General features: G+C 52.5%; 3 protein-coding genes and 2 long non-coding RNA genes across 8 annotated transcripts in view; 2 read left to right on the top strand and 3 right to left on the bottom strand.

Annotated features, from left to right (window-relative positions):
• Nucleotides 1-1081: 1081 nt before the first annotated feature.
• On the bottom strand, nucleotides 1082-110454 carry NUP210 (nucleoporin 210). Of its 3 annotated transcripts, none has more exons than XM_058725848.1 (40): nucleotides 110182-110454; nucleotides 91381-91517; nucleotides 89545-89676; nucleotides 85935-86031; nucleotides 81746-81896; nucleotides 79537-79669; nucleotides 74288-74446; nucleotides 73640-73708; nucleotides 71293-71399; nucleotides 70157-70297; nucleotides 69130-69267; nucleotides 67974-68129; nucleotides 66270-66468; nucleotides 61287-61432; nucleotides 51700-51921; nucleotides 49411-49581; nucleotides 43691-43883; nucleotides 43055-43161; nucleotides 41183-41287; nucleotides 40998-41099; nucleotides 32292-32420; nucleotides 31083-31210; nucleotides 30858-30993; nucleotides 29180-29242; nucleotides 28833-29012; nucleotides 25677-25757; nucleotides 24467-24598; nucleotides 23199-23357; nucleotides 20036-20127; nucleotides 18250-18424; nucleotides 16677-16852; nucleotides 14488-14708; nucleotides 13121-13257; nucleotides 10212-10329; nucleotides 9049-9195; nucleotides 7242-7492; nucleotides 5806-6022; nucleotides 3967-4062; nucleotides 3806-3889; nucleotides 1082-2599 (listed from the first exon to the last, which is right to left on the bottom strand). In XM_058725848.1, the coding sequence occupies exons 1-40, from the start codon at nucleotides 110352-110354 to the stop codon at nucleotides 2499-2501; spliced, it is 5661 nt and encodes a 1886-aa protein (XP_058581831.1). In that variant the 5' UTR covers nucleotides 110355-110454; the 3' UTR covers nucleotides 1082-2498. The 3 variants fall into 3 exon arrangements, with proteins under 3 accessions (XP_058581831.1, XP_058581830.1, XP_058581833.1); XM_058725847.1 differs by having other exon boundaries at nucleotides 49408-49581; nucleotides 110182-110453; XM_058725850.1 differs by lacking the exon at nucleotides 110182-110454 and adding an exon at nucleotides 94833-95304 and having other exon boundaries at nucleotides 49408-49581.
• A 2144-nt stretch (nucleotides 110455-112598) lies between these two features.
• LOC131509761 (uncharacterized) lies at nucleotides 112599-138380 on the bottom strand. Its single transcript, XR_009260688.1, has 3 exons — nucleotides 136964-138380; nucleotides 113743-113859; nucleotides 112599-112862 (listed from the first exon to the last, which is right to left on the bottom strand). It is a non-coding gene; the product is annotated as an uncharacterized LOC131509761 (long non-coding RNA).
• Nucleotides 138381-159693: 21313 nt separating this feature from the next.
• On the top strand, nucleotides 159694-182406 carry HDAC11 (histone deacetylase 11). The gene is made up of 10 exons (XM_058725851.1): nucleotides 159694-159822; nucleotides 160770-160918; nucleotides 163378-163478; nucleotides 174022-174138; nucleotides 175398-175440; nucleotides 177183-177259; nucleotides 178318-178380; nucleotides 179384-179480; nucleotides 180357-180535; nucleotides 180681-182406. Coding segments are annotated over exons 1-10 (1044 nt in total). The 5' UTR covers nucleotides 159694-159820; the 3' UTR covers nucleotides 180897-182406.
• Nucleotides 182407-200624: 18218 nt separating this feature from the next.
• On the bottom strand, nucleotides 200625-202577 carry LOC131508449 (uncharacterized). The gene is made up of 2 exons (XR_009260025.1): nucleotides 201889-202577; nucleotides 200625-201059 (listed from the first exon to the last, which is right to left on the bottom strand). It is a non-coding gene; the product is annotated as an uncharacterized LOC131508449 (long non-coding RNA).
• Nucleotides 202578-215804: 13227 nt separating this feature from the next.
• Nucleotides 215805-283816, top strand: part of FBLN2 (fibulin 2) — an 89843-nt gene continuing 21831 nt past the window's right edge. For both annotated transcript variants that reach the window (XM_058725852.1, XM_058725853.1), the window contains exons 1-7: nucleotides 215805-215931; nucleotides 244040-245380; nucleotides 275408-275519; nucleotides 276945-277074; nucleotides 279272-279452; nucleotides 282510-282719; nucleotides 283336-283449. In XM_058725852.1, coding sequence (XP_058581835.1) covers nucleotides 244099-245380; nucleotides 275408-275519; nucleotides 276945-277074; nucleotides 279272-279452; nucleotides 282510-282719; nucleotides 283336-283449 — 2029 coding nt within the window. In that variant the 5' untranslated portion in view covers nucleotides 215805-215931; nucleotides 244040-244098. The remainder of the gene's footprint in view (nucleotides 215932-244039; nucleotides 245381-275407; nucleotides 275520-276944; nucleotides 277075-279271; nucleotides 279453-282509; nucleotides 282720-283335; nucleotides 283450-283816) is intronic.

Consider the following 283816-nt stretch of genomic DNA (forward strand, 5'->3'; position numbering starts at 1 on the left):
GGCCAGATGTGGGGGCGTGGCTACAAGAGGGGGCCCAGAGCTGGGCTGCCAGGCTCGTGTTGGGGCGCTGCCATTGAATTGGCTGGGATTCGGTTCGGCTGTGGCAGACTCACTGGAAGCTGCTGGGAGTGTCCTTCCTTCCTGTCAAGGGAGGCCATCCTGGGCAGGGCACAGGCTCCAAGGACAATGGCCGAGCCATTCTGGTGGCCTCCTCCCAGCCAGCTCAGCCAGGGTTGGGACAACATGGTGCGAAGGACACCGCCTCCCGTCAGTCCAGTTCCTGAGCTGCCCGGGACACCACTGCTCACATTCTGTCCCCAAAACATAGTCACATGTTGGCTTCCAGTAGCCAAAACGGCTGGGACACCTCGTATGGATTCTGGCTGCTGTCTGCCCAGCTCTGAGTCAGGAAGAAGGTGGATGATGTGGGCGACAGGGGGTCTCCGCCAGAGGCGCCTTCCAATAGCCTGCTGCCTTGGGTGGCCACCTGGTCTCTCTAGGCATCTGCCTGCAACGTGGGACAGGAGAACCTGCCTCAGGCACTTGGGGTGAGCCCGCGTGAGAGCTCCGCGACGGTGGAAGCCAGGGCACGAGGAGGCTGTGGAGGGTGGGCAGAGGACCACCCCGAGGGGAGCGGGAATGGGGAAGGCGGAGGGTGAGGGGCTGGGGAGGCAGGAGCGGCTGCCAGCGAGCAGTGGGGCGAGGTCCAGGCTGCAGAGTCAGTGAGAGGATCAGTGACACCAGGGAGGTCAGCCGGTGCGGAAAGTGGGTGCAGAGACCAGAGTGACACGAGGAAAGGACAGCTGCAGAGTGAGAGGCGCCCGAGAGAGAGAGAGAGAGAGAGAGAGAGAGAGAGAGAGAGAGATAGGGGTGGGACACGTGGTGATACCTGGTGATGTGTGGGCGGGGCTGCGGCATCCCCAGGCACCTGTGGGGGCCCCGTGGGAGGGGGGTGTGGCACAGAAGGGCAGCGGAACAGACCCGCTCCCCAAATCTCTGTAACCGGAAGGAAGCCAAGTCACCGGAGCCTGGGTCACGTCCAGGCAGGACGCACGCAGATCCGGCAGTGATCACGCCCCTCTTAAGAAATTAGATAGAGCTTTATTAAATAAACCAAGTAGAAACGCGGCTATTTACATCCAAGTCGTCAGTTTGAGCTCAAGTGATAGGCAAGGCACAATTCTTCCTGTCTCCAGCTTTAGAAAAATAAATCGCACGGCCTGGACCAAAAGGCCTGCGGTAGGTTCACGCTTGTGGCTCAGAGTCCAAGGGGACGACTCCCCCCACGCAGCGACCCCGCGGGCCGGGCTCGGGGTGCGCCTCCAGTTCTTCCTGAGAGCGGCACAGCTCTCGGCCCAGGGCGGAGAGGCCGCGTTCTGGAGGCCTCGGGTGTTGAATGAACAAGGGGGCATCTTCTAGACATCTTCTCCTTCCCGGCCCCTTCCTGGAGGGCAGGCCCACCCTCCTCACTGGCCGGGTCTGGCTCCGTGGCCTGCTGGGGGGCTGCCGCGGGGAGACTGGTGCCCACACGGGGCAGGCCAGAGGCTCAGGGCTGCTGAGGTGCATGACCGTGGTACAAAAGGAGGAAGGGAGAACACTGGGTTTTGGTCTGGTGCTCGGGCGGAACACAGTGGCTTCTCAAAACAAACAAACAAACCAGAAGAAAAGGTCCCGGTCTCTGGCTCAGGGATGTTTTCCTAACTATGACTCCGAAGTCCCTGTGTGGGTAGAGAAGCCGGGATAGGGAGGAGGAGCCAGACCCCAAAGAGCACCTCGATGGAGCTGCGGCCGAGTCCAGGAGACGCTTCCACGCGCAGGAAGCAACCACAGAGGACGCCGTCTATATTCACAGTGGCCCCCACGGAGGCAAAGAGCAGCCCGGCTCGTGGCTCCTGTGGCCCGTCGGCGTCTCCCGGTGAGGCTGAGCCAGTGTGGGGTTGGGCCCCGTTGGCGCCTACCTGAGGCCTCCGTGCAGTCACGGGGCCAGCTTCAGACATCGTGTCTGCTTGCTCCCCTCATTTCCTGGCAGGGGCCAGAGTAGGGGAAAAGTAAAGTTTCCAAGGAGGGGAAAAAAAACCCCACAAATGTTAAGAAAAAATCAAAAAGTCCTTTCCCTGAGGCCACTTCAGGAACATCCCTTACAGACCACTAGTGAAGGGAGCTTCGCCTGCTCAAAGTCTCGAGAAGGGAGTGGTTCCAGAGACTGCGGGGAAGGAAAAGCGTTAAGTGCACGTTGTCCAGAAACCCTAGACAACCGGGCACAGAGGAATGAGCGAGAGTCTTAGCCTTTGTAAGATTCTGAAGTAAGAACAGAACAGAAAACAAGAGCCAACAGAAAGCCCTACACGGAAGGGTGAGCTAGCGGGCACAGCCTAAACTATAGGTCTACAAGAACACAGCAGGCAGCGACACAGGCCTGGGCCAGGGCTCGGGGCCCAGGGGTCCTCCAGGCCGGGCCCACCGTGGGGGCGCAGGGGCGTCAGGGCCCGGCCCACGGACTAGTGGGAGGGGTACGCGGGGCTCCACAGCCCCGACGGAGGGCTGGCTCTGCGGATGGGAGGCAGTGCGTTGAAAGGCGTCGGCGATGAGGCAGCAAAATCTAGGGAGGAAAGAGATGAGGTGACCAACAGAGCATATGGGAGAGCTCGGTGCTCCACAGGGAGCCCTCTGTGCCTGCACCGGAACAGCCGCTAAGGACGCATCCGCTGCCCAGCTCGGCCATCCCCCTGACCGTGCCCCCAGGCAGCCCTGGGCCAGCGATGTGAGGTCACCCAGGGAAGGGGTGACAGCTGGACGTGCCGAGAGGCTTGGAGCATGAGCCCTGACCTCCCGCAGCTGCGGAGTGAGAACAAGCAGTGGGTCTTAAAACCACATGGGCGCGTCTGTGGGTCCATGGGGCACGCAGGGAGCGGGGCCTGTCCATCTGGGCAGGAACAGCCTCTCGGGCAGAGAAAGCCGCATGAACAAAGACTCCAGGGCCTGGAGCGTTCAGGAGGTAATGCAACTACTCCACTATGGCTCTGACACACAGAGGGAGGGGTTGGAAGATGGGATTAGAAACGGTGAGCGCCCATCGTAAGGATGGCTGAATGACATTTGTGGAAGACTATGATTCCAGGGGTCCAGGATGCACGTGGGATCTGGTTACCCAGGAAAATGTATCTATATACATAACTGCATCCTTTTCCAAAAAGTTTCAGACTCTTTGAAGCCTGGCCATGCCTCTTTTGGGTCAGCGGACACCATTCAAGGATTCCTCCTATAGGGGAGAGAACCCTCAAACGGAAAAGATATAAAAGCCACCACGTGCAGCTGTGAAGGTTGGGCACTACACAAGATTCAAGGGACACCGCTCACAGAGAGAAGTGTCCCCTGGAGTTGTGTAGGATCACCAGGGCCTCAGGGTCACCAGAGACAACTGGACTCGAAGAGGAATGGCTCCTGTGATTCTCCCCCATCTGGGAGATCCATCAGCGGGACTGTCCAGAATCTTCACCTCTGAGTCAGTCAGTTCAACCCAGCTTAGAGCCCTCTGCAGCAGCCCCAGCAGGTAAGAACCAGTCCCAACATGCACCTCTGCAGAGACGGCCCCTGCTACCAGCCCTCCACCCTCCACGGTTCTGCCGGGGGAAAGCTCTCCTTGCCCAGGACCAGCTCCCAGATCTGCCTTCTGGGCCTCACACCCCAGCTGCCACTTTTGTGTGGGGCCAGAGCTTCTGAGACCTGGGGTTCAGGGCCTTGATCCCCACAACCCTCCCTCATAGCCCCGGCTCTGCCTGGCTGCATCCGCAGGGTGGTGACTCACAGTGGGGGCTGTGGCGAGGGCTGGCTCCGGGGGAGAGGCCTGGGGGTGCAGTGAGCTCCCGGGGTGTGCAGACCGTGTGGTAGGCTGCAAGACAACATGCTGGTTAGAGTTGGGGTCAGGGGTGGGAGGCAGCCCAGGGGACACAATGCAGCCCACCTCACCTATGATCATGACAGCAGTCCCAGCCAGCAGGGCAAAAAGTGTGAAGAACATGACCTGGTAGGAATCCAGGAAGTGCTGGAAAAGGCTGGCTCCATCTGTAGTCAATGGAAAGACAAGTTACCAAACGGCCACATGGAGTCCCCTTGTGTCTGTGCGTGGCCGGAGGGTGAGGCGGCCTGCCTGAGGCCTGGGGCAGCAGCCGGTCCTGTGGGGCTGTCACTCCAGCGGTCCGTCCTATTCCATCTTGGGCCACTTGAACCAACCCGCGTCCACCTGAGGCCCTGCTGGGAGGAGGGTTCAGTTTCCATACCCATTCCGGGGAAGAGCAGAGCTGTCTGGGGGAGTTCGGAGGGTAAGGGTGGCCCGGGAGTCAGCCACGTGCCCGGAAAGGCAAGGCAGTGTGGAAGATGTCAAGCCAGGAGCTGCCGTCATGAAAACGGAGGTCAGGGTTGGGCAAAGGCTCTGGACAGGGATGTTGCCGCCCTCAGAACTGAGCCCCATGCACCACGGGAGCCCGGCATCAGCTGTCCCAAAGCCACTCCTCCTTTGGGGCCCTGCCTCGGGGTGGCCCAGACTGTGGCTTCCTCTTGCATCTCCCTCTGCCTCAACCTGGGCCCCTCCTCCTCCCCTAAATGGGCTGTCCTGAGTCAGGACACATCCCTGCTTGATGGGAGGAAGGAGGTGGCCTCTTCAAGTGCCCCTGACATTGGCCTTAACCCTTCAGGCTGTTCCTCTCCAGACCTGACCAGGACACTTCCCTGCTCTCAAGAAAAAGCCCAAGCCCCTGGCCAGGGGTTCAAGCCTCCTCGTGGCCCGCCCCCTCACCCTGCACCTCACCCCAGGGCCCTTCTGACTGCTCGGCCCTCCCCCTGGCTACTCATCCTTCCAGACCTGAAGGAAGCAGTCCCTTTGAACCACACCCTCAGGCCAGCAAGTGTAAAATCACCCGCTCCGTGTGCCCCCCACTTCTTGAGCCCCATGTTTAGGATCATTCCTTTCTCGCTGCGTCTGTAATAGTCCATGCCCTGTTTGAGGTGGGGGCTTCTCAGGCATCTGCCCAGCACACGCGCTGCTGTGCAACAGGTGCTCGTACACGACTGCGGGATAAATGAGGCATCCGTACTGAGCACCTACTGTATATGCTAGGTAGGCCCTGTTCTAAGTGCTGTCCCCACATGCAGTACTCAGCTCCCAGTTGGGGAAGACCAGCGGAAATTATAATTAGTTGTATTAATTATTCCCTAGGCTGACAGTGGGGAACAGGGCTATGGAAGAAGGAGAAGGATTTACGTGGGAGTAAGGTTCAGAATTTCCTAATATCTGAGCAGGGAATGTGTGAGGAAAGGTGGGTTTGACTGAGGTGGGGACGTGGCCAAGGGGCTATCGGGGGGAGAGGCGTCCCAGGCAGAGGGAACAGTGTATGCCAAGGGCTTAGCTGGGAGTTGCACGTGTTCCCAAAGTAGGAAGAAGGCCAGCGTGGCTGTAGCAAGGTGCCCAAGCGGGGAGACAAGTCATCAATGGTTTGGGGAGGCAGATTATGTGGGGCCCGGCCTTTCAAGACACTGGAGAGGCTTGGGCTTTACCCCCCAGGGGAGGTGGGCGCCAAAGCAGTGTTGAGCAGAGGAGGGGGTACAATCCAGTCACATTTCAACAGGATCCCTCTAGCTACCCGAATGGGCCAAATCCACTTTGTGGGACAATCTGCATTTCTGAGTCCTCCAGGTCTTGACCCGCCCCCCTCCTGCTCTCCTGCCCATATTTCCACCCACAGCCAAGACCACCCGGACCGGCCCTCCTCGCCCAGGTCCATCCCAGCGGTGTCCCATCCCATGACTCACGAGGACCAGGCCCTCGGCGATCCATCACAAAGGCCACGGTGACCGGAATGGTGAGGGCTTGGTTAGTCATGGGGCTGGAGAAGGTCAGGGCGGTGGACAGAGGCCCCTGACTGCCAGCTGTGGGATCCGAGATGCCGACTGTGTATGTGATGAAGCTGGGGAGCCCCAAAGACTTTTCCTTCTCAAAGGCCAGCACAGCCGGGGACCCTGATTTCACCTGGGAGAGACAATGCGGCTGGAGAGCGGCACCCCCACCCCCGCTTCCACCTGACATGCTGTGCTTCCCTCTGGGGCCCAGACGGTAGGGGTGGGGACCCTTCCCTGGTCCACCTTCCTAGGTAGGCGATGACGCCTGGGTACTTCTAAGTGACAGCGTGAAATCTGCAAAGTCAGGGAAGGAGCATACTGTCTACACTTGGGAGTGTTTTTAAGGAAAGGACAAATCAATATCATTGAATTCTAATCAAGTGCTCTTTAAAAAAATGCTAAACCAACATGAACTACCACCAAACGCCAACTTTCCAAGGCAGCAGCCTGGAGCTCTGTTAATGGCCGATCACCAGCAGCTCAACCCCTGGACTGGCAGACCCTCCACCAGCAGCAATGAATTCATCGCCGTCTCGCTCCAAGAACGTTCATCCACGTCCACGTTTGCTGCAGTGAGACCAGGGATACGGCAAACGGAGGAGCCAAAAACCCCTTTGTCACATCACCCCAGATCTCTTACCGGCCTGCTGGGCTGCGGGACCTAGGACATCGTTCACCCGGCATTCAGCAGATGGGGACACTGAGGCCCAGGGCTAGGGACTCGTCCCCAGTTGCGCGGGCGTCGGTGATAAGTTAGGGATTATAGCGTTTCTTCCTCCCCCATGTCAGTGTACGTTCCTGCACTGACTTCATTCACTGAACATACTAAGTGTTCACTGAGCACATACTATGTGCTAGGTACGCTCTGTGCTAAGTACTGCCCTCGCATACCGAGCTCCTGGTTGGGGAAGTCCGGCAGCATTCCCAGTAACTAATTCAATGATACAAGCTCACAGATAATGGTATGGGGGAAAAGAAAAGGTTAAGGGTATTTACGTTTAAAAAATCTTTTTTTCACTTTTTAAAAAAAATTTTTTTTTTTTTATTTTTATTTTTGGGACAGAGAGAGACAGAGCATGAACGGGGGAGGGGCAGAGAGAGAGGGAGACACAGAATCGGAAACAGGCTCCAGGCTCCGAGCCATCAGCCCAGAGCCTGACACGGGGCTCGAACTCACGGACCGCGAGATCGTGACCTGGCTGAAGTCGGACGCTTAACCGACTGCGCCACCCAGGCGCCCCTTTTTTCACTTTTAAAGAGAGGTGGTCCACGACTTCCACATTTCACCTCGTCTTCCCTGCCTTCCGGTCCTTTCCAAGGCCCCCGGCTCATGCATGGACGCCACTCACCTCCAGGTTCTCGAGAATCTCCACGGTACCAAAGACCTTGACCTCAGAGCTGGTGAAGTGGTTGCTCAAAAGGATTTCAGCCTGGTCAGTGTAAAGCCCCGGGCTGAAGGGCACCTCGGCACCAACGTGCTCGCCAGAGATGTGGCTGCCGGGGATGGAGGCAGTGACCAGCAGCGCTGTCTTCTTCATGCTGAGGTGTTTCAGCTGCTTGTCCGTCAGCCTGTGCATCGTGACTGAGCAGAGGTACCGGCCTGTGGAGACAAGCAAGCTCTGAGTTGTCCCCTCTCCCACCCACGCCCGGACGCTGCACTCTCTCCTTGCTCCTCTAACTGCAAAACTCCTACGCATCCTTCAGAGCCCAGGTGAGGCGTCACCTCCTCCAGGGACCTCCAGGGACGTCCCTCTTCAGCACCCCTGATCCAGCTTGGACACCCTTTCTGTGACCAGCACTCTCGCTCACTCCTCAGAATCCTCTGCTCGCCAGATCCCCACTGCATTGACGTTGCCTGGGGAAGGAACGTCTGGGCCAGCTCTGCACTTCAGGGCCTAGCCATCCTGGCTCTCAGGATGGGGGTGAGTAAATAATGAACGGATACCGTGACCCGATGCTGAGCTACAGGCTGAGCTGGAGCGGACTCCCAGGATGGCCCGTGGCCCCAGATAACAGCAGGAAGTCCTGTGAAGGTGTGGATTGGGGCTACCTTGGTGTTTGTTGGACCCTCCACGCCTGGCCCTGGGTAGATAAATGCGTTCAATGCACACTGTTGAGCAATGCCCTGGAAAGTACCTGGAACCCAGATGCCTGGGCTGGAGTCCCCTCCGTGCCCTTGCCAGCCAAGTGCCCCTGGGTGAGTCAGCCTCCTTGCTGGCCTGGTTTTCTCGGATCAAGTGGGAATAACTTCACACCCCCTCACGGGGCTGCATTAGCCAATAAACAGGGCACGGGACCATCAAATACCTGTTCTGTCCCTGCACTTGGGCCCCACACAGGTGCCCTGAGGACATACCTCCTGCATCTTAGGCAGCGGCCTGGGTGCTGACCCCGGGCCATGGCAAGCTGCAGGCTGGGCTTATTATGGTCTGGTGTTGTGCCCTCGCTAACGCCTCCTAATTAAGACCGGGCTGCATGTTCTTGGAAGGAACTGAAGAATGGTCCCAATGCTCATCGACACTCATTATCATAATGACACTGGGCAGCTACTGTCGAGGACTCGATAGTATATGCTGGGCACTGTGCTCAGCATATGGCAGGAACTATCCTACTGAACCCTCGAAGCACCCCACATGGGCACCCCCCTTCTCAGACACTCCGCACCACGTGGCCGGCATGCCCGGGGCCAGGCAGTCACTCCAGCCCGTGGCGCGGGCATCAGGGGCAGTGGAAGTTCTGTTTGGACACACTGTGGGGCCCTTGGCTAGTTAACGAGGGCCCTTCTGCCCAGCTCTCGCTTGCACCACTCAGCTCTAAGGCATCATCCTTCCCATTTCACAGAGGGAGGCAGCCTTAACACCCACTGGCCCTGAGGTAGGAAGAGCAGAAAGGGACCTAAACCCGGGCTTTCCAACTCTGAAATGTGTCCTGCCTGCTGCGTGTAGGTGGGTGCCGAGGACAGCCAGCGCCCAGCATTGGACTGCCAACCCCGCCCGGCGGCCAAAATGAATGACAGGCCAGAGTGGTGGCATCGACCGTCAGGCTGGGCTCCTGACAGACATGGCCCTTCCGGACAGATGGCTGCCCTGAGCCCGGCACGCCAACAGGAACCTTCCATGCAAGCCAGTTGTCCCATGCAAACCCCTGCAAACGTACCCAGGGTGGCGTCAAATCCTGGTTCTGCCGTGAAAACGTCACGCGCTGGGAAATCGAAGACATCTTGCTTGAACTGGAGGTGGCAGCTAATGAGGGATTCTGGGTGCAGAGTCTCAATGGTTTCCATCTGGGAGGGAGAGCACTCACCTGGAGAGGGGAAGGGGTGAGAAGGGCATGGGCCAGACCTACTAGGCGCCCCAGCCCGGCCCCCCTGCACAGGCTTCTGCATCCGTCTGTTAGAGCCCCAAAACGAGGGAGCAAGAGCAGGCCAGGTGCAGGCTAGCCGGGCCATGAAACGCCCCACATTCCTTCCACACAGGGCCCCCCGAGGGCTGCCCAAAGCTTCGTGACAGCACCACAGTTTATAAGAGCTAGGGAGAATTCTAGGGGGGAGGAGGGTCATTCCGAATCGTGGGCAATTTCAGATCAGAATTTCAGCATTTGGGCTACAGAGCCTGCGTCCCGCAGCACAGCAGATGGGTCGGGCCCACTAATGCACATCGTCTGTTCCTGTCGGCAGGGGGAAAATGGGCAATTTATTTCTGGACTTCAGGAGGGCAACAGTTTCCCACTAATACACTGAGTATCATCTCGGCAATTGTGCAGTATTGGCCCCGTGCCCTGAAGTAGGAAAAGAGAGGTTATATGATGCAGAAAAGCTACCTCATCAATCAGAACAAGAACAGTGGTATTTAATTCCACTGGGTACGTGGTTTAAAAAAAAAACAAAAACAAAAAAAACCAAACCAGCCCACATTGATGTATTTACTTCTGGAAGTTGCTGTCCAGGGCTGTCACGGGCAGGGCCAGGGTCGGATGTTCTATACATGACTTAGAAAAGGTAATTACAAAAACCAAAATCGGCCGCGAGGCCTGCTAAATCATTACTGTCTTCGGATTACCAGCAGTCAACTGGGGCTTTCTTTACTCGGCTGCCCTGGGGCTGAAGTGGCACTTCCAGCTCAGACACAGGCAGCTTCTGGGTGCTGGGCTCTTTTAGAAAGAACACTCGGATTTCGAAAAAGCTGTAAGGAATGGGCCAGCAGGGGTTAAATGCTCTCTCTGCCTTTGGCGTGGTTTAAGCAGGGCCACGAGGAACCTCCTCCCTGCTCGTGCGACTGGCGGGGCCCCTCCCCAGACCAAGCAAGCCCCTCACTCTTTACCTCTCAGGTTAGAGCCTCTGTCTCCCAAGGTGACGGTCACTTTGGAGGCCTCCTGGAAGCTGGTCTGGCCTGGGCGGACGGAATGGGCCACGATCCTTTGAGGGACACCGATAGCTATCTGGGGAGGGAGCCGAGGCAGCTGCACTGAGCACCGACCACATGTGGGCTCAGTGACGGGCATTTTTGTGACCTCACCCCGTTGCCTGGGATGCAGGCACTGCCCATTGCACAGGGGACAAAACTGAGGCTCCACGTCTTTTTGAGACTTGGCCAGATGTGGCAGAACTGGGCTTAGACCCCAGGCTGGTCAGACTCTGCCTCCCTCTGAACGAGCTGCTTTTCCTAACAGCAGAGTGCGGTGCTGAACAGCAGGTCTGAATGCATTCAGTCTGGGGTGGGCTGTGGGGTTTGGCTCCTGGGACAGCGGCAGATCACTTCTCTATTCATCACTTTGCTTAGTCTTTCAGCAATGAGAGAAGGAGCCATTTTACTTTACTGTCATTTATTCAAAATAAATCAACCTGACCAAAAGGCAACTCACATAGCCTAGGTATTAAACGCCCCTCCAGACTCCAGTCTTCCCAGACTTTCCCCTGCTCACCCCCCTTGGCCCAGCCTGCACTGGCTGCACCCAAACACCCCAGTCGTGTGCCCCTCTTAAGCTGGGATCACCCTCCCTCCTCCCCCTGCAGAGCCTGACCCCATCGGCCCTCGCAGGCCCAGCTCCAGCATGGTCCCCTCCAGCCGGCAGGCTGTCCTCCCACCTCTGGGCAGGCGCTGAGCACTTCCTGCCTCCCACAGGATTTCTAGCGGAACGTGATCTCGTAAAGAGCAGGGATGGGGTCTCACTCCTCCCCAAAGCCCAGTGAGCTCCTGTGGCTGACACAAGAGCGCAGGCAGGCCGTCAGGCTGGCCCCATCACCTCCACGCTCACTGGTGGGCACCCACATCCGGGCCCTGGTTCTTCCCACCTTCTCCTGTACTCCTGGCTGCCTGCCATCTTGTCCCTGCTTCCTCTGCCTCCTCCCCCGACACCTGGCAGAGGGGGCCCAAGGCCTCGCTCTGGTATGTGCTGCATATATGTGCACCTGTCCACTCTCAGGTCTTCCAGAACCACGTCTGTGCTGTGGACTCCCACCCCATCTCCAGCTTGCTGTCTTGGAGTTCCAGAAACACCTGCTGCCTCATCACCGGCCTCACCTAGAGGAGCTGCAAATGCCTCCAACTGGCCACGCCTCCATCCACTCATCATCTTTCCCCAGCGCCAGCCCCTCCTTCTGCAACCCCCTACCGCCATCAGGGCAAAGGACCGACATCTACTTTGTCACTCAGTCCAGACGCCAGGGAGGTCATCCCCCAAAGGGTTCTCCCTCAACCCCTACTTCCAAATGGTCACCAAGCTCTGATGACCCTCCCTTAGTTTCTGCCCACCCAACAGGGCCAGCAGAGTGCCCATCCTGTCTCCTGGCTCACTACCCCTGCAGCTACTCCCCATCTCTTGGGCTCTTAGACTCCACCAGGAACTGGATACTCATTCCAAACATTACCTCTGATTGTGATCACTCTTTACTTAAAAAAAAAAAAAAAAATTCTGATAGGGATGCCTGGGTGGCTCAGTCAGTTAAGCGTCCGACTTTGGCTCAGGTCATGATCTCACAGTTCCTGGGTTCAAGCCCTGCATTGGGCCCCGTGCTAACAGCTCAGAGCCTAGAGCCTGTTTCAGATTCTGTGTCACACCCTCTCTCTGTCCCTCCCTCCAAATAAATAAACATTAAAAATTTTTTTACAAAATTAAAAATAAAATAAAATAAAATAAAAAAAACCCCAAAACCCTGATAAATCCCTACTGGGTCTGGCATAAGCTTCTCCTCTTTGCTCCAAAATAGTAACAGGTGCAGCTAATACCTACTGAACATGTGCTGGGTGCTGAGTACCATTCTAAGTGCTTCACACAGGTTAACTCTTAATCCTCTTAGCCCTCTTACCTCCATTTTACAGACACAGAGAGGTGAAATAACTTATCCAATGCCACAGAGCCTCTCAGTGGCCTGGCTGGGATTTGAACCCAGGCAGACTGGCCCCAGAGCTCACGTGCTTAACCAGGAACTACCCAGAACACAATGTGCATCACACGATCTGACTGCAATGCCAGCCTCCACACTCCCCCCACTGCCTATGTTCCAGCCATCAGGGCTCGACTCTTGAGCCCTGCACACTTTTGCCTACGCTGTGCCCTCTCCTCCAGCCCCCCTCCCATCCGCCCCTGCCCACTCTCCGCGGCTCCTCCTGGGAGAGCACAGCTTTATTAGTCACAAGGTGCCTCTATCTGCAACCCGCTCACCCACTGCAGAGCCCCGGCACTAAATATGCAAGCTATTAGGTTAAACTGCTGGATTCGATCACGTGCACGCTGGCTCTAAAATGAGACACGTTTGGAACGCAGCCAGACGCTGCTCATTGATTCATTCTCGGCTGGAGATAAATAGAAGAGAGAACAGTTTTGTTCACCTCCAGAAAGACTCAAAAAGTGACTTGCCGGGGAGGCTTAACTTTGCCGGTGATGCCAAATGGCCACACCGGCCCGCCCGCCCCGAGACTCCTGGGGAAGCGCCCACAGGGGACACTCGTGCCCTTGCGCCAGCGTGCATGGGAGCTGGGGGGCGGCCCCAGGAGGTCAGCCCTTGTCATGACACCATTTTGAGCGTGGGAGGCAGGGGCCTGGGAAGGAAAGGGAACCTGTTCCAATCCCGGAGGAAGTGGGGAGCAGACCCCAGACTCACGACTCCGGATCCTGACTGCCTAGCAGGGTGCTGGTGCTTCTTTTTTTTTAAAGGGAAGGGTGCCATTCAGGATAGAAAGCCGAGGCTTTTACCCCAAGAGGGTGAGCCACGTATGCCCCGAAGCCCTACCTCCTTGTAGGTTCTCAGGTGCCCAGCAATCTCATAGTAAACCGTCACAGATCCTGCCTCTTGGGCCACAGCCACGCCCGTCCTGGGGTCGATGCGGAGGATGCTGTGAGCTGAAGAGCTCCAGGTTCCGGAGAGGCCTGGGAGAGAAAGCCCTGGCTGTCACTCATCTTTCCCACGTCAGCCATTCCCGCCCAGCCCTGTCACCTGGGTGACACTGCCCCACCACCATGCTCCACCCTGCTCCCGGGGGAGCTCACTCATCACCCTCAGGGTAGAATCCACGCCACTGGCCTCTGCACCCTGGCTCTCGCCCCCGCCCCCCACCTCCCCTGGCTCCTGGCTGCGGCCACCTGGAGCACACCTGCTCTCTGCCCGGCTGTGACCCTGCCCAGAGTGAACCTCTGGCCCTATGTTCACTCCAGTGCTTCCCTGCTTGGAATCTCTTGATCACTTCCTTGTCCTGGGATGACCCGGGTGCTGAACCTCCCCACGCACCACCCCTGCCCACCCCTGCCCACCCCTGACTGTTTATCAACCCCTTTGTGCAAACAAAGCAAGCGTCAGGTTCAAGAGCGTTTCTCAGTTAAAAGCCAATTGCATTATATAACAGATACAACAAAATAACTCAACAGCCACGTTCTATTTCTGGCAATTGTATTTGCTTTCTTTTAAGGGCAGTGTTGAATGTCTTTTTGAAATGAATTTAATTAGGTAAAAAAAAAAAACAAAACCAGGGAGTCAAATTGAAAAAAGAAGTTGAGTAACATAGGTGGTGAATCTACAGGTGGCATGGGAACAGGCCCGATAGCTGTTCTCTCCTTACATTTGCTTCCAGATGTAGGCTGTTGGCGATACATGGTAACCACTAGCCACCAGATGAATTAAAATGAAACACATAGCTCCTCGGTTGCATTAGCCACATTTAGAGTACTGGATCGTGAGTGCCCCGTGGCAGACAGTGTAGATATGGGATGTTTCCACAGTGCTAGAAACTTCTAGCGGACAGGGCTATACGAGCGCACGGGTTGGCCAGCCTCCTCCACAAAGGGCCAGATGACCCATCTGTTGGGCCGTGCGGGCCCAGAGGTCTCTGATGCCAGCGCTCAAACCCGGCAGTTGGAGGGTAAAAACGGCCCCTGACAACATGTAAATGAGGGTGTGCCAGAGTTCCCAGGCACTTGTGTTTGCAAAAAGAGACAGCATGCTGGATTTGGCCTGTGGTTTTCTGACTCCTGCTCTTGAACGTCATGCCAGCCCTGCTTGTCTCACCCCCATGACAGGAGCCCGCTCCCATCTTTGGGGCTGCCCCGGACTCAAAAGGAAGCCCCTCACCCCGACCCCGGCCAGTATCTCTCTCTCTCTCTCACCTTCCAGGCCGACAAGAACTGTGGCCAGACAGAGGACGTCCCCCACCACCACCGCTCCGGACAGCTCCGGGGAGATGGCCTGTAGGACGGGCAATGGGACGAAGTCGGACAGGCCCACGTGCTCCGTGTCCCGCACGCTGAGCAGCGTCAGGCCCACGCTGATGGTCCGGACAATGCAGGTGTTGTTGGCGACGCCCTTCCCAATCTGCACGAACTCGTCTCTAGGCACAGGAGGGGGATGCGGGCTCTCAGTCTCAGGAAAGAGCCCCCAACTCCGGAGGGAGAAACGTAGTTGAGTCCTCTGCTGGGCGAAGCTTCTTGCTAACGGTGGCTCCAGGGCGTCCCTCCAGCTTAAGTTTACCAAGCAGCTACCCAAACCTGGTCTCATCTCATCTCCCCGGGGGAGGAGCCCATGGCCCACAGCACATGCCCCACGTCCCAGGAGGGAAAGCTGAGGTCAGAGGGCAAGGCGAGCTTCGAGATGCTTGCTGGTCCCTTCCCAACAGGGAACAAAGACATTCTCAGGAGGCATGGCCTCTGCCCACTTCCTCATGGGTAAAACGGGGATAATATGTACCCACGTCCAGGGCTGGATGTAAGCGCTAAACCAGGTCAGTAGCTATAAAGCACCGAGACCAGTGCCTGGCACAGTGAGTGCTTGGTCAACACCAGCCAATGTCGCTCTGGTGGAAAGGCCCAGACCGGCAGCTCTGAGGGGTAGGGTCTCTGCCTTCGTCTCCTCCGCCACGCCGTCTCTCTTCGGAGCTCCCGCTGGTCTCTAAGAGAGAGGCTCAAGGGCTGGCGGGACTTCTGTGGGGTAGCTGAGGGGCTGGGAGGAGCTGGCTCCATTTCCTCCAGGGTGGCCAAGATCCCAGACTCATGGATGGCCCATACAATGTGCAAAGAGCTCCACACTTTGCCAGACGCCTTCACGACTATGGCTTCAGCTGCCGGCCCCAAGGACTAGGCATGTTCCCCGCATGACAGGTGTGGAAACAGAGGCCTGGAGAGGTGAGCTGCCTTGTTTGGGAAGGCGCCACAAAGGCCAGAGCTAGGGCTTGAACAGGCTCCAACTCCAAGCCCCAGTTCCCCACCATGCTAAGCCCCCCTACACCTGGCCCTGGGCGCGCTAAGCAGGCCTGTGAGGAGGCCAAGTTGCAATGGTCACCCACACCTGGATACAATCTTCTGCCCCCCATAGGCCCTAGAACCCCTGCCCAAGCCATCCTTCTTCCTATGCCTGATGCTTCTCTCTCCTCCTCTGAGCTAGTCTGCATGCCCCCGGGGCAGTAGTTCTCAACCTTTAGAATCGCCTGGAGGTCTAATTAAAACAGACTGATGGTGGGGCCCCTGGGTGGCTCAGTGGGTTAAGCGTCCCACTTCAGCTCAGGTCATGATCTCCCGGTTTGTGAGTTCGAGCCCCGCGTCGGACTCTGTGCTGACAGCTCGGAGCCTGAAGCCTGCTTCGGATTCTGTGCCTCCCTCTCTCTGCCCCTCCGCACTCACGCTCTGTCTCTCAAAAATAAACATTAAAAGAAACCCCAGGTTGTTGGGGTATTTACAGGGCCAGCCAAAATGAATCGCATGTGGAGCCTGGTGTTCAAACCCCGCGTGACCCTGAGCAAGTGGCTTGACCTCTCTGGGCCTCTACAAACAGGCGGCAGTGAGATGTCACGTGGAAAGGCCTGTACACCCACAAGGGGATGCAGTGAAGGTCAGACCCCTTCCTCCCCGGCACCAGAGCACTGGAATGTGTGTGCCTTGCTCTGACCAACTTTTATAAAGTCTGTGATCACTGATTTGCATCCGCTGATCACAGGGCCAGTGCAATGGCCAGTGTGGCTACGTCTCCCCTGCAGTCGGCTTTCACGGGTACACCAAAGTTTATCACAAACCCCAACACCTGTGTCTCACCTCCGGCCCGCCATGGGACATCGCCAACAGCTTCCCGCCACGCGGTAGTACAGGCTCTGTGCCCTGCCTTCCCCTCACCGCTGCCTCTTGCCCAAGCCCAGTGCTCCCCCTGTGGTCCCGCAAGCATGACACGCTCCCTCCTCAAGACTGCAGGGAACAAAGCTCTCCTTCCAGTGGCACGGAGGGTCTAGTGGACTCAGCCACCCCCATACATCAAATCCAAGTACAACTGACACACATCTTCACGGGGGAGATGAGCATCACCCACACCCTACCTGTTAGTCGCAAAGCTGAGGACCGAATTGTGAGCATGGAAGGTATCTCCGGAGTTGTCATGGAAGTGGACAGTGAAGGTCACGGTCATTCCCAAAGGCAGGGCTGCCAGAGCCTCCTTGTTCTGGGTGTGCAGGGTGGGGCTCATGGAGAGCCTCAGGTAAGACACAGGAGATACCTGGGGACAGTGAGCAGGTGTGGTGATGACTGCCCTGGGGACCAGCCTCCCAGGGAGGAGTCACTTGCCCCCAGTGGGGCCCGCCTCGGGAGGGATCGGGAGGCTGATCGACTCAGGGGTCATGGAAAGAGAAAAGGCCTTGGTCCGCTAAGCGTCCCAACCTAGCGACAAGAATCCCACCTTCCCACACAGTGGGCTGGCCTCACTAGAAGAAAACCCCCCCAATCTACAAGAGTCAAAACCCATGACTTTGAAAAATTAGATCGTTATTCACATTGGCAAAAATTTCCCCTGGGCTTTCGATGTTCAGTTTCCTTCGAAAACCTGGCTCTCTGGGTGTTTAAAGTGGAAGTAATGCCCAGCCACGACGTGCCGACAGGTGCTCCAGGGAAAGAATCCCAGAGCCCAGAAACCCAAGCTCCAGGGAGAGCAGCCCTGGCCCTCCAACTCCGGGTAAAATCTATCCTGGCCAGAAAGTTAGCTCCGCTCAGAAGACCCAATTTCTTGGATAAAGATCGGCGGGTGCAGCGACCTCTACTCAGCTGGTGCTCAGTACATACTTGCTGAGGTAGGATGAGCAGGAAGCTGCTTTCACCGACTCAAAAACCAGGCTGAAGGTTCCCTGCCAGGCATTAATTACGGAAACAAAAAGACATTAATTAAGGAAGCAGATCTGTGACCACGGCAAAATCTCGAACGTGAAGTCATGTATCTTGTCTGTCACCCAGGATTCAGAAAGTGGCTATGACGAGATAGTGGAAGGAAATTCCGGGGACCCGACCCGAGGATGCTCGAGGAGGAGAAAGTCCCCGTCACCACGGAGCACGGAGGGCAGAGGGACATGGGAAGCGCCGTGATGCGGCCGGATGACACGACCTGAGTCCGGCTGACCAGACCCTGACTCTCCACCACTGAAGTGACTCACTGAGCGAGTCATTTCCATGGTGAGTCCCAGTGTTCTTGCCTGTAAAATGGGTCACTGAACTGCACATGCTGCCACATGTATAATGCAACCATTTCTGTGTCGGGTGCCCAGCACATGCAGTCAATGTGCATAGGCACCTATCACGTTCCAGGTGCCGGCTGCCCAGTCAGGACATGGGTGCTGGTCCCAGCAAATCACGGGCCTCGCTGGGCCTCAGTTTCCCCATCTATGAAATGAGGCCACTGCAATCAATCTCCAAGGATCTTCCGCTCTGACATCTAGAAGATGCTAGAACTTTTCAGCTAGGACCTCTGCTCCCAAGTTATTCTTCAATAAATTCTTACCTACAATTTCTCAGCTGGAAGGTGATAGATCTATTTTATACCTGCGAGGGGAGATTTTTTTTTTTTTTTTTTTTTACCTCGACACGATTGCTTTTATTACTCCAAAAAGCAGGAAAGCATGAACCTACCTTTACAGCAAAGAGGATGGTCTGGTTGGCCCCAAAAGGCTCTTGGGCAGTCACTTGGATTGTGGACATCCCAATCACGGACCCTGACGTCAGGCAGCCTTTCTCGTCAACATGCACGACAGGAACCTTCTCCGGCCCGTCCAGGACACGGTAGCTCAGAGATGCTGCTCCATCCCTTTGGAAAAAAAACAGACTCGGTTTTTCAGAGTGTGGGAGCGGGTCACAGCAAGGGGCCCGAAATCCCTGCCCTGAGATCCAGCCATCTGGGCTTCCCGATGGCTCCTGGGAGAAGGAAAAGGCCTGATTTTAGCCCCACTGTGCATTAGGACCTGGGTGCTCAGCTCAACTTCAGCCTCATCAGTCACCCACGGGAAACTTAATTTGCAAAACCGATGGTTCCAAAGAGGGCGCTGCTTCTGGGAGAAGAGGCTGAGGCCTGAGCTCCTCTCATCAGCTGCATGGGACATATGCTGTCAAAGATCGTTTCTGGGGCAAACTTCCCCATTTGCTGCCATAAGGCAGCCTGGCACAGTGAAAGACCATCGTCCGGCAGAAGCTGAGTGCAGTCCCAATGCCCCGCAAACAGCTGCGTGCCTCCTCTCTTGGCCTCGGTCTCCCCAGCTGTGAAAGGGAAGCAATGGTGTTGCCCTGTCCTGTTTCCAAGGGCAGGGAACGGGATGCAAATGGGCTGCTGGCTCAGAAGGTGGTTTGGGCTGGGTGGGAGACACATCTCAGTGTTTCATACTCTCTTTCAGGCTTATTACAGAACAAAGAAACACCAGGGAGCAAAGGTGTTCAGCCCCCAGGGCCTGTCCCCCTCCCCGTGCTCTTTGCATGCAGCCCGACAGACCCTCCTCAGATGACCTTAAAGTAAATGTTACTGCTTCTGCAACTTTCTCCCCCATCAGTAACCCCTTGCCTGGAACCTGCAGAATTCCTCTTCATCCTTTAATAGCTCAAGCCTCACTATCTCAGACAGGCCTCCCCTAAATCCTTGCACAGAAGGCCCTTCTTTGGGCCTTGGCTTAACCGTTATACCTTGTTTCGTTGTCCCCTTCTCGTGCCGTACTTCTCGCTTCCCCACCAGCACGTCATGCACCTGTTCCAAGAGCCTAGCACACAGCCTGGCATCTAGACACATGCACGAATGACCACCACATGTGTGCGCTCCACGGAACACGCGAGCACTCCTGTGGTCCTTACAGCCCCTCCCCCACCGTGCAACTGTAGGTCACGTGCAAGTCATTGCCACCAAAGGCACCCCATTTGAATGCAAGGTAGGAATGACATTTGCAGACGTGTTTTACACCTGTGCCTTGTAGACAACGATGTGCATCCCCATCGAGTGGGGGTCTTGTTACGTGCAGGTCTGGGGTGGGGCCCGGGGTCTGCATTTTAACCGGCTCCCAGGTGATGCCCCTGCTGCTGGGTCAGGAATTATTCACACTGAACAGCAAGCCTTGAAGACAAAGGGGCATTTGAAAATTTAACTCTTCCAAGGTAGCACTTCTTTCCCTTTAAGGTAGCGGGTTTGAGCAGTGGGCATTAAAACCTTTCGAGGCTACGGGGAAGATAAGAAGGACCCTTGGGAACACGTGATGCGGAACAGCAGAAGACGACATCCATGGCGGAGAGAGGGGGAAATGCAGAAGCCGCACCCACTTCAAGCCCAGGAAGATGCCGTTCGCTTGAAGCACCCGCGGCTCCTGACAACTTTGACAAATGAGCCGTCGGGTGCCGAGTGCAGCGTCTCAGCCCAGCTGCAAACAAGCGCTGAGTCACGTACCTGTTTGTCTGAAGCTTTATAAACGAGTTGGGCGACATTAATATTTGCTCTGCTTCTATTTCAGGGCTCAGCAGCAGCAGCTTTTCGAATACCTAGAATGGAGGGAGTTTTGTTTCCTGTCATGCGACTGGAGTCACGGCCAGGCACCAGCTCCCCTCCAGGGAGGGAGACCAACGGGGTGGAGACAGGAGGATCACTGTTGCCAGCACCTGTCAGGTGGCTGGGGATGGAACGGGGAGGGCTGACTTTTAAGAGAGGCCCCGACGGCATCTGCTTCACGGAGCCAGGAAGCACGGGCCCCTCCCCAGATTCCCGGTGGTGGGGACATCTCTCTGGGCACGGAAGGCAGCGTAGAGAGTTACAGGACCCAGGGTCTTGCTCAGCTGCTCCTCAATGTGACCATCTCAGAATAACCCCCATCTCACTCCCTCCTGCCACGGTCCTGCGGGATCCGCACAGTGTGGGTACGGGGCATGTTGGCGAACCAGGGCAGATGATAAACCTGGTAATGTCCGAGTGAATCTGATCATCGCTCCCCAGGAGCCCCGGGGCCCTCGACAGCTCCCCAGCCCATGGTTGCTGCACTTATGGTAACTCGAGACCCCTCCCTACATGCACCCTAACTGCCTACCACCCTTCCAAGTCCCTTTCTCTAGGAACCCTTGGAAGGACCTTCCTTGGCATCCGGGTCTGGATGCTGAGCACAGCTCTGAGCTCCCCACTGGCTTCCGATCTGATCAGACTGGCTGGATCCCAAGGGCTCGGTTTTCCAAGAAAACTCCCTCCCTCCCAGCACTGCTATGTTCTGATCGTATATGTAAGTCTAGATTTCTTCATCTGTAAAATGGGTCTAAAACTAATAATCCTTGCCATGTCTGTCTCAAAGAGCCGCAGGATTCCAGTAGCAATGTGCGTGGCAGCACTTCCGAAATGGTGAATGATAAATGACCTTGGGAGCTAGATGGGGTTCTGGCATCAGGGGAGTCCTTCCACTAGGCAGGTGGCACCCAGAGTGGAGCGGCCTGATTTTGACTCGGATGCATGCACTGCACAGGAAGTACATGCAAAAATGTCTCCTCCTACTTCCTATTTGTCTTAAATGCATATTCTTTATTGTCCCTCTTTATTTTATTTTTTTTAATGTTTCTTTCTCAGGGAAAGACAGAGAGGGACAAAGCATGAGCAGGGAAGGGGCAGAGAGAGAGGGAGACGGAATCCGAAGCAGGCTCCAGGCTCCGAGCTGTCGGCACAGAGCCCGACGCAGGGCTTGAACTCACGAACTGCAAGATCGCGACCTGAGCCGAAGTCAGATGCTTAAGTGACTGAGCCACCCAGGCGCCCCTATTGTCCCTCTTTAGAGGTAAATTAAGGTGCAAGAGAGATATTACTTTCCTGTTAACTCAAGTTTAAGAAAAGGAATAATGCAAGCACCAGGGTCAATGGCAACTGACAGGTGGTCTCACCATCGGGGAGAAGCGGGGGGCAATGGGGCCAGGAGGGGCTGCTTCCCATCTCCTGCTGATTTTGGCATATGTGGAAAAATGCCATGTATCTTCAGGACAAGCTGCCTATTGGATTTTTATACATCTTCCTATTTTTAAATGTTCGCAACAAATAAAAATGGTTTCAGAGCACAGAATGAGCCAAATCAAATACATCTGTGGGCTGGATCCAGCATCGCTAAGTCTCTGACATAACCAAACCTCCAACTGCTATCAGCTAGGGAAACTGAGGCACAAAGATGCTCAGTGACTCATGCAAGGTCACAGAATTCGAAGGCTGCAAAGCCCCGTCTTTATCCAATGAGGAGGTGCCAGACATGCTTTCATTTTTAACTGGGAAGAACATCTATTTGCACGTGTCTGTGTTTGTATTTATCTGTGTATACATACGTGTCTGTGTCTCTGCATGCGTATGTATGTTACGTGTCTGTGTGTGTTTGTGTCTGTGTGTGTGTGCATGCACACATGTGCAGCCCGAGGTGAGGGGGGTTGATAAATGACAGTTTCTTTCTTTGAAAATCTTTACCCCTGACTAGGTAGGCGCCTAGGTTAGAAAATGCTTTATTTCTTCTTGAAGAGGGGACCTGATCTGTTTCTTTTCTCACGTTCAGGAGCTGCTTTCAATTTTTTCTTGCAATTTTTTTTAACGTTTATTTTTGAGAGAGAGAGAGAGACAGAGCATGAGTGGGAGAGGGGCAGACAGAGCGGGAGACACAGAATACGAAGCAGGCTCCAGGCTCTGGGCTGTTAGCTCAGAGCCTGACGCAGGGCTTGAACCCACAAACCGTGAGATCATGACCTGAGCTGAAGTCGGACGCTTAACTGACTGAGCCACCCAAGTACCCCCAATTTTTCTTTGCCATTTAAGGCATCCCAGAAGTTATTGGGTCCCAGATCCTTTGTTTCACTGAGGGGCTCCGATAGTCAGGGGAAGGAAGAGGGCAGACTGGAGAGAGAGATGCAGGCACTGAGGCCTGGGTGGGAGAAAAACTGCTGAGCTCCTGGTCCCGACTCAGTGGGGCTCCTCTGGGGGCTTGGAGCAGGCCCCCTCCCTCTCTGAGGCTCGGTTTCCATCTGTGAATCGATGGGTCACACCTTCTCCCAGGCTGTACACACAGCACAGCCCTCCAGGCCTTTCAGGACCCACCACCCACTCACTGCAACCTGGGGGCACACTCTGACCCCTCCCCCCTAAGGCCTCGGGCTCATCATCAAGCAGCAACTCCCACAGCGCCTGCCCCACAGGCTTCGGGAAGCACTTCACGGGTGAGGCAACACTGGGGACTGGGGAATGGCAAGTCCGCCTCTGGTAAGTGGTCTGTGAGTGTTTGTGAAATAAACACAGACAATTCAATTAATGCCCCACTCAGACAGTTCTCTGGCTTCTTTCTACCATGAAGGTGCCTCAGACTCCCAGCTCAGGATTACCCGCTCTTTAGGGAATACATCAAGCTATTTCGGACCTCCTGGACTGCCAGCCACCCGACCCCACCCTATGCCCTCAGGCAGCCCCATCTGCGGGCTCCCCTGCAGCCCGAGAACTCCTCAGGTGTGGGGTGGCAGAAGGGCTGATGTGCCCCCGAATGGTCCCCGGGAGGAGAGGCTGCTGGGTTGGCACCTCCTCTCCCTCTGACGGCGGCTTCTGCCCACCTGTCCTTTACCTGGATTTGGATCTCGTCAGTGAGCTCTTTGGCGAGGCCGTGCAGCTGTCCAGCAGCGGGGTCCAGAGCCTTGACCACCACCCTCAACCCGGTCCGGCCTTTCACCCGGCCGTGCACGTTCATGGCAAAGTTGTACTGTGACGGGAGCCGGAGCGAAGCCTGGGATGGACACCAAACAGGTTCTCAGGGAGGGCCAGGGGCTCCAGTCCCCCCGACATCCACCTGCCTGTTCTCAAAGGCCATCACCTCACCGCTCCAGCCAGGGCCCGCTAACCCGTCACGGGTGCGGGAGGCGGAGTTTCACGAGGTTCATGGGTGCACGTGGGGGATGTTGGGCCAACCCAGGCAGGAAGAGCTTCTCAGAGCCCTTAGCATGTGGGGTGGGTGATGAACCGAGAGGTATTTGCTAGACCTGGCAGTGTTTCCGCGAAGGGACCCTCTATTCTGGGATGTCCGTGTTATGGGAACAGTCTGAGGAAGCCCCTGGCACTGGAGACAGGACCCTCCCTACCATGCACAGACAAGGCAAGAAGAAACCTCTCAAAACCACCCCACACTCGAGTCCTGTATGACCCAGGGAGGGCAGACTAGAGTCACCAGGGCTGGAACCTGGTCCCATTGTCCCATTTCCCCACTGGCTCCCTGGGCCAGACAGGCATGTCCCTTCCATATGGGCTCGTCAACACAACGAGGGGGTTATAACTACTCGTCCAGCTCTGAGGTCTGAGGTCCAGGGTCCCTCTAAGAAGGGCTAAGGGGAGGGGGGGGTGGTTGCCCTCCCGGGTAAATCTGGAAAAAGCCCCAGGGCTGTGAGGCATGGCCTCAGAAAGAAGGTCAGAAGTACAGAGTAAGGGCCCTGACCAAGACCCTGTGACGACCTGGAACTTTTGTGACTTCCCCACAAGGCTGCCTTCTGAAGCGGGTTACCTGCGACGCCCCTCTCTGGCACTTAGCAAGAATGTGCTTAAAGTGGAAAGGGTTGCAGGCAGTCCGGGACCGGGAAGGAGGGAGAGCTAGGAGCCCATATTCCTGGTCACGAGAGGACTGGGAACGGAGGCAGGTCACTGGGGGTGGGGGTGGACAGTGCAGTGGCAGGATCTGGGAGAAGGTGTCCCAACGAGCCCTGAGAGAGAGCAGGACAGGGCCAGGACCAGCCTGGGAGGGAGGGGGCAGAGCTCACGTGCAGAAACGTGGGGAGAACCCTCCCGGCTCCGGACGCCGGTGCACGCAGGGGGCAGGGGACTCTGGGGGGGGGGGGGGGTGGTTACCTCCTGGTGCCGCCCCCGGATGTCCAGGATGTCCCGCTTGGTGACAGACCAGTGGAAGGTCAGGCCCGGCACGGCATTGCCAAAGGAGAAAGGGTTCTGGCTGTTGGTGATCCCAGTGATGTAAACAGGCATCTGCAGGAGAGAAGCCAGGCCCGTGACCAGCAGGGTCCCACCGCCAAGAGTGCCCCCCCAAGCCCTGGGGAACCTCCAGCAGCCCGGGCGCTTTCCTGTCTCCTTTGTGCAAGGGGGGCCCTTCTTCCCTAACCAGAGAAGGGCCTGGCACAGGGGCGAGAAGCTCTGGTGAAATAGCAAATGAGCAAACAAGAGACAGAGCCAGCCCCTCTGCACGCAGTCCTTCTTGAGCTGTGCACGTCGTCTCACCTTGGCTGACAAGACCCCCTTGGTAACGTGGCCCCCTACAGCTCCAGGGGGCCTGCAGCCCCCCGGGCAGCCCAGCCCAGGCCACCCTGCCATCCGTGCCTCTGCTCCTCTCTCAATCTAGCAGGGGCTCCCTGCTCACGTGGAATGGGCACAGGTGGGGTTCACGGGCTCCCTCAACCCGTGCTTCCTGAGTGCCCACCAGGGGAGGCAATACCGCTAACGGGAAGAATGGACTCCATGCCAGGCCGCCTGGGTCAACTTCCAGTTCTGGCACTTACTAGCCATGCGACCTTGGGCAGAGGCCATAAGCTTCCTAGGCTTTCATTTCCCCACCCGTAACATAGAGACTGACACCGGGAGCCACCTCACAGCTTGTTGATGAGTGTCAAATGAGTCACCGCACAGAAAGCCCTGAGGTCCTGCTATCCAAGCGTTGGCTCCTGTTCCCTGCCAGGTGCTATTCCAGGTGTGGAAGGGTGACAGACTCGGGGGAGGAAGACACAGGCATCACTCAATAACTGTGCTGAGGGAGGGGGACCCAGAACTGGAGAGGGGTAAATGCTATCTATGCCCACGAGGGCTTTGCACTGGGAGCGAGAACACACAGAATGCCTGCGAGGCCTAGAGCAGGAAACAGTAGGGCTCCGTCCTAAAGCTCAGTCTGACCCCAGAGATAAGCGGGGGTTGAGCAGGAGAGGAAACAGCGACCTAGCAGCGACTTCCACTCCCTGCAAGCTCAGCCTGAACCAGAACTCGGAGCCTGAGACCCGCCAGGGGGCTGCTCAGACAGCGACACCGGCAGCAGGTGCTGGAGGGGTCCCCGTCTCACCTGGGTTCCCGTCCTCATCCGAGTGATGGGGGCACGGATCCTCACAGCCTGGAGAAGCAGCACCTCCACCTCCACGAGGTCCTAGGGAAAGGGCTTTGGGCTCAGGCTGGCTGGGGCAGGGGGGTACTATCAGCCAACAACAGGTGTTTCACCAAGGGACCCCTCCAAACAGGGAGGCTCTTGCCAAGGCCAGCTTGGGAGCTGCATGGCTGGAAGGTGCTCACGGATGTCCAGCACCACCCTCCTCTTCCCAAGGCAGCCTGGTTTTGTGGGTGGCTCACCCCACACAGATCTGGCCACTGTTCCTCCCGTTCCCTTGGGGCTCCCAGCCTTGTCCTCTGAGCCTGCAGACCTATTAGATGGAGTTGTTCCGGGTCAGCACCAGAGAGACTAGGGGGCAGTGACCGGACACTGTTCTTCTCTAGGTTGGGTGGCCCTCACAAGACAGGAGTCCAGATGCTCCTGACCCTAAATCTAATGTGTTATTCTCCATCAATGATCAGGGTGTTGGGACAAATGCGGGATACAGATAGAGTCTGGTTAGAGCAGACTGTATATTCTCCTTCATTCTGAAGTCTATACTCTTGTTAATCTGGTCAAAGATTAACCTTATCAGGCTTCTTTATAGTGCTATTGACTCTGTTGAACCCAGGCTACTAAAACCCTTAAGCCTTTTTTATATACTGAGCCCACCCTGTGTCTTGTGATCCGGGCTAATGCCTGGCATATAGTAGGTACTCAATAAACACCCATTCTCTTCCTTCTCTTCCTTGCCTTTGTCCCTTTCACTGCCCAGTCTCCTTCTGCCAGTCCAGGCCCATGCTTTGGCCATGGGTGCTGATTCTATGATCTGGTTTAGAAAGATGAACTGGGAGCTTCTGAGCAGAACCCCCTACACTTTGTGGACACGTGGGCCTCAGGCTGAACCACTGCCTGCCTGGGCTCTAGGAGGTGGATTTCAGATGGAACTGCTGGCAAAGTCGCTCCACCTGCCCAGGGGTACCAGACCCTCCCCCAGTTCCTCTCCCACCCCGCCCGATGACAGACACACGGAGAGAGGTGGCCCAGTGAGGTCAGACCACAAAGAGAAGTGGGATGCCTGGGTGGCTCAGTCAGTTGAGCATCTGACTCTTGGTTTTGGCTCGGGTCATGATCTCACGGTTGATGGGTTCAAGCCCCACATTGGGCTCCATACAGACAGTGGGGAGCCTGCTTGGGTCTCTCTCTCTCTCTCTCTCTCTCTCTCTCTCTCCCTCTCTCTCTCTCTCCCTCTGCTCCTCCCCTCATTGCACACTTTATCTCTCAAAAAAAAAAATTATTTAAAGAAAAGAGAGAGAGAAGTGGCTGGGAGGGAAATGCATGGCCATCAGCTCCTCTGGCCATAGTTCCAGCCAGCTGCCATCTCAGCCACCTGGGCCCCCAGGAGGAGAAAAATAGGCTGGTTCCCGAAGCCCTAATCCTTTCTTCAGAAGAAAAGAAAAAAAAAAAAAAAAAAGGCAAGGCCTCGTTGGTCCTTCATCTTCTCCTCCAAGACGTCTATCTGAATCCTGCTGTATGCCACAGGGCAGATTTCACATTCCCGACACTTTGTCTTTATAAAAATCAATAGGTACAATCAGGGCATCTACCTCCACGATGCAAAAGGACTTTGTGGCTTAACCGGTTACTTGCAGAGACACTGAAACTTGGGCAAACAGGAGTAAATCAATGAACTCAATGTCAGATCAAAGTCAGCCGCAGGGAAGAAGGGCACATCTCCAGGGCTGTGCACAGAGCCAGCTCCCCTGGGTGCCCTGTGTTCAGATGCTATGAGCTCATGGGAGCTCATGGACTCCTTCCAGGGGGCCCTGAATGCTGGACAAGGAGCAGGGTGACAGGGTTCGAAAAGGCTGTCCACAGTCACGTTACACAAAACAATGCTCTTCTTAGAGCCCAGATTTCTGGCACGGTCATGTCCACACTGCAGTCTCCCCTGAGACGCTTCCACAGGGCACCGTCAGGGAGAATCCAAGCACTCTGAGCCCTGCTCAGGAGGTGGAAACCATCTCCCGTCTCCCTTCAGGACCCCGGTGAGGTCTCTACCCCCTGGGAAACAAGGGAAACTATCGGACTTAGAAACCGACTTTCACCCGCCTAGTGTCAGTGCCACTAATGAGGGGCAGGAAGACCCTCCTGGGGGGAGGACTCCCCTAGCTCGGCCTTCCATTGTCTCTGCTGATCCAGAAAAGCGCTTAGCAAAAGTCCCCGAGTCCAGCTGAGAGGTTTGGGGGATAACTCAAGTTCATTGCTGCGTGATTTAGGGTCTCCTTTTCTCCTGGAAATAGAACTCTGGGTCTGAGACACTACTGATGTCCGATCGTCCACATGCTTAGAGCAGCCTGGCTACGCACACCCCTGAAAACACACACTGCGATCCACGAAGCGTGTCGGAACTAATAGTAACCCCTTTTCCATCAGAATGTCCCCAAGCCCTGGCCCGCTAGCTTTGCCTCAGGACCGTCGTCTGGAAACAGGGTAGCCGTAGACACCCTGGGGCAGGGGTGCTGAGAGAACTAGAGGGCTGCAGGCTGCGTGACCATCATGCACTGGAATGTCCCCAGGGCAGGGACGGGGTTGGAGACCAGGCCCTGTCCCTTAAGGAGCAGCTGGGGAGGGGCGCCTGGGTGGCTCAGTCAGTTAAGCGTCCGACTTCAGCTCAGGTTATGGTCTCACGGTTTGTGAGTTCAAATCCCATGTTGGGCTCTATGCTGTCAGCACAGAGCCTGCTTTGGATCCTCTCTCTCTCTCTCTCTCTCCCCCTCCACCACTTATGTGCTCTCTCTCTCAAAAACAAACATTAAAAAAAAAAAAAGAGCACTTGGGGAGACTCAGTCTGGAGAATTCTGAGCGATCTTGGGGGGCCCCAAGTTGGCCAGGCTGGCCCTGGTGGGGGGTCAGGTGGCAGACAGGGGCTGTGGACTCAGAGGGCAGAAGCAGGACCCTCAGAGAGGGGTGGTCCTCATGAGCAGAGCCAGAACCCAGTTAACAGACTTCCTCCCCATCCCAGCTGACCAGCACCCCAGCTCTTAAGGGGCGCAGTGCACCCCAGCACTAAGAGGGCTCATGCCCAGGGAGGCTTCGGAAGCACCCACGTCCAGTGGAGCCCACGCTCGTTACCTGAGACACGATGACAAGCTTGCCGGTCTCAGCGTCCACGGCCTGCACGACCCCAGACACGGTGCCATTGCCGACGGCCAGCCCCCGCACCAGCCCGGCACTGTTTACCACGGCAACGGTCTCATTGCTGATGGAGAAGAGGATGTTGGACTGGGGCTGGGGGCCACCCTCCGAGGTGATCTGGCGTAGGAAGAAATAGCAGTGCCCATCAGCCCCCGCCTCATCCTCAGGGCTCAGGGCCCGGAGCGCCCCATCTTAGCCCTCTGGCGCCCAGGAGGGCAGGCCAGCCTGGAGCTAGGCAGGGGCCACGGGTGGGGGTGGGCGAGCACGTGGCCTTTGGTTCCTACCTGCATCATAGCCCCGATGATCAGCGTCACCTTCCTGGGTATCAACCTAAACGGGGGAAAGACCTGCGTGTGGAGACACAAGAGAGAAGGGGGCCATCGTGTTCCAAGCTCGCGCAGCTGGGCAGAATTCACCCCTGAATATTTTCAGGGAGGCACGGTGCCTGGACATCCCTCCTCTGTTAGAAGGGACTGGCGAGGGCCTGGGGTCCTGACCAGCTCTGGGCGGGGGGGTGGGGGTGGGGGGGCTGAGCGCCCCCCCCCCCCAGGATTTCAGCCCGCCCATGGGCCTGAGGATCTGTGGTTCTCAGGGGCATGTTCTGTTGTTTACAACGATGCTTCATTTCACCAGATATGAAACCCCATGAAAAGAAAGACAATTTTATTCATGTGAGACCCCTGCGTAGAGCAGTGGTTCTCACGGCACGGTCCCCTGACCAGCAGCACCAGGGTCACCGGGCAATCGTTAGAAATACACATTCTCCAGCCCACCCCGGTCTATGAAACCAGAATGAGGCAGGGCGGTGGGGGGGGGGGGGGGGGGAGTCCTGAAATGTATATGTTAACAAGTCCTCCAGGGGATTCCGATGCACGTCAAGGTTTACATTCCAGTGCCTTCAAGATGTTCCATTTCGCTGAACTTCTCCAATTTCTACTGATAAATTGCCTGAGAATAGTGCTCTACTTCGATGCCCTCAAAACTTCTCAGATGAAGAAAGAGGGGTGTGGGGGGTCAAGGACAAGGATGTCCTGGTCTCTGCAGCACAAAGAAGCCCAACACCATCGTCCTGCACCCCCCCACAGTGCCCGCCCGGCAGGAGCACAGGAAGAGCCTGTGCAGTGAAGGGGTGTGGCGGTCGGTCGGCCGAGGGGCTGCTTTGTGCATCAGGATTAGCCTCTGCAGGGCTGAGCTATTTATAGCAGAAATGAATTCTTCTTCACCAGAAGAAAGGAGCCCTTCCTTCTAGAGGCACGAACCAGAACCACCAGCTCCGGCACAGTTTAATATAAAGTCTATTCGCCCCTGGGTGGACGAGACCCGTGGAGGACGCTGGCAGGAGACAAGCAGCTGATGGAAAAACTTGGCCGGGAAGTTTTGGCCAGCGGGGACTGGGAGGCTTGTGTGAACACCTAATGCCACAAGACGAGTCCCAAGTCACACACTGAGATGACTGCGGGGTGCCCCAGAGCTCCCTCACTCAGGACCTGCTTGCTCCAGGAGCTCACGACAAAAGCCCACTGCTTCTAAGGGCGGGTTCAGACCGACTGTCAAGATGGGCTTCCACACAGGAGCCTAAATCTGCCCACGGCTTCTACCCAGCCGCTCCCTTCTGGCACCAAAGGGTTTCAAGAGTGTTCTTCCACTCCCCGGCTGTGTGACGAGCGGCTCCCTTTCTCTGAGCCACGTCCTGCCCACTCTGTCCCAAAGGGAGGTAAAAGTCACTCAGATCCCTCCCTCTGAAGCTGCCTCCCCAGATCCCTGGGACTGGTGATGGCTCCCTTTTAATCAGGGGACATTGCAGGGTATAGATTTTAACCTGGTTTCTCCACGGCAGCTTCCTGGGCTACCCCCATAACTCCCTGGCCCGCCACAGAAATGACACACTTCCCACCCCATGCACGCATGCAGTAAGGGCAGGACTGATCCCACACAGGAAGGTGGGAAGGGAAACAGCTTTACCTCAATCTGCTGCGGGGCTGAGTTGATTCGCTGTCCAGCTTTATCACTCACAGTTGCGGTGAGGCTGGTCTGGCCAATGGCCACACCGTGGACGCGGAACGTGGCGGTATAGTTATCAAGGGCTTCATCGAGGGCCCTGGAACAGAGGGAAGGGCTGGGACTTCTCCCCTGGACCTGCCAGTCCTGTCCCTGTGATGCCTTCCTCTGACCCCTAGGAGGACTCACACCAATGTAATGATCTGGGAGGCTGCTCGGAGCTTCAGGTCCATGAAGGTGAAGTATTTGGCCAGGAAAGGCTTCTTGTGAAAGTCCAGCACCCGGACATATGCCTTGACCGTCTTCCCAATCTCCACCTGCATCATAGGGGACAGAAACTCAGGGTAGCCTTTGAATGACCAGTTTCATCACCTACTGTACCCTAAGGCTTTCTGTGAAAGCGTCATCAACCTTAAACCCACAGACCTAGCTTGAACTCCGGACAATCAGCCAATCAACAGATGAAAATTAATTAAGTGCCTACTGCACACAAAGAGCTTTGGGGATCCTTAAATGCAAAAATTATGCTCTCTGCTCTTAAAGAATTAAGAATCTAGTTAGAGTGAAAAGACACAGCCAGAATGGCATACAGTAGGAGTTCCATAAGTGCTCACTGACTGAACAGCTCACATCTGGCACCATATAATACGTACAGTAAGAACTTTAAGATACCAAGAGTCAGAAATGCTTAGTGAAGAAGTAGAACTCTGATCAGCAAATTACCAGTGGAAGTAAAACCACAGAAGGAACATTTGAGGCGGTGTGAGAGAATATTGGCTTTTCAAGCACTCTAAGCTGTTCGAACATTCCCCTTTTAATTACTAACCATTCTCTCCAGTCAGGAAGATAGGAACCTGACAGCAACCCTCTATAAGCCTGGCTGCAGCTCCTTCAGGTATTTGCAGTAATAAAAATTCCCTGTTTGCATTAAAGAAAAGCCTAGACCTATTACGCATTCCTTTTGCAAAAGCACTTGGCATAGCTCATTTTACTCATTTGCTGATGAGATTCCAAAACCCTCACACTAGGGAGAAAATTCACCATCGGCAATGGGTATGCCTGGCCAGTTAGTAACTACACCAGCTAGAGACCGAGAGTCCCCAAGTCGGGGCTCACGAGGAGACGACGTCGGGTGGGATTCGCAATTGAGCTTTACCGATGTCAACTGGCAGGAAGAAGTATAACCTCAGAGGTTGCTTGACATCACACACGCGGAGTGACAGAGGTGAGACAACATCATAAGCTCAAAGCAACTTGGCGGGGTGGGGGTAGGGGGCAGGCGGAGCTGGGTACAGGGACTCAGAAACAGGGCACGAGGAAGATAACTCCCACAGAAACACCGCTCTCCCAGCCTCTGTGAATCAGCAGCGAGGGGCCTTTTAGGGAGTGGCTACTGACCTTGTCAACCACACGGACGTACAGCTCCTGAATGTCCGAGACGTAGACATCGGCCTTCGCCGGGGCTGGGAAGGCCAGGCACAGGTCATGGATCATGACGGTCGACACGCCCGGGAGCAAAGGGAACACCTGGAAGGTTGGAGTGGGGCTCAGTCCTGCAGCCGCTCATGGCATCGGCCCATTGCCCATGGGACACCATCTCCAGGAGACGGCTGGGCCAGGGCTCAGAGGAAGATCCTAACCCAAGCATTGCCCTGCCCACCCCTCGCCATGAGCCCCCACTGCCGACCAGGGGAAGTGCTTGAAATGTAAAATGGTAGAACTGGGATGGATCTCCGAGAGCATTTACTCCAATTTATGAGAAGGAGAAAACGGAAGCTGCTTAAAGCAGGGCAGTCGATGGCCACGGGGCACAGAGCAATTCGGAGGCAGAATGAGGATTCCAACCCGGGATTTCCCAGCTTCTGTGCAGGCCACTGCCTCTGCAGCTCCGGTGACGGAAGAGTGTCATGCATGACATAGCTCCTTTCCAAACAAACCTCTCACTCGGAAGTCCTAACCTGACCTTGCAGAATCTCAGAACCTGCAAAGAGACCATAGAGGCCACCACAGTCTCAAGGTTTAGCTCTGTGAGTCTCATTCATCTCTGCCTCAGCCGTGCTTGACGTAGAGACCTGGTGAACATTCCGAGGAGATGGACACACCCGGGTTACTGTGTTCCGGTCTTCACTGCAAAGACCCCCCCCCCCCCCAATTTTAAACCTCCTTCTTTCCCTATCTGCTTCCTGGGACCACACGTTCAGAAGCATCTCTCCCCAAATAAACTGCACCGTAAGCACTCTCCCACGCTGTAGATGCACTTGTAGTGACGTGTTGTATTGTTAAGGCGTGTATCTCAACTACGTGGTCTGGGGGCTGGGCAAGTGGGGTACGCCACAGAGCTGGTGGGTGAATCCAGAGCGGCGCTTCCTGTCTCTAACCCTGGCTTTGCTGCCTGCAGCTTGTGGTGTTACAGTCATGGGGGGCAGGGGATGTTTACAGTGAATGGTTCAGTGCTTGCAAAGCTAGGATTTCAATATCAAGAACCAGTGGGGGAAATAAAAAGCAGATTTCTGACCCTAATGAGAGAGCCAGAAATGATCACATCATATCCAGGTTAAAATCCTTCAAAAAATGGGGCACCTGGGCGGCTCAGCTGGTTATGTGTCCGACTTCAGCTCAGGTCATGATCTCACGGTTTGTGGGTTCAAGTCCCACGTCAGGCTCTGTGCTGACAGATCGGAGCCTGGAGCCTGTTTCGGATTCTGTGTCTTCCTCTCTCTCTGCCCCTCCCCTGCTCACACTCTGTCTCTCTCTGTCTCTCTCAAAAATAAATAAGCAGTCAAAATTTTTTTTTCTAAATCCTTCAAAGACTGCCCAGAGAGTGAGTCCAAATCCTTAGCCCATCCTGGAAGAATCTGGCATGAGCTGGCCCTTGCCCATGGCTCTAATGTCACTGTAAACCATGATCCCTCACCACTGTCAGGCTCCAGCCACAGTTCTGCTCTGTTCTCCAAAGCCAGCTAGCACCTGCCTGCCTGCAGACCACACAGTCCATCTTAATGATCTGGGGTTCTTCCCCTGCACCCTGTCTTCACCTGCTGGCTCCTGCTCATCCTTCAGGCCCCTGTTCAAGCATCCTTCCTCAGAAAAGTCTTCCCTGACCAGACAGCTAAGAGCTACCTCTGTTCACTTCTCCTAGTGCAGCTTTACTGCATATAATTTGGCCATGATGGAGACCGTGGTCTAGTGTCCATCCTCCCTCAGGCTGTCTTCCTGCCAGCTGTAGCCTCAGGGCTGAGCCTGGCACCCAGCACAGTACCAATAAACATGTACCAATCAGGTCAAGATCCAGGATCACAGCTCTAGGTCGCTGCAGTTACAGCAAAGAAACCTGACTTTCCAGCTTGCTTCCTTAGCTTTACTTTTAGCTTTGCTAAAACCTAGAAATTCTAGGGAAAAAAAAAAAAAAAAAAGTCTGCAAACCCCATGTACCCTCATCTCTTTGGGAAGTGCTGTGATCCAACTCCTTCAATGCACATATGGGGAAACTGAGGCCCACTCAGGACGGGCACCCAGCCTTGGAGGGGCAGCACTGGGGAGAGAACCCAGGTGCCCAAGCTCCCAGTTCAGGGCTCCTTCTGCCACACTCTGCCAGAGCAACCAAAATGGAACTGTGGACAGGGGAGGAGGGCGGGGCCGGCCGGAAAAGGCCAGAGCTGAGGCAGGCCCCAGCCCCATTAGCAAGCTCGGCCAAGCTGGAAACCCTGCCGGTGTCATTGAGCTCAAGGGCACATCAACCCGGATGAGGCGTGCCTGAGTTATTCCACACGATGACTTAGAGTCGATTAACAAAGATCCCGTGGCGGAAATCACACTCGCCTTCCAAAGCGATGCCTGTGCAATTTGAGCCATTGCCACACGAGTCCGGAATGAAATACAGGCCGAGGAGTGGGGTCTGGAAACCAGGGGCCTCCAGTTTTGCCGAGGACGATTCATCCTGGCTTATTCTCTTTCCCTCAACGGAAACTCATTTAAAAACTTGAGAGAGAAATGAGAGCTTTCTTTGAAAGCCTAACGCGAGGCTCCGATCTAATCCTCCTGCAGAAGTTATTGCTGTCAGGACCTGGCGTGTCCTTCACAGCGCGAAGAAATTACACGTTGCACTGGCTGCTGAAAGACCCGCACAGGGGAATGCATGGAAAGCTTTCTCGTTTTCTTTTTTTCTCTCCTTCAAAAGGACCATTTTGCACATTTTAAACAAAGACGGAAAGTGGCGAGGGGAAATCAATTCGTCTTCCGCTTGATTTCCCAGAGGCTGGAGGTCCGGCCACCTTCCGGGTGACAGACGCGGAGACGCTGCGTGGCCTGGCCGGCCGGCCTGCCTGCTGGCACCCATCAGCTCGCCTCACCCCCCCTGAACAAAGCTCTAAGGGAGAGAGTTCACCAGGCCCCTTGGGAGACGAAGAAGCTGCTCTGGGGGAAGCGGGGGGACCTGCCAGGCAGCTGGAGGCAGAGTGGGGGCCTGCCTCACTGCAAACTCTAGACTGTGCACGTCTGTTTCTGCAGGCATTCCAGGTCCACTTGCTTCTTGACCGACATTGAGGCACAAGTATGAAGGAGAGGAGGAGGAGAAAAATCCAAGCCCAGAGCGAATTCTAATTTCCAAGTGTTGAAGGTGCCACCTGAGAACTTCAGCGAACACTGAGCCCAGAGGAAAGTCCTGTCATCTCTTCAGAGGCGATGAATGCATTACTGCTCATTAAGACACTGTCAGTGGCACCGGAGGCAGCTCGTGAGTGGGCTGGAGCTGTGACGTCTACTGGCCCCCGTCAGGCCCCGAGGGTCTGCCCGCATCATCCCGGTTCCTCGCTTCCCTGGGCCCCCACACACTTCAGACTTGTCCCTTGATAGGTAGCATTCATAGAAGAGTAAGGACCGTATAAATATTTCCACACGTCACAGGAGCCATCAGCTCCCGCTTCCTATTATATAGCGTGCTTGTCAATGTTGTGCGGTGGGTCAGGCCGTGCCACGCAAGCACTGGGGTCTGTGCCCCCGACTGGATGCCATCGAGACCCCGAGGGGGTGACCACGAGCCCATGAAGATCACAGACACCGAGAAGAACCCTGGCTTGGATGCTGGGTGGAAATCCAGCCAGGGACCCCAGCCAGCCCTATGCCTTCCTGCAGGGCCAGGACTGGGACGGGTACCTCTGTCCACGGGTCACACTCAGGGGGAAAGCAGGACACACCCAAGTTCAAACCCTGAGGCTCGCACCTGCTACCCGCCTCATCTTCCTTCCTGACGCGCTTCCACAGACGTACAATGTCACCATGATCGGCTATGCATCACGGGACCAAGGAAATGGGCAGAAACACTGTGGCTCATGAGGTGTTCCCCACGGACTCCCAGTGCCTGGACCGGGACCAGGCACATGACAGGCACCAATCTTTGCGAGATGAATGCGTTAGTTACAAGTACAAAGTGCTTGGCGCACAGTAGGGCCTTCCCCGCTGCTCTTATAATCGCATGATTATAAGATCCTTCTGTTGGAACGACTTGGTTTGAAATATAAAGAATCGGTGAGAAGAAAGAAACCCTAAGTTTAACTTGGGTAAACACTCCTAGGGGCAACCCAGCTAAACCTGAAACGAAGGCCCCTTGCAGAGTTTTAGGGGGTGTGAGCAGAATTCCGCACAGCCCTCCATGCATTGTGTGGACATAATAGCCTCCACAATGGGCCTGGTGCGTGAGCTCCGCGGCTGCCTTCCAGAGACAGACGCTCAGAAGCCGAAATACCCAGAAGCCATTCTTGCATCCCGAATGTGTATCAATAGGAAAGAAAGAAACATTTTCTGTGAGCTAATTGAAAAACTCCTGTGGGCTTTCTTGTCTCTGTGATTAAGGGAAATGAGAATGTTGCTAATTAGCAGCTGGAAAATGCCAAAGAAATGTGTAAACGTCCTTCAGAAACAACCGTCTGAGAGAAGCTGCTAGGATCTGTCACAGATTGTCAACGCTCCATGAAAAACTTCCCTGGCAGGTTACAGAAGAGGCAAGGGGGAACCGGATCCCAATCTCCACCTCGAGGTGCAGAGGTCTCTGCACAGGTGATGGGAAGCAGAGACACCAGGGCTCAAGGTGCCTTCAGGACACCTTCTGGGGCAAAAGCGACTCTTGTAGGGCCTGTCACACGGGCTGCTGCTGGTACATCCATAGTGTGCTAGGCTTGTCCTGTGGGATGTCTGCACTGGGCACCGTGTCCCATTCCATAAGGGCCACGAAGCAATGAGACATGCGAGCAAAGGGCCAGTCCACAGGCAAGAGAGAAGGGCTATAGCTCTACTAGAACCATCTGTAAAATGGGGACATTAATATTTGTCTTGATTGGAGAATCCTAGCATCTGTTGCTGAGGGGGACTGCACAGGGAACTGCAGAATTGTAGGACTGAACAGGGGCTCACAGGTCGCCTGGGGAAACTTGCCTCTGATGCTGAAATCCCATCTCTAGTCTTCCAGACAAGGGTCCCAGCTCCCATTTGGTTGCCTCCAGAGACGGGGCACTCACTACCTACAGAGGCAGCCCAGTCCAACACAGGCTCTTCAAAGCATTTGTTCTTGGAGGAAAGTTCTCTCTCTGGCTGTAGGTTTATCCTCAGGGCTTACTCAAAACGTATGGTGTGAGGTAAATATGAGTAAAGGGGCCCCCAAGTATTGTTGGCACTGTGCACATTTTTCTGAACTGCAACTTCCCTCTTCTTTATTTTTTTTAATGTTTATTTTTGAGAAAGAGAGAGAGCGAGCGAGCACGAGTCGGGGAGGGGCACAGATAGAGAGGAAGACACAGAATCTGAAGCAGGCTCCAGGCTCTGAACTGCCAGCACAGAGCCCGACGTGGGGCTCGAACTAGTGAACTACGAGACTTGAGCCAAAGTTGGACACTCAACTGAGCCACCCAGGGGCCCTGAAACTTCCCTCTTCCTGATAACAGGGGAGTTATTTTTAATTTCCAGAAGTAAAGCAAAGCAAGGCATATCTCAAGCAGTCAGAATTATTTACGATTTGAGCTTTTCCTTTTAATATGAAGGATGTGACAGCAAACACTCATTTACATGGCAGGAGGGATGGCCAGGGAATTATTCTTTCTTTCATAAAGGGAACAAAAATGCTCAGGGGACAGCTTCCTATGATCTCGGGCTTCTAGCAGCACACATTTATTCCCAGGTGCTGAGAGATCGTGTTTTCTTGTTCTGATTTACGGCCACACACCTCAGAGGTCCTGCCATGTGAGACTGTGCCTCTGAGAGGAACAGGAACATTATGACGTGTTTCCTCACCCTTCACTGAAGGGCCATACCAGGGAAAAGCGTCCTTTCCACAGACAGGTAAAGACCAAGGCCGACCACTGGAAGAATGTAAAAAAATGTAAAAACAAATAACAAAAACAAAGAAAAACCTCAACTGTCCTCAAAAGACCCAAGCCACCAAAACTGACTCAGGGGGCACCTGGGTGGCTCAGTCGGTTGAGCATCCGACTTCGGCTCAGGTCACAATCTCGCGGTCTGTGAGTTCGAGCCCCGCGTGGGGCTCTGGGCTGATGGCTCAGAGCCTGGAGCCTGCTTCCGATTCTGTGTCTCCCTCTCTCTCTGACCCTCCCCCGTTCATGCTCTGTCTCTCTCTGTCTCAAAAATAAATAAACTTAAAAAAAAAAAATTAAGAAAACAAAAAAACAAAAAAACTGACTCAGAAAGAAACAATGTGAATAGGCCGATAACAAACGAAGAGACTGAATTTATAATCAAAAAACTACCCACGAAGGAAAGATGATGGCCCAGTGGCTTCACTGGTTAATCCTACCAGACATTTAAGAGTAATTACTAGCTGGGCACCTGGGTGGTTCAGTCAGCTGAGTGTCTGACTTTGGCTCAGGTCATGACTTCACAGTTCACGAGTTTGAGTCCCACATCGGGCTCACTTGCTGTCAGCTCAGAGCCCACTTCAGATCCCCTGTCCCTCTCTTGCTCTGCGCCTCCCCTGCTCTCTCTTTCTAAAATGAATGAACATTTATTTTTTTTTAAAAGAGTAATTATTACCAAGTCTACATAAACTGTTCCAAAAATAAGAAGGAACACTTCTAAGCCATTCTGTGAAGCCAATGTTACCCTGATACCCAAACCGGACAAAGAAATCACAGAAGAGAAAAGCATGGACCAGCATCTCTTACAACTCTTAACGACACAAACCTGCCAAAATATTAGCACACGGAACCCAGTTCCATATAAAAAGAACTATATGTCACGATCAAGTAGCGCTTGTCCCAAGAATGCAAGGTTGGTTTAACATCTGAAAGGCAATGAACACCATTCATCATATCAACAGAATAAAAAACAAAAAACCACATCAATATTTCAAGAGACACAGAGCATTTGACAAAGTCCAACACTCGTGTGTGTGTGTGTGTGTGTGTGTGTGTGTGTGTAAAAGCAGGGAGGAGATGGCTCAACCGTCCGGGGTTTCTGTTTGAGGTGATGAAAACGCCCCAGAACTGACTATGGTCATGGCTGCACCTGCCTAGGAATGTATTAGACACCACTGAATTGCACACTTTAAATAGGTGGACGGTATGGCATAGGAATTATACCACAATATTAAGCTGTTGTTAAAAACCAACAGAAAGGGATGCCTGGGTGGCTCAGGCGGTTGAGCGTTGCACTCTTGATTTCAGCTCAGCTCATAATCCCGGGGTTGTGGGATGGAGCCCTGCCCTGGGCTCTGCACTGATCATGGAGCCTGCTTGGGATTCATTCATTCATTCATTCATTCTCTCTCTCTCCTCCTCCTCTGCCCCTCACCCCCCCTTGTGTGCTTTCTCTCTCTCTCAAAAACAAAAATAAAAACCTTTTTAAAAATAACAAAAGGCCACTAGAGGCACACCGCAGCTGTCCCTTAGACACAGTCTCTGCTTTCCACTCTGCCACAGTCCCCACCACCCCCTACTACTCCCTGACACTGAAACTAAGCCTCTCCCACACTTCCAGGTACGTTCCTCATGGGAAACCCTGCTCATGTCCCTCATTTACTTTCCACCTATCCCACTCCAGAGGCAAATAATTTCGTGACACCCGTGTCAAGATGGTCAGTGAATGCAAACCGAGAAAAGGACCTCTGGAGCTGCCCAAAGGCAACAGCACAGTGGCAATTTAATGACACAACTTAGGTGTCATGTCTTTGTTCTTGGCCACCTACATTTATGACTTCTGGTAGTGGTCTGATACGTTCTCTGACACATTCCGTAGTGAGTTTATTTTAAAGGAAGTTCGGTTTTCATAACTGCAAAAATAACTCATTGTGCAGATATGCAGACATTTAGGATACTGGTGTTTGTTTTTACCCTTTGCTACAACTAAACGGCTATTCAAAAAGAGAGAGAGAGAGAGAGATTTAAACAACCAAAATGCTCTACAAAGAGAGAATGGCTAAGTACAAATGACAGCATAGAAATAATCAGCCAGCCTACAGAGCAACACAGGGTGGGTGGGAAACTAAGGGTGTAACCAGTGACCAAAGCAGAATACTAAGTTCTTCCATATCACAGGCACAGCTAGGTCAATATTTGCAAGAATAGGAAGAAGGTCAAGAAAGGAATATGGAAAAACACAAAATGCAGGTACATCTTTCAAAAGCAATCTTCCTGGGGGGCCTGGGGCGGCTCAGTCAGTTCAGCGTCCAACTCTTAATTTCGGCTCAGGTCACGATCTCACAGTTCGTGGGATCGAGCCCCGTGTTGGCCTCTGTGCTAACAGTACAGAGCCTGTTTCCCACTCTCTCTTCTCTCTCCCTCTCTCAAAATAAATCAGTAAACTTTGTTTTAAAAAAAAAGCAATCTTCCTTACGGTTGTCAGACTTGTGTTTATATGATAATGTTTTAATTCACAGACTGATTGACAGGAAACCATTAGCTAACTAAGAGTGTGGGTAGTTTGCAGAGAAGGAACAAAAGTCACAAATGATGGAAGTTTCGTGAACAATGAATCAGAGACTCTAAAGACGTTACAAGTCGCATCTGCTGCGATGGAGCATCTGCTTCTGACACAACCAATCTGATAACCACAAGGCCACCGGACGAGGGATGACAAGGACGGTGGAGATGGGCCCGTACTCACCGTGGCCACGCCCCTGGTCTCCTGGTAGGTCACCTTGATGATGTCTGTGGTGCTGGTGTTGAGGAAGAAGTAGCCAGAGCCTTCTCTGATGTGCAGCTCAGCCTGCAAGGAAGGGTGGGCCTGGGTGTCGAAGGCGAGGCCCCCCCCGTGGGCCACACCCAGGTGGCAGATGGAAGGGACCGTACCTGCACATCGGGGTGGTTGTAGATGGTCACCTCTTCCGGGCTCACCCTCACGTCCTCCACCAGGATGAGTTCTATGGAGGCCGACACAGGCGTGAGAGGGTCGTGCTGAAGGGGTGAGGCAGTGCTATTAGATCCAAAGGCAACGGCCCAACCCTGGCCAGTCTGCGGGTCGCCCCCCCCCACTGACCCCTGCCCTGAAGGAGCATAGAAACCCCAGGTCCTGGCGTCACCCCAGGGTACTCATTATGTTGGGGACATAAGCCCCAGTAAAACCATCATGTTTCAAGCCCAGCTTAGAGGACACATTCCTTTGAGGCAACCAGAATTCTGCCAAGGCCGGTGCCCCACCCCAGGTGGCCCGGCCCCATGAGAGTGGTGATTCCCACGCACTCCAGGAAAGTGGGGGTGCACAGCAGATGACCTGCTGCAGTGCCCTGTGTGAGGGACGGGGACACGGGCAAACAGCATATAGGTGCTGAGAGGAGGGGGCGTGGAGGCGTCCTCACGGGGGGCTCATGGGGGATGCAGCACAGCCCTCACTCCCCTGGGTGCTGCCCGTATCCGTATGCGAAGCTGCTGCCTGTCCTTCCAGGGAGACTGCTGGACCCAACCCGGCCCTGTACTCACCTGCTTCAGCACCCGTCCCCGCCCAGCCCTGTGCTAGCCCTGGGGGTTCGACAGCGATCCTCAGGCAATGATGCAAATTTAATCCAATGTCAGGATTACATTATAAGGGACAGTAAACGAATGGCCTGTGTCAGCGCGTAGGACAGGTTGTGAAGGCGACGAAGGGCCAGGTAGGCGCAAGGGGGGTGGGGGGGGACTCTCAAATGAGCAGACACCCAGAAGTGAAGGCGTGAGCAGTACTGCTAGAGAAAAGCCCACAGGCCAACGAGGCTAAGTGCAGATGCCCTGGAGGGGGAGGCCCATAAGGCCACCCACAGCCAAGGGACTCCCTGTGCAGGTGGGGACAGACGACCTCGGGCTGAAGCCACCAGGGGCGTACAGGTGTGCTCCTTCAGGGCCAGCCTCAGTGCTGCTCCCACTGGGGTCTCCACCCCCTTGCTCCCCCCCGACCCGGGAGACAATTTCAAGCCCCGTCTGCTGGAACTTAGGGTCCCTTGGAACCCCATCCCACCCTCTCCTTCCAGCCATTATCTGCTGCCTTCACCCTACTCAAAACCCACGTTGGTGTGGGTATCATTCAGCAGGACCGCTCTTGGGGAGCCCTTCCATGCACCCATTTGCCACCCAGGAGCAGTGCCTCTGTGGGGGGCCCATGAGATGCCAGGGTGGGGAGGCTCGGATCAGTGGGCCTTGACCCAAGCGTATGCAGACGATGGCAACAGTCTGTATGTGCAGGGATGTCTGTACCATACCAGGGGGCGCACAGGGGGATCTGAGGCCTTGGGCAGCTACTGTGTGCCCAGGGTTCAGGGACTGCTTCCCAGAGGCTGACACTGTGGCTGAGCCTAACAAACAGGAAGTAAGGGAGTGAGGGGACAGCATTCCAGGCAGCGGGGACTGGAGCTGCAAAGGCACAGAAGCCCGAGCCACCTGGGCACAACCTTGGGCGGAGTCTGAGGTCAGGGCCACGGGTGGGGGGCAGGGGGAAACAGGCTGGACAGACGAGGCTGAGGGCTCCCAAAGCTGTGCGCCGGGGCCTCGAGGTGACAGGACCAGACTGCCTGAATGCCAGGCGTGTGGGGCAGGGGTACTGGCGTCCAGAAGCCAGAGGGAAGGCGCTCGATTCAGGGATGGGTTAGTGAACAGAGGGTGCGACCCAGCAAAGGGACTCAGGACACTGGGAGGCCAGACAGGATGCAGGCAGACGCGGGGGCCTCCCCGCCACCGGCGGGCCTGGGGACGTACCGGCTGCACCACTCTGGCCGTGCTGAGGTGGGACTGCTGGTAGCCAGTCGCGGTGGCGGAGATGGCTGTGGTTCCCGACGCCTCGTGCACCGAGATGGCCTGCAAACCTGAGTCCAGGGAGAGGAAAACAGGTGTCGGGTTTTGCCCCCTGCCTCCCTGTGATTTGCAGTCTTAAATCTCCATAGTCCTAAACATACATCACTGAGTCTGTTTAAACTGCATGCACCATAAGAGTTAGCGGGCCCTGAGAAAAAGGCCCACAGTGCAGCTTCGGGGAGCTGCACGGGACTCCATGTGTGGCTGCCGAGGGGTCTGTGAAGGCAGCATGACTCAGAGCAGCACAGGTCCCAGAGGCTGGCTGATCCGTACAACCGGGGATGGGAGACACACCTGCTGTGCACCCTGAGCCCGTGTCCCCATCCCTGAAATAGAGATTCCAGTTCCTGCCTCACAGAACGTCTGTGCAGGATCAAAGCAGAGGAGTGAACTTGCTTCCTTTCCGTTCTGGATAAAGGGGAGTCCCCGACGAAAGCCCCCAGCAGCCGCCAGCCCTCCTCAGCACCCCTCTCGTCTGTCTGGGGTTTCACGACACCCTGTCCTTCTGACCTGGGTCGTCGGGCTCACCACCCAGCTCACCGTGCAACTTCTTCTGGCCGCTCCCATCGTCCCGGGCCACCAGCTGCATGGGCAGGTCAAGGTTGATGCTGGCCAGCGACGGCCTGGTCGACTCCCACTGGATGTTCAGAGAGCTGAAGTTGTCGAATCTGCGGCCCTGCTGGTCGTAGGCGGCCAGGTCCAGCAGGGGGTTGCGGTGGCTGGAGACTGGAACCTGCGAGAAGCAAAAGTCAGATGTCGTGGCCAAGCCCAGGCCTGGACACAGCCACTCTTGACCATGCGGTGCACCCTGAACCTGGCTGACTGCCTTCGGAAGGGCTCCTGGCATCCTGGCGATGGAGGGGGGCAAGTCACTAACTACTGCTGTGCAGCGGTCAAGATGCTTCATAGGCTCGTCCAACCTGGTGTCTTAGTCCACCCCGTGGTCCTTTAGGGGGGACCGGTTTGCCCTTTCAAGGAGGCCTTGGCGATATCTGAAAGCATTTTTGATTTTTATAGCTGGGTGGGGGTGCAACAGGCATCTAGTGGGTAGAGGTCAGGGATGCTGCCTAACACCCTCTAACGCACAGGACAGCCCTCAAGAAGTAAGGATCTGGCCCCAAAGGTCAGGAGTGCCAAGGTCAAGACACCCCGCCTTAGAGCCCTCCCCCAGCCAGGCTGCTCTCTCCTTCCTCTCTTGGCCTCACCTTTCCAAATCCTTGCTACCTCCTCCCTGCCCCACCGAGCCCCTCCAAGAGGAAGGCTGCCCCCACCTGGGTTTCATAGGAACGCCAGTTACAACCTCCAAAATGTTCCAGAGCCATTCGGCTTGCAAGGCTCCTTGCAGAGCCAAGTTCTCACCTGATCCTTAAATATCCCAATGAGATGGGAGCTGTCATCCCTATATAAAGGGAGAGGAAGCAGAGTCCCAGGGAAGAAAAGGAACAAATAAAAGGCAACTCCGAGAATGAGTGGCACACCCTTCGGGGTTCGGCTCCAAACCCTGAATTACTAACCACTCTAACATTACCTCTTGTTCCCCAGGCAAACCCGCCCTGGGCAACCCAAGCCAAGTCGCCCTCCTTCCTCCCAGACGCTGCTTCATCCCCCACCCTCCCCGCCTCCTGGCAAGGGGGCAGGTGGGGCAGGTAGTGAAGCAGGGACCCTAGGTACATAGGCATCCGCGTCCCCCTGCCTGGCCTGGAAGCTCAGCCTGTCACCACCCCAGGCAAGCCAGTGAAAGTCACAACAGGGCCCACCTCCCAGGACTCTGTTTTAACCAAGGGTCGTATGAGACCATTTGCAAGAGGTCGGCTCACTGTAACAAACGTGCAGGCAGGGACACGGGCGGTCGTGTGCAGTGTCCCCCGGCGTACCCACTGATGCACGCACGGGGCCAGGAGCGAGGACCACACTGTTTTGGCCTTTGCAAGTTAGGAGTGACCTTATCACTTGCTTTGACCCGTGAAAGGTGAAACGGGACTTGACAACAATTCCGCGGGGAAGCCTTAACGGCCAGAACACAACCCGCCAGGGAGTGCCGCCTCCTTCTCTCTGCAGTGGCACCCAACCACATTCAACACACCCTGGAAGGATGGGAACAGCGACATGAAGCAGGGTCCCCCCGCCACCACGGTGCACACGCAGGACGAGCAAGAAGTGAACCGTGCTGTGTGAATCCACCGCGATCTGTGCTTGTCTGTTCCCGCAGCCTCGCCTCGCCTGTCCAGACCGATGCTGTCACCGAACTACCGACCGCAAGTCCTTCTAGCTCTCTTGCCCCCAGAGAACACTGAGCCCAAGCACGCTGCAGATTTTCACTGCAGGTCACAGCCCAATCAATTGGGGATGCTGGCTTCGGTCAGGAGCTACAACCACGGACAGGGACAGGAGTGGCCCCACTCTTTCCCCGAGATGCGTCCTGGGTGGGAAGCCGATGCCCTTCCCTCCCCCTGTGCTCCCAGGGAAGGATGTTAACAGTCTGCTCCAAGCATGCTTGGATCCTTCCAGTGGGCATCTGAGGGAACAGCATCATCCCCATTCTACAAATGGGAAGGTGGAGGCTCAGAGACATTAAGCAAGTTGCCCGAGGTCACACAGGTTTAGGGGTGGAACACCGTTGGTCTGGTTTTAAAGCACACAGGCCTCCCCTGTGACTGTGCAGCCTCCCCTGACCGTGAGGCCTCTCCCCGGTACACCAGTCAGGCTCCATCTGAGCTCCCGCTAATCAGTCTCCTGGCACACGACGGGTGCTCAGCCATAGTGAGCTGAACACAGGATGACCCGTGCAGAGGGCTGGGGTCAGGCCAGAGTCTGGTTCCACTTTGTCACTCTGACTGGTCAGCTCCATTCTGGTATGTGGCCTCGCCAATAATTTACTCAGCAAACACGTCTCGGGTGGCCTCTGGCTTTGGAGAGGTATAAAATTAAATTGATACTGTACCCAGGATGCATGGCAGGGATACAGCTTTCTCAAGGTCCCCTAGTGAGATCATAAATCGCAGGGGCCGTGCCCGATCGGCTCACAGCTCTGGAACTCTAGGGCTGATGGATCACACAGCAATTCTGTGTTTGAAGTCCATTATTTCCTGGCAAGCGGGATCTACGACACACGCAAGCCAATTCAGATCCGTGCTCTGCTGCCTTGACTGTCGTCTTTCCGTCAAGAGAGACAACCCCGCGCTGACCCAGAGGTCACAGCCAACAGATGGCCAGACACGGCTCACTTGGCAAATGCCCGACGTGCAAAGACAGGGAAGATACATATAGATCTGCCTGGTTTTTTCTTTGAAAATAAGAAGGTTTGACCAGCCTGGGGTTGAATGGGCTAGAGTCGAGCTGGGCAGACCGTCACTATGGAGGGGCACCTGCTCTCCAGGTCTGCACCACCCACCCCCCTACCCCCAGCCCCCTTTCTTCAGCAGTGCCCCGCTTGGCTTCTCCAGACGTTTGAGCCTGCAAGAGTCAGGGCCAGAAGGCACAGGGACACTGGCATGGTGTGCATGTTTCTGTGTTCATTCATCCATCACATTTACTGAGCTCCTACCATGAGCTGAGGTCTTTTCTAGAGACTCGCAGAGAATAAGATAAATATGTAAATTCTACAGCATTAGATGATGTGCAGAGCTTGGGGGCAGGGGAACAGGGAACTGGAATATGAAATGTTGAGGGAAGGGAGAAACTTTAGGTAAGGTCTAAAGGCTGAGGACTCCCTACCTGCAAGGGGTAACATTTGAATAAAAAACTGAAGGAGGCAGGGAGGGAGGCTTGGGGACACAGGAGTAGAGAGAAGCCAGAGGGACAGTAAGTTCGGGATGCATGCAGGGCACGTTCTGGTATGCTCAGGGTATGACAGGGTGTCCAGGGACAGGAAGAGCAGGGTGGTGGATTAATGGGGACCGGAGCTCAGAGACTGCGGGTTACAGAAGGGGCTTGGCTTTTGCTCTGGGGGAGCGGGAAGCTGTTGGCTGGGTCTAAGCAGAGGATAAGGTTAAAGTGTAACATTTACCACTCACGCTTTTCCCCTACAACCCTAGGGGACCGCTGTCACCCATTGTCATTCAAGGAGGAATTCAGGCCCAGCTGTCAGTGCCTACTGATGTCAGCTGCTGTCTGGCTTGTGACCTCACACTCGGTGGACCAGCAGAGCGGCTTTTCCAGAAGAGTCCAGACTTAGCAGGACTATACTCTTTATAAAGAGGTAATTTGTTAATACACAAAAGTGTTGGGGCGCCTGGGTGGCTCAGTCGGTTAAGTGTCCGACTTCAGCTCAGGTCATGATCTCGCAGCTTGTGGGTTCAAGCCCGGCATCGGGCTCTGTGCTGACAGCTCAGAGCCTGGAGTCTGCTTTGGATTCTGTGTCTCCCTCTCTCTCTGCCCCTCCCCTGCTCATGCTCTGTCTCTCTCTCTCTCTCTCAAAAATAAATAAACATTTAAAAAAATTTTTTTCTTAAATACATAAAAGTGTTTTAAAACGTGACCCTTTCAGGACATTCGCCTCAACAGCCCCCAAAGTCAGGAGGCAGAAAAGTCCTGAACACACAGATTTTCAGCTTGGGAATGACAGCCACCTGCTCCCTTCCAGTAACACCCAGGCCTGAGCTAGGGGTAAATGAGGCGTCATGGTGACAAGCCTCCAGAGGGGCTCTAGGCTTGGGGCCAGTTCTCCTCACCTGTCAAGAGGGAACATGGGTGCCCGGCCCCCACGGGGTAGGTGGGAGAATGCCCCGATGCTGGGCGCAAAGCGTCCTCATTTGTAACTGATGCTGTTGAGGCACTGACCCGTAAGGGACCAGCATTGGGGGCAGCAGAGGGGCTCACACGCCCATGTGTCTCCGAGCTGAGCAATCAGGAAAGCCTGAGAGAAGACAGAAGCCCACCAGAACAGCAGGAAGAAAAGCCAACTAAACTCACAGGGGACATGGAGGCCAAGAGTCACACGCCAGACAGGCAGGAGTGTTCCCAAGTCTTAGACACTGGAGTCTGGGACCTCCCGCAGAGCGTCAAAGAAATGCACTTCAACAAAACAAAAAGCCATCCTCCTGCTTCACCCACGGGGAGCCAAATCCCAAATCTCTCTGCAGGTGGTGGGAGAGGCTGCCCACAGAAACAGCCTCAGAAAGCTTCCGTCAGGTGCACAGAGGAGATGCGCTGAGCACTCTCAGGGCAAGCAGCAAAGAGGTGAGGGGCTCCCATCCCCAGAACGGGTCCCTCAGGAGCCACCAAGGCAGGGGGCAGCTGGACATGCCTTGGAGCAGGGGGAGCTGATCACAGGGCTGGGGCCGGGAGAAGAGAAGCAGCTGCGAGGACCAAAGAGGGGGCACTGAACTTGGGAGCCGGGCGGATGTAGGGCCTCTGGGACCCTGCCCACCTCCGGGCCTCATGGACAAACTCGTGAAGGGGATGCAATGAGCCTGGCCTCACAGATGGTCCGACGATGGGGAATAAGGCACACAGGTGAGAGCTGTGTGAGAGAACACACAACGGTTCTGATTGCTGCGTGGGCAGCAGGGATGCAGAGACCCCAGGCTAACCTCAGGGCCTTTGCACTTGCTGTTCTACCTGCCCGGAACACCCTTCCTTCCGCTCTTCTCGGCTGGCATCTCCTGACACGGTATGTGCCCTCCTCACGGAGGCCTTTCCTGGCTCCATCTGAAGCGGCCTCCCGTGGCAGCCGTCCCGCACCCTGCCTCACTTGCTCCACGGCGCTTCCCACCTTCTGTCCATCTTGCCTACTGTTTGCGGGCCTCCTGCTCTTGCTGTCACTTCCGTGGGGCAGGTGTCTCACCAACCGGAGTACTCCTGTATTCTAGAACCCCGAGTTCTGTGCCTCACACTGAGAAGGTGCTCAACAAATACACGGTGAAGGAATGAAGGGAAAGAAACCTGCCTAGTCTCCGCCTCTGTGAAGGGGCTGGGGGCTGGGGCTGGCCAGGAGGGTGTCCGTACCCCTGACCCTGAACAGCAGGGCTTCTAAGTCCTCCACATCTGTCACCCGATCTCTGGGTGTCCTGGCGTGGAGGGCTAGACTGGCCAGAAGCCCAGGTGCTCCAGGCCCGTGGGTTCACCTTCCAGCCCCACTCGTCAGAAGAACCCCCGAGTGACTTTCCTCCCCCTCCCACATTTACGTTTGAAACACAGCCCCCCGATACGTAAAAGCCAGACAAAAGCAGGCCCCGTGCACGGAGGGGAGGTGGCACAGTGCTGACCCGTCCTCGTCACCACACCCCCGCCGCCCCCCGCGAGAACTGCCCACTCACCACCTGCTTGTTCTGCTGCAGCAGCGGGCACGACAGGTCCAGCTGGGGGCTGGCGTAGACGGGCGTCAGGGTGAGCCTGGAGGGCGGGGCGCAGACGAACTTCACCACGGCGGGCTCCAGTGCGGGGAAGGGGTTGGTGACACTGGGCTTGTTCCCCACCGAGAGGGCGATGACCTGGCGGGGCACAGGAGCACTCAGGGTCCGAGTGCCTGCTCCACCGTGAGCCTGGCCTCCCCACCCAGCAACCTTGGACTCGGTTTGCTGCTCCGTAGAATGGGAAGGTGAGAGCTACCCCACCAGGGGGTTACAAAGGTCCAGTGACATACGTGTGGCAGCGTGCTCTTTCAACATGCGAGAGGCCTTCCCGCAGGGGCTCTGATACCCTCTACGAATGCCGGCCGAACGCCTCCTGCTCCGTGAGCCAGGGAGGAGGCGGATTGGTGATGCCTCGCGGCTGCGCAGGACCCTGTGAACACCTCATAGTTGACTGAGCAAATTCACAAGCCTGTGGATTTTCTAAAGGAGGAGCCCACACTGACTTTGGAGGATTCATCACAGTAAGGCGCAGGTGTGGGAGGGCGTGTGCCGACGGACAGAGAGGCCCGCATGGCAGCCGGATGGGAGAAGGGCCGTGGGGGGCCTCGGCCTGCACACCTTCCTTCTTGAGAGAAGCTCGGCTGGCCGCTGCAGAGGCCAAAATTAAAGGTGCCAGAAAAGAGGGAAGCTTGAGTCTGCTTTGAGAGCTGGGGCATCAGAAATCAAGCCCAGGCCCGAATTTTATGACCGCAGCTAACGGTCCATCCCCAGAGAGTGCCCCAGGCCCCTGAAATGACACGCACTTTCTTTAGGACACGTGGTCCGGCCCAGAGTCCCTCAGCCTTCCTGATCCCAAGACAGGACGGAGGGCGGTTTCCATGCTGCCCTGCAGGCTCTCGGCCTCCACCCCGACGTCCCAAGGAACTGAGACACACGGCACAGGAGTGGAAGGGTCCCGGAGGCGCCTCTGTTCAGAGGCCCAACCCCTATAGCCCAAGGGGGACGCGGATGAGCAAGCCGAGTCAGGAAGAAGAAAGTTCTCTAGCTTAGTTCTGGACTGGGTTTATCCTCATGGTATTACTTACATTTCTTTTACTTATTAGTTAAAAAAGACAAAGCCAGCGGGAATCAGGGTCTTTCACTGTGCATCTTTTCTGCTCACACCAAGGGAGTCTCAGTGTGGCAAGCTTCATAAGGGTACCTTGGGTGGGGGGGCGGTGTGCATGTGTGTTTTAACACCAGCTGGCACTATTAGACATGCAAAGGGATTCTCCACTTCCCTGAAGACGTGTGTTCTCTTTCTTTTTTTTTTAATGTTTTTTAAATTTTATTTTAGAGAGAGAGGACACAGAGTGGGGGAGAGGGGCAGAGGGAGAAAGAGAATCTAAGCAGGCTCCATGATCTGTGCAGAGCCTGACACGGGGCTCGACCCACGAACCTGGGATCATGACCTGAGCCGAAATCAAGAGTTGGATGCTCAACCGACTGAGCCACCCAGGCGCCCCTCTCCTTCTTTCTTGGGTCACGCTGGCCTCCCACCCTCTTTCTGTTTCCCGGCTCTGGGGCACCCTGTGAATGGAGGGCTACGTCCCTGCTAGAAGCAAATTAGTGGGCGGCCCTGAGCCTCTGGAGGGCCAGGCACAGGGACCGGATGGGCAAGCTGTCACCCCGTCCAGCCCAGTCCTTCACACAGGGGCTCTGGTGTGGCTGTAGCCCCACGAGAGTTTGGCCACAGATGTGTTGTGTTTGGTCCACCCAGTCTCCTAATTTTTTTGGTTTTCATTCAGCATTGTGAAAAACAAAAATCAAGAGATTTCACAGAAAAAAAAAAAAAAAAGAAGAAAAACTACGGGGATTCCTGGCTTATCCTGAAACACCAAAAACAATCTCCCAAATCTGGGCTGAAGCCTCACTCGTTTATGATATCCGCCTGAACCCCGGAGGCCTCTGACTGTGACCCCCGATCTCGTCCCATCCTCTGATCTGGTGGCAGGAAACACAGTCCAGACAGACAACAGGTCCCCCACTAGTGGAGAGGGAGCTGAGACTGACTGGCTCTAGCAAAGCCGCCATGTGTCAGGAGGGTCCCAGCTGCTGCCCCCAGACCAACCTGCCTGTGTCTACTCAGTCATTCCACCTCACTGATCCTCAGTTTGCCTGTGAAATGGTGCTGTGAGCACAGCAGGGTACTCAGGCAACACGACTTTGCACCCCTCCCTCTGGGCAAGGTGGGTCTAGGGACAGCCATGTTCTTACCTGCTCGCCCAAGGCCTGGCAGGTCACGAGGATCCAGTGTTGCTGGTAATTCCGGGAGGTAGAGGGCCCAAAGAGAGCCAGACTGATGCTGTCTGTGTCTTCAGAAGTGATGTTCCGGAAGAATTTGGAAGGCTCGAGGACCCAGGGTCTGGGACCTCCTTCGAACAGCATCTCCTTTGAGGAGCCAAGGGTCACCAAGGCGACGGAGGAGGGGTCAACAGCCTGTGGGGGGGGGGGGGGTGAGGGGGAAAGGAGAGGCAGCATTCCTCTGGGAGGCCTGTGCAGGGCTCGCCCTGCTGCCGACTCGCCCCTGCAGAGGTCAGGCAAGCCCCAAGTCCTCTCTGGAACTCAGTCTGCTCATCAGCAACACTACCAGGACTGTTGTCAAGATCCAAAGGCATAGGAAGGCTCTGGAAGAACTGTGTCCTCACTCTCTGATATGCCGCTGAGGGGATGGCTAAACAGACTTGCCTCTTCTGTGAAATAATCAGTAAAAGCCTTAAAAATACCCACAGCACTTGCCCTGGAACCTAGGAACTCCTCACCTGGAACCTAACCTAAACAGAACAGGAAGGACAGAAACAGATTCACCCACAAAGAGACGTTCGTCACACTATTACCTATAATAGCAAATCATAGGCAACAATCTGAAATCCACAGTGCAGGGCTGGGTAAATAAACATGGTACATCCACACAACGGGAGGTTCCACGGGTCCCCGAGGCAGCATGTACAAAGAGCTGGATACAAAACTGACTCCAGTTTGATCACAGCCGCGTGGCTTTAAAAAGCATAAAGCCATCCTACAAAGAAACACACCAGAAGACTGAGGGAAACGCAGGCAGCCTGTCCTTGCTGGCGGTTTGTTTCCTTTTTCCTCCACAGACTCTCCCACACTTTCTACAACGTACGGATAAGCTTTGGGGGGAAGGGGAGGGGGCAAGACTTTTTTGCCTGCTTTGTCCCCAGCACTTAGAACAGTGTCTGGCCCATAGTCGGTGCTCAATCATTATTTGCTGAAGGAAAGAGTGAACGTTAAGTCCTAAAAGTACTCAACAAATAAGGACAAAGTAAAATAATTTTTTAGGAGCGCCTGGGTGGCTTAGTCGGTTAAGCGTCCGAATTCAGCTCAGGTCATGAACTCGCGGTTCGTGGGTTTGAGCCCCACATCAGGCTGTGTGCTGACAGCTCAGATCCTGGGGCCTGCTTGGGATTCTGTGTCTCCCTCTCTATCTGCCCCTTCCTCACTCACTTGAGCACGTGCTTTCTCTCTCTCTCAAAAATAAATAAGCTTTAAAATAAAACAATTTTTTTTTTTAATAAAAGCCCTCATCTGCTTTCACAATCTTTGTGCTGAGGGTCCCAGGGCCTCCCTGCACAGACAAGGGCAGAGCTTAGAGTCTATAAGAAAGGGTGCCATTCCCATCCAACATCAGGGAGAGGGCCAGCTCCGCCAGGAAGACGTGGTTTGCTCTGCCCAAGGACACCTCCCTCCACAGACACAGCTGGGGTCTCTTTGAGGGGTCCTGCAGCCTTGCTCCCTGGCTCCCTGCTGGGGCTTACCTGCTCTGCTCTAGAGGGTCTCGCTGAGGTTGCCCCAACTACTTACTTACCAGCGGGCTTCCCTGTTGGACCCCACTCTACCCTCCAAGAACTTCCAGATGTCCCTTCTGAAAGCACAGATCTGACCCTATCACTCCTGCACTAAACCATTCTGTAGCACCTGCTGTCCTCAGAAGAAAGCCTTAGCCCAGGATTCGGGCTCTTCCAGGGTAGCCCTCGCCCCATCTCTCCTAGTCCCACCTTTAGACTAGCCCTCACAGAAGCCACCCCACTGACCCTGTCCCCTTACCTACTCCTTTCTCCAAGAAGCCCCCACTTCCTCCCTCACCCGATGACGTCCAGCCTGCCGGGGCAGACAGCTCATTCTCTGGTCCCTGCTTTGCCTCGTGTCAGCATACTGCAAGGAAATGATTGGTCTGGGGACCTACCTCCCTGATCAGCCTAAGGGCTCATTAAAGGTAGGGCCTGCTTTCTTCTATAACCACAGCAATCAAACTATGAGAAATGAAAAATGTAGAGAAAACAAGAATATTTTTTTTAAAAAAGACAAGGGAAATTACAACGACTCTGTGGTACTATTTCTTTTTTTTTTTTTAATGTTTATTTATTTTTGAGAGAGACAGACAGAATGTGAGCAGGGAGGGGCAGAGAGAGAGGGAGACACAGAATCCGAAGCAGGCTCCAGGCTCTGAGCTGTTAGCACAGAGCCCGATGTGGGACTCAAACTCACAAACTGTGAGATCGTGACCTGAGCTGAAGTCTGATGCTTAACCAACTGAGCCACCCAGGCACCCTGCCCCTAGATTCTTTTTTTTTTTAATTTTTTTTTAATGCGTATATATTTTTTGAGAGAGAGAGAGAGAGAGAGAGAGAGACAGAACATGAACAGAGGATGGGTCAGAGAGAGGGAGATACAGAATCCGAAGCAGGCTCCAGGCTCTGAGCTGTCAGCATACAGCCCGATGTGGGGCTTGAACCCATGAACCATGAGATCATGACCTGAACCACCTAGGTGACCCCGTGGTACTATTTCGTAGCCATATGATTAGCAAGAATCTAAAAGTTTGAGCACACACTCTGCTGGTGAGTATGCAGGGAAATGTGCACTCTTTTTAAAGAATTTAGTTACTTTTTTACTTAACTTTTTATTGAGATATAATTGACATATAACATAGCATTGGCTTCAGATGTACAGCATAACAATTTGATATTTGTATAGAGAGTTGACCTTTGAACTACGCAGGGGTTAGGGGTGCTGACCCACCCAGCATGTCAAAAGTCTACATGTGACTCTTGACTCCCCCAAAAAGGAATGGAGGTGAGATTTCTAAGTATCTCTCTTTTTTTTAAGTTTTATTTATTTATTTTGAGAGAGAAGGGCAGAGAGAGAGGGGGAGAGAGAATCTGAAGCAACCTCTGCACTGTCAGCTCAGAGCTCGACGCGGGGCTCAAATTCAGGAACCATGAGACCACGACCCAAGCTGAAACCAAGAATTGGATGCTTAACTGGGCCACCAGGCACCCCTAAGTATCTTTCTGATATAGCTTTAACTCTGGAACTATATAACTTACATATACATAATAGTAAAAACAAAAACCAAACCCTAAAACTGACACCTGGAAACAGACCAATGTGTCTGACAGATGGGTCATTACAAAGCTGCAGTGACTAAGTGTGTGCCTGTCCCCTACTCTTGGCCTAAACGATACCTTAACCTCTCATGATTCCCAACGTCTTTTAGAACAAGAGTTACAAACACCTGTTCCTCTGACTGCCTTTCAACAGCTGGCGAGGGTGGGGGTCCACGGAGCCGGTTCCTAAGGTGGAATCAGCACCAGGCAGTAAAGGGCGCCAGGATCCATCAGCTATGTCTGCTGTGGGCACAGCACAGATGCACACAGCTGCCGTGCCTGCATTAGCCCGGAGTCCACCAGGGCAGGGGCCGCTTCTGGTTCAGAATGGCCAGCATGCTGGGAGTATGGAGGCTACCGCTAACACAGATCGAGGGAGTCCTAAGTTTAATGCCTATAACGTAGTGTACTTGACAGCTATGTCCAGGTCCGGTTCTCCCAAGCTCTCCTCTCCAAGAATCCTTGGAGCCCTGAGTGTTGGTGCTGCTTGAGGCAGAACATCCAGTTTCCCACCCCTCTGCGGGTAGAGACCAGAATGTATTGCTGGGATGTCATAAAGCCTGGGCTGAACCAAAGCATCCCAGCGCTCAGACAGTGCCAGCCCCTTCCATTTTGGACCCGCATGTGTGAACTCCACTCACTGTAGGGTGTTAGTCTATTTCTGTAGTCACCTGCCAGGACTGGGGTGACGGACCCACCCCTCAGGGCCCCCTGACCCTTCACCTAGCTCCCTCCATGCCCTCACCCCCACGGCGGCTGTGTAATTCCTCGACTGCCAAGAACCTGACGTCCTCACAGATTCAGACAACCACCTGGCTGTCACCCGTAGTCCTGGACCCAGAGCAGTGCCCCAGCCAGTTGCCACCTCGCTACGGAGGGGAGTCACCGGAGTGACAGCTTTAAGATGCACACGTCCTCGAGGGGCACAGGGTGACGATCTGCTGAGGCCTACGGGGCACAGCTTCTCTTGGCTGTGGACTTACATTAAACCCTTAGCAAAGAAAGGGAATCACTTGTCAATGAGAATTCTGTCCTTTTAACTTTTTTTTTCCAGTATTTTTCTGAATTTGCTATTGGTTATCAACTCTCCAGGAATCCCTCCCTGCACACATATGCACGTGTGCAGACGCAGGCAATTTCAAAAACCCCGGGGCGCCCCCACCCGCAGACTCTGCCTTGTTGCATGCCCAGGTTTTGAAACCATCAAGATAGCCCTTTTTCTGCATGTGAATGGCCAAGCATGACCAGGGCCTTTGACTTTTCCTCCCTGGCCCTCCTACTCCACTCAGGCCTCTTTGCTCAAACATCACCTCCTCCAAGAGGCCGTCTCTGATCCCGTAAGGCAGAACCTCTTGTCACCTGCTACCTCCTTTCCCGCTCAACTGCCCTTATTACTACCTGCCATCACTTTGTATGCAGTCATTTGTTTCTGTCGTCAGAACTAGAATGAAGCTGTTACCGGCTAGCTGTGTGACCGCAAGCAGGTTAACCTCTAGGAGGCTCAGTCTCTGCATTCTGTAAAATGGGTATAACAAGAACTTGCACCTCGTGGGATTACCATAGAGATTCAAGGAGTTGGGGGCAGGAGGTGCCTGGGTGGCTCAGTCAGTTAAGCCTCTGATCTTGACTTTGGCTCAGGTCATGATCTCATGGTGTGTGAGTTGGAGACCCACATCGTGCTCTGTGCTGACAGTGCAGAGCCTGCTTGGGATTCTCTCTTTCCCTCTCTGTCTCAAAATAAGTAAAGGGAATGTGAATGAAAGCCCCAAATACATGTCCAGCAACACGGGCTCAATAAAGGACCTGAGCTAGGGCACCTGGGTGGCTCAGTCATTTGAGTGTCAGACTTCACCTCAGGTTGTGCTCTCTCGGTTCATGAGTTTGAGCCCTGCATCCGGCTCTGCACTGACAGCTCAGAGCCTGCTTCGGATCCTCTGTCCGGTCTCTGCCCCTCTCCCACTCGCATTCTGTCAAACATAAGTGAACATTAAAAAAAAAAAAAATGGCCCGTGTTATTATCAACTATCCTTATCATCCCCATTTTACAGATGGAAAACATGAATCCCAGCAAAGTGAACCAACGTGTCCAAGTGTATCCAGTCTGTTCCGACTGCAGATCCCCTGTTCTTCCCCATGTGTCAATGCTACAACCAGCAAAACTTCACTGCGGGCAAAACAGGTCACTGTAAACCCTGCCAAAGGATTTTTTTTTCCACCACCAGCCCAAAGGGAAAGACTGTGTCAAGGCACCACACGTCCTATAATTAACAGCTGCCAAACTATGAATTACCACCTTTGCGTGTAATTCTCCTCCCATTCAGGCATAAACGGGCCAGAGAACTCTGTGCCAGGGAGAAAGGTTAATAATCACCACTGCTAACGAAGGACGCTCATAAATCATAAGGGCTCCTCAGTGGATGTCAGAGCACAGATACTTGAAGGGGCAAAGCCAGAGAGGAGAGGGCCTGTGCACGTCAGACCAGACGTCTACTCTGGGCCTCGGTCTCCTGATTTGCAGAACCAAGAGGGTGAGTCTAAACATCCAGAGGCCCTTAGCGCAGACGGTTTACATTTCTAGCAGATGGAATGCACGCACCCCTTCACAGGATACTCACGTTTGGTCTAGGACCAAAAGACAGCAGGAGAGGGGCGGGGTGGTTGGAAGTGAAGGCCCCACTTCCCCCGGCTATCCCAGCGGCTCCGGGGTCATCGTGTTCAGCCGTACTGAACGGCTCCATCGTGGGAACGGGGAGCCAGGGGGGGTCCTCACACCCGGGCACTGGGGGCTCCCAGAGGGTAACCTGCATGGGGGTCATGGGTCTCCAGATCCCTGCAGCAGACAAAAGCTGAAGAGTACCTGGGGTGCGGACCGCGGAAGGAATTAGGTACCCAGCAAGCACAAGGCCTCCATAGTCCAAACAGACGGAGGAAGGTACACATAAGTCAGGGGTGGGGGCCAGAGCTGAGCGGTGCCCATCTTATGTGTGGACCTGATTTTGTCCTCCCCTGACCTTCACCAGCTGCCCACTGCTGGGTGAGAACAGAATAAATATCTAGCCCCTAGCCCAGCATTCAAAACCTTCCTTGATCTGACCCACGGAGACTTCCCAGCCTCTTATCTCACCCGAGATATACTATTTCCAGTGCTCTCAGCAGCCAAGCTTGCTGCCTCCATGCCCTCCTTCTCCTTCTGTGTTCGCTGGTGACCTGTCCCCCTCGGGACTCTTCCTTATCTCTGTCATGCTCATTGCAGTTGTCTCAGCAGCTGCCTCCCCCACAGACCAGTGGCCACCCAGGGCACAGTATGGGACTTCACCTGGGATCTCTGTCTCCCCAGCCTGGACTGTACCAACAAAGTGCCCAGGGACAATCTGCAGGGTAAATTGACAGATGGACAAGCAAACAGTCACTGATAGTTGCTTTCCTAGTTTCTATGCTCCCCTCTTCCTTAAAGAAAAGAACCCTCATTTTGTCAGGGTAGAAAAGTATCTAGCTAAAATATTTCCTGGTCTCTGCTGAAGCTAGGTATGGCCAATGGATTTAGTTCTGGCCAGTGAGATGCAGGTAGAAACTGTTCTTTTAAACTCCTGACAAGTCTACTACAAGAAGCTAACTTAGCTGAAAGGAGAGCTCTTTCCTCTTTTAGCTATGTGGGATACAGATATGATAGCTGGAGTTCCAGCAGCTATTTCAGACTGTGAGGCAAACTTGGGGATGAAAGCCACATACTAGAATGAGGAAAGACAGAAACCTAGGTCCCTGATACTATGGAACTGTCACACTAGCCCCAGGCAAGACCTGAAATAAACGTGAAAGAGAAATAAACTCTTTTGGCTAAGACACTGTTTTAGATTTTATTACATGTAAATAAACCTGATCTTAACTGTTATCAAGACAGAAGAAAGATAAAAAAAGAAAGTCATATCTTTCTCCTACAGCTTGTCTAGTCAGGAAGCCTTGACTGGGGACACGTCTACATTATCTTCACCCTTAATCCCACCTCAGGACAGTGAGCTCATTCGGTGCCCTCTGATGCTTCAGCCACACACCCCAGATAATTGGGATGTCTGGTCATGAAGCAAGCACCCAGGAAGAGCCCTGAAGAATCTCTCCTCAGGGTCCTAGGGAAACCGCACCTCATCCTCAAGAGTGACTGACGCCATCCATCTTAGAGAGGTCGATCCTCTTGAAACCTGTTCTCTGAGCCCTCTCAGTGCTTCCTGATCAGTGAGGGGATCCTGACTTCCTAATTTTACATTGCCACCCTCCCTTCTACTACCCTCCCTATCACCCTCTCCTTCCTTACTTTTTCCATGGTATGCATTGGCTTATTACTGTCTCCACCTCCGTCTCTGCTAGAATGTCAGTTTCGTGAGGGCAGGGATTTCTGTGTGTTTTTTGCTCTGTTGTATTCCTAAGGTGTAGAGCCGGGACTGGTGTAGTAGGTATTCATACAAATTTTGGTGTGGGGGGGGTCAGGAGACCTGGCTCCAGTCCTGGCTGGTAAGCCTGGACACATTTGCCCACTCATTCATTCTAAACAAAACAACCCTTCTCAGATAATACCCACTTCTGGGTATTTAACCGCAGGAAAGGAAAACACTAACTCAAAAAGATATTTGCACTCCCGTGTTCATTATAGCATTATTTACAATAGCCAGGATATGGAAATAACTTAAGTGTTCATTGATGGATGAATAAAGATGACACACATACACAGAGAGGAATATTATTTAACCATAAAAAAGAAGGAAATCTACTATTTGCAACACCGTGGATGGACCTTGAGGGCATTATGCTAAGTGAATTAAGTCAGACAGAGTAAGACAAGCACTGTATGATCTCACTGATGTGTGTAATCTAAAAAAAAAAAAAAAGAAAAGTCATAGATACAGAGAACAGATTGGTGGTTGCTGCGGAGGGGTGTGGGGCAGGAAATGGGTGAAGGGAGTCAAAAGGTAGAAACTTCCAGTTATAAAATAAATAACTCACGGCGATGTAATGCACAGCATGAAGCCTGCAGTTAACAATACCGTATTGTATATTTGAGAGTTGCTAAGAGTAGATCTCAAAAGTTGTCACCACAAGAAAAAGATGTGTACCTTTGGTGCTGGATATTAACCAGACTTACTGTGGTGATCATTTCACAATATACACAGATATTGAATCATTATGTCATACACCTGAAACTAATATAATGTTATATGTCAATTATACGTCAATTGAAAAAAAAAAAAGGGAAAAAAAACCTGTTGGTGGTTACCTGCTCTGTATCAAACACCATGCTCCAGGCTAGGGTTTCAGAGGTGAAAGGCTCTAATCTCACGGACCCTGCCTCTAATGGGTGAGAGAAACATGGGGGAAGAAAACATGTTGCCGAAAACCAAGGGGACCAGAACTGCCCTGCAGGCTGGAGCTGGGGGTCAGGGAAATGTAAGCCCTGACTGTCCCAGCCCGGGAGGCCCCTGGGAGGCGCCCCGGGACAACCCTTTTGCCCCCTGAAGGGGGAGCTGACACACCCTCTCTGGACCTCCTGTGTGAGAGGCAGGCTTTGCATTAGGTCCACTTCCTGCGGCGGGGCCTGCGTGAAGCCTTCCCATCCACCCTTGGAGGAAGGTCTGGTTCTCTTTCATCTGTATTTTAAACTAACCCTTACTGAGCACTCACTACCTCCCAGGCACTGTTCTAAGCCTCTCTCATTCACTAGCCCCGCTAATCCACACCATAACCCTATGATTTAGGTGCTGTATTAGCCCCATTTTACAGGCAGGGAAACAGAGGCCCAGAAAATTAAACTAGTCAATGCCACCGAGTTGGTGTCAGACCTGGATTCAAACTCGGCAGTCAGTGTCAAAGCCGAGGCAGTGAGTTCTGAGCTCTGAAGGCCTCTCGCCACAGAGAGATGAAGGGGGACTCACACACCAGCTGGGTACCTGATGTCAGGCAGGCACCAGAATCCTCTGCAGACAGCATTTCATCCCCACAGATGTCAACGATCACCTTCCGCCATCAGGGAGGCCCTGCTCTTTCTACACACTTCCTGATTTCAGCTTGATGACGAGAGGGAGCGGGAGCTATTCCAAAAGCTATTCTGACCAATCAGGGTTTAAAAAAAAATTTTTTTTATGTTCCATTGTATACTTCAGAGAGAGAGAAACAGAGTGTGAGCAGGCGAGGGGCAGAGAGAGACAGAATCGGAAGCAGGCTCCAGGCTCCGAGCTGTCAGCACAGAGCCCGACGCGGGACTCAAACTCACGAACAGTGAGATCATGACCTGAGCCGGAGTCAGACGCTCAACCGACTGAGCCACCCAGGCGCCCCACCAATCGGGTTTTAATACAAATTTGCCAGAGCAACTGAATTATTCGCATCAAGGGGAAGAGGTGGGCTCACCTTGAGGGGCAGGTAGGCAGCGATGGTGATCCGGGCACTCAGGTGGATGTGGCCATGTTTGTAGCTCACGAGGAGTGTGGTGTAGCCCTGGGCCTCCGCTCTCACCTTGACCCCGCTGCAGTGCTCAGAGCCTGGCTGCAGCCTCCCTGTAAGAAGAGAACCAAACGATCCCTGTGAACTTGCCTTTGCCAAGAAAAACATGACAGGCTGACAGCCCCTCCTTCATCCTGGGCTTGATACACAATCTAACTTTTTTAACTAAAAAATCTGAACTGGGGCGCCTGGGTGGCTCAATCGGTTAAGCGTCCGACTTCGGCTCAGGTCATGATCTCACGGTTCGTGGGTTCGAGCCCCGCATCGGGCTCCGTGCTGACAGCTCAGAGCCTGGAGCCTGCTTTGGATCCTGTGTCTCCCTCTCTCTCTGTCCCTCCCCCACTCGCGCTCTGTCTCTCTGTCTCAAAAATAATAAACATTAAAAAAAATGTTTTTTTAAATCTGAAGTATAATTCCCATTCCAAAATACACTTATCATAAGCATACCATTCATAATGATTTTTTCCCCCACCAACTGAACACACCCTGTATCTAGAGAAACACTATGACCTGTATCCCTGAATCTCCCATAGATCTTTCTGGTCACTAGCCCTCCCCAGAGGAAAACCACTGCCACCTGACTTCTAACAGCTTAATTTTGCTGACTTCTATATTTTACATGAAGGGAGTCACTGAGCATAAAGTCCTGTGCGTCTATCCTCTTAAGCTCAACACTGGTGGTGAGAGCTCTCCTTACACTTTGCACAATGTACATCTTTTATCCGCATTTGTAAATATGACTTCACTGTATGAATATGTAGCGACTGATTTCCCCATGCTACTGCAAACATCTGGGTTGTTTGCAGAGTGGGGCTTTGAAGCAGGGTGCTGCTGTGAACACGTATGCGTGTTTTCTGGGGTGGACGCATTTCGGCATTTCTGCTGGGCGTATCCCTAAGAGTCCGGTATCTTCACCCCTAGTCCTTATTCCCCAGGAGCACGGGTATGTTTGTATATCACCATCACTGCCAAATATGTTCCCTAAAATGGTTACATCAAGCTATACTGTTCTTAGTTGCTGCACAGCATCCCTGCCAATACTTGGTATTTTCCACAATTTTTAAAAAAGGCATTCTAGTGGGAGTGTAACGGTATTTTATTGTTTTGTTTCCAAACATTTAGAAAAAAAAATCTGTGAAACCCCACATACCCATCCCCTAGATTCTACAATGAATATTTCGCTATATTTCTCCTACCGCATATCCATCCATCCCCCTACCCATCTACCCACTGATCTTATTTTTTTTATGCATTTAAAAGTAAGTTGCAGGCATCAGTACACTTCATTCCAAATGCTTTAGCATACATAGAATTATCCACAGTCCGATATTTCTTCATGGTTCTCTTTCCCGAAGGTCAAATTTACACATAGTGAAATAGTACAGATCTTAAGTGGACCATGCCATGAGTTCTGACAGACGCGTCTACCTGTGAAGCCCTAACCTCTACCAAGATGCGGGACACGACCTATCCCCACGGTTCCCTCCTGCTCCTTCTCAGGCAATCCCCGCTCACCCCTTTCCCTGGAAGCAAGCACTATGGCATTCGTTTTACATCATGGTTTAAGGGTTTTGGGGTTTTATGAAATAATAATTTTATTGAACTATAACTCACATGTCACAGAATCACCCATTTACTTTTTTTTAGCTTTTTTTTTTAATGTTTGTTTATTTTTGAGAGAGAGAGAGAGAGAGAGAGCATGAGCAGGAGTGGGGCAGAGAGAGAGAGGGAGACACAGAATCCGCAGCAGGCTCCAGGCTGTCAGCACAGAGCCCGGTGCGGGGCTCGAACTGATGAACCATGAGATCATGACCCAGGCCGAAGTCTGACGCTTAACCGACTGAGCCACCCAGGCCCCCCAGAATCACCCATTTCGAGTGCACACACAATTCAGTGGTTTTTTAACACATTCACAGAGTTGGGCAACTACCACCACTAATTCTAGAACATCTCATCTCCCAAAACAAAACCTGCACCCATGGCCAGTGGCGCCCTCCCCTCTCCAGTCCCCGGCAGCCACTGCTGGACTTTCCGTCTCTCTCTCCATGGAGATCGGTGTGCCCCCCACTGCACGCCAATGAAGCGCATTCTTTGGGTCTGGCGGCTGTCACGCAGCATGTTTTTGAAATTCATCTATGCTGTCCCATGATCAGTAAGCCGGTTCCTTTTTATTGCGGAATACTGTGCTGCGAGGGTGCCCCACAGTCAGTCTGCTCATCCATTCACCAGCTGAGGAGCACTGGCGATGTTTCCAGGGTTGGGACAGAGCACGCTGTTGTGTCAGTGGCCACCACTGTGGCCAGGGCAGAAGTCCCCGCACTGCCAGGAAGGGTGGGCTATAGAGTCCACGGGCAGAGCCCACGAGCCCCGGAAAACTGCAGCTCTGCCCAGTGGGCCTGTGTCCACAATCACACACAGCGAATAGGGCAATGCTAGGTCTGAGTGTGGAGCCTGCTGGCTTCCGGTCGGATTCAGAGAGGCTGGGCGAATGCTCTCCTGGACTCGGCCCTGAATGTGAGACAGGACGCCGGGTCCTCTGCAGAGCTGGGAAGTGGGTGCTGGGGAGTGGGGGCAGGGCGGCCTGAGCGTGATGCCCTCTGCCCCCTGCCCCAGCCTGCCTGGTGTAGAGACTCAGCACTCCCCGAGTGCCAGGCTCTCCCGTCCCACGACCTCCACCCTGACCTGGGGCTGAACTTGGAACGTGTCACTCCCTGTGCGGTCTCTGACTCCTGACCTACTCTTCCTGCTTCTCAGAACACTCTTCTCCTAATTTTCCCCCTCCCATCCTTCAGGTTCAGCTCTCACTTCATTTAAGCAGCCTTCCCAGACATCCCCAAACTGGCTCAGGCACCCAACTTCTGCCGAGGAATATGTTCAGGTTTTCCTGCCGAGTGCACGCCCAGGGGTGGGACAGAACTCACGGTCCCTGTGCTCGCCCGCCGGCCCACTCCGTCCCAGGCACCGTAAATGCCTGTGGAGCCACCTGTCTTGGTTCTTAGTGGGCCATGAAGGAGACACCACGCGTCTCGTGTTCACCAGGAACCCCCAGAGCACAGCACTTACTAGGTGCTCAGCGAACAGGCTGCTGAAAACCAGCCGAGGCTGGGAGCAGAGCAAGGGCCAGGGCAGAGCAGGAGCCCAGGTGTCGCAGCACCCCGCCAAGCCCAGAGCCCTGGGGCTCCATCAAAGGCTTGCAATGGTGCCCACGGCCAAACAGCTTCCAAGGGGGCTTCAGCGATGAGGACAAGGAGGAAATGGGACCCCAGCTGCCAACTCCAGCAGGAAGAAAGTGGAGCCCCAAACTCACCGAGAGGGGGTCTTGGGGCCTGGGGCTGCAGCCACTGAGGGACCCATCACGTGTCCTCTCAACCAGGCAATCTCACCTGAGACAGACAGACAGAGAAGGAAGCCTAGCGTGGGGATACATCTGCCCCCAAGCACCTGTCCCATGAGCCTCCTGGGCCCCAGACAGATGTCACTCAACCCGCTGGCCCCACCTGGTCACTGGCCCCACAGATCCTCTGGACGCCTGCATCTCTGTGGCCAGGCTAGGCTTCAGGTTAGAAGGTATGTATTTCTCATATAGCCTGGACCCTATAAGCGAGGCTTCACCAAGCCACACATGTACTCTACACCAAGGGACATTCCAGGAGCTTTCTGAGGGAAATTTTGACACCACGGGTGTTGGTCTCGGCTGCTACCTTCAGAACCAATCTCCTTGAAACATGCTTCTTGCGCTGGGCTGAGGCACATTCGTTCATAACCCTCACAGCTAGTGAGGAGCGGGTATCCCTATTTTACCCATAAGGATTGTAGGTTCAGAGAGGCTGGGCAACTTGTCCACCATCACACAGCCAATGTGAGAAAGAAGTGACGCTCAGACCCATAGTTGTGAATCCCAAACCTTGTCCCCCATTCCCAGGACCTCCTGGGTGCCAAGCCGGTGCCTGGGCCGCGGCCTGCAGGCTCCCCTCCCGGACACACGTCAGGGGCAGCGCAGGGGGGCAGCTCCTCTCCTGCCTCAGCGGGCCTCTCTCTCCCTCACGCGGAGGTCTTTATCCCAGGCGGCTGACCACCAAGGCCCTGCCCACCTGTTACTTCCAACCCCTCCCCAAACCTTCCTCCCTCACTAGATTGTCAGTCCTTGGCTTTCTTCATCCACAGGAATCCCCTCACTGCCCCGTCTCCACCTCTCAGGGGATGATGGCTCCACGGTCAGTGTCAGACACACCCAGGTCTGTATCCCACCCTCACCTGTGCCCTTGTGTGACCCTGAGCAGCTAGCTAGTGAAGAGCAGCTCCCTGTCTCTTCATCTGACACGTGGGCCAACCATAGCCCGCCCTCCCACGAAGTCTGATGAGTCACACACACATACTGAGTGCTTACTCTGCACCTGGTGGGGTTGACGTTCTTTAAACTGACTGCCACCGCCACCATTACCACCGACATCACCACCGAAGCCCCGCGGGGCAAGCCAAAGAGGAAAGGTCAATGTGCATTGAGGGGTGGACACGCTTCATGCCACCAAGGTGTCAGGATTCTGTCACCAGCCAAAATCCCTACCGACAGGTATCCCGAGTACCTACTGCAAATCCAGGCACTGCAATGGGCACGAGGACATGCGATTCTATTTAAGATGACACCCATTTTAGAGATGTGGCAACTGAGGGCTCCCAAAGCCCAATGACAGGGTGGGTCACACAATGGGCAGGAGCCAGACCAGACCACTGCTGATGGTGGACAAAGGGACACATGTCATTCCTCGTGCTATGACCCGCCCGCCCCCCCCCCCACCCCGCTGTCTCAAGCCCTCCAGTGGGCAATCGGGGGCAGCCCCTGTTGACAACTTAGGCATTCTGTCTGGTGCCCACTCATCAGTGCTGGCTCACCTGGGAGTGGCTGGAACACGCCCTGGTTCTCCACCTCGATCGCCAAGTCGAAATGGGAGCAGTCGCTCAGGGTGACCACCTCGTCGGCCCCACCAGGAATGAGACCGTTGATCCTCAGCGGCAGCTCCAAGGTCTGGCCCACGCGTGCCTCCACCTGGCATGGTGCGAACTCCATGCTGCTGGGCTCGATCACATACACCTGCGGGACAGGGATGTGGACTGAGGTCATCGGGCTCCGCAGGAGAGGAAGGGCCTGTGCTAGTGTTTCCTAAGAGCTGCCGTGCACTGGGCACTGAGGACATGTCAGTGAGGAGACTGAGCTGGGAGGACAGGTGTGTGCAGTGAATTGGGGGACAGAGCTGTCAGGGAAGGCCGCTCTGATAAGGTGACCCAGGAGCTCAGACCTGAGAGCCATGTCAGATGCAGCCAGACAGAAGTGTAGGGGGAAAACATTCTGGGAAGCAGAGACAGTCAGTGCAAAGGTCCTGAGCCACGTACCAGCTCAGCTTGCTGGAGGAATATAAAGAAGGCCACAATACAGGGTGAGAGAGGAATCATCACCCACAGATGACACTTCTATAAAACAAAACTTGTCACACTCCAGGTTCTGTTCTAAAAACACTGCTAATTCATTCAGTGCTCTCAGGCTCTTTGTTAAGATTTTATTAGCCACCTCTACTTGAGAAAACCTGGACAGTGGGTCTGGGCCGGGCAGCCTGGCCTCTGGGGCCATTACACAGTCTCTTGAGGAACCGTCCCCAGGTTGCTGAGCAACTGGATGAAAGGTAGCACGTGTACTGAGACTAAAGAAACTCAGGGGGAGGAGGACAGTGGTCACAGTTCATCCATAATTTGACAATCATGCTGTAGCTAAAGGGTCTCGGTTACGACCCTTTTTACGTGAGAATGAGATCGATCCTTAGGAGTGTGTGTGTGTGTGTGTGTGTGTGTGTGTGTGTGTGTGTGTGTATCTATGTGGATCCAGATATAAAGACCAGGACAACCTGTCCTTCCACGTCCCAAATAATATACGAGCAGGTTGAGACTGGACACGCTGTGTAAGGAGCTTTGACTTCTGCCTAAGTGAAGTCATAGAGGTAGGTGGAGGTTGGGGTTAGGGTCAGGAAGTCAGGAGGCCAAGGTGAGTGGCAGTGACTCACACCCACCACCCACGGCCTTTGCCACGTGAGCTGGTCCTGCACCACCTGGGGTCAACAGCCAGGTGCAGGGCTCCAGTACAGAGAAGGAAATGAGTCAGAGCCAGGTCTCACGGAGTCTGGGGCCTCCCTTTGACCATGAATTTGCCAACGCTCAGCAGCACTTCTGACTTGGAGGTTTCATTCCTTTCAGGTCTGAGGACTTTTCTAGAATGGCCCCTTGGTTACCTCATGTCTTCTGTGTTCCCTGGTCCCCCTTCCAGAAACTCTCACTATGCTGACCCTGCCCCTTCTGGTCTCATCCCCAGCCTGGTGGGGGATGTCACACCCATCCCCCTGCTGTGACCTGAGCTCCTCAAGGGCGGGGCTGGGGCCTGACCCCCATCCCCCTGCCGGCCACCAAAACCCAGTCCAAGACTGAGGGCCAAAGTGCTTCTGAATAAGCCTGAAGGCTGGATGTGAGGAGGCGGCCTGGAGACCTCCGTCCTGCGCCTCTCCCCACCCCCAACCCCGCCCCCAAGCTGTCCGGGGGCCCCCGAGGTCTCACCTTCATCTCCCCAAAGTGGAGCGGGTTCTGCACGTCATGCGCCTGGATCACACTGAGTCCAGTGTTACTGCCTGTGGTCATGACGCCCTTGACGGTGACCATGGCCACCATGTGGCTTGACGAAGACCAGCTGAAGTTCCCACTCCCGCCGTGGGCCTGGGGAGGAAAACCAGTGCATCACCCCGCCTGCCTGCCCGCACTCTCTCTCTCTCCCTCTGTCCGTCTCTTCCTGCCGCACACTCACGCTTGCTCTCTGACTCTCACGGTCAGTGGCCTCTCACCACCTGCAGCATCAGCTGACCCCCGGCTGGAGGCCGCCTCTCCACCTCGCTCTCTCTACCGGGTCTCATTTCCAGTCCTCATACTGTGGGGGCCTTGTGGCCGACACACACACACGCACACGCCCGTGACACTGGCCCCAGACCTGGCGGCACCCCCAGACCCGAGTGGGAGGACCCTGGGCCACACGGCAAGGTCCAGGAAGCTGCTTCCCTGACCAGGCACAGGCTCCCTCCCGGCACACACCCCTCCTGCTGCTAGCCGTCTCCCCTGGAGTACAGGCAGTCCAGTGGCTCCCCACATCGGAGGCCAGCACCCCAAGCCCTGGACGGGGACACACCTGAGTGAACAGGCAGCAGGTGCCGGTGACAGTCGTCACGGCCAGGGAGACAGCAGGGACAGTGCTGGCCACCGGAGCTCGAGCCCCCATGGGAGTCGGTCAGTGCCCGCTGACTGACGCCAGGTGGGCACATGCATATCAAAGACCGAGAACACTTGATACAGTTAGAGATGTTCTCGCCTTGAATTTCAAATTCTTCTCCAAGGATATTTACACTGCTTTTGGAAAACAACCTTTTTTTTTATCATTATTATTTTATTTTTTAACAAAAACTAATGCTGAAGTTGAATGTGCCCTCGAGGCTTTCTTTATTATGCTTCCTTGTCTGTTGATCTGCGTTTGTTTTTTTTTTTCTGATTGCCAAAATATGACGCTGTGACGGACACCCCAGAAAGTAGAAAAAGCATAAAAACTCCCCGATTTTAAATTCTCTCCGACCACTAGAAGGTAACAGTAAAAGACACAGAATAGACAAAAAGCCCTAATCCCATGGAAACCCCCAAAGGAGCGAACCCAGATGTGGGGTGTCACAGTTACCTTTATTGTGTACTGATAGGCGCCCGTCTTTGGTTGCCACGGAAACGTCAAGATGCTCGGATAGAGGGTGATGGGGACGTGAATTTCTACCTCCTGCTGGTTCCACACAGGTACCCGCAACGTGTGGACCCCTCCATCCTACAAGGGGGTGAGGGAGCTGCACGTCACCATGACAACCAGGTCATCAGAAGTTTTTGCACCCAAGCAGACCCCCACCCCTCCCCGGAGATCAGGTCACAAGGAGATTTTGTGATTGTCGGGGAGCAGGAAGGATGATGCCGGATACCCTCCACCCTCCTCTGTCTCCATGGAGACAGCTTTCCACGGCTCTGTAACAGCCACTCAAGTAAATGCTGCCTGACTTCATCTTCACGGCACCCCAGGTGGGACGATGTGGTTATCCCACTTTACAGGCAGGAAAACTGAGACATGGGGCACGAAAGCAACTTGCCCAAAACCCCCAGAGCTGAAGTGAGACTGGTAGGAATCGCTGTCTAACCCCCAGGCCGTTCTCTCTGCTGCCTCTAGCTGCCTCCTCCAGGTCCGGGGCAGGTTTGTGCAGGGTAGGAAGAGATCACCCGTCACCCATGCCAATTTCCCAATCAGTAAAAACCTGCTCACACCTAAAACTGACCGGCCTTTTAAATGAAAGGACTTGGAAGGACCCAAGCAGCCAAACGGCCAAAGGGATGCTCCTGGCTCCTGGCTGTACCACAGCTAGACACACGGGCCCAGTGTGGTTTCCCCAACAGGGTTTCTGCCCCAATCCCAGAAGGGCAGACTCACCTTCACAGGGGCTGGCAAAGGGCAGGGGAAGAGGGGCACCCAGTATGGGGACGGGGGACAGGGAAAGCCCCAAGCCCCAAGCCCCACCACCAGACAGCCCTCGAAAGCCCAGACGGAGGCGACCCTCACGGTACCCATGAGAGCAGCACACCAGGCTGATCCGGGGGTCCCCGGCCTCCCAGGGCTCATGTCCGGCCTGGGAGGGCGCGGGGGGTGAACACAGAGGGAGGTGCCAACTCACCTGGTCCACCACGGAGGTGAGGGCTGCCTCGATAGCTGTCTGGCCCTTCTTTGTCGCCCTGACGTGATGGTACGAGCCATTCTGGGAAGAAGCGAGCACCTCAAAGAACTCAGGAGGTAACACGGTGTCGATGCGGAGATTCTGGAAGTGGGGCAGGATGGGTGAGAGAGGCGCTTCTGGGACGAGTCCGGAAGTCAGAATGCAGGAAAGGAGCGAGGTCAGGCCACGGGGCCGCCTGAGGCCCAGGGGCCTCAAAACCAGCAGAGGAGCTGGGCGAGGCCCCAGAACTGAGCTCTGACCACTCTGGCCTTGGAGCCCTCCCAGGCCACCCTCCCCGCAGGGCCCGGGACCCAGCGCTCCTGCTGTGATCACCCGGTGGTGCTCAAGCCCATGTCAGTTTTCTCAGATCCTGAGGTCCCAGCAAAGAAACCACTAAACACCAAACCACAAAAAAGGTCGTGAATATCCACGAGAGCCTGACCCCCCTCACCCCCAAAAAAGGGTGATCGTCAGGGTCCTTGTTCAATAACACAAAGAAAGCAATAACCTGCAAAGCTGCCTAAGGGGGAACCTTGCCTCCTTCTTCTCAAACCTCAGAAGCTGCCAGGAAGGTCCCAGATGGTCCAACTGAGGATCCTGGAAACCTCTCCTGAAGGAACAAAACGTGCCGAGACTCCTCTCCCCCCACCTACGTCTGCCGTTCCTTTCTAGAGCCAGAAAGCTAAGGGATGTTGGCCTTGGTCACCTGGGACTTCCAGACAGAGTTATAGGTATTCCTGGCCCTGCAGGAAAAGATGCATCCTCAGCAGAGTGAGGTAAAGTCTCAGGCTAATGACAAGGGAGCAGGAAGGCAGCTGGCAGACAACGCTTGCTTCCCGTCACCGCCTCCTTGGACTGTGCTGCCTGTGGCTTCCTCTCCCCGCTCCAGCCCTACAGGGAGAGGGCCAGGGGTGCAGACTCCCAGGCTCACAATGTCCTGAGAGGCCCCCGGGATCCCACGGTGCTGTCTCCCATGGACCCGGCAGCACCACCAGGAATCACCGGACTCAGCTTGCCCGCGTGGGGGCCCTGCTGCTTCGGGCGCTGCTCTGGGAGACGCGTCCCACACCCCGCCGGGCCCCGAGGTAGGCACTCACGTCGGACAGGTAGACCTTGTTGCCGGACTTGTCAAGCACTTCAATGGTAATTTCATACAGGCGGCCCGTCTCCAGCACCCACCTGTCACCAGGCTGGACGGTGAACCCTACAAAGCAGGCAAGCAACAAAGCCTGACCACCCGGACCACAGGGGCGTGCAGCTGAGGAAGGGGATGGTACCAGGCACCATCAGCCCCAGGGCCCCGCAGCCGCTCACAACCTGCTCCCCTCCGAGGAGAAAGAACAGCTGCTGATCATGGTGAGATCTGACGCCCACCACCAACCTGAGCCCTCAGAACCTGAGGTGATCTCTCAGATGTCCAGGACCAACCTGAGCACATCCCTCACTGGCTGCTCAAGGGCTCACTCACACTTGATCAGACGGTCCACGGATGCTCTACACTGAATCCACAGTAGGTCTACACTGTGAATCTGAGTAGGTCTGAATCTGAATCTGAATCCACATCTGAATCCACAGTAGGTCTACACTCTGAACCCGCAGCGAGTCTACACTGAATCCACAGTAGGTCTATACTCTGAACCCGCAGGGAGTCTACATCTGAATCCACAGGAGGTCTACACTGTGACTCCATGAGTCTACACAGGAATCCACAGGAGGTCTACACTGTGAATCTGAGGTCTAAATCTGAATCTGAATCCACATCTGAATCCACAGTAGGTCTACACTCTGAACCCACAGTGAGTCTACACTGAATCCACAGTAGGTCTACACTGTGACTCCACGAGTCTACACTGAATCCACAGTAGGTCTACACTCTGAACCCGCAGTGAGTCTATACTGAACCCACAGGAGGTCTACACTGTGAATCTGCAGGGAGTCTACACTGAATCCACAGGAGGTCTACACTCTGAACCCGCAGTGAGTCTATACTGAACCCACAGGAGATCTACACTCTGAACCTGCAGCGAGTCTACACTGAATCCACAGGAGGTCTACACTGTGAATCCGCAGGGAGTCTACATCTGAATCCACAGTAGGCCTACACTGTGACTCCACGAGTCTACATCTGAATCCACAGGAGGTCTACACTCTGAACCTGCAGGGAGTCTACACTGAATCCACAGGAGGTCTACACTCTGAACCCGCAGTGAGTCTATGATCCAAATCCAAAGTGAGTCTACCTCTGAATCCACTGTGAGTCTATGCTGTTAATCCGCAGGACTTCTACCCACTGAATCCCCAGTAAGTAATGCTCTGAATCCACAGGGTTTCCCTCTGAGGCCTGGCACTGAGCATTCTACCCGGGTGAGCGGCCCTCCCTCCCAGGCCTCCGGCTGTGTTCCCACTCGGGGCCACAGCAGCTGCTGGCTGACCCCCAAGAGGCCACGTGCTTTCTCACCACACCTGCGCCCGAGCTGTTACTTCGGCCGGGCTGACCTGCCTCGGAAGGAGCCCCTCTGAAACGCCTGCCTCGAACATCATCTCCCAGAGGCCTTTCCTCTGCACTCACATCCACTGGCTCTGGACCCCTGTCCTGTCACCATCCGTTCACACTGGTCTCTCCTGTGCGAGGACCTAAGCTTCCTCCCTCCAGAGCCCCGATGCCCAGCAGAGGCCAGACTGAGGGAAGGTACCAAGAAAACCTTTCTGAATAAATGAAGTCCCTGAGACACACAGGGCTCCCCTGCCAGGTGTCACTGCACGGTCAGCTGGGGTCCGCACCAAGCAGCAAGCTCATGTGGTGGCTAACAAGAGGACCTAAGGGGTTGCCGCGTGTCAGTCAAGTGCTGCCTGGCCTGAACCAGTTCGGTACGCTCAACAAGGAGTCAACTCCGAGGAAACACAAAGGAAGCACCGTCACTGTGACCAGGGGTGACACGTGTCGCGGACATCTGCCAAGCCGCGGTCAGTTATGGCAGCCCCTGGGCCCCGGCTCTGCCCCTATAGGTCCTCCATAAGTGCAGATTCCTCCCTTCCTCCCTCAGTCAAACACCTCCCCTTCCTCCCCACTGAGACTTTTACCGAGTGTCACACTGCTTTAGGGGCTCCTTTGTAACTGCGCTGCCCACTGGGGCCCCCAACCTCCAAATGGCCACAGCCACGGTCGGGTCTGGACGGAGGCTTGGAATAAAACCCAGGAAGGGACAAAGCCCTACTGACTCGACCGAAATATTTCTGTCTCTGTTGAGCCGGTCGCCTACCCTGACCTTGGCCTACCCTCTGCTTGTCTGTGCATCAGTGGGGGAAGGACTAGGGAGCAGCCGGACAAGGACTGGCAGAGCTGGCCAGACTGAAGCACTTTCTAGGGAGCCGTTCCCTTTACTTGTATTTTTTAACTCCTATAAATAAACAACATCCAGGGGGACCCACGATGACCCAACTCACCCAGGTATCCAGGTTCAACCACGTAGATGGTGCTGTTGGGTAACCTAGAAGCACCCTGCATGCGGATACCTGAATTCTTAATTAAGGAACAAAACATAGGAAGGAAAACAGACTGGCTGGCAGGATTTAGCTGGCTTGGATGACTTGATTACCATCTAGACATCACAGGCAAAGGAGAGGGGATGAAAGCTTGCTCGCCTGAGGCCAAATAGAACAAGGCCGTTTTCCAGAACCCAAGGGCCCAGCACACTTCCTATATGAGCAAAGGTGGATCTCTGCAAGAGACACTGGAGACCATGGGAGCAGGTCTAGGACAGGGACAATCCATGTGCCAGTGTGGAAACAGCCGCAGCCAGGCCCCTCGGATGAGGCTACCCACGCCCAAGACGGTTCCGGAGGCGAGGAGCACGGCTCAGCTCCTGCCACCACCTCCCATCCGGGGAGCCTCTCCGGTGAGTCACCCACCGAGGTGAACAATTCTACACGGCCGTGTTGCTATTTCGGTTCCTTCTGATTGTCAGACCTTGAGGGAAAACAGGGTTATTTTTAGCCTAGCCAAGCTTTCAGGGAGAAAAAGGGCTTCCCAACAGCAGATATCCCGCGTGGGGCACACATATGCACTTGCAGACTGGCCAGGGAAAAGGGTACTCCTGTGGCTGAGAACCAGGTTGCTCTGTCCCAGCTGCACTGCAGTGACCATCGACGTGTCCTGGTCCAAGACAGCCACGGGCCGGCTCGGGTCTCCCTCGGGGCTCGGGATGCTGTTCTGAAGCTGCAGCTCATACTGCTCGGAAGGCATTGAGAGCTCTGACCACCCGGAGTCAAAAAGGGGAGACAAGAGCAAAGACAGGAAACGTTAGTAGCCAATGTGGCAGTCCCGCCCCAAATCCCTGGAAGCGTCTCCCAGGGCTGCTGCTTAACGGACAGACTTTCCTTGTTTCTTCCTTCCTTTCTTCTTTCCTTCCTTCTTGCCCTCCCTCCTTCCCTCTCTGCCCCCCCCTTCCTTCCCTCCCTCCATTCCCTCCCTTCCCTCTCCCTCCCTTTCTTCCTTCCCTCCCTCCTTCTTTCCTTCCTTCCTATTTCTTTCTTTTGCTTAGCTTTCTCAATACTTTTTTTTTAATTCCAGTATAGTTAACATACAGTGTTATATCTTATCAACCCTTTTAATTTTAACATTATGCTCAATGCCTGTGGAGAAAGCTGACACTCTCCATGAATTTTCAGAGACAATCAGTTTTTCAGTGACTGCTGTAAACTGCCTTTTTTTTTTTTTTTTAATTAAGCACGGCTTCCGACTCCAATTGCAGACTGCTTACAGCATACAGGAGTTAAATGAACTCTATTACTGCACTAAGGGTCCAGCATGGGGCTCACTGGATCTGTGCGTCCTCTGGGAGTTTCCAAAAAGGCACCAATCCGTGGTTTCCCACCGGGTTTGGGGAGCTCAGTCTAGAATTCTCTCTGTTGCCATCCTGCCCATCCATCAATGCTTCCCCCCTCTGTGTCATGTTGTAGAAGAGAACTCGCTCATTCTGGACCAGGATGAAAAACAATTTCCCCAAGGACATAAGGGGTTCCACAAAATCTACCACCCCTGCATCCATTTTCCACACTACGGTAGTGACCACGAGCACTTTTGATACAAATGGCTGCCACTGACCACGAAATTGAGATGTGGCAGGACTGCGCCTGGTGTTTGATGTGCACATTACCCCATTTTATCCCACAACAACCCTTGAAACAGGCACTACTGATGCCCACACCCTCAAGGTGGTGGTGCCGCAGAAGTCAGGACAAGAAGCCCGCCGGAGGTCCCACAGCAGGCAGTGGCAGAGCTGGGATTCAAACCAAAGAGACCACAAGCACTTTCCCATGACTTCTTCCTGGCCCATCAAATTTCCTACCCAGCAACCCACTCGTGGAGCCTGTAGGTGCTGCCACGTCCCCGCCCTCCGGCAAGAGAGAAAAGAAAGCGGAGAACCGCTGACAGCATCCCTGCTTGTTGTTCATCTCTGGGCCCCGGCTCAGGGCCTTGCCCCGGGAGGCGTCCAGGACAAGGACCAGGAGGAATTGCAGCTCGAGCATCCTTCAGAATTCCCAAGGATTCCAATGGGAACTCTAAAAGGGAGGCAACCGGTCTATTTCCGGTCTTAGGGTATCTTCTGTGTGTTCCAGTAAGCCCCCAAGAACTTGCTCTCAAGCAGAGACTCTCAAAGCGTGGTCCCTGGACCATCTGCATCACCTGCCAACTACAAATGACTGGCCCCAGCCCAGAGCTTCTGGATCAAACTCTGGGGGCCCAGTGCTCAGAGTTTGAACAGGCTCTCCAGGGGATTCCAGTGCACACTAGAACTGAGAATCCCTTAGCGAACACACAGCCCATTTCTTGTCTCTAACTGGGGGAAGCCCAGCCAAGCTGGGCTGTGATGCTTGCAGACCGTATGTTCAGAAAATAGCAGCAGCACGTCAAGGATCCATGCCATGATAAAATAATGCCGCTGCTCAATAGAGCAGTATTACTTTATGTTGTTTTATGAAGCACTAGCTCCCTCCCTTATTTAAAGTTCTCCAAACGAATAGGCCATTTTGGGAAGGGAATATACTGATTCTCACAAGATCTTGCACGACGACGTATTTACAAAAGCCTAAGACAATGAAAATAAGGGGCTTGTCTGACTCCTTAAACACCTCTTACAAACGCAGAACCAGCTGCTTCTAAGAGGCACTGAATACTAAGGGTCACTATCTGTCTGGAAACATAGGAAGGTTGTTCTTGGGACACGAGACCAGCCCGTCTACCATCTGCAGAGGGGAAAGGGCCATCCCCAAAGGCTGCCCCTCTGTAAGCCAAGAGGCCCACATGCTTCTAGAAGACAGGCTCTGTGACCCCTCCGGACCCCGTCTAATGCTCCAGACATGCTCCTAATCCACCCACCCCGTGTAGGCTCACGGAGCTCCTGGGGAAGTGGGCCTGAGCCCATGACCATGGGGGGCTCACTCCCCTGCCTCCAACTCCAGCACCTGCTCACATAGCCCGTGTGACTCAGTGCTGGGAAGCACAGCTCAAGGGTGTGCTGGGTTCCAAGTCCTTCGCCACCTGGGACACAGACACCCGTCTATGCGGTTGGTTTTCCCAGCTTCAGTGCATTTTAGCTCAGTCATTTCCACTATTCCACTGCCCTCAGTCAGCATTGTCCTTTCTAGGGTTTCTTCTGTCTGATGGTGTGGTTACTGTGCCAGCCAGGTCTGCAAGCAACACAAACACCAACAGGGTGGAGAACCGAGGGGAGAGGCCTGCGGCCCCCACTGGTCTGCAGGCAACACCGAGGCTCCTGTCATGAGCTCCAAGAGCCCCTCTCCTCCCTCACCGGCCCCCGCTTGTAACATGTTTGCAGGGTAATCATTGGATTGACTGCTGGGCTGTGCGCTCCAGGAGGGCAGGGACCTGGGCCGCATACACAGCACCCAGCAGGCTGCAGCACACAGTAGGTGCTCAATAAATGGGCTTGCAAGACAGCAAGTCCCCAAATAAAGAGAGGCGGGACATAGGGAAACATGGAAGAAAAAATAATTATATTTTTAAGGAAGGAAAACCGCAAAAAAAAAAAACCCCAGAAAGAATAAACTTGGGGTTACAATTATCTACATGCTAATAAATCCACATGACTGTACTCTAACCTATAATTCTCCGAGCCAAAGCAGGATGTCATGCAAGACAGACAGTGGCCGAAATTCATGTCCCCTGTAACACCATCAGTCCTGGCTTTCCTGTCTAGTCAACTTGTTTCGGATGACAGTGATGTGAATTATATCTCAATTAAAAAAAAAAACAACAAATTCATCTAAAATGAATGGACAGAGTTTCCGTTTATATGACTCGTTCACGGTAGGCCTTTGTTGGCTCAGTTCTCAAGGCATCTGTCTGGAATCCTCTCCAGAGCTGTGCCAACCACAACCCTCAATCACACAGGTGTGTTTATCTTTGGAGGAATTTTCCATCTCATTACCTCACTGATGAAAGGGAGGCAACATGACTATTTCCGGTCCTGGGGTATCTCTTGTGTGTTCCAATTCTTTGATGTCTATAGTAGTCACTAAACCCACAAGCTTCCTGGGTACTTGGGATGTGCCATTCCCCTGAACTATGGCCCCTGAGCTCATTCAGGGTGAGCTCTTCAGACGTCTTAATTAAATCACCCACCCTTGGGGAGCCTGGGTGGCTCAGTCAGTTAAGTGTCTGACTTCGGCTCAGGTCATGATCTCGCCGTCCGTGGGTTTGAGCCCCACATCGGGCCCTGTGCTGACAGCTCGGAGCCTGAAGCCTGCTTCGGATTCTGTGTCTCCCTCTGTCTCTTCCCTCCCCTGCTCACACTCTGTCTCTCTCTCAAAAAATGAGTAAATATTGGAGTGCCTGGGTGGCTCAGTCGGTTAAATGTCCGACTTCGGCTCAGGTCATGATCTCGTGGTCTGTGGGTTAGAGCCCCACGTCGGGCCCTGTGCTGACAGCTTGGAGCCTGGAGCCTGCTTCAGATTCTGTGCCTCCTTCTCTCTCTGCCCTCTCCTGCTCATGCTCTGTCTCTGTCCCTCTCTCTCTCTCAAAGTTAGATAAACATAAAAAAATTTTTTTTAAAAATAATTCACCCTTAACCATGCTCACTGCCCTCCCTGGTTGGGGCTCAGCCCTCAGGCCCCGCCCTGCGTCCTATGCAGAAGGGGTTGGTTTCTCAGCTTCTGTGGTCTGAGGGCAGAGAGCCACACAGTGGCTTCTGACCGGATCCACTGCTCTGAGGTGAGGCAGTCTCTTTGAGGACCCCATCTATGCCACAAAAACCCAAATTTCTTGGATACTGAAGCATCTATGCACCCCGCATCACAGAGTGACCCTCCAATCTAGGGGAGGCACCTGCCCAGACACACATCAAAGCCCTCGGATGGACAGGTGACACTCCTGTGCCCAAGATCTTAACATCCTGTGCTCTGACCATGAAACATGGGTAAATGTTTTTAAAAAAGGATAATAACAGTAATAATTCTTAGGAGGACTGGTGCTGCATGAAGAATGCTCATCACATAAAATGCATCCCAGGTCCACAGCCGTCTAGAACTTCCAGAACAAATGCACATCCGTTAAGTAGTTTTGCCCTCACAGCACAGACAGAAAGGCCTCAAGGGCTCTGATGGGGAAACTGAGCCCCAAGGGGGGACAGTGGCCTGCCAAGGCTGCCCGGCACTCAGTGGCAGGCCGAGGGCAAGACTCACTCCCATGTGAAGTTCACAGCTTCTGACGTTCTGAAAACAAAGGGACGGACACACACCCAAGAGGACTGAAAGCAGCATCTCGCAAAGATATTTGCACTCCTGTGCTCATAGCAGCTTTACTAACAGTAGCCAAGGCAAGGAAGCAGTAAGTGCCCATCAGTAGGTGAATAGAGATAAACATTCAACAGACGTGAACACCCATGCAGTGGACTACTCTTCAGCCTTAAAAAAGGAAGGAAATTCGGACACTGGCTACAACAAGGATGAGCCTTGAGGACGTCATGGCTAAGTGAAATAAGCCGGTCACAAAGGGACAAATATGGTAGGATTCCACTTCCTGGAAGTCTCTAGAGAAGTCAGATCCACAGAGACAGAAAGGAGGACGGTGGGTGCCAGGGACTGAGGGAGGCGGGAGGGATGGGGAGTTGGTGTTGAATGAAAACAGAGTCTCAACTTGGGAAGATGAAAAAAGTTCCAGAGCCGGATAGTCGTGATGGTTGCACGACAACACGTGTGTACTCCATGCCACTGAACGCTTAAAAAGCATCAAAATGGGAAATTTTATGCCATGTGTATTTTACCACAATAATAAAAAGGGGAGCCTCTGCCGTGATTCCCCCGCAGAGTCAGCGACCCACCTGTAATCTTTCCTTGTCTGATTTTCTGCACCTTATAGCGAATGGAGGTCCCCACCATCAGGTAGACGTCGTACGCTGGGTTCAGGAGGATGTTCTCCAAAATCAGCAGCCTGACCTCCGCAGGGTGCACGTGCTTGGAAGACGGAGGAGGGCAGGGAAGGTGAGGTGAGGTTGGGGAACGGAGAGCAGTGTGGGCAAGAGAAAGAGAATCTAGAACTTTTCAGGATGCTCGTGTGCGGACCGAGAAGTTAGGGAGACAGAAACAAGGCAATGCTCCCAGCCCCACACCTTCAGTCCCCCGAAACCCCAGGGGAACCGGTGTGAACAGCAGGCACGTATTCAGTGGCCATTGCCACACGGACCGAGCAAGTCGCCTCACATTACGCACGCTGCAGCTCCGGGTACAATCTTAATTAAATGGAAAGAAAAGTGAGGAGTGAGATCCACGGACACTGTGGCCAACAGGAGCTCGGGGGCTCCCCCCACAAAAACCCAAAGGCCAGGGAGTTTGGGAGGCCACTGGCAAACCTGAAAAGGGGCAGAGATGCATGTCCCTGATGAGTGCTCGGCCCATCCTGCCCACCTCTCACCCCACGCTGCGACCTCCTCACCAGGAAAAGGCACGAGAGACTTGAAACGGGAGAAAGACCCCATCTCGAGTCCAGCGCACCCCTCCGGTTACCAGTCTGCGGGGACCCACACCTTCCACTGCCTTTGATCTGCTGGCAACTCTTCCAGTCGGAGAAAACTTGGCAAAGGAAACAACTCTCATCCACAGAAATGCAAATACATTGTCTCAGGTGGAGATGTGGCTGATTTTCATCCCGTGGATATTTTTTTATGTTTATTTATTGATTTTGAGAGAGAGACAGAGACAGAGCATGAGCCAGGGAGGGGCAGAGAGAGAGGGAGACACAGAATCCCAAGCAGGCTCCAGGCTCCGAGCTGTCAGCACAGAGCCTGACGCGAGGCTCGAACCCACAAACCGCGAGATCATGACCTGAGCCCAAGTCGGACACTTAACCGACTGAGCCACCCAGGTGCCCCATCGTCCCGTGGATATTGACAAGTTCTGCTTCCATTTCTAAATTCTTGGGATTCTCCTTTGACCCATTTGTAACATCTTAAAGGTTTCATCACTTAATGCTAGCTTAAATAGTATCTTTGACTCATCAAAAAAGAAAAAAAAAACAGGCCTTGGGCTGGGCTTGGTGGCGGTACTTTCTAGCACGACAGGCAGAGAAGTCACTTACAGACAGCAGGCAGGACAAGGGTGCCTTTCCAGCTCAGCAGTGGGCGGGCTGGGGCCGGGGCTCCGATAAACGGAGGCAAACTGTCTCCAAATACTAACTGCAGGGTGCTACAGGATAACGCCTGGGATATGGCATGTCCCGTGCTTCTAAACCCCCCCAGGACCCCCAGCCTACTGGCTAAACCACGAAAAAGAGTGAATCAGGAGGAGTTCTCTCACCTGCCACTTTAGAAAGTAAAGAGAGACATGGGGTGGGGTGGGGTGGGGTGGGGAGCCCTCCACAGATGGGACCACCAGTCCCGGGGCTCAAAGTGGGACCCAAGAAGAAACAGCATGGGGGACACCAGGAAGCCACCAGTCTTTTCAGAGCCCCAAATGCTTGGACACATCCCTCTACTGGGACAGGTGGGTATTTGTTGAAAATCTGCTAGTTAATGAAAATCCTGCCGCTCCTGGTCTCCCTCAAAACTGACAATGGACCAGGGCACCTGGTGGCTCAGTCGGTTAAGCGTCCAACTCTTGGTTTTGGCTCAGGTCACGATCTCACAGTTCATGGGTTCAAGTCCCGCGTCAGGCTCTGTGCTGACAGCGCAGAGCCTGCTTGGGATTCTCTGCCTTCTTTCAGTTCCCCTCCCCCACTCGTGCTGTCTCTGTCTCTCTCAAAATAAATAAATAAACTTAAAAAAAAAATGACAACGGCCCAACTACTTTGTGACTCTGGGGACGGTGTACTCCAGTTCCCCCAACTACCTCTCTCAAAAGCTGTGGCCCCCAAAAAACCAGAGCAAAGAAACAGAAATATAGAACTACAGCCTGAAGTTCCCACGGCACCAACGATGAAGCTTTCACAGTAGAGCAACTCATTCCCACTCCTAAATGTGTGCATGGGTGTGAGTGGCATGGCCGGCCTGGTGTCCCCCCAGGAAGCCCGGCACCTCCCCAGCCCCAGGGCCCCACCTTGTAGACGGCCTCCTGGATGCACGCCTTGAGCTTGGAGCTTCCAGTCTTCATCCCGGACACCAGGATGGTGTCCCCCTGCTTGGCCACTTTCTCCATCTCGGAGATGTAGGAAGGAGGGATGTATGTGGACTCCAGGAATGTGAGGATTCTGGAAAGGGAATGTGTCATCAGACCTGGTACGTGGAACCAAAGACCCTAACATATTCACCATCTATCGGCGCCTCTAGGAGGGCCAGGAGCTAACAGGGAGTGGCGTTGCTTAGAAATGTGTCCCTGAACCTCCTACATCGGAACTGCCAACCTCCTTGGAAAAAATGCAGACTCTTGGCCCCTGGCCCAGGTCTTTGTCTACATGAAGCCTGGCGATCTGCCTTGTTTCAAAATGTGCATGTGGTCATGGGAAACACCAAATTAGGAGGATCGCCTGCTTAGTCGAAATGCTTCTCTCACAGATGTGGCAGGTGAGGTCCATGGAAACTGACAAGCGGGCCCACGACCACAAAGCCAGCTGGGGTGGTGCCAGCCAAGCCACCAGCCTCCCAGGGCTCCCTGCTCCATTCTATCCACCCCTCTGGGCCAGCTCCTATCGCTGGGAAATGATTCTCAATGACCCCCCCCTCAGGTGTCAGGACGAGGGGATCACACCCATCTTATTGTTCTGGGGGTTGGGCTGTGGGGAGAAGCCCCAGGTCGGGAGAGAAGTCAGGATGTGGTGACCCTCCCTGCAGTGTAGGCTGGAAGCAGGGCTTGAGGGACCCTTTCCATACAGTCTCTCTCTTGCAGCCTGCGATCTACAAGTCAGCCTGCCTTTCCACTTGAAAAGAGCATCCCCTGGAAATGCTTTCATTCTCCCAAGACCCACCGGGCGCTGCACTACACTGTGATGTATTTCCTTGCCTGGTTTCACTAGGTGTCACATCCTGAATTTAAAAAAAAATTTTTTTTTAAGTTTATTTATTTTTGAGAGAGAGAGACAGACAGAGAGAGACAGAGCATGAGCGAGGGAGGGGCAGAAAGAGAGGGAGACACAGACCTCGACGCGGGCTCCAGGCTCTGAGCGGTCAGCACAAAGCCTGACGCGGGGCTCGAACTCACGGACTATGAGATCATGACCTGAGCTGAAGTCGGACGCTCAACCGGCTGAGTCACCCAGGCACCCCACATCCTGAATGTAATGAAAACCCAGGACACTCTGGTCACAACATGCCTTCGCGCCTTAGATTTTGGTTAACATTCTGCTCAAGTCTAGAGCGCCTGGAAGTTCGGGGGGCTTGACGGGAAGTGCACCTGGCGGCACAGAACAGGGCAGGGAACCAGTGTTCTCTGAGCATCTGGGGCGTCAGGCCCAGAGAGGGGCTCTGAATACCAGTCAGCATGCTAACCCACAGAGCTGCCACGGCCCAGATGGGTTGCGTTCCTTGACTAAGGCCACAGGCAGGAAGTGACCATGCCAGGATTCGGGCCAGGACTGGAATCCAGGTCTCTTTGATGCACAGCCCATGTGCCCGGCTTTATGAGACACCAGAAATTCCAGAGCTCATTCAGAAGACAGAGCCTGAGGGCCCCATTTCCCAAAAGACCTCGGACCCAAGAGGGAAGCCCAGCTTGCACAGCATCAGGGCAGGAGGATGTGTGCCACGGGGACAAGCGTGAGCAAAGCCAAGATGTTCCCTAAAGCCCAGAGCTGCACTTTTAAATTTTTTTTTTCAACGTTTTTTATTTATTTTTGGGACAGAGAGAGCCAGAGCATGAACGGGGGAGGGGCAGAGAGAGAGGGAGACACAGAATCGGAAACAGGCTCCAGGCTCCGAGCCATCAGCCCAGAGCCTGACGCGGGGCTCGAACTCACGGACCGCGAGATCGTGACCTGGCTGAAGTCGGACGCTTAACCGACTGCGCCACCCAGGCGCCCCTCAGAGCTGCAGTTTTAAAAGTATAAAGCAAAGACCAGACCCTTAACTCCCCACAAAATACTAACTGCAAAGTGGTAAGAAAGTGACTTCACAGTGGGGCAGCCAGGCAGACACCATCTCGCCCAAGTGACGACAGGGAACATCGTTGGTGACAGACCCACAAAGTCATGACAAGATGCACTCTGGAGAATACAGAATCTCGCCTCGGTGACATTCCCGCCCAAGACGCAAAGCTCTGAGTCTAACCAGGAGGGAATATCAGATAATCCCGAAATGAGGGACATTCCCCAAAATAACTGGACTATAATCTTCACAAGCACCAAGGTCCCAAAAGCCAAACAAAGACCAAGAAACTGTCCTGGGCTGATAGAAACTAAGAAACCGGACAGTATACAGCAGGTGGCTCTGGCTGGGGTCTTTGCTTCACACGAAGGATAGAATCGGGATAGACCGCCAAGGTTTGACCGGCATCCGATGGCTGCAGACGGTGTCAATCTCCTCACTTTGATGACCATCCTGTAGATGCGCAGGAAAATGTCCTTAGCGGTTGTCAGTGCACGGTCCATAAGTAGGGACATGAGGTCGACAACTTGCTCTCAAATGCCTCAGGGACACCACTCTGTGTACCGTACTTGCAACTTATCCGTAGGCTGAAAATAACGGCAAGTTTTTGTTTTCTTTTTTTTTTTTTTTTTTAAATTTTTTTTCAACGTTTTTTATTTATTTTTGGGACAGAGAGAGACAGAGCATGAACGGGGGAGGGGCAGAGAGAGAGGGAGACACAGAATCAGAAACAGGCTCCAGGCTCCGAGCCATCAGCCCAGAGCCTGACGCGGGGCTCGAACTCACGGACCGCGAGATCGTGACCTGGCTGAAGTCGGACGCCTAACCGACTGCGCCACCCAGGCGCCCCAGTTTTTGTTTTCTTTTTTAGTTAAGTCTTCCTCAGAGCTCGAGAGCATGATGCTAAGCGACACACGTCAGCCAGAGAAATACAAATACCGTATGACTTCACTCATATGTGGAATTTAAGAAACAACCAAGGAAGGGAAAAAGAAGAGGGAGACAGAGGCCAAGCAGGAAACAGACTCCTGACTACACAGAACAAACCGATGGTTACCAGAGGGGAGGTGGGTGCGGGAGGGACGGGTGAAACAGGTGATGGGGATTCAGGAAGCCACTTGTCATGAGGAGCACCGGGCGACTCACGGAAGCGCTGAATCGCTACATGTGCACCCGACACTAACAGAACGTTGTACGTTAACTGTACCGGAATCAAAATAAAACAAAGTAAAAAAAAAATAAAGATTATAACTGGCTAGTCACAATAAAAAATTAAGTCTTCCCCCCCCAAGAGGGACTTTGAAATTTTACTTAATAAGGCATGAGGCAAAGCAGTATATAGTAGGGGATATGAACCCAGACCCTGGGTCTGCACCACCACCTCTCTGGCCAACAGGACTTCCTGGTCCACACCTGCTCTGTCCAACGGGTAGGAACCACTAGCCGCATAGCTAACAAGCGCTTGAAACACAGCTAGTACAGCTGAGGAGCGAGAGTTTTCATTTTGTGAACCTAAATTTAAAGAGCCAGGGTTGGCTTGGGTTAGCGGCTACCATTTTGGATAGTGCAGATGTGCGCAGATCCGAGTGCAAATTCTAGGTCCAGCCACTTATCAACCAGACAAGTGGCTTACACCTTTGTTTCTACGTCTGAAAAGTTGCAAAAAAACAGTGGGATGTGAGCCCACGTGGCTGGTGGGGGTACCGAGTGAGGCGAGATCCTGAACGAGCCCATCGCATAAGGAGCCCGTCTGCATCCCCCAGCGCTGAGGGACGCAGCCTCTTGCGCCTGTGAAGGGCTGGCTGTCACTGCCGGAATGTCCTCCTGGCCGAAAACTGTCTCCCCTTTAACGTATCCCCATGGGAGGGCTGCCCTCTGAGGCCATGTGCCACCGTTCCCTGCGCCCCATGACAGCCTTCCATTACCTGGGACAGGTTTTCTGTTTCACAGCCGGGCACCCCAGCCCCCTCGACCACTTCCCACGGAGAGCGCCCCAGCGGGCTGCAGAGGCTGTAAGCTTCTGGCACAGCTGTGTGAGCTGAAACGCCCTGCCTCAGTCAGTCATGGGGAATGCTGGCCAGCATCCCGGGAACTTTCCTGGGCTCCTTGCTGAAGGTGGGATGGTGACGGCGACGATAAAAGCCCCCAGCTGCATGCAGCCAACCGACGGCCCCCCTCCTGCTTCCCTGCAAAGGTGGGGCGCCTCTTACCGCAGGGCGTTGTGGGAGTCTGAGAACCCGTTGGCCTCCGTGTCCTTCACGATTGTCCAGTCAAAGACGAGCCCAGCGAGGGTGCTGAACGTGTTCCCTGTAAGAGCAGGTGGTGGGGGAGCAAAAAATGCATCAGACCTAACTCCCTGCTGCCAGGGGAAGGGGCAAAGGCACTCAGCACCACCCTTCTGCAAAGCAGGCGTCACACCTCCATTTCAGGAAAGGGAAACTGAGGCATAAAGGGCCAGGGTCGTGTGACTGTGAGGGACTAAGCTGGGATGTGAACCAAATCTGTCTCAGGTGAGCATCTGTGTTCTTCCCACTGTACCTCCAGCCTCTGACTGCTCACGACAGGCGCGGTGAAGTGCGTGACACCATCACCCCTCACGTCTGGAAGCACTTTACAGTTTAGACGCAGCCTCTGAGACCTGAGCCATTGGTTCCTCCTCACCCTCCCTCTGCGGGGAAAGAAGCTGGGGATGAGGGGCAGCGTCTGGTCTCTCCACCTAGGCGCTGAGACTCCCAGGGTCCCAGCATGGAGGAGGTGGCAAGCCACCCAGCTGGCCCGAGATCTGAAGTGCCAGCTTGCTGCCCGTGAGCCTTCTGATAGGACGTCAGGACGATTGGAGCCCAGCCAGAGCAACCAGGTGATGGTTTTTGGAGACAGGACCCAGTGTGGGTCCTAACACGCCATAAAGACCTTCTTGGGTCGCCTGGGTGGCGCAGTCGGTTAAGGGTCCGACTTCAGCCAGGTCACGATCTCGCAGTCCATGAGTTCGAGCCCCGTGTCAGGCTCTGGGCTGATGGCTCAGAGCCTGGAGCCTGTTTCCGATTCTGTGTCTCCCTCTCTCTCTGCCCCTCCCCCGTTCATGCTCTGTCTCTCTCTGTCCCAAAAATAAATAAAAAACGTTGGAAAAAAAAAATTAAAAAAAAAAAAAAAAAGACCTTCTTAGTCTAAGTATAAGATCTGGTCCCGCCTGGAAACCCTGCAACAGGGCAGAAGGTGGAAACTGGTCACTCTGAGGCCTGATCTCCTAGGAGCTGTGGCTTTGCTGTTACCCAGTCAATGCTTCTTTTGCATTTTTGAGGTATTTCCCACTGTTTCAAGTTAAGAAATGCAACCTATAAAACCAACTTCCGTGTTCTCTTGAAGAGTCTGCAGATCCAGCCTCCTGGGCCCTCGTCCCTCTGGTGACCAACCAGTGGCTGGCCCAGCCTCACTAGAAGGGATCACGGTCTCTGGTTTGCCACACTCCCCACCATGCTCTGTTGTCCCACCCACACTCTGTAGTCCTCATCTACATTCCCTGTGTTGCCAGCTCCCAAATAGAACATCGGAGGTCTAGGAAAGCTCTTTCTACAGAGCAAAGGGTAAGGCATTTAGAGTCAGAGGGGTCCCACCCCTCCCCACCCATGTGATTTTAGAAGCCAGATGAAACAGTGCTCAGCAAAAGCTCCAGAAAACAGGGCCACCTTTGCCATCACTTTTAGGGCAACACAGAGGTACTCTGTGACCCAGCAATTCCACCCCTGGGTATACACACTCAGGGGAAACGAGAAACTACGTCCACATAAAGACTTGCACACGAATTGCCCCAGCAGTATTATTCACAACAGCCAAAAAGTGGAAACAACCTGAATGTCCATCAACAAATGAATGGATAAACAAACGTGGTTTGTATCATTCATACAGCAGGATATTATTCACCCATAAAAAGGAAGGAAATCCATGCAACTACATAGATAAACATTATGCTAAGAAGTCAGACACAAAAGGCCATACATCGTACGATTCTATTTATACGAAACGTTCACAACAGAGAAATCTATACACGGAAAGCAGCGGTTGCCAGGGGCTGGAGAGAGGAAAGAATGGGAAGCAACCGTTCTTGGGTCCTGGGTTTCATTTCTGTAGTGACAAAAATGTTCTAAAATTAGCGAGTGGGGACGGTTGCACAACTCTGTGAATATATTAAAAGCATATAAAATGAACTGGATAAATTTAAATTTAAATGGATGAATTTCATGGTATTGGAATCTCAAAAATAAATAAATCTTTTTTTTGTTTTAAGCAACATAAGACAGGAAATAAAACGGAGTGGGCTAGAGCAGGGCTTGGCAAACTATGGCACACTGTCAGTTTTTGTAAATAAAGCTTTATTAGAACACAGCCCGCGAAGCATCCTCTATGACTGCTTCAGAATGACGGCTCGGTCAAACATCACGTCCCTAAGAAACTGTCCTGACTTCTGTCCCCCACGCACCAGCCTCCAACCTTCGCTGGGGTCGGTTCCCCCAGCTGTGCAGCACTTTCACACCTGTATCCAAGGTGATGAGAAGCAGCGCCTGCTGAGATGCATGTGCCCCTCCCCCCTCCCCCACAGCCTGAGCTGCGGGGGCAGAAGCACCTGGCAGGACGCCCAGCAGATGGAAACGCTCAGCCACCGGCTCACTGAGAACCACTACCTGCCGCCCGGCACTAAGCCCCGCACACACTTCCCACCAAATCCTTGCAACCTCCCCGATAAACACCACTATCTCAGTTTCACAGACCAGACAACAGCTCGGAGAAGTGAGGCGGCTTACCTGAAAAATAAATAGGAACAAGGGAACTGTCAGATGCTCTAGAGCAGTGATTTCACCCCCAGGGGGCATTTGGCAATGGCTGGAGACACTTTTGGTTACGAAGCTTTGGGGAGTTCTCCTTCCCTCTGGTGGGTGGAGGCCAGGGATGCTCCTGAACTTCCTACGATGTACTGGAGCCCTGACCACAAATCATTATCTAGCCCCAAGTGTGGATAGTACCCAGGCTGGGAAATTCCAATCTAGAGAATTCTTTGTTTTGTTTTGTTTTGTTTTAAAGCAGAGGCAGCTGAGATGGTCAGGGAAGATTTCAAAGGCAAGGTGTGCCAAGGTCTGGGCTGAAGTTTTTTGGGAGATCCCTCGGCCTGAAAGACATCTATTGCCTGACTTAGTTTCTCCAATAGGAATCTCAACTGGCAGGTTTCCCTCTGCTCCTCGGCCACGAGGTCGGGCTACAGCCAACACAGCCCACTTGTACCAAGAACAGATCTTCTAAGAATCCCAGGACAATCCAGTATCAGACTCCAGTGACACAAAGTGAAGTATGGTGCAGAGGCCGGCACAGGGACATTTCCTGGCGTGCACACACGCGCGCGCACACACACACGTGCGCCCCACAGTCTGGACCAGAAAGCCAACTCCGGCCCTCAAAGCCAGGCAGGGAGAACACTGCCACTGTTTAGAGCGTACTGACCCCGTGACCCTCTCCCACCGTCCCACAGCTCCACGACGCCGGACGTCAGCTTCCCAAAGACGCGTTCTACCCAGCACGACCCTGTGCACAGGCGCAGAGTCCCCCTCCAGGAAACGCCAAAGCTCTCATCTCACAGGCACTGCTGCAGAGGCCAGGGTGTGCCAGGCACGGTCATGGCCCTGCTGCCGCCGAGTGCCTGGGGGCCACTCAGAGCGATCCCGACCTCTTCGGTGTCTTCCCAGCGCCAGCTTCACCATCCTGGCTGGGGCAGCCCTCCCTGGGGGACAGTAGGGTCAGACGAGAGGGGACAGAGAAGCAGGGGCACCTCCTCACCTTCAGAGTCCAGGGCCTGGATCTTCAGTTCCAGGGGCGAGTCCTCCAGGTACAGCTCGCGGGTGGTGGAGACGATCTGAATGCCGTGGATGAGGTCGACGATGGCATCGCAGCGCAGGACCTGGCCTGTGGCTGGAGGGACGGGAACGGACCGGTCAGCACAGAAGGCGGCGCCCCTACCGCCAGGGTCTCGCCGGTCAGGTGCTCTTGCATTTTGGCAAAGATGAGAGCAATCAACAAAACCAGCACCCCGAAATGGGGCCGGGAGAACCACACTAACCCTCAGAAGCCAAGCCGCTGACCAGCACACGGACCTCCTAAAAGGCAGCACGGACCTGTGCACAGAAAGGGCTCGGAGACATTTCGGGTGCCCATCTCGTACTCCTCCAACGTGAGCACCAGCATTTAAAGCGGTGTGCGAAAAAACTCCTCCGAGAAAATCTAGTTTTATTCAGGGTGTGACCACTAAGTTAAATGACCAGGGTACATTATGAGGAGTTAGCATCCAGAAAGTTGAGGCTGTTCTGAATGCTCGTCCCCACGCTGAAATCAGGAACTGCGCCCTGAGTCTGTCTGTGCGTTTACACGGGTGCTTTTACACAGACTATCAACTGCACTATCGAATACATGGGTTATGTGAGCAAGCACACAGACTTTTTTACATGCCCCATAAAGAAGATACACAAATGGCATTGCCTGGAGAATTCTCCAGTGTAAAAATAACAGCATGTGACACAAAATCATTCTGACCATTCTCCAGGCACCATATAAAACCCTTTGTGTGCTGTTAATGGTACCTTGTTAGAAAGCAGTCATCAAAATCCTTACAGATAATTCATATGTAAAACTGGGACTCTATCCTTGGTAGTAAATAACTTAAAACAACCCAAAAGTGGGGCACCTGGGCAGCTCAGTTGGTTAAGCATCTGACTCTTGATCTCAACTCAGGTCTTGATCTCAGAGTCTTAAGTTCAAGCCCTGCATTGGGCTCCATGCTGGGCATGGGGCCTATTTAAAACAAATTTTTTTCTTAATTGTTCTCTGTATAAATATAACACTGAAACAAGCAGCTGAAAACAATCTAAATGTCCAATATAAGGGGATCCTTACAGGACAACCCCCTGTGGGAAGTGTTATTCAGCTGTTAAAAATGACTATCAAAATGAAAACTTTTCATATCACGTTAAATGGAAGAAAGCATGACAGAAAATAGCGTTAATTGTCTTCTAAGCATTTTACAACTATGATGTGGTCGATTAAGTATGGGGCAGTAAGAGAATCACAAAAAGAATCACAACAATTTTCTTCGTTTTGATTCAACCCCTATTGAAGAGTTATTTGGGTAACAAATAATAATTTAGAAAGGAAAGCCAGGGGCGCCTGGATGGCTCAGTTGGTCAAGCATCTGACTTCGGCTCAGGTCATGATCTCACAGTCCGTGAGTTTGAGCCCCACGTCGGGCTCTGTGTTGACAGCTCAGAGCCTGGAGCCTGCTTTGGATTCTGTCTCCCTCTCTCTCTGCCCATCCCTGGCTCATGCTCTGTCTCTCTCTGTCTCAAAAATAAATAAAAACATTAAAAAAAAATTTTTTTTTAAAAAGAAAGGAAAGCTAGCCTCCGTGAGGGGGAAAACAGGACACAGCGCCAGGGGGAGGGACAGGGGGCGGAGGGGGCGGGTGCCGCCTGCATGGCCTCTCCTCCTGCCTGAGCATCCTCTGACCCAACAAAAGAGAGAGGAAGCGCTGCCACAGGCCCGGGCAGGCTGTGTGGCCGAGGTCTCAGTGGGGTGCTTCCCGCCTCTTGTCCCACCACGGGTCCCAGGGCACTGAGCTCTTACTGATGTCCTCGGCGAAGATGATGCTGGTCAGGCGGGCGGGCTGGGACAGGCGGGCCTGCACCACTGCCTTCTGGGAGCACTGCGCTTCATCCACGCCCAGCGGCTCTATACTGGCCACCTCTGGCCGGGTCGATGACCTACAGCAGGAAGATGAGACTTCACTCTCTGGGGTGGGGCTACCCCGAGAGGCACAGCTGGGACCAGAAGCCAGAGCTGCAGGTCCCCATCCGGGGCCCCATCCCAGACGCCAACACAGAGTAGAGGTGGGCGGTGTCCAGGGGGTTTCACACCCAGGGGAGAAAGGGGGCCCGGCTGAGGCCCCTCTAATGCAAGCATGACCACCGAAGGACATGGGACCTCCCCTCCCGAACACACACACACTGAGCAAATCAAACGGGATCAAACACATGGGAACACCTTACAAGCCTTATAAGACTTCTCTATGGAACAAGAAATAATTCTCAGGGTGCCTGGGTGGCTCAGTTGGTTAAGCATCTGACTTCAGCTCAAGTCATGATCTTGCGGTTCATGAGTTTGAGCCCCATGTCGGGGTCTGTGCTGACAGCTCATAGCTCACTTCAGATCCTCTGTCCCCCTCTCTCTTTGCCCTCTCACTCTCTTTCTCTCTCTCTCCCTCCCTCTCAAAAATAAACACTAAGAAGGCCACCTAGGTGGCTCAGTCGGTTAAGCGTCCGAGTTCAACTCAGGTCATGATCTCACAGTTCGTGAGTTCGAGCCCCGCATCAGGCTCTGTGCTGACAGCTCGGAGCCTGGAACGTGCTTCGGATTCTGTGTCTTTCTCTCTGTGTCCCTCCCCCGCTCACGCTCTTTCTCTCTCTCTCTCAAAAATAAATAAACTTTAAAAAATTAAAATAAATAAGCATTGGGGGGAAAAAGGAAATAATCCTCTATCAGTGGGAAAACTGCCTTTGCTATCAGGTGAGGAGGAAACACCGTGGATCTGTGCTGACCTCTGGGCCGGGCCTGGCACAGAGCAGCCAAGCATTAGCCACCCCCCAACAGGTCCTACGAAACCTGGAGACCACCAGCTGTGAAGACAACCACAATCGTAAAGTCCCAGTGCACACAGAGGTGCCATTAGGGGAAAGATGAGAAGAAAGGCAGATAAGCTCAAATAAACCAGCAAAATCTAGGAGATGGCTTCCCATGGAGAGACGGGGCCCCACGACAGGATGAAGGGACGGCGTGATTGGGGGAGTGACCCAAGGCCGGTGCCACGGCTCCCCACCTATGACAGGCTGACGACAGTTCCTGGGCCAAGGTGGGATGAGAAGTAGTGGGGGTGAGCAGAGAGGAGACTCCACAGAAAGTGCTGGGTGACTCTCTGCAGACAGGGTGCTCATGGAAGCTTCCGGGGAAGGCGTCTCGGTGAAGACCACACAAAGATCGGGGGGTTCGGGCAAGGCCCGGAGGTGGGCAGCAGCCAGGAGGGCTCCAGGAACAGAAAGACTAGTGTGATCTGAGGCCTGGGACGCCATTCCAGGAGACCAGAGGCGTTGGCCAAAGCCTGTGCTCCTAACCACCACCCCAAGCCACTAATGGCCTTTCTTGAGCAGTTTTCAAAATCTGGAGTCGTATCATCAGGAGAACGTAAATCAGAGCCACAATGAGATTATCACCTCACGCCCGCTAGAATGGCTATTATCAAAAAGACAAGGCGAGGATGTGGGGAAAAGGGAGCCTTCATGCACCATCGGTGGGAATACAAATTGGGGCAGCCACCGTGGAAAACCGTATGGAGGTTCCTCGAGAAAACTAAAAACACAAGTCCCGTAGGATTCATCAATTCCACTTCTGGGAATATAACCAGAGGAAATGAAATCACTGACTTGAGAAGCTATCTGCACCCCCGTGAGTACTGCAGCACTATTCACAGCAGCCAACACTGGAACAACCTCAGTGACCATCAGTGGTCAAGTGGATAAAGAACATGTGGAACACACACACACACACACACCCTCCCCCCCCCCCCCCCGCCCCACACACACGAATATTACTGAGCCGTAAAAGAGAAGGAAACCCTGCCATTGGGTGACAACATGGATGGACCTTCAGGGTGTTATGCTAAGTGGAGTAAGTCAGAAAGAGAAAGACAAATACTGTATGATTTCACTTACACGTGGATTCTAAAAGCAACCAAACTCACAGAAACAGAGAATACACTGGTGGTTGCCAGAGGCAGGGGGATGGAGGAAATGGGTGAAGGGAATCAAGAGGTACAAACTTCTGGCTATAAAATAAATAAATCCTGGTGATGTAAGGTACAGCATGGTTACTACAGTTAACAATCCTGTATTGCACGTTTGAAAGTTGCTAAGGGAATAGATTTCAAAAGTTGTCAACACAAGAAGGAAATTGTAACTATGTATGGTGATGGATGTTCGCTAGATGTACTGCGGTGATCATTTGGCAACATACACCTGTATCAACTCATTCTGTTGTCCACCTTAAACTAATACAATGTTCTGTGTCAAATATGGCTCAATAAAACCGGAAAAAAAATCTTTGAAGGAGATGGTGGGGGTTGAGGTCAAAGAGATGGCAGGAACTGAGGTCAGGGAGGCTCGGGGGACCACAAGTAAAGAGCTCAGATTTATTCTGGGAGCCATGACAAGCCAGCAGGGGATCGTCAGCAGGTGCACGATCTCCTCCGATTCACTCTGCAGAGCAGAGAACAAGGTGTTGCACTCAGGGAGCGTGCAGGACCCAGGGGAGGGGTGCCCACCCAGCACTGTCCTAGGAGCTGCACTCTGCACAGAGCAGGTTCTACCAGTCTTAGCTCCCCTCCCAGCCCTTGGCTTAAACTCACTGGAACTCCATTGATCTGGGGTATTCAGAAAGAAACTTGTAAGAAACCAAAAATGCCTGGGGCTAAAAAGCAATGGTGTGAAACCACAGCCCAAAAGACATCTATCTCCACTTGTCACCGAGTGCCTCTCCCGGGGCCAGGCAGGCACAGTGGCACCTCCACACACACCTAGGGATGCTTGTGTGGCACAGACATCACGAGCCCACGCTGAGCTGCTGGCAGGATGCCTGGAGATGGACCAACACCGCCACCGGAAGTACTCAGAACATAAACCTCACCTACCGTCAAGGGAGGGAATCCAAGCCCCCGAGGACACAGAATCCGAAGCAGGCTCCAGGCTCTGAGCTGTCAGCAAAGAGCCTGATGCGGGGCTCGAACCCACGAACTGTGAGATCATGACCTGAGCCGAAACCAAGAGTCAGATGCTTAACCGACTGAGCCACCTGGGCGCCCTAATAGACTGTTTAGAGCAGTTTTAAGTTTGCACACAACTGAGTGCTAAGTGTGGAAAGTTCCATACTCTCTACCCCTGCACACGCACTGCCTCCCCCGCTGTCAACACCCCTGGACAGAAGGCACACTTGTGACAACTGGGGCGCCTACACGGACACAGCATCATTACCCAGAGCCCATCGTTTGCGGGGGGTTCACTCCTGGGGTTGTACAGTCTGTGTATGAGGACACGTATCCACCATCTGTAACATCACACGGAACAGTCGACTGCCCTAAAAATGCTGTGCTCGGCCGATTCATGCCTATGTTTTGAAGTTCCTATTAAAAAGCCCTATTCAAGCAATGGCTGAATTAACCTTAATTATACCTATGATGTAACCCAACATACCCCAGGCCTCATCATTCCAACATGCAGACCAGCTGCATCCCAAGCTGTCACTGTCACACGAGGTGAGTGGTGAAGGCATGTGACAGCCAGCTCAGAGGACTGAGAGCCAGGCAGGCAAACACTATTCCCAGCTCACCACTTGTCCTGGGGATATCCTCTAATCCCCCCCCGAGGACCAGCTCTGGAGTTGGTGGGTGCTGAGAGCTCTTGCCCCTCTTGAGAAAGTTCCCCGTCTTCACACCTAGGGCTGATACAAGGGCACGAAGTCAGCCTCCAGATAAGAAAAGCAGCGTGCCTGGCCTCCAGCTGCCTGGAAGGAGGTGCCCACCCCACCCACCCTCGGGCCTGCAGTGAGCGGGCTGTCCAGGGTCCCAGCCAGAAGACAGTGTGATCTGCGCAGGCAGGGGAGGGCAGCCTCCAGCGCGGGCGTGTGGTGGGATGTGAGCCCTGCACCTGCTCGCCTCGGCTAAGCTGGGACAATGGGAGCCAGGCTCCCTCCTCACGGAGCAGCTGGGAGGGCCAGAAGGCACCTCATAAAGTGACAAAGAACATCAACAGATGTGGCGGACAGCCAGGATTGGGACAGACCGCACCACGTTCCCCTGCCCGCCCGTTTCACCCACGAATCTTCTCTCAGCACCAGGGGGCTGCATGTGAAGCTGGTAAGGCTCACGCCACCCCCCTACAGGAGGGCTTAAGACAGTCATTCCAGTGGTGTTTCTGTTACCAGCAAAAGGGTTCTTTTCAGTTATCTGAGTCTTTCTGGGGCGTCCTGAGGCCTGCCTGCTTCAGCCATACTTTTCCTTTTTTTTTAAAGTTTATTTATTTTGAGAGAGACGGAGAGAGAGCACAAGTGGGGTAGGGGCAGAGAGAATCGCAAGTAGGCTCTGCACTGTCAGTGTAGAGCCTGATGCAGGGCTCGAACTCACGAACTGTGAGATCGTGACCTGAGCCGAAGTCAGATGCTTAACCCACTGAGCCACCACCCAGGTGCCCCTCAGCTATACTTTTAGGAGGCACAAAGGAATTATGTGCCCCTGTCATGGTGAAGTCCAAGTGGATTCTGGATGAAACAGCACACTCAAAGTGTTGGGAATTACAAAGGGAAAGGTACCCTTAGGACTCGAGCTCCGAACAGAGACTGCCAGAGGTAAGGGGTGAAACATGGGGTGGCGGCAAAGGGAACTTGAGCTTTACTGGCAGTGTTGGATTTCTCACCCAAAAGAAACAGACTGGAAACAAATACATAAATTGTAACCCATGGCTAATTCCAATGGTAACATTGTGGGTATGCATTATGTTATTCTTCGTTATTTTCTATACTATTTCAACTTTGTTCTTTCTTCCTTTATTTTGAGGGAGAGAGACAGAGAGTGAGCGCACATGCAAGAGGGAGGGGCAGAGAGGGAGACAGAGAGAATCCCAAGCAAGATCCGCACTGTCAGCACAGAGCCTGACGCGGGGCTCAAACCCACAAACATGAAATCACGACCTGAGCCAAAATCAAGAGTCAGACACTCAGCCAACCGAGCCACCAATGTGCCCCAGAACTATTTCAGCTTTGAAATGCACATACTTCCCCCTAACATTGGACGCAACTTAGAAAACTACTGCTGTGCCCTCTTTGTACAGGGAAGCAAACTGAGGCTCAGAAAGACAAGGGGACCTAGTTAAAGGTCATGCCGGGGCCAGGATATACATGATCAAGGCCGGGTCTGGGTGTGTTTTGCTACTCGAGTCCCCTCCCAACTACACAGAAGGGCTGTGTCTGCATCTCATAGCTCTCTAGCGTGGGCTCATAAAACCCCACAGATGCCCCGGAGACTCAGGCTGGCTCCTCCCAGGGCTGGGAATGGAAGAGTTGGCCACACATATGCAATTCTGGAATGTTTCTGCGTCTAGGATCCAGCAAGAGAAGACTCACTTTTCCAAAGGGGGAGGACGGGCAATTCTGGAGACACAGTGGCTAATCACGCCGAGGCAGGCAGACAGAGACAGGGACTGCCAGAGGAGATAACAGAGGTGATGATGGGCAGGCGTACCTCACATCTGGCTAGTGCTGAGACATCCAGGGACCATGTTTCAATTAAAGTATAAAAGCGGTGGGCACCTGGTTGGCTTAGTTGGAAGAGCATATGACTCTTGATCTCAGGGTCGTGAGTTCGAGTCCCATGTTGGGTATAGAGATTACTTACATAAAACTTAAAAAAAAAGGGGGGGGGGACGCCTGGGTGGCTCAGGCACTTAAGCGTCCAACTTCGGCCCAGGTCATGATTTCACAGTTCATGAGTTCGAGCCCCACGTTGGGCTCTGTGCTGTCAGCTCGGAGCCTGGAGCCTGCTTCGGATTCTGTGTCTCCCTCTGTCTCTCTCTCTGCCCCTCCCCAGCTCATGCTCACACTCTGTCTCTATCAAAAAATAAACTTAAAAAAAATTTTTTTTAAATGTGTGTGTGTGTGTGTGTGCGCGCGCGCGCGTGCTGGGGAAATATGGTAATTAATCTTAGGGATCAGCTTGACTGGGCCACGAGGTTAACTGGGCAAACATTATTCTGGGTGTTTCTGCAAGGGTATTTTTGGATGAGATTAACATTTACACCAGTAGACCGAGTAAAGCAGATTGCCCTAATGTCGGTGGGCCTTACCCAATCAGTTGAAGGCTTGGAGAGCCCAAAAGGGCTGATCCTCCTCCAAGAAAAAAAGAATTTCTCTTGCTGACTGCCTCTGAATTGGGACATTGGCTTATTCTTGCCTTCAGACTCAAACTGAAACATCAGCTTTTCTTGGGTCTCCAGTCTGCCAGCCTTTGGATGGGAATTACATCATTGGCTTCCCTGGGTCTCCAGCTCGCCAACTCACCCTGCAGATCTTGGGACTTGTGAACCTCCATAATCATATGGGCCAATTCCTTGTAATAAATCCCTTCGTATATAATAAAATTATATGCTATTGGTCCTGTTTCTCTAGAGAATCCTTACTAACACAGGGAGGGGCTAGAAGATAAGAAAGAGGATTGCGCACCACATGTTAAACCAGGGTTGAATACTTACATCCATCAGATTACTTATCCTCCGGCTGGCCTTCTGGGAAAACAAAACTGAGGCTCAGAGAGGTCAAGTAATTTTCCCCAAGCCCCACAGCTGTCAGTGGCAGGGCCAGGGATCACAGCAAGGTCTGTGCAACTCCAGGTCAGATACTTCTCCCTCTTCATAAGTATTTCCACCAGGGTATGATACACACAACAGCAAAGAGGAGTCATTTACAGACGAACTATTTTTTAAATGAACTCTTTATGTATTTCAATTCTTATTCTTTCACTTTATTTTTTAAAAATTTTTAAAAGGTTTATTTGTTTTGAGAGAGAGAGAGAGAGAGAGAGAGAGAATGAATCCCAGGCAGGCCCCACAATGCCAGCACGGAGCCTGATGCAGGGCTTGAACTCGCGAAGCACGAGATCATGACCTGAGTGGAGGTTGGATGCTTAACCGACTGAGCCACCTAGGTGTCCCTCAATTGTTATTCTTTCACGGTAAAGTGTGTTACGAAAAACAAATGTATCAAACTCATGAGTTCATAAATGTTTATACTAAAGACAGTATCAATTTCCCAAAAAAGTGAGTCATTTTATAGGAAACAGTAAGCAAATTCCAATGCAGGTCATGAGTAAGACAAAGCCAAACTCTGACAGTGGCCCGAAGCGTCTGCAGCTTCACGGCATGGGAGACAAGGGGCAGAGGGAGAGCGACCTGGTCCCACCACGCCAGCTACACCTTCTCTCTGGCACTACTCTATCAGCTGCCATTTCCCCATGCTTCCAGAAAAACAAGGACAGAGCAGCCTCACGCACTGACGTCAGGGGCTCTGGAGACCAGCAAGTCCCCTCTCTGGTTGGGCAGGTCCCACGGCGAGGAGCGGAGGAGGCGATGAAAGATGTGTCCCGTGCCACAAGACCGAACGTGGCGGCCGCACACATCCCAGGCAACAGCGCACAGGATCCTCGGGACAGACCCCGGGGGATGGGGCTCAGAGACAGACAAGCACTAACAGCCTAGGAGGCAGGTCCGTGTGCAGCCCAGACAGCTGAGACGCCCTCTAGGCAACCTGCCACCCACGGAAGCCAGCTCTCTGCAGCCACAGCCCAATTCATTTGCACATATGAATGAATGAATGAATTTGCACAGCCCAATTCATTTGCACATAACACTGTGTTCCACCAAAGAGACAAGTCCTGGCTCCTACGGCTTTTCTGCTGAAGACCCTTCCTCTGACCCCAGTTTAAATTAACTGTCAGTCCACTGACAGGATTCATGATGCCCCAGCTCGCACGTGCACGGTCCTTCCATACATCTCAGCCGGTGGTCGGTGGGCCCTGTCTTCCCACTGACCGGCACGCCCCAGGGCCCACAGGACAGGCTCCCAGGGCTCCCCCGGGCCCCTGGCGCAGCGTGGTAAGCGGCACTTGGTGATGGTGACAGGCCTCCCTCTGTTCTCTGTTGGTCTCTGCTACAAGGTGACGTCCTAAGACAGCAGGGTGCTGCCACTCACCTGCTGTGTGGCCTTAAGCAAACAATCTAATCTCTCCAGGCCTCTGTCTCTTCATTTGCACGGTGGAATAAAAATAGTTCCTGCCGCAAAGGATTGGGGTGGATTAGATGGGATAGAAGATATAAAGCTCTCATTATGGGCCTTGAACATAGCAAGCTCTCAAGTTCAGGAAACACAAGGTTCTCAAATGAGAGGCCTTTCGTGCAGTGCTGACCACGAGAACTTAGCTTTTTAAGAGAAGGAAGACAATGCAGGTCCTTCTAGATCATGATCATTTATGCCTCACCGTGTCCATCCCTTTCCCTGAGCGAAGCCGGACCCTGGTCCCTGTTGTCAGGCCCCCATAGCAGCTTCATCAGGGACCCCCACCGTCAACGGTGGAGCCAAGGCAGGGTAACTGGCCCAAAACCACACCGCCAGCAAGATCCCGACCCATCAGACTTCAAGTCTAGCCTCTGCCCGGAATTCCCTCCCACCCTCCCCCCCAGCTTTCATACCTCCATTCCTTTGCTTCTGCCGTTCCTGCCACCTCACATGCCCTTCCTTCTCCCAGCTCTCAGGCTACCGGCCTTCATGGCTTTGTGGCTCGCAGTAAATGGCAGCTCTTGCACGGCCCCATCCCCAAGCCTCCTCACCCCCTCCTCTCAGCCCCCACAGCCCCACTGGTCCTCATGCATTCATGCACCGAATCCACATTTGCTGGGTTATATGCTGTACTCCAGGTTATCTGCTGCTCTAAGTGCTGGGGATACACCAAGGGACAAGATATGCATTAATCCCCATCTTCATGGAGCTTACATTTCAGTGCGAAGAATAAACAAAACAAGTAAGTGAATGCAGGATCTTACACAATAGGGCTGTGGACAAACATAACGCAGGGACGGGAAAGGTTGCGATTTTTAGGAGGATGGTCAGAGGAAGCCTTAACAGAGAGGGTGACACGAGCACAGACTGAAATGTCTCTCAAGGAGAGGCAGACGTTGGCCCTTTGAATATCTGAGGGAAGAGCATTCAAGGCAAACAGCTCAGCAAGCACAGATGTCTCCAGGCAGCAGCTTGGCAATGACCTTTTCCTGTCCAACTTCCCTCAGAGACAATGTGAAGACCGAGTCCGCGGCTTGTGGACTCCTTGGGGACTTCTTGCCCCCAATACCTTTAGCACAAGACTCTGGTATAAGGTTTGGCAGGTGCCCTGTATCAGGTTATACATTCTCTTCTATGCCTAGTTTACTACAAATGTTTAACCGTGAATGGGTGTTGAATGCACTGCACCTATGGAGACAATTATATGGCTTTTCTTCTTCATTCCATTGATACGGTGACTTACCGTGATTGTGAATGTTAAACCAACCTTGCATTTCTGGGATTTATCTTAGTGGGTCATGATGACTCATCATCCTTTTTATAGTTTTCTGGATCTGACTTGCTACTATTCCGTTAAAGAATTTGTGCTTTTCTCCTGTGGATTTCTTATTCTTGTAATGTTTTTGTCTGGTTGGCAATAAGTGGAATGTTGACCTCATAAAAATGACCTAGGGTATCATCACTCCTTTTTCTTTCTTGACTTTATACAAAACATGTACTATCCATCCCTTAAGTGTTTTGTAGGATTTACACACAGGCCATCTGGGCTTGGAATTTTCTTTCTTTCTTTCTTTTTTTAATGTTTATTTATATTTGAGAGAGAAAGACAGAGCATGAGTGGGGAGGGACAGAGAGAGAGAGAGAGAGAGAAAGAATCCCAAGCAGGCTCCAGGCTTATCAGCACAGAGCCCGACGTGGGGCTCAAACACACAACCTGCGAGATTGTGACCTAAGCCGAAGTCGGACACTCAACCGACTGAGTCACCCAGGTACCCCTGGGCTTGGACTTTTCTTTGTGAGAAGGTTTTTTTTTTTTTAATTTTTTTTTTAACCTTTATTTATTTTTGAGACAGAGAGAGACAGAGCATGAACAGGGAAGGGTCAGAGAGAGGGAGACACAGAATCTGAAACAGGCTCCAGGCTCTGAGCTGTCAGCACAGAGCCCGACGCGGGGTTTGAACTCACGGACTGTGAGATCACGACCTGAGCCGAAGTCGGACGCTTAACCGACTGAGCCACCCAGGCGCCCCTGTGAGAAGGTTTTTAATTAGAAACCTAATTTCACCAAATGTCCTAACTGAATGGAAGGCAAGGAGGATGTCATTCCCATTGGTGGCCCATGTTGGATTTTGGCTGGCCAGCCCCCATCCACCTCTCTCAGTAACAGTACCCAGCTTTTCTGTGGGTGCTGCCTCTCCTCACACTCTCAGACCATAAGGCTGCAGAGAGCTCACCCTGCTCCAGACTCTAGGAGACAAGTAGCTGGGGCCTGGCCAATCGGCTCTCTGTGTTCACCTGACTGGAGAGGGGTTCAGACCCAGGCACGTGCCCAGGTGAGTCAGCCCGAATGGGTGCTGTGGCCTGTACCCCCCTAGACTGGACTCTGGGGGCTGTACGGCTGGAACTGTGACCTTGACACCCCAGGAGGGTACCCAGCCAAAGCCAAGACCCAAGGACCGAGAAGCCAGGTCCTGCTGACGTCACACGAACCCCTGCAGCACAGAAGCGAGGGCGTTCAGTTCAGTTCCGGAAGCCAAAACAACATTCCTTGGTTTTATTTAAACTATTTTGGCTTGAGCTTCCTGTTGCCTATAGGCAGAAGAATCTGAACGAAAGAAACACCCCTGACTGAATCCTTCAAGGCTTATTGCTTTATTTCATTCAAAGTACTGGTATTTTTTTCTCTTTTTAAGCAAAACCCAAAAAAACCCCTTGTATTCATTATGTGTTTACTCTGCCAGCCACAGGGTGAAACACAACGCAACTGTTTCATTTGCTCCTAGCATCCTGGTAAGACCCCCATTTGACACCTGAGATCTCCACAGAGATGTTAAGTCACCAGCCCAAGGTCACATTCCTAGGGAAAAAAAAGGCTCAGCCCAGCCTGGCTCTGGACCCGGTCCGGTCCGGTCCCAGTCCAGACAGGGCCCTACTCCCTCCTGCCGGAGGCGCTGTTATTCAACACAGGGCCAAAGGCCTCCCACCCGCCCTGGGGCTGCCCGAGGGGAGGGCCCGGGCTCCCAGACTCTAGCAGAAGAGGCCTCAGCCCCCTCCTGAATCACAACCCCACGTGTATCCTTTATCCTGCTTCTGAAAAGTGTCCTTGATCTTATTAAGGCCTATTGAAGGGACCCGGGTGAACCACCCACTGGCTGAGAAGCACTGGCACCATCCCGTGTGGTCCCGGGAGCGAGCTGGCTCTGGGGACAAAAAAACTGGTTCTGCTATCTTGGCTCCCTCTGCCACACACACCCTTCGATATCTGAAGCCTCTGGATGTGCATGTCCGGCTTCCCGGGCAGCTGCCTGCACAGCTGCGGTCTGCCAGCCCCTTCCCCACCTCCAGGCCCCCTCTCTGTATGCTGCCCTCCAGGGGTTCGGTCACGTCCAGGTAACCCTTGCATCGTTTTCTTATTTTTTTCTTCCAGATGGATTCTTCTTTAAAGAAAAAGCACTTTAAAAGGAAACCCTGTGGGGTGGCTCCGTTGGTTAAGCGTCCGACTCTTGATTTGGGCTCAGGTTGTGATCTCACCGTTCGTGGGTTTAAGCCCCACATCAGGCTCTCTGCTGACAGCGTGGAGCCTGCTTGGGATTCTCTCTCTCCCTCTCTCTGCCCCTCCTCTCTCTCAAAATATGTAAATAAAACATGTTAAAAAATAATAATTAAAAAAATTTTTTTAATGTTTTATTTATTTGGAGAGAGAGAGACAGAGAGCAAGCAGAGGAGGGGCAGAGAGAGAGGGAGACAAAGAATCCGAAGCAGGCTCCAGGCTCTGAGCTGTCAGCCCAGAGCCCAATGCGGGGCTCCACAAACCGCAAGATCATGACTTGAGCCAAAGTTGGGACACTTAACCAACTAAGTCACCCAGGCACCCCCAAAAATAATTTTCTTAAAGGAAACCTTATATATCACTAGTGAAAACGAAAAGCCCATACCCTTTGCCCTACATCTCTGGTAACCATAAAAACAAATGTATCAAAACAATGTTACCAGACTCTGGGGGGGGGGGGGGGCATGTCTGCTCTCAGGAGACAAGCAACTATTCAAAGGTGTTAAGGAAAGCAGAATGGTGGTTTCCAGGGGCTGTGGGGGGAGGAGGGGGGGAGTTTCTGTCTGATGGGGCAGAGTTTCAGTTGAGGATTATCGAAAAGTTCTGCACATGGACGGTGGGGATGGCTGCACAACAGTATGAATGTGCTTCAAGCCACTGAACTGTGCACCTAAACAGGATTAAGATGGTAAATTTTGCAAGATGCATATCTTTCCACAATTTAAGAAACAAACAAACAAAAATGTAAGCTGCATATTGGCACCAGAAATCCACTTTTATTTTGAGGAAACCTAACAGGCTGACAGTGGCTTCTGGAAGGGTCAGTCAGTCTTTCCCATTCCGCGGGACAGAAGGCCAGCTCACACACACTGCGTCAGGTGCTCTGGGGCCCCACGGCCTTGGGGGAACCACTCACGACTCCTCAGAACACAGGAACAGGAGCTGGGCAGGGGAACCCAAGGCCAGGCCAGAAAGAGAGTCCAAAAACGAGAAGTGAGAGATGCACAGGAGCAGGGGGTGGGTGGGAGTGGAGGGAAGCACAGCCCGCCTCCCCTCCACCTGCAGGCTCCGGCCCCTCTGGGGCAGAGGCAGGGCCTGCAGGGAGGAAGCCACCCAACTGTGGGGGCAGAGCAGGGCAGAGCAGACCGCAAAGGAGGCAGGAAGAAAACAACCCAGCACCAGGTCAACTCAAGTCAACACACATTTCCCGGCACCTCCCTCTGTGAGTCGTCGAAGGGAACTGCACGAGGCCCCAGCAGCCCCGAGCTGCAGGCCGACCTCGAGGCGGGTGCAGAGCAGAGAGCAAGGCCCTAAGAATGAACTGGTCCCAGGCTAACACGCCCCAAGTCCTGACCCTGACAACCCGCTTCCTGTCTCCTAACCACAGCCCACAAGGTCCCACATGGCCCGGCCCCTGTCACCCTCTCTAACGTCGCCCTTCCCCTCACCAAACATGCCTTGTCTGTGCTCCTCCGGCAAGCTCGGCCCCTCCCCCAGGGCCTTTGCACTTGCTTCTCCCTCTGGCTGGTACCCGTTCAGGTCCCAGGTCAGCTTCAAGAAGGCTTCTCCTGACCACCCTGCCCAACATCGCATACCGTCTTCCACGGCCCTTGTCACAACGTGTTGTTTTATGTCCTTCGCAGACTTCTTACCATAGGAAATGCAGCCATTCATTTCATCTCGGTTCATCATTTAACTCTCCCAGCCAGCTACAAGCTCCAGGACAACAGGGCACCAACACATCTGCCTGTTCACGATCCCAGGCCCCAGGCCCAGGAGTGGCGCCTGGCTCGGGTATAAGTCACAGACATTCATCCCCTGCTAAGTAGACCCCCAAGCCTCATCTGTGAAATGTGTGTTGCTGACCAGTGCACTTGGGCAGGATGGCCCTTCACAGTGAGCACTGATGGGCCTCCTGCTGAATCAAGCCCACTTTTGTGGTTAAGCTTCCACATTGTCAATTTTTTATTTCGATTTCAGGGCCTGATTCTCCAGTTTCCCCTGGGTTCTACTGCCTCACCTGTCCAGCTTCAAGCACGTGAACAGCCTCCGTCCTTCAGGCCGAGTCCGTGAGCTCGGCAGAAGGCAGCTGGCTGGCTGACTTTCCTCTTTGGCTCAGTGTGCAGAAGGGGCCCCGGAAGAGCCAGAGGAAACCCTGCCCCTCCTCTTTCTCTTCCACTTTCCCCAGGCTGCAGCGGGACTGGCCGAGAGGCCCTGGGAGGTGCGCTGCTGGCCTTGGACTTCACACAGCCGCGGGTCAGCAAGGGCAGAGGGACTGTCGGCTCTTACGTGCCCCGATTCGCCAAGGGTCATCTGAGGTGCGTGAGATGCAACACACGCCAAGGACAAGGGCCACTGTGTGGGGACCGCCACAGCAGGAAGGGCTCCCATCTGCCTCCCAAGAACCCTAACACCCGTGGCCGAGAAGTGCACGCTGGTTCAGGACCCAGCCTGGCCAACACGCCAGGCAGCTTCAGGGTGCCCTGGGAAGGCTTCTTCGGCACAGGGAAGGAGGAGAAGTCTGGGTACAGCAGCTTAGTGGGGGCTCTAGGATGCCCTGCCTAGATGCCCTTTACCAGGCCGATCCCCCCCCTCTCAGCGGGGGGCATGCTGCCTCTCATGGTGTGCACGCATAACCTTACCCACTCAAACACCCCTGGCCAATAGGGCTGCTTCACCCAGAGCCCCAGAAGGTTGCACAACACCCCCTTCCCCAGCGGCAGCCACGGGCTGACTGCGGGTGCGAGCTCAAAAGCTCGGCTTCCCCTGTACCTCAAGGGAGATGGCCGTGAAGTGCGTTTCAACTGCACAAGGTCACAAGAGTCACACAGACTTTCTCTGGGACCACATCCTTGCTCATGTCCTTCCTCTTCCCTATCCTGCCTCCCAGGAGAGCACACTCTCCAATAAACCACAGGCAACCAAGTCCTCGTCTCAGGCTGCACTGGGAAGCTGACCTAAGAAACTCACTTTCTCCAAGAAAGCAGAACCTGGGACTTCAATCACAGGGGAAAGTGATGGAACACCAGAATGGTGCTCAGACACTCAGAATTTTGGAAGATAATGAAACACCCTAAAGAAATACTTGAGACCTGGGGCACCCGGGTGGCCCAGTCAGTTAAGTGTCTGACTCTTAATTTTGGCTCAGGTCATGATCTCACCGTTTGATTCATGAGATCAAGCCCTGTGTCAGGCTCCATGCTGAGATTGCAGAGCCTGCTTGGGACTCTTTCTCTCCCTGCCCCTCTGTCGCTCACATTCTCTCTCTCTCCCTCTCTCTCTCTGTCTCAAAATAAATAAATAAACTTAAAAAAAATAAAAAGAAAAGAAAAATACTTGAGCCTTAATGTGAGCTGGTGGTTAGCAGAGAAAAAGATACCAAATGACCCAAGTACCAAGCATGAGGCAATGTTAGAAAGGAGCTCCAGGGGGGGAATTAGTGACTAAATGGAAGCTCAAATAGTGACTGGCCGTGTTACGCTGAAGGATTAGGGCCTATTTCTCTTTTTCTATATTTTCCCAATTGTCTATGTAATGCCATTTTGTATATAAAAGGATACCTTAAAAAAAAAAAAAAAAAAAAAAAAAAAAAAAGACCTGAGGCTCCTGGCTGGCTCAGTCAGTGGACTGTGCAACTCTTAATCTCAGGGTTGTGAGTCAATCAGTGGCTGGCCAATTAGCCAGAGGCCGCAAGTCCCAGAAGGAGGTGGGAATGGTGGCATCCCGTGAGCTCCCACTCAACTCAGAGACTATTGCCACAGATCTCCCTCGACTTACGATGGGGTCAGGCCCCGATAAACGCATCTCAAATTGAAACTATCGGGGCGCCTGGGTGACTCAGTCGGTGAAGCATCCGACTCTTGATTTTGGCTCAGGTCATGATCTCATGGTGTGTGAGTTCAAGGCCCACATCGGGCTATCAGAGGGGAGCCTGCTTGGGATTCTCCCTCTCCCTCTCTCTCTCTGCCCCTCCCCCACTTGTATTCTCTCTCTCTCTCTCTCTCTCTCTCCCTCTCTCTCTCTCCCTCCCTCCAAAATAAACTTCAAAAACATATGTATTACAAGTTGAAAGTGCATTTAATACACCAAATGTACCAAACATCATAGTTTGGCCTGGCCTACCTTAACCGTGCTGGGAACACTTATATTAGCCTCCGGTTGGGCAAAATCCTCTAACACAGACCTATCTGATAATGAAATGTTGAGTGTGTCCTATAACTGTTGAATACTGTACCTGGAAGTGAATAACAATGCTTGTAAGGGTATTGAGTGTTGACCCGCGTGATCGCCTGACTGACCTGTAGCTGCTGCCTGCTGCCCAGCTTCGCGGAGGGAGCGTCAGACTGCATGCTGCTAGCCCGGGAAGTGATCTAAAGTCCCAAGTACAGTCTCAAAGTCCCAAGTACAGTTTCTGCTGAATGCTTATCGCTTTTGCACCATCATAAAGCTGAACAATCTAAGTAGAACCATTGCTGGTCGGGGACCACCTGTGTTTATGCCACATCACAGAGCCCTTCCTTCTCTGAGGCCCCGAGGACAATTTGCATTAGATCTCTAGGGCTCCCCGGGCCAAACACTGTCCGACTATCTGATGCCATAAAATCAAGAAAGAGGAAAAGTGTCAACTTTAAGACACTGGCTGAGGCATGCAGTGGTTTCAGGGTAAACGTGGAACCTGGCTCCAAATTCAAACGATTGAGCAAAAGTTCCCCCAAGGTCCAGGAGAGTTTTAATTCTTTTGTTCTTCCATAGCAGACTTAACTTCCTGGATGAAGGGGATAGTTTCCTCCCAGGTTTAGATACCTGCGGACGTACAGCTCATCTGCATGCCAACTCTTAAAACCTCCAGAGGAAATTCTTCAAAAACTAAAGCAACAGAGAACTAAACACTACTAAAACAGCACTACTAAAAATAAATATTTTCAATGCTTGATTGATGGAAGATTTTCCTGTGAAATTAAGGGGAAAATCACCACCACCAAATACCTCTGAAGAGACACATAAGCTAAGCAGTCACACATTTGCGATGAAAATGATGGATCAGATGCAAAACAAGTCATAAGGTACTTAGCACTTCTCTGATGCATAGGAGATTAGGAATGTGGTTTTTTTTTCCCCCTTCCTCCTAAGAAGCTTTACAAGTAAATTAAAAATCACCAGCCCCTCTCAGAAAAGAAAATGTACTTAGGGGGGAAAAAAGTGTAGCTATAGAATCTCAAAGGAAGCAGCACACAAATACATCCAAAGGGATTCATTTGAAGCCAGCTGTTTTTAACAATCAGCTTCCTCTTTCTTGCGCATATATCAAGAGAACAGACAACCTCCACCAGAGAAAAAGCATGTATCTCCTGGAAAGCATGGACTAGCAGTTCATCTTCCCACACAAGACAAGGCCCTAGTCAGGTATATAGAAAACTTCTGAGCCAAAGGCCAGCCTCTGGTACCAAGCCAGAAACAAGACCCTCCCGGGGCATAAGGCACTAAGCCCCAAATGCAATTGGCTGACTCAGCATGGCTTTATTTCACAAGGCCGCTTTCAGAAAACACATAGCTGCAAACGGCATCCTTGAGGAGGAAGACCGCTGCTCTGGGCCAGGGTGGGGGGTCAAGCATGTCTGCCTCATAGGCACACACTGATATCCAGACAGACTCAAAATATACATACGCACACCTGTTCTCTGAAACGTGATCACACCTTGTTGAGCCTCAGCACCGGCCCAGGCATCAAACAGGAAAAGGAAGGGACAGGCAAAAGCGCCTCATGGAAGCCAGCGGGCAGAGAACCGCCTTTTTTCATCTCTAGCAAGGTGGGGCCTCAGTCACACCCTGGGCTGTCTCCACCCGCACGAGTAGAAGTTGAATTCTCTGGCGGCTTAGATGGACGGTCTGAGCCACATTACCCTGCCCAGCCAGGCCTCTCGGTCTAGGGGGTAAGAGGGAACAAACGGAGGCCTCTAGTTTCATTCTTTTCTGGGGTTTCCAAGATCCCACCCCTCCACAATGAATGTAGAATTCCTGATGCCCCAGGAAGCGCGGAGGGGACAGAAAAAAAAAAGCCTGAGTTTTGAGCATAAAGGCTTAACCCCACTCTGGACAACCGGAGGTGAATCACCAACCAGTCCTTGCATTTCATTTCTCATCTGTAAAATGGGTCCCTAGGGTTTCCTTCGCAAGACCTTTCATCAAAGGTTTATGTTCCTCCCAACGATGCCGAACGGGTATGATTCTTCCCACGCACGCCTTTCATACTTCCCCACAAACCCAACTCCCACACCAGTCCGGCGCCAGAGATGAGTCCCCCATCACCGGACAAAACCAAGAAACCTGCGTCTCCGGGCTAGGGCTTTGTAGGGCCTTGAGCATCCGCTCCCCAGAGTCCTGGACATGAAGGGGAAGAGTAAGACCACGCGGACCCCCATCCCCGGCCCAGGAGCTCCAGGGCACTCCTCTCCCCACAGGGGAAGTCCTGAAGACCCCTTTCCTGGTAGGGCCTTCCCGGAGCCCTTCCTCAAGTCAGGCCGACTCTCGGGCTCCCTCCTCCCGCACAAACAGCTAGCTGCGGCCCGGGCCCCGCTCCCTTCCAGCCGGAGGCGCGCGGAGGCCCAGGCGGCGCCATGCGCAGTGACGGCGACCCGCGCGCAAGCAGCCGAGCTCCGCGCGGCCGGCCTCTCCGGCGGGCCTGGGCGGCCTGGCAGCGGCCCGGGTGCCCAGAAAGCGCGCGCCGGCGCACCTGCTGCGCGCGGGCCCGCTGGGGGCGCGCCCGGCCGCCCCGCCGGCCCCCGGGCGCCCGCCCCGGCCCCGGAAGCCGCGCGCTCCCGCCGGCCCCGCGCGGCCCGGCCCGGCGAGCCGCGGCCGCGCTCTCCCCGCGCCGGCGCACCTGCAGCGCGCGCCCGCCTGCCGGCCCGCCCGGCCCCGGGGCCCTCCCTCCTCCGGCCGTGGGCCGCGCGCCTCACCAGCGGTAGCAGCCCTCCGAGGCCTCCAGCGTGAAGTTCACGCGCGTGGCCCGCGTGAAGGGCAGCAGCACTTTGGGGATGTTGAGCTTGGCCGCCGCGGCGGTGGGACCCAGCGCCAGCAGCACCGAGAGCGCGAGCAGCAGCGGCGGTAGCCCCGGGCCCCGCGCCGCCATCCTCGCCGCGCTTCACCTCCGGCGACCCGGCTCCTGGCCGCCCGCGCGCTCCCCCTGTCGCCCTCCTTCCCCGCCCGCGTGCGCCGGGCCAGCAGGTGATAAGCGCGGGCGGGAGGAGGCGGGGCGAGGGCCGCGGCCTAGGGCCACTTCCTGGGCCTCGGCGGGGCCCGAGCGCGGGAACTGAAGGGGCCGAGCCCGTGGCGACCCCACCCCCGGCCCCGGCCCGCGCGCCCCCGACCATGCGGGGCGGAGGGAGCCTCTAGAGCGCGCGCGCCCTTGGCCGCGCAGTGCGGGCGGGGTGAGGGTGGGTAATGTGGGACACGCGCCCCGGGACACGGTGGGGGTTGGGGCCCGTGCCCGAGCCACCGTAAGGCGGGGGATGAGAGGCTAGGGCGCGCGCCCACGTGGGGTCAGCCTGAACGCGTGCGCCTGCGGGCCACCCCTCTACCACGCGGGATCCGCTGCCCGGTTTTCTGGTCTCCGCGCTCAAACCCAGAGGTTTCAAACTCTCCAGCTGTACTGGGCACCAGTGTGGAGCCTTGCGGCCTTGCCCGCAGCCACTCATTCAGCTCTGTTCGCCTCTGGCAATTGAGCCGGGCCTGGACGCGGCTCAAACGAGGCCGTAACCGTGAACTCGGTCGGGGAGGCTGACCGTCGACACGCAAAGGGTCAGGCACCCCGGAAATCTGGGGAAGCGGAGTGCCGAGGTGCACTTCACCCCGGTCTGTGCTTTCCAGAAGAGGGACCCGGGTTCCACAAGGGGCAGCGACCTGCTGAAGCACTGAGAGCTGTCTGGGTGCTTCCTCCCACTTCAGCCTCCACACTGCCCGGCCGGAGAGAGATTATGATCCCCATTTCTCCTGGAGGAAACAGGTTGAGTGGCCCGAAGATCACCCAGCAAGCAGTGCTAGGGCTCTCAGATCCCAAAGCCCTTGTCTTCTGGCTTCTGGAAGTCAGGGAGGTTACCCAAAGGGCAGATTTGGAGCACCAGCACTGCCGGAGCTCACTCTACCCCCTCTCCCCTCCAAAAGAGAAGAATGTTCAGCATCACTGAATTCATCTGCATGCAGAGATCTTGGATCTTACATTCAGTCTACGTCTTGTGCTCTGTGGTTTGTAGATGTCTTTGTCATGATTTGCATGAGGGAGTGGGTTCAGCAGACACAACGCAGCACCAGTGCCTCCAAAATGTCAATCTATTGCAAGGTGGGGGGGGGGGGGCGGGGTGAGGGGGGCAGTCTAGTGGGAGGTCAGGAAAGGGGTGGGGTGAGGGTGCACCAGACCAGCTTGTGTAAAAGTTTCAGGAAGTGTGCACTGAATTGTAACCAAAAAGGCACGCATTAATGCCACTGCCTGACAAGGAAGGAGATGCTGAATTTCAGTCAGGCTGGGAAGGCTTCTTGGAGGAGGTGGCCCCAGGACTGGGTATAGATGGATACCCGATTGGACTTCAGAGAGGCCCAGGGGTCATCGGGCTTTTGGATGATGATGAGGGGTGTTTGGGGGTCAAAGCCTTAAGACCCCAGACCAGGGAACATGTGCATTTGGAGAAGCTAGATCCCAGAGCTAGGGGCTTTTTGCCTGTGTGGAACCAGGTGCTCTGGGAAGGGGAATTCCACCGGATTCTCTTCTCTGAAGAAACAGAAGAGTTGAGGGGAAAAGCGGTGCCAGAGGGGCATCTGTGAGGAAATGTTAGTGTTCTTGTTTGCATATTTTATTCATTTTTGTGGTCATACAGTCAGGTGGCTTAAACTAAAAAAGCCCCAAAGGGCTCGCAGTAACAGTGATTCCCCCTCACGGCCACTTCCCCATAGGCAACCAGTGTTTTCTGCTTGAGCAGAGAAATTGCAGACATGTGTATATACAAAACCCATTGTGTTCCAATTCTGCCCACTTACTTAGGTAAACCAGAAGCCTTGGCAGGCAGGTAAATAAATAAAAGGGACTAGGCAGGGCATAAGGGGACTGGAATGCTCTGACCCATTAGGATCATGAGTTGCTGTGCCTTGTCTTTCCAGATGTTGTGATTAGGGAGGAGAAATCAGGAACATGGATTTTTTTAGGTGAAATCTCTCGACTGGAAAATATGACAACTAATTCATTAAAAACAAACATGTATACTCTTGGGCATTTATCCCAGAAGAAAAAGAAAATTTATGTGCACACAAAAACCTGTACATAAGATGTTCACAGCAGCTTTATTCAGAGTAACCCGAAACTGGCAACAGCACAGGGGTCCTTCCGGGGATGACGGTTAGACAGACTGTGACCCACCCATGGCATGCAATACCACTGGGTAGTAAAGGAGCAAGCTATTGATACATGCAACATCTCAGGTGAATCTCCAGGGAATTTCACTAAGTGGAAAAAAGCCAGTCCCCAAAGGTTTCATACTGTATGATTTCATCCATACGACATCTTGAAGTGACAAGATTCTAGAAACGGAGAGCGGACGAGCGACTGCCAAGGCTGAGGGTCTGGCCAAGCGGGCCTGGGGGTGATGTGACTCTAAAAGGACAACAGGGGAGATCCTCGCGGTGATGAAAATGTTCTGTATCGTGACTGCATCCGTGTCAGCTTTCTGGCTGCAGTCCATCGGTGGGTAAGTGTGCATGGGATCCTTCTGTATTATTTCCTACTGCAGGTGGCTCTAAAATGATCTTCGGGGCACCTGGGTGCCCAGTTCATTGAGCTTCTGACTCTTGGTTTCAGCTGGGGTCATGATCTCATGGTGGGTGGGTTTGAGCCCAGTGTCGGGTTCTGTACTGACAGTGGCGTGCCTGCTTGGGATTCTGTGTCTCCCTCCCTCTCTGCCCCCCCCCTGCTTTCCCTCTCTGTCTCAAAAGAAACTTTAAAAGTTAAGCTTAAAAATAATAATAATGAATAAAATTATCTTAAAAAATAAAAACTATAAAAAGTTTGGGGTGCCTAGGTGATTCAGTCGGGTAGGCATCCGACTTCGGCTTAGGTCATGATCTCACCATTCATGAGTTCAGGCCCCGCGTTGGGCCCTGTGCTGACAGCTCAGAGCCTGGAGCCTGCTTCTCATTCTGTGTCTCCCTCTGTCTCTGCCCCTCACCCGCTCATGCTCTGTCTCTCTCTCTCTCTCAAAAATACACTAAAAACATTAAAAATTTTTTTAATTATAAAGATATCAAAAGTTTAATTACACAAAAACAAACATACAAAGAGCCCCAACTAAATAATCTGGGTAAACACAGCTTGCTGACTGCCTGTTTGGTTCACTTAAGGCAGTTAGGAAATGTCCCCAGCAGAAAACAACCAATGGGAAACAAAACGGTGGATAAAAATAGTTTCCCCCTTTAAGATTTTCCCCTTTACGCTGTCCTTGCACTTACCCCCTCCCTCGTTTTAGTTGGTTCCGAACCTGGTAATGGATGGCGTCTGATGCCCAGCTGGGGTCCATTCTGGCAACCAGCCTTCCCTGTGTGATCTGCCTCCGCTGCCTGCTCGTGGCCTCCCTTCTGTGTGTCAGGTGCTTCGTCTGAAATTCAGGGAGACAGTAGGCCTGAGCAGACCATCTTGCCCCAGGCACAGAGAACCTCCCAGATGGAAGGGACCCGGGATTTTGTTAAGACGGTTGTATGTTTCCTGTGACTGCATTGGTGCCTCCCGTGCTTGTCATTTCCTGCCGCCCTAGAAAAAGTCCTACAATATCTGAGTACCACCTGTGCTAATTCTTGTCTTTAAATCAAATTGTTTACATACGTTTAAGAAGAAAACTTTGTCACTTCTGTAAATAGGAAACCAAAATAGTTGCCAAAATAGAGGTAGCCAAAAAATAAATACAATGAAGCAAAGGGAAGCCATTAAGTTACAAACAGACACTGTTTCCCCCGCCAAAGGCTTAGGGCGCAAGGCCTACATCTCCCAGGTGGGGCCACGATCAAGCACGAGACAGGATCACAGACTGGCCCAATGAAAGGGCCTTGCTCTTGAGCAGATGAGGGTTGAGCAATCGTTTAAAAGGCAAGTAATTTTCTTCCTAGTGGGATGTTGTTATTCAAGCCTATCCACTATCACTCCATAACAATTTTTTTTTTTAATTTTGCAATGGAGAATCTCAAACATTCACAATAGTAGATAGGGTAGTATACTGAACTCCACTGATAACAGTCCACGGCCTGTCCGATGTCTTCTGCAGACAACCCCAGGCTGAATGTCCCCATATCATTCTGAAACAAATCCAGGAGATCCTGTCATTTCCTCTGTATTTTAACATGTGTATCTCTAAGAGAGAAGGACCCTTTGATATGTACACTATAACCACAACACTATTATCATCTGAAAAACTAACAATAATCCCTTGGTTATATCCAGTCCGTTCAAATTTCGAACTGTGTCATGAATATCACATTTTCCCCCCAGTGTGTGTTTTAAGAATCAGAATCTGGGGCACCTGGGTGGCTCAGTCGGTTAAGCGGTCGACTTCGTCTCAGGTCATGATCTCGTGGTCTGTGAGCTCTAGCCCCGCGTCGGACTCTGCTGACAGCTCGGAGCCTGGAGCCTGTTTCAGATTCTGTGTCTCCCTCTCTCTGACCCTCCCCTGTTCATGCTCTGTCTCTCTCTGTCTCAAAAATAAATAAAACGTTAAAAAAAAAATTAAAAAAAAAAAAAAAAAAGAATCATGATCTGTGGCGCCTGGGTGGCTCAGTTGGTTGAGCGTCAGACTTCGGCCCAGGTCATGATCCTGCGCTTTGTGGGTTCGAGCCCTTGTGGGTTCAAGCCCTGCATGGGGCTTTATGCTGACAGCTCGGAGCCTGGAGCCTGCTTCAGATTCTGTGTCTCCCTCTCCCTCTGCCCCTCCCCCACTCATGCTCTGTCTCTCTCAAAAATAAAAACATTCGAAGAATTTTTTTTAAGAATCAGGATCCAAGTAAGATTCAGATACGTTGCAGTTGGTTGAAATGAGGTTTTAATTTATAGGCTCCCCCTTTATCTCTATGTTGCCCCTGGTGATTTCTGTGTTTCCCCTCTATCTTTGGAGTAGAAATGTGTACTTTGGAGCACCCTCGTGCTGAGTGTGCCTGCCCTGTGACACACTTGTGGGCACATCTGCAGCAGCAGTGGCTTCGTGCTGCACGAGGCTGCAGCTAGGTTTTGGTTGTGGGTCCCTGGAAATTTAGGAAAGGGGGACTCAACATGAACTTTCGGGCATCTCTGAGCAGGAAAACTCAGCATTTTAGACACTTAAAAATTAAGAAAGATGGGCGCCTGGGTGGCTCAGTCGGTTAAGCATCTGACTCTTGATTTCAGCTCAGGTCATGATCTCACCCGTCGTGAGTTAGAGCCCTGCATCGGGCTCCACGCTGACAGTGCAGAGCCTGCTTGGGATGCTCTCTGCCCCTCCCCCGCACTTCTCTCCCTTTCTCTGTCTCTCAAAATAAATAAATAAAGGAAAAAAAAAAAAGGACTGTCACCCTTTTATATTAAAAAAACAATTTTAGGGGCACCTGGGTAGCTCAGTCGGTTCAGCATCCAACTTTGGCCCAGGTCATGATCTCACAGTTCGTGAGTTCAAGCCCCATGTCAGGCTCTGTGCTGACAGCTCGGAGCCTGGAGCCTGCTTCAGATTCTCTGTCTCCCTCTCTCTGACCCTCCCCCATTCATGCTCTGTCTCTCCCTGTCTCAAAAATAAATGAATATCAAAAAAAAATTTAATAATAATTATTTTAAAAAAGAGGCTGGGAGCAGTGGCATGGCTTCAGCCTTTGCAAAATGATTTCCAAAACATCATCTTGTGTGAAATAATCATGCTATTTAATTACAGAAATTGCTGTTCTCTATGTGTGTGCAGACAAGCTGCCTGTTCGTGGGATCCAACATCTGTTTGTGCATTTACTCTCATTCGGGAAGGTCTTCTCACACGGGCCTCATTCGTCCTCCATCAGGATCACTGGATGTTTCTTTCAGCCCATCAGCTTCTCCTGGGCTGCTGGAGCCCCTGGTTCCCGAGCCCTGGACTGATTGCAGCTCCACACTCGGAGACCCTCAGGAGCCCAGGCGCATGTATGTTAGCCCAGCCAGCCGAGCCTGCCTCGGGCAGCCCTGGCTGGACACAAAAGGGAATCCCCAGACATCTCCAGGGCACCAAACCTGGAGGAGGGCAGAGCCTGCTCCTGGCTTCCCAAATCCACCCCAGCCAGCCGGGCCAGTCCACTCAGGTGCCTGAACAGGCAACACAGATCATAGCCGCTGATGTGTGTTGTTGTTTTTTAAACTTACATTTACATAGTGGCCTGTTGCAATAATGAATAATGTGAGAGTAGTATACTGGCCACTAAAAAGTAAAAAGTAGACAATGAAAAAAATAAATTTCCATTTCAGGCTAATATGGAGATTCAGTAGAATAGTTCAAGTATGAGGTTAGACTTGCACTTATCAAAAATATCACCCCTTGCAGGGTGCCTGGGTGGCTCAGTGGCTTAAGCATCTTGGCTTCAGCTCAGGTCATGACCTCCTGAGATCAAGCCCTGCATCAGGCTCTGTGCTGACAGTGTGGAGCCTGCTTGGGATTCTCTCTCCTGCTCTCTGCCCCTCCCCCGCTTGTGCTTGCTCTCTCTCTCTCTCTCTCTCTCTCTCTCTCTCTCCCTCTCTCTCTCTGTCTCTCTCAAAAACAAATAAGGAAACATTAAAAAAAAATTACCCCTTGTGGTTGGCACTCTATCTCACATTTTAAGATTTAAACCAGGGGTGCCTGGGTGGCTCAGTTGATTAAGCATCTGACTTTGATCTCACGGTTCAGGGGTTCAAGCCCCACATCGGGCTCTCTGCTGTCAGTGTGGAGGGAGCTTCAGATCCTCTGTCCCTCTCTCCCTTTGCCCCTCCCCTGCTTATGCCCTCTCTCTCTCTCTCTCTCTCTCTCTCTCTCTCAAAAATAAACATTTAAAATACTAAAATAAAATTTAAACCAAATAAGAATTCTAAGTGGCTTAGAACAGCTGAATCACAAAAAAGGGTTTTTTCTTTGTCTTCACAGTCACTGTACTATCATTGTCTATTTTGAAATTACCATTTAAACACAGGAACATGTATTGCCTTAGGGGCTGCAGACAAGCACTCTCCCTGAAGCAAATTCAAATGATACCCAAAAAGTTACAAATTTACTCTGGGAACAAACACATGAGCTAAATCCATGTATCTGGGGAGCCAACTGTGTAACTAGGAGTTTTCTGAAAAAAACAAAACAAAACAAAACAAAAACAAAAAAAACCTCCTAGTGTTTTATTAAAACATCAGTTTTGTAAGTGTGTTATTTTAGAGCATATATGTTACCAAAATTCCATAGTGCACAGGCACCAAAAGTAAAAACAAATTGGACTACATCAAACTTTAAAACTTCTATGCATCAAAAGTTATGATCAAAAGAGTGAAAAGGCAACCTTCACAATGGAATGAAATATTTGCAAAGCATATACTCACAAGGGGTTAACATCCAGGATACACAAAGAATTCCTATAACTCAACAACAAAAACCAAACAAGTGACCCAATTTAAAAAACGGGCAAGAGACTTAGACATTTCTCCAAAGAAGATCTGTAAATTGCCAATATGCATGTGAAAAGATTTTCAACATCACTATTCACTGGGGAAATGCAAATGAAAACCTACAATGAGATAGTACTTCATACCCATCAGCTACTATAAAAATAACACGCGCGCACACACACAAAACCACAAGAGTTGATGAAGATGTGGGGAAATTGGAACCCTGTGCACGGCCAGAGGGAATGTAAAATGGTGCAGCCAATACGGAAACAGTCTGGTGTTTCCTCAAAAAGTTAAAAATTGATCTACCAGATAATCCAGCGATTCCACTTTTGGGTATTTACCCCAACAACTGAAAGCAGGGACTCAAGTAGATATTTGTACACTCGTGTTCACAGCAACACTATTCACAATAACCAAAAGGCAAACACAACCTAAATGTTCCACAGATGAATGTCCTCAGTGTGCAACAGGTGAACGGGTAAGCAAAATATAGCAGAAACATACAGTGGAATATTATCCAAGCTTCAAAAAGGAAAGAAGTTCAGGGGCACCTGGGTGGCTCAGTAGGTTAAGCATCCGACTTCAGCTCAGGTCATGATCTTTTGGTTCATGAGTACGAGCCCCACATGGGGTTGTGTGCTGACAGCTCAGAGCCTGGAGCCTGCTTTGGACTCTGGGTCTCCCTCTCTCTCTGCCCCTCCCCCCAGCTCATGCTGTCTTTCTCTGTCTCTCAAAAATAAAAATAAATGTTAAAAAAACTTTTTTTAAAGGGGGGCGACTGGGTGGCTCAGTTACGCTTCAGTCTTCAGCTCAGGTCATGATCTTTCAGTTGGTGGGTTTGAGCCTCATGAGCCCCTGCTTCAGACTCTCTGTCCCTCCCCTGCTCATGCTCTGACTCTCTCTCAAAAATAAATAAATAGGGGCGCCTGCGTGGCTCAGTCGGTTAAGCATCTGCCTTCAGCTCAGGTCATGATCTTGTGGCTCGTGAGTTCGAGCCCCACATCAGGCTCCATGCTGCCAGCTCAGAGCCTGGAGTCTGTTCAGATTCTGTGTCTCTATCTCTCTCTGCCCCTCCCCCGCTTGTGTGCGTGGCATGTGTGTGTGTGTGCGTGCGTGTGTGTGTGTGTTCTCTGTCTCTCCAAAGTAAATAAACATTAAGAAAATTAAAAAATAATAATAATAAATAAAAAGGAGGGAAATTCTAACACATGCTACAACATGGATGAACACTGTAAGTGACATAAGCCAGTCACAAAATCCAAATACTGTGTGACTTCACGTACATGAGGTCCCTACAGTAGTCAAGCTCACAGAGACAGAAAGCAGAGTTGGTGGCTTCCAGGGGCTGGGGGAGGGGGGCGGAGAGTTACGTAATGGGGACAGAGTTTCCATTTTGCAAGAAGAGAAATTCTGGATATTATTTGCGAACAATGTGAATAGACTTAACATGGCAAAGATGATACATTTTATGTTATGTGTATTGGGCACACACACAAAGATTCTTTTAAACCCTCAGTAGTAGCCACTGCAGTTCCTCAGAACTCAGACCCACAGCTGTGTTTCCCAGGATTTGTGGATTTGATCACTGTGATAAATAATAAATATGCACTGAGATTATTTAATAGGGCCTGTGTGTGGTGATAATAAAAAGCAGAGACCTTCATTCAGTCCATTTTTATTACTGACTTTTTTGTTTGTTTTTATTTTTTTTATTTTTTTATTTTTTTAATTAATATATGAAATTTATTGTCAAATTGGTTTCCATATTATAATTGATTTAAAATGCTCTGTAGATGATACATCCTCTTACTACCTGCACCTAGAGCAGACCACTCCTACTGCCCACATTTGGATACTGATTACTTTTTAAAAAAATATTTATCTATTTATTTTGAGAGAGAGAGAGGGAGGGAGAGCACATACCTGCCTGTGCAAAGTGGGGAAGGGACAGAGAGAGAAGGAGAGAGAGAATCCCAAGCAGCCGTTCAGTCAGTGCAGAGCGCAACGTAGGGCTCGAACCCAGGAACTGTGAGATCATGACCTGCGCCAGAATCAACAGTTGGATGCTTAACTGACTGAGCCACCTAGGCATCCAGGATAATGCTCACTCTGATGGCCTTTGCACATGCTGGCCAGATTCCGACTCTGCTACCTACCTTTGGCTGTGTGGCCCTGAGAAAGTTAGTTACATTTTCATCCCATCAGGAATCACCTGATCAGCACTGGCACTAGTTCGAGCCCCGCGTCGGGCTCTGTGCTGACAGCACGGGCTCTCTGACCCTCTTTCCCCTGTAGGAAAGTAACCTTGCAATAACCAACCTGCTTTTTTGCCTAGTAGAATTTCCCTCTTCCCCCTCCCTTCATCCTGTAAAAATCTTTCATTTTGTACAGCTCCTTTCTATCTGCTAGATGGGATGTTGCCTAATCCCCGAATCACTGTATAAAGCCAGTAAGATCTTTTGAAAATTTCCTCCATTGAATTTTTGCCACAATGTCAACAAAATGATTGTAAGCTCTTGTAACTATATGAAAGATTAGCTTTAGACATCTATTCATGCAGACAGCATGCTTTAGAAACAAACAAACAAGCCAACGGAGTGCTGATTCACTTAGTAGATGTTTGTTGAGTGTCCTGGTGGTTACTCCTCCAGTGGGTGAACTGGGCATACAGAGAAGGACTGAATGGTGTCTCGGGTTTTTACAGCGCGTGAGATAGTGTAACTTACAGGAGATGCGTATTTTATCTTTCAGATGACCAAAATGTATTTCTCATGTATGCTTGCTCTGTGTCCATAGTTCTGGGCTCACAGCTGCCCAGATTCTTGAAATTGCCTGACCGATAAGAGCAACTTGGGTCACGGTATTTGGTCTCTGGTCCTCAGTTGCCAACGTTGCTTCAGAGCCCTTGCAGTAAAATGAGAGTCTTGTCGTTCCCAAGCCCCTTTCCGCCACAAGTGGGTTTAGGTGATGAAGTAACTTCTGGGAAGCACCTAAGGGTGGGGGCTGGTTGCCATGGGAACCAACCAGGAATTGAGGGCTGGAACTTTCAGTCCGACACCCTGACCTCCAGGGAAGGAAGAAGGGCTGGAGGGTGAATCAGTCACCAATGGTCAATGATTTAATCAATTAACTATGTAATGAAGCCTCCATTAAGAAAAAAAAAAAAAGGAGGGGATTCGCAGCTTCCAAGTTGGGGACCAGAATGCTTCCATGTGCCCCAAAGTCCATGAGGACAGAAGTTCCTTCGTCTGGCACCTCACCCCAGGTATCTCTTCATTTGACTGATGTTTTTCCTTTGTAATAAATAATATCCTTTGTAATAAATATCCTTTAATATCCTTTGTAATAAATCGACTATCCAGTCAGTAAATGGGCTTCCTGAAATCTGTGAGCTGCTCCTAGCAAATTAACAGAAATTCAAGGAGTGGGTTGTGGGAACCTCTGATTTATAGCCAACTGGTCAGAAGCACAGGTGACAACCTGGACTGTCGACTGGCATCCGAAATGGAAGCCAGTCTGGTGGGACTGAGCCCTTAGCCTGTGGGATGGCACTATCCCCGGGTAGAGAGCGTCAGAATTGCAGTGAATTCCAAGACAGCTGGGCTGGCATCGGAGCATCGCTTGGTGGTGTAGGGGGAACCCCCCCCCCCAACAACTCCTGCCCTATATCAGACCCGGTGACCAGAACTTTGAACAGTCTAGCAGGGAAGACTGACCACCAAGGCTTTCATTTGGGGCATGGAACAGTAGGTGAGCTTTTGTTTCCGCCTGCATATTTTCCTAGAGTTTGGGTTTTTGCAAGGACGTGTCTAATGGTTGTTAACAAAAATACAATAAAGTTTAAAGTAATAGAGTGCACGCTAGCTTAGACAGTGGAAAACAGAGGCTGTTCTGGGGGCCCATCAGACACCTCCCAACCCAGTGTGAAGTAGGGGTGGGGAAGGGGGACGGTGTCCCAGAGGATGCTTCTAAAGCAAGAAGCATGGACCTTTTCTGCTGGGTGGTGAGCTCTTTACAGGGTTAGGACTGTTCTCCTAGTGTAATTCCCTCCTCACAGCTCGGCAGCTGTATAGACAAAGCACTCCTGTGCTTCTGCATTACTCTCACACTGCTACCACACTTCACTTCACTTCTGGTGCCAGATGTGTGCATTTTCCACCCATCGGGCAATTCTACACCAGCTGGGTGTCCTACAATTCAATTCGCTTCTGATGCTGTCGACCTGGACATAGTGTCAGATCCCACAGGTTAAGGGCACAGTCTCACGAGATCGTCCCCTACTTCAGACACCAGTCACGAGTTCGGCTTCTCACTTACCCTTCTGACTGATCAGGTCTAAACTGAGGTTCCCATGATCCCCTCCTTGGGTTTGGTAATTTGTTAGAATGGCTTCCAGAACACAGGGAAACAATTATTTACACTTACTGGTTTAGTATAGAGGCTACAGACGGATGGTCAGATGGAGAGGTGCATGGGGCAAAGTCAGGAAGAGTCCCAAATGTCCCCGTGAATTGTGGTGTGCCATTCTTCTGGTACATGGATGTGTTCAGCAACCCGGAAGTTCTCTGAACACTCCGCTTTGGGGTGTTTATTCAAGCTTCATCATGCAGGTATGATTGATCATTAATTCAATCTCCAGCTCCTCTTCCCTCCCTGGAGGATTGGGAGTGGGGGGAACAGAAAGTTCTAAGTTTCTGATCATGGCTTGGTCTTTCTGGGGACCAGCCTCCAGGCTGAAGCTAGCCAAGAGATCACCAAGAGTCACCTCACTAGAACAAAACACACTCCTATCATTTGGGAAGTGCCAAGGGACTTAGGAGTTCTGTGTCAAGAACCAGAGTCAAAGACCAAATATTAGAACAAAGGATGTTCCTAGTGCAATTATTACATAAGAAATCACAAGGGTTTTAGGAGCTCTGTGCCAGAAACTGGGGGTATGTCACGGCAGGTAAGTAAAACCAATCCCCTCTATGGATTTGGAAACTGAGCAAGGAAAATAGCTTCTGAAGGGTCACATAACCACTCGGTTGGTAGAGCGAGAATTAAAACCCAGTTCTCCTGACATTCAGGCCACTGCCAAGGATATTTCCAAGGACGTGATTTTTAAAAATCAGAACTCTTTTCTTGTTTTTATTCTCTGGGTTGGAGATGTCCATGAAAACAGGAACTGGTCCCATCTGTATTATCTCCTCTACACTAATTAGTCTCCGTTTTATTTTGCTAGGGTCAGCCCAGGGACACACCGACCCAAGGAGATTAGTCATTAAAAAAAAAAAAAGTAAAAAGGCTGTCCGGGAGCTGCCATGAAACATTTTGTGGTTCTCAAATGCCAAATTCTGATCCCTGAGCTGGGATGAGATGTTTGCCTGTCACGGAACTAAATGTGTCTTTTGCCAAGAATGGGCTGCATTCGGATGCTGAAGAGACGTTATCCCGTAAAGCTTCGTCTTTAAAGTTCAGGATTCTTTCCCTCCCAGGCAGGAGAAAATTACACCCTCTGTGTGCACTCAGCTTTCTACTTTTCAGAGGCTGCTTTTCCTCTGTGATCTTTTTATCCTCGCTGAAAATCAAAGTGCAGGACACAGCAATTGAGAAGGTGCTTTAAGAGACCCAGCAAATGCACACTTTTATGATTATACCTATCTTACAGATGAGCGCACTGAGACCTAGAGAGGTAGAGTGACATGCCTGTGAGCCCAGAGCCTGGGCCCAATGTATTTGGGGGCTGAGACTGGGGTGAAATCCGAATGCCTTCTCCATACTCCTGAGGACAAGACCATTTTGTTTGTTTAAATATTTCTTTTCAGACAGGGAAATGGGCCATGTTCCATTTAAAATATCCTCATGGTCTGGGGCACCTGGGTGCCTCAGTCGGTTAAGCGTCTGACTCTTGGTTTCAGCTCAGGTCACGATCTCACGGTTTCATCAGTTCAAGCCCCGCATTGGGCTCTGCACTGACAGCAGAGCCTGTGTGGGATTCTCTCTCCCTTTCTCTCTGCCCCTCCCCCACTCATGCTGTCTCCATCTCTATCAAAGTAAATAGACAAATCAAAAATTTTTTTCAATAATAAAAAAATAAAATATCTTCAGTCTTTAGACCAAGAACCAGAAAATTATAACTTGTAAAAAATAATCCTTAGAAAAAAACAAGACAAATTAGGCAGAACATGATAGCTTCCTGAGGAGTGTCCATTAAATCCTGGTTTGAACATTAATTATAGGGTTTGCCTGTGCACAGTGACAAGTTAGTGTCTGACTTTGCTCTTGAACACGTCCAGGGACAAAGGACTCACTGCCGTCTCACCCGCCTGTCATGCGTTCTGCTGTATGTCAATCCCAAATCTGCCTTGCCAGCTAGAGCTGTTCTCCATCCACCGGTCCAAATTCTGCCCTTGGGAATACCATGCCCCTAGAGTCAGCCTGACCACTGGCCTCCATCTGACTGACGTCCCCTGCAAGCCTGACACAAGCCAACGGTAGGACCATAAGCTGAGATGCAGCCTGGGGGTTAAGCCCTAGATCCTGGAACCTGGCTGTCTGCATCCACCTGGCTCTTCCCACATACAGACTGCCGGACCAAGTAATCTCAACTTTCCACCTGACCTTAGCAAGTTGGTTCTGTACTTTATTAAAAACTTATTCTTGGGGTGTTTGGGTGGCTCCGTCAGTTAAACGTCGGCTCAGGTCATGATCTCATGGTTCATGAGCTCGAGCCCCACGTCAGGCTCTGTGCTGACAGCTCAGAGTCTGGAGTGTGTTTCAGATTCTGTGTCTCCCCCCTCTCTGCCCCTCCCCCATTTGTGCTCTGTCTCTCTCTATCAAAAATAAATAAACATTTTAAAAAAACAGAGAAAACTGTTCCTTTAAAAAAAAAGTTTATTCTTTTCTTTTTTTTTTTTTTTTTTGCTTTATTTATTTACGTAATCTTTACATCCAATGTGGGGCTTGAACTCACGACCCTAAGATCAAGAGTCACATGCTCTTCTGAGTGAGCCAGTCAGGCACCCCAAAGTTTATTCTTTTCTGATATAACTGTTTGGAGCTGTATTAGCGGGGCTCTCCAGAGAAACAGAACCAGTAGGATATGAGTATATGTGTGTATGCATGTCTAAAGAGATTCGTTGTAAGAAGTGACTCACAAGATTAAAATTACGGAGGCTTGCAAATCCCAAGATCTGTGGTCGGCAAGCTAGAGACCCAAGAGAGCCAATAGTGTTCTGGTCAGAGTCTGAAGGCCTGGGACCAGAAGAGCTCTCAGGTGTGAGTTCCAGTCTGAAGACAGGAGACCGGATGTCTCAGCTGAAATAGTTTGGCAACTGAAGTTCCCTCTTATTCAGCTTTTTATTCTCTTCAGGTTTTCAACTGATTGGATCCCCCGCTGGGGAGGACAATCAGCTTTACTCAGGCTACCCAGTCAGATGTTTTTTGTTTGTTTGTTGTTTGTTTTTTAAGTAGGTTCCATGCCCAGTATGGGGCTTGAACTCACCACTGGTGGGATCAAGAGTCAGACACTCTACTGACTGAGCCAGCCAAGGCGCGCCCTCCCCCCCACCTTTTCTTTTCCACATATTAACTTTACCCACAAACACGCTCACAGACACACATAGAATACCCTTTGACAAAATGTCTGTGCGCCCCCGTGGCCCAATCCGGCCGACACATGAAAATTAACCATCCTAAGGGCTTTGAATCTCCTCTAAGCCTCTTGGCTTCTCACAAATTCAAAACGCTGTGTTTTCACTATCATTCAAGTTCAAAATACTTTCAAATTCCCTTGTGGCTTTTTTATTCATCACTTACCTAAAAGTGGATTGTTTAATATTCAAGTGTTCTTGAGATTGTGTAGATGGCCTTTTAATTTTATTTTTAATTGTGGTAAAATAAACATAACACGAAAACTACCTTCTTCACCATTTTTAAGTGCATAGTTCAGTAGCATTAAGTACATTCACAGTTTTGTATGACCATCACCACCATCGGTCTCCAGAACTCTCTTCATCTAGCATTATTGACACTTTGTCCCCATGAAACAACACTTCTCACTTCCCTCTCCCCCAGGTGCTTGGCAAATGGCATTTTACTTTATATCTCTATGAATTTGACTCTAGGAACTTTATATGAATGGAATTGTACAGGATCTGTCTTTTTGCGACAGACTTATTTCACATATGGCACAGTGTCCTCAAGGTTCATTCCTGTGGTAACCTGGGTCAGAATTTCCATCTTTGTTAAAGCTGAATGCTATTCCACTGGGTGTATAGACCACATTTGTTTACCCATTCATTGGCCTATGGTCTCTTGAGTTGTTTCCCCTGCTTTGCTACTGTGAATACGGCTGCAATAAACATGGGTGTGCAGGGGCACCTGGTGGCTCCGTCAGTTAAGCGTCTGACTTCAGCTCAGGTCGTGATCTCACAGTTCATGAGTTAGAGCCCCCTGTAGGGCTCTGTGCTGACAGCTCAGAGCCTGGAGCCTGCTTTGGATTTTGTGTCTCCCTCTCTCTCTGCCCCTCCCCTGCTCATGCTCTGTCTCTCTGTGCCTCAAAAATAAATAAAATGTTAAGAAAATTAAAAAAAAAATGGGTGTGCAAATACCATCTTTGAGGCCCTGCTTTCGATTGCATTCCCATCAATAGCACATAAGGGTTCCAACTTCTCTACATCCTCGGCAACACTTGTTAGCTTCTGTTTTTCTCTTTATTGTGTCCATCATAGTGGGTATGAAGAATAGCTTATTTTGATTAATGTCTAATTTAATACAATTTTTGAGACTTGTTTTAGGGTCTAGCATGTGGTATATATGCGGTGAATACTTCATGACACCTGAAAAGAATGTGTATCCTACAAGTATTCGGTATAATAGTTTACAAATACCAATTCGGACATGTTTGTTGATAGTATTATTTAAATATTCTATATCTTCATGATGTTTCATTTTACTTTCTTGTCCACTGAAAGGAGATGTTAAAGTTTTCAATATCAGGAACAATTTATGCTAATAAATTTGGCAACCTAGATGAAATTAACAAATTCCTTGAAAAACACAACTAACCAAAACAGAAAAAAAAAAAAAAAAAGAAAAGAAATTAAAACTCTGAATGACGCTTTGGCTGGTAAAAAAAAAAAAAAAAAAAAAATTAAAGTCACAATAAAAAACTTTCCTGCAAAGAAAATTCCAGGACAAGATGGCTTCCCAGTGGGAATTCTATCACACATTTAGGGACGAAATAATTCTAATTTACACAATCTCTTCCAGAACATAGAGGAGGTGAGAATGCTTCCCTACTCTTTTTAGTGGGCCAACATAATTCTGACACCAAACATCACAAGAAGAGAAAATTACAGATGAACATCCCTCTTAACTAGAAACATAAAAATCCTTACCAAAATATTGGGAGAATAGAAGCCAGGGCCTTATCCCAGGAATGCGAATTTGGTTTAACATTCAAAACTCAGTCAATACACATCATCACATTAACAAGATAAGAAGGGAAAATATTGGGACCATCTCATTGAGGCAGAAAAAAGCATTTGAGAACATTCAATACCCATTTGTGATAACAACCGTCAGCAAAGTAGGAAGAAAAGGAAACATCTTCAGGCTAATAAGGTGCAGTATGAAATGCATTCAGTTACCAACATGTTTGTTGTTGGTGAAACTTGGAAATACTGAAACACGGAAGGCTCTTCTCCATCTCAGCAAAAAGACAAGGATGTCTAATCTTATCGCTTCTATTCAACATCGTTCCAGAAGGTCTAGCCCTGTGCAGCAATGTAATGTAAGGGAGAAGGATTCATTTTCAGAAGGGAGAAGTAAGGGAGGGATTCATTCTCAGAAATATCAAATAGAAGCTGTGCTGCCTAGTTACCAGATTTACAACTAATGGAAATATGTACAACCAACCCCCCCCCAACACACACACATACACACGCGCACACACACACACACAATAGAGTCCCAAACTCTTAGACACTTCACTTCCTGCTTCTTCTTCCCCTATCCATTTCCTGGGCTTATTTTTGCCAGGTTGTTTTCACGGGCTCTGCAATGAGCATACACCAAAGAACAAAGGGAGGAGGGACTGAGTCTGTGCCTCACCTCAGGGAATGTACATTTGTTCCAATCAGACTACTTTTTGCCTTACATGGGCATAGGTGACATCCAGGTAAGGCTGTAAGCTCTGTAGTACTCAGCCAATGAGGAACCAAGGGAGGGACTTACCTCTGTAGTGCTCAGCCAATGAGGAATCAGGGGAGGGACTTGCACGCTAGGAGATAAATTGTCTGCTATAACTGACCCAAGTGGGTCTGTCATCAGATACCTGCTTTTGCAAGAATGTTGATTAAAGTCTTGCTTCACTGTGCTCCGAGTGTCTGTGTCTCTCCTTTGATTAGGTCGGTGGGCCTATTTCTCACAGGTAACAACAATAACAACAACAACAAAATACATACTGGAAGGAAGAAATAAAGCTGTTTCTACTCACAGGCAACATGATCCTTTATTCAGAAAACTTAAGCATCTTAATAAACAAAAAAAACTAGAAAAATTAAGTGAATTTCGCAAGCCTTCAGAATACAAGATCGATACATAAAGCTCGTGTTTACATATACTAGCAACAAGCAAGTAGAAGAGAATGTAAAAGGACACCATTTGTAATAGCAACGAAAACATAAAATATTTAGAAACGAATTTAATGAAATAGGGGTATGATCTCTACACTGGAAACTACAGAACAATGGTGAGAGAAATTAAAGATTTAAATAAATGGGCAGATACACCACTATGTTCATCCATTAGAGGACCGAAAAGTTTTTTTTCCAAATTCACCTAAAATTTCAACACGAATCCAAGGAAACAATAAAACCAACAAAGCTGGTTAGTAGATATTGACAAGCTGATCCTAAAATGTGTATGAAAATGCAAAGGGTCTAGGATAGCCAAAACAATTCTGAAGAACAAGTTCAGAGGACTTAAACTTCTGAAAGACTCACTATAAAGCTAGCAATCAAGCTTTCTGTAGTCAAGCATTTATGATACTGACATAAGAGCAGACAGATAGATCTGTAGAACAAAGACGGTCCAGAAATAGACCCTTCACAAAGATACTTTGTCCTTATAAAGATATCTTATATAAAGATAATTCAAGTAAGAGATGAAAACTTTTTAATGACTGATGCTATAACAACGGAGTAATCAAATCCATACATAAAAAATAATGTGCAATCTATTGTGGCTGGAACCATAACCCTTCTACAGGAAAACACAGGAACATACTTTTGTGACCCTGGGGCAGGCAGATATTTCTAAATAACAAAACCAAACAAGAAAAAAAATGGATAAACTGGTCTTCATCAAAACTTAAAATCTCTGCTCTTTGAAGACTCTGGTAAGAGAATGAAAAGAATCCACAGACCAGGAGAAGGTATTTGCAAATCATGTATCTGATAAAGGACTGTGTATTCAGAACACATAAAGAACCCTCAAAACTCAATAAGAAAACTCCAGTAAAAAAAAATACATGAGAGATTTGAACAAACACTTCACCCAAGATAAACGGGTGACAAATAAGTACATGAAAAGACACTCAACGTTATTAATCATTAAAGAAATGCAAATGGAAACCTCATTGAGCTACCATTACATACCTATTGGAATGGCTGCGATGAAAAGGACCACCAAATGTTGGGGTGGATGCAGTGGGATTGGAATCCTATGCTGGCAGGAATGTAAAATGTCACAACCACTTTGGAAATCAGTTTGGCAGTTTTTAAAAATTAAAAAAAAATCTTTTTAAGTCATCTCTATGCTCAATGTGGGACTCGAACTGACACCCCCAAGATCAAAAGTTGCACACTCCCCTGACTGAGCCAGCCAGGCACCCCTAGTTTGGCAGTTTTTAAAAAGTCAAACATAAACCTACTACATGTTTTGGCAATCTCACTGCAATCCTACTGTTAGGCATTTACCCAGAAAAAGAAATTATATGTCTCACAAAGACTTGTATATGAATGTTCATAGGGGCTTTGGTTGATACAGCCAAAAAACTAAAAATAATCCAAATGTCCACCAACAGAAAAAGGGATAAACAAGGAGTAGTGTATCCATAAAATGGAGTACATTTCAGCAGTAAAAATGAATGAGGTATTGACACATACTATACCACGGATGAATTTCAAAATAATTTTACTGAGTGAAAAAAGCCAGACATAAAAAGAGTCATACTCTATGGTTCCATTTATACGAAAATCTAGACAACATGGGGGCACCTGGGTGGCTCAGTCGATTAAGCATCTGACTTTGGCTCAGGTCACGATCTTTCGGTTGGTGGGTTTGAGCCCCATGTCGGGCTTTGAGATGACAGCTCAGAGCCTGGAGCCTGCTTCAGATTCTGTGTCTCCCTCTCTCTCTGTCCCTCTCCTGCTTGCACTCTGTCTCGCTCTCTCTCAAAAATGAATAAATGTTAAAAAAATTTTTTTAATCTAGACAGTATAAACTCATTTGCAGTAACAGAAAGTAGATAAATGAGTATCTGGGGCTGGGTGGCAGGAGATGGGGGGCACAGGAGGAAAGAATCACAAAGCAGCACCATCAAGCTTTTGGGGGTGACAGATGTATTTACTGTCTGAATTATGATGACGGTTTTCACAGTGTTTCCATATATTTATATATGTATATATCAAAATGTATCAGTTTATATGCTTTAAATACCTGCCGTTTATTATTTATCAATTACACACCAAAGGGGAAAAAAAGGGAATAGGCAAGACATAAACTGGGAGAAAATATTCTCAACACTTATATCTGACAAAGGAATTGCTTCTGGAATATATTTAAAAAAAAAAAACTCTAGCAAATTAATACTGGAAAGACAAACAACCTAGTTTGAAAAAAAAAAAAAGTGGGTAAAAATGAGCAGACACTTCATAAAAGAAGATACACAAATGGCCAATAAGTACGTGAAAAAGTGCCCGCCATCATTCGTCAGAGAAATGTAAAGTAATGCCACAGTGAGACATCATTTCCCACCCACCAGACCAACTAAAACAAATATGAGTGACAACCCCAAATGTCCCCAAGGTTGTGGAACAGCTGGAACCCTCCTTCCTTGCTGGTGGGGACAAAACTGCTTTGGAGGACTGTTTGGCGGCTGCTTATACAATTAATTATACAATGTTTATACCAGGCAACTCCGCCACTAGGTGTTTACCCAAGTAAAAAGATATGTCCCCCACACCCGTCTTGCACACGACTGTTCACAGGAGCCTTATTCCTCTTTGCTCCAGGCTGGAAGTAACCCAACTGTCTGAGAACAGGAGGACACAGAAATAGTGGTGTATTCAGGAAACGGAATGTCAGTCCGTAATAAACGTGAAGTCACGAACCCCACAGGCATAATGCTGAATGAGAGAAGCCAGACACAAAAACAGTGCAATCTGTATGCCTCCGTTTCCTCAAAGTTCAAGAACAGACGTAAGTCAATCTATCCTTTTAGAAATCAGAGCAGTGGTGGCCCCTAGTGGGGAGGGAAATTCATCGGAAAAGGACAACTTTCTGAAGTGGGACAGGCTCCACACCGTGATTTGGCAAATGAAGACAATATATATTTTAGGTCTGTGCATTATACCTGAATTCAGATTTCAAATTTTATTTTAATGATGAATCAGCAAGACACGTGAGGACCCCAGCGCATGCCCATGTATTGTTTCCTTCAGGAAGCTGTTGAAACCTCACAGCGCATGGTGAAGCAGGTGCCATTCCCATTCCCACTTTACAGATGAGAAAACACATCTGTAAGCCTATAGAACGGCTGGACCCCTGCCCATGATTTTCAAGGTGGGACGGCAGGTACGGGCGTGGAATCCTGGGAGTCTGATGGGGGCGGGCTGTGCTCTTTGTCACCACGACGTGTTCTAGGTCCTGTGCTAGCTACTGGGAGACCTCTGTGAGCCTGTGGGCTGGTGAAGGAGATGGCGAATGTGTGGATGCATGCCACAAGAGTACCTCAGGGGCCCATGGGAGACCATCAGGGCCAAAGCCTGACTCTACCTGGGAGGGTGGTGAAGGGGGCAGGGTGTGGCAGGGGAGGCCTGTTAGCCCAGTGAGCATGCTGGTCACCAGGAGGAATCATTCTAAAACATGGATCTGACCTGGTGTCTCACCTGCTTGAGCCTTTCCACAGGCATCCTGACTTTGGTTCCCAGACCAGGGTGCATCTTGGATCCACCTGGGGGCCTAGTGACAGTAAAGATCTCTCCAGCCCCCGTGGAGGGTCTCAAAACTGGAAGCAGCCACCTATGGGGAAGTATGTTCTCTTTCCTCACTTTCATTCACCTTTAAAAGGGCACACAGAAGTTGGCATGGACCTCAGTCATGCTTGGTTAATGACTGCCTGCCTTCTGGGGAGACAAGGAAGATAAGTACGTGATGGGTCCTGAGGCCCACATGAGGACTGAACCAAAGGCATCCCATTAAGGGCAGTAATTAAGACTGGGATTCCAGGGGTGCCTGGGCAGCTCAGCTGGTTGAGCGTCTGACTCTTGATTTTGGCTCAGGTCATGATCTCACAGTTCATGACAGTGTGTTCTCTCTCTCTCTCTCAAAATAAATAAGTAAACATTAAAAAAAAAATACTGAGATTCCAGAGAGACCAGAAATAAGCCCAAGTATATTCAGTCAACTAATATTTGGAGGGACAAGGGAGCCAAGAATATTCAGTGGAGAAAAGATAGTCTCTTCAATGAATGGTGCTGGGAAAATTGGATATTCACATGTAAAAGCATGAAACTAGGTCCTTATCTTACACCATGCACAAAAATTAACTCACAATGGATTAAAGACTTAAATATGAGACCTGAAGCCATGAAACTTCTAGAAGAAAATATAGAAAAAAGCTCCTTGACATGGCCATTGCTGATGGCTTTTTGGATATGACGAGCAGCAATATTAAAAATACACAGGCAAGGGGCGCCTGGGTGGCTCAGTCGGTTGAGCTTCCGACTTCAGCTCAGGTCATGGTCTCACAGTTCGTGAGTTCAAGCCCCGTGTCGGGTTCTGTGCTGACAGCTCAGAGCCTGGAGCCTGCTTCGGATTCTGTATCTCTCTCTTTCTCCCCCTCCCCTGCTCACACTCTGCCTCTCTCTTTCTCTCAAAAATATAGAAATGTTGAAAAAAAATTTTTAAAATAAATAAAAATACACAGGCAGGATTACATCAGACTGAAAGTTTCTGCAGAGCAAAAGAAACCATCAACGAAGCAAAAAGTGAAAAGACAACCTACAGAATGGAAAAAAACAATATCTGCAAACCACATACCTGATAAGGGGATAATATCCAAAAAATATAAAGAAGTCATATAACTCAAAAGCAAACATAGTAATAATAATTTTTTTTTAAATCCAATTAAGAAAGGAGCAGGGGTGCCTGGGTGGCTCAGTGCATTAAGTGTTTGGATCTTTTTTTTTTTTTTTTAATTTTTTTTTTAATGTTTATTTATTTTTGAGACAGAGAGAGACAGAGCATGAACGGGGGAGGGGCAGATAGAGAGGGAGACACAGAATCGGAAACAGGCTCCAGGCTCTGAGCCATCAGCCCAGAGCCCAACGCGGGGCTCGAACTCACGGACCGCGAGATCGTGACCTGAGCTGAAGTCGGACGCTTAACCGACTGAGCCACCCAGGCGCCCCAAGTGTTTGGATCTTGATCTCGGCTCAGGTCATGATCTCACAGTTTGTGGGACCGAGCCCTGCGTCAGGCACTGTGCTGACAGTGCAGACCCCGTTTGGGAGTCTCTCTCTCCCTCTCTTTCTCTGCCCCTCCCTCCCTCCCTCCCTGTCTCTCTCTCTCTCTCTCAGTAAATAAATTTTTAAAACTTCGCTTTAAAAAAAAAAAAAAAGCAAATGGGGTGACTGGCTGGCCCAATCGGTGAAACATGCAACTCTTGATCTTGGGGTCATGGGTTCATGTTGAGCGTAGAGCTTGCTTAAAAAAACAAAAGGAGCTGGGGCGCTTGGGTGGCTCAGTCGGTTGAGTGTCGACTTCAGCTCAGGTCATGATCTCGTGGTTGACAAGTTCGAGCCCCACATCTGGCTCTGTGCTGACAGCTCAGAGCCTGGAACCTGCTTTGGATTTTGTGTCTCCCTCTCTCTCTGCCCGTCCCCTGCTCATGCTCTGTGTCTCTCAAAAATAAATATAAACAAACAAACAAACCAAAAAAAGGAGCAAAAAACCTGAATAGACATTTCCAAAGAAGATATATGAATGGCCAACAGGAACCTGAAAAGATGCTCAACATTGCTAGCTGTTAGGGAAATGCAAATCAAAACCAAGAGGGATATGGCTTCACACCTGTTAGAATGGCCATCACCAAAAAGACAAGAGATAACAAACACTGGTGGATATGTGAAGAAAAGGGGACCCTTGTGTACTCTTGGTAGAAATGTAAATTAATTCAGCCACTATGGAAAACAGTAAAGGTTCTTCAGAAAATCAAAAATAGAACTACCATATGATCCAGCAATTCCACTTCTGGGAATATATCCAAAGGAAATGAAATCACTAACTTGAAAACGTATCTTCACATTCAGTGTAGCAGTATTCACAATAGCCAAGACACGGAAACAACCTAAGTGTCCATCAACAGATGAATGGATAAAGAGGTTGTGCATATAGGAGGTAAGGGAAACAAAAGCAAAAACGAACTATTGAGACTTCATCAAGATGAGACACTTCCGCACAGCAAAGGAAACAATCAACAAAATGAAAAGGCAGCCTAAGGAATGGAAGAAGATACTTGCAAGTGATATATCTGATAAAGGGTTAGCATCCAAAAATCTGTAAAGAACTTATCAAACTCAACACACACAAAAAAAAAGAAAAAAGAAAAAGAAAGAAAGAAACAAATAATCCAGTTAAGAAATGGGTAGAAGACATGAGTAAACATATATACAATGGAGTATTCCTCAGTCATTAAAAAACAAGACCACATGCCTGGACCCTGGCGGTACTATGCTCAGCAAAATGAGTCAGAGAAAGACAAATACTGTATGATGTGTGTTATATGTGGAATCTCAAAATCACAAAAAAACAAGAAAACTTATAGAAAAAGATTTGTGGTCACCAGAGGCAGAGGGTAGGGAGGGGGGACTGGAAGAAGGTGGAAAAAAGGTACAAACCTCCAGATGTAAGATAAATAAACACGAGGGCTGTGATAAACATTACGATGACTGTAGTTACCACCACCGTGTGATATATCTGAAAGTTGTTAAGAACCAAGAATTCTCATCACAAGGAGAAATTCTTTTTCTTTTTTTCCCCATTTCTTTTTATTGCATCTATGTGAGGTGAGGTGATGGATGTTAACTAAACGTATTGTAGTGATCATTTCAAAATATATGGAAGTCAAGCCTTCATACCACATGCCTGAAACTCATACGGTGATGTGGGCCAATTGGATCTCGATAGAACTGGGCGGGGTGGGGGAGAAGACTGGTATTCCAAAAGAGTCCCTCCACCTCTGTGGGCTAGATGCCAGAGAAGGAGCTGGTCTTCTCTTTCAGGAATTAAAAAAATTTTTTAACGTTTTATTTATTTTTGAGACAGGGAGAGACAGAGCATGAACGGGGGAGGGTCAGAGAGAGGAAGACACAGAATCTGAAACAGGCTCCAGGCTCTGAGCTGTCAGCACAGAACCCGAGGCGGGGCTCGAACTCACTAACCGCGAGATCACGACCTGAGCTGAAGTCGGCCGCTTAACCGACTGACCCACCCAGGCGCCCCATCTCTTCCAGGAATTAGGTAAAAGTTTCACCTGTCCTAGATCAGGAGATCTAGGTAAAAGTTTCACCTGTCCTAGTCTCAGTCCATGGAAAGTGGAGAATCAAACCCCAGGGCAGGAGCTCGGACACCGATATATCAGTGAGCAATAGTTACACAGCAAGCCATTCTCAAACTTAGTGGCTTAAAAAACAACAAAACCCAATCATTTATTGCTCGTGACTCGATGGGGCAGCTGGGCGGCTCTGATGTGAACCAGGCTTGGCTCCTCCTAGGTGCAAGTGACTGCCTGGCTTGGCTGGCACGTCTAGCATGGCCACATGCACACGCCTGACAGTTGGCCAGCTGTCAGCTGGGGCAACAGGAATAACTGGGCCACACGTCTCTCATCCCCCAGCAGGCTAGCCTGGGCCTGTTGACATGGTAGCTGGGCAGGTTCCAGGGAGAGAGCAGACACGTGTGGGGCCTCTTTTGGTCCAGGCTTGCCACGGAAAATAACCACCAGTAACCACCAAAGCAAAGCATAAACCAGCACAGACTCCACCTCTTGATGGGAGGGTTCCCCACATCACACTGCAAAAGGCACAGACTAGGGAAATGCATATCAAAAGCATAATGAGGTACCACCTCACACGCATCAGGCTGGCTACTAGGAGAATGACAGAAAATAATAAGTGTTGGCAAGAACACGAAGACATTGGAACCCTTGTACGCTGTTGGTGGGAACGTAAAATGGCACAGCCACTGTGGAAAACGGTAGGGTGGTTCCTCCAAAAATTGACCCAGCAATCCCCCCTCTGGGTATATACTCCAAACACAAGAAAGCAAGGCCTTGAAGAGGTATCTGTCCATTCATGTTCCTAGTGGCATTATTCACAATAGTCAAAAAGGTGGAAGCAACTCAAGTGGCCATTGACAGATGGATAAACAAAATGTGACATATGCACACAACAGAATATTATTCAGCCCTAAAAAGGGAAACCATGCCACGTGCCAGGGCTGGGGGACGGGGTGGGGGGGGCATGGAGAGGTGTTGTTTACCGGGTAGAGTTTCAGCTTGTAAAACTGAACCTTGTAAAGGTGGAGAGTTCTAGAGAATGGCTGTACAACAATGTGAAGGCACTCGGCACTACCAAACTGTACGATTAAAAATAGTTAAGATGGTCAACTTTACGTTATGTGTACTTTACCAAATTTTTTTTTAAACGGTACAGGTATGGAGATTGGTTGAGGATTGGAACCATTCTTGCAAAAGACCCGCCACACTTGGGTTCTGAGCTGTGGGAATTTCCCAGGTTACCTTCCCCTCTCTGAGCATCGGTTACCTTTGAACTGATGATGAACCTCATTCTGTGTTACTTCCATTTTGTGGAGGAGAACGAGTTGATGTCCTTGCCCTAAGATTAAAACCCTGGTCTTGGCCTTCTTCTGGGTCATGTGGTCCTTCGGCTGCTCCAGAACAACAATATCTGGAGGATAAACATCACCAATGAACCAGTCCCACAAATTCAGATGGCCATGAAGAGTGGGATCCACCTGGAGCCATGCAACAGCAGGGCGAGCTTTGCACAGTACCATGCCCTGTCCGCGAGAGACCAATGCAGTTCCCTCTTGTCCTCCACCTCTGTGCTGAGTTACACCCAGTAAGTCACTTTCCCTCTCTGGGCCTCAGTTCCTCTACCGGTACAATGAGGAGCCAAGGGAAGGAGTGGGCAATGTCTGGAGATGCTCCGTTAGGTCCGTTTGGGGAGCCCCATTTTCCTCTGCTTTACCCAGTGACCTGCTTCCTCCACCAGAAAGTGACCAAAAACCATGAGATCTGCCTAAAGGATGGGGAGACACAAGTCCCCAGAGCTGGTTGGAAAAGGGCAGTTGCGAGAAAGAATAAAACTGCTTCCTGCTTATATCTCATCTACTGGGCTCCACGGTGTGTTTAAAAACACAGTCACACCCTGACATTCTTCTTTCAATGAACCATCTTAGAGGTGCCCTGAGATTAGCGGCTTTGGGGCTGCAAAGACCAAATATTGACTCTGGCTGACTTAGTCCCGAAAGGGGGCTTATTGTAAGGATTCTAGGAGATCCGGGATATTTGGAGGAAAGGTTTCCAAAATGAGCCACAACCCAGGGTACCGGTGGTAGGGAACTGGGCAGTGGAATCTTTAGCAGATGTCCGCTGCTGGAGTGGGCCCTCTGCCTGTCCCTATTCCTCAACAGTCAGTATGGCCTCCAACTACCCATAACCACGGCTTCCTGCTGCTGAAGGATCCAATCCTGGATGACGGCATGGGATTGGCCAAACCTAATTCCACGCCTTTCTCTGCTCCCCTGGCTGGGGTGGGGTAGGAAAAGAAGGATGCAACGGACGTTGTAGCTCCCGAGCTCTCTCCACCACCTGCTCCCCAATCCTGGCATCCCTTGAGGCATCTTTTTGCAACTGTGTGGCAGTTATATTTCTCCCAACATGCGTTGCTGCTTCCTTCGATCCCTGATGCCCTCCTGGGTGTCATCCCCCAAGGCACTCCCGAATGAACCTCCTGCACACAAATAGACCTCTCAGAGACTGCTTCCCTGAGAACCCGGCCTGCAACCGAGAACGTGGCTCTTCATTGTTTTCACGGGTCGGCTCCATGTTCTCCTATCAAAAATCCACTCCACGGGGGTGGTAGGGAGGCCCCTTCATCCCCCAGGACCCTGTTGCTCTTCTGGCCTTGGTTACAGGAGCCCAGGTATTTTGGCCCAGTTCGCGGGTACCCCGTGAAACACATTTCCCAGAATCGTGGCTTGCAGCTGCGGCCACGTCATTCCGTTCTGGCCAATAGTATGTAAGCAGGGTCATGTGAGCTGCTCCTGGCCAATAGTATCCAAGCAGAGTCTGTAAGCAGCCTGTGGGCGTGCCCTTTGAAGGAAGGCGCTTGCCCTTCTCTCCGCTTTTTCTCTTTCTACAGTGGGGACCGAAGGCGCGCTGTGGGAAGCAGGAGCGCCTGTTTTAGACCCAGAGCCCTGCTTGAGGATGGCAGAACAACGGTTAGAGCTTGGATCGTTCCTGAGCTGGGTTACCTGTTCTGGACCCCCTCCCCCCCCCCCCATAAAGAACCCCATGAGACAGGGAAATAAAATTCTAGCTAATCTAAGCTTGTTGTTGCTTCTGGTGTCTCTGTTATAAAGGCCAATTTTTCATCCTAACCAATACAGAGAATTCAGTAAAAGGAAGGCTGGGTATGGAAAGATCAGTATATGGAAGAGAGGGTTCTGATTTCCCGGAACAACCTGGACACAGCCCCTTGAGGACGTGATCTGTCTCTGCCAGCCTCAAAGCTCAAGTTTCCCTCGCCCTGCACAAATTCCAGCACAACCAAGGCTTCCTGGGAAACGGAACCACGATTAGAAGGAATTCAGATGTATTGACAAAGTGATCAATTTAGCAGTCCTGGATGGATGCCGAGGCTGGGGAAAAAATTGAAATTAGTTACCTTACATGCCTACCTGGTCTAGTTTACGATTTCCCTTTCAAGTGAGAGGTAATTAAACCTTATCCCAATAATCAAACCCATGATTTTGCAGTCACAGCTGCAGACCTAGGAGCAAACAAGAAAAGGAAAAGAGAAACCTCAGGTAGGGACTGTGACAAAAGGGGGGGGGGGGGGAGGGGTCATTGAAAAGACAGTTTAACAACAAAATTAAGGATAGCTTGTGCTTAATTTAGCAGTTTGGGAGTACAAAGGAAGTTCACATCTAATTTTTCATATTAAAACAGACTTGAGTCTGCCTATACTAGATAAGTTGTTTTTCTTCCTGAATTGTTGGAAATCTTTGAGGAATTACTCAGTCTAGCAATTCAAGGGAACTCTCCTTTTTCTTTTTTACCCCCAAAGGAACTCTTTTTTAACACAGCTTTTCTTTTTATACTTTTTATTAATCTTTATTTATTTTTGAGAGACAGAGCACGAGTCGGGGAGGGCAGAGAGAGAGAGGGGGGGAGACACAGAATCTGAAGCAAGCTCCAGGCTCTGAGCTGTCAGCACAGAACTCACAAACTGCAAGATCATGACCTGAGCGGAAGTCAATCGCTTAACCGACTCAGCCACCCAGGCACCCCCTCCCCAGAGGAACTCTTGAGAGTTTGACCAAGCCCGTGGCAGTGCCCGGTTTTTAGCTGGGATTATTTCTGTCCCTGCCACAGGGTATTTCTGTTGAACGTTGGTCCCATGCAACCTGATCCTGTGCTGATGTTCTCACTGGCCTGGATCCTTCAGTTGGCCACAGCACTGTCCCACACTGTTTGAGGCTGTGGTGTATACTCTCATGTTCAGCCATCGTCTTCAAATCATGCCTACCATGCCAGGGTTCCTAGTTCTGGTACAAGTCTTCCCTCCATCCACACATTGAACATTGAGTCAATATGTCCCAATGGTGATTTCTTCATGTCCATTCTTGCAAGGGGTCTTTAGTCCAAACACCCCAATCTTCCAGACAGTGGAATCCAGAGATAGTGGAATCTCTAAAGAGAACAGGATGGGATCTTGATTACTATGTGCCCAAGAGGTAATTTGGTGCTAATGCAAATTTCCCCAACTTTTCCCCAGCCACTAGCTTTGATTAGCTAGTGGGTCCCCTTGTAATCTCCTCCCAAGGCAATTGGTACCCTCCACACTTGCTTTTTAGGTAAGCTAACTTTGTAACTTAGGTAAAATAAAAGGAGGCACTTAATAAATCTTCTGAAAATAAACACAATTTGCTCTAAAGTGACTTTTTTTTTTTTTTTACTTCATTTGGACTAGGAAGTGAAATACAACTTCTAAACAGCAACATCTCTTCAAGACAAAACCAAAACCCTAAATCCCTCTAATTGGGCAACTGCAACACAGAGTAAACGACCATCCACCATCATGGCACCCTGTCACAACGTAGAAATGATGGCTGTGTGTTTCCTTCTTGTCCTTGACCACCACAGGCAGACTTATCTTTACAGAGCTATTCAGGCATCAGGGCCAGGAGAGAACCGGCAAGGCAGAAAATGAACTTCCCCCAGACTTTGCAGGGCTGGTGTTCCACAGTTCAGGCAATGGAGCTATGGATGGGACTTGGCAGCTGGCCCTCTCTTTGCCTGGCCCTCTCAGCCACCACAACTGAGGTCTTTGGACTAGCCTCCAACACCCTAGATCCAGCGGTTTGGCAGAGGAGGCGACTGGAGGACATACAGGAACTTCTGTCTTATGCGGCGGTTACGTTCTAAAGCCTGCATGTAAGACTCAAAATGCATTATAGTCAATTTTCCCTTGAAAAGTCCTGAAATTAACAGAATTTAGGGCCCTCAGAAGTTCAAAAGCTAATCATTAACTTCTTGTTTCTTTGCATTTTGGCTGTGGCCTTGTTTTCCTTGGGACAGTGAAGACAAACACCCAATTTGCATGGGTGGGAACTCAGGGAGTGTTAAGGGGTTAATTTACTGAAAGTGAATGTGCATATGATTTAACCCCTGCATGTAAATGCTAATGTATGGCGGGATATAGTAGTCATGGAAAGGTTATGTTACTTAATTTCATCACAACTATATAAGGTACATAGTACATAGTATTATTTCCTTTCTTAAAAAAATGTTTATTTTTTTTTTTTTGAGAGAGGGAGAGACGGAGCACAAGCGGGGGACATGCAGAGAGAGAGTGAGACACAGAATCCAAAGCGGGCTCCAGGCTCTGAGCTATCACTACAGAGCCCAGTGCAGGGCTTGAACTCACAAACCATGAAATCATAACCTGAGCTGAGGTCAGACGCTTAACCGACTGAGCCACCCAGATGCCCCCATGGTATTACTTCCTATCCACCCTTTGTAGATGTGGAAATTGAAGCTCAGAGAGGGCCCATATGTAGGCTCGAGTCTCGAGAATGGCCACTTGGTGACTCTTCTTTAACCCTCTTGGCTTCTCAGATGTGCCTGGACCACTCCGAGCCCAGGGCAAGCTCAGCATAGGCTCAGGCTGGGGCTCTGATACTTGAGATATTCCAGAATGCTCTTTGCTCCAGGTTCAGACCAAGGGCTCTTGGAGGCTGTCAAACTGGGTCGGCTAAGTGTCAATTAGGGGCACAGAAATCAAGGACATGTCTCCGAGGGGATGGCAATGTGCTATGTTTGTGTAGATAGTCAATGAGTGAAAGATGGGGATTAACAGGGCAGAAAGGCTCATCAGGCAGAAGGAATAGGAAGAGGGAAAGTGGAGAGGCTGGGAAGCAGAGCCCATCTCCTGGGCTTTAGAGTGTGGCTGAAATCACATGGGTGGGGAAGGTTCTGCGGTAGAGAGCTAGGGGGGTTGCCAAATTAGGGTGAGCCTTGAGTGCCACCATGAGGGGTGAGTTTGGGGGAGAGGGCATGGGATATGGCTCATATTCCTAAAGCCCTGTTCAGGTTGCCCACAAAGTGTGGCTATTGGATCCCAAACACTGGTGGAAATTGCCTGCCTTGAGGTTTGCCTGTTTAAGGCCTGAGGGGAGCAGGCATTCAATGTATAGGAGTTGTGTATGAATCCATCAGTAACATGGGGCTGAGCCACTGGAGGCTTTTGCCCTCATTTGAAGCCTCTCTCTGCATATCTTAGCGGAATGGAGCCTTGCATCCATCAGTGGCGAGTGACAGAAAATCTAGCTCAGACCAAAACAAAGGGAGTTTGTGGACTGCAGGAACTGATTGCAGGCCTTGAACTGGCTTCAAGCATGGCTCAAACAATCTGGGGTCTTGTCTCTCTGTCTCCCCACTTTGCTTCCTGATGAGTTGGCCTCACTCTCAGCTAGGCTCTTCAGATCCGGAGGCAAAGGGCTCACCAGCAGTTCCCGGTGTACGTTCCTCATCCATTAATTTCGCAGCCTCCCCGGAGAAGCTGTCTTTTCCAAAGGCTCCAACCCCAGTCCCAGAAAGGGTTTTCACTGGTCCAGCTCGTGTCGTACACCTGTCCCGGACCAATCATGGTCTGCGTGTGAATTAAATGCCCACCCCTGGAGAACCTTTTGGACTGAAGTGGGGGTGGGGGCTGCTTTCCCAAAGGGAAAGGGTTCTTTCGTTTTTAACCCATTTGGGCCACTTCCTTACCCCTCATTGTATTTCACTGTGGTAAAACACACATGACATAAAATTTGCCATTTAACCGTTTTTAAGTGCACACTTCAGTGATCCTACTTTCTGTCTCTGTGCCTTTGACTCCTCTAGAGACCTCATATAAGTGGGATCATACGGTGTTTGTCCTTTCGTGTCTGTCTTGTTTCACTTCGTACAATGCCTGCAAGTTTCACCCATGTTGTAATGTATCAGAATTTCCTTCCCTCTTTTTTAGTATATGTGCTGCCGAAGTGAACACAGAATTTCCTTACCTCTTAAGACTGAATAATACTGTGGGGTGCCTGGGTGGCTCAGTCTGTTACACATCCGACTTCAGCTCAGGTCATGATCTCCCGGTTCACGAATTCGAGCCCCACGTCGGGCTCTGCGCTGACTGCTCAGAGCCTGGAGCCTGCTTCAGATTCTGTGTCTCCCTCTCTCTCTGCCCTTCCCCTGCTTGCACTCTGTCTCTCCAAAATGAATAAATGTTAAAAAAAAAAAAAAAGACTGAATAATACTGCATTGCATGGGTATGGCCACATTTTGTTTACCAAATCATCTGTCAACGGACATTTGGTTTGTTTCCACCGTTTGGCTGTCGTGAATAATGCTCTGAACATCGGTGTATAGATACCTTTTGGAGACCCTGCTTTCAATTGTTTGGGGGTACATATCCACAGGTGGAATGGCTGGATCATATAGTAGTTTTATGTTTAATTTTGTGAGGCGCTGCCATACTGTTTTCCACAGAGACTGCACCAGTTTACATTCCCACAAATAGCGCATGAGGTTCCAATGACACCACGTTCTTACCAACGCTTGTCGTTTTCTGTTTTTTGTTTGTTTGCTGGTGTTTTTTTTAATTATAGGCATCCCAATGGGTGTGAAGTGGCATCTCACTGTAGTTTGACTTGCATTTCCCTAATGATGAGTGATACTGACCATCTTTTTGTGCGTTTACCGGCCATCTGTGTATCTCCTACAGAGAAATACTTATTCAAATCCTTTTCCCATTTTTGATTTTTTTTTTTTGAGTTGGAAGAGTTCTTTGTATATTCTGGAAACAATCCCTTATCAATAGATGATTTGCAAATATTTTCTCCCATACTCCGGGTGGCTGAGAGAGTTCTTTTAATAAGAGGCTGTTCTGGGCTGGCAATTCCACTGATGTGCACCCCATCAGTCCAGGCTCCTAGAAGGTGGGAATCAAATGCAGCTCACCCCAACAGCAGAGGCATATCCAAGGCCTGAAGGTGAGATGGGAAAGATTCTACTCGAACCGAAGCATGTGATCACTGGATTAGTCAGGTCCCCTCCCCAGTGGAAATTGGAAAGCCCAACTTGTCCAAAGACACTCCTTCTCTTTCTGGAATCAAGCCCAGGCGTGACTCTTTCCCAGCACATCACAGATTTTCCCCTAAAGTGTCTAATTCCTTATCAGTTCATAGCAGGCCAAATTGAGGTTCCTGACGAAATTTCACTGTATGAAGGAATTCTGAAAGGCAGTCTCAGGCATTTCGTTTCTTACACAAACGTCTTCCCAATTGCACTGCCATCACTATGTCTTATAATAGCTGGTGGAGTGTGTCACATGCAGTGGGTTCTTAAAAAATGTTCTAGCTTGTAGCACATTTTGCAGTCTATAAGAGGCGAATTATACCTTTTCACTTATGCTCACCTAGTCTTGAGAGAAAACCAATCAGAAATTAACATGTCCGTTTTGTAACTTGGGAAACTGAGGTTCAGAGAGGGCAAGGGACTTGCCCAAGATCACAAAGGAGCAAGTGACAGATCTGGGATTCATACTTAGCAGCAGATGCCTTAGCCCAACCTCTCTCTGCTCTGAGTGCTGCACCAGGCAGCTTATAGAGAGCAAAATGGAATGGAATTTTCCATTTGGGGTAGAGTTACACAAAATACAAGATGCCCGGTTGAATTTGAATTTCAGTTAAACAACAACAAAAAACTTTAGTATAAGTATGTCCCATCCTGCATGAATATACTTGCGCTAAATTATTTATTGTTCACTGATATCCAAATGTAAATGAGCATTTTATTTTTATTTGCTAAACCTGGTAATTTTTTTAATGTTTATTTATTTTTGAGAGAGAGACACAGAGACAGAGCATGAGCATGAGCAGGAAAGGGGCAGAAAGAAAGGGAGACACAGAATCTGAAGCAGGCTCCAGGCTCCAAGCTATCAGCACAGAGCCCAATGCAGGGCTCAAACTCACAAACCATGAGATCATGTCCTGAGCCAAAGTCAGATGCCCAACAGACTGAGCCACCCAGGTGCCCCACTAAAACTGGTAACCTTAATGTAGGGGAGACTTTTAGTGGTCACTGAGACTGAGAGAGGGACAGAGATTTACCCAAGATTACATGGGAGGTGAGTGGCAAACCTAGCATTGAGCCCAATCTGCCTGTTGCCCAGTCCTGACCCTCCTGGTGAGGTTGTGGATTGTTCAGAAGTCCCAGGAGCAGAGGGTGGTGGTGAGAACAGCCACACTCTCTCCAAATGCCGTTTGCAAGCCCCCTCCAGTCCCCAGCTGTCCTACTGGGCAAAACCATGAAGCAAATCCCTGTATGGAAGACATGAGAAGAGCGAGGTCACACCAATTTAGAGATGATGATGTTGATTGAGATTTCCAAACAGGGAGCACAGGCTGCTCAGGAAGCAGCTAATTAAGCAGGAGACTCCAATTAAGAAGCAATTTGAGTGTTTGCAGCAAACCCCAGCAGCAGCTCAGCATAGCAGAGAGAACCACAGGCGGGTTCTCACCTCCTGCATTATTAGTTTGCCAGGAGATCTCAGACAAGTTATTTAACCTCCCTGAGCTTCTGTTTCCTGGGCTCTGAAATGAGGGGATTATGCTGGTTGATATTTAAGGACCCTACTGGCCCCAAACTGGCAATTCCAAAGGAATGGGAGGCTTCGTATCCCTCCAACATTGGAAATTTTTTCATAAGATGCTAGTGTTTTCCTGCCCTCTCTCCATTCTACCCGAGGCCAATTCTTTTCTCATTCATTGTGCATTTGAATGCTAGTCGCTAAACTCAGGCATGTAAGAATTGTACTTTTCTTTATTTTTTGTCCCCCAACTTAATTTTTCTTTCCAGATCTCATTCCTCTAGGGTGTTGATTCAAACATTCCACCCTTCCTATTCCCTCAATGCAATGCAATGCAATGCAATGCAATGCAATGCAATGCAATGCAATGCAATGCAATGCAATGCAATGCCTGTGTTGAAGGCAGGTCAGCAGCCTCCACTGAGATATTGTCTTCGTACCTTCTGGGCCTCAGGAGTGGCCCTTGCTGGTTGCTATGGCGATCACATTCCCATCTGCCGAGGATGCAGCTTGTGGTAGATGGACTGTAGCAAGGGCCCCCATGTTTCTTGCTTCCTACTAGTCACATCCATTGGTAGTGCCATCCCACACTGGGCATAGGCTTGACCTATGTCAAGACCTGTGTCTTGCTTTGGCAAGTGGAATAGAGGGAGACTTAATACAAGCAGAAGCTTGAAAAAGCCCTTGATTGTTGTGGCTTTGTCTCTTGAATCCTGTCACTTCCATGACAACATCCCTGGACTAACTGGTTGGAAGGATGTGAGAGATACACTTAGTGAGTTAAGAGTAGACAAACTCAGAAGGTTGAGTCATCCCAGCCAAGGCATCCTAACTGACCCCAGCCAAGATCACCAAAGCTTGACCCAAATTAGCAGAACCACCAAAGTGATCCATAGGCTCACAGGAAGTAATGAGCATTTGGGTTTTTTAAAAACATTTTTTTAATGTTTATTCATTTTTGAGAGAGAGAGAGAGAGAGAGAGAGAGAGAGAGAGCGAGCATGACTGGGGGAGGGGCAGAGAGAGAGGGAGACACAAAATCCTAAGCAGGCTCCAGGCTCTGAGGTGTTAGCCCAGAGCTTGATGCGGGGCTTGAACTCATGGACCACGAGATCATGACCCAGGCCAAAGTTGGAAGCTTAACCGACTGAGCCACCCAGGTGCCCCGAGTATTTGTTGTTTTAAGGCTTTAAGTTTTGGATGCAACAATAGCTAATGGATGCATGGCTTTTTCCTGTACTCTTATGCTTGCCCCCAGGAAATGAGCCCTTCTGCCTAGACCCACTGGGATTGTTGACATTTTATGTCATGTATAAGAGCACTTCTCCTATCAGTTAGGGAGCTTTATAATCCAAAGCATAGAAGGTCCCATCCTTAGTGGTACGACAAGGTCCTCTCATGAGGTTCTGGGAGTGTAAACAGGTTCAGTAGTTATAGGATGTAATTTGACAATGTATACCAAGGACCTTTAAATTATTCACACCTTTGGTTCAATTTAGTTAAAGAAGTAATCTGAAATTCAGGAGGGAAAATCCTATATACAAAAAGATTTTAATTATAGCATTAGTTATACTAGCAAAAAAAGACCTGTTTAAATGTCCAACAATAGATTACATCCAGTTGATGATATATTACGCACAGCCATCCAAAACATTATTTATAAGGAATTCATAAGCAACATGGAGAAATTGTGTGCTATGCTGTTTGCTAAAAAAGCAGATTATAAAATTATAGAGGATACAGTATCACATATTTTAAAAATGTGAGGAATGGTAATAGAGCTAAAATTTGGGTAGTGGGATTATGGCTGATTTTTATTCCATTTGTATATGTTTCTGGATTTTCCATATTTTGCACAATGAACACACACCATCTTTACAATGTGAAAAAAAATTTTTTTTCCGTCAGTGTAGGTATCAGCCTGGGTATAGCCAGGAAAACGCAAACCACTGAGATGGAATTTAATACAGGGAATTGGTTCCTCAGGTAATAGAGCAGTTGGGAGCCATATGGGTGAGGTGTCCCACTGATTAGCCCAGAAGGAAGCCACCATCATTCCTCTGGACAGCGACAGGCATCAGTGTTCCATGTTACCCAGGAGCTGGAGTTGCCTTGCAAGAGCTAGAATCATGGGAGGAGCCTTCCTGGTAGGAGCTAGGGCCACAAAAAGTCCCTGGGGGACAAGAAGGAGAAGCCACAGAGGAGAACCACCTGCCACATTGCCAGAGATGTCACAGGGAGCAGAGAAAAGGAGAAATACTTTGACTTCTCTCGCCTTCCCATCCTTCAGTGTTGTTCCACTGCTGACCATTGGCTGCGTGCGATGCCAGAGGGCAAGAGAAGGGTAAAAATGGCTGTGAGCACATGAGAGAAGTTGGCCAACACGGTATAAATGGCTTTTATGTAGTCAGTGTTTATTTATAAACAGGTTCCACACAGTTCTGCTAGGTTAGGGTATACATTTTTACATCTCCCAGAGCCGTCATGGGATGGATTTCCCTTAACTGCAAAGGATTCCACTCATTGGTCTAACCATTTCCTTATTGTTTGATATTTGGGAACATTCCAACCCAATTCCAAGCCAATGTTTGTGGCTACTCCAAACAAAGCTGAAAGCAGCATTTTTATATATAATGATTTAAAATTTCGTTAAAATTATTTCTTTCAGCTCAGTTCTCCCAGGATGGATTGTTGTATATACCATGATTGTATCAGCAATTTTTAAAAATATTCATAGAGAGGAAAACCTCAGTATAGAAGGAAGAGTTCTGCAGTTAGAATCATACTTGGGACGTGAGGATACCTCTAAGCTTTCCATTTCTTGTCTGCAAAAGGAGCATCCTTCTTGGCCTGCCCACGACCCCCAATGGCCTTTGGGAAGATCAAGGTAATGCGTGCTGCCTGAATGATGTACATCTGACCTTGTGGATAATGGTGGGGGTGAGGAAGGTCTGGCGATTGCTGAACGAAAGTCCCTAAGATGAGGACCAGTGGGCATCCTCACTGGTACTGGGGAAGGGCCCGTCCCACCAAAGATGTACCAGCCCTGTGATCCAATAATCTGATGAGAACGGTGTCCAGGCCCAACCATGGCCAAGTGTCAGAACCTCATTTTCCTGAGGCCCACACACTTCTTGGCCACACAGAGCATGTTTCAAACACAAAAACTCACACGCTAAAATGGATAAAAGACCTAAACATAAAACCCAAAACCATAAAACTCCTAGAAGAAAAGATAGGGGGAAATCCTCATGACACTGGATTCAGCAGTGATTCTTTTTGGATATGACCCCAAAAGCACAGGCGGCAAATGCAAAAATAAATAGGACTGCAGCAAACTTAACAACTTCTGTGTAGCAAAGGACACAATCAATAGAGTGAAAAGGCAACCGACAGAATGGGAAAAAAATATTCTCAAATTGTATGTCTGATAAGGGGCTGATATCCAGAATATATAAAGAACTCCTAAAACTCAACATCAACCAAGTAAAAAATGGGCAAAGGACAAGATTGACATTTCTCCAAAGAAGATATACAGATCTTATATATATGCTTGCCCACAAGCATGTGAAAAGATGTCCACATCACTCATCATCAGGGAAAGCAAATCAAAACCACAATGAGAAACCATTTCACGCCCATTAGGATGGCCACTATCAAGAACAAACCAGCAAATGACACGTGTTGGCAAGGATGTGAAAAATTGGAACCATTGTGCACTCTTCTGGGGAACGTAAAATGCTGCAGGCACTGTGGAAATTGCTCAAAAAATTAAACATATGACCCAGCACATTTCACTTCTGGGTGTATATCCAAAAGAATTGAAAGCAGGCTGTCAAAGATGTATTTTCACATCCATGTTCATAACAGCATTATTCACACTAGCCAAGAGGTGGGCACAACCCAAATATCCATCAGTGGAAGAATGGATAAAGAAAACAGGAATACTATCCAGACTTGAAAAAAGAAGGCAATCGTATCACATGCTACAACATGGATGTGTCTTGAGGACAGTATGCTCACTGGAATAAGCCAGTCACAAAAGGAAAAATACTGTATGATTCCATTTCTGTGACATCCCTAGAGTGATCAAACTAATATAATTTTACTTTAGAGGTGCAGGCATTTCAAGAACACTAATAGTTAGCATTAGACAAATATTATTTGTCTGGACTCACATGCATACCTTTTCCGGATCAAGGAGGCCACAATTACTCTTGTTTTGATGCATAGAAAATAGGACCTATTTGTTACTGAAAATAAACAATGTATATATATTAAAAAAAAAAAATTCACACACACAGAAAGTAGAATGGTGGTTACCAGGGCTAGCCGGGGAGGGGGCCAGGGAGTTGTTTTTTAATGGGTAGAGAGTTTCCAATTTATAAAATAAAAAGTTCTGGAATTCCGTCGGATGACAATGTGAATATGTTTGACACTACTGAGCTGTAAACTTCAAAATAGTTATGATTAATCTTGTTATTTTTTTAAACCATAATTAAAAGAAAAACAGAGATGCTGGTGCCCAGATCTTGTTAAGTTTTAGAATGGTTCCTCTACTGTTCTATGTTGCCAAGTCATTCCTACTTGTTTGTTGAATTTGCAATGTCAGGAACATGGATGGGTTATTTGACAAAGCCCCCGTGGAGGCTGTATCAGGAATGCTTTTCAGGCATAAGTAACAAAGTCCATCTCTCTTTTTTTTGTTTATTTATTTATTTTGAGAGAGAGAGAGAGAGAGAGAGTGAGAGAGCATGTGCAAGCGGGGGAGGGGCAGAGAGAGGAAGAGAGAATCCCAAGCAGACCCCATGCTATCAGCATGGAGCCAGATGTGAGGCTCGAACTCATGAACTGTGAGATCATGGCCTGGGCTGAAATTAAGAGTCAGATGCTTAACTGGTTGAGCCATCCAGGCACCCCCAAACAGTCCATTTCTTGGTGACTTAAACGCAAGGATTTATTTTCTTCACGCTACTAGAGGTAAGCAGTTGTTGGCATTGAGTCAGCTTTTCTTGTCTTTGAATGCCATTTGGTTTAGTAATCCCGCGTAATCTGGCCTCCTTGGCCAGAACTGTGTGCAACAGAGCCCGGGAAAACGAAAGTGTCACCTAGGCAAGCCACATTGCTGCCCTAAATAAAGCTGGGGTGTCGTCAGCAAGGCACAGGGGAGGATGTTGGGGAGACCACTGCCAGGCCTGCCTCCTGGGACCAGAGATAACATGCAGACTAGACTCAGACGTCACCTCCTCAGAGAATTGTTCCTGGACCGCACTCGCATGTCCCTTTCAATAGTGGGTGAGGTCTTGGAAGGCAGAAATTCTTATCATGCTCACTCCTCCATCCCCTAGTGCCTGGCAAGTAGTAGGTGCTCAATAAATATTTGTTGACTGAAAATAAGATCAGTGTGGCCTAATTTTTAATAACAGGCTTTTTTTTTTATGATAATAAAGTTCATCTGGAAAAATACAAACGTGAAAAATGGCCAAGGTCATTCTGAAAAAGAAGAGTCACGGCAGGGCCAACCCTATTAAAACAGAGTTTGGTAGAAAAGAAGAAAGAGGGGCGCCTGGATGGCTCAGTCAGTTGGGCGTCCGACTTCGGCTCAGGTCATGATCTTATGGTACGTGAGTTTGAGCCCCACGTCAGGCTCTGTGCTGACAGCTCAGAGCCTGGAGCCTGCTTCAGATTCTGTGTTTCCCTCTCTCTCTGCCCCTCCCCTGCTCATGCTCTGTCTCTCTCCCTCTCTCAAAAATAAATAAAACATTTAAAAAAAATTTAAGAAAAGAAGAAACAGCTAGAAGAGTCAGTGGGGTGACTAGTTCCTGGGCCTGGCTTTATATTAGGACCCATATAGTGCTTCCAAAAAAAGCAGATGAATAAAACAAAGCGATACTTGGCCCTACCACCCAGAGATTCTGATCCAATGGGTGGGATCCGGATATTGGTGCTTCCTTAAATGCCTCCACATGATTCTGATGTGCAACCAGGATCGAGAAGCACTGCGTTGGAGGGTCTTGAAGCAGGTTTGAAGACACTGGAACATGAAATTTATGGTAAAGTGGTAAAAGGTGAATTTATGGTAAAGAAATTTCAAACTGGTGGTGACGAGAAGGGTTCTTCCATCAATAATGTTGAAACGATTATTTCACCATCTACAAAGAACACTGGATTTTTATCCCTGGCACCAGAATAAACCCCACATAGATCCAAGTTTGAATCGTTACAAAAGAAGAGGGAGGAGGAACGAAAACCAGGATGTCATGGATAGATTTATCATCGTGGTGGGAAACACCTGCCTAAGCTGGTTATAGGCCTAAAAAAAGGAAAGGTGAGTAACTATGAACACATAAAGAATGTTGATGTTTGAATGTCACAAAATACCACAAATGAAGTCAAAAGACAAATGGCAAACTGGAAAAGTGTGTTTATGATACATGTGCCAGACAACGGACTACGTTTTCTTGATTAACAAAGAGCTCAGATCCATAGTGTGATTCCAACACCAGTTATAATCCTGCTCCCCAAGTACAGTGTGCGGGTGTTTTCCCCACTCCCAAGCCATTCGCAGACACCAGCTGTGAATCCTACAGTTCAATCCTGCCACTCTCTACCGGGAGACAGCCTCAGATGCCTCTGTCCCACAAGACTGCCCCACTTCAGATGCCAACGGCAAGTCTAGGTTGTCACCTGTGCTTCTGATAGATTGGCCATAAATCAGAGGTTCCCATGACCCCACCTTGTGTTTGATTAATTTGCTAGAGCAGCTCACAGAACTCAGGAAAAGTTTACTTACTGGGTTATTATGAAAGGACAGAACTCGAGAACAACCAGATAGAAGAGTGAGCTAAAGGGCAAGGTGTGTGGGGAAAGGGTGAGGAGCCTCAGTATCCCCCTCTCCCCAGATCGCCACATGTTCATGTGCCCAGATGCTCTCCAAACCCAGTCCTTTAGGGTTTTTATGGAGGTTTCATTACCTAGACATGGTTGATTAAACCTTTGTCCATTGGTGACCAAACTCAATCTCCAGCCCCTTTCTCCTCCTTGGAGGTCGGAGTTAAAAGTTAAAAGTTCCAGCCCTCTCATCACATGGGTCCCTTGGCAACCAGCTCCCACCCACAGATGCTTTCCCAAAGTACCCCTATTAACATAAAAAAGACACCCTGTATGGTTCTCATTGCTTAGAAAATTCCAAGGGTTTTAGGGGCTTGATGCCCAGAAAGGGATGAAGACCAAATATATATTTCTTGTCATAAATCACAATATCACAGATAGAAAACATGCAGACCACCTCACAGTAAAATAGGCAATGCATTTGAACAGGCAATTCTTGAAGATGTTCAACCTCACTCAAAATTAAAAGAAGCGCCTACTAAAACGACACCAAGTCCTATATACCCAGGAGAAATGAAATCACACATGCACGCAAAAATGTGTGCGTGCATGTTCACAGCAGCCTTATTCACAAGAGCCCCAAAGCCCCGAAACAACCCAAGCGTCCATCGTCTGATGAATGGATACGCAAAATGTGGTCTATCCACATAACGGAATGCTGTGCCATAAAGAGGGAGTTAGTGCTGATGCGTGCGGCAACTTGGAACAACCTTGAAAATGTTATGCGAAGTGAAATAAGTCAGACGCCAAAGACCACATACGATATGATTTCATTTTTAAAGTTTATTTATTTTGAGAGAGGCAGAAAAAGCGTGAGTGGAGGAGGAGCGAAGAGGGAGGGAGGAGTGAGGATCCCAAGCAGCCTCCGTGCTGTGGGGCGCCACACCGGGCTTGATGCGGGGCTCGAGCCCACCAACCGTGAGACCTTGACCTGAGCCAAAGTCAGACGCTTAACCCACTGAGCCACTCAGGCGCCCCATAGGATTTCATTTTTATGAAATGTCCAGAATAGGCAAATCTATAGATGCAGAAAGTGGACTGACCGTTGCTAGAAGCTAAGGGAGGAAGAAAACTGGGCAGTGACTGTTAATGGCTGCAGGGTTTCTTTCTGAAGCGATGAAAATGCCCTACGATTAATCATGCTGATGGAGACCCAACTGTAAACACCTCACTGTAAACACGTAAAGCGGGTGAACTGTATAGCATGTGAATTATGTTTCAGCAAAGCTGTTAAGAAACACTGAGATCGGACTTTTCACTCTGTTTGACAAAATTGTTAACAGTGTAGGGAGACAGACTCTTTTGTATATTGCTGATAAAAGTGCAAATTAATGCCACCCTTCTGGAGGGCATTTTGGCAATTTCTACCGGAATTAAAAACCCATATACTCTTTGATGGAGTGCCTCTGCTTTAACTGGCCCTATGGAAATACTAATAGTACATCGAGGTACAGTGTTTAAGAGCAAAGAAACTGGGAATAAATACACCTTGACAGAGAGCACAGACCATGGAATAAAGCACAGCCATTAAAAAGAAGGCAGCAGATTGGGCCATGTTGACGTGGACAGATCTGCAGAGATGTGTTTTAGGTGGGAAACTGGCAAGGTACGAAATAGTGGGCAGAGTGATTCTCCTCTTTTCTTCAGTAAAAGCCAGTATAGCAACGTATTCGGGAAGGAAATGCAAAGAGTGATCATCTCCGGGGAGAGGGACTGAGACAGCAAGGAAGGTTCGGGTTTTCACTCTGTAATCTTTTGGAACCGTTTGCGTTTTCTAAATGTGTGCCTGCATTATTTTTAAAATGCCACTGGGATTCGCTGCACAGCAGCATTACAAGCCATTTTCGTTTGCTTTATGCTTTCCTGCATTGAATAAGAAAACCTTTTATAATCTTTGGCATTCCAGAAACGTTTGTGATGGGTGTGTGTGTGTCACATACTGCTGTTCCCCAAGAGAACCTGCACAGGGCCCACGACCTCCCTGCCTGGGCCTCGGTGTCCCATCCTTGGGAAAAGGCAGTAGAATGTGTTGGGGAGGCATGCTGGGGGGTGTTGCCAGCTCTAAGGGCCAGCAGCTGATGCTTCACTGAATGTTGGCCAAGCCCCTCTCCGGAGACAGCACCCACCTCGTCCCCCTGGCCCTGTGGTGTGAAGGCAGCTCATAGCGGGCAGGTAGGCATGGGTTGGGGCTCCAGGTGAGGAGGCAGGAATAGAGTCCACTCCTCTGAAACATCAAAGTGCACACCTGGGGGTGGGTCCATCAGCACACACTCATTTGATGTGCAAGCAGCTGGGCCAGGGCCTAATTTCTAAGTGAGGGCTGCAGGGGCCTCTGAAGACTGGTGTCCAGAGGGCCCAGCTGGAGAGCAACCAGAGCCTAGAGCTGTGCACACGTGTGTGTGTGTGTGTGTGTGTGTGTGTGTGTGTGTGCATGTGCATACGTGTCTGGGACTCCAGGCTTCTAGTGTCTGTGTTCCTGCATGTGTTAGAATGTTAGTATTAGAAACATGCCCATGTTTCAAGCATGTTGACAGGTACAGATTTCCTGTTCAGCACCAGGGCCCTCACACAGGCCCCTTCCAAGGCTCTTTCTCTCATCAGTATTCATCATTTTGGTCTTCCTAGTTGAAAAACAGCTCCCCTCCCCCATTGTATAAACACAGGGCCCAACAAATCCTGAATGGGCCCTGGCATATTTACATCATACTGTCGCATTTTATCACGATTAGGTCTCTGCCTCCCTCCATTTGCTCCCCGTTCCTTTCCCTCTTTCCTTTCTTCCGTCAATATTTGTGTTCCAGGAACTTCCCCTTCTGGGGCACAGGGACAGTGACGAAGAAGACGACCCATTCCAGGGAGGTTCAGGGATCCACAGGAGCATATGGTGGGGCATGCCCTCTTCATCCTGGGACCATCCGGAAAACCGAGGCGGGAAGGGTCGAAGAATCAGCAGGGTGGCCGGACATGGGCTGGGCCATGGCCGAACACACGGCTGGTGCATGTCTGCCTGTGAGCATCTGTGCCTGTGTCTGTGCATTTGTGTGTACATGCCTGGGGGGTGTGCCTGTAGCTGTGGGGTGTTTGTGTCTCCCTCCATATGTGCAGTTGAGGGAGAATCTGGGTGCCTGTGTGCTTTCTTGTTGGCCTCACATGCCCTGGAGTGAGTATCCGGACAGCACTGTGAGCTAATGAGTTCTCGTGGCTGTGGAACTCCCTCAGGGCCAGTCCTCCCTGGCAGAGCAAACCCGTAGGAGCCCAGAGATGGGAGTAATGATTTCATCCTTCCCACGCTGTCCAAACCTCTCTGCTGGTCTCCAGGGGCCCCACCAACCTGATCTGGCAGAGCCTGAGGCCAGGGGATCTCACAGGTGCCATGATTTCTCCACCTTTGGGCATCACCTGGTCACCTGGCTGGACCTGCTCCAGGGCTGGTGGTTTGGATGGTAGGTACCGGTGACCAACCCTGAGTATCAGGTTTCCACAGTGACAGTCCCTGTTAAGTGCTCAAGAACAACAAGATGCTTGCAGCCAGTATTAGCAAGAGGGGAAGTTTTCGAGTCCAATCCATTTCTGTTACAGAGTTGGCTCAGAGAGGGCTGGAGAGATCTTCAAGGTCATCTAGAACACCTCTGGTTATTCTTCACTTAGCCCCCACCTCCCAGATCCATTGGCCACAGTTTTCACCTGCTCTGTGTACCCCCAACAAAGCTGATCCCCCTGGATGCCATCACCTGGGCATCCTTGGTCTTTGGCTCCCAGTTGGTTTCGGCCAATGGGAGGCACCGACGGGCATCAGAGGGTGGGAGGAGAGAAAAGTTGGGGTATTTCCCTGACTTACTCCCAGTTTCGGCAGTGACTGTGTCTCTCTAGCCACAGCTTTTCACCGGGGGGCCCCTCACCCCATCACTGAGTCTCCTGTTGCTTCTAGGAAACCGCTCCCCCTCCTCCTTCCTTCAGGTTTCGGGGCTAGTGGCTCCCCACTATTGCCAGCCCGGGGACTGCACCAGCCCATTGATGTCCTTACAACACCATCCTCCCCATGCCCACACACCGGGGTAAATCGCCCCTTTGCTGAACTCTTTTCATTAAACCCTACTGAATGGGTCTGCTCTATCCTATTGGGACTCTGCCTGGTATGCAGTTTCCCACTGTGGTAGGAATAAAACATACACTACCTTCTCCTGCTCCACGTGGCCTCTAGTCTTTGCACTTGCCGTGTCTTCCGCTCATTGAAACATCATCTCTTCCTTTCCCGGCTGTGCTGTCCCTGTCTCTCTCAAATAAATAAATAAACTTTGAAAATAATCTCTTCATCGGGGTACCTGGCTGACTCCGTCGGTTGAGCGGCCCCCTCTTGATTTCAGTGCGGGTCATGGTCTCAGGGTCATGGGATGGATCTCCCGGTTGATCTGCCCATCGTAGCTAATATTGTTGTTACTGTTGCAAGGGACTGGAATGGAAATAGAGTGCTTACTAGAACTTAAAGGGCCTGGTTTCAATATTATGCCGATTTAACTAATATTAACTAATATTGAAATATTGGATCCATGCCATTTATTATTCCTCTTTGGTGCATTTCTGCAGTTAACGTTGTCATTTGCATGCCTGTATTTTCCAAAAGGGGTGTTATGTTTTCAGGGTTTTGTATTCATCTGAAGATGAAATATATTCTAAGATTGCACAAAGCGGGGGGATAATAAGTCTGTAATGTGCAATAAGTCAGTGTCTTGTTACATCACAATGACATTTTAAAATAAGGTAGATGTGGGGCGCCTGGGTGGCTCAGTCGGTTAAGCGGCCGACTTCGGCTCAGGTCACGATCTCGCGGTCCGTGAGTTCGAGCCCCGCGTCAGGCTCTGGGCTGATGGCTCGGAGCCTGGAGCCTGTTTCCGATTCTGTGTCTCCCTCTCTCTCTGCCCCTCCCCCGTTCATGCTCTGTCTCTCTCTGTCTCAAAAATAAATAAACATTAAAAAAAAAATTAAAAAAATATAATAAAATAAAATAAGGTAGACGTGATTAAAAAGCGAAAAACAACCATCTCTTCAAAGGTGCTTCATGACCACTGCCTAAATCAGGGGGCACCTTCTTTCTCTGCCACTCCTCAGCTCATGCCCTGATTAGTTTGAAATTTGATTGTCTCCTTGTTTAACATTTGTATCTGCCACTAAACCGAGCTTGACCAAGGCTTTCAGATCTTGCCTGCCGGGTTCACGTTCACGGCTGTGTCCCAGCGCAGTGCGTTGGCTAGGATACTGTAACAAAGAGCCTCCCAAACACTCAGTATGAATAATAACATAGTTTATTTCTCCCTCGGGTGATAGTGTGGGTCAGTGGTCCAGGCTGGCATGCTGTTTGGAAGGTGTTCCCAAGCCCCCAGGCTCGTCAGACCACCTCCCTCCTCAGCCACACAGGGGACAACTTAAAACCCTCTCACCCAGAGCAATCTCACACTCTTTTTGGTTGTGGCTTTCCTCGTTCCAGCCTGCCCCACGCCCTCGTTCTCCCAACAACGGGCTTATTTGTCTGTGTGGCTTTCCAAACCAGACAAAGTTCCCAGAGATGAACTTCTCACAATGAAACAGGGTCACTGCACACACTTTCTTGCCTCTTGTTATTAAATATTATTTTTTTTTGGGGGGGGGGGTGCCTGGGTGGCTCAGTCAGTTAAGCATCTGACTTTGGCTCAGGTCATGATCTCTGTGGTTTGTGAGTTTGAGCCCTGTGTCGGGCTCTGTGCTGACAGCTCAGAGCCTGGAACCTACTTTGGATTGTGTCTTCCCCTCTCTTTGCCCCTCCCATGCTCATTCTCTGTCTCTCTCTATCTTTCAATAATAAATAAATGTTAAAAAAATAGATATTACTTTTTTCCTTCTGTGGCTATGGTTTACATCTGTCTATATCCTTGACCTTTGGGCAAGTTATTTCACCATTCTGTGCCTCAGTTTCTTCATCTGTAAAATGGGAATAACCATAGTTCACCTCCTAGGGTTGTTACAAGGATTAAGTGAGCATAGCTCTTAGAATTGAACCTAATACACACTAGGTGCTCTTTAAATAATAATCAGTATTATGATCTCTTTTGATGATCTCAACTTCCCCATGAGGTAGGTGGGAAGGCATCACCCCATTTTCACATGCAGAAATGAAGGACTAAAGAGCTAAGCAACTTGCCCAAGGTCATGGTGCTGACAGGTGGCCTAGTCTAGGTTTAATCCGGACCTCAGCTCACCTCCTGAAAAAACTGAGGTGATGACAGCAGCCCCTCATAGGATTTGGTTGTGAGAATCCAGTGCCATTATGCATTCAAGTGACAAGCACTTGGAGGGCACTGTTGAAAAGTCTGGGTCCTTCCCCTTCGCGGTGCCCCACTCTGTCACGCCCACGGGCGCCCTCACGGAGCCACCAGGGATCCCTGTTCCTGGCAGCCCTCGGGTCAGCTGCTTGTTTGGCTGGCGGGGACAGCTGGGCCTACAGAGAGGCCCATTGTCTCTGGCCTCTGGGGCTGTATTGTTGGAGCCTCCTCCCAGGGTCCAACCCCAAGACACTCCCAGCTGTCGCTCGGGCTTGGCTTGGTTTGGGGAGGGGAGACAGGGGAGTGAGCACGGACACCCGACTGTCCCCTTAAGACTGGATCACCAGCCCAGCTGTACTGACGAGGAAACTGAGGCTCAGAGAGCCCAAATGACGTGTAGGGAGTACTTGTCTCACCTGGGAGTCCCCACAGATGGGGCGGGGAGGGGGCGAGTGCGGCCTCAAGTCGGAGAGGTCATGGATTCCAGTAGGTTCCAGATGGCAGGGCCAGAGCACCACACCATCCCATTTTACCCGTGGAAACAGAGACCCCAGAGCGCGCACGCTGGCCCAAGGTCACACAGCGCGCCAGCCGCGGAGTCCGCCGGGAAACCAGGCGGCCTAAGTCCCAGCCTTGGGAGAGCGCAGGAGAGCCCGGCCGGCGGGGGCGGGGCGGGGCATAGGGTGGCCCCTCCCCAGGGGCGGGGCAAACCCGCACTTGGCCAATGTCTGCGGCGAGCCTCGTGAAAACTCGCGCGGCCCTCCCCTTAGGGGGCGTGACTTTCCGAGCAAAGCCGGATTCTACTGGGCATTTTTCTGCGCAAAGCGGCACGTCGCGCTTGATGGGCGTTGGAGGCGTGGCCCCCGATCGGCCGGCGAGTGCGCTGCGGGACTCCATCTCTCTGTGACGCAGGCGCGGGCCCGAGCGGGGCGGAGTCGAGCCTGCCGGAGCTCCGCCCCCAGCGGAGGAGGCCGAGGCCGGGGGCGTGTCCGGGGCGGGGCCGTGCCCTGCCCCGCCCGGTCGCCGAGCAGTGGCCAGCGCAGGGAGGGCCCGGCCCCGGGATGTGAGTGAGGCAGGGGTGGGGGCGCGGGGTGGGGCGCCAACCCAAGACCCCCGGGTTCCCAGGGGTCCCTGTGGGCGGGAGCGCGAGTGCGCGGGCTACCCGGCGGGCCGCCAGGTGCGTGCCCAGGTATGGCGGGCGAGGGGGCGCTCGGGCCGGGTGCGCCCAGGCCGGCCTCGCGCCACTTCTCTGCGGTCCGAGGGACCGGTGAGGGTCGCGGGGCTCCGACCCGGGCGGGGCCTGGCGACACGCGCGGGTCTGACGTCTGCCCTATCCCGGGCTCCACCAGCTGTGCGGAGGCCTCCCGCAGTGGCAACAGCTGGCGCCGGGTTTCTGGTCCCTGTGCGGAGGTGTAATGGGGGGGGGGGGGTCAGCTGCGCGGCTAGGCTGAGGTGATCTCCATTCCTGGCTGCGGGTTGGGCCACAGTCTGCGTGAACCCCGACCTGCTGTTTCTGGGAACTGTCATCCCCACCCCCAGCTCTCATGGATAGGGCGCTCTCTGTGCTCAGCTGTTTCGGTGCATCATCTCGCTACAGCCACATGTTTTACTTAAGGAAACTGAGGCCTAGGACCACACAGCTTTTTAGGCTAATTGTAATAATGTGGAGGGGACGTGCCGAGGCCTGGCAGCCAGATACACCTGGGTGCACAGCCGGTGCTGCACCCACCCGCAGTGTGACCTTGGGCACGCCTGGTTCCCCCTCCAAGCCTCTGTTGGGACCGGTGGCGCCTACCTCCCAGGGCTCCGGTGAGGTTTGGGTTGGACAGTGCAGGGAGAGAGCCAATGCTCAGTGAGGAGCTGCTCTCATGACCATTGTTGCTGTTGCTAAGAGGCCCTTTTCCTGCGGCTGTGGAGCTGTGTGGTCAAAGTCAGCCGGCAGCGAGGAGGAGGCTGCTTTCCACACTGAGACTGCCCCTGTCTCTGTGTCTGTCCCTGTGCACACGGAAGGCCACACACAACTCAGCTGTACCAGCATGTGCCGGAGACACGCTGGCCCATCGTGTATTCACCACGCTACAACATAACCTTCATGGGCCTGGAGAAACTGCACCCCTTTGATGCGGGAAAATGGGGCAAGGTGATCAGCTTCCTGAAAGGTATGGAAGGCCCTGTCAGACCCTACTGCTGCTTCTTCCAACCCACCCCTCTCTCCCGGCCCCTCCCTGTGTCTTCCCTGACACAAGCCGCAGTCTCCCACCTCCACTCTCAGCCCTCAGACTGCCTTCCACTCATGCGGGCAGAGTCTTTTCAGTACAGGCGTCTGAGCATGATATGTCCCTGCCTCAGACCTTCACTGCGCCCCATCACTGCGGGCTTAAGTTCTGTCCCTGTCCGTGGAGGCCCAGTAGAAGGGGGGCTGATTAAGGATGGACACCAGGAAGGTGAAGTTTAGAGCAATCCAGTGTCTGTTCCCCATAAGCTCCGAGAGTCCAGGAACTAGAGAGCCTTTGCTCCAAACCCTACTGATTACAGATGGAGGAAATTGGAGCCCAGAAAGGTTAGGAAACATGCCCAAAGTCACACAGCTACCAAGTAGCAGAGTGGGGTCTGGAACCCAGAGCTTCAGGCTCGCACCTGTCACAGCTCATTCCGCTGAGCAAGGTGGTGCTCCGGATTGTGCTTTCTTTTTTTTTTTTTTTTCCAACGTTTTTTTTTATTTTTTTTACTTTTGGGACAGAGAGAGACAGAGCATGAACGGGGGAGGGGCAGAGAGAGAGGGAGACACAGAATCGGAAACAGGCTCCAGGCTCCGAGCCATCAGCCCAGAGCCTGACGCGGGGCTCGAACTCACAGACCGCGAGATCGTGACCTGGCTGAAGTCGGACGCTTAACCGACTGCGCCACCCAGGCGCCCCCGGATTGTGCTTTCTACTTTGGTTTGTAATCCAGGGGTCTGGTTTAGGTGGGAAATTCAGGCATCACAGCAGGCTAGTGCGAGAATATTCTCCCTTTTCCCTGCATTAGGAGTTCCTCAGTTAACAGAAGTAGGGAACATTACCTGGCATAGGACGAGGCATTGTGGATCTTTAAATCACACAATCCTGATCATGCCACGGAGACAGTTTCGCTTTGGGGCTAGCCTGTCTTTAACACCTAAGCGCATCTCCCTTTTTAACAAATCTAGAGCGAGCCACACTGTCGCAGAAAATAGAATCAAATTACAGATTAATAACAGTTTGTTTGTATCGCATATGTTTTCTATTTTTGGTTTTTCTATTTATGGCAATTGGTTTGGATTTTCCATTTGCAATAGTAACCAGAGTGAGTATTCAAAGAAAACTATTAAGTAAAAGAAGGACAAGTGGTGTGCCAGGATGGTGAGAATAAGCGGGGCCAGCCTGTTGCTCGTCTTGCTTCCCTGACTATGGTCCTTCATGCACTGTTTCCAGCAGACTCAGCCTGAGTCACTCCCCCCATTGCCCTTTCTTGGGATCCTGCGTTACCCAGTCGCTCAACATAGGATTCCTTGTCTCCCTCATCTCTGAGCTGACAGTCCTCCTGAGTTCCCTCCTTCCTCCTCGGAGGATGTGGGTGGAAAGGAGGCAGGGGCCACATGGTGCTGCCAGGAAAAGAGCTGGCCCTTTGCCTGAAGGCAGTGGGGACACTTGGAATGTTGTTGGGGGGAGGGGCGATGGAGAGTGCCTTCTGTATGTGGAGCTATGTGCGGGAAATGTATGGGATCATTTGCTTTCTAAGGGTTACACATTAAAACAGTTTCTTTGGATTCTGACCTTGTCCCTTTGATTCCCTAGAACCCAGAGCATCATGGTCCTATTCTCACTGTGCCCCAGACCACTTCCTGTTTCTTCTTTGGCGAAACAGAGCAAATCTTGTCTGGTGGATGTGAGGGGTGATAAAATACTGCAGTGTTTCCCCAACATCAGTTATTTGCAAACCACTCTGGGGACCTTGCCGTTTCCTTATACCACCTGCTCCGTTATTTACTTCATTTTTTTTTTTATTGACTTAGCCTCTGCTTAAAAAAAACTTAAGTAAACTTGTTTTAAAAGGAAACATTATATCATCTAAATGGGAAAAGCCAGTTTCACTGGCCATAAATAGAAGGTCGTGGTAAAAAAATAAATGCAGGAAAGCTGTGATTCACTTCAGGGTGCTGCAGTCTGTGAGGTCGCTGCTTTTTGGGTTAAGAAGGGAGATGAGCGAGGGTTGGGCAGGCCTGAAAGAGAGACCACACCACCTTGGGCCTCCCGTGACATCACCAGAAGGTGGAGAGGGAGAACTGATAAGGCTTTTTCTCATTTTGAGTCCCCCTTATCGACCCATGTGCCACCTCCTATGAAAGCTGTCCAGCTCACCTCTCAGCTGTTGGTGGCTTGGGAAACCCAAGGATCGCCTCATGCCCAATGCCTAATGCCCTCTGGCCGTTGTCCACACTGGCCTGGGAGGCGACCTGTTTTCAAAAGCCAGCCGTTTCCCACCTCCTCTGGGGCAGGGCTAGCAGAGGCTAAGCCTGCAGCCTGTTCCGAGGGGTGGTCTGGAGCCGGGTCGGCCATGAGGCCATCAGGGAAGCAGGGTGCCCACTTTGTGGTTTCAGAAGAGAAGCTTCTGTCAGATGGCATGCTGGTGGAGGCACGGGAGGCTTCGGACGAGGATCTGCTGGTGGTGCACACGAGACGCTATCTCAACGAGCTCAAGGTACAGGGTCTGGGGCCTGGGGAGGGCTGCTGACCAGGAGGGGTGGTCAGAGCAGGGGCAGCTCGGTCTGGGGAAGCACAGCCCCAAGGGGCTCCATTCCTGCCCCTCATGCAGGGGGATCATGTGAGTTTGTGGTCCCCAAGAGAAGGAGAGAGGTGTCAAAAAGGCAGATACCAGGGATGGGTTAGGCTGCTCCAGGGGGTAGTGAGCTCCCCATCCCTGGGGGTATGAAAGCAGGGATGACCACTCGGCGGAGTTTGCACCTTCATAGAGCTTCTACATTAGTGCCTTTCAATCTGTGTTCTATGAACAGGCCTCGGAGACCCTTGCTGACATGCTGGGTGAGGGGACTCCAGCCCCTTGTCCTTATCCAACCAAAGCTGTCCCACACAGGTCTATTTTTATATCGGGCTGACGTTTGAGGTTCTTTTCTAAGAGCTTCTGCTGCTAAAGACTTGTTGAAAACTGTTGGGCCAAAAACCAGTGTGAAACTCCCCAGGTCTGAGCAAGGGATATACACAAGTGGCCAGGCAGGTGGTAGTGGTGGTGTATGGGGCAAACTGGGGGGCTCCTGCCCCTTCCCAAGTGGGTGGCTGCCTCTCAGCTGCCCTGGGGGCCCCACGTGGCCAGAAGGCCTGGCTTTCAAAGAAAAGTGAGAAATTCAGATTAAGTGGCAGTCCCTGGTTTCTTAATGCGGCAACTCATTTCAACATTTGTAAATCCTACCTGCAGACCAAACTGGGCCTCCGGGCTGCCTGCTTGTGACTTTTTTCTAGAGGAGCTCGTGAAGCTGTCATCAGTGCTGAGGTTCTGAGGCCTCTGCGTGGGGAGCTCGCCTAGAGGGGAAGCGAGGCTGGGGAGGTGCGTCAGAACCTGGTGCTGCCAGCCTGCCCTGGCGGGGGCATGGTCGGGGATGCCACAGGTCCTCTGCCAACAGTGTGGGAGCCCAGAGCCCCGACCCCCTCCTTGTCTTAGACTCAGTGCCACAGCACGTGCCAGAGGTCACCAGGCCCCTCCCCTCTGTAGGTGGAAAAGCCTAGGCCCTGCTCAAGGTCACCCAGGAGGTCCAGCAGCCCTCAGGGAGACCCCAAGCAGGGCATCCAGAAGCCAGTCTGTCTTCCTGGTTCCTGGTCACGGCTGCTACCCGCCCTCCTCCCCCACTCTGGCCGGAGCTGTGAGAATTCTAGATGAAGCCGTGGCAGTGTCAGCTCATGAAAGATTACCAGGAAGAGGTTGCAACCTGGCTCCTGGGAGAGAGAGGTGTGCGAGGCCTTGGCAGGAAGCCCAGTCCTTGGCTGCCCTGGTTTCCTGGGGCCTGGACATGCGTGGTCACAGTCCATAGCCCAGGAGCTGGGCCAGGAGGACATGCCTTCCAGAGTCCAGAGGGTGAGGGTGGGGAACAGGGACCGATGACGACGGGTCCGGGCAGGGAGAGACCAGAACAGAGTGGGACCAGGGTGGATTGAATGTGAATGTGCCAGAATAAGGCTGAGGGGGAGGGGGGGCTAGGCTCCAGGATGCCACCTGCTTGAGGAGCCTTCAGGGGAATTGTGCAGGGCTGACTGTGTCCCTGGCCTTGGGCCCCCAAAAGCCTAAAGGCAGCTTACTATGTGATAGGTAATAATTAAAAAAAAGTATTAACAGGTTGAGACCTGAGTAGGCAATTGAGGTCAAGGGCAGCAGGAGCATTCAGACATGCCAACTGAAAGGATTAACCAAGATGCTATGGTTGAGCTTACATATTTGGCTTGGAGCTCCCTGGCAGCAAGAGCAAAAAGAGAAACAGGCTGATTTCCATCGCACCTACTAAGGTGAAGCATTCAGTCATTCAACACATCTATACCAAATACACTGTGTACTGGGTACAAAATGAAGAATAAGTAAGTTTCTCTGCTCCCATGGATTTGCATTTTTGTTGTGGAAGACTGGAAATAAAGAAGTAACGACCCGAGAGGATTTCACAGAGTACCAAGGGCTGTGAAGGGGAAAAAAATAGAGGGTAACTTAAGTGGAGGGTGGAGGGTGACTGGGTGGTCGGGGAGGGCCTCACAGAGGTGAGGTTTGAGCTGAGACAAAAGAATGAAGAGCGTGTGGAGCTTTGAAGGAAGAATGTTCCAGAACCACATACCTACAGGGGGAGGGGACTTTGCCTCCTAGAGGGAAGAAGGATGCTCAAGGGAATAAAAAGCTTAGGTGGCACAAGATGTGGTCAGGGAGGCCAGCAGCACCAGGCCACGCTGCGTCTTGCAAGCCGTGGGCAGAGTTTGGATTTTGTTCCAGATACCATGGGAGAGCCACATGGTGTGATGTGCCCTTGATGCTCAGGCAGGAACCACCATGCCCATTTTGGCACTTAGGGGCTGCAGCCCAGGAGCATTCCCCTTGCCTCTATTCATCCTCATCCCCTTCCCCTCTCCCCCCAGCTCTCTGCAATGTTCCTTTTCTTTTTTTTCTCTGCTGCGGGCATCTGGAACAGTGCCCTGGAGAGTTCCTGCTGGTCTCCTCGGCTGTTCTGTGTGCACTGTGGGAGGTCACCCTCTCCCCTGCGCTGCCTCACCCATGTTCCAGGGCTCACGCCTGGCCCTGGCCTGGTGTGGCCTTCGATGCTTAGTCATCCAGGCATCGAAGGGGATACAGTACCTGATGTTTGCCAGGTCATGGCCATTCAGGGAAAGAAATGTGTATTGAGCGCCTACTGTGCGAAAGGCCCAGAGTTTGCCCCACTGAAGGTGCTGGTTGGGTTGGGCCAGGGCCAGGCTCCTGCCTTCTGCTAACCCCAGTGACAGTTTGCCTGGGGTGTGGGGTGGCATGACACAGATCTGACATCTCGTCCTTGTGCACCCTGAGCTAGGCAGTGCTCGGGATACCTTTATACGGCAAGTGTTTTGTTTTTTTTAATCCGGCAACTGTTTAGTGAGCACCGTGCTCTGTTCCAGGGGAGGCAGGATAGAACAAAAGAGATGGAGTCCCTCTCCTTTATGGAGCTGACATTTGGGGGAGTCAGCCAATAGACACAATAATCAAGTCAATGATATGGTGTGTTAGAAGGCACTCGGTGCCATGGATGAAACGAAAGTATAGCAGGAAAAGGGGGAGTAGGGGCTGCAGTTTGAAATAAGGAGGCCAAGGAGGGACTTACTGACATGTGATCATGGACTGAGGACAGTGAGGGAGTGAGCTATGTGGGCATTTGGAGGGAGTGCATTCCAAGTATAAGGATCAGCAAGTGCAAAGGCCCTGAGGCAGGAGTATCTGCAGTGTGTTCCAGTATTGCCACTGGATCGGAGGGAACGGGAGGGAGACTGGCAAGAGATGGTGTCAGAAAATGATCAGGGGCCAGACCACACAGGGGCCTTTTGTGCCACTGCTGTTTGCTCTGAGGGAGGTGGGAGCCAAGGAGTGTGTTAAGCCGAGGGACGTGGTCTGATCTAGGGTTTAGCAGGATTGCTTGGCAGCTGTGATGAGAAGAGGCTGTCAAGACAAAAGCAGGAAGATCAGTGAGGAAGGAGGTCGTCGCAATAATCTGGTGAGAGATCCGGGCTCTCAGACGAGGCTGGAAACAGTGGCTGTGGATTTTGGGGGAGTGGTAGGAGTTGGAGTTTGCAAAGAAGAGGAAACAGTAGAATTTTCTGCGTTCAGACTGGGTATGCAGCATGCGAGAGAGAGAGAAGCCAAGCTCACCTGAGCCTCAGGAAGTCCGGACACCTCTTGGGCCTGGTCACCGACCTCCCAGCACTCGGAGTCCTGCCTGGGAGGGAGACAGACCCTCGCACCAGAACACCAGGCGGCTAAAGGCTTAGAGAGTCTCTGGGGAACTGGGCCCCCTCCCCGGGCCTCTGATTTCTCTCTCTCACTTCTCTCTTCTTCCCCGAGGGAGCTCTTGTCTCCTTTTCATGTTAATTACAGTAAAATTCAGATAGCATAGCCAGTAGCCATCCTAAAGCGTAAACATCGGTGGCATTTGTTACGTTGACAATGTGGTGCGACCATTGCTGTTTAGTTTCAAAATATTTTCGTCGCTCCGTCGGGAAGCTGGTACCCACAAAACCGTCGCTCCCATTCCCCTTCTCCCCGGCCCCTGGCGACCACCAGCCTGTGTTCTAGCTCTCTGCACTTGCCTCTTCTGGATGCCTCACATGCGTGGAGTCACATAGCACGTGACCTTTGGCGTGAGGCTTCTATCAGCAAGCACAAGGGTAGCGTTTTCAAGAATGATCCATCCCATGGCATGAGTCTGCACTTCATTCCTCATTGCGGCTGAATAATATTCCATTGTGTGGGTAGACATTTTGTTTATCCGTTTCTCAGTTGATGGGCATTTGGGCTGCTTCCAGCTTTTAGCCTTTTGTTGCTATGAACATGCATGTACAAGTCCATATCTGAGTCCCTGTACTCAGTTATTTTGGTTATATACCTAGGGGTGGAATTGCTGGTCATAGGGTAACCAAGGGGCCAGCAAAATGACCCCCACAGCAACTGCACGTTTTACATTCCTAACAACTGTGCACAAAGGTTCCAATATCTCTACATTCTCACCCATGCTTGTTATTTTATGGTTTTTGTTTGGTTGGTTGGTTGGTTGGCTGCAGCGACCTTAGTGGGTATGGAGCGGTATCTCATTGTGGCTGTAATGTGCATTTCCCTGTCGGTCAATAGCAATGAGCATCTTTTCAGCCACTTGGTGGACATTTATATCGCCTCTTTGAAGATGTGTCTGCTCAAGTCACGGGCCCGATTAAGACATTTGGTTGTGGAGTTTTAAGAGTTCTTTGTATGTTTTGGATGTTATGTGATTTGCCAATAATATCTTCTCCCATTCTGTAGGTTGTATTTTCGCTCTCTTGCTGGTGTCCTTGGATGCATAAAAGTTTTGAATGTCGCTAAACCTCAACTTATCTTTTTCATCTTTTGTTGCTTGTGTGTTTGGTGTCACATCTAAGAATCCATTGCCAAATCCAAGGTCATGAAGATTGACCCCGATGTTTTCTTCTAAGAGTTTTAGCTTGTATTTAGGTCTTTGGCCCATTTTGACTTAATTCTTATATATGGTGTGAGGTAAGGGCCCAACCTCAATCTGCCGCATGTGGTCTCCAGTTTTCCCAGCACCATTTGCTAAAGACACAACACTTTCCCCATTGACTAGTCTTGGTACCCTTGTAGGGAATTAGTTGGCCATAAATGTATGGATTTACTTCTGGACTCTCCATTCTATTCAGTTGATGTATATGTCTCTCTTATGCCATATTGTTTTGATCGCTGAAGCTTTGTAGTAAGTTTTGAAATTGGAAATTGCGTGTTCTCTAAGTCTGTTCTTTTTCAAGGTTTTTCAGCTATTTGAGGTGTCTTGAGATTCCATATAAATTATAGGATCAGCTTCTCTATTTCTGCAAAAGAGGCCATCAGGATTTTGATAGGGATTGTGTTGAATCTGTAGAGGAACCCGGAAAGTATTGCCATCTTTACAATATTAGGTCTTGAACCCATGAACACAGGTTATTTTTTCATTTGTTTAGATTCTTAAGTTCTTTCAGCCGTGTTTTGTAGTGTGTAGTATACCGGTCTTGCACCTCCTTGGTTAAATTTATTCCCAAGTATTCTATTATTTCCATTGTTATTTTAAATGGAATTACTTTTTAAATTTCTTTTATGGATTATTTGTTGCTAAGGTATAGAAATACAACTGATTTTTGTGTATTGATCTTGGATCCTGCAACTTTGCTGGATAAGTTCTTCAGTTTAATAGGTGTGTGTGTGTGTGTGTGTGTGTGTGTGTGTGTATTCTTTAGGATTCTCTGTAGCTAACATCATGCCATCTGTGGATAGAGATTAGTTTTACTTCTTCCTTTACAGTTTGGAGACCTGTTATTTCTTTCCTAATTGCTCTGGCTGGAACTTCCAGTGTGAGATTGAACAGAAGGGGCAAAAGTGGGTATCCCTCTCTTGTTCCCGATCTTAGGCTGAAGGTTTCCAGTTTTTTAGCACTGTGTATGGTGATAGCTATGTGATTGTGTGTGTGTGTGTTTGCGTGTGCACGTGTGTATGATAAATGCCCTCTGCCAGCCTGGCAGAGTTCCCTTCTGTTTCTAGTTTGTTGATGGACTTTATCATGAAAGGGTGTTAGATTTTGTCAAAAGCTCCTTCTTCATCAACTGAGACGATGGTGTGGATTTTTTTCCTTTCTCTCCTTTTGCTCCCACTTCCACTGGTGGAAAGTTCTGACCCAAACCAAGCAGTTGGGGCCTCCACATGGGGTTGCAGCCAGTCTCTACTGGGGAAGCTCGGAGGCCAGGCCTTTTGGTGAGCAGTGGGCATTAGGCTGGGGTGGTAAAACCTCCTCATTCATTCATTCATTCATTCATTCATTCATTGAGCACTATGGGCTCAAGTTCGCTAGAGCAGTGGTTCTGCAACTTGCTTAAGCATTGGAATCCACTGGAAGGCTTGTCGTGATGCAGATCACTGGGGCCTACTCCCAGAGTTTTGGATTCGGGAGGTCTGGAGAGGAGACTGAGACTCTGCGTTTCTGACAAGTTCTCAAGTGCTGGTTTTGCCGGTTTGGGAACTATACTTGGAGAAGCACGGCCCTAGAAGCAGAGCCTGTGGTGGGGATGGAGGTGCAAGGGGTTCCCTGAGGGCAAGCCTCGGGTGACACCTGTAAGGGGGGGAGGGGAAGGAGCTGGGCACACGTATGGCCTCACCTGACCCCAGGAGGGCTCTGCATTTGTGCTGTCTTGGGAGCAGAGGGCCAGACTGTCCTAGCCCCCTATCAGCTAGTCATCCAGCTCTCCTGGGTGGTGCAGGGCGCAGGGGAGATGGCCCCCTCCAGGGCGTGTGTAGGAAGGGAGGGGTCTGGGCAAGGGTGGGCAGCACGCGCTGTAAGCACCTGCTGTGTGCAGGCTTCACTCTCGGCATCATCCGTATAGCAGGAATGAGAATGAGTGTGTGCTTACACTCCTGGCTGTGGCATCCTTCTGGAACAGGCAGATAACAACTGAGACATATCGTAACGCCAGGTAGAGACAGGTGCTGTGCAGAAGGATGAGGCAAGGGCAGGGGTCGGGGTGGAGCCGGGCGGGTCTTCAGATGGGGAGTTGAGGACAGGCCTGACAGATTGGTCTAAGGCCCTGTTTTAGGCCTGGTGGGGAGGGGTCCCTGTTTCATAGATGGGGAGATGAGACGGAAGGGAGGGTTGTGTCCAAATGGACACAGCAGTGGCAAAGCCCAGAGTCGGACCAGTTTTTACTCTGAGGAGGACTTCTGAGCCCTGTCCCCACCCTACTCCCATCTAGCCCATCCCTCAATGCCCTTGCCTGGGGCCAGGCTCTCAGAGGGCCTGATCTGGGTGCCCTCATCCCAGCCTGCTGCCCTGCACGCCCCTGTGTAGAACCTCCCCGCCCACCCCCTCCTCCAGGGCCCAGCCGCCAGCCTGCCCCTCCCACCCCATCTATTTTTCACCCTGGCCACTGGTGGTTTTTCTGGAGCAGCTCCGTCCAATAGAACTTTTTGCCACGGTGCACATGTTCTGGAGTGGCCCTGGCCAGTAGCCCCTAGGCACACGTGCCTATCGAGCAGTTGAACTATGGCCAGTGAGACTGAGGAACGAAATTCTATTTTCTTGATTGAAGTAACAAAATTCTAATACAAAATTTTTCATTTAAAATTATACCCAAGTAGCCACGTGTGGCTGGTGGCCGCTGGATGGGACAGCACGAGTCTAGCTCATCAGTAGGCAGCACCACTGCCTTGCACAGAGGCCACGGCTGGGCCCGGGAGAGGGCTGAGCCGTCTGGCACCATCTCTCACTGCCGGAAGTGGAGAAATGTTGGCAGACGTGACCCTTCCCCCAAGGGGACTGGTCCCCTTGGCTACATCCCAAACGTGCTTCTGGTGACTTTATACCCGGCCCGTGGAAGATTCATTCCCTAGTGTGTCCCACGTGATTGCAGCTTTCCAAAGGTCAGTAGGCGTTGTGTAAAAAGTAAGGCAGGCCGGCAGAGGTTTGTGGCCAGAAAACTCGGGCAGCGGATAGGATTCTGTACGGCAAAATTTCGAGCCCTTTACATGTTTCCCATGTGAGTTTCCAAGAGGTGGACAACATAAGCAGTGCTTCCCAGAGTCATTTGATGTGGAACCCTTTCCTGATAGTGCGCTGGGCTAGGCAGTTGCTGCGGAACATACTTTAAAACATGCCCCCTTCGTGGTTTTGTGTCTATATGGGACCCCTCAGGAGGCTGGGATAAGCTTTCATTTTCTTCCAATCCTTATTCCCTGCTAGCTTGCTGAGGGAGAGAGGGAGGCAGTGACTTAACGTGTTCCTTCAGTGGCTGAGTTGTTGTTTTCATTGTTTATTCATAGAAAACTGTGGTTCTGGGGCTCCTGGCCGGCTGGGTCTGTAGAGTGTGCAACTGTTAATCTCAGGGTCATGGGTTCAAGCCCCACGTTGTGCATGGAGCCTAATGAAAAATTTAAAAAAAGGAAGAAAACCATGGTCCCATGCCTCCCATAGGCCAAGCCTGTGTTGGGCAGTGGGATTGGTGTGACGAACAGTCAGAGCTGGCCACCTTCCCTTCTCTGGGTCTGTCCCCCACCACACGCACACACACGCACATGGACAGGTCTTGGAGCATTCCAGCCTTCCTGGCTGGTCTCAGCTCTAGCACCCGTACCACCTCCCAGGCCCTGTGATGCCTCCATGGTGCAGCTGGGAGGCCGGGGGTTGAGGAAGGCTGGAGGGGCACCTCCCTTTTCAGACTGCAAGTGGTCTGTGGGCCATAGGCCACGTTCACCAGCTCCTTCACTTGAGTGAGGGCTTCCCCAGCCTACAACTGTCCTCAGCCTTGGTGGCCTGGGTGGGGGCTGGGGGGTGGCCACACAGGTATTCAGTGCAGTTCAGGCAGCCTGGGTTTCCCAGCACATCTGGACCCTATGGAAGTTGACATGGGGCCTGTCCTGCCTTCTCGCCCTGGCCTCAAGTAGTGCCCCCTGGCTAAGGCACCTGCCAGGACCTTCCCAGGCATATGCCCTTTCTGCTGTCCTACCTCATCCTTGGCCCATCCTCTTTCCTCTCTGCTGACTCCTCGCCCTTACCGAACATGCCTCTCCTGCCCTAAATCTCCTCCCCTGGTGGGAGAACCCAGTGGCCATGCTCCCCGTTCTCAACACCTCCCTTGGCTTACTCCTTCCTGAAACTCCTCTCTGCCTGGCCTCCTGAGGGCCATACCTCTGCCCCACCCCGACCCTGTCCCAGGACAGCCCTCGATTTTCACAGTGGGCTACCCTTCTGGCCCTTGCCTTCAGGGTTGGAGTCTTGGGGTTCCAACCTTGCATCCTGGACTCCTCTGTCTGCCCATCCCCTACGTGCTATCTGCTAACCTTCCCCATCTCCCCTCCTCTGGACCCTCATTATTTCTCGCTTCCTCCCTGGGGCGGCTGCTGCTTCTATTCAAGTTCTCCTAATTGGTCCTCCTGCTGCAGCCAGAATAGCTTGGGCAAGCACCATCTGATGGCTCCCTGCTGCTCTGATGAGGCTGTCTGAGAGAGAACATTCTCTGGCAGCACAGGCCCTACGGGACAGGCCCAGCCCCGCCCCAGTTGTACCCAACTTCTCATGAGTGCAGACTCCCTTCCCTTTGCCGGTAGTTGTCTTTTCACCTTGACTGTGACATCCGGGCAACTCCCGTTCACCTTCAGACTCAGCTTGGAGGTCACTGCCTCCAGAAAGCTGCTGTGTTCCCACCTGGACCCAGACCATGTTCTCCATCAAAAGGCTTTGCCACATTGCATATGAGTGCCTCCCTGCTGGGCTGTGGGCTGTCAGAAGGACAGGAGCAGCCCCCACCTTGGAGCCTCAGTAAATATTTACAGAGTGCCCTGGGCCCCTCTGAGGCTCTGCCTGGGGTCAAAGGAGAGCAGGGAGCACGGATCCAGGTACATTCTCAGCCAGGCAGCAGATGGTTCGGGATCTGGGCCCATGGACATTTGTCCCAGGGTCTGGGAGGGTCACAGGGAAAGCTGTGTCCTAATCTTCATGCGAATGCCTTTTGGTTACCCTAGACCCTCCTGCCTCGGTAGCCAGAAACGAGGGCCTGATACGCCTTTGGAAGGGAGGATCGATTCCTAGTGGATGACGAGGTCATGTGCTGGGGAAGCGGACCTGGGCTTTCAGTGCTGGCTCTGCCAGTGACTCACTGTGTGATGTTGGAAAGAAAGATCTTCCCAGCTCAGGGCCTCAGTGTCCTCCCCCTTCTGTACAGTGGGTGGGCTGGGCCAGGGCTGGATCTGCCGCCCCTGTGACTTGGCATCCTCTGCAGCTCTCGCTCTGGGCGCAAGAGGGCAGCCAAGGGCTTTGGAGGAATGTGGGCCAACAGCTTTAAGGCAAGGAACTGTTCTTACTGAGCCCAAAGCTGGGTCAGGGGCTCTTACTTCTTACCAAAGGAACTGCACTTGACTGGAAGTTCTCCCGGGTCACCTGGAAACTGGCAATCTGATTTCCCAGCTGTTGCCTCTACGCTCTGGGCACAACGGCCTGTGTCTCTCTCCACAGTGGTCCTTTGCTGTTGCCACCATCACAGAGATCCCCCCTGTCATCTTTCTCCCCAACTTCCTTGTGCAGAGGAAGGTGCTGAAGCCCCTTCGGACCCAGACGGGAGGAACCATCATGGTAGGTGGGGATGCAGGTGGGAGGAAGGGCTGGGCTTGGGACCCCACACCTCCGGGTCTTTGCCCACTCTGGGCTCTCCATCCGGAATACTCTCCTCCCACTTTGCAGTTGAACAAAATCCTAAATAGTCCTCAAGGCACAGTAACAAAAACTCTTTCTCCCAAAGCCTTTCCCACTTGGGGACATTAGAATTCCTTGTTCCTTCCCCCATAACCTCTTATGAGAGTTACCGTATTTGCTGGTGTATAACATATATCCCCTTTCCCCAGGGGGTGTATCCTCAAGCTATGGCTATAGTGTTCTCAAGTCAAGATGGCAAAACCAAGCCCCCATGGTTTCAGTGATGAGCGATGCTCCCCTCACTGCCCATCATGGGGGTGACAGTAAAGAATACTTAAAGCAAAAGTAGCTTCTTCATCCCATATGTAGTCGTCTTTAAAATTAGCCACAGGCTGCCAAGTTAATTGGAGGTAGAGAAACATTTCAGATTTAGATGTAGGATAATCTTTTTTTAAAGAATATTTCATAAATATTTGTTTTGAGAGAGAGACAGACAGAGCATGAGCAGGGGGAGGGGCAGAGAGAGAGGGAGAGAGAGCGAATCCCAGGCAGGCTCCGAGCTGTCAGTGCAGAGCCCAACGTGGGACTCAAACTCACAAACCTCAAGATCATGACCTGAGCTGCAAGCAAGAGTCAGAGGCTTAACCCACTGAGCCACCCAGGCGCCCCCTAGGTGTGGGATGAATTCATCCAGAGCCAGATCAAGACCTATTGATCTATAGTTTTCTTTTTAGCTTTGGAAATTTTTTTTTTGTTTTTTGTTTTTTGTTTTTTTTTAAATGTCACTGCCCACTCCCAAACCATGATTTCCTACAAGATTTTGGTATTCAGCCTACCGTATTTCTGTGGGTCAAAAATTGTCTATTTTTCCACTGAAAGCCTCATCAAAATCCTTGTCAGCTCGCGTGTGATCATAACTACTTAACTTTGCTTTCTTCTAGTCGCCTCTCAGAATTGCAGTTCTGTGGCTTTGCAGTTCTCACACAGCAGCCAGTCTGGTACTTCCAAGACTGAGTCTGAGTCTGCTGGAGGGTGGGGGTCTCCTGAACCCTACCTCATAGATCATCCTATGTCAGAGCTCTCTGGAAATGGTGTTTATGGAATGAATGAATGAATGAATGAATGAATCAGTGAATCAGTGAATGAATGAGTGAGGGAATTGGTTGCCTGTGCCTCTCACCTTGTGCTTGTCTCCAAAGGCAGGGAAGCTGGCCATGGAGCGAGGCTGGGCCATCAATGTGGGTGAGTGCCCCAGCCGGTCTGGCTTGCTAGGTCCTTAGGCTGGGAGGGCCAGGAGGAACCTGAAGGCAACCACTGTGAGTTCAGATGCTCTGGTGCCTTCAGAGCCACCCTGAACCTCCTTCTTGAGTGGTCTGGAGGGGGGGGCGGGGATTCGGCCATCTGGTCCCTGGGAGGGACCAACCAGTGCCTCCATCTGGTGTGGGATTCTCATCTAAAAGAGTTCCCCAGATGGCTCCCCAGCCCTGCCTTTGCATACTTACAGTGACAAGGAGCTCACTCTGTCTGCAAAAGCCTGTGTCATCCCCTGGGCAGCCCTGTGTGGGGCTGAAACCTGCAGAATTTCAGAGTCTTTCCTGAAAAATTCCATCAGCCTCCCGGGGCCCAGGACAGCCTTCAGGGCCACAGTCACGTAATGGGCAGACAGGCCCAGGGTCAATGCCGTGTCAGGAACCTGAGGGCCAGCACTCCGGAGTCCCCTGGACTCTCCCCCAAGACTGGCTCATGGGAGGGTTACACAGACATTTTTCCTCATCCCTTCCTTATGTGACCCTCACTGAGGTACAGCACTTCACAGTTAGCAAACCTCTTTACTGTCTGGCCTCTCATTTGAGCTGGGCATTATCATGTCAGCCCCATCATATCGATGAAGAAATGGGTGTGGGAGAGAACCCCCGCCTTTGGCTGTGAGCTCCACAAGGCCAGGGCTCGGTCTCTTCCATCTTGGTATTGCCAGGTACTGAACATCGGATCTGACATCACCGTGATGTGACGGTCTACTGTGGAACAGATGGATGAAAGAGGCATGCCCTGTGTGTGTCTACAGCGGGGTCCCCACGAGGGCCTCGGGAGGCCCTTTCCCCGTGGAAGATGTTATGACCTGATAGAGGTTAAGAGGCCAGGTCTTGATCCAGCCTGGGTTTGAATCTTGGTTCTGCTGTTAGTGAGCTGTGTGATCCCAGGCAGGTTGCTTGATTTTCTGTGTGCCTCAGTTTCTTCATCTGTAGAATGGAGGTAATGGCAATAGTGCCCCCACTGGGGGCTATAGGGAGGTTTCAGTGAGCTCTGTGCCTGGTTAGGAGTTCATTATTGGCTATTATCTTGTTAAGATCCGTTGACAGCCTCTTGGCATGAGAATAGGCAAATCCTTTGTAGCTGTGGGCCCTGGACCCTAACTTCTGGGTGGGGCAGTTGTTGGGCTCAATTTCAGAGGCCCCCGAAACTCAGGTTGCAGGGCAATGGGCTCTCAGGGGGGAGGTTGTGGCCGGACCCTGGTGTCTAAGGGCTTCCCCATGGCCATGGGTGGCCAAGACCATCAGAAGGTGCCCTTCCTGACCATCCCTTTCTACCACCTGCAGAATCTGGGTGGTCCCAGGGTAAATGGGTCCCCCATAGCCCCACCACCCCTCCCTGGCATGGGAAGTCACTTGGAGGCCGGCCTGGCTCTGGAGAGGCAAGGGACAGTTTGGGGAAAGATAAGCTCCTAGCCCTTGGGGGTTGTGACAGGCACTGTGGACTCACTTGTTGGGACAGCCTGCGAGGTTTCTTGCTCCGGGTAGGGATGGCTGTGATGGCAAAGCTACCTCCTGACCCAGGGATGGTGACGCGCCCGGGTGCTCAGTTCAACTTGCCGACCTGGAGTCCCGGGAGCCTGTCCCTGGGAGCTGAGCAGGGATGGGATGCGGGGAGGATGTAGGGGCGGGGCAGTGCCTGGCCCTGACCACGCTGTGTCTGCCCTTCCGCAGGTGGAGGCTTCCACCACTGCTCCAGTGACCGGGGCGGAGGCTTCTGTGCCTACGCGGACATCACACTGGCCATCAAGGTGCGCCCGAGCATGCGTGGGGGCTCGCCTCCAGGAGCCCTCCCTCGAATCCCCCCCACCCCCAACTTGGGGTTCTCCTCCACATTACAGAGAAGGGAACTGAGTCTCAGAAGGGGAGGAAGCTGGCAGGGACTCCAACGCAGATCTGACACTTTCTGTGCCTTTTTTTTTTTTTTTTTTTTTTCCGGGGTTGGGGAGAGAGAGAGATGGAGGGGGGAGACAGTGGGAGGGAGGGAGGGAGCAGGAGAGGAGCAGAGAGAGGAGAGAGAGAAGTCCAAACAGGCTCCGTGCTCGATCCCACTAACCATGAGATCAAGAGTCCGATGCTTAATCGACTGAGCCACCCAGGTTTCCCTCATTTAATCCTCATGTGTGCAGATGAGGAAACCCAGGCCTGGGGAGGAAACCCAGGCCTGGGGAGATGAGGAAACCCAGGCCTTTCACACGGCAGAAAGGTGCAGAGCTGGCATTGGCCGACACCTCTGCTGGATTGCAGAGCCCCCCTTAACCACCCTGTGCCTGGCCTTGTTCCGGGCATCAGGAATGGACTGACATGGCCCCTGTTCTCCCAGGGCACACAGACTAGTGGTGGGAGTAAGCAGGTCAACAGACCCTGGTCATTCAGAGAGGGTGACACACAGGAGACCTTCCTGGGGGTAGGGAGGGGAAGGAGGGCTTCCCAGAGGAGGCATGAGAACTTGGCCTTGTGGGATAAGGCAGAGGGCACAGCCTTGGGGAGAGGTTTCACCTTCTTAACCCGTATATATTCCTCTAGGAATCCCGGGCTTTCTCTAAGAGCTAGCCCAACTGCCCCACTCCTAATCTCCAGCCCTTCAGGGTACAGCACATGCTGCCTCCTCCACGGAGCCTTCCTTGACCACGCACACATGCTTCTCTTGAGCCACACAGTTCTGAGTATGTGAGGTCTTTGCCCGGTGGTCTGATTGCCCACAAGCCTGTCAGGCCTCCCACCTGACCCCTTGCCAACTGGGAATCCCCAAGGGGCTATGTCTTCTGGCTTGTCTGAGTCCTCACCTCCCCCTCTCCTCCCCTGGCAGTTTCTGTTTGAGCGAGTGGAGGGCATCTCCAGAGCCACTATCGTTGATCTCGATGCCCATCAGGTGAGTACCCTGTGGGGGCTGCAGTCTCATGGCCCCGCCCCCCCAGCTGATGCCCATCAGCTCTGTCCCACAGCCCCCTACTGTGGGGGCTCCCTTCCCCCTGGGAACATTGCCAAGCCCCAAGCTGGGCCTCTGCTCCCCCCACCCTGATCTGCCTCTCCCCTCGCTGCTCATCCTCTGTGCCTCAGGCCAAAAGTGGAGGGTCGGTCTTTGTCCATCTGCGCCACTCAGCCCAGCCAGGGCACAGGGTCTGCCTCATTGCTTCGGTCAAACCAAAGGATCCTTCCTCCCTTCTGACTGCCCAACACACCTGGCTGATGGCTCTTCCTAAAGCCCAAGGTGGCGACACCACTCTCACACCCTGAAGCCTGCTGTGGCTCCCCAGTGCTTCCTAGTCAGTTTGGGGTGCCACCCCTGCACGGAGCTGAGGACTACTGTGGGGCTGCACCTCAGACAGATGCTCACACGCATGATTTCAGGCTTGCTCAGGTTCCGGGTTACTTCTTCCTCAGGGCTCCAAATATGGGGCTGGCTCCTCCACTCAGACTGGGCAGGGTGTCATCTGGGCTCTTGAGGACACCTCCCCCCCCCCCACTGCTGTTGTGCCTGTGTGCCGCTGGGCACCCCGCGGTAGAGTCCTATGACACTGAGCTCCGGAACTGAGCCATACCTGCACAGCCCTTTACAGGTTCCCTTTCACGTCCCTGATCCCAGCCGATCCCACCACAGACTCCAGAGGGTGGCAGGGTTAGAACTCCTTTCTCATTCCATGGAGAGGAAACTCAGAGGGCTGGGCCCCGCTCAAGGTCATGCTAGAAGGTCATGGGGCTGCGTTTTGAGGTTGAATTCCAGCTCTGCTACTTAATAGCCATGAGACCCTTTGCCTCCAGGGACCAGCTGAGCTCCGCAGGCTCATGGGGCATTTCCTGGGGTGGGCGTGTGCAGGCTTCCTGGCCTTGCTGAGGGGCCCTGTGTGCAAGCAGCTTTTATGTCCTCTCCACAGGGCAATGGGCATGAACGGGACTTCATGGGTGACAAGCGCGTGTACATCATGGATGTGTATAACCGCCATATCTACCCCGGGGACCGCTTCGCCAAGCGTAAGCTGCCCCCTCATCCCTCATCTTAAGTGCGGTCGTGCTCATATGGAGCTCTCTCCTGAGTATTCCCTACATGCTGGCCTCTGCAGAAGTCACTTCATTTGTCCTCAGCAGCCCTGGAGGTGGGGGTGTGTTCCCATTTTATAGGTGAGCAAACTGAGACCTAAAGAAGTCACTTGACCCACCTGAGATCACATAAACCTGTCCGACAAACACATGTGCGGGTCCTTACATCAGGGTACCCACCAGGAGAATAAAAATAGACCCCTCCTGGGTATGTATTTGTCTGGTGGCAAATAGGGAATGACAAAAAAGAAATGAGAGGAAAAATATGAGAAGTCGAAAATACAAAATAGAAGTCGAAAACACAAAATGCATTCTCAGATGTCAAATGTAACAGTTGTGAAAATAAATGCAGGGGGGTTAAACTTACCAGCCAAAAGGCGGAGACTCTCAGATGAACTTTGAAGACACAGGGCCCCGCCCGCTTTGCAAATAGGGGACACAAGTGCAGGAAGGGCATCTGCTCAGGGTCATTCAGCCTCAGGTGTGGCCCAGGGGCCTGGTTTGTGATTAAGGTGCTGGATTTGGGCCTGAGGGCACAGCAGGGTTCTCATTTCTGGGCAGAGGCTGCAGATGTCATCGACAGGGGTCTGGAAATCCCCAGGGCAAAGTGTTTCTTCTGCACTCCCTTCTCTCCCTTGGCCGCGCCTCCTTTGCGGTTCTTGGCACTCTTTAGTTTCATTTGAGGCGGAATGAATGAGGGGGAGCAGTGCTGGAGTCAGACTGCGTCCGATCCTGCTGGGGCACTGACTGGGCCCTCCTGAGCTTGTTGGCCTTTCTTTGCCTACGGGGCTACTCCTGTCTCTCCCTCAGAGGCCATCAGGCGGAAGGTGGAGCTGGAGTGGGGCACGGAGGACGACGAGTACCTGGATAAAGTGGAGAGGAACCTCCAGAAAGCCCTCCAGGAGCACCTGCCGGATGTGGTCGTGTACAACGCAGGCACCGACATCCTTGAGGGCGACCGCCTTGGGGGGCTGTCCATCAGCCCCCAGGTGCGTCCCCGCCCTGAGGGGGGTGCCAGGGGGGCGGGGGTGCAGCAGGGAAGGTGGGCGGAAGCAGCAGCGATCACAGCGGGACTTCCGGAAGCCGCGGAGCCCCGGCCGCCCACCCGAGTCAGCCTCCCCCTTCCCCCCACAGGGCATCGTGAAGCGGGACGAACTGGTGTTTCGGCTGGTCCGCGGCCGCCAGGTGCCCATCCTCATGGTGACCTCGGGCGGATACCAGAAGCGCACGGCCCGCATCATTGCCGACTCCATCCTTAATTTGTACAGCCTCGGGCTCATTGGGTCTGAGTCCCCCAGCGTCTCGGCACAGAACTCGGACACCCCTCTGCTGCCTCCCGAGGTGCCCTGACCACGCCACCCTTCTGCTCTTCTGCGCGGTTCCCTGCCTGCCTCAGCCCGGCCCGCCCCTCAGCGCTTCTCCTTTTCTAACCACGGGGTGGTGGGGGCAGCTGCCAGGAGGTGCCGAGGGGCAGGGGCCCGTCCCCGACCGGGCTGGCCTTAGGGGCAGCCCCTCCGCTCTCCCCATTGGGTGTCAGAGGGTCTCCAGGCCCCTCTGTGGGCGGGGGCAGAAGGCAGGGCCTGAGTCCCAGAAGACCTCCCGTGGGGCCCCAGGTCTGACCAGGCCCTGCAGAGGCAGGCAGTTTCCCGAGGAGGGAGAAGGGCAGGTGAGGCTTTGGGGGCAGGAGTCATGTGATTTGCCCCACCCTTTCGCCCTCACCTCGGGCAGGGCATGGGGAGCCATGGGTGCCCGTGTCCGTGTGGGGGGGCCTGAAAGCTGGGTGCTGCAGCGAGGCCTCTGGAGGGGGACTCTGGATTCCCAGCCAGCAGGCAGGACACCTGGTCCTGGGTGTCCTGGATGTAAGGGGTGGCGGGGAACGGGGCTCGAGTGGCGTCTCCCCTCTGGTGTTCCCCTTCAATAAAGCAAGGGCTGGACCTGCTTTCCTAGGGCTCCTCGGTGCTGATAAGGAGAGGAGAGGCCTGAGGAGCTCCAAATCTGTGCTTTAGTCATGGTCCTGCCTGTCAGAGATGGGCCTCAGCACTGGGGGCTTGAGGGGGCTGCCAACCCCGCTGAGGAGGGGACAGAGGAGGGTGAGGCCCAGAAAGGGACACTGGGGATGGGGACAGGTGGCCAAGCCGGGTCCTACAGGACCTGAGGCCCCAGATGAGGACGGAGGTGCCGGTGGTCAGGCTGGAGTTCTGGGAGGGAGGGCAGACATATCCATCCTGGCCCATGGGTTGTAACAGGTAGGACCTGGGGCAGGGCCTTAGGTGGGGCTATTGCTTCCAGTGTCCAAGGTCCCAAGTGGGCCCTGACTTCTGGTCTTTGAAAAACCCCAGACCCTGACCTTGTTCTCAGCTCTAATCTGAAGGGGACACCCTGGGCCCCCCGCAGAGAGCTGGGTGGGGAGAGCATCCACCCTTCATTACCTGAGTGTGTTCTTAGCGATCAAAGGTGGGGTGGGGAGAAAAAATGGGCCAGCGGAGGCACATCCCGGTCCCCAGTCAACTGCACCTGGGGGACTCCCGTTCATTACCATCTGGGGGTGCTCCTGCATTTCCCCACTTTCTCCCTTACACTCCCTTGGTGCTCTCTCTGCTGGGGGACGGGAGGAAGGGCTTGAAAATCGTGAACTGTCAAAACGGCTGACCTCCTGGACTAGACCTCGAGGCACTAACCACGCCCTTGGATCCCCTCACCCGCCCCCTGCCCTTGCCGTTGGTTTCTCTGCATCTGACTCAAGGTACCTAACATCCCCTCATTTCCACCTGGGGCCTGTGACACGTGGGGGCAGGCAGTGGGCTGGCTTCATCACCGTTGAGCTTCTGTTTGTAGAGAACCATAAAGGCTCTTGATCGGACTGGCTGCTGTGTGTTCTTGAGATGGAGCATCCTTACCTCCTAAGGATTAGAGGAAGTAAAGATTTAAAATCCACATTGAACGAGGCCGGACATGGCCTCTCTCCTCTCTCAGAGAGAAAGAGTGCGAACGGGGGGAGGGGCAGAGAGAGAGAGAGAGAGAGAGAGAGAGAGAGAGAGAGAGAGAATCCAAAGCAGGCAATGCGGGGCTCGAACTCACGGACCGTGAGATCATGACCTGAGCCAAAGTCGGATGCTTAACCAACTGAGCCACCCAGGCGCCCCTAGTATCTGTTCTTAAGACCTGAGTTGTCTGCTTTTGGTAAGTGATACCCCAAGTTATAAAAACCCAAGGGAACATGCCAACTTTGTGAAGTGCTGAGTCTCTAGCCGAGCACCTTGCTGACCAGGATGGGGGGTCCTGCAGCCCAGGGTCAGAGGGGGGACAGGCTGGGGGAAGTCCGGGGTCGGACATGTGCTATAGGGAGAACTTGGGGGGCAAGAAAGCTTGGGAAAGCACTCTTTGGTGGAGCCCGCTGGGAGCACCCTGATGCCCAGGAGGCATGAGATTTCTGCAGGAGACTCCATCCAGGGCCTCCTGGAGATGTGGAGCATGAACATCTGGCATGGGAGGCAGGGCAGTCCCTCCCCCCCAGCACACAGGGGAGCGAGCGGGCAGACCTTGGAACCCAAGCCCACGTGGGAGCCATGCTCTACCTGGGCCTGAATGTGGGGCCTTGGACAAGTGGCTTAGCCTGTTAGAGCCCCCTCCCTGTTCCTCCTGTAGACCCTGGTGCCATGTCTGGCTGGTGGGCTGGCTGAGGCCTGGGGAGAAGGGGTTTCATCTGCCTAAGTTACAGCTCTGTTCTCCATTGGGGCCGGTTGGGGGGCACTCAGACAGGCGTTGGAACGGCAGCGCCCAGCTATGACTAAGCCACCCGCGGAATGCCCGAGGCTAGGCTAATACAGCCCTGGTGGGGGGCAGAGGCTGGAAATGAATGCACCAGCCCACTGCCTTGGGCATAAACAAAGGTGGGTGCTGGCCCAGGGCCCTTCCCTGCCTAGCAGGACTCCCAGGCAGATCTGAAGGAGACTTTTAGGACCCTCCCTGGATCCTCAGCCAAATGCTTAGCGTTTAGGGCCAAGACCTCCTGCAAGCAGCCTGTTCTTGAGTTGGTTTCATTTAGGTCAGCCAGCACTGGCTGGGGACATCCTGCTCTGGGCCCAGGGCCAGCATGGGGAGGCTCAGTGCCCTGTCCTGGGAGCGATACGATCCCGTGATGGTTTTTGAGGCTGCAGGGTATTTTGATTTATTGATTTAGAGAGCAAGAGAGCACAAGGTGGGGAGGGGAACAGAGAGAGAGAGAGAGAATCCCAGGCAGGTTCTGCATGGAGCCCAATGCAGGACTCGAACTCACAAACAGTGAGATCATGACCTGAGCTGAAGTGGGTTGCTCAACCACTGAGCCACCCAGGCACCCCAGAGGCTGCAGGGGATTAAAGTAGGAGCTTCCCATCCTTCACCAGCCTGGCTTGGAGTCCTGCCTCCTCCCCTTGCTAGCTGGGTGATGCTTCCTCTCTGTGCCTTAGTTTATGTCTCTGTAGAATGGGGCTGATAGTACCTACCTCACAGGGTTGTCATGAGGATGAAATGAGTTTGTAAGGTGCTTAAAGCAGCGTCTGGCATGGAGTTGATCTTGAAAAGAAACCCGTTATTTTGCCAACAAAACTGGGTTTATTTGGGAACGGCAGAAAATTTCAACTTGGGACGAGCAAACTATGGCAAAAACCATAGAGTAATCTGACCAAGGAGAGGGAACATTATTTTATGGAGAAGGGGAGGAAGTTGGGAGGGGTTGTTTTGAAGGAAGGCCCATTTGGAGAGAAGAATGAGTTCAGACAGTTTCTCATTGGCTGAGTTGCTGGGGCAGTCAGTTTCTCGTAGGAGATGTGATGTGCATCTTTTCCTTTTGGGAGCTATAACTGAGGATTCTTTGCTGTTGGGGATTCTTCCCTTGGGACCTAATTGACCCTTCTTCCTGTAATTGGCTGCCAGTGGTGTGGTGTGAGAGCTCCCCCTTCTGGCCTCCTGGCTCCATTTTAGCGAAGCTTTTCCTTTATTAATTTTCAGAGTAAGTCCTCTATATAGGTTAGCCATCATCATGATCACCATTTAAAAAATGGGGACATAGAGACTCAGAGAAGTAAAGACCACAAGTCAGGCGATGGAAAAGCCAGGGAATGGACCCGTGTCCATGTGACCCCCAAACTAGTGCCCTTTTCCTATAACCAGACCTGTCGGCAGGGGTTTGGAATGAGAATATGTGGGGGAGCTCGTGTCCTGTAGCCCACCTGGACCTGTCAGCCCCTCCGTGGCTCACACCCTTACTAGCAATCCTGGGAGAGGCACATGTCAGCACCCCAGAGTCCAGATGAGACAAGGAACCTGGAGGGGAAAGACAGCCTCCGTGGCCCCTGGACGGTGGGGCAGGGCCAGGCCGAGGGCACTGTGGCAGCAGGTGGGTAGGTGGCTGTCTGTCTGCTTTTGAGCTGGGGCATGGAGAGATGAACGGCTTCCCTGTCCTGCCCTTGAGATGCTCTTTGGCCGGAGGATGCACATTGGGCTTTCTGCAGCTCGAATTTTGCAAGCAGAAAGTTAATTTTTAAAAATAAAACAGGGCAGGCAGCTGAGAAGTGCTTTGTGAACTGGCGTGTGCACAGTCAGAGCCGAGGGTCCCCGGACAACCTGTCCCACCTGCTCATTGGGCAGACAGCATTGGGCAGAGGCCCAGCCTCGTGCCACCGCAGCTGGCTGGGGCATGCTGGGCTGGAGGAGAGGGAAGGAAGGCTGCCCTTGTCTGAGGGCCTGCTCAGATCCTGGCTCGGTGCTGGCAGTCACCACCGTCACTTTGTCTCTAGGAAACGTGAGGCCCACGGAAGGGTGTTAAGGAGCCTGACGTCCTGGCAAGCAAATGAACCAGAGCCCAATCCTGGCTTTCCTCCCTCAGTGTTCTTCTAGGGGATGGCAGGAGGGAGGGACAGAGGGGCCATGTCGAGCGTGTGCAGAAAGTAGTGTCCGGAAGAGGACCTGAGGAAGCCCTCCCACCGTGAGCCACATGACCTCTGACCTCCCTGTGTTCATGCTCACAGTGGCCTCCCTGGGAAGGGACCTGGAGCCTCGTTTTACAGGCTGGGAAACCAAGCCTCAGAGAGGCACACGGCACTTGCCCAAAGCCACACCCAGCCAAGTAGTGGAGGAGAATGGGCTCTACAACCCCCCGCCCCCACCACGTGCTTTCTTCTGCATTCCCTTGTCACTATTAGGGTTAAGACGCAGGTGACAGCATGAGTAGGAGCCATGAGCTCTGCCGAGGAGGTCTCCAGAGAAGGGACACAGGCTTTGGAATTGGCCAGCCTTGGGCTCGAACCTGCCTCCACGACCGGCCTGCAGAGTGACACTGGGCAGGTAGCATTCCTCAGGTAGCATCTGAGACCCACTTCTCCCTCGACAAGGACTGAGCGAGATGACGGAGGAGGGGCTGTCGTATGGTCCCTGGGTCATTCGAGGACAGAATTCGGATCCAGAGAGTGAGTGTGGGAGGGACCCTCCTGCCTCCCTGTCCAGCCCCTTGTTGCACAGGCAGTGCACCCGAGGCCTGGAGACGCTGGGCCCCTGGGAGGCAGTGTAAACACAGTGGCTAGAGCCGGGATGAGCTTCCCCGCGGGGCCACTCCCTAGCTGTGCGCCCTTCGGTGAGACAAATCCCTGCCCCGAGCCCGCATCTTTTCCCCCAAAAGACATGCCGGCATAGGCGAGTGCTCAATCAATATCAGCTAATGATGCTCTTCGGACGGGAATGAGGCAGGACGCTCGCTCTCACAGTCAGAGCTTTCCAAAGATCATCAGGATGGCGGCCGACACAGCGTGGCGCTTCTGGGTTCGCGGCACGGTTCAAGCACCAGCCGTGCACTGCCCGGCTTCATCCTCACGCAGCCGTGTTCGCAGACGAGGAAAGGGGGTGCGGGGAGGGTCTGTGTCCTAGCCGGGGTATGCTCCGCGGCTCGCCCCAGAGCCTGGTGCCGAGCCACTGTGTATGCTCCACCTTTGGGTGTCCCGGGGGGGGGGGGGGGTGTGTGTGTGTGTGTGACCTCCTCCTTCTGGAAGGTGGAGTGGTGGGGGGAAGGATTTCACATCAGGGGGCCCTCTGGCTAGGCCGTTTCTGGGACTTCCCACCCCTTTTCCTGCTCTGAGTGTGCAATGGCCTTGGAGCTCAGGGGAATGTGTCACACGCAAAGGGGGAGGGGTTCCTGCTGGGCCAGAGGCCCACTCCCTTCTGGGACCCTGGAGCCAGAGCGCGCAGCCTGCTGGTCGTCTCGGTAACCGATACCCAGGCGGCCAGACAAAGTTATGGTGTGTGGCTGGGAGGCTATTTTGTCTAATATGCTAAAAGGCCTTTGGAAATTCCTGGAGCCCATCTGGTCCTAGTTACACCACAATATTGCTGTCTCTTCAACTCACAGACAAGGGAACACTTTTTATTTCTCCTTTCGGAGCTCAGGAATGTGCCTTAAACGCAGCCCACAGCCGCCCATTTGGTTCCCCGAGTTCCTTGATCATGTGTCAGACCCATCATCCTTTTAAATGCCCACCGCTCCTTCCCCTCGGCTCCCCCCGCCTCAAACAACCCCTTCGAATCCTGAGGGCACCACGGGGAGGGCTGAGGCTTTAGAGGTGGGCCTGCTCAGTTTTGCGATATGCCCCCGACCTCCGACCTCCGTGCTTTCTTGGCCGTGCAGCAGAGACAGGAACCCCCGAGAAGCGGCATGTGGTGGTTGCTTAGTAAATGCGGGTTTCCCAATTAGCGCCATGAATTTGAGAAAGTTCCTTGACCCATCTAAGCGCTGGTAGCTTCTGTAAAATGGGCTCCACAGCTCTAAGGGGTGTCAGCAAGCTTTCTTTTTTCACCTGGCACCTGTCCACCCACTCGTGGCCGCCCCAAGAACTGCACAGGTAGAGGTGCTGCATCTAAACAGCTCTGAGGAATCCAGGCAGGGCCACCTGGGCGCTTCTCCCTGTGCTGGAGTCTGTGTGTTTCTTCCCTGGAGTTCTGGTCCCTGTGGGGCCCTCGGGGCTCCTGCTGGCTACAGTGTCCGGGGGGGCTGGGTGTGGCTGCTCTGCGCTGTCTGGCTGACACACGGCCCTCCCACCCTGCGCTGGCTGGCTCCTGGCTGCTACCCTGGGCAGTTGTTGGGGCAGCCGGTACCCTCCCTGCTTCCTGAGGAACTCCTACTCCCCAGTCCCAGGCTGTAACAATCACAGTCCGCTGCCTACTCCCAGCCTAGCTGCCCTGCCCCAAAGGTAACCACGTGACTCAAGTTCAGAGCGTCCTCATGCAGACCCCTCCTTCCAGGCCAGGGCAGGGCTGTACCCCGCTCCCCACCCCCCTGTCCTCTGAAGTTGGATGTAGCCGTGAACTTTCTTTATGGACTGTGAGCTCAGGGGCTTGTGCACCTCCTGGGTGGAAGCTTTCCGAGCCAGTGGGTGATTTTCTGGGTCCTCCTGTCCCCTTTGTCATGGTGATGGTAGCACATTTTGAGCCATAGCATCTGATAGTCTGGGTCCCTGAAAGCCCAAGGTGAGCAGAGTCCCCACTCAAACAGGGGTGGACATTCAGTATGAGTGAGAAATAACCCTTTGTCATTTAAGCCACTGAGGTCTTGGGTGGCTTCTTACACAGCATAACCTCGCCTGTTCTGACTGACACACGTCCCCTTTCCATGATCACAGAGATGGTTTAGCGATGCAATGTTATTCAACCTGGACCAGAGTCCTTACCTAGACTTTTTTTTATTTTGGGGTGAGAAGGGAAGGGACCTTGTTTCTTGAGTTATAGAGCAGTCATATTTTGACCACAAAGATAAAGCCCGTCTAAGGTATGAAAGAGTAAAATGGAGGCAGAAAAAGATAAAATGTGATAAGATGTGATAAAAATTCTGGTGACATCAAAACAGAACTGCCATGAACAGCTGTACAAGTTGTGCACTACACAATTCTAAATAGGGCTATGTGCATTGCTATCACAATGTATTTGTGTATTTATCAGGACAATTTCCCAGCAGGTGGCAGTAAAGTGTCTTAAGGAAGTGGAACTTTTCTCTATTTGGCACAAATTTGCTATACAGGCTAAAAACCATGCTGTGTCAAGTCCCCAATTTCAGTCATTAAGTGCCCAGAGCTTCCTGAGCTCAAGCTCAGTAGAATTTATTCTTTTGATAAATTGCCTTTGTTGTTGAGCCGTGCTCACAACAGAATCATTGACACTCCAGTCACCAACAAGATGCATCAAGTTTGTTTTTCACTTTCCAGAGCAGACCTTGAAGTGCTTTTATTTTTTAAAAAAATTTTTTTTTAATGTTTATTTATTTTTGAGACAGAGACAGAGCATGAACGGGGGAGGGTCAGAGAGAGAGGGAGACACAGAATCCGAAGCAGGCTCCAGGCTCTGAGCTGTCAGCACAGAGCCTGATGCGGGGCTTGAACTCACAGACTGTGAGATCATGACCTGAGCCGAAGTCGGACGCTTAACCGACTGAGCCACCCAGGCGCCCTGAAGTGCTTTTAGAAATAGAGTCCAGGGGTGCCTGGGTGGCTTAATCGGTTAAGTGTCCAGCTCTTGGTTTTGGCCCACAGGTTCGTGAGATCAAGCCCCGTGTCGAGCTCTACACTGAACAGCGCAGGGCCTGCTTGGGATTCTCTCTCCCTCTCTCTCTCTCTCTCTCACATAATAAGTAAATAAACTTAAAAAAAGAAAAGAGATACAGTCCAACAACAAGAGAGGACACAGAACAACCATTAAAAGCAGACCTAATGGGGGTGCCTGGGGGGCTCAGTCAGTTAGGCATCTGACTCTTCATCTTGGCTCAGGTCTTGATCTCACGGTCATGAGTTTGAGCCTCATGCTGGGCTCCACACTGGGCATGAAGCCTACCTAAAAACAAACCAGAACAAAACGAACAGACATAACAACAACAACAACAACAACAACAGCATCGGTTTGAGGCCATTTGCGTAGATACAAGTCATTTTCTTATCTTAATAAGCACCTCGGTTCTTACCCTATGGTGCTGTGGCCTAAAAATGGTTTGCAATAGTAATTTTTCTAGGGACACAGAGCAGACATTGTATAGACTTTGGTTAAATTATAACTATGTTGTTGCTTAACAACATTATCTGGAGAGTTCACATACGTGTGGCTTAAGCTGGATAAACAAAGTATCATCGTAAAAGAAAGGATGGTGTCCAGTGAGGTCCAGCCCCCCTGCCATTCCCAGCACCAGGGAAGGCTTCCCCACCAGCCGGGGCCCTGACCCCTCTCTGCCCTGTGCGTGATAGCTCACTCCCATGACCCTAAATGCCAGGAGTTTCCAGGAAAGGTTTAGGGGAGGCTGTGGGCCCAGGTGTCAGATGATCTGGGACGGGGTCCTGGCACTGCCTTTTTTTTCTAGCTGGGTGACACCAGACAAGTACCCCCCACCCCCTCATCTGGAGCCTCAGTCGCCACTTATCAAAAATGGGAATGCTGACACCCACCTGCGGGGTCGTTGGGAGGGTCAGGTGGGTGTGGGAACCACCAGCCTGTAGTTGGTGCTCAGTGAACAGCCTTCGTCACTCATCCCACTGTCCGCCCCCCCGCGGCCAGGCCGTGAGGGGGCGGGGATTGGTCTGCCCTGCCAGCCTGCACTCACAGCAGGGCCCATTGCCACCTGGTAGGTGCTCCATAAACACCCTGTCACTGTTCCAGTTGTGAGAGAAATTGGCTTGTGCCTGTCGGGGCTGTCCCTGCCCTCCAGGCTGCGGGGGAACAGGCCAGGAACTGTCTTTGCCCGGTCAGGCTAGAGATCCACTTCTCCCTGACACTTCTGGGGGCAGGGGGCCCCCGTGTCCCCTCTGGATCCATGGGGCCCCCACCCCACTCCTGAGCAAGCACTCCCCATTCCCTACGCCCCTCCAGGCCCTTCCCTGCTCTCCCAGTCAGCACCTCTTGGCAGCGGGACATAGAGAAGGGGAGCTCCCAGGCCCCTCCAGGAGCCCTGGGCCAACACAATGGTTTTTCTGCCTGAGGCTTCTGGTTTGCTGCTGGCAGCCAGCCTGGGGGGGCTCCGGGTGAGACGCCAGTGGGCGTGGGAGGAACCAAATTCTCCCTCTCTGCCCATGAGGGAACTCTGGGATCCGCTGGACAGCACTGGTTGGGGTCCACTTTCCTTTGACCTTGGGTGAATGACTTAACCTCCCTGGTCTCAGTTTCTTTATCTGTAAAATGGGATAATCTCAGTACCGGGGGTGGGTCTTAGCCAGGCTGTGAGGGATGGATTAGTGGGCCCAGGCCAAGCACTTACAACAATGCCTGGCATGTACTGAATGCTCCAGAAATGAGTTGTCACGATTATTATGACCGTAAGTCGTTCCTGGCAGGCTTCTAGTGGCGCAGGGCTGTCATTCCCCATCTCCGAACCTCAGTGTGCCCAGCGTGTGGGAGGCTGTGAGTGCCCCGAGGCTGTGCGAAGGAGGCGGAGTGTAGGTGAAAGTTGCCTTCCTCCCTCCCCTCCCCCCCACCCTTCCTCCATTCCTTCTTCCTTTAGCCTGGGAACTGCCCCTGAGGCAGGGCGTGGGCCACCTGCCCCCTGGGAGGGTCTGCCAGCTCCATCAGCCACAGAAAAAGTGGACCCGTGGGCCCCGGGGTATTTCACGTCCCACCTCCCTTTGCATGGGATTAAAAATGGAGGCCTGAGAGGGACAGGGCTGGCTGCTGAGCAGATATTAGGTCCAGCAGAGCTAGGTGTGGTCAGCCAGGTTCCCCTGGGCCCAGCTATGGGAACAGGCTGTCCCGACTCTCTGGCTGCCGTCCCCTGCTGTTGTTTGGAAGAGAGAGCAGTTGTCAGCCGCAGCCCCGCCCGCCCCTTGGCTCCCCTGTCTCCTTGGCCTGCGCGGCCCCTACCGGTGGAGGTCATGCTAGGTGACCCGGGGTTGCCCTGCTGCCCCCAGGACCTCGGTCCTTCACCTCCACCTGAACACCAGTGCAGGGAGCTGCTGTTCTCTGAGTGCCCCTCCCCTCCAAGACCTTGGGGAAAGAGGACAGGAGGCGTGGCGCAAAGGGCCGACACTTGGCGAGTGCCCGCTGGGCACCAGGAGCCACTCGGGACTCCACACCCCTGATGGCATCTGGGAGGCAGACACAGGCACTGCCCTTTTATGAGTAGAGTGTGCACGTCTGGCGGGCGGGGTGTCTCCCCTACCACAGCCTCAGCCATCCCACCTCGTCCACCACCTACCCCCTGCCCGGACCCAACGTGGGTCTGGGCTGGGCAGAGCGGCCCCTGGGCCGCGCGGATGGACCACATTCCCCAGAACCGCGCAGGGTTGCAGAGCGAGCCGCGGGGGCCCTCGGGAAGGGGAGGGGCTGGGGGAGCGCATCCTGGGTCCCGGGCGGGCAGATCCAGGGGAGGCGGACCCCAGTCTCATTCCTGTGCGCTGGAACCGGGAGAGGCAGCAGAGCCCAGCCTTCTCGGCAGCAGGGGAAACTGAGACAGGAGCCCCCTCACAGGCCTGAGGAACATGGCTCCTGTGTGGACACGCGGGCCCCAGGGTCACTGTGAACCCGGGGCTCCAGGCCACTGACTCCAAACCCTACCTGCTGGCGGAAAGGAGGCTGTGGCCCGCTCCATCACTGGTCAGGTCAGGCCCAGCCCCAAACAGGGAGAGGCTGCCTTGAGGGGCATTGGAGACTGGGTCCTGGGTTCAAATCCCACCCATGTCACTTCTTAGCTGCGTGACCTTGGGCAAGGCCCTTCTCCTCTCTGAGTCCCCACGTCCTCTTCTACAAACAGGAGAGTCATGCCCTCGATGTGTGAACTTTGGACACAGTGCGCACGAAAGGCCCAGGGTGTAGTCGGTGCTCCGTGCCTCTGTCCTCCTCCACCTTCACTTCCCTGTCTAGGGTGCCCGAGGAAGCAGGCACGGGTGATGCTCATGCTGGCATCGGTTCCCAAGTCCCTGGCAACCTCTAGGCCAGGCCTCAGCTGCCTCTCCCAGACGATGCCAGCCCAGGGACATATTCTCTGCCCATGGGAACTTGGGCCCATCCCAGGAACGTGGGCCGGATGGTGGGAAAGAGAGGGCAAGGTGCAGTCTTGACCGGGGCTCTGCCAAGGTCTCCTGGTCACAGGATGGAGAGTGGGCCCTGCCTGCTGAGCCCAGCGCCAGGGGCTGGCGGCCAGGGTCCAGTGCAAACTGTGGCACTCCCCACTGAGAGCTGGAAACAGGAGCCTAGAGAAGCCTGCAGGCAGTGAGTAAATATTTTCCCAAAGGATGCTGGAACAAAGCTCACTCAGGGAGCTCCCTATGGTGGCTGGACACATGGAATGCTGGGTGGGGGGAGGGAGGCGGCACCTGCCGACAATGAGGAGAGGGTGTCCAGCCGGGGTTGACAGTCAGACCGCAGGGCCGGGGACTGGGACCAGGCGTCCTGGCCTGGGGCCGAAGCTCCAGGGGCTACAGCTCCCTCTCCGGGAGGGCTGGCAAGACGCAGCAGGCCCCAGTGCTAGACCTCAGCATGCCACTATGCACGTTAGAAGAAAGTGCCCCCTCGGCAGACACAGCTGGCATGCTCCACCAAGTGCCCATGTCACTAGACATGGCAGCCCTGGGCATCCTCAGAGCTGATGGCTTCCCAGGCTGATCCTGAAACGGCAGCCTCCTTAGTCAGGGGCTGGCGGGGGTGGGGGGGGTGGTGGGGGGTGGGGGCGGGCCTGGATCACAGTGCCCCCGCTGACTCTGACCCACGTCCTCCCTCCCTCCCCAGCAACTTCAGGCCTTGCGGTGGGGGTCAGGTGACCTTTCTCTCTCAGACACCCTGGCCCCAGCATGCTGGAGGTCCTGCCCTGGGGCCCTGCAGCACCAGGGTTAGACTGTTTACAGAAACTTGTGATGACTTAGGACAAGAGGGAAGTGAGAGTGGAGCATCACCAGTGGGAGACTACGGAGCTCACTGTGAATGACCGGCTGCCCCGTCGATAGCCGTGGGCTCATGGGCTGCACCTTCACCCTGTGCTCTCCTGCCTCCCTCCCTCCTTGCTTCCCGGCACAGCAGAGATGCCCCCGCCCCCCCACCGCCTGCGCCCCTGGCCCTGGCCTGCCCCCTCTTTCCCTCCTCCTCCCCCAGGCTGGGGAGGTCTCTGAGGAGCACCCAGCCCTTTGTAGTGAGCTTTGCAGAGATGTGGAGAGTCCCCTGCTCTTCTGGGCCTCTGTTTTCTCAACTCTGGCTCTTTCCACACTGTTCCTGGGGACTTCTCATTGGATTCCGAGGCCTGCAGCAGGAAAGGCTGAGTGGCCAGCTGCCCAGGTGGGGGCAGAGCTCTGTCCCACATCTGGGAGGCCCCTGCCCTCCAAGCATCCCTTCCCACCCATTAAAGAAAGAGCTTTGCAAAAACGCAAGCTCATTCGCTTTTCGTTTTGAAAGAGTAGCTATTTTTCACACAAATATGTTATTTATTATTTAAGAAAATAGATGTATATTCAAACAAGTTTTCCATTCTGGTTTCCAAATATCCAATGGTGATATTTACAACTCGCATAAACTAAAATTGTTTGAAGTTCTCAATGCTATTTAAGAGCGTAAAGAATAGGGTCGCCAGATAAAATGTGAGTTTGTCCTACGCGGTCTTTGGGACACGCTCATATTACAGAGGTTATTTGGTAATTATCTGAAATTCAAACTGAACTGGGCATTCTGTGTTTTTATGTACTAAACCTGGCAGCCCTATCCGAAGATCGTGAGAGCCGAATATCTCAGGACCGCTGGTATGATGCACAAGTGTTATTCTGGGTAATAGTCCGGAGATTGAGGGAGATCACCAGTTCAGTGTGGTTGGGGACACAGTGACATTGGGTGGACCGTGAAGGGGAGGGAGCTCACACAGGAGTCTCTGTGACTACCAGGGGCCTGGTCCAGGCTTGGGTGTTGGAATCGTGGCAAGGAGGGAGGGGGACGTGATCCCCCGTCGGCCTCAGATATGTTCTGGGAGGTCGAACATCTCTAGATCCAGGAAGTGGGGCATAGGGCAACTCAGTAATGGGCCTGTATTTGTGTAGCTCGTGTGTGGCCATCGGGAGCAAACCCCCCTGGGGGGGACACCAAAGCCCACGCTTGGCCTCTCTAGCAACTTTCCCAGCTGCAGGACAAGGGCAGGCCAGCACAGAGCCTGCTGGTGGTAGACACAGGGCAGGAAGCCTCCTTTCTCCCGGGCTGTGGGGAAGGCCGCGATGGGGGCCGGGGGCAAGGGGCAGAAGAACAAAGGCCGTTTGTGAGACACAGATTTCAGGCTGGCCCCGTCCGCACGTGGGATGAGGGTCATCAGTCTTGGCAGAGCAGACACGGGTTAATCCAGGCCGCATGCCGAGCCTGGGATTCCTGCTGGAGGGGGGCTTGACCACTAGGTTGCATTTCCATGGCAGTGGGCTCATGACCATCCGGGCTGGGAGAGTGAGGAAGGGACCCTGAGAAGTGTCTTTCTGGAATAATAGGGCAGAGCCAGAAGGGTCCTCATTCTCAGAGACGCCCCCCCCGGGGGCTTGTCCTGCCACTCATGTCAGGGGCTTGGTGGTTGCCCTGGCCAGGACGCCGTCGGGGTGGCGACCCGATTGATAATTGGCCTACCAGGTGGGCCGAGAGAAAAAGACAAAGGCTCCAGCCACAGCCCTGTGTGGTGGTCACAATGCTAGGCCCGGGCAGTAGGAGAAAGCCTCTTTCACAGCTGGTGCCACTCGAGGACCACGACGGACCAAGGGCAGGTGGTGGGACCAGTTTCTCCTGGCACAGCCCACAGGGGGTGTGTGGACTGTACATGATTTGATTTGGATCAGTAACAAACCCCACCAAAAGGCGGTCTGCTTTTTATTATCACCATGCTCTGGGAATTCTAAAAAAGGATCAGTGATAAAAATATTCCTCCCTGTTGTAAACAATTACAGTAGATACTGTTAAGTTTTAATAATATAGATGCGTGCCACAGATTCGCATGTTTTGCTAATGTATAAACTCCCCCTACACAGACACGCAGACACGTGGGGACTTAACAATGAGCATATGTTTGGAGGGCAAGTTTGTGATAGTTTGGAAGCCTTCAGGCATTTTCATTCATTCATTCATTCATTCATTCATTTGTTCATTTTTAAGTAGGCTTCATGCCCAGTGCAGAGCCCAAGGTGGGGCTTGAACTCACACCCCAAGATCAAGACCCGATCCGAGATTGAGAGTTGGGTGCTTAACCGACTGAGCCACCCAGGCACCCACATTTGGGCAACTTGGCGTCACCACCCGCCTGTGGCACCATCTACTCTCGTGTGAGGCAGTGGACTTGAAACAATCACTAATTGCACAGTGATGATAACGATGGAAGGAGCAGTATTTGACTTAGGTCCTTTCTGTGTGACCACACAGAGTTTCTATTTAAGCTTAAAATTTCGTACAGTGAAAAGAAATGCAAACTTGGAATGAAACGCTTTTGCTGGGTAAGTGCACATGTTTGTTCACACATAAAATATTTCCATTTTGTGATTATTACAAGCAAAATGTTTGGCATATAGAGAACAGGGCTTGTGAACAGTGATCCTGAGTGTCCAACACGTTAGGTCGGCCACTGGGTCAAAGCAACCACAGAAAGAGCTGAATTGGGTCTGAGAAACTAAGTCCTACAGAAGGTGGCTCTAAATCCCAAGTCGGAGTAGAAGGCAAGGCTGGGCCGGGGAGGGGGTTGCTGAAGGCACAGCTGAAGTAGGAGGAGGTAAGAGGTCCCAAACTGAGGCTGTGGATGGCCAGGTTCCAGATGGAGCCCAGAGAGGGCTGGGGGCAGCTGTGACTGGGACGAGTTTACCAGAACCACCACTCCCACTTTCTGCACATTGTATCTCTGTTAACATGACCTTTGGCTGCCTCTGTTTGGTGGACAGCCCCACCACTCTGCAGCAAATGATGACTGTTCTGCCAAGCCCTAACTCCTTCATTCTTTCTCTGCACTCATTTGTCTGACACCAAGGGCAGGACAGCACGGGAGAGGGGGCCTCAGGGCAGGGAGCATGCCCTGACGGAATGCCCCTTGTGCACCCTCTCTGCCACCCTCTGTGGACTGTGCCTCGCTGGGGCTTCCCACCTGGCTCCTCCCCAAGCCTTTCTCTCTGGTTTCCTCTTGACTGGCTTCACCCCCCTCTTCACCCCACCCCAAGGTTCTTCTCCATTCCCTGGCTTTTCCCACCCAGATCTTCTGGAAATTTCCCTCAATCCCACATGTTCCTTTAGCCTCTCTCTTTTAGAAACCCCAAACCTGGTTTGGCCCAGAGCACTCCCTTGAACTCCAATCCTGCTTCTGGGCGGAGCCCCGATGGACAGTCATACTCAGCACGTCCATCCCAGGTTCACCCCTGCTCCCTGAGCTGGCTCCATACCCCGTGCCCCCCTCTCCTCCTCCTCGATGTCCCCAGTCACCAAGCCCAGCTGGTTCTGCCTCTGTCGTAGCTGATCGGTGTCTCACCTCTCCAGCCCCCAGCCTCCTGACTGCTCCCTCCACCCCACCCGCCAGGCCCCATTCCTCACCCTGGTCACCACTTCCTGCACATCCGTGCTGGGCTCATTGTCAGCTTACTGAGTTCCTGCTGCACACTCACCCCTGGGTCAGGCTCTGTGGGAGATCCACAGGGCAGATAAAGATGCCGTCCCCTTCCCAAGGGCCTCACCAGCAGCAGAGTAAGGAGAGCTGTCACGTCCCACCCTGTCCCTTCCCTCCCTCCGTCTGTCCCTCCAGTCACCTCTCCCTTGCTCCAGCCCCCTTCCCTGTCTTTTCCTCCCTCCATCCAGCCTCTGTCCATCCCTCCATCCCTCCGCCTAGTCCCCTCTCTACCCATCTCTGCCCCCATCCATCCCTCCATCCACTTATTTATCCATTTGGCCCCATTTTGTTCCAGGCCTTCAGCTGGCCGCGGGGGGTCAGTCATGACTCAGGTGTGAGGGTGATCAGAGCTGTAAGGCAGACACACAGGGGCGGGGGACCAATGCCTGAGCCGGGTTCTGGAGGGCAAGTGGGAGTTTACCAGGGAAAAAGGTGAGGAAACAGCATCTGCAAAGGCACGGGGGTACGAACGGTGTGGTGTGCAAGGGGGGGCAGATGTGTGGGACACGAGACAGGGAGTAGGGGAGGGCTGAGCCCGCTCACATGGGCCTTGAAGGCCAGGGTGATGCGGTCAGACTCCATCCTCAAGGCACTGGGGCCGAGGCAGGTGTCTAGGGAGAGGAGTTCTGCGGACAAGGTGCGTTTCCAAAAGCGCCTCCTTACGGCCGCTTTCTGGGCAGATCAGAGGGGAGCCAGGGAGCAGCAAGACACAGTGAGGTGGGCACAGGGGTCTGCGTGAACCAGGGGAGAGGTGGCAGAGCAGAAGAATGGGGACACAAGCGAAAGGGTCACACTCATCCTGCTGGCGGAGGACTGGTTGTGGGGCTGGGCAGATGGCAGTAGGGACCCAAGAGCAAAGTGGGCTGGAGGTGGGGTGTGCGGCTGAATCACCACATTTCTCTTTGAGCATCCAGCCACCACTCACACCGTCAGGCTTTCATTCGGTGTCTGTTATGCAGCCCGAGAGGCCTGGGTCTCTCAGGCCTGGGTCAGCTCAGGTCACATCACGGCTCGTGGGTTAGAGCCCCGCGTCGGGCTCTGTGCTGTCAGCTCAGAGCCTGGAGCCTGCTTCAGATTCTGTGTCTCCCTCTCTCTGTGCCCCTCCCCTGCTCGTGCTCTGTCTCTCTGTGTCTCTCAATAATAAATAAACATTAAAAAAAAAAGTGGCAATGACATTCATGTTGGGGGGAAGGGGAGGCGAAGGCAGGCCGGGAGGCTAATGTGGTGGCACTGGGGTGGGTCCTGTCTGTTCCCAAACCTCTAAGGCATCTAATGCCTCTGCAACGGGATGAGGGCTCTGCACAGCCGATGAGCATGCTTGGTTCCACAGCCGCCCTGGGCCTTGCTGTGACCTCCGCAGCCAGCAGAGGGACGCTTGTTGATGGGAGGAGGGAACTGGTATGGAAGTGAGACGGGTGCGTTCAGCTCAGGCTCTACCTGCAATTTTCGGTAGAAGTTGAGTTTGCATATTGCGTATACAAGTTTACGGGTGTGCATCTACTTTATCAGATGAAGGAAGCTCCCTTCTGTTCCTGGCTGGCGAGGAGATGCTGCCCTGAGGAAAGACATTTTTCTCCCCACACCTATGGGGACGCCCGTATGGTTGTTCTCCTTTTGCTTACGTACGTGACGAACGAAATGATTTGCTCTTCCAGAGTTAAGCCGGACTCGTGCCGTTGGATAAATCATACTTGCGTCCTGCATTACCTTTTTAGAGATGGCTGGATTTGGTTCGTCCCTGTTCGTTTAGGATTTTTGCCTCTGTGTCTCGGGATGAGTCTGGCTTGTGTTTTACCTTCCCATACTTGCGGGGTTGGGCGGAAAGCTTCTATTTCTCAGCACATACACACCCCGGCCATGCTCATGAGCTCAGTCAGCAAAGCTGGACAGGGCCCCAAGACGGAGGGCCCTGGGTGGGGCCTTGGGTGGGCATGAGCCCATCTGTGCAGCCTGGAGGGCTCTGGGGGGAGGGTTCATGATGTGTGAAGTTGGTGGCTCCTGGCAAAGTCACTGAGGGAGTACAGACCCCCCCCCTCCCCACCGACTCCCCTAGTCTGCACAGTGGGTAGGGGTCTGGTGTGGCAGATGCGGACAGGGTTTGGGGACAAAACCTAGAGTTCTCTGACAGGAAGAGTCAGGTTCAGGTCACTGGGGACTTAAAATCTCCTCCCTCCCCCACCCCTCCTTTTTCCTTCAGATTTGGATTCTGCCTGTGGCCCTGGACAGGGTGGGGAGGGCGTGGCCTGTCTTCCCCTGCTCTCTCCACCCTCTTCCGCAATCCAGCTCGGGGAGGCAGGAGGTTGCGGGGAGGAAGGCCAGCCTCTCTCTGTCCATCTCTGTAGCCTCCTAGGGGGCACTGACAGGCTACCAATGCCGACGGTATCCTTAGTGTGGCCCCATCCCCACCAGCACATTCCTGGGCACATGTAATTCTTCCCGAAGCCCTATTGGGAGAAGCCCCCTCTGCAAAAAGCCCCTAGATGCCGCTGGATTCCTTCCTACCTGCTCATTTCCTGCTCCCAGCAAGGTCCCCTGCTGCTGTCGTCCCCCCATAGCCAGGCATCCCCATAGGGCAAGGAACTGGCAAGGCAGTCCACACCTGGCTCCCTATTGTAGTGACCATCCGTGGGCCCTGACAGGCAGTCCCTGTGCCTTCTGCCTGCCCTGCCCCATCTTTCCCACTCTCTTCTCCCCTGCGCACACAGGCCCAGGACCCAGGGGTCCTGGTCCATTCCAAGAGATGACATCCAAACTGAGAGTGGGGTGCCCACCCCCCCTCCTTGCAGATCTACCCAATCCCTTAGCAATGTGGCTTTTGAGGGAGCTTTACTTTTCGGGGGGGAAAGGAAGCTTGGCTCCTGCCCCCATAAGCAATAGTTTATGCCCCTCCTCCTGGTGGTCTGTATATGCAGACTGATGGGGTGGGGCAGAGCGTTCCTGGGATGATGGCTGGAGCTGCAGGCTGCTTCCATCCCTCATTGGCTTCTGGCTTTCTTTCTTTCTTTCTTTCTTTCTTTCTTTTTACTTTTTTTAATGTTTATTTATTTTTGAGAGAGAGAAAGAGAGACAGAGTGTGAGCGGGAGAGGGGCAGAGAGAGAGGGAGAGGGAGACACAGAATCTGAAGCAGGCTCCAGGCTCTGAGCTGTCAGCACAGAGCCCGATGCGGGGCTCGAACTCATGAACTGTGAGATCATGACCTGAGCTGAAGTTGGATGCTCAACTGACTGAGCCACCCAGGCACCTCATCTGGCTTTCTTTAAAATGTGGGCTTCGGGGACTTCTTTGTCCTCAGCTCTGGGTCCTGGCCACTAGTTCCTGCTAAAGTGAGAATCTCAGCACCCTGTGCTACTGACAGGCTAGATAAGCAGGTAACTTGCCCATGGCCACATGGGGTCTTCTCGTCAGATCTGGGACTGGCTTCCCTCCCCTGATGGGGACCCTCCCTCTGTCATTCTCTCTTGTCCTGACATTTAGGGTTACAAAAGATGACGTGGGGCAAGGATTTGAGTGCAGGTAGTGTATTTGGGATATAATTCCAGAAACCACAGTGACGATGTGAGGCAGGGGAAGGAAGAAAGCCAACAAAAGCTGCGTTTGCCAAAGAGTCACCATTGGAGGCAATTGGGGCACAAGCCAGCTGGGGACCCTGAGGGGACTGTGCAGAGCAAACCTCAGAATTGCCTGGCATGGGCCGAGGAAGCTGGGATGTGCGCCCACCAGTCCTGCCCCTTATTGGCTGAGGCTGTTCCCGGAGGCACGAACCGCACGGCACCTGGGGCTGTCCTGCAGGCCAGGTGCTCTCTTGTCAACAGAAGACATTGGTGTGTGCAGCGGGGACCACGGAGGCCACAGTGACGTCCCTCGTGGGCTGACAGGTGATGGGCAGGGCATAGATGTTGTCTGCCACTGGGCCACTCTCTAGCCATCCCTTTAGAGTCTTAATAAAAGAAGAAGCAGACCAGTGAGGGACATCGCGGCTTACCCCGCAGCCCTGTCCTTTATTAACTCCTTAGGCCTCCGTCCTAAGTGTGTGCATGCTGGATTTTCACAAATCAAACCCAGTCATGAAACTGGCACTCAGATCAAGAAGCAGAACCCAGCTGGCCCCCTGAGAGTCGCCCCCGTGCCCCCTTCCGGTCACCACCGCACACAGCAGACCTGCTCCCAACTCCTAATGGCAAGGGATTCGTTCCGCCCGTTGTCGAACTTGGTAAACAACGGACTCATACGTGTGTAATCTGTTGAGCCCGACTTGAGCTCGGAGCTGTATTAGTGAGCTACATCCGTGTTGGTGCGCGTGGCCGTGAACTCTTTGCTTTTGCTGGGCTGCGGTACCCTCGGCTGTGCGAACGCGCCGCGACCTGCGTCTCCATCCCGCTGCTGTTGGACGTTTTGCGTGGGTGTCTGGGCTGGGGAATCACGAACAGGGCTGCTGGGGACCAAGGTCTTGTCCTCACTTCTGGAGGACACATGCTGTCCTCCTCTGGAGTCGACACTCAAGAGTGGAATTTCTGGGTCATAGGCTGTGCATGTGCTCAGCTTTAGTCAATCCCACCAAATAGTTTCCTAAAATGATTGTACCATGTGAGACTCCCACCAGCGGCGGACAAGAATTCCAGTTGCTTCACTTTCTTGCCCACACTTGATCCTTCCATTATTTTCCCTCTGCCACTCCGGGGGGTTGAGTGGCCTCGGCTTTGGCACACTCTCCGTGTTGTGCTGTCCCCACCACCCCCCACTCCCCCACCCCCCCAGCCCTCACTCACATTTCGAGGGTGAGAAAATGGAGGCTCAGAGAGGGGAGGCCCTTGCCCCGCATCACACAGCTTGTGGGTGGCAGGCTGGGAACTTGAGTTCTTTGCAGGAGACCTTCTGAGGGCTGGTAGGCAGGCAGGGTGGATACTCAGATTTCCAGATGTGAAGTGGCAAGTGGGGCTGGGGCCTCCCCCTCCTCCCCTGGAAGCTGTCGAGCAGGCCGGCACTGACACCCTGTCCCTTTCCATTCTCGGACTCTCTGAGGGGAAGCCGCACGGCCCGCGTGTTCTTGCAGGGAGGCCAGGGTGAGGTCTGGTGGAAGAGGATGCCCCCTGCAGCCCACCTTGATGGCAGAGAGTGCTCTGGGGTGTGGTCCCAGGCAGGACCCCTCAGGGCAGCAGAGCAGTGGAGTCAGGCTGCCCATGTGTGGTCCGCCCTCTGCCTCTCCTGGCTGAGCCCAGGGCTCGTGACCATGACCTCTAAGCCTCCCGCATTTCTCATCTGCTAAGTGGGCCTGGTGGCAAGGCCTGCCTGGAGGGTTGGTGTGAGCCTCGCTTGACAGGAGAAGAGGGCACACGCTCTGGCTGGCTCCCCCTGCCCCACAGGAGACTCAGACGAGAGTGGCTGGGGGTGTGGGGGGCAGCAGAAGGGGAGCTCTCCTCAGCGTCTGTGGCCTCTGGCACTCTGGGCAGGGCCTGGAGTTGAGAGGGGTGCTGGGATGCTGCCTGCACACCCACCCCCTCCTCCCACGTGTTGGCATGTGGTTTTGTTCAGCTGGGGCCAAGCTGTTGGGGGGGAGTTTCCGTGAAAGAGGCTGGGAACAAGGCCCCTTTGTCTGGCCCGGGGTCTGCCAGCTCACTGGGCCTGAAATTGTAGGTCAGACCTCAGGCCGGCCATCCAGGGGCACATCTCTGATGGGAAGAAGGCTGGGGATCCCTTCTTTGAGATGGGGAAACTGAGACAGAGAAGATATCAGGCTTGTCTAGAAAGCTCCATCTGTCAGCGGGGGAGGCAGGACCCAGTTCCCCTCCTCCACCTTAGTGTTGGATCCTAGTGGCCCCTGGGTCCCTCCCAGGGTCTGCGTTGGTGAAAGCCCTTCTCTTTAACAGTCCCGTGCTGCCCCTGCCATCCCTCCCTCCTTCTCCCTCTTCCACAGATTCTTAGAGAGCTGGCCGACTGTGGCCACATTTCCAGTTACCAGGAATATAAGCCTGCAGAGCAGTCACTGTCTTGGCCCTCAGGGAGTTTGCCGTCCAGTTTCCGGCACCAGGGTGGTGGCCCTGAGACAGAGTGAGCAGGCGCTGTGGCCCTACAGTCTGGGTGGGGGTGGGGAGAAGCCAGGAGGGTTCCCTGGAGGAGGTGATGTTTTAGCTGAGACTCGAAGGCTGAGAAAGAAGTAGCCAGGCAAGGATGTGGGGTCCGTAGGGAGAGGGAGGCATTTTCTGGCAGTGACCCAGAGCAAGCAGGAGCTGGAAGGTTGCAGAAGCAGGGTGTAGGCAAGCAAGTGGAAGAGGGGAGGGGAGAATGTGAGAAGAGAGTGTCAGGAAACAGCTCCTATCAAGAATGGAGACACAGATGGGAGCCAAACCACTGTAGGGCCTTGTTGGCCAGGCCACTGGGCGTGAGTTTTACTCTGAGGCCCCCTGGGAGTCACAGAAGGGCTTAAAGGCGGGGAGTCACATGGCCGGACTGTGCTTTAGAAATCAGTGATTTCCAAGAAGAATACAATGTTTTTTAGGGGCAAAAGACATACGCAGAAATTTCATAAAAGAGGCAACGCAGATGGCTGAAAAACACATGTCAAGATGCTCATCCTCGTTAATGACAAGGGACACGGAAATGAAAACCGCACCGAGATACCATCTCACACCTACTGCGTGGGCAAATGTTGACAAGGGTTTTCGAGGAGGTGCAGCCCTCAGCAGCAGCTGGTGGGATGGGTACGAACACTCTGAAACAACAGTCTGGCATGAGCTGGTGAACTTGAACATGTGCACACCCCATGACTCAGCGCTCCCTCTCCTGGCCGCTGGCCCTAGAGCACTAAAACAAATGTCACGGGAAGACCAGTACAAGGATCATTACAGCAGCACTATTTGTTAAGAGGAAAGAAAACCCAGAAAACAACCTAAACAGCCGCAGACGAGAGAATTGCTCTGTGTTAGCCAGTCGGAGGAATACTATGCACTAAAAAGAAAGGAAGGACCGGCTACAGGCCGGCTCTCATCGATGCAAATAGGAACATTTACAGTGTGTCTGCTTACGTCAAGTTCACAACCAGCCCGAACTCAATAACAATTTGAGGATGCATAAACTGAAGAGGGCTTGCAGCTAAGGAGGGGTGCAGGAGAGGATTTTCTAGGTCTGGTAGTCTCTGTCTCTCAGAGTCCCCCATTCTGGTATTTCCACATAACTGGAATCAGACACTGGGCTCGTATCACATTCCCTCCTGCCGGCTTAACAGTTTTGCAATGGGCGTAACCTGCTTGTTTTATTATTAGTCACCAACCACAGGCGAGGACTTTCCTATCAGACGCATTTTGGCATTTTGCGCTGCGCCTGGCCCCTGGTACCCAGCCTAGTGTGAGTCAATGACGTGTGAGATCCAGGAATCTCTGGGCTCTCATTGGCTGGACTAGCCAGGGGCTCCCTTGGCTGACAGCCAATCACTGACAAACTTGATGAAGTCCCCTTGTGACTGTTGGGGGTTTTACAGAGAACATGTTTTAAAAATATGTGCTATTATCTGACACTGTCTGAATCTAATGTCGACTTCAGGTCCAAGGCTGCAAGTCACCCACCCTGCCGGGGCCATTCATGGATTCCTCTCCAGCATCTGGCAGCGGCCCCCAGTTTCCATTTAGAAGTTCATCTCACCCCTGCTTCAGGCTTTTAGGGGAGAGCATAGGACCTGGGCTGAGCCAATCAGCACAGCCCATTCTTCTGGCTGCAGTGATTGGTTTAGGCCTGGGCACCTGACTTAAGACCCTCCAATCAGAGAGAACTTTAAGATGAGGGGACTAGTGTTTCATTTTGTCTGGATGGAAAGGGTTGGAGGCGGGAGCTGCTGGGAAATTTGGTCACCAGGAGAGGTGCTTTTGGTGGTAAATGGAGGAGAGGGGAGGAGAGCTGAGGGACAAGGGGAGAGAAACTTGTTCCTGGAGACATTTGCAGACCTGGATCCAGCTTTGCTTGAAGTCCATCCCTCTGCTCTTTTATGGAATTTACCATCTCCCTTCTTTGGGCTTAAGCCTGTTTGAGTCAAGTGCACTGTGATTTGCATACCAGCACCCCTCCCCAGCTAATCAGGGGCACCTCCTGAACCAGAAGCTGGGGAGTCATCCCTGCCTCTCCCTTTCCTGGCTCCCAACATCACATCCTCTCCTGAGCCCCTCCCCAGCTGCAAGGTCTCACCAAGTTAATACCTTCTCATATTGTTATTTAGTTGGGGCTGTTTTTGGAACTGATGTAAGCAGACATACTGTAAACGTTCCTATTTGCATTGGTGAGACGCCCACGTGAGTGCGCAGTCTCTCTTCTCAGTATCTCTCCGATCCTGTCACCTCCCGGTGCCACTACCCCCGTCTGAACCCTATCATCTCCCACCTGGAGTCTACCACCCGCCTCGTTGGGGGCTCCATTGAAATCCTCCAAAGACTCCCCTTGCTCTGAGAAGAAGCGCCTAATTCTTCCTGTGGCCCCTTGCCTGCCACATCCTCTGTCCCACAGCCCTTCCTTCAAAAAGTGCCCCAGTTTCCACAGCACCCCCAGGGAGCACTTTCCTTAAGCATTTACCATGTGCCTGGCCCTGTAAAGGTCCTGCCCACCTGTGAGCGCATGTAACCCTCAGGAAACCTGAGGAGTTAGGCGCCATTGTCCCCATGTATAGAGGAGGAAATGAGGTCCAGAGAGGTTGGGAGCCTCCCCCAGTCATCATGCAGCTAGGACCCAGACACTGAGGCGCCAGCACCTGTGGGCTGACCACTGCCCCACGCCGCCTCTCCTGCACGGCCTCTTCAGGGTGCTTCTTACTGTTTGTTGGTGAGGCTGCTGAATTTATATCCGTTGCAGGCTCCGTGACGGCAAGGGGGAGTCTGCCCGCCTGCTGGGCCCCATGCTTGGCCGAGAGTGGGTGCTCAGGAAAGACCTGTTGAGTGAATAGCCAGGACTCACTGAGCACTTGCCGTGTGGAAGCAGCCTCCTAAGCATTTCCCACTTATTAGCCCCCTCAGTCCTCACAAGAGCACGCTGCTGTTGGAGGTTACTTTCTAGCTACGAAGTCAGTGGCAGAGCTTGGGCTCGAACCCAAGCAGCGTCGCTCCAGAACCTGTGCGTGGGTGAACAGATGGATGGACGGACACTGAGGAAGGATTCCGTTGGGGGGGGTGGTTCAGGGTGAGTGGAGATCAGGTGTGTGAAGCCAAGACTGGGCCCACGTCCCGAGCATGTCAGGAGGCCAGGGCTGGACAGATAGTGATGCGGGATTAAGAATATACCTCACTGGGGACCTCCTTTGCCCCCTGGGGTCAGAGCCAGCTGGCTGACGTGCTGCAGAGGGTGTGAGTCCCCTGCCGGCTGCCTTATCAGGGCCTCGGTGAGGAGGGTGGAAGGAAGACGAGGCCCGGCAGGCTTCAGGGAGAACTGCGTGGGTTGGAAAGGGACCAGAGGGCAGCTGAGTGCAGATGCCCAGGACAGATGGCCTGGCCGGCTCACAGGTTCCGGAGCCCAGTTGGGTTAGCGCAGAGCCAAGGAGCTCTGTGTGCTCAGCTGGGAAGTTGAGAGATCCTGGAGTCAGTGTGTGTTGGCATGAAATAACTGCCTCTACCTTGGATCACATTACCTGAAGTCTAAAGGTTGGAATGTGGAAGGTGAATGCTCTCTGGGCTGTGCAGACCGCCCCCGGGTCCTGTGCTCAGCTTGTTCCAGCCCTGGGAGGGGGACAGGACGAGCTGTCCGCGGGGTACTAGAGTTGCTGGGGTGGCTTGGCGTGGACAATAGCAGCCTTGGGGCTCTGACTGAAGAAGAGAAGGAAAGTCTGGAGCAACAGAGGGCACGACTGGAATTGAAGAAGGCAATCACCACTCTGTGTGTGATTTTCGCTCAACACCTAAAGTTGCCTAAGAATGGACATGCTGCCTTCCCATCCCATAGCTGAGTTTCTGGCTCCTTCCTCTGAGTTCGGTTGGGGCAGGGGGACCTGGGCTCCTTGCACCCAGGGAAGGGGGTTCTGGGCACTGTCTGCCTGACATTCCTATGGCTTAGAGGGGCCCAAGGGTCTCAGAGTTGGAGGAGCAAACACAGAGCCTTCTGGGCTGTGGCCCCAGGGGAAATGCTACGGACCCGGATGCCCAGACTGAAGACCTTGGTACTCCCGGGGGCCACGGGGCTCTCCCCAGATTCCTGGTGGGAAGGAGAGAGCCTGGATTTTGACCAAAGACAGAGATCCTGTCTCTGAGCCTCAGTCTTCTCATCTGTAAAGCGGGAACAGCATTTAACCTCCAGCGTGTGAGAGAGGGATACAAGAGAGATGGCTGTAGCCGAGTTTTATAGGCATGTAACAGTGACGACTTTAGTTACTACCTTTATCATCTCATTAGTTTAGGTCAAGAAGCCGAAACTAATTTTGCCAAGACAGGATAGATGCGAGAGGACATTACTGGGAGAGGGAGCAGGAGAAGGCAGGAGACACTCAGGCCAGTGCAGCTCAGACACTTGCTACAAGAGACAGGGAAGGGAGAAGGACGGGGAGGAAGCATCTCGGAATGTGGCGCAATTCCTGAAAGCTTCAGGCCGGATGAGGGGGAGCCCTCGGCCAGTTTCCTGCTGGGGGAAGCCCGGGTCTTGCTGGAATGATCCTGCATTAGTAGTCACGGGGAGGGGTGGGGTGGGGAGCAGCTCACTGTGGCCTCAGCAGAAATGCAATGGTGGCCCTACAGGGATGGGCAGCCACCTGTGCCGCCTGAAGCAGGAGATCTGTGATGCGCCTTCCTGTTGGCCATAATTATCCGCATTCTAACCTTTTTGATATCCGAGGACTGCTTGGGCAAGCCCTGTCAGGTAACCAGAGATTGTTTTGAGTCTCAGAGGCCAAGATTTGTTATTTAAGCAGAGATGCCTTCCCTCCACACATTCCTAGAAGGGGAAGCTTCCAGGGATTACTGGAAATTTCTGCGCCACAGCAAGGCAGTGTGTTGGAGGACCCAGCCGCCAGCTGTGTGGGGTGGGGTGGCCAGAGGCCTTGCGGTTAGATGCAAGGGCAACAATGAATGAAAGATGGATGGATGGGTGAAAAGGTACCGCAAGAGAATATAGGCAGCTTACTATGTCTACCTTAGAATGGGGAAAGCCTTTCCAGGCACAAAGGAAAATAGCGGTAGGTTTTTCTACATCACATTTTACAGGTTCTGTATGTAAAAAAAAGTACAGCACCAAAGTTAAAACAGGGGTGTTTGCTGCGTGTGCGTGGGAGATGAAGGGCCAGCTCTCCTACTATATAAAGAATGGTTAAAAATGGTCGAGCTAAAGTTGAACACTCCAATAGTGGAAATGAATGACGAATATGTACGGAACTTCTAGAAGAAACACAGGTGGTTGGTAACTGTTTAAAAAGATGGTCAACTTCAAATAACAGAATACTACCTTCACCGAAGAGATAGACTAAACATCAGCAAGACTGAGAACACCCAGGGGTGGTATTCTCACCATTATTGGTGGGAGGAAATTTGTACAACTTCCGGGGAGGGTCCTTGGCAGTATATCTCAAAAGTAGTTAAAAATGTACATGCCTTTTGCCCTTGCAACTTCTTGGAGGGGGACAAGTGTCCAAATACACAGATTGAGGGTTGTTTTCCCAATCAGCTTTTAATTTTTTTTAAGTTTATTTATTTATTTTGAGACAGACAGAGACAGTGCGAGGGGGGGAGAGAGAGAGAGAGAGAGGGAGAGAGAGAGAGAGAGAGAGAGAGAGAGAGAGAGAATCCCAAGTAGGCTCCACACTGCCAGCTGTGGAGCCTGACGTGGGGCTGGAACTCACGAACCGTGAGATCATGATCTGAGCCGAAACCAAGAGTCGGACGCTTAACCAACCGAGCCACCCAGGCGCCCCAAATCAGTTTTTATAATAAAGAAAACTAGGAATGATCAGTGGAGGGTCAAATAAGTAAACTGTGGTGAAAGCAGACAGTGGAATTCTCTGCAGCTGTTGACAGTGATTGTGTAGATACATTATTGACATAGAAAAATGGCTACGATATATGGAGAGGAAAATGGAGCAGAAAAAAAAATGTCCGTTAGAATTTGCACACATCTGTGTGTAAATACGTCCATGCATATGCACACTTTCCTATATATACACACATACGTATAGAACAAAAGCAGCTGGAAGGCGTTCTCTTGTGAAGGTAGATCTGCTGATGTTAACTGTTCTATTGTATGTTTTCTCCAACTTATTTATTAAAATCAGAGCCAGCCTCTCCCATTTCACAAGTGGGAAAACTGAGGCTCAGAGCGGACAAAACGCTTGCTGGGACCAGGCCTCCTGTCTCTGGGCTGCTTTCGCCATCTCGAGGGCCCCTTTCGGCCCCTTTGGGCTTCACTGTGTGGCCTTAAGCAAATCCCTTCCCTCTCTGGGCTGCTCCAGTAGGGAAGGGGCTCTGAGACCCTGAAGCCCACTGGGTAGATCTCAGCCTCTGAGCTCAGCGCTCAGTGGGTCTTGCCCACTGCCAGGAGAGCTGGCTTAAACGGCAAGGCTGAACCAAGTCTTGTCTGGGGTGACCAGAACTTTTCAGAAGTGCCAGAAATTTCATCACACCAGGCGGAGAGACGGGTGGGAGTGAGTCACGAATGAGCCGAGCGAGCCGGGCTTCGAGGAGGTAGGGGCTGACCATTCCCAGATGGGAGGCGTCGGGCTGGCCAGCTTTCCTGTAAGAAGCAGACAGCTTGGGAAAGTGCAGAGAAGCCCCAGAGCAGAAGGAAAATTGTAACGTTTTCCCCACCTCTTCTCTCCGCACACCCCATTCTGTGTGCTTCAGCCCCTCTGACCACTATGGCAAGGGTTCACCCAGTCCCTGCTCATGTACCCGAGGAAGGGGAGCCCACGGCCTCACTGCAGCGTGCTCAATTCCTCCCTCTGCAAGGGCAGGGCAAAGGGTCCAGACTCTGAGTCAGACAGCTCCGGGCAGGGGCCCTGGCTATGCCGCTAAGCCCGACTCTTTGTAAAATGGGGGTAATAATATCCAGCATCTCTAGGATCATTTGGAGGATGAAATGAATGAATCAATAGAAGGTGCCTATTCAAATTGATGCTTGGCACGCAGTGTATGATTAACAGATAGGAGTTTATTTTTCATTCCAGTCATTGTCTCCTTCATTCAGGACAAAGCACCTTTGGGGAGAGTCTGGACATCATAAAATCTGATCCCTAATTGCTAACTAGCCCCGGTGTCGGAAGCAAGCCTGGGGAGTGCAGGCGCCAGACGTGGTTGGTAACATTGCCTCGATGAGACCAATTCTGTTGGTCATGACTCTTGGGTGCAAGTGATAGAGCCCCAACTGAAATGGGCTGAAGCCCCAAAGGGGATGTATTGGCCTTTGTGACTGAAACATCCAGAGGTGGCTTGGCCAGGCCAAGCTATAATCAGGTGCTTAAATGTTAGGCCATCCGAAAGCCATCTCTCTCTCCTCTCTGCCCCGCTTTCCTCTGAGCTGGTGTTTCCTTCTTAGCAGGCTTCCCTACGCGGTGGCTCCCATGCCACAGGCTCATACCCGCCGCTGGGCAATGCGGCACGAGGAGCGCCTCCTTCCCGGGCTCCGACACGGGAAGTCTGCTTGAAATAAAGGGGCTCCTCCCTTCATCTGGACGGATTACTTTAGCAGGTGCCCCACACTCCTCCCCGGAAGGGAGGATCGGCTCCATCCGAACAAAACCCGTGGACTCGGAATGGAGAGAAGAGGGTTCTGTGCAGGACACTCAGGAGGCTGGTGGCCACAGCCGATGTAGATTGCACGGTTGTTCACGGAGGCCTCGGAACCATGAGCACAGCGCCTGTGGAAGAACAGTGCATACGATGCGTCTGTGACTTGTTCATGGAGCACCGGGGCCAGCGGTTGAAGTGGGATGGGGTTATTAGTTAGGTACAGGTTAGGCTGCTCTATCCAAGAGACCCTAAGACACTGGCTTGTGCATTTGAAAGCTTATTTCTCTTTCAGGGGATGATCCAGGCCAGGTACGGTGGCTCCGCGATGCTCAGGGGTTCCTTTCACCCAAGCGCGACTTCTGCCCGCTCTACAGGCTGGCTTCTCCTGCTCTCTATCCACCACCAGGTCCTCACTCAGCCAGCAGGAAGGGGGGAGGGAAGGGGAAGGCCACATCACTTCTGCTTCCCTTCAGTGGTGCCACACCTCCTACCTGGCCGCCAGGGGGGCTGGGGATGTGTCTTTAGCTAGGAGGCCAGGGGTCTGCGTAAAACGTCTACAGTTAGGTTTCTAACATGAAGAGTGGGGCATGACTGTTCCGGATGGAACAGCTTTCAGGTGGATGGAAAGGCAGGGAAGTGGGGTGTAGAATCAGTTCCTGGTGTATAATCAGCTCTTCACTGGGTTGAAGAGTAGAGACAGGGGTGTGCGTGGGGGCAGAGGCCGGAGGACCGGGTGAGGTCCGGGCCTGGGTTCCAAGGACCGATTGTGTGCCCACGGATTGGGAACGTCATTCACGTCACCTGCCGGCAGCTGCCCGCAGCCACCCTTCGGGCCTGGGATGTGTCCACTGGTGCTATGGCTCACTCCTGGGGAGAGGGAGGGATGAGTGGAAGAAGCCAGCACAAACCCTGGGGCTCAGGGCCACTCGGGAGGGAATTCAAGGACTGGTGTGAGTCGTCATGGGCCCCAGGTGGGCACAGTTCCTTGGTCTCTCCTTGGGGAGGGGCACAGCCGGAAGATGAAAGCCAGAGGGAAGTCCTTGAAGCAGTGTTTTCCATTCTTGGCTGTTCCTTACAGTCGGCTGGGGGTTAGAAAAAATACCGAGGCCTCGCTGCACCCACGGAGACATAGATTTAATTGTTCTGGAGTAGAATGCAGACATTGGTATTTGAAAAAAAAAAGAAAAAGGGGCCTGGGTGATTCTCCAGGACTGCCTTGTTCCAGAGCTTGAGTGTATATGCCGCCCTGGGTCTCAGTTGGACAGCAGGATGGCAGGCAATGCCTCCTCCCTGGGTGAGGAGAGCCTCTGTCTGCAAATCACCACCATCATCCTTGAATATCGTTCCCGTATTTGTGGGATTCTCCCTTTTGGCGGTCTGGCTGGGCCCAAACACCCTCTCTCCTAGCTTTCTTTGTGGCCAGGGACACACAGCTGCCTCATACTGTCCAGTCACTGTGGCCACAACAGATGTTGGAGGGACGGCAGGAGCTACGACTAAGTGAACCCAGCGCAGAGGAAGGGGTCTCCCATCCCCTCCCATCAGCTCTCAGAAGTGGCGGCTGGAGAAGTTCTGGTGTGGAGTCCCGGGCCCATCATTCAAGGAGTGGGCAGCCCCGTGCTGTCTGCACGCAGGTGGGTTGCGGGCTCACGTTGGTTTCGGCTGTGTGCAATTAACACCAACAAATCTTAAAAATAAATTTAGGTTTATTTATTTTTGAAACAGTGAGAGACAGAGAGAGAGAGAGAGAGAGAATGAAAGGGGGAGGGGCAGGGGACAGAGGATCCAAAGTGGGCTCTGCGCAGACAGCAGAGAGCCCAGTGTCAGGCTCCGAACCCATGAGTGGTGAGATCGTGACCCGAGCTGAAGTCGGTCGCTTAACCGATTGAGCCACCCAGGTGCTCCAACAACAACATTTAATTGAGGGCTTATCACACGCCAAACTCTGCTCTCCGCATCTTGACTTCAAAACTATCCTATGAAGAAGCAACTATTTTATAGATGAGGGCGCTGAGGCCAGAGGGTTGAAGCCACTTGCTCAACGTCACATGGGGATGTGGCTTCAAATCAAGGCCATTTGGCTGCAAATTCACTGCTCCTAGACCCTATTGTTGTATGGGGGTGTTATCGTTATTCCCGTTTCTCAGAGAAACGGGAGAGGTGTGGTGACCTCCCGGAGGCCACCCGAGCGAGGACTCCGTCTCATGAAGCCCAGTGAGCCTGAGCCTGAGCCGAGCCTTCTCCTCCCCAGCCCCGCTGGCCAGGGGGTACAGGTGTGCTCCGGGCCTGCGAGCCGCGGCGCCTCGGTGCCCTGGGGGCTGGTCACATTGTCGCTGATGTGAATAACTCCGCTGCCCACTGTGAGCACTATCTGTGCCTTATCGGCCTGGAACTTCCTCCAACCCTGGCGTCTCGGCCAGGCCCCGGGCCCCAAATTCCTGGTGGGTGATGCGCACTCTGTGTGTGATAACAGCCCTGGCAGGACTCCGAGGAGTCAGCTGCCTTGGCCACATCTGCAGCTCAGATAACAGAGGACGGGCAACGTGTCTCCACTTTATCTTGTGAAAGCTGGCCAGGCCTTGGGTTCCGCCTCCGCTGCAAGGTGAGGCCAAATCTTGGCTCACTGCCTCTCCTCCAGGTCTGGGACCTGTGGGGGGTGGGGGTGGGGGAGGGGGGGGAAGGGAGCCTCACCAGGGGGCGGTGAGTTAGGTGAGTTACGGTGCAAGGGAGGCAAGGTCCAGTGCCTTCTATGCCCCAGGACTCCTCCCCTGCTGACAGAAGGAAAGATTCAATCTATCACTCACTCATTAGCTATTTGCTAAACACTCCCTTGGGCTAAGCCCTCTTCACAGTACTTTTATTTTTTGATTCACTTAATCCTCCCAATAGCCCCTTGAGATAGGCCCTGTCGTCCTTCTGCTCATTTTACAGTTGAGGAATTCAAGGCCCAGAGAGGTGCAGCAACAGGCTCAAAGTCACACAGCTGGTGAGTGGTGGAGTTCTTAACCGCAGGCTATGCTGCCTACAGTCGCTTTTAAATGAAGAAAAAAAAGTCAGCTAGTGACAAGTACTCTGGAGAGTAGAGAGGGTAGACAGTGAGAGAGTGGTAGTTTCCACCTCTGCCGGGGTCTTAGGGTAGTGACGTGGATGAGCCAGTCATGAGGATGCGGGTATGTGCAAAGGCCCTTGGGGAAAAGCAAGCTCCAGCTGGCAAAAGGGCCCAGAGAGCCCAGGGTTAGACAGAAAGCTGGGGCAGGCTGGACCGACGTTCTCAGTTCAGGCTTTGGCCCTCCATCCCCTCCTGGCTCTTCTGTGGTCGGCCCCATCTTCGCCCCTGGGCACTTCCTGGCTTCATCTCCTCCTGGCCACGTGACCTTGAACAAGTGGCTTCCCTTCTCTCTGCCTTTGCTCTTGGCGGCCTTATCCTTGTCCCGGGCTACAGCGAGGACTCTGGGTGGGGGTGGGGGGACACGGCTGCTGCCCAGATGGGAGGTGGCAACTGTTGGGCTACCTGTCTCCGGGCAGGTGGAAGACGGTCCTGGAGGTCCTGGTCTGGGCTTTGGGTCCTAGAGGTGTGGCCCCGGGACTGAGAAACACAAGGAGACCAAGAGATAGAGTCATAGGGAAATGAAGAGACCAAGGAAGAGAGAGTCAGATGGAGAGACAGAGTGGTATGAAAGCAGAGACAGAGGCACGGACAGAGACATGGAAAGGAGAGACAAAGTGGGGGAAGAGTGAGAGACCTGAGAGAGAGAGAGACCCGGCCAAGAGAGAGGGACAGAGACAGACGGACAGACAGGTAAAGATGACGTGGCCAAGAGAGGACCACAGAGAAAGTTGTGAATGTTCTAAATGCCCCTGAATTGGACACTTTAAAATGGTTAAAATGGCGAATTTTATGCTGTTGTGATTTTTGCCACAATAAAAAGAGAAATCGGGAGACAGAAGATGGCAAAGAGAGGGACAGAGAGGGATGGAAGGACAGAATTCCTGGATCCTGACTCTCTTCGGGGCTGACTGGCCTTTGGGACGCTAGAGAGTGGGAAGGGACTGGGGGCTTGGGGTCCCTGTGCCAGAGTCCAGGCCTGCAGGGCCCAAAGGTTTGAGGGTCAGTTCTGTTCCACCTGGGCTGTTCTGGGGCTAAATGTGGGACTGGCAGCACCAGATTTTGCTTGTGTGTTTTGGGGATGGGGTTTTGAGCCCTTGGCAGGGAGGAAGTGGGGGGAGGCTAGCTCAGGGCCAACTGCCTGCTCCCCACGGGGCCTCCTGCCAGGCACAGACTCCTGGTCCGCTCCTAGTCAGACCGGGGGATGCCCCACTCTGCCTCAACTCGGGGCATGACAGCCACAGTAACTGACATTTTAGTTTCTCTTTTGCAGTGTGTTCACTATCTGTTGGGGCCTGTGGTGTGGGTATGACACCCGGTTCTTCTGGGCTACCCATCACCAGTCCGGGTTAACCCATTCAAGAGATGAGGAGGCTGAGGTCACACCGGGGTCACAGGCAGCTAGCTGGATGCGCCGAGGAAAAGGACAAACCTGGACTGCCCCGAAGCCGGGGCTGGGAACCATCTGCCCAAGGACCTGGGGTAGCAGTGTGGGGGTGCATGCAGGTCAGGCGGAACGCGGGAGCTCCCAGGGTGGGCAGCAAGGGGGACGGAGAAGCCTGCCTTCTGCCCCTATCACACCGCCTGCCCCTTGGCAGTGTGGTACCCACACCCTCAGGCCCTCGCAGCGTGCCCCGGGTTGCTGAGCCCATCTCGCAGGTGGGAACACTGAGGCCCAGGCTGGCTGAGGAACTCGGAGTTTAGACCGGGCGGGGCAAGAGGGGTGCCGGGCGGGTCGGGTACTCAGGGCTCCGCCGCGGACGCGCCGGGGGCGGGGGGGGGGGGCAGTCTCTGAGCGTCGGTTCGCACGGCTCTGCTCGCCGCCAGAGGCACGGGCTCGGCCCCCTCCCCGGCCCGCGGCGAGACCCCGCCCCGGAGGCGGAGGCAGGGGAGGGGGCCCGGGGCTGGCTGGGGCCGCCCCTCCGCGCCTCCGCTCCGCCCCGCGCCGCGCACAGCCGGGGCTCGCGGCTCTCGACGCGCCGACGGCCGGGCGGACTGACGGACGGGCGGCCAGACGTGCGGAGCTCCCCGCGGTGAGTGCGCGCCGAGCCCCTGCCGCGCGGGGTCCCCACCTCCTCTCCCGCGCCGCGCCCCCGCCAGCGCGCCGCTCGCCACGGTGGGCTTGGGGCCCTCGGACGCCCCGACGGTTCGGCCGCCCCGCGGAAGGGCGCCCGGAGCCACGGGGTGTCCACACCCGCCCCGCCGCGGGCTCGCCATCCCCGTCTCTGTCCCATTGGACGGATGCGGGCACTGAGGCCAGCGCCGGGAGGGGGGTGCGGGGGGTCTCGGGGTCCGCGGGCAGGGTCCCCCCAGCCACCCTCCCTCCCTGCCCCCTGTGCTGCCGCCCCTTCCCTCCGCTGCACCCAGCCGGTCACCGCCCCCCAGCCCCAGCATGGCTCCACTCCTTCCCTAAGCCCCCTCCCCCTCTCCCCCTGCCCCTCAGGTCCCTCCGTCGTCGGGCACCACCCCCACCGTCAACGCTCACATCGTCAGTTCCCCCCCGCCCGTCACGCTCACTGCCACACAGGCACCCACACCAGTATCCAGAAGTTCCTGCACCCTCTGCCTGGGCGCACCCACCATCCCTCACCCCATCCCCCCAGTCATAAAGTCTCGTGCTCAGGGCTGCCCCCCCTCCCATCTCTCACACACATGATCCGGGTCCTCACACTCATCTCCCACACACGTCGCTCTTGCACACCCATGCCTCATACACACGTGCCTCTCTCTCGGGTGTCTCCCAGGCACGCACGCCTCTCTCACACAGTTGTGTCTCCGTTCCACGCGTGTGCCTCCCCTAACACGCATGCGTGTCTGCCACACGTGTGTCTGTCACACAGGCATATCTATCTCACATGTGTCACACACGTGTCTCGCGGGTAGCTGGAGTAACAAACATCCCCGCACGCACTGAGACTTGCACAGAGTCACAGACGCCGACAACTTCATGGTCCCCCTGTGCCCTGACACTCCCGACTCTAAGGGGCACTGCTTTCCTGAGTTTGCTGGGAGCCAGAGTAGGGCTGGGGGAGATGTCTCTTGGCTGAGGCTGTCTTGCCCTGGGGCCTGGGAGGCTGTGGGAGCACTGAGAGCCTAGGGAGGGGCCTTCGGGGATGGGCCAGACTCCACCAGCCTGCTCACTCCTTATCAGCCCCTGCATCCTCTCCCCTTCCCCCACCCTGCTCTCCCAAGCAGGGTTGCCCTTTTCTGTCTTTACTGTTACCAGGTGATTGCACTTGGACTGGTCCAAAGCTGGTGTGAGCCAGCAGGTGTTACCATGGCAAGCCAAACCAAAAAAAGATTTGGGTGCGGGGCATCACCCAGAGCCCCTCAAATAGGGACTGGTCTAGGTCCCTGGCAGAGCAAGCCCCCACAGTGGTCCCGGCGTGGGCTTGCAGCTGAAAGATTGGGGCCCTGAGCCTGCCTCACCTTCCCCACATGCAGATGAGGGTGAAGACCCCCGCCAGGAGGAGGGAGGGACCTGTAAGTGTTGCTCCCTCCACTTTCACCCTCCCCTCCTGCATCCAGAGCTGGGAGATGGGGGAAGTGGGCAGGGAATGGGTGAAATCAAAGAATCTTACTCCGGCTGTGCAAACCTGCCAGCCTTAGCTTTGACTGGTTCTGTGTGTTTTGTTTGGCTCTTACCATGTTGTTATTATTTTTAAATATTTAATTAGCTGCCAGCATTTGCAAATTGGCAGGTTTCACATAAAAGTCCGGATTTCCATTTTCACTTGAAAAATCGCAGCACCTGGCAGCTCAGGGTCCACGTCCCCCTGCGGTACCCATTGGCTAGGGCTGCCTGCCTTCTGCCCCTGAGGGTGGGAGGGAGCACCATTTGGCTAAAGTCTCCACCAGGCCTCCTTGTACGTTCTCAGCTCCTACCTGCCTTGCACAGGCCTCTGTTGGCTGTGCCTGCTGTATAAACTAGGCTGTTTTTGCTGCCTTGCCCACCCTGAAGGGGTCTAGGCTAGTCCACTCACCCGTGGCTGGGGAAGCCTTGAGTGAGCCTCATACTTCTTCAGTGCATTGAAAGGCATGCTAGGGCCTGGACCACAAGGCACCTTTGTGGTGATGGCGGGCACTTTCTGCTGGGCTGTGGGGGACAGTGTCCTGGGAGCCCCATGGAAGGGAGGCAGTGATCTCAGAGCCAGACCTTGACCATCACATTTCTTCCTAGATCCTGTCATTGATTCTGCAAGGTCACATTCTTACCCTGTTTGACAGATGGGGAAACCGAGGCTTGGGGTTTTCATGGTAGAGCTGGGATCTCAACCCAGATTTTCCTGACCCTACAGCCAAGCTCTTTGTCCCCCCTCTCTCCCTCCCCCCAAGGAATCCACTAGAGGAGGGACTTGGTCTCATCCACCCTGGGCGAATTCCCTGAGTCAGGTCCACGCCTGGCACACGGTAGATGCTTAATAACTGCTTGTGGAATGACCGAGGGAAGTGTAGCTGCTTTCTCTTCAGGGGTCAGGGTAGAGCTCAATTCAGGGCCTAAAGTGAAGAAGATTTCATGCAAACTGACCGACCACCCAGGTTCCTTTTATCAGCCTGAAAGCTCAGCAGTTTTCTGTGCTTTTTAAATTGTACTATTATTTTTTTATTTTATATAGAGAGAGTGAGGCAGGGAGAGGGGCAAGGGCAGAGGGAGAGAGAGACCGAGAGAGAGGGCCGGTGTAGAATCCCAAACCGGCTCCACGCTCAGGAGCTTGATCCCATGCCTGTGAGATCATGACCTGAGCCAAAATCGAGAGTCGGATGCTCAACCGCCTGAGCCACCCAGGCGCCCCTCTGCTTTAGTCTTTATGGTCATAGTCTCTGTGACCCCGTGACCACCAGGGTGAAGATTCCTGAGTCTCAAGTCTGTATGGCCTCAGGAGCATCATCGTGTGCTGTGTTGGACATCAGGTTTCACGTTGGCCTTACATCTGGGGGCCGTGGGTGTGAGCATTTTCCTCAGTAAGCCCAGGTCGGCCTTGGTGCCCAAGATGCCTTGCAAGGAGGGACTCAGGTGGGGAACAGGCTCCAGCTCCCGGCTCCCATTCCTTGGGTGGCCTCTCCATGGGTGGCATGGGTGGGGCAGTTGCTGTGTTATTTTAAGACCTAGTTCCCATGCTGTCTCTTGTGAGCACATGTACGTGGCTAAATTCACGTGAGTGAAGTGCCCTAGTGATGTGCCACCTCCTGGATGTTTGCTGGCCTGACTGAATGAGGACCCGCCCTTCCAGAGTGACTGGGGGTGATGGGCAGCCCTGGCCTCTTCCTCATACTTGCTGAAGGTTTTCTTTCCTGTTGGGCTGTACAAGGTAGTACAGAGGGCCCGTCCCTCCCTTCTCTGGGCCTCAGTCTTACATTCTGTAAAGTGGATATCCGCTGATGGCTTCCCGGTGCTCATGGTCCTGAAGTGGGGAGGGGAGGATGGAATCCTGGGTTCTGCTCTCCAGGAGGCATTTGGGTGTAGCCCGCCTCCCAGGCTTCCTGAACTCCGAAGGGCCTCCCCCGGACAAAGGCCTGGCCCCGGGATGCAGTTCAGTTGTAGCTTGCAACAGGATTCTGGCCGCTGTGCTCCCATGGTCTCATGATCTCTGTGAGGGCTAGCAGGAATAATTCTGTCAGGCGGGAGCTGTTGCAGGAGCTTGGCTCCCCTGGGCCAAGTGCGGGAGTCACATCCTAGGTGAGGCACTGTCCAGGTAGGGACTCACGGTGGACAGTGCAGACATTGTCTTTGCTCCCATGCAGTTTATTTTCTAGTTGGAGGGGTGAGGTGGGGTGAGTCAGGTGACAAATGAATTAGGTTGATTTCAGATGCTGTAGAGAAGTTTAAGTCCGCAGGACAACCAAATCTAGGTGGGCAGGGAGGGTCCTTTGAAGAGAGGATTTCTGAGCTGAGACCAGAGTGGTGAGGGAGAATGCCAGGCAAGGGGCACAGCTAGTGCAAAGGCCCTGAGGTGGGACCCTGCTTGGTGTGTGTGAGGGATGGAAAAGAAGGAGGTGGGAGTGGGTAAGGGAGGGGACTGAGGAAGTGAAGAAGGGGCAGGGCAGGGAGTTTGAAAGCTACTGAAAAGTTTTGAGGGAAGGAGCAGTGAGATCTGATTTCTGTTTTATTTTATTTATTTTTTTAACATTTATTTATTTTTGAGACAGAGAGAGACAGCATGAACAGGGGAGGGGCAGAGAGAGAGGGAGACACAGAATCTGAAACAGGCTGCAGGCTCTGAGCGGTCAGCACAGAGCCCGACGCGGGGCTCGAACTCACGGGCCGTGAGATCATGACCTGAGCTGAAGTCAGACGCTCAACCGACCAAGACACCCAGGCGCCCCTGATTTCTGTTTTAAAACACAGCCTCGAGCCATAAGATCAAGAGGCTTGTGCCAGGCCCCGTGCTGGGGTGCAGTTCTCACCCTTGAGAAGCTATGGGCGGGTGGGGGAGACAGGTCTGTGGGCAGACGTTTGAGATCCAGGGTGACGGATGCTGGTTAAGTAGATGTTGGCACAGCCTCGCCATGGAATATTATGCAGCTACAAAAAATGAGGATGCTCTCTGTGGAAAGAAAGGTCTTTTAAGATCTGTTAAGAGAGGAAAACAAGGTGCTGAATGGCATGTAAAGCATACTATTTAAAAAAATTGTTTATTAAAAATTTTTATTTTTTGGGGCGCCTGGGTGGTGCAGTCGGTTAAGCGTCCGACTTCAGCCAGGTCACGATCTCGCGGTCCGTGAGTTCGAGCCCCGCGTCAGGCTCTGGGCTGATGGCTCGGAGCCTGGAGCCTGTTTCCGATTCTGTGTCTCCCTCTCTCTCTGCCCCTCCCCCGTTCATGCTCTGTCTCTCTCTGTCCCAAAAATAAATAAAAAACGCTGAAAAAAAAATAAAAAAAATTTTATTTTTTAATTTTTAAACAAGTTTTTTAATGTTTATTTATTTTTGGTATATATATAGAGAGAGAGCGCAAGTGGGGGAGGGGCTGAGAGAGAGAGAGAGAGACAGAATCTGAAGCAGGCTCTAGGCTCTGAGCTGTCAGCACAGAGCCTGACGTGGGGCTCAAACCTACGAACTGTGAGATCATGACCTGAGCCGAAGTTAGACGCTTGACCAGCTGAGCCACCCAGGTGCCCCTAAAACATGCTACTCTTATGTCAAATAAGAAAAACAAATTCATGGGACACTTGGGTGGCTCAGTCGGGTCAGCGTCTGACTCTTCATTTTGGCTCAGGTCATGATCTTGAGGATTGTGAGTTCAAGCCCCATATCGGGCTCTGTGCTGACAGTGTGGAGCCTGCTTGGGATCCTCCATTTCTCCTTGCTCTTTCTGCCCCTCCCCCCCCCCAATAAACGAATAAACTAAAAAAAATAAATAAATAAGAAGAAAGAAATACAAATGCACATTGGCTTATATGTGCATAAAGAACAAGGTTCACTGGTGTGGTTACCTGGGGGTGGGGGTGGGTTGGAGTGGGCAGGTGGGGGCCTAGGGTGCAAGGGTTAGGTGACACCTCCCACGCTGTGCCTTGTTTATATTTTCTGCTTTTTGAACCATGTGACTGGATTGCCTGCTCAAAACATCAAATTAAAAAGCAGTTGGGCAGTTGGTGGGTGACTGTTGGTTTGTGAATTTTAAGTGGGAGTGTTTGAGGATGGTTTTTAAATTCCCTGCTTTACTGACCTTGTTGTTGAGCAGACGGACTTCTTCCTGGCATGGCATGCAAAAGTTTCCACTGTGATCAAATTAGATGGTAACAGAGTCACTTTTTGCAAAGTTTGGCCAATGGATAAAAGAAAAATCCCACCCTTTTTCTCTCTCCTTGTTTCTTACCCCCTTTTCCTGTGGGTGTGTTTCCTTCTGGTGATTTGACTGCTGGCTCTTCCTGGCGTGGGCACCATGGCATTGACTGTTCAGTCCTGAGACTGTTTCCATAAGTCAGCCCCCCCCCGCCCCGGGCTGGCTACAGGTCCGGAACCGGGGGCAGTCAGGTGCAGGAAATCCCCTGCTTTGGCATCCTGTAGAGTTCAGATTCGCAGTCCTGACACTCACAGGCTGTGCTCCCATCAGGCCAGTGACTTACCCCACTGAGCCTCAGTTTCCTCCTCTGTAAAATGGGTGTCAAATCTCTCTCTGTTAGGGTTAACAGAAGGAGAAAATGAGATCACTCATTCCTTCATTCAGCAGATATTTCTTGGGCATCCACTGGGTACTGGGTTCTGGTTTAAGTGCTGGGAATAAGTGCCCAAGACAACATCCTCTGCCCCCACAGAGCACGTTCTGGCAGGAAACACACACAGGAGACTTACGGGTGCTCACTGTGATGTCCTGTGCTGGCCGTGCAGGCAATGAAGAAATGGCAAAGCTGGTCCAGGACTGGGAGGTGGGGTAGAGCATCGGAGGAAGCAGTGGAGCAGACACTTTGGGTGGAGTAGTCACAGCAGGTACAAATGACCTGGAGCAGGTGGAGATCAGGACCCCCATGCTCAAGAAGAGCCACTGGTAGGCCAGGTCTGGGGGCCACAGGAGGGCTTTCATTTTTATTCTTGGTGTGACACATTCAATTCAGGGAGGGGTGAGCTCTGAATGAGATTTAAAACTTTTTATTATTATTATTATTTTTTTTTAACGTTTATTTGTTTTTGAGAGAGAGAGCATGGGGCAGGGGCAGAGAGAGAGGGAGACACAGAATCTGAAGCGGGCTCCAGGCTCTGAGCTGTCGGCACAGAGCATGACACGGGGCTCGAACTCACGAGTAGTGAGATCATGACCTGAGCTGAAGTCATACGCTTAACCGACTGAGCCACCCAGGTTACCCATATTGAGATTTTAAAGTTCCGCACCCCTGGGCTGTTGGGGGAAGACCACTGGGGCCTAGAGCTGGGCCTTATGGGGCAATGGCGAGTAGTGGAATTGTGGTCGTTCTCTGGGAGGGTTAAGAACCATGGCTGAGCATTGCTTTGAACAGCCAGGGAGAGGCTTGTGAAGTCAAGGTTCCTGGTCAGTGGCTCCCTGGACATCATGCCAAGGATGTGTGCCCAAGGTTTTGGGGTGCTTGCAGTAGCCTCTGGTGTGGGGTGGCTTGGTGTCCCACCCATGCTAACCCGAGGGCCCCAGGGATGCACACAGGCAGTTCTGACATGCTTCAGTCAGGGCTGTCCCGAAGGACAGCCTAGAGGTCATGAGAGCCAGAGAGGCACCTAGCTGAGTCTGGCAGTGGTCAGGGAGGGCTTCCTGGAGGAGGTGATACAGGCACTGTGATGTGAAGGTAAAAGGGTGAGAAAGAGACAAGGACAGGAGAAAACCCAGCGTGTCTTGGAGAAGGGCAGGTGGGAAGTAAGGGTGTGCTGATGGACTAGACTCCGACAATGGAGCACCTCACATCCTGGTCTGTGAACTGGAGCTGGGCAGCCGTGGGGCATTTCTTAGAAGAGGATGGACGTGGCCAAAGCATTAGACGGTCCCTCTGGCAGCCCAAGCACGAGGGTGGGACCGGAGGGGGTAAAATGGTGGGTGGAAGTCCTGTGAGAGTGACAGGGCAGGGAAACTGAGGCTCAGAGAGGGGCATGCCTGCCTGTAGTCACACGGCAAGTGGGGAGGAGGAACTGAGCGGGAGCCAGGTCTGTCCGCCTCTGGGTCCTGCTCCGGATGGGCTGCCCTTTCATTACAGGCACGGCTGGCACGCACTGCTCGTTCTCCTGCTCCGGTCGGGTCCCTTCCCGGGGCCCCTCTCAGGTCAGGTCATGCGTCATTTTGCACCATTGTCCTCACGGTTATTGGAATTTGGAAACACTGCAAAAATGCCTCTGTCTTCTCATATATGGAGATTGTTGCAAAGAAAGTGCTGGTTTGGGGAAAGGTTATTTCCTTCCTTGAGGGTGGGGAGCCTAGCTTTTCTGGTGGGGGGGGATGCTGCGTTGTAGGCCAGAGTGACCCCACCCGGGTCACAGTGCTCATGAGGAAGTGGGCCGCCTGCCCGCCCGGGGCTGGGAGACTTGGCCGGGCCCAGAGGGTGGGGGGCAGGGGCAGTGCACACCCTTGCTCCTGGGGAGTGGGACGGCCGCCTGCGGCCGCGGCCACCACCGGAGGCTTCTTGCCTTCAGGCAGACCCTGACCTCCTGGGCCTTTAATCTCACCTCCTAGGGTTTCAGTTTCCTCATCCCAGCTCTGCTGTTTGATGCCCAGGAGCGGCCTGAAATGTGGGAAGAGGGCCTGATGTGTGGAGTGACGGTGGGGTGAGGGCTTTGCCAGGCCAGGGAAGCAAGGAGGGTGCTGGCACACGTCCCATGACCCTGGATAATGAGGGCCGTGTCTCCCAGCCTCAGCTTCTCCATCTGTGAAGTGGGCCTGGTGGTCGTGGCCTGCCTAGTAGCCTGAGTGTGCAGATTGCAGGACATGTGGAAAGCCCCAAGCACGGCTCTTGGTAGGTACACAGTGCTTCTCTGATGCGTGCTAGCTAGGCTCTTTGAGTGCCATGACCCCATTCTCCTGTCTTGTGTCTCTGTATTCTGATCACTGAGATGCCATGGTCTGCGTAGGGGCCAGCCCTTGGCCTTGTGGTCAGGACACATCAGTTATTATTATTTTTTTTAATGTTTATTTATTTTTCAGAGAGAGAGAGAGAGGGAGGGAGAGAATCCCAAGCAGGCTCCATGCTTTCAGCACAGAGCCCAACACAGGGTTTGAACTCATGAACCGTGAGATCATGACCTGAGCCGAAATCAAGAGTCAGTCACTTTGGGGTGCCTGGGTGGCTCAGTCGGTTAAGCATCCAACTTCGGCTCAGGTCATGATCTCGAGGCCTGTGAGTTCAAGCCCCGCGTCAGGCTCTGTGCTGACAGCTCAGGGCCTGGAACCTGCTTCGGATTCCGTGTCTCCCACTCTCGCTGTCCCTCCCCCACTCTCACTCTGTGGCTCTCTCTCTCAAAAATAAATGAACATTAAAACAAATTTTAAGAGTCAGACACTTAACCGACTGAGCCACTCAGGTGCCCCCAGGACACACCAGGCCTTGATGAGCCTCCCAGAGCTCTTTCCTCAGCCTGGGTCTCCCATCCTGGCCCTGAATTCCCAGCTGTGTCTTCGGTCCCTAAGTGAGCTCTAGGTGACCCAGAAAATTCTGTTCTTCTCCTGTCTCCTCACAATGAAAATACAACATTAAAAATACTGTGGTAGAGAACTCTCAGGACCCTGAGAACACCTCCCCAGCCCCCAAAGAGTCTGTAGCCTGAGTCCTAGGGACCAGGGAAGGAGTCTGAGCAGGAGAGCACAGCCGGCTGGGAATGCATGGGACAGGCACAGTGGGACAGGATCTCGGAGGACCAGGGCAGCACAAGGGGTCAAGGCATGGGTGAGCTTGACCTGTGCCAACTCCTCAAAGGCACAGACACACTGTACCTTCCTTGACCCCCCCGCAGGCATGTGCGCATACACATGTGCACACACACACACACACACACACACACGGCCACAGCTCTTCACTGTGGTTTCCGAGTCAGCCTTCCTGATCCTCGGGAGCTGAGAGATTAGCCGTCCTCGTGGTGGTTTGGTGCTGGCTGAGCATCTCAGTGTCCCTTATCTGCTCCCCTGGCATGTCCTCAGAGCGGATCCCTTCAAATGTTGTCTGACCATCGGCACCCCAGGGTCTCTGGCTGCTGTTGTCTGATTACAGGGGCTGATGAAGACAGGCCCCGTAGGGGGCCTTGTGTCCTTTCTTGGGGAAAAAGCCAGTGGGTATCAGCTTCCTCTTCTGATAAGGGGATAATTAGCATAATACTAGCACATTTTCTGCCCTATCTCCCAACCTCCTGTGCCTTGATGTTATACATAGTATATTTTTATTCTTTATTTTTAATTTAAAAAAAAATATTTATTTATTTTTGAGAGAGAGACAGACAGAGTGTGAGCAGGGGAGGGGCAGAGAGAGAGGGAAACACAGAATCCGAAGCAGGCCCCAGGCTCTGAGCTGTCAGCACAGAGCCTGATGAAGGGGCTCAAGCCCATCAACTGTGAGATCATGGCCTGAGCTGAAGTCAGACGCTTAACTGACTGAGCCACCCAGGTGCCCCATAGTATCTTTTTAAAAATCCTTCCCCTGTTAAATTTATTTAAAAGGAGATCTTTTGTCACAACAGTAGACAAAAAAATCAGACTTGCCCTAAATCAGCAATACCCATGAAAATGCAGGTAACAGCCTCCGAGCAGGACTTCGGGTCCTATAGCTGCTTCTGTTCCCTGCCTCAGCCTGCGGCTGTGGGACCCGCCCTTTCTTGGTACAGAGGAAGGTTGGCTAGTGTCAGGGAGATGTTCTCTGTGAAAGAGAATGAGGAGGGGGATAATTACTGTCCCCAGGCCTCCGTGACCCCTGCTTTGTGCCTGAGATCTGACCTCACCCTGCACGGTCTTCTGTAGCCCCACTTGGACAGACCCCTCTAGCTGGTCATGCCGCACCTCCCGTCTGCTGGGGACCCCCCTCCCACTTTCTGGGCGCTTGTTGGCATGTTTCCTGCTGAGCAGGGCCGTGAGAGGAGGCTGCAGTCCCTCCAGCAGGGATGTCTTCTCTGAGACCAAGTCCCTGGTTCTCAGGCCGGGGTGGGGCGGGGGGGGGGGGGGGTGGGGGGCGGGGAGCCTTCCCTGAGGCGTCGGGTGGCCCAGGGTCCATGCCAAGGGGGTAAGGGGCTGGGGCCTTAGGGCCAGGGCTCCAGCGCTGAGGAAAGAGGTTGATGGTACCTGGTGAGGTGAGTCTGGGCCCAGTCTTTGGGTGACATGGGGAATTTAGGCCTGCCTAGGCAGCAAAGTGCCTCTCAGGCTGTGAAGTGCAGTGAGCGGATGCCATTAACGTTCCTTCTCATGGGTAATGCCAGTAACACGCACAGTAATGGCCGGTGAGCCCTTAGTTAGCCACGTGCCCTGGCGTGAGGGAAAGTCCTGCCCTACTCCCCTCACCCCTTCAACTTGTTTTCTTGAACGGAGTGGCTGACCTTACCCCCTGACGAGGGAGACAGACTAGTTTACTGGAGTGCTGGCCGTGGAGAGGATATGGTGATGTCAGTTGCCTGTGCCTGAAATGTCCCACTGTGACCCCAAGGCAAGACATGCCTGACCCAGGTGTGCTCTCTTAGAATGGCTGTGGCTTCCTGTGCATGGGCTGGGAGCAGTGACCCTCCCTCGGTTCCAGACCTCGGGGGTCTCACGGGGGTGGTAGGGCCTGAGCGTAAGGCACGGTGGCCCCGCCACGCCCTGGGCTCTGTCCCTCAGGATGGTTTCCCCTGTTCCCGGCTTCCGAGGGGGCCTATGTGTTGTGGGGTGAGGGATTTCTCCTCCATGTGGAGTTCGCTTGAGGCCTCTCAGGAGGAGCAGAGGGCTCCGCTGCATCGTCAGGAAAGACTAGGGACCTACTGGCCCCAGAAGGCTGCAGCTAGGGACCCCGATGCCGCCAAGCCTGCCTGACACCCCAACTTCGTTTTGTCTCTGCTTTTCTCTGTGCGCCTGGTTGATTCTCTCCAGTTGACTGAAACGTGCCTGCCCTCGCTTGGAGGCCTCCTGGCTCACAGTCTCTTCCACCGGATGGTCCGTATGTTCCTTTAGTTCCAGTTCAGAGTCCCGGGGAAGAGCCCTGATTGGCCTAGCTTGGGCGAAACTTCCACCCCTGGCCAATGGGCTGTGGCCAGCAGTGGGGTCGTGATATTGACATGGCTCTCTGGGCTGTCTCCAGACGGTCCCTGAGAACGGGCCCTGAGTGGAGCAGACTGCCAGTGCCAGAGGGGCCTATGGCAGGGACCAAGTTTACTAATTCCAGAAACAAACATTCTTGGAGTCATGTCAGCAGCAGACAACACGGTTGCTAGTCTGACTTTCTCATCATAAGTGTCAGGATTATTTTGATCATAGGTGAGTTTAGAAAGTATCACATAAACAAAAAAGTCATGGAATGGGGACACCTGGGTGGCTCAGTCAGTTAAGCGTCTGATTCTTGATTTCAGCTCAGGTCGTGATCTCACAGTTTATGAGATTGAGCTCCAGGTTGGGTTCCATGCTGACAGTGTGGGGCCTGCTTCTGATTTTCTCTCTTTCTCTCTCTCTCTGCCTCTCCCACGCTTATTATGCTTGCTGTCTCCCAAAATAAATAAACTTAAAAAAGAAAAGTCATGGAATGAAAAGTACAGGGTGTAGTTTCAGGCTTGGCTGTATCCAGGGGCTCTAAAGATGCCCTTAGGACTGTGTCTTCATCCTCCATGCTGTGTTATTCTCAGGCAGGCTCAGCCATGTGGCAGTCAGGTGGCCTGGCAGCTCTGGGATCATGTGGTCCACGTAGCCCGAGAGAGGACGGCTCCCCAGAGGGAAATTGGGGTTCTCTTGCCAGGAGACAAGGGCGGGAATCCCCACAGCATCACTGGATTGCTCTGTATAAATGGCCTACACTTTCTTTCCCCATTCCTGTCTTACTTGAGGGGCCCGTGTGGGCTAGACCTTCATTAAATAGGGAGTTGAGAGAGGGGGTTGGGGCTGTGGGGTCTTGGCCTCCAACCCAACCACACTCACCCCGTGGCGAGGATGTGGGCAGAGTCCGTTACTCTCCGAGGGTTTGGTCTAACCCTCTTGTTCACATCCTTCTTGTCCGTGAACCCTGTGAAGATTCCGGCACTCCACGTACAGAGTGCAGGGGGGGTCAAAAGAAGCACCTGTGAACTCTGAGGAAAGCTTTCTCAGAGGAGGGGATGGTGAGGGGATGGGATGAATAGGAGTTTGCTAAGAGGAAGAAGGATGTGCCTGGCAGAGGGAACCGAGGAAACGGGCAGATCTGAGGAGGTGTGACAGATTTAGAGTAGCTGGGAACAGTAATTTTTAAAAATATTGAGCATGTATTGAGTGCCTGTTGTTTGCCAGGCACAGTGCTAGGGTCTCTACATCATCTCCTTGAGTCCCTTCCCTACCCCCCATCCCCCACTGCCCGTGTTGCTGAGAGGCTGCTTTGATTGGGCCCATGTGCAGATGGCTTCTCAGAGGGTCACACACTGGAGTGGCCCAGCAGCCTGGGCGAGTCCAGAGCTCAGTCCTGCTTGCTGTCTGTCTGTGCTGTGGCGGGGCGGCTGATGGCACCAGGGGGCCCAACGGTTATGCCACAGCCTGGGCCAGAACCCACCATTTGCTGCACACTGCCGCCCCACTGGCAGCCCTGAGAAATTCCTGAATTTCGGGGCCGAGCGAATAAATAGGGGCGCTGGGCACAGCAAAGGCCGGAGGGAGTCACAGAGTTTCGCCGGCTGGTGCCTCCTTCCAGATGCCGCGGCAGCCAAGGGAGCCTGGGGCTGCTGTGGGCCGGCCCTGCCTGCTTGTCTCCATCATCTCCTCCTCCTGTCTGTCTGTGTCTTGTCTGTGTGTCTGCTTGGCTTTTGGTCTTTGCTGCTCTCTGTCTGCCTTTCTGTCTCGTCTCTTTCTGCCTGTCCCTTTACACTCCACCCCTGCCTTTCATGGAGTCATGAGGCTCAAAGAGCACACATGAGAAAAGGACTTATGTATAAAGGGTGGGTGCACACCTGCGGTTATGGTGTGGGGCTCCCAGCTTGGGCTATGACTCTCCAGGTGACCTCAGGCAAGTTTTTGCCAATTTCAAAAACCCTTCTTGAGGGGGAGCGCCTGGGTGGCTCAGTGAGTTGAGCGTCCGACTTCGGCTCAGGTCATGATCTCACGGATGGTGAGTTCGAGCCCCCTGTCAGGCTCTGTGCTGACAGCTCAGAGCCTGCAGCCTGCTTCATATTCTGTGTCTCCCTCTCTCTCTGCCCCTCCCTGATTCATCCACTCCTTCTCTCCCTCTCTCTCTCTCTCTAAAATAAATAAACACTAAAAAAAAAAAAGACCCTTCTGGGATGAGTGTTGGGAACACTCACGTTTATAAGTCATCCTGTGTCTTCTGTCAGTCCTTTTCTGGGGCCATACACACTAATTAATCTACCCACCCACCCAAAGCCTTTTGAGCACCTGCTGTGGCCTAGACCCTGGGTCAAGGCTGAGCAGGAGGGCAGGATTCCTGCCTCAGAATCACAGTCCAGTTGGGGAGACCAGCAGGTGGACACATCAGTGTAAGATGTCAGCTCCTAAGTATGGGTAAGGAAGCTTCCAGTCTTGGCATTCCATCTGGTTAGGTGGGGGATAGGATCTCTGAAATGCAGTTGATGGCAGAATGAGCCTGTCCAGGACAGCGTGTGGTGATGTCAGTAGGGCTGTCTACACTGGGGCTAGAGAAGTGATGTAGGACCGGATGGGCTCTGTTGGAGCTCTGAACAAGGTGGGGGGCCAAGGATGTGGCAGGGAGCAGGAAGCAAGTCCCTGGGGTGTTGAAGAGACAGCGTGGTCTGGGCCAAGGGGAAGGGGCAAAGGTAAGGAGAAGGGAATGGTCAGGAGCCTTGGGGAGCAGTGACCCACTGCCTGGGGCTGGAGAAGGGGAGGATGGCCCAGCACATGTGGGGTGTGTGTGTGTGTGTGTGTGTGTGTGCATGCATACGTATACATGCACACATCCTCGTGTATTCTCTCCCACTGGCCTGCCACAGTGCCTAAAATCCCACCTCTGTGTTCCTTTGGGAAAAGCACTACATTCCCCCAAGGCCAGTTTATTTTCTGGGAGTGGGGGATGGGTGAATCCATTTCCATAGGAGCCTGGCAGGTGGTCCTTTTTACCAGAAGGAGCTGACTAGTCTCAGAGCTTTTAATCGCAAAATGTCAAATTTTATTGAATTTTTTTCCCCAGCATCTAGTGAGATGATCCTTTAGGATTTTTCTTTTATTGAACTGCATTGATTTTTTAATATTGAACTACCCTTGCATTCCTGAGGTAACGCTGTTTGGGCACAATATATTATTATCCCCATAATATGCTGCTGGATTCAATTTTCTGGTATTTTATTTAGGACTTGGCAGCTAGATTCATAAGTGAAACTGGCCTATACTTCTCTCTTCTTATAGTATCCACGTCTGGTTTTGGTATCAGGATTTTCCTAGTCTTACAAAATGAGAGAAGGCCACCCCTTTTCTTTTTCTAGGCCCTGGAACAATTTTATTTTAATAGGATGGAAATTATTGTCAGCTCTGACTATGCCATGCCTAGGGCTAGACTCTGCACATAATTCTTTATTTTAGCACACAGCACCCTGTAGGGAGAGCATGATGCTTCTCATTTAACAGATGGGGAAAATGAGGCTCAGCTTCTGGTCTGTGGTCACACAGTGGGAATCTGCTCAGCTAGGCTGTGAATGTAGGCCAATGTGACGCTGAGGCCTATGCTTCCGAGCTATTCACCGTGGCCAAGAATTGTCTGAGATGCTGGCCTATAGGAGAGCCTTTGGCCTTGTTCTAGGGTTTTCTGGGGGGTCTGGGAAGAGCACTGATTGAGCATCGGGAGAACTTACCTGTCTGCTGCCCGACCACCTGTGTACCCACCTACCATTCATGCCTCCACTTGTCCACTGATCCATTGCCTGCCTGGTCATCGAGTCGTGCCTCAGCCATTCATTCCCATGCTGATACACCCACCCATTAGCCCACCTTCCCCTCCGTCTGTCCTCTGTGTGCCATCCATTCACCCACCCATGTATCATGATCTGTCCACCATCGGTCTGTTCACCCACCCATCTCTTCATCAACTCTCTATCTACATACCATTTCACTTACCCACCCACTAATCCACCTTCTTATCCATCCATCTTCCACCTGCTACCCACTCATCAGCCACTCATCACCCATCCATCCATCCACCCATCAACCCATCCATCCATCCATCCACCCATCAACCCATCAACCCATCCATCCATCCATCCATCCATCCATCCATCCATCCATCCATCCACCCACCCACCCATCCATCCATCTACCCACCCACCCACCCACCCATCCATCCACCCACCCACCCACCCATCCATCCACCCACCCACCCACCCACCCACCCATCCATCCACCCACCCATCCATCCACCCACCTACCCATCCATCCACCCACCTACCCATCCATCCACCCACCCATCCATCCATCCATCCACCCATCCATCCATCCATCCATCCATCCACCCATCCACCTACCCACCTACCCAGCCATCCACTTGTCCATCTATCTACAAGGCTTAGCCTTAAAGTAGGAGCTGGGATTTTAGTCTTCAGAGATTCATAACAGAGGGCACCCTGGTCTGGGGCAGCGATATAAGCAAAGATGAGGGGTTGGGAACCAGAGTTTCCAGTTTATCAAGAATTGGGTGAATGGAAGACAGCAGAGGGAAATGGGCTTGGAAGATAGGTGGAGCTAGATGGTGATGGACTTTGAATGCCACCCTTAGGGGTTTTCACTTTATTCCTGGGCCAGGGGTCTTCAACCAGGGGTCTGTGAGATGCCTAAAATGATACACAGCAGTTTTTGGTATTTTCCCGTTTTTCTGTTAAGACTCTCAATTGCAAGTGACAGAAAACCTGGTCCCGGTTAGTTTAACACGCTGGGTTCCTGTCAGTGTTTCAATTAGGCGTGGCTGGGTCCAGGTTCTCGACAGCTATCACTGTTTCTGTTTTCCCCACCTCTTGCGTTTTTCTTGTTTGGGTGTTGGTGCCATCCTCCACCTGAGGATGAGATGGCTTCAGGGATCCTGGACATTAAATCACTTCATGTCCAGTCCAGTGGGAAAGAGAGAGACCACTTGCCCCAAATCTCACCTGTATTGGGTCTCTTGGGCTCGTGCTGGCCTGGTGTCCGGGTCTGAATTCCGCATGTCGTGACAGGAATAGGAAACCCTGATAGTGGGGGACGGGGGTGGGGGGGTGGGGGTGGGGTATGGATGCCAGAATGAAGCCCCCAGGCTGCTCTTGGAAGGCAGGTAAATATACAATGGGATGGTCAGAAACCACCCCCTGTCCACTACCAAGCTTTGCTCACATTTTCCCTTTCATTGGTGGAGGGTGGTGTATTATGCATAGCTTTTCCTGGGTTCTCCAAGGGAACCATTCAGGATGTTGAGCAGGGGTGTGAGATCTGACGAAAAGCCTCCTGAGGGTGGGACAGGGCGGGCTGGGTGGAAGATGCCTGGATCTCCCGGAGAGAGGGAGAGGTCAAGGGTGTGACACTGCCCATCCGTCTGGGGCCGGGTGGAGGGCGTTGGACGCCAGGTGGGGAGAGCAGTGAGTTCAGCGTGGCTGTGGGCAGGCCCATTTCTCATCGCTCCTCTCTGGGAGCATTTCCTCTTTCCAGAGTTGTGACTTGTGGGGAAGGAAAATAGCAGCTCCCTCCCGGTGCCAAAAGCAACATTTTCTTTCCTCAAAGGTTGATTATAAGTCACGGACATTCATCTTTGTAATTTTTCACCTGCTTATGTTGGTAATGAGATTAATGATTATATACACAGGGTCAGCTCTCGCTCAGCCTGTAAGGAGCTTTTTATTCATTTCCTTTTTTTTCTTTTTTTTAAAGGGAGGAGAGGGTAGGGAGGGGAAACTACCCTGGCTGTTCTATTTGAAGGATGATTTTTCACAGTGTTTTCATGAGCTCACCCCTTTGGCTATCCCCAAGGGCCAGTGAGCATGTGAGGACACAAGGCTCCCTGCCCCTCTCTATGGCCCCCCCCGGGGCCCTGATGTTCCTCAGCACTCTGCACCCAGCTCAGAGATGCGGTGTCCCCCTGCACGCTGTCCCCAGCTCCTCCCACCTCCTTGGGGATTTCAGGCCACTGACCTGTGCCTTCAGCCTTGCCTGGCTGTCCGCTGGCACACTCCCACTGAGGCTCTCCCAGACCCCCACCTCCCGGACAAACCCTTAGCCCTGTAACCCTTCTCCTCACGGCCAGCCCTGTCTTCTTGCAAAGGACGCCAGCAATTATAAAGACTTTTGCCCACAAGGAAATGAAGGAAAATAAGACTGCAAAGACGGAAGCCAAACGTGATCACTTTTCTTTTGGTAATTTGTGACTGTTTTTCACACCCCCCTTCCCCTCCTTCCCATGTCTCTGCCAACACCCTCTCTCGCTCTTGTTTTCTTTTCCTGGGCTACTATAATTGGCCCTTTTTTCTTTTCTTTAAAAAAACTCTTTTATTGTAAAAAAGCACACATACAAAGAAAGTACATAAAAGTCAGCGTACCTTTGAACAAACCCTCGTGTAACCACTACCTGGGTGAATTGAGAGGACCCCCGCCCACCCCCAGGAGCTCCTCTGGCCCTTCCCTGTCTCCCTCCCCTGACCAGGTACCCCCCCACCAGACTTTTATGGTGACCATTCTAGCTTGGCTTTTCAGTTCTGCCTCCTATATTTGCATTCCCTGTATGATGTTGTTCAGATTTTACCTGGTTTTGGACCTTATAGACTGGAATCTTCCTGAGGCTCCTTGAAAAGGATGTCTGCAGTTCCCTCTTGAATTCTCAGTGTGCTGGACGCAGTGCTGGTCCCCACCACCCTGTTGGAACAGTGTCTGCTAAATGCACTAGATGCTTCGCTGAGGTCTCTGGGGGGCACTGCACCTGGGGGACTGGTGGACCTCCTCTTCAGAGCTTCTCTCTTTTTTCAGTTTCACATCGCTTCCTCCACCTTTTCTCCTCTTGCTGCTCACCTCGCCATATCCTGCTCTCTTCTTTGTTCCTTGCATATCAGCCACAGTGTGTCAGGCTGGTTCCTGCCTCAAGGCCTTTGCACATACTGTTACCTCTGCTGAGATGCCATTTCCCAGATCTTTGCATGGCCACCACATTTTTGCCAGGCCAGTCTCAGCTGAGATGTCGCCTCTTACATGTGGTTACTCTGACCACTCTTGCCAAAGAAGGGTCCCAGTCCCTGTTCTAAACAATGCCCATATTATCTTCTTATTTATTTGTTCCTTGTCTTTTCCCTCCACCAGGACATTGGCCCCATTTGCTGGTTTTGTTTTCTGCCACATCCCGGTACCTATAATAGGAGCTGGGAGGTAACAAGTGTGTGATAAATATCTACAAGCTAAAGGACTCTGGCTGTATTCCCTTAGCTGGACAGACCTGGGTTCAAACCCCCATGCCACCTTTTACTGGTGATCTGACCTTCCCTGGAAACTCTGGGGCCAGGGTTTGGCATTGTGTTGGCACTGAGGAAGTGATCGTTGAATATGAACCTAGCCAGCAGCTAAAATCCCCGCTAATATTTTGTGCCAAGAACAAGTTTATTTTTCTCGATGAACTAGATGACTTCCTCTGATCAGACAAGGAGCATTGGATCATCCTTTGATTTCCCTTCTGGCCTTGGCTGCCAGGAAGCTTACTATCAAGGGGAGGTCTCAGGAACAGCCCTGGTTTCCTGTTGGGCCTTCAGTGCAATCCTTCTTTCTTTGCCTTTCTGTGCTCTCTAATAACTCACTTCCGGGCCCACAGTGTGTGCGTTTTTGCTTCTTACTGTAGTAAAATACACATACCATAAAATGGACCATCTTAGCCATTTTTTAACTGTGCAGTTTGGTGGCATTAAGTACATCCACGCTGCTGTGCAAACATCACATCTCCTGGACTTGTGTCTCTCAAACTGAAACTCTGTCCCCGTTGGACAGTTCCCCACCTCCCCCATCCCCAGCTCCTGACAGCCACCATTCTACTTTAAGTCTCTGTGAGCTTGATGACACCAGGGACCTCATATAAGTGGGATCATACAGTATTTATCCCGTCGTGCCTGCTTATTTCACTTAGTGCAATGTTCATCCGTGTTGTGACTTGTGTCAAAACTTCCTTTTTAAGGCCAAGTAGTATTCCATTGTATATAGAGACTATATTTTATTTATCCACTCATCGGTTGATGGACACCTGGCCTGCTTCTCCCGTTCGGCTGTTGTGAATAATTCTGCAATGAACGTGGGTATGCAAATGCTGTTTCAGTACATTATTTCTCACCTTTCTGAGCTTGGGGTGATCTCAGACCGAATTATAAATTAAAGGTAGGTGTTGGGACACTTTGTAGGACTGTACTATTTTATCTGCCTCTGCCTGGTGTGTGTGCGTGTGTGTGTGTGTGTGTGTGTGTGTATGTGTGTGTGTGTGTGTGAGACGCTGTGGCCATTGCTGGTGCCCTGTCTGGTCCCTGTCACCTGGGGGCACACTCATCCCCCAGCTGCCCCAGGTATTGGCTGCTAGTGGCTCCCACCTGCATCCTTCTCCAGATCCTCATCCTTGGCCCACAGGTCTTGCCTCCCACTGCATGCCCGGCAAGTTATCCTTCCCCCTTTGCCCTACCGTGGCCCTTGGCCAGTGACTGACTGAGGTCCCTGAGTGGGATGAGCCCTGGGGTGCAAGTCGCACTACAAGGCTCCCCAGGGACCAGGCTGGTGCCTGACTCTAGCCAGTAGCACATCTTTGCCCAGTGTTGTCCCCTCTGTCCCTTCCCTTTCTTCCAAGAGTTGTCCCCCACTCAGTCACATGCATGAGAACCCATTGTCAGGCTCTGCTTCTGGGGGTCTCCGTGAAAGACAGCTTGTAACTCCCACATTCCCCGCTGTGGTTGTATATCTTGTACGACTGAGATGCTGTCAGAATCTGTTAGGATTGACATACTGTGGCCTACTATGCCATCTGGACAGTAGGGGGATCCTTGCAAGGGGCAAAATCCCCACTGTCTGCCACTTAGAGAAGAGGTGGGTCCTAACCCAGGAGACCAGGACTTTCAGGAGGTGACCCCGGGCAGGAGGGAGCAGGAATTCCCACCTCCTCTGGGCCTCCATCCTTTGGGTGTGGACAAGAGAAGCCCGAGGCCCAGGAGGGTCCAAGGGGATAGAGAGGAACCAGGGAATCCACTGATGCCAACGGGGAATGACTGTGGACCTGCCGTGGACCAGAGACACCCTGCTGTCAGGTCCTACCTTCTGGTTTTCTTGGAAAAGTTGGGGGTCTAGTTTCAGTGCAAAGTCTTATTTTTTTTTTTAAATGTTTACCTATTTATTTTGAGAGAGACAGACAGACAGACAGACAGAGAATCCCAAGCAGGCTCCACGCTCAGTGTAGAGCCTGACATGGGGCTCAATCTTGCAACTGTGAGATCGTGACCTGAGCTGAAACCAAGAGTCAGACGCTCAACCAACCGAGCCACCCAGGTTCCCCCAAAGTGTTCTGGTTTTAAATGTTATCATTAAGTTCATTATACATTAATGACACTGAAATGTTATAACATCAGCAACTAATTTCAAAAGCACACACGGGCCCCCGAACGTGGACGGTGAGCAGACGGCTGGTTTGTGACCCTCTCTGGCTGGACTTGTGGGGGGCGGGGGGGGGGGTGCACAGGGGGCAGCTGTGTGGGCCGGGCTTCTGGAAGGAGCAGGGCCAGGTGGTCCTGATGACTCACATGTTTGTAACTGGTGAGTCTACAAGTGTCTTGTGTGTTTATTTCCCTTCTGTCATCCCCAGGTGCTTGAAAGTCCCATTGTTTTCATATAGCTGTCTCTTGTGTAAAAAGAGAGAACCCCCTGTAAATATTTAAAAAGTTTTGAAGCCATACCAGCACCAACCTGGGCTTTTCTTTCTGTCTGGGGTTTCCTGGTAAAAATGTGGGATGCCCAGTTAAATTGGAATTTCAGATAGACGATGAATAAGATAGACAAGACATACTTGTGCTAAACAATTACGCGTTGCTTATCTGAAGTTCCACTGTGACTGCATGTCTCATGCTTTTATTTGCTGGCTTTGGCAAGCCTGCTCTTGTCGAGACCAGAAGGATCAGAGAACGGGCGAAAGGAAGCATTTCCTTATCTTGTGATTTGACGCTGTATAGAGCCAGACCCCGCTTTTGATAACGGCCCTGGCGATGAATCGGTGTCTCCCAGGGCCATCTGGGGGACACCAGGGTGGCCTGGCCGGCCCAGACCATTCTCATCTGGGCCTGCTGTGGATGGGAGCTGTAGGAGGTGCTGCAGAGATGTGTGTTTGAGTTTGGGAGCAGCAGCAGTGAGGGCAGCAGAGAGAGGAGCTTGCAGACAGAGTGAGGGAGGGTAGCTGAGGTTTGACGAGCACCCAGGGCACCTCTGACTCCGCTGTGCCAGGGACTTCCCTTCCTGATGCTGCCAGCCTCTGGAACCCTGCGAGGGGTGGTGAGAGAGCAGGCATGTCTCCACACAGTGCGCTTAGCCACCTATCTTGGGGGATGCTCCCTGGGAAGGGATCCTTCCTGAGTGTGCACCCACCCCCACCCCTGAGAACCTGACCCAGGCTACATCAGAATGCCCACTGGCCCCACCCACAGCAGGTGTCTGATCAACAAAGACGGAAGCTGTGGCAGCCCAGACCGTGACTGCGACCCCGTCACCCCCCCTGAGCGGGACACACTCCCGGATGTGAGTGTCGGTGGCTTCCTGGCCTTCAGTCCCCCCTACACATCCACTGTGGCTCTTCGTTGTAGAGAGTGGCAAACGGAAACAGAAGAGACCCGAAAGGATACCAGACACCCATCACCTAGATCTCACGGTTGTGAACATTTTGCCATTTTGCTTTTGACCTTTGTTCATGCTGAAATATATTAGGGCATATTACAGACACAATGACCAAATTAAGTATTAATAAAAAAGGTGAAGTATTCATCTTTAAAAAATGCCAGCGTGTGCCAGCCATCACACCTCACAGAATGATGGGCTGCTCCTTACTCTGTCCTTGCAACCCCTCAAGTAGCTGAATGTCTTTCTCGTGTGGTTAGTTCACACCTGGGGCCGATCAGGACCCCACACAAATTGGGCTGCTCTATCTCAGGTCTGTTTCTCTGCTTTTCCTATGTGCCGAACAGGCGGGGGGCATTTGTCCCGTGGGGTGTCCCCCCTCTGGACCATCTGCTTTTCATTGCTTAGATCCCAGTGGTTCTGGTTACCTGTCCCTGCATCACCAGCGACCCCGACCCTTGGCAGAGGAAAGCAACAACAACAGCAGCATGGAATTTGCTCAGGAATTCAGGCTGCCTTGGCCCTTTATTCAGCTCCACATGGCATCAGTTGGGGACATTAGTGGTGTTCACCTGGCCTCTGGGCTGATGGGGAGCATCCAGAGTGGACTCACACGCCCAGTGCTGTGACCAGGGGGGATGGATCTTGGGCTCATGTGGTCTCGCTGGCAGGGTGGTCACACCTCTTCCCTGGTGGCCCAGTGCCCTCAGAGACCCAGGTGGAAGCTGCCGGGCCTCATCCAGGCGGCCCTGCATCCCCACTGCCATTCCCCTATGGGAGGAGTTGGGGTTCTGAGTCTCATTGGTGTTCCCAGGCCCATCCCTCAACCAGTCACAGTGGAGAGGGGATAAGCTGTGTGGATTTGGCTGAGTGTGGTCATGGGACCGTGCCCCACCCTGGAGCTGGGTGCAGGAAGGACCCCCCCACTGAACCCTCCCTGAGGCTGGTGGGGTTTCTGCTTGTAGAGCGGGCCCAGTTAGGACGTGGGATTCTTTTTGTTTATTCAGCTAGACCTCAGGCACTAATAGTTAAGTTAATTATACTCCTCAATAATAACACACTATTATCTTGGTCTCTGCAGGGTCCTGCTTTTATTTTATTGGTTGGTTTATTCCCATTATCTTTGCTCCCCACGCCATTCCATTTCCCCACTATGGCAGACATCCAGTTCTGCTCAGTGCGTTTCTGTTTGCCTGCGTTTTGCAAATGGTGTATTTTACCTTGGGCGGGTGTATTTTTACTCCGCATGAACGGTGTCCGGCTGGCTTGTGCTTTTTCTTACCTTTTCCATTTAGTGTTCTGTTTTTAAGGTCCATCCTTGTTGCTCCATGCACACCAAATCATTGACTTAGAGTTCTGTAGGGTCTTTGTGGGTGTGTGTCTGTCAGGGTCCTAGCCGGAAACGGGGTGGGGGTGGGGCTCACACGGTTTACCAGAGGAGTGGTTAATGAGGAGACCTAGAACAGAGGTGTGGGCAGGGTTGGGGCAGTTCTTGGAGTCATGGCTGTGGGTGGGGAGTCCTTGGAGCCCCAGGACCTGCAGGGGTAGGGGAGAGGCAGCTCTCAGAACCCAGCAAGGTCACCCAACTGGAGTTGTGACCAAACCCCTGCCCTGGAGGGAAGAAGGGAGGGAGATGGGGAATAGATTCCCCGCTCTCTCTCTCCTTCCCTCTGGCTGCTGTTGAAGGATGCAGGAACCTCCAGTCTGAAGAGGTCAGCCTCCCAGGTGCAGAGCAGGGTGGATAAGGGTAGGGGAGTGGATCTAGGGACAGGTAACTGGCACAGTGGCCTGCACCTGCTGTGGTATCCCCACCAACCACGGGATGAATACCCGGTGACGACCGTGGGCCTGTGGACCTGCTGCAGATTTCTTTGGATGGTTTGCTGGCGGCAGAACTCTGCAAGCCCGCAGTGCGTGCCCACGTGGGCCTGATGGCATGTAGGTCACTCTCCAGGGTGTCTGCTCCAGTGGTCACTTAGGCCAACTAGCATTATAATAATAACAATTTTCTTGTTACTAATGTGCAAACACTTGCCAGCTTTGCCAGTCTGATCTGTGAGTTTTGCTTTGCATTTCCCTGGCCCTTAATAAGTTCCCACCTTGGAAGTGTGTGACCCAGCCTGCAGGCACTGGGCAGCCTGGCTCTAGGCTCTTTGTTTGTGACCACAGTCTGGCTGCTGGGGCTCCCCCCTGCAGGGAGGTCAGGCTCCCTTTCTCAGCCCCTCCTCTCGTGGCTCTTCTTTTTAGATTGGAGGGAGGGGGTGTCGGCAGAAGCCAGACATTAAGGGGGCCACTTGCTGTGGGGGCCGTGGGAAAACAGCAGCTGGAGTCTCCAGGAGAGACATGTTTGAATCTGAGAACCAGCAGTGTGGAGATTGTGGCCTCCTACTTCTCACCTGTATGTTTCCAGCCCTGCTTGCCTATCTCCAGGGACAGGGGGCTCACCCCTTCCCCTAGCAGCTTGGTCCATCCTTGAACGGAGAAAAGCTTTTCACCTGTGGACCCTTCTCAAAGGTGGGCACGCAACCTTCAGACGGCACCAGGAGGCTCTGAGCAGTGTGTAGAGGGCCCCAGGCTTCCATTCTCTCAGCTGGAGATCATAGAATGACCGTGAGGTTTCCAGTTTAGGGGCAGACCTTGGGGGACCTTGAATTCAAGCACACCCAACCACATGTATGTGAGTGATGAGGCCACGGAGACTATAGGAGCTCATATCCTGTGTAACATCTGAGGGTGGCCAGGGCTTGGTGGTTTTCAGGAAGAGTCAGAAACCTGGATTTCCTTCCCCCCCACCCCCACCCCCCCCCCCCGTCCCTTCCCTCCCCTTCCCTTCCCTTCCCTTCCCACCTGAATTTTCACACGAACATTTCTAATTTGTAAATGCTAGTAACTAATTTAAAACCGAAAACCCACTGTGTGGGACAAACAAAACACACTTTCGGCTAACCAGCACCTGTGGGCCCCCTGCTGTGACCTAAGGTGTGATGGAGCCTCTTCACTATATACAAATGGCTCAGAGAGAGCGAGGGCCTTGCTCAGGGTTGCACAGCAAATGAGAACACAAAGTCAGGGCCTGACGTTCTTTATGGTTCCCCTGGGCCTGGGGTGGGAGTGATGGGCGAACCCAAGATCTGGAATCACCTAGGTGTGGGCAGAATGTGACGCTTGGGGGGATCAAGGGCCAGGGCACCCAGGGGGCCGAGAGGAACTAGGGGACCAGCTCGTGGGAGAAAGTGAGGTGGGGTGGGTGGAGTGTGGCAGGGCTGGCTGGGACCAAAGTTCCTCTGGGAGAAGGTCTGGGAGAAGCCTGCCAGCTGGTGGTGGGAATGTTTGCCCCTGGGGGATGTGTTGTTTGTGTGATTGGGGTAGAGGTGGGAAGAGGGTTTTAGTTTTGGTCTGCGAAGATTTCCTTCCTTAAATGACACTGTTGACAGTGGACTCAAGGGCTGCTTTGGGGCCTTTGTGCCCCACCATCTCCAGGTAGAGGGCCATGCCCCTGGTCAGCGGGGATCACAGGCCCCGGGTCTTCCCGTGGCCCATTCCTAGTCGCACGTTACGGAGCCACCCGCCTTCTGAGATGGCTTCTCAGCTCGGGTCAGGGTGGGGATGTCTGTCGGTGTCTTTGCCATCTTTTGGGCTTTCCTTGGGCTTCTCAAACTTGGCATGGCTCAAACTGGGCTGCATCCCCCCCACCAGGCCCTCCTTTGACAGCTTTCTCTGCCTCAGGAAGCCACAGCTCCATCCTTCCAGGAGCTCAGACCAAAACCTTGGCTCATCCCAGACTCCTCTCCTGTCACACCCCATCCAGTCCATCAGCAAATCTTGTCAGTTCTACCTTCTCAGTAATTCCCCTTTCCATCATCCTCTCCTGCTTCCCCTCCCTTACCACCCTGGCTATCTCATGCCCTCTCCCTGGTCTCTCTGCTCCTGTCTAGCTCCCCTGTTCTCAACACAGCAGCCAGATGAATTCCTTTAAGTAAAGAGTCCCATCACATGGTTCCAGACTCCAATCCAAGGCTTCCAGAAGCACTGCCTGATCTGACTGTTGTTCCCACACTCATCCTTGCTCATTTGCCGAGCTATGGTGGCCCTCTGCTGTTCCTCATCTCCCCCCTGCTGGTCCTGCCTCGGGCCCTTTGCGCTTGCTGTTTGGCCAGCTGACATACAGATATGCCTTTACCACCAGAGATATTCACATGGCCATCTCCTTTGATTCATGCCTCAGCTGAAATGGCACTTCCTTGGAAAAGCCTTGCCTGACCACCCCTGTTAAAATAGGCTTTCCCACAGCCCAGTGACTTCCTGTCACATTTCCTTGCTTTCTGTCATTTATTTCCCCATTGTGCTTCTTACTGCCAGGCATTCAGTAATCTGCCAAATTGCTGTGGGTTTATTACCTGCCTCCCCACACCAGAGTGTCTGCACGGGCAGAACGGCCATGAAGCCGTCTTATGAAGCCATAACCCAGCACCAGTTCTGGTTGACTGATCAGCAGAGGCAGACCTTCTTGTCCCGCCGTGCTGGATGCTGCTGAGTTGCTGTCACTGTCCCCCTGACCCTTGAACTCCAGCCCCGCCCGCCCGCTCTGCCTGGGCGCAGCCAGGAGGCGGGCAGCACGAGGCTGCGTCTTCTAGAAACAGTGGTGGCTCTGCTCTCTGCTTCCTCTCTCCTCCCATCAGAAACTTCTAAGAAGTTATTATTATATATTTTTAGGTTTGCAATGACAAACACTTAAAATACTAGAGATGTCACTTTATTGTGTATTTCTTCCCCTTCCTGTTTTTAGAAAGCCAGCCGGTTTTAGCAAAGTGACTGCAAACAATAGCTTAGGTCGCTGCGGTGGGTGGAGAAGGAGCCCATGTCTGGGAGTGAGGGCAGGGTCAGGGCGGTTCCCACCCGGATGGCAGATCTGCCCTTGCCGGAGCAGGGAAGCGTCGACAGGGCTTGGGGCCACAGCGTGTTGGGGTCAGCTGCTCTCAGGTCACACGGCTTCACAGAGAAAGGGCTGAGTGGAGTTGGGGAGGGCGGGGAGAGTGACGGGCATATCCTAGGGCAGATGGGAGGTGAGGCTGGAGGTGGGGGAGGTCCAGGGAAATGAGGAGAAGAGGGCAGAGGGTAGAGAGCTGTTCTGGGGGCGAGTGGACAGGTCTTGTGGGGGTGGGTGGTGTGAAGGACAGAATTTTCGGGGATAATTCTGGGAATGGTGGTGACATTTGCTGAGGCAGCTGAGGACATTGGCAGGAACCTCTCCTGTGGCTAAGCTTGTAGTCCAAGGAGGTCTGTTGGGGGGTGTTCCTGAGCCCTGGGGTCTGAGGGCTGCAGTCGGGGTGGGGTGGCTCGGCTGGCTGGGGGGGGGGGGCTTGTTGCTGCTCAGCGTCTGTCTGACCACATCCTCTGGCTGGCAGCCCGAGCCACTGGGTGGATGGCTGCAGAACAGAAATCTTTTGGGTGGTCGTGTGTGTGTGTGTGTGTGTGTGTGTGTGTGTGTGTGTGACTGTGGGCAGGAGGCTCCCTCTCAGGAGGCATATGTCAGAAGGCAGGTGAGGGCAGGGGGGTCAGCGGCCCTGAGTTGGGGCCGTGTTGGTGACGGGACGTCAGCACCTGTGGCACCTGAGCGACTGTGGATGCCCCCGTCTGTGCATCTGAGCAGTCGCGACCGGGAGCGTGTGTGTGGTGTGCCGTGTTCCAGGGGCGCACACGCCTGCGTGAAGGTGGCCGAGGCTCCGTCCACCTGTGTGCTGACGGATGTTCCTTCTGCTCCCCCCAGGGCCTCGCAGGAGAGGACGCAGTTCATCCTGAGGCGGCATCTGGACTGGCCGTGGGACCATGGTGCTGCTCTGGGAGCCCGCAGGAGCTTGGCTGGCCCTGGCCGTGGCCTTGGCCCTGGGCCCGAGCGCCGGCACGGCAGCCCCGAGGCAGGACTGCACGGGTGTTGAGTGCCCGCCGCTGGAGAACTGCATCGAGGAGGCCCTGGAGCCGGGCGCCTGCTGTGCTACCTGTGTGCAGCGGGGCTGTGCCTGTGAAGGCTACCAGTACTACGACTGCCTGCAGGGGGGCTTTGTGCGTGGCCGGGTGCCTGCCGGCCAGTCCTACTTCGTGGACTTCGGCAGCACCGAGTGCACCTGTCCACCTGGTGGTGGCAAGATCAGCTGCCAGTTCATGCTGTGCCCGGAGCTGCCCCCCAACTGCATCGAGGCCGTGCTGGTGGCCGACAGTTGCCCGCAGTGCGGCCAGGTGGGCTGCATCCACGGCGGTCGCAAGTATGCTGCTGGCCACACGGTCCACCTCCCACCCTGCCGGGCCTGCCACTGTCCCGACGGCGGGGGTGAGCTCATCTGCTACCAGCTCCCTGGTTGCCATGGAGGTGCCGCTGCCACCGGGAACTTCTCGGATGCTGAGGAGGGTGACCCCGAGAGGCACTATGAGGACCCCTACAGCTATGACCAGGAGGTGGCCGAGGCGGAAGCTGCAGCAGCCCTGGCGGGAGAGCTCCAGGCGGGCCCAGGGGGCCCAGCCGCTCTGGGAGGTGGCAGTCAGCCGTCCTCCGCCATCCAGGCCACCCCCTGGCCGGCCGCCCTCCCTAGGCCCACGGCGGCTGCTGCCCTGGGTCCTCCGGCCCCCGTGCAAGCCAAAGCCAGGAGAGTGACGGAGGACAGCCACGGGGCAGGGCAGGGGCAGACAGAGGAGCTGACCTTCAGGGAGCAGCCAGCAGCAGGTGGCCCCGGGGAGCTGGATGGCCAGCCCACTGAAGGCCCAGCTGGGCCTGGTCTCCCTGCCCAGGAGGACAAGGCAGAGGCTAGGGCAGGGCCTGAAGAGAACCTCATCCCGGAAGCCCAGGTCACTCCCCGCGGTGCCGGGCAAGAGGGAGCCGGGCCCATTCTGATGTCAAGCGCGGCCAGCGTCCCTCTGACGCAGTCCACACCGAGCTCTCCCGAGGGCACGACGAAGCCCAGTACCCACACCATCCTGACGACATCTCCTCGTGAGGCAGCCTGGGTCCCACCTACCCAGGAAGCACCCAGGCAGCCGCCGGTCCTGCTCCATTCTCGGCCAGAGGAGGACACGGATCCCAACTCTGTCCATTCTGTCCCCAGAGGTAACCCTGAAGGTAAGACTCTCTTCTAGTTCCTCCAGGAGCACTCAGCCCAGGGATGGGCAGCCTTAGGGCCCCTTCAGTGCCCCAGGTCCCTGCACATTTGCCTGGGGCAGGGGAAGCTGAGTCTGTGGGGCCAGGCTAGAGGCAGCCAGCCCAGCCCCCACACTACGGGGCCGGGGACTCTAACATGATGGAGCTTTCTTCCCTGGCTTTGCTCCTGGGGATGGGGTGGGTAGGTAGGAGTGAGGTCCCCATTGCCTTAGGCGCTGGGCTGCCTGCTAGGGCTGTGGTTGAGGGCTTCTTAGGCATACCTTATCAGGGCTGGAGGATCCCTGAGGAGGGTTCTAGCTCAGGGACAGGCGGGGCCCAGTGGGGTCCACAGGTGCCCTGGCAGGAAGTGGGGAGTTTTGCAGACACAGCTAATTGCTCACATCCTCCCTGACAGTAGCCTCTGGGCAGGGCTGTGTTCTCCGTCCAGTGGTGGCAGCAGAAGGGATGTGGCCTCTTGGGGCCCCTTGTGAGAACCCGGCACCAGGTCGCCACCCCTTTCGGCCAGGGGTCCTGTCTACACACCTGTCATTCTCGTCCCTGCTCCGCTCAGCACTCTGCTCTAGCTCCCACCTACTCAGAGTAGAAGCCACAACTCGCTCTCGGGCCACAGGCTCGGCACAGTCTGGAGTGTAACCTCCTGGACCACCTCTCCGTCACCCTTGTCTTAGTCTCTTCTGGCTGCTCTTAGCAAAAATGCTACAGACGAGGGGGCTTAAACAACAAGTATTTGTTTCTCACGGTTCTGGAGGCTGGGAAGGCCGAGATCAAGGTGCCGGCAGATCTGGTGTCTGGTGAGAGCCTGCTTCCCGGTTTGGAGCTGGCTGTCTGCTCGTTATGTCCTTGCCTGGCCGATGAGGGTATATCTCACCTGAGATACACTGGAGAAGGGGCGCGTTTTCTTGCATCTCTTAGAAAGGCACTAATCCCATCCTGAGGGCTCTACCCTCATGGCCTAATTATGTCCCCAGGGATCCGTCTCCATATACCATCCCCATTAGGGTTTTAACATATGAATTTGTGGCTGGGGCTTAAACACTCAGTCCCTATGGGTCTTTCCCCCTCACCCACTCTGCACTGGCTTCCTACCCCCTGTCAGGTAACTTCTAGCCCCAGGGCCTTTGCACTTGCTCCCCCCCTCTTGAAATGTTCTCCCAGGTGTCCATCTGGCTCATTCCTTCCTTTTTGTAAGCTCTCTTTTCAAGGTCACCTCCCCGGAGAGGCCTTCTCTGACCAGTTAAAAGAGCACCCCACCTTTCTCTTACCCTGCTTGAATTTCTCCTAGAAATACCTGGCATTATAGTATATAGTTTCTTTAATGTTGTCTCCCCTAGTGGAATGTTAGTACCACAAGTGAAGGGACCGCATCTGTCATCTCCTCTGCTATGCCTGAGGGCCTCCAGCAGGGCCTGCAACACTGTTGGTGCTCTGTAAACATAAGGTGAATAAAAGGGAATGGGTGGGGGCTTTCTGGCCACCCCCTGTCACCCTCTCTCACCCTAGCTCCCCTTCCATCCAACAAGCACCTTATACTGACACATTCCCTCTCTTCCACCCATTTGCTCACACTGTTCCCAGCCAGCTCAGGCAGCACCTCCTCCAGGAAGTTTTTCCCTGAATCTTTATGCCTTGTCTGATCCCCTCACCACCACCCCTCCCTGGCTCCCTGGCTCACCTCTGAGGGTACCCTAGGCGGGTGTCTGATGGTCTAGAGATACCTCCCCATAGCTGAGAGTCTGCGTCTCGTTCAATCCCTATTGTGTTCTGTGTAAATGTTCCTTATAAGCCTTCTTGAGGCATCCACTGTGAACAGGCCCTGGTGGGCCCTGGGGAGGCAGAAATGGACCGCTATGGCCCATGTCCGTAGGCTGGGGGCTGTGAGGGAGGGATGCCTGGGTGGTGTCTGGGAAGGTTTCTTGGAGCGGGGGGCCCGAGGGGGCCTCCCTCTCGCTCTCCCCCTGTCTCTCTTCCTCTCGAGCGAGAGGGAGAGGGAGAGAGAGAGAGGAGAGGGATCTGGGATTTCTGCAGCATTCCTGGACGCCCACCCTGCTGCCCACAGCTCTCAAGTACTGCGGCTCTGGTCCGACATAGACTGTGCACAGCTTGTGCCTCTGCGGCGAGGGGGTGACACCGCAGGCTTCCCCTGACCTGCAGTCAGTCTTCCCAGCCAGATGGCTCTCCTTCAGCCCGGTCATGGCGAGTGGGGTGCAGAACTTACCCTTGCCGAGCACCTCCCGGGTGCCAGGCCCCGTTGCCGTGGCTGGATCCTTCCCACACGCCGGGGAGGTGGGCTCTTCTTGAGCACCGAGCACGTGCGGGTCAGAGAGGAGTGGCTCCAGGTCCCACAGGGGGAGTTGGTGGGCCAGACCCAGGGCAGTGGGCTTCAGGGGGGCTCCTCCTCACCCAGCCCTGAGCCTGCAGGATGTGGGGAGCCTGTGTGGGGTGGGGTGGGGTGGGGTGGGGTGGGGGCTGTAATGAAGTACATGTGTAGCCGGGGAGAGCTTGCAGGCCTGGCTGGAGCAGGGTACATGCAATGTGTTTGGGTTGTAGCCTCCGCCCCCACCCCTGCCTCTTGCTCCAGAGGCCTCTCTGTGGTTCTGGGCCTTTGGAATCTTGGAGACTTTCTTTGTTCTGAGGAGCCCTAGTTTTTTTTTTTTTTTTTTTTTTTTCTCTGCCCTGAGCTTTCTCAGATGGATTTTGGGGTGTGGCATTTGAGGAGGGCTGCTTGGGGGCAGGGGCCCCGATTGGGTGTCCCTTATCCCATCTGAGGGCTGTCCTGGCAGAGGGCCCAGCACATGGAAAGCCCAGGGATAGTCATCAGGGCATGGACAGGCGGCTGCACTTTTTGGTGTGCAAGAAAAGGAAGGTGTGGGACGCTGGGAGCTGGGGGAGCTTGGCCCTGGCCAGATAAACAAGGACTGGCCTGCCTCCCACCACCCCGTCTGTCTTTCCTCCTCGTCTCACCCAGTGTTCCCACCGTTACCCACCAATCCATGCACTCTGCTCCACTACCTGTACAACTTAGGCAGGCGGCTCGCCGTTTCCGGTCTCGTTTTCTCCATCTGTAAGCAGGAAAGTCCCTGCTTCATGGGGATGTCCTGAGGTTTCAGGGAGCTGATGCGTGCCCAGTGCTCAGCATGGAGCTTAGCGCTTGCTGAGTAGTTAAAACCGTTAGCCATGGTTCTTCCCCCCCTCTCTTCTCCAATCTAGAGATGTTTTTGGAGCACGCTGTCTGTGCCAGGGGTGTGCCAGTGAACAAGGCTGGCACAGCCTGTTCCCTTCCGAGGTCTGATGGCGGAGATGGATATTAAATGGATAAGCACACACACAGATTTCTTCGTGGCCGCAACTGAGGACACACAGCTCATGGGTGGGGGTCAGGTGCCCGACTGAGCATCCTTTGGGAAGTGGGGACGTTAGAGGCCCCTGGCTGCTGCTGTGGGGAGAGAGGACTGGGGCATCCCAAGTGACGGAGGGGCCTTCAGTGGGGAGAAGCTGGGGAGGTAGCTTTGCCCTGCTCACCAGTGGGGCTGGCTGAGAGGCGGGCCGTGGGGCCGGAAATGACCCCCAGCCATGTTGCCATGGCAGCCCTGGGGCCAGGAGAAGGAGGTTTCCAGCCATTGCCCCAGGCCCTGCTGGGGTGGGGGTCTCGTCTTTGAGGCGGAGCCGTGCCAGGGATCCCGGCTGCCTCTGAGCATGTCCAGATGTGGTCTAATGGAAGCCACATGCCCGGCTCTCTGGGCCAGGGAGAAGGGGTCTGATGTCTGTTGTCACTCAGGGGGCTTTGTGAGAGTGCCTTCCCCTTCTGCCACTGGGCTGGCATGATGGAGGGAGCCAGGGACTTCTCCCCACTGCCCTTCTGGGCCCCAAGGGGCAGGGTGGCCCTCAGGAAGTCGGAGTTTCCCCCTCCTGGGAAAAGGCTCCAGCCAAACCCCTGTGGGCCCCCAGACCACGTGGCAGGAAAGGGCCCCTTACTCAGGACCCTCATGTAACCAGATTCTGCAGGGCAGGCGTCCTTGGATGCTTTGACATTCCGGTTAACAGAGAAACTGTAAACTCAAATAACTGTATTAATTGCACACCCCTTGTAGTGTTTGTGACTTGTGCCAGCACCGTCGTGAGAACTCTGTGATAATTAACCCCTTTAATACTCACTGCCGCCCCCTTAGGTCACAGCAGAGGAATCAGGCAGTTCGTCTGCGGACACACATGCAGGGAATGGTGGATCCAGGGTTCCCTTGCGTTGCTTCTTGTCTTCATCCCTGTCATTTCTGAGTGCCTCGTGTGTCCGTGGCAGATTCTGGATGGACAGTGTAGAACAAAACCCAGCACCATCCTTGCTCCTGGGGAGCTTACGGGTTAGCGGGGGAGATAACCCAGTGACATTCTGAGCCATGACTAGGGCCGAGGAAGGAGGTGGGCGTGCTCTGTGAGTCTGTCTCGGGGATCTGACTTCTCCTGGGGATCAGGGAAGGCTTCCTGGGGGAAGTAATATTTGAGCACGAGGGCTTGTTGAGTGGCCAGTAGGTGGCAAGCAGAGAGAAGAGAGTGCTTCAAGCCGAGGGCGCAGCACGTGCAAAGGCCCTGTAGCTGGAGGGAATGAAATTGATGGAAAGGAGGCTGTGTGGCTGGGATGAAGCTGGGGAGGGGTAGGGGACCGTGATGGTGTTGATCCTCAGGATGAAGATTTGGGTCTTTGCCCCAAGAGCAGTGGGGAGCCATTGAAGGTGTAAGGCAGGAGGTGGTATGATCTTATTTGTGCAGTGCAGCACTCCCTCTGGGTGCTGGAAGGAGGGACACAGGACAATCACTGGGCCTTCCCTATGTCTGTGGGTTTCCAGTCGCCCCCTCCTACCCCCTGCCCAGAATCACCAGGCCGTGACTCTAGAAAAGGGACTTGCCTAGGCTCTTCCTGTTCCCCAGAGGATCCTCACAGACCCTCCCCTCTCTTCTCGTCTTGGCCTGCGGGAGATTTAAATTTGTGTGGGGCCTGAGGGAACCTGGTTGGGATTCTGGACCCCTGAGCCCAGGTCGCATGCAACAGAATTACCTCCTGCAAGAGCTCCAGGCTCCTGGAGCAGGCTGGGGACGGAGTCACCCTGTGGGGGCTGTGACCCTACTCAGCAGCAGAGCCCGGCCGGGAGAGCTCACAAGAGGGCCCGGCCAGCCCTTCCTGTCCTCACTCCAAACCATAGGGCCTTGAAATGGGGTATCTGACTACTAGGGCCATGTGGGGCCTACCGCGAGTGGCAGGATGGGCAGACAAGGGTCCCAGCCCCCCCATCCCACCCAGACCCTGCACGTCCACCGTCAGTCCTCAGTCTGAAGCCCACTACTGACTTGTTGTGTGATCTGGGGCCTGGGACATCTGGGACGTCACCCCCTCTGAGCCCCACTTTCCTTGTTGACAGAATGGCACGGTTGCACGGGCCCGAGGCTGTGGTGAGTTCGAAGGCGTTAGGAGCAAGGCCTGCGTGGAGTGAGGACGTGGGCCGGTGTTGCCCACGCGTCTCCCTGCTATGCTGTCAAAATGGCGCACGCCCCTCCCCTCGGTCCGCCCGTTACCTTCTTTCTGCAGAGCACTTGTGTAAGCAGTGGAATTTTGTTGGGAATAGGTTGAAATGTGAAGGTTTCATGTAAATTTTAGCTCTCAGGCTTTCCTTGAACATTGGTAGCTGTGGGCACACCAGGCCTGTGTGCCCCAGGCGGGCTGTCGGGGGAGCTGGGAGGGGGCTCCCGCCCTGCAGACTGGGTGTGCGCTCTGTGCTTGGCTGGACCAGCGCTGCCCGGTTCCACCCCCGGCCTGGCCCTGGTTGGCAGTGGGGTCGGGTCCTGTGCTGGGGGCACCTGTGAGAGCAGAGACTTTCTTCCTGTGGTCTGTGTGACCATTCTGTTTCATGGAAGAGAAACTGGCATCCTGAGGGGATGGGAGGTGTCGGTAGAACTGGGCAGGGGGCTGCAGTCTCCCAGTGTGGGGGGGGTGGGTGGGTTCCTGGCTCCCACGGGGTACCTGGAGACACAGTGAGTCTGAGTGGCCTTAGCTGAGCCCTCCCTGTATTTGCCTGTCCCACGCATATAGCACTTGGAGGAAATGGGTGCATTTCATAGGCCACTCCCCTATAGCTAGGCCTGTAGTGGGTTTCTTTATTTTAATTTTTAAAACTATGTTCCTTCCCTCCCTCCCTCCCTTCCTCCCTTCCTCCCTTCCTCCCTTCCTTCCTCCCTCTCTCCCTCCCTCCCTCCCTCCTTCTCTCCTTTCCTTTCCTTCCTTCCTTCCTTCCTCCCTCCCTCCCTCCCTCCCTCCCTCCCTTTCTCCTTTCCTTTTTCTTTATTCCTTCCTTCCTTCCTTCCTTCCTTCCTTCCTTCCTTCCTTCCTTCCATCTTTCTTTCTTTCTTTCTTTCTTTCTTTCTTTCTTTCTTTCTTTCTTTCTTTCTTTCTTTCTTTCTTTCTTTCTTTCTTTCTTTCTTTCTTTCAGAACAGCTTTATTGAGATATAATCATGCACCATAAAGTCCCCTCTTTAAGAGTGTACAATTCAGTAGTTTTTATCAGAGTTGTGCAGACATCATCAGACTCCACTTTTAGAACATTTTCATCACTCCCAAAAGAAACCCCACGCCCAGTAGCAGCCACTTCTCGTTTCCTCCTTCTCTCAGCCCCCCGCAACCACCAAGCTACTTTCTGTCTGTGGATTCGCATATTCTGGACATTCCTGGACGCAGAATCATACAATATGTGGTCTTCGGGGGACTGTCTTCTGTCACTTAGCATAATTCTTTCAAGGTTCATCCGTATTGCAGCAAGCGTTGTACTTTGTTCCTTTTTGTGACTGAATAACATTCCATGGTGTGGATTAGTGTGTTTTTCATCCATTCATCCCCTGACAGACATTGTGTTTCCACCTCTCAGCTATTAGGGGCACACTGCTGCTATTGATGCCCACGTACGTACTTTTGTGCGGACGGCTGCTTCTGGTTCTCTCGGTAGAATTGCTGGGTCATGTGGTGACTGCATGTTTACTCATCGAATGAACTGCCAGACCGCTCTCCACGGCAGCCGCACCATTTTACATTCCTGCCAACAATGCGTGAGGGTTCCAACTTCTCCACATCCTTGCCAACACTTGTTATTGTCTGTCCTTTTGAGTACAGTCGTCCCACCGGCTGGGAAGTGGTACCTGCAGTTTGGATTTGCAGTGTTTCTGATGCCTGATGATGTTGACCATCTTTTCATGAGCTCACTTTAGAAAATTCTAGGAAACACAGAACACACAGCACACATTCCACTAGCCACCGAAGCGATGGCGTCATCACAATGTCATGTTGTCTCTGGAAAGCTCTGCCGTATACTCGTGGGACAAAGAGCATGAAGAAGGCAAGTGATGTAGTGTTGTTATGAAAATAATGCTGCCTCAGGGATCCCTGGGAAGGCCTTGGGAACCGTCCAGGGCCTGGGACCACACTTGAGAACCACTGGTCAGTATGCAAACACTAACATAGCATGCACACCGTTCTGCCCTGTGCTTTTTTGCCATTAACAACACATCTTGGAGTTCTTCCTTGTCAGTATGTGGAGAGTTCCCTTACCAGCCAGTGTTCCAGCTTTACTTTCCAGTCCCTCCTGATGGATGTTCAGCTTGTTTCCAGCCTTTTGCCATTGAAAAGCAACACTCTAGCAGTTCCCCGGGTGGCTCTGTCGCTTAGGTATCTGACTCTTGATTTTGGCTCAGGTCATGATCTCACGGTTCATGAGATGGAACCCCAAGTCGGGCTCTATGCTGACGGTGTGGAGCCTGCTTGGGATTCTCTCTCTCTCCCTCTCTCTCTCTCTCTGTCAAAAAAAAAAAAAAAAAAGGCAATGCTCTAGTGAATATCTTTATGCTATGCCATGGTGTGGAGCACTGGGTCATTGTGCATTTCTTTACATATTTTAGCTATTTTTTGTAACATTATTGAAGTATAATCAATAGAACCTATCAGAAGCATACAGCGCATTAACACCTCTTCACAAATGAACACACCCATGTGACAGGCACTCAGATCATAAAGCATCATGCGACAAGCCAGGTCACCCCCTCAGTGCACGTCCCGGGAACCCACCGCCCTGACTTCTAACAGCAGACGTGAATTTTCTGCTCTCAGACTTTTATTAATGGGACCATATAGTCTGTTCTCTGTTGTGTCTGGCTCCTGTTGGCTCAGAACAGCCTTTCCCCAGGTTACGTGTGCTCTAGCTGGTCCTTCTGATTGCTGAGGGGTGCTCCGCTGTATGTGTGGACCCCAGTCCCGTTGTTGATTGTCCTGTCAAGGGGTGTTGGGGCTGTTTAAGTCTGACCATTAGGAAGAGTATTGCCGTGTAACTGCTCGAGCCAGTCTTTTCGTGACTGCTCGCACACACCCCTTTTGGGAGGTGCTGGCTCCCGTGGGCTCCTCTTTAGAAAACACAGGATGCGTACTTAACAACCTTGGTAGATGTCGGCTCAACCTCCTTTGAAAAGGGTGCCATGTTTTGCTCATACCTGTAATACAGGAGAATGTGTTTTCCCGTTTCTTTATTCCACAAATAGTTACCGAGTGCCTCCTGCATGGCTTCGGGTGCTGGGGACACAGCACAGTGATCAGAATATGGGTGGACCTCCCATCCCCCTCACGGAGCTCCCATTCCGTGGTGGGCTTGGAGGGGGACACACAGTCAGTCACAGGAGTATGGAAGATCTGTGTTAGATGGTGCAAGGCGCTAAGGAGAAAATGAAGCAGGTGATCTAAAATGTTCTCAACTTGGCCAGCCTGGGAGGTGGAAGATGGCATGTGGGGTGGGGTGGATTTAGTGTACATGTGGGTTTTGTGCTCCCCCACCCCTCCCGCCTTGGCCTAGGGCTCCTCGGCAAGTCTGGCCAACCCTGTGTGGGGGTGCCAGCTGCTCTTTGTGCCCCTCTCAGCACACCAGCACCAGCCCTTCCTTCTGGGGACACACCTTGGTCGCGGTATGAACGATGTATCGCCATAGTAGTGTGAGGGGCAACCAACCGCACAATCAACGTTCATTTTTGCTCCCAAGTCCACGGGGCCACCAGGAGTGGCTGATGTCAGCTGGGCTCACGCTTGTGAGTGTCTGTGGTCGGCTGGCAGCTCCGTGGGGACTGGCTGGTCTGGGACGGCCTCCACCAGGGTGTCCCGTCTCCGCTCTCTGCACTCTGTCCCCTTCAAGCGGGTTAGCCCTGGCTTGTTCTCGCCCCGGAAACAGGGCTCCAGGAGAAAGACCAGAAGCAGGCAAGGATTCTTGGGCCTAGGTTCAGAACTAGCAGACCTGTTTCGTTTGCCACATTTTGTTGCCAGCCGGTCATGAGGCCAGCCCAGGTTCAAGGGCTGTGAGGTCACGTTGTGCAGGGTGTGCATAAAGGAAGGGAGGAGAATTGGGGCTTTCAGTGCAGTGAATCTACCCCGGGCGCTGCCCTGGGTGCCCCATGTACCTCATTTCACTTAGTCCCAAATGACTTTACAGTGAGTCCCTTCCCACAGTGGGGGAAACGTTTGTGTGGCCCGTGGCCCAGCAGCAAGTGGCGGACCCAGGTCTGAACCCGGGTTCGTCAATGCTTAAGGCATGTCTGGATTTCCTGCTTGCCTCCTTAGGTAGGCCTGGTACAAAGCTCCCCGGGTTTGAGCTGGCTCTGCCCCTCCCTAGACTGTGCAGCCTTAGGCAAATTGCGTTATTGCTCAGGCCTCGGTTTTCTCATCTGTAAAATGGGCTTTCCTGAGGGCTGCCTCCTACAGCTGTGTTCTCATTTGGCAGAAGGCTGGTGTTGGGCTGGGGTCTGTTGCATAGGAGGGCTCTATTCAGAGCTGGTGTCCTGTGTGCTGATTCCAGCCCCAGGGTCTCTGTCAGGAGGACAACAGCTTTTGTGCTCTGGGCTGCTTCCTGTTTATCTACTGAACCTGAGACAGCAGATGCGGCTGTCCTGAGGCTGAATCAAGCCCTTTGGCCTCCTGTACCCTGAGCCTCCCAGAATCCTGGGTGCCTTGCTGAACTGGAGCTGAGGAGTCTGTGTTCAGGGCTTCCCCGAGGGCGGTGTCAGTATCTTCTGCCTGCCAGCATCTCCTCCAAGCCCCCGCTAGGATTTTTTGTGGCCTCTGGGTCCTTTGTCCTGCAGCATCTGGGGCTTTGAGGGGGAGGCCTCTGCAGACTGAGGTCAGCATCGTGTGGGCTGGAGTTCTCCTGGGCCCTCCTTGTCCACTCCGGGAATCTCCATACTGGGAAAATGGGCTTGGGGCCCGTCGTATCAGAGATGAGCCAGCTTGGTCCTCAGAGGGTGAATCTTTTGGTGTGAATCCTGCCTCTGCCGCTGTGGCTGTGTGACCTCAGGCAGTTGACTCTCCCTCTCTGGGCCTCAGTTTCTGCATCCACAAGATGGGGGAGCCATCTTACTGGCCCAGGATTACTGAGAGGAGTAGGAGAGGGGATGTCAGCCCCCACGGGGCAGCTGCTTAGGACTGAGTTGCCGTCTTTCCCGGGTCAGAGGGCGCCTGCTCTCTGGGGGTGGGCGTGCGGGTGCGGACTTGTTTTTTTGTTTACGTGAACAGATGTGTGTGTCTTTTCTGGTGGCCGGCCGTTGTTCCTGCTGGTGAAAAAGCAATGAGGCCAGGCCTAGTGGGGTTGGGTGGGGGGCGTTCACTCCCTGCTCTCCACCCCTGCGCTGTCACTCCAGCTGCCTCCAGATGTGCAGGGCTCCTCCCCGGCTGTTCCCTCCCCACCCTGCACTTCTGTTTGAGCACCTGCCAACTGAGTCAGCGAACGCCCCGTCCCTGAGGTCTTTGCTTCAGTGGCGCAGCCTGACGGTGAGGCTGACAGCCTAGAGATGGGGAGGGGCTGCTCTCTGTGAGTCTCCACCATCACAGGTTGGCCTGTGTGTGGGAGCCTTCGTTCCACGGCTGCTGCCGTGCTGGTCACGGGATGTGTACTGGGGTGCTAAGCCTCGTGACACCCCTGTCACGAGAGGTGGGGTAACTGAGGTGTAGAGAGGTTAGGCGGTTGTCCACCGCCACTGAGGGCAATGAAGCAGACGTTTGCCACCACGGACTCTCAGCCCTTTGCCCTGACTGCCTCCTCGGGTTTGCCTAGTTGCCCGGCACGAGTATGTAGTTCTCATCGGCAGACCGGGGCTCCAGGACTGCCCTGTGTCACAGGCCCACAAGGGGCACACGGGGTCCAAGCGGTGTGTGTGCCCTTGGCCCTTGGAACCCTTCCTGGGATAGAGTTTGGGATTCCGGGGTCCTCTGGGATCCATGTCGGGGAGGGTGGAAGAGGCTGAGGAACACAGTCTGGCTGCAGGGAGCCACCTGCCTGGGTACAGAGAGCACCCAGCCCCTGAGAGGGGTGGGGTGGTGTGGGGTGGGGGAGAGTGAGAGAACCTGTCTTGTGGGGCCCACAGCCTCCACCCTGTCGTCTGTCCCACTCACTCACTCAGCATGTTTATGGGCCACGCGCTCTGAGCCAGGGATCCGGTGGGAACTGAAAAGGAGAACACCCCCTCAGCCCCACCCTGGGGTGCATGTACCTGCTATAATGAGCAGACCTTTGGAGGCACAGGATGGGGAAGCAAAGCCAGATGCTTGAGGTGAGGCAGCTGGAAGGCAAGAGCCGCCCGCTTATGGGGTCCTGTGGGGGCTGTGGGGGCCAGCTCCAATTGTTGCCCTGGGGCAGGGGAGGTCCAGCGTGGCCCCTAAGTTTGGGTTGTCCAAAAGAAGCCAGGGACCTGGAATTTTATATGAAGGCTCCCAGTTTGTAAATGTTGCCAACGAATTCACATACATTAAAGCCCTGGTGAAGCATGCAGTGGTCCAGTTTGCCACAATTTAGACCCACAGAGCACCACCTTCCCTACCCCTTCCCACCCCTAATTACACAGCTAGGACACAGAGGCCGGAGGTGGATGAGGGGTGGCCAAAGACTCTCCGTGAGTTCAGGGGATGGGTCCCGAAATCCCGACTCCCAGCCCAGCGTGCTTTCCTCCCAGGCCTCCCTGCCCGGCAGAGTCAAAGCCCAGGAAACCAGTGACACACTCGAAGGGCCACTGGAGAGAGTGAAGAGGCCACATGCACAGTGAGGGTGGGGTTAGGGGACCGGCAGGGCCCGTGCAAGCATTGGCATCTCTCACACCCAGGCCTGAAGGGGAACCTAGCAAGAGCTGAGGTCCTAAAGGAGCTGTGGTCTTCCGTAGAGGTGGCCACGCCTGCCTGGGGACCCCTGCTGCAGCCCCTCCAGGCCAGCCTCTGTCCGCGAAGAGCGGGGCCAGGGGCAGATCCAGGACAGATGGGGACAGGCAGCAGGTTTGGTGGAGGATGGATATATAGGTGTGGCTGGGGAGGGGTCAGGATCTCTCCAAGATGCCACACCTCCCAGGTATGGTTTGGGGGATGTGCTTCCTGAGAGGAGTGACCCCAAATCTGCGGTCAAGGGCTACTCACGGTCTCCTTCTGGAGGCGTTGGACACAGTTGCTGACACTCTGGTAGAGACATTGCCTTGACAGTGGGTGTGTGAGTCTGGAGTGCCAGGCCGAGATCTGGGCCAGAGGTGGGAACCTGGCTAGAGAACGGCTGGGTTTCTGTCTCTTCCCCACCAAGTTTGCCCCACTTGGCAGGTAGGCAGTGCGTGGGTGGTGGGTAAGCACCCAAAGAAGGACCCTTGATTCCCTGTCTGTCACCCCATGGCCCCTGAAACCTGGATGCAGGAACAGAGAGGCCAAGGGTCTTGCCTGAGGGTGCTCAGTCAGTGGAGGGCAGAACGGGGCTCTGGGTGGCTTCTCTGGCGTCCTAGCTCTCTGCTCCCACTTACACCCAGATGTGGCCCTCAGTGTAGACTGTGGGGTTGTCAGCCCACCTCTCCTGGGCTCCTGGGATGGGCTCATTGCTTTGCTGAGTACTGAGTTGCCAATCCCTTGCAGGCTGCAGGGGACAGAAGATGGAGGTATGTGGGGGATGGGGGAGAGATCCGGTAAAGATCTAGGTGGAGTCAGGGCTTGGTGGGGCTGTAGTCCCAAATATGTCAGTTAAGAGAAATGTAAAGTTGCTGGGCAGAGTCACTGGGAATTTGGTTCTGGAAGGGCCCCAGCCTGGCCCTGTGGTATCCCCCCTGGGAATGCTGGGAGCCTGAGATCACAGGTTCGCAGCCCCTCTGCCTCTTCTGGTGACTGAGCCTGGGGCACCCACTGCCTCTTCTCCAGGCAAGATTTCCACGTCAGCACCGCCACCTGGGGCTTTGCAGGAAACCTTGGTGACGCCCTGCTTCCTGTTTGCCTCTAAGAGGAGAAAAAAAAAAAAAACTGACCCAATTTTTTATGCGATATTTTAATTTTTGTGATTTTTCAACCCATCACTATTTATTAAGGTAAAAATAAATGTTTACCTTGCTCTTACGGAAAAAAAACTGGCCTGGGGAAACCAAAATTGCCTTATAGCTAAACCTCTTTTACTAAACTGTACATATGTGTGGTATGTATGGACGGGTAATTAAATCGAACTATCCAGAAAGACCAGTGAAATAGAATTCAGTCATTTGTCAGATTCAGGTATAGAACAAAACGCCGTCCCAAGAACCAGAGTTTCATCAGACTCCTCCGTGAGCAGAAGTCCATAGAGTGTCTTAGGTAGCAGCAAGGTTCTTAAACTCATAACGAAGGGGATGTAATTCACCGTGCTTTTTGAGGAGGAACAGAACACGTCCCGGGTGTCTTGAAGTTCCGGAAGGTCCACACACTTGCTCTGAGGTTGGAGTGATACTGGAAGGCTGCACTTGGGTGGGGGCTGGGAGAGGCCTCCTCCAGGAGCACAGCGAGCGAGGGGTCTCGCCCTTGGATCTGGTGCCTCTGTGAGCTTCAGCAGGCCATGGACATGGCCGGTAGCCTGGGGTGATCCTGAGCGGAAGGAGGGATAGCTCGTCTCGTGTTTTAGATGAAGGCCAACAGTTGGTGAAGGACCGTAATGGGCATCCGCCCTTGGACACGTGTACTGTTTCGGAAGGCTCTTTGCCATGTTCTAATTCTGGAGTGATCTTCCAATGACTGGTTCATTCTTAGAATGTGAGCTGCCCACTCCTGTGTCCCAGCGTATGGACCTTTGTCCTGTCCCTGTTCTGGGAAAGTTATTTTCTTAGAAGATGGGGCTGGTCCCATTCAGCTTTTCAGAGTTTGCCTCAAGGTTCTCTATGTCTGGTGACTCTTTCTAGGGTGGCATCCCCTAAAAATGATGCCACTTCCTTATACTCCCTTTGTTTGTTTGTTTGTTTGTTTGTTTTAATTTTATTTATTTTGAGGGAGGGGCAGAGAGAGAGAGAGAGAGAGAGAGAGAGAGAGAGAGAATCCAAGCAGGCTCCATGCTGTCAGCGCAGAGCCTGATGTAGGGCTCGAACTCACAGACCGTGGGACCATGACCTAAGCCGAAATCAAGAGTTGGCGGCTCAACCGAGCTAGCCACCCAGATGCCCCTGCATACTCCCTTTGAACAGAACTAAGCTTGTCAAACGTTTTTGCACTGTTCTTGATCAGGAAAGCCTGTTCTTTTGTGCAAGCTACTTTTCTTTTTTCACACAGAGTTGACTTTTCATCAACTGTAAATGCCTCAGCGAAAATGGCCAGTTAAAATGCAGAAGGCAGGCACACACCCCATCCCACCATCTGCTCCCTGGAAAGCCATGGAGGGTAGGGCCTATCCATGGGTCATCCTGCTGCTCAGATACCACCTCCCAAAGCTTCCCAAAGATCATGCTGCGGCCACGTGCTGTGGGGCCTCACAGGCCCTCCACCTCGGCAAAGCCCACCAGAGAGTCCCCTTTGTATCTGTGGCTCTACCAGCCACAACATACCAGCATCCCCGGATTCCACTTGGAACCCGGCCCACACCAGGCAGCTGGGATGGACCCTCAGTGGGGCTGCTCTAAGGGCTCAGGGAAGTCTCAGCCCCCTAATTATGTAGGTCTTCCTCCTCTGCCCCCTTTGAGACGGAGTGTGTGTGCACACGTACGTGTGTATACGTGTGATGGAAGCATTTCAGTCTTGGCGCCGTGTATATGGCGTAACTCTAAAAAATAAAGACGCTTCTCTCCAATACTACTGCGTACCGTGATCCTACTCTTAACTCAGTTACTAATTCCCTAGTGCCATCCGATTCTCAGACCATATTCTTATTCCTCACCTTGTCCCCAAAGTGTATGTTTGCCTAGTTTTGTAAAGTAATATCTAAGCAAGGGTGATTTAGACATTATTTGGTTCATATGTAGTTGTTACATCTTCTGAGTTTCCTTCTTTCTAGAAGTTTGTGCTAAATTATGCCATGGATACTCTTGAGTGTTTTTAAGTCTCGATTAATATAACAGTACTCCCTTTACAACTTTTTATTTTCGTATTTTTATTGTATTTATTATGCTCTTTGTCAAGTGCAGCATATGTGAAGCACACAGATCTTAACAGAAGAGCTCAGTGGATTTTCACATACGAATACACCAGGGCGGCCCCCCACCCCAAGTCAAGGTATAAAACACTTGAAGCTCTTGAGCGTTTTCCTGGTGCCCCTTCTCAGCCATTCCTACTCTCCCTCCCCCGTGGGAACCGCGATGCTTTTATCGCCATCTTGCCTGTCCTTGAATTTATTTTGTATAATGGGAACCGTGTGGTGTTTTGCATTTAACTTCTTCCACTCAAGATAGCTGGAGACTCACCATGTTGCATATGGCAGTGGTTCGTTTAGCAAGATGGCTCTTTGTTGTTCCATTGTGGAAACAAGTCATGGTTTATTTTTCTATTCTAGCATAGAGGTCCATTTGGGCCACTATCAGTTTTGGGCTGTGATGAATACAGTTGCTGTGAACGTTTTTATCAAGAGTCTTTGGACAACAGAGGCATTCACGGTGGATAGATACCTAGGAATCAGATTGCTACGATAAGGGATTTGGTCAGCGTTAGCCGACACTGCCCTTTTTCCAAAGTATATCACCGGTTTGCCTCCCCACGGGCAGTTGCTCTCCATCTTTGCCAACGCTGGATGTTGTCATTCTTTTTCATTGCAGCCAATCTGGTGGCTATGTAGTGATATCTCGTTATGGGTTTAATTTGCATTTTCTCATAACTCATGATGCTGAGCACACTTTCATATCACTGTTGGCCATTGTGTTGTCGTTTGCTTGTTTTGAAATTGGCCTTCTTTGTCTTGCTGATTCGTGGGAGTTCTTTATTCTGTGTGTCTTTTTTTGGATCACATGTTACCGTATTTTGTTCTGTGACTTTTCTTTCCACTTTCTTCCTTTTTTTTAAGAGAGAGAAAGAGGGTCCGTGGGAGCAGGGCAGAGAGAGGGGGGAAAAAGAGAGAGAGAGAGAGAGAGAGACAGAGAGAATCTTAAGCAGACTCCATGCCCGGCGAGGAGCCAGAGGTGGGGTTCTATCTCATGACCTGAGCCAAAACCAAGAGTTGGATGCTCAACCAGCTGAGCCACCCAGGTGCCCCTCTTTCCACTTTCTTTACAAAAAAAATTTTTTTTAATGTTTATTCATTTTTGAGACACAGAGAGAGAGAGACAGAGCATTAGCAGGAGAGGGGCAGAGAGAGAGGGAGACACAGAATCTAGAGCAGGCTCCAGGCTCCGAGCTGTCAGCACAGAGCTGGACACAGAGCCTGAATTCAGGAATCGTGAGATCATGACCTGAGCCGTAGTTGGACACTTAACCGACTGACCCACCCAGGTGCCCCCCTCTTTCCACTCTCTTAATGATGGTATCTGATGAGTACATTGCAAATGCTGTCTTCTGAGGAACCCAGATTCCTAATTTTAATGAAAGGCAAGTTACTGGTCTTTACTTTTACGTTAATGTATTTTGTGTCTCTTTACAGAAATCTTTGCTGCAGAATTGTGAAGATATTTTCCTATGTTATGTTCTGGACATTTTAACTTGATTCACCTTTCACATTAGATCATATTTAGATGTGTTTCTTCACAGGGGGGTGGTGAGTAGGAATCAAAATTCATTCTTTTTTCTTTTTGTAAAAAATTTTTATTTTTGAGACAGAGAGAGACAGAGTCTGAGCAGGGGAGGGGCAGAGAGAGAGAGGAAGACACAGAATCTGAAGCAGGCTCCAGGCTCTGACCTGTCAGCACAGAGCCTGATGTGGGGCTCGAGCTCACAGCCCATTGGTCATGACCTGGGCCTGAAGTCCACCCAGGTGCCCCTTCATTCTTTTTTTCAAATGCATATTCAGCTCATCCAGCACCAGGTGTTGAAAAGACTGTCCTTGTTGGCCTTGTCAGAAATCGAGAGGGGCTGTATACAAGTAGGTCTCTTTTCTGCCCATGGTGACAATGGGGAAGGAGCCTGAGGAGTTGAGGGGGGGCTGCTTCCCTTGGAGCAGCTGCTACAGAGGATCTTGGACTCCCCCTGCCTGCCTCCTTCCTCACCCTCTCCTTTGCTGGCTTCCGCACTATGCTCAGTGGCCCGCAGTCTGGAGGCACCGCTCCCCTAGGATCCTGTGGCTGCTCCTGGCTGCTTACGTGGTCTGGGGCGAGTGGGACCTCCTCTTTGGGCAGCAGACTGCTCCTCTGTAAAATGGGGGTGCGCATAGGAGCCCCTTTCTGGAGCTGAAGGGAAGATGCAGTGAGTGCCAGCAGGGCCCCCACCCCACCACCCCCCCATCCGCCCCTGTAGGCAGCTCAGCCAGAGCAGAGACCCAGCCTCCAGCCCATCAGCAAGAGCAGCCAGCCCAGCGCCTGTGACTTGGGCAGATGTGGGCAGGCAGTAAACACCCCCACACAAGGAAGCAGGATGATGGGAGGTGCTGGAAAGGGCACCAGAGGCTGGGGACTGCCCTTCCCGGGTGCTGGGTGGTGGGTGGTGGAGGAAGACATCTCGGAGGGGCTGAGTTGGGTGGGCCCTGGTGGGTGGGCTCAGCCCAGGAGCTCCGGTTGTGTGTGGCCATTGTGTCTGTGATCCTGGTGCAGGGACACGGAACTCAGGAATCTTTCTTGTTTGTCCAGTTTGCAGTCACTATAAGAGGATTCCAGGCACTCCCAGGGCCTGCAGGTACCCGCCCCTAAGAATACCAGGCTGCAGGGAGCATCAGAGCTGCAGCACTGGGCTGTTTGCTCAGGCCCCTCAAACATCCTGTCCAAACAGGGCGCTGGCGGAGATGGCCCGCTCATCACCCTCCTGCCAGGTGCACACATTTTTCGGCGGCATTTCCCAACCACAGTTCTTTAGGGCTTTAATGTCTGGAAGGTGGGGGGCTGTCTAGAGGGGTCGCGACCTCTGGGCTGGCTTGTTCAGGGCACCCATTGTCCTGTGATCAAAGGAGGGTATAATCTCCAGAATTCAGGACCTTTTTATCACAGAATGCCTCTTGAATGGGCAGTACCTGCACACGATGGGAAACAGATAAACAATACAAAAGGGGCAGACAGTGAAATGTCAGTTTGCTTCCTCCCTCCCACGGTCGGGTCCTTCCCCAAGCCAACCAATGTCATCGGTATCTCCAAATGTCCTTCCAGAAATACTCCACGTACGTCCGCGTGTCCCTTTACAGTGATAGATGGTGACATCTTTACAGCGCTGAGCCTTTTCTTCTTAATGCTTCATAGTACATTCAGAAATTGTACCATAGAAGTGCAATGAAGTTCTGTCTAATTCTTTTTAACATCTGCGTAAGAGTGGACGGATAGAACATCAGTTATTTAATCACTGCCCTCTTGGTGAGATTTGGGTTGTTTCTGGATCTTTGCTGTCACAAATTCAGTTGTAACAAGCATCCCAGTCCTGCATGTTTGAGCCCGTGGGGAAGGGGAGTCTGTCAGTTTAGATTTCTGGATGGGGAAGTGCTGGGCCACTTTTTTTTTTTTTTTTTTTTTTTTACACTGCAATGCATTTTTTTTTTTTTCATTGCAGTAAGATACACATAACAGTGGCCGTTTGAAATGTTTTGTTTTGGTTTGGTTTAGTTTGGTTTTTGAGAGAGAGAGGGTACAAGTGAGGGAGGGGCAGAGAGAGAGAGAGAGAGAATTCCACAAGGGGCAGAGAGAGGGAGAGAGAGAGAGAGAGGGAGAGAGAGAGAGAGGGAGAGAGAGAGAGAGAGAGAACCAGGGCTCACCTGAATGAAGCAGGGCTTGAGCTCACCCCAAGTGGGGCTTACACTCATGAACCCTGAGATCATGGCCTGAGCCAAACTCAGATGCGAGCCACCCATGCACCCTGAACCAGCTTTAAGTGTGCAAATCAGTGACACGTGTACATTCACATGGTACATCATCCGTCTCCAGAACATTTTCGTCTTCCTACACTGGCGTCCTGTGCCCATCCAACAGACTCCCCATCCCTCCTCCCCCAGCTCTGGTAACCTCTATTCTACTTCCTGTCTTTCTGAATTTGCCTATTCTAGGTCCCTATGTAAGTAGAATCGTATAATATTTGTCCTTTTATGTCTGGCTAATGTCATTGTTTAGGTCACAATTTAAAAGACTCTTAGACTTTATTTTATTTATTTATTTTTTTAAAGACTCTTAGACTTTAGTCTGAGTCTTAGACTTTTGTAATCATACTACTTAAAACAAATTTTTTTTAAATGTTTATTTTTGAGAGAGAGAGAGAGACCACAAGCAGGGGAGGGGCAGAGAGAGGGAGAGAGAGAATCCCAAGCAGGCTCTGTGCTGTCAGCCTTGAGTCCAATGTGGGGCTCGAATCCACGAACCATGAGATCATGACCTGAGCCAAAATCAAGAGTTGGACGCTTAACCGACTGAGCCACCCAGGCACCCCACTGTTTCCCCTTCTTGAACTTCATGTAAAAGGCAGAATGCCGTATTCTTCTGTGACTTGCTTCTTCCCCCCAAGGTCCTGTCTGAGATCCGTCCACATTGTTGTGTGTGGTTGTAATGCATGTGCTCACATCACGTGGTCCTGTTACAGCTTATTCACCCTTTCTCCTGTGGAGGGGCGCCTGGCTTGTTTCCAGTTCGGGGCTTCTGTTTGTGGGTCTCCAGGTGGAGCCCGTGGGAACCTGTTTCTCCTGGGCGTATACCTGAACGTGAGATCACTGCATCATTGGCTTTGGGTATCTTCCGCTTTAGTAGATGAAGGTGATTGTTTCCCGGAGTGGGTTTGTTCCCCCTCTGCTACTCGGAGATGTCAGAGGCAGGCTCCCTGCCAGAGTCCGTGAGGCAGATGGTGGTGCAGTGTTCGGAAGCCAGGATGATGTGATGCTGGCCCATGTCACTGGAGGCCAGAGAGAGGGCCAGGCTGTAGCTGCCACGGTGGGAGATGCCCCTCCCGTCCTGTCCACAGTGCTTGCAAATAACCAGCAGGCGAGGGACACCACACGGCCTCTTGGCCAAGAGCTCAGGCAAGGTGGCAAAGTGGCCAGAAATGAGGGAGTCCGTGAAAGCCCAGAGGAGAGCAAAAAAGGCAGGGAGAGATTGCTGAAAGCCCCATCGGTTACCTGTGCTAAAGGGGTTATTGTCCTATCTGCCCCTTTATTAGTCTATTCCTTGCGTTAAAAAAAATTTTTTTTTAATGTTTATTTATTTTTGAGAGAGAGAGAGACAGAGACAGACAGAGCGTGATCATGGGAGGATCAGAGAGAGGGAGACACAGAATCCGAAGCAGGCTCCTGGCTCCGAGCTGTCGGCCCAGAGCCTGACGCGGGGCTTGAACTCACGAACCGTGAGATCATGACCTGAGCCCAAGTCAGAGGCTTAACCGACTGAGCTAACTGGGCACCCCAGTTCCTTCGTGTTTTAATTAATTAGTTAATTGGGGAGTAGTCCCCAAACACCTGCTGTGTGCCAGGGGTGGGGAGGAACCGATTACTGAGCATCTGTTGTTTGCCAGACACTGAATCTTCTCACCTCCCCACTTTGTGAAGTATGGCAGGGAGAGGTTATTCGCCCATCTTACAGGCGAGGAAATGGAGGCTCAGAGGATGAGTGGCCTGCCGATGTCCCCCAGCCCATGTTCACAGTGATGGTACAGACGTGTCTGGGCCCACTGGGACCCCCGGTGGAAACTGCCACATAGAGGCGGTGTGGGCAAGGTGGACGGGCCATGGTGTGCCTTCTTTCTCCTTCCTCATTTTCCTAAGCTTGTGCCCTGGGCTGTGTATCTTAAATTCTATTTACACATCTGGAAGATCAAGATAATCATCTGACTTCATGTTGTTGATGTAAGCTTTCCCTGACATGATATACACCAAGGGCCTGGGATACTTCATTCAGCACCAGGCCCTGGGAGCCCTGAGAGGACTCAGACCCAGTCTTGGCTCCCGAGACCCTCTCCATCTGGTGGCTGAGACAAGCATGTCATCTGAGAGTGACATTACGGTGAAAGCATGTACCGAGTGCTGACGTGAATGAAGCCAGAGGAGGGGGCTGCTGGTTCCCCCGGGATGGAGGTGGGTGCCAGTGGGGGCTCAGAGGGAGTCATATATGAATTGGCTGGTTAGGGATGGATAGTTGGACAGCACAGAGAAGGGCATTCCTAACAAGGACCAGCATGTGCAAAGACAAAGTGGTAAGGGGAAGCATGTGTAGCTAGGGTACAGGGTGAGAGCTGGGACATGACTCTGGGCTGTGGTTGCCACACCAGGGAGGGGTGCTTCATCCCATACGTCAGTGGCCATCCAGTGGGGTCTGTGGACCACAGGTTCCCTGAGCTGACTCTGGACTGGGGAAGGCCAGGGTTAAAAGACGGAGTAGGGTGGTGTGAAAAGGGTTGGCATAGAGGTTAGTTTAGATACAGGAGTCAGGGAGATCCTCTCTGAGGAGGTGAGAGCCCTGAAGGAGAAAAGGAAGGCAGCCCTGTAGACAGTGGGGTTGGGGCAGGGCACAGGAAAAGGGCAGAGGATTCCAGGCAGAAAGTACAGAACACTCAAAAGCCCTGGGGCAGGAATGAGCCCAGGGAGTTCAAGGAGTGGACGGAGTGAGTGAGAAAGAGGGTCAGAGAAAGGAGATGAGGTGAGGCAGTCAGCAGGGCTTTGTAAAGAAGGGATAACAGTTGGGGGCCTGTGGGTCCAGGAGAGACACAATCTGATTTGTATTTGTGAACTCGTTCTGACACCCTCTGGAAAATGGCCTGGAGGAGGATACCCGTGAGAGCAGGGGCCCTGTTGAGCCAAGTGGTGGTGGCAGGGTGAGGGGCCAGGTGGCTGGACTGGGATCACTTCCGAGGTGGCCCCATGAGTGATGGAGGGAGGTGAGCAATGAGGAATTGGCCCGGGAGGGTCCTGAGGTTTCCAGGGGCCCCTCATTGACACAGGGAAGACCCGGGGAAATCAGTTGCCGAACAGATTCTGGCAGTGGGAACACCAGGGAGCATCGGTGGTGGTTCCTTAGCCAGCTGCATGTGTGTGCAAAAAACTACAGCTGGAGACAGATGTGGGGGGAGGGCATCGTGTTGGAGAAGGCACTTGAAGCTCGGAGACTGGATGAGATCAGCCAGGGCCGGGGTGGAGACGGAGAAGGGAAGAAGTAAACCCTAGAACTGGAAATTTGAATGATTGGTGCCTGGGAACTTAAAAAGAACCAGAGGGAAAGACAGAGTCTGGGGAGCTCAGAGGGGGTGGTCAAGGAAGGAGACCTGGAGGAGAGGGCCTCTGGGCCGAGCCTCGAAGCCCTGGGGTAGGGGAGGCAGGTGTGTCTTTTGGACAAGGATACAGGGGTACACATCTTGTTGGGCTTTGCCTGGCTCTGCCTCCCACATCTTGGACAGTGCCGAGCAGCACCAGGCTTGGCCCCTATACGGATTCCCCCTCCTGCTCCAAGTGGGTGGCCCTCCCAGCATAAGGGTTCACGGCCTCTGAGTTCCTTTGTCTGAAACAGGGGGAAGCTGGAGTGGGAAAGGCCAGGGGAGAATGGTGGGAAGTCTGCCAAGCACAGGCTGGAACCTGGCTTCTGATCAAGGAGGGGGCAGGAAGAGAACTCCAGTCGATCCACAGGAAAGCAGCACCCCCTCTCAGGCTGGTTCTGGTTAGATTCTCAGACAGCGCCTTCAGGATCAGCTACATCAAGCAGCCTGTGCCACAGATGTGGGGAAGCTGAGGCCTGGAGAGGGGAAGAGAAGTTAGGAAATTGAGGCTTGGGAGTTCTGGCTCGCCACCTGAGCTGTAAATAAGGCAAACGAGAGTACTCATCGAAACTGTGAGGATGAAAGCGCTTGGACCCGAGCCCAGCTCCCACTTCATTTTAGCTGCTACTGTTACTTCGATAGGGCACCCATCTCATATCAGCTGGCTAAGACCCAGGGATCCACTGTAATCTCCTAATGTCAGTAAGGCAGTCTTGGAGAAGGCCTGGGGCAGTAAGAGGTCGGTCCAGCAAAAGAAAGCTGTGAACTTGAGCTGTGAAGAAAAGGGACAGGCTGCCTGGGTGGAGGGAGCTCCCCATCACCAGAAGTATTTGAGCTCGGCGTGACTCCCACGTGCCCGGAGTGTAATGCGAAAGGATTAAGCACGGAATGCTGGCATCACTTTCCGTGGCCGCAGAGACCCCAGTGCCGTTGTAGAGAAAGAAACAGGCAAGCGGAAAAGTAAGCTCATAAGTAAACAAGATTTCCATAGTGATGAATGCTACTCAAGGACCCTTGAAAAGGAGTGACGGGGTAAGAGAGTAGCTGGGGCTGATTGGATATGCTGTCTTTGGCCATACAGGTATTTTACACTTTATTGTATTCAGGTTTTCCTTTGTACTTGTGAATTTTATTCCCCCCCACCCCGCCAGCTTTATTGAAACGTAGGTGACATACAGTATTGTGTAAGTTTAAGTATACAGTGTGATGATTTGCTCTACATATGCCTTGTGAGGTGATTACAACAATAACACTAACATCCATCACCGCACATAGTTGCCATTTTTTGTTGTTGTTTACGGTGAGAACATTTTAAGATCTACTCTCGTAGCAACTTTCAAGTGTACAAACACTGTCCTGAGCATTAGATCACCAGAACTCAGTCATCTTATAACTGGAAGTTTGTGCCCTTTGCCCAACATTCTCCATCTCCCCAGAGTACCCCCCTGACCCACCCAAACTACTCTGTTCCTTTGAGTTTGGCTTCTTTTGATATCACATATAAGTGAGATCATACAGCATTTATCTTTCTCTAATTTATTTCACTTAGCATAATACCTTCAGAGTCCAAACATGTTCCTGAGAATGGTAGGATTGCCTTCTTTTTTTTTTTTTTTAATGGCTGAATAACATTCCATTACACACACACACACGCACGCACGCACACAGAGCACATCTTTCTCCATTCATCCATCAGTGGACACTTAGGTTGCTTCCATGTCTTGACTATTGTAAATAATGCTGCAATGAACATGGGGGTGCAGATATCTTTTTGAGATTGTGCTTTAATCTCCTTCAGATGTATACCTGGAAGATTTTGTATATGGAGTTGCTAGACCATAGTTTTTTGCTTGTTGGTTTTGTTTTTGAGGAACCTCCATACTGTTTTCCATAGTGGCTGCACCACTTTACATTCCTACCCACAGTGCAGGAAGGTTCTCTTTTCTCCACATCCTCACCAACACTTGTTATCTTTTGCCTTTTGACATTAGCAACCCTAACAGGTGTGCGGTGACATCTCATTGCAGTTTTGATTTGTATTTATCCGGTGATGAGTGATGTTGAGCCCCTTTTCACATACCTGTTGACTATTTACATGTCTATTTTGGTCCCTTGCCCATTTTAAAATAAAATAATTTTTTTTTTTTTGGCTATCATATGAGTTCCTTCTGTATTTTGGATATTAGCTCCGTGGTTTGTAGATATTTTCTCCCATTCTGTAACTTGCCTTTTCATTTTATGGATTGTTTCTCTTGCTGTAGGAGCTTTTTAGTTTGATGTCATCCTACTTGTTGATTTTTTGCTTTTGTTGCTTGTGTGTTCATGTCATTACCAAAAACTCATTGCCAAGACTAATGTCAAGAATCTTTGCCCCTGTGTTTTCTCCTAGGACTTGTACAATTTCAGGTCTTACGTTTAAACGTTTAATCCATTTTGAGTTGATTTTTTTAGAGGAAAACATATTTTTTAAAAAATTTATTTTAGAGAAAGAGATCGAGAGAGACAGAGTGTGGGCAGGGATGGGGAGGCTGATGGAGAGAGAGAAAATCTTAAGTAGGCTCCATGATTAGTGTGGAGCCTGACATGGGCCTTGATCCCGCCACCACAAAGTCACGACCTGAGCTGAAATCAAGAGTCAGAGGCTCAACCCAATGAACCACCCAAGCGCCCTAAGTTGATTTTTGTATATGGTGTGAGGTAGGGTCCAATTTCATTCTTCTGTGGATTTTACTTCTGAAGAAGGCTCTCTTTATCCTAAAATTATTTTCTTAGGTTTCTTCTAATCCTGCCTTTGGATTTGGACTTAATTTTTGTGTGTAGTGTGAAGTAGGTCCCAACATTGTATATTCAGTCCTTTCCACACTGAGTTTGAATGCCACCATTATCACATACTAAATTCCCAAATGTATATCGTTCTGTTTCTAAATTCTGTTGTTTCATTGATCTCCTCGTATCTTTAGTTATTGGAACTTTAAAGTATGCTCTTCTTTTCTTTTCAGAATTTTTCCTGGGTATTCTTAGACATTTCTTGTTTTGGATGAATCTTAGAATCTTAGCCTCACAAGTTTCATGATAAATTGTGTTGGGATTTTGGGTTGCATTGAATTTGTAGATTAAATGGAGGAGAATTGACATCTTTTAAGGTATTGAATCTTCCCACATTCCTGTCCAGCCTCATGATATATATTTTTAATAAAATATCTTATATTTTATTATTATCTTATTCTTATAAGATATTCTTATATTCTTATTCTTATAAGATATTATCTTATATCTTTTAGACAATTAAATTTTTTTCTTCATGTGGATTTAGCATGTTTATGATGGATTTATTTCTAGGTTTGTTTCTGTTTTGAATGGAATTTTTTCTACTTTCCTATTTAATTGTTGCTCTTGTATAGGAAAGCCACTAAACGGAGTACATTGGTTTTGATTTTGGCTACCACATAATAATAATTATTATTAATTAGTATTCATTTTAGTACTGTGTGAGTTTTGATTCCTTTGGATTTTCTAGAAAGATGAAACCATAACATCTACAAATAATGACCATCATCTCTCTGTAAAATTTTTTTTGCTGTTTGTTTATTTTTGAGAGAAAGAGAGAGAGAGACAGAGCACAGGTGGGAGAGGGGCAGAGAAAGAAGGAGGCACAGAATCCGAGTCTGTGCTGAGCTGTCAGCACAGAGCCTGATGTAGGGATTGAACTCACGAACCGTGAGATCATGACCTGAGCCAAAGTTGGATTGAGCTGCCCATCATCTCTTTGTTTCTATTTCTACTGCCTCTTTTTTTTCTCTTGCTTTATTGTATCTGCTAGTATCTGTCTCTAAGACAATACCAAATAGAGTGTTGTAGGCATTTTTTCATATCTGTCACTTCAGTGAGGCAGGCATCTAATGTTGAGTTTGTTTCTGGTAGATGGTTGTTATTAAGAATTGTTTTCATTCCTCCTGGTACAGCCCTCAGGTTGTTACTGAAATTTATTTTCCCTCTTTTAAGGAACGGGACTTGAAACTTAGAAGAGTTCAGTAACTTGAAATGCCCACTCACGGGATGAAATTGATGATTCTTAGTGAGCTGTCACTCTTTTCCTGGAACCTTGCAGGCTGCTGACATCCCTTGGTACATTTATCCCTCAGCTCTGCTGGGTTATATGACCTGCTCAAAGACATTTAGAGAGTCTTCATAGGTTTCAGTGGTTGTGCAGCTAAGGGTTTTCATAGCAGAGAAGGACATGGAGTCTTTAGAGAGAAGAAATGCCTACACATGGTAGCACAAAGAGGTGGACCCAGGCTCAAAGTTATTCTGTGACACCCTGCTGCCCCCCAGCATGCATGTAGGTATTCTAGATGAGCTTTGCCTTTGTTTTTTAAAATTATTGTTCACGTATAATAGCATACCGTGTTATGTTAGTTTTAGGTGTACAAAATATCTATTCAACAATACTGTGCATTGTTCAGAGCACCATAAATGTAGTCACCATACTATGTTATTACAACATTATCCACCGTATTCCCTATGTTGTACTTTTCATCTCTGTTTATTTCGTAGCTGGAAATTTGTGACTTGTAATTCTCTTCATTATCCCACCCACTCCACCTATCTCCCCTTTGGCAGCCACCAGCTCGTTCTCTGTATTTAAGAGTCTGTTTTCTTTGGGGTTTTTTGTTTGTTCATTTGTTGTGTGTGTGTGTGTGTGTGTGTGTGTGTGTGTGTGTGTGTTTACATTCCACATGTAAGTGAAATGATATGGTATTTGTCTTTCTTGTTCTGACTTATTTCACTTAGCATAATGCCCTTTAGATCCATCCATATTATTGCAAATGGCAAGATCTCATTGTTTTTTTAGGGCTGAGTAATATTCCATTATATATAGATGTACATATTGGTTGCTTCCATGTCTTGGCTACTATAAATAATGCTGCAATAAACAGAGGGGTGTTTCAAATTAGTGTTTTGTTTTCTTTAGGTAGATACCCAGTAGTGGAATTACTGGACCATAGGCTATTTCTATTTTTAATTTTTTAAGGAACCTCCATATTATTTTCCACAGTGGCTGTACCACTTTGCATTCCCTTTTGGGAACCCCTTTGGGTTCCCTTTTCTCCACATCCTCGCCAGTGGTTGTTATTTCTTGTGTTTTTTTAATATTGTGGTTATGATTTGCATTTGCCTTATGATTAGTGATGTTGAGCACCTTTTCTTTTTTTTTTTTTAATTTTTTTTTTTAACGTTTATTTATTTTTGAGACAGAGAGAGACAGAGCATGAACGGGGGAGGGGCAGAGAGAGAGGAAGGCACAGAATCGGAAGCAGGCTCCAGGCTCTGAGCCATCAGCCCAGAGCCTGATGCGGGGCTCGAACTCACAGACCGTGAGATCATGACCTGAGCTGAAGTCAGACGCTTAACTGACTGAGCCACCCAGGTGCCCCTGTTGAGCACCTTTTCATGTGTCTTTTGGCTTAGATGTGATTTATCTTTGCATGTCATTTATTTTTAGATCTCAGAGCCAAATGGTTGGGTGAATTGTACTCATCTCTGGCACCTTACATGTTATTGTCTCTGTAAGACTCTCTCTTGTTTTATTTATGTATATATTCCCTTTTGGCCCTTGTCCCCATCGCCAGCTTCTGCCCCACCCGAGGTAACTGTTCTCTTCTGTTTAATTTGCATGTGTGTGTTTTTAATTTATGTGCAAAACATATTATAATTTTGTGTGCAATATTTTTAATTTGTGTAATAGATCTCATTTGGTTTCTTCCTCCCCCTCCCGCTCCCCCCCCCCCCAGTGCTCTGTTTTGTGCGCTTCCACATTGCTGTGTGTGTGTCCAGCTTCATGTTGTTGGGTGTACGTCTATTCTATTATTTCTGACAGCCATGGAGTCCTCCATGGAGCACGTCCCCAAATTCTATTCATCCGCTCCTCCACTGATGAACACCTAGGCTGCCTCCAACCCCTTTCCACAAATGGTGCCAAAGCATTGCATCCTTGTAGTGCGCCTAGGGGAGGACTTTCCTGGCATGCACAGCCAGGAGCAGGACCACTGGGGTCAGGACGAGGTATATACTTAATTGTGTCAGCAGTACCTCATCTCCTTCCAGACTGGCTGTGCCGGTGACCCCTTCCGCCCCCAGGGCAGGAGGGTTCCCACCTGTGCCTGGCATGCATTGCTTTTTAAAATATTTCTAGTTTAGGGGCGCCTGGGTGGCGCAGTCAGTTAAGCGTCCGACTTCAGCCAGGTCACGATCTCGCGGTCCGTGAGTTCGAGCCCCGCGTCAGGCTCTAGGCTGATGGCTCGGAGCCTGGAGCCTGTTTCCGATTCTGTGTCTCCCTCTCTCTCTGCCCCTCCCCTGTTCATGCTCTGTCTCTCTCTGTCCCAAAAATAAATAAAAAATGTTGAAAAAAAAATTAAAATATTTCTAGTTTAATAGGTATTTTACTTTTTTTTAATATTAATTTTCAGGAGATTATTATATTTTCTCACTGGCAATTCTTTGCCAGTTTTTTTTAAAGTTTATTTATTTTGAAAGAGAGAGAGAGAGCACGCGATGCACATGAGCAGGGGAAGGGCAGAGAAAGAGGGAGCGAGAGAAAATCGCAAGCAGGCTTTGCACTGTCAGTGCAGAGCCTGATGTGGGGCTTGATCTCATGAACCATGAGATTGTGACCTGAGCTGAAATCAAGAGTTAGACACTTAGTCAGCTGAGCCACCCAGATGTCCTGCCAGTTTTAGACATTCCAGAAATGCCTCCTGTCAGCAGTCTCTTCTATTTGTCTATGGGGTTCTTTTTTATACAGTTTGAATTTGGGGGTGGGCAAATTCATCTGTTTTTTTAAGCTGTGGTCTGTGCCTTTCAGTTTTAACACATTCCCCTACCTCTGCCTCCTCCTTCTGTCCCCAGGCACAAATATTTCCCCCACGAACTTTCCTGGATGAGTTTTAAACTTCCCTCACTGCTGCTGTTGCTTCTTATGCCTTGTCTTGTCTTGGTGTCGTAGGTCAAGTTCCTTAGAAGCAGAGCCTGACTTGAGGGTTTTGTGCGTGTGGTGGTTCATTTGGAGAAGCCGCCTGGGGAGGGGGCAGGGAAGGAGCTGGCCAATGTTCTCCATCCCACAGGAAGCTCCACAGGGCTGTCCCCTTAGAGGCAGGGCTGGGTTTTTGTACCCCCACTCGTCCTGTATTGGCCATACTTCCCCAGCCTCCTCCCCCGTGGGGTGGACTTAACCTCGCAGGCAGCTCTCCGAAGAAGGTCGTCCTTGTGGGCTGGGGGCGAGTGAGTCTCCGGCCCAGTAACGGGGGTCTGGACAGCACCAACAACATCTACTGTGCTTGCTGGTCCTGGGAGACCTTGGAACCAGATGCCTCCTCCACGGTAGTGACTCTGCCTATGTTGCCACCCACAGTCTCCACGAAGGATCTGATCGAGACGTGCTGTGCAGCCGGACAGCAGTGGGCCATCGACAACGACGAGTGCCTGGAAATCCCCGAGAGTGGCGCTGAGGGTGACGCCTGCAGGTAGGGGTGGGCACGCTGGAGCAGGAAGAGCTGCCCATTCGCCTTTTCCAGATCTCTGCCTGCTTTGGCCCCGGGGCCCTGGCAGTGCAAGGTGAACACGAGTCTCACCTGTCTCAGGTGTACAGGGGCAGTTGGGTTGTGGCTGCTGTGAGCCTGCTGGCCGGCTTTCTCCAGGTGTGGAGAGCCCAAGCCTGGCTGCAGGACTAAGCTAAGCACGTACTTTTGTAGCTGGACTGATGAGCAGAGTAAAAAGATCCTACAATTTGGAGCAAGTGTTAAAGAACCACTATCATCCAGGAACAGTTGGGTGCCTCACTCGCTGTATGTTGCCCTTGCTGCTGGGGCAGTGCTTGGCCCGCACGGGCTTTTCGTCCTTGGCTTTGAGCTGGGAGCCTTCAGCCCTCTTTCTTTCCCCACTCTGCTACCCTGGGGTCTCCAAAACACTGGCCTCTCACTGTCCTCTGCTGCCTGTGTTGATATTTTCTTCTGACTCGTATTGTCTGCAAAGGAAGAATTTATACCCCTGCCCCTTCGGTGCTAGGCCCTGAAGACGTCTCGGCCAGCCATTCACCTCCTTTTCCCCAAGGATGCCTTCTTTTCCAACCTACTGTTTTTCTAGACAACAAGGGCAAGGTTCAGAGAGGTGGTATGACTTACCCGAAGCCACACGGCTCCCCAGGAGCACGGCCAGGGTTAGACCCCCTGTCACCTAATGTCTGGACCACTGTGCGCCCTTTGGAAACATTTAAGTTCTAGCCTTGTCTCTTTCCTTTCCCTTCTGTCATTGCACCAGTTCAGGAGCTACTTAGGAGTTAGAAGAATGTTATCATTCAGGAGTTTTGAGCTTAGGAGCCCTGAGAGTGTGCTTGTGTTGTCTTGTGATGGGAAACTCACTCCTTCATAGATAGACAGTCCCATCACTGAACAGCTCCCACTGCAACATGCCCTTTCCCAAGTGAGGCTGAACCCCACCTCTCTGTGAGCCCCCCTATTAGTGTGCTCGCTCATCAGCTACCTCTGCCCGGGGTAGCCCTACAGACCCTGGGAGGCATGGCCAGGGAGCCTGGAGGCTACTCTCTTTCGGGCTGAGCTGCCCTCTGTTTCCTGGGGTTGAGTCCCCCTGTCTTTCTCAGCCCTGTGGGGACCTCAGGATGCTGACCCCCTCCCACATTGGTCAGGAATAGACAGCATGGAGTCTGGTGGGCTCCAGGCCCCGAGTGTTCCTGGTTAAGCTCAGAAATAGAACGCGTGTTCTTGGGCAGGGGATGGGCTAGCTTTGCCACCAGCGTTGGTCTTACTTGCAGTGGGTCTTGGGAGGGGCTTCCTTCTCTGAGCCTCAGTTTCCTCCTCTGTGAAATGGGACCTGTGATCCCTCCTGGATGGGGGCAGGCGCTCGGGTGCAGCTGACGCACACCTCTGTTGCAGGACAGCCCAGAAGCACTGCTGTGTGTCCTACTTGAAGGAAAAGAGCTGCATGGCTGGTGTCATGGGGGCCAAGGAGGGCGAGGCCTGCGGGGCCGAGGACAACGACACCTGTGGCGTCTCCTTGTACAAGGCAAGCCCGACCTGCGGCATTCGTAGCCTGGGCCCGAGGTCCTTGAGGGCTGGGGCGTCGGGCTCCCTGGGGGACTCCCCCATAGGGAGTGACACTCTTGCCTGGGGTTGGGGTGGGGGGGCCTCTTCATCTGTGCAGAAAACATCATCGGTTATTATAGTGGCCAATTAATTCAGGAAATATTTATTCAACACCAGCATGTGCCGGGCTGTCTTAGGCATTAAGGATGCAGAAATGAGTAACACGTGAAAATTCCTGCCCCCGGAGGGCTTTCTGTTTCTTTTTTTTTTTCTTTGTGTGTCCAGCTCATTTCACTTAGCGTCTTGTCCCCACAGTCACCCATGTCGTAGCATGTGTTAGACTGTCTTTCCTTCTCAAGGTGAAATAACACTTCGGTGTACAGAAGTAACACAGTTCATTCAGTCTTCTGTCAGTGGGCACCGACAGCTGCCTGGTACCCTTTGTGAATAATGCTGCTGTGAACTTAGGGGTAAGAAGAGCCTTCCTTGAGGACAGAAGGCATTTCCATTTCACTGCATTGGCTAGAACTTAGCCTGGTGGCCACACCTAGCATCAAGGGAGGCTGGGGAACTCAGTCTGTATTCTGGGGAGGTCGTGTGTCCATTGAACGTCAGGAGGAAGGGGAAACAGACTGTGGGGGTGGACAGCTGACTGTCTACAGCAGGGGCCAAGAGCAAACCTAAGACCATAGAACAGTCTCAGGAACAAACCACGGAAGGAGGTGTTTGCAGGAGACTGGGAGAGAGAGAAAGGGAAGGAATGGAAAGAAGCCTGTGTCACGAGCCCGGATGACTGTGACAAGGAGGGCACCATTTGGGAGAGGATTTGGACTTTGATTTTTGTCTTGTTGGGGTCAATTTCCTAAAAACTGATATTAGGGAAAGGACTTTGGTGCCAGGCAAGTTTGGCATTCCACTGTGTGTGTTCGACCCTGGACCAGTCCCCTTTTCTAGGCCTCAGCTTCTCCATCTGTAAGGTGGGGCTAATAATCCATGTCTTCTGGGGTGGCTGTGAGGGTCACTATTAAGGACATGGTGGCTGTGCTCACCATTGGGAAGTGCAGGCCTGGAGAATCCATGAGCTATTGCTACATAACACACCAGCCCAAAGCTTAGTGGCTTATGCCTCACTCAACTCATGAATTAACTCATGAGTTGCTGACCTAGGCCATGCTCGGCTGATCTGGCTGGGCTCGCTTACCCGTCTGCCACAAGCCGATGGCTCTCCTGGCACCGCTCTGGGATGATGACGGCTGTGCCAGCTTTTCTTTGCTGCATGTGGTCTCTCAACCTCCAGCAGCCTAACCTGGGCTTATTCCGTTAGTGGCTGGGTTCCAACACCGGGCGTAGAAATGTGCAAGGCCTTTTGAGGCCCAATCAAGCCATTGGGACATAGATTCTCTCCTTTGAAGGAGAAACTGAGCTATCACATTGCAAAGACAGCAGAACAGTGAAGAGTGAACGAACGGGGCTGTTGTTGTAATCCATCTACCACAGGAGTTTCAACAGATTAAATATTTTGTTTTTGGAGGTAGACAGTTTGGGATGGGGTGGATCTACGTGATACCTTCAGGTACCCAGGCTTCTGCTTCTCTGCACAGTCATCTTTAGCTTGTAGCTTCCATCTTCCGGGTTACTTCATGACCCTGGATAGCTGCTGGGGTTCCAGCCGTCACACCAACCAAAATCAAGGAAAGAGAAGAGCAAAAGAGATACACTTCCAAGCTGAGTCAGCCCTAGTTTAAAGCTCTCCTGAAAGCATCATATCACTCCTGTCTCTAACTTCAAGGGAAATTCTGTCTTTTAGGGGGCCTGAGTAGAACTGGGTTCCGCTAGTCAATATTGGTGTATGGGGGTGGGGGTGGGTGTTCATGGATATGTCTGGGGTTAGTTTGTGGTTCTTTTCATAGGTGGCCAATTGTTAATTATTGCAAAAAGCTTATATTGGCCCTGCTTTGAGCCAGACATGGGAAGTGGAGACAGGGAGCACTGGTCTCAGGGAGCACATATGGGGCCGGAAGAAACAAGACAAGGATGAATTCATCCCAGTCCGCGAGCCTGGACCCAGGCTGTGCCCTGGGGGCCCTGAGTGAGTCCCATGGGCTGACAGTCTGTGAGGAAGGCAGATGGGCTCTGAGGGGCCAGAGTGTGGGTAGTGATGGCCCCTCTCCCTCCAGCAATGCTGTGACTGCTGTGGGCTGGGACTCCGTGTGCGGGCTGAGGGCCACTCGTGCGAGTCGAACCCCAACCTGGGCTACCCCTGCAACCACGTCATGCTCTCCTGCTGTGAAGGTGAAGACCCCCTCATTGTGCCTGAGGTCCGCCGGCCTCTGGAACCCGAAGCCGTACCGCGGAGAGGTGAGTGCTGCCCACTGGGCTACGGTGTGTAGGCCAGTTGAGTGAGAGGCAGAGAGAGCTTTGGGGGCTTCTAGCCAAGGTCGGATGCCCTGTTGCCTCCTGTAGGAACCTTGTGTGTACTGTCACCTGTGGCTTGAGGCACAAGTTCGGCTCCTAGGTAGAGTTCTTCTGTAGCCTCCAATGGTGACTCTGCCCTATTATTTCTGAGATGGTAATTGAATACAGCTATGCATGTACTCCAGCCACCAAACCACCAACCCCCTACCACCTTTCCACTCTCCACTCACCCACCCTCCCGTGTCTTTGTTCATCCACACATCCATATGTCTTCCTTCCCATCCGCTTTTTTATTCGTCCATCCATCTCACCATCCCCTGCACATTCTCCTGGCCCCTGGTCCATTCTTCCATCCATTCATCCTTCCAGTACACCATCCATTCCTCTGTCCCTTATCTATCCACTCACACATCAATCTTTGCATCAATTTGTTTACTCACCCATCTACTTACCCAGCAGCCCATCCACTTACCTTCTGCCTGTCCATCCATCCATCCATCTAGCCATCATCCATCCATCATCCATCCATCATCCATCCATCATCCATCCATCATCCATCCGTCCATCCATCATCTATCTGCCTTCTGCTCATGTATTCACCTACCAGCCCAGCCAGGAAACCTTTTACTCATCCATTCATTCATTTACCCTTCCTTTATCCATGTGTTCTCTGTCCCTCTCACTGTGCCATTCTGTGTCTTCAGGGTACAGGATATGCAGAATGCATTCATAAATGTTGCCCTGCCCACCTGATCAGCCCCTTCAGACCAGCCCTGTCTTTTCTCCCTATATTCTCAGTGCTCGTCCCCTAAGAGTCACTCGCCAATAACTGAATGGATTATGGGTTTGTTTGGTGGCCTTCCCTTCACCACCACAAGCCCTTTGAGGGCTGACCAGCCCTGCGCCCTCTTCCTCTGTGTCCCTGTTTCCAAACAGCCATAGGTTATGGGTATGAGAACTCTGGTGCCAGTGCAGAGCTTGGAGCTGTTTGCTGCTGCCTGAACCCTCAGTGTCTCCGGGGTCTCCTCCTTCTTCTGACCTCCACGTGCTGTGGTCACTGTTCTAGGTGCCATGTCCAGCTTCTGTCACCCTAGCCAGGGATGTCTTCTGGACTCATGACCGTTAGCCTCCACTGTGCCTGTGGGCCAGCAGGAGCCTGATGCAGTGTCCCAGTGAACCCACAGAGACTCCACTAAGAGGGAGTGGCTAGCCTTACCAGGCTAGTGTGGACACTGATCTGTGTCCAGTCCAAGGAAATACCACTCTCTGGGGTTGGCTGTAGGGGCCTGGTGTAGCAGTGTGAAGGCCTGGTGAGTACCCAGAAGTGTTTGGTTCAAGGTGAAGTTTGGGAGGAAGTTAGGCTTCAAGAGTCACAAGACGGGGACAGGGCTAGTCAGGGTCCAGATGCAGAGGTACACGTTCCTGTCCTCTAGTGGGGAACTGGTGGATAACCTGGGCCTTAGGGGATGTAGATGGCAGGATCAAGTTGACCTGGGTTCCAGTCCTGCTCAGGTGACCTTAGGCAAGTCATTTTGCTCCTCTGAGCCTCAGTTTCCCCCCTGCCAGGAGGATTGTTTGAAGAGCATGCTGATGAGTGTGGGCTGAACATGAATCCTAGAAATGCTGCCCAGGGTGTGGCATGCTTATTGGAGCCCTGGGCCCAGGTCTGTCTGCTGCCCACCCATAGTGCCAGTACTCCGGGCTGGACCACCAGCCATCACGGCCCCACCTGCATGCGCCAGGCCAGGACTGACCGGGCTGGAGCGCAGTGTAAGCATCCTCAGTACGAAACATGTTTATCAGATGTGACCTCATGCAGTTGGTCTCTTGTGGGGCTCAGCTCTCTGGGGCTAGTGAGCAAGGCTGAAGCCCCATGCCGACTAGGAATGTGGAGGGCTGCGGGCCCCCCTCCCTTCCCCATCCTATTACTGTTATATGAAGAGCTTCCAGTGCAGCTCAACCCCGGGAGCCTTCCTTGCCACACTCACCTGCTCCCCACTGTAGCCTGGGGAGGCATGGAGAGACCCAGTACTGCTCAAGTGACATGGCTAAGGGAGGTCTGAGTAGGAGTTCAGATCTCTGTTTGACAGAACACATGTTTGGGGTCTTTCTGTTGCTAGAGGTGGTCCTCCCAGATGTCACTGAGACTAGGGGTCTGGATCCAGTTCAACACTTTAGCCAAAGCTTCCTGAGGACTGTTGTGGGCCTGGCCCTGTCATGTTGCAGGGCACAAAGACTTGGACCTGGCTCTGATGGGTGCATTCTTGTTGCTGGAGGTCTGTTCCTTCATCCATCCATCCATCCATCCATCCATCCATCCATCCATCCTTCCCTGCATTCATCATCTATCATCCTTCCATCCATCCATCCATGCATCCATCATCCATCCATCCGTCCATCCGTCCATCCATCCTTCCCGGCATTCATCATCTATCATCCATCCATCCATTCATCCATCCCTGAGTTCATCTATCATCCTTCCATCCTTACATCCATCCATCTATCCATCCTTCCCACATTCATCATCATCCTTCCATCCATCCATCCATGCATCCATCATCCATCCAGCCATCCGTCCTTCCCTGCATTCATCATCTATCCATCCATCCATCCATCCATCCATTCATCCATCCCTGAGTTCATCTATCATCCTTCCATCTGTCCATCCATCCGTCCATCCGTCCATCCATCCATCCATCTATCCTTCCCTGCATTCATCATCTATCATCTTTCCATCCATCCATCCATGCATCCATCATCCATCCATCCATCCTTCCCTGCATTCATCATCTATCATCCTTCCATCCATCCATCCATGCATCCACGCATTCACCCATGCATCCATGCATCGATGCATCCATCCTTTGTCCATCCATGCTATCTTAGCTGGGCACACAGAGGTTCTGACAAGGACGTACACTGATTTCCATGGGGGCTTGTAGTGTCAGCCACCCGCTGGGTGAACTCGTGTCCCATCATGAGCACTGACCCCCGCTCCAGTTTCAGAGGCAGAGTTGGCGAGCCGGGAGGCCCTGTCACTGGGCACGGAGACTGAGCTGCCCAACAGCCTGCCTGGCGATGACCAGGATGAGTGCCTGCTCCTCCCAGGGGAGCTGTGCCAGCATCTCTGCATCAATACCGTGGGCTCCTACCGCTGTGCCTGTTTTCCTGGCTTCTCACTGCAGGATGATGGCCGTACCTGCCGGCCAGGTAAGGGCCCAGATGGCTGGGGCAGGGGCTGATCTTGCCAGTGGAGCATGGTGGTCCTGTGATGGCCACAATGGGCTCCTTGCCCTCCTGTCATCCTACATGCTGGAATCTCTGGGAATCGGAAGCCTCTAGCAATGGGATTTGTAAGGCCAGGCAGGCAGGTTGAAACTCCATCTGCTCCATCTGAAGCTTCGTCTGCACGGGCAGCCCCCGCACCCCACCCTAGACCCCAGTGCAGGGCCAGGACCCAGGCTGCAGAGGCTCCCACCAACTCAACTCAAGCTGTGTCCCCAGCACTGGGCCCAAGGGGGTCAGGCTCTGACAGGCAGCCTACAAGGCTGCCTTAGCCCCTGCTCTGGGGATGCTTTCTGCCTGCTGCTTTTCCAGGGATAGATACTCACTCCCCTGCTTCCTCTCTTCCTCTGCCCCAAATAGCTGTAATGTAGTATGTTGCTTTCTGAGCCTCAGTTTTCTCTCCTGTGAAATGGGTAGGAGGAGAGGATTAAATGAGGCAGTCTCTGACACATGCCTGGCATGGTGTCCAGGGTGTGAGTTGAGTCTGAGGCTAGGCTGAAGGCATGCATTCTTCCCCTCCTGTCTGCTTTGCCCATGACAGACAGTGACCCTCCACAGCCGGAGGCCCCAGAGGAGTCCGCGTTGAAACCAGAGTCCTCCCAAGTGGCTTCCAACACCATCCTGCTACCGCAGCCACAACCCAACACCTGCAAAGGTAACCTGGGGCCATGGGGTGGGTCTGGGCTGCCTTCAGGGGGTGAGCTCCCCAGTGCTGGGCATGTGCAAGCTGGCCTCCTGCCAAAGGGGTGCTTCTGCTTTGGGGATTTGGTTGGTCTCGCCTGTCTGAGGTCAGGAGTTGAGAGTGTAGCTGGTAGGAGGTGAGGTTGTGGATGGGGGGAGCTGAGGGCCAGGGTGTGACCCCAAGCAAGTCAGTTAGCTGCTTTTGTCTCAGCTCCTAGAGTACCGAGAGAATAAAATCCTTGCTTGAGAACTGTCTTGGAGACTGCTTGCAGTACTGCGTAGAAAGTTCTCTTTGTTCTTCCTCTCTTCCTCTTTCTTGTTCCTTCTGTCTCTGCATCCTT

The sequence above is a fragment of the Neofelis nebulosa genome, chromosome 4 (genome assembly GCF_028018385.1).
Source record: "Neofelis nebulosa isolate mNeoNeb1 chromosome 4, mNeoNeb1.pri, whole genome shotgun sequence".
In the NCBI taxonomy this organism is placed as follows: domain Eukaryota; kingdom Metazoa; phylum Chordata; class Mammalia; order Carnivora; family Felidae; genus Neofelis; species Neofelis nebulosa.

Excerpts from the sequence above, each read along its gene's own strand:
- NUP210 (XM_058725847.1), bottom strand. The coding sequence starts at position 110,354 with ATGGCGGCGCGGGGCCCGGGGCTACCGCCGCTGCTGCTCGCGCTCTCG. Across the intron at positions 81,897-85,934 it reads GACTCCCACAACGCCCTGCG|AATCCTCACATTCCTGGAGT; the intron begins GTAAGAGGCGCC and ends TTCCCTTTCCAG. Across the intron at positions 18,425-20,035 it reads ATAAAGCTTCAGACAAACAG|GGATGGAGCAGCATCTCTGA; the intron begins GTACGTGACTCA and ends TTTTTTCCAAAG.
- HDAC11 (XM_058725851.1), top strand. Across the intron at positions 174,139-175,397 it reads AGACGGGAGGAACCATCATG|GCAGGGAAGCTGGCCATGGA; the intron begins GTAGGTGGGGAT and ends TTGTCTCCAAAG. Across the intron at positions 177,260-178,317 it reads ACATCACACTGGCCATCAAG|TTTCTGTTTGAGCGAGTGGA; the intron begins GTGCGCCCGAGC and ends CTCCCCTGGCAG.